Source organism: Sturnira hondurensis, unplaced genomic scaffold (assembly GCF_014824575.4).
Source record: "Sturnira hondurensis isolate 20B ecotype Veracruz unplaced genomic scaffold, ASM1482457v3 Scaffold0004257, whole genome shotgun sequence".
Lineage (NCBI taxonomy): Eukaryota > Metazoa > Chordata > Mammalia > Chiroptera > Phyllostomidae > Sturnira > Sturnira hondurensis.
In genome coordinates, this window is record NW_028076888.1 from 654,608 (window position 1) to 939,691 (window position 285,084).

General features: G+C 54.2%; 1 protein-coding gene and 2 long non-coding RNA genes across 4 annotated transcripts; 2 read left to right on the plus strand and 1 right to left on the minus strand.

Annotated features, from left to right (window-relative positions):
- The first annotated feature begins 1,351 nt into the window (after positions 1 to 1,351).
- Positions 1,352 to 3,039, plus strand: LOC118986387 (uncharacterized). Of its 2 annotated transcripts, XR_005066363.1 has the most exons (3): positions 1,352 to 1,525; positions 2,333 to 2,498; positions 2,618 to 3,039. It is a non-coding gene; the product is annotated as an uncharacterized LOC118986387 (long non-coding RNA). The 2 variants fall into 2 exon arrangements; XR_005066362.1 differs by having other exon boundaries at positions 2,333 to 3,039.
- A 4,318-nt stretch (positions 3,040 to 7,357) lies between these two features.
- On the minus strand, positions 7,358 to 236,669 carry IGSF21 (immunoglobin superfamily member 21). The gene is made up of 10 exons (XM_037045071.1): positions 236,221 to 236,669; positions 133,537 to 133,649; positions 82,165 to 82,286; positions 43,204 to 43,322; positions 20,201 to 20,316; positions 17,042 to 17,516; positions 9,347 to 9,432; positions 8,805 to 8,997; positions 8,362 to 8,400; positions 7,358 to 7,588 (listed from the first exon to the last, which is right to left on the minus strand). The coding sequence occupies exons 1-10, from the start codon at positions 236,375 to 236,377 to the stop codon at positions 7,515 to 7,517; spliced, it is 1,494 nt and encodes a 497-aa protein (XP_036900966.1). The 5' UTR covers positions 236,378 to 236,669; the 3' UTR covers positions 7,358 to 7,514.
- On the plus strand, positions 106,935 to 110,068 carry LOC118986289 (uncharacterized). Its single transcript, XR_005066341.1, has 3 exons — positions 106,935 to 107,011; positions 108,803 to 108,862; positions 109,080 to 110,068. It is a non-coding gene; the product is annotated as an uncharacterized LOC118986289 (long non-coding RNA).
- Positions 236,670 to 285,084: the final 48,415 nt, after the last annotated feature.

The following is a 285,084-nucleotide window of genomic DNA, read 5'->3' on the forward strand; positions in this document are numbered from 1 at the left end:
ATAGAGGCACAGAAAGGTTAAGTAAAGCACCAGAGTCACAAAGACAGTGAGTGGTGGAGCTAGACTTCCGACTTTGACAGGGTCTGTGTGCTTGACCTTGGCAGCTCTGCTGGCTCCTCTTGCAGGAGAAGTCTCAACCCCTCAGCCTTCGATTTAAGGGACTTGAGGAAGGACTGTCCCTGTGGTCAGAGAAGGACAGTTCCAGGGGCAGGTCAAGCTTGAGAATGTCGGGTGGGGCACCAGTTAAGAAAGGACTCCTCCAAAACGCTTTTTGTCTGTGTCCCTGGGAACTGCAGGTTCAAGGGAATTAGACGCCAGAGGGAATGGTAGCCTAGGGCAGGGAGGGCAGCTAGCTGCCTAGGGCAAGGGTCGGGGTGGGGGGCAAGGTGGGAAGAGCAGAGGGGAGGCGTGGGGCAGCTGCCCAGGAAGCTCTGTCACAAGGGCCGAGGCAGCTGGCAGCCCGGGGCTCTGCTGTGCGTGCTGACATTTAGGCCCGCCACTGATGATTGGGCCCGTTTCGGAAAAAATGCATGTACTTTGCACATCTATTTCTTTCCACCCGTCACTCAGGGCTGTCGTTCCCTGAGGAGGGCAAGGGCGTAATCACCGACAGAACAGCTTAAGTGCCTTTTGGAAGCTCTCCCTTCTGCTCCGCTTTGAGGCTCTGCCTCCCCTGTGGGCGGCAAGGCCAGTCTCTCCAGCTGCATGTGGGTCTCTGTCCTTCTCTTTGTCCTCTCTGGGTCGCACCCTCTTTGTCTCTGCGTCTACACTGGCTTCTCTCTTTCTCTATCTGTCTGGACTGGAAAGTTCTCTTCCAGAATCCCTCTCCCCAGCCTCCCTCTGCCCCCTCCATCCTTACCTTCAGATCCCTCAGAGGAGCCTCCTGTCTCCCAGGTGTCAGATCCCAGGGCGAACCTGACGCACAGTGCCCACAGGGGCCTTGTTTTGGGTTTTGTTTTCTTAGCTCTGGGCACACTGGTGCACTTCACAAAACCTGCAGTCGTTCTGGGTCAGGAGTGCTGGCCCTTGATTCCACAGGTGCTGGAGCCTTGTGGAGAAGCCTCGACCCACTGTCCATCTCTCCCCACGGATGAAGTAATCTGTGGAGATTAGTAATCTGTGGAGATGAAGTAATCTCCTGGGTGAAGCTGGCGGCCAGCCTCACCAGTGCCTGTGGTGTAGTGGGGTCTCCCCAGATCCTCTTCTGCTTGGCCAATAGCCTGGCGAGGTAGAAACAGGAGGCGAGGGGGGACAGAATAGCCGCATGACCCCCTCGGGTGTGCTGTGCGATCCCAAGGCTAAGGAGATGGTGAGCTCAGACTTTGCTTCTCTTGCAGGTGCACAGGCCAAGGGACCCCCAGCAGAGCTGCCTCCAACCCTCCAACCCCGGGATGAATGTCACATGCCCCCCCACTTTCTGCGACGTGACTGACGGGGGGCCTCCAGTTGTTCAGAGCTCAAAAGCCCAGGCCAGAGAAGGGTGGCCCATTCCAAGCTGCCACACACAAGGCTGCTAAGAGCTCTAGTGACCAGAGGAGGCAGGCTGACGCCCTAGCCCATGCGCTGGGGGGAGGGGGTCTTCTCCGAGAAGCCCAGCAGGGGTTTCTGCATCTGCCTAGTCACTTGAGCACAAGGGTCAGTGGGCATCGGTGGGCAGCCAGAGCACCGTGGAGAGTGGAGGGTCAGTGAAAGAGTGGACGGGGACAAGGGCTCACTTGTGGCTGGGAAGAGCAGCGGGCAGAGACGGAGCTTCCAGGGGACCAGGACTTGGTGGTCAGACCCAGACCAGCAGCCACGTGTCTGGCTGGCCTGCCTTTGAGCTAGGATGTGCCTCAGGGGACAATGCAAACTGGCCCAGAACTCTCTCGCAGTGACAGCAGCATTTTTGGGTTGGTGCCCGAGAGAGAGTTGAAGCATCTGGACTGACAGCGGGCACCATTGACTTCAATGCCTCCTTCCTAGACTTCAAGTCCTGGCTTCAATGTCACCACCTCCTGGAAGCCTCCCTTGACCTGCTGAGTAGAACAATCTTTCACCAGTTCTGTGACTGCATTGTGCTCTCTCTTACTTTTATTTCAATACTTGTTGCACAGAATTTCACCTCTTTTTCTCCTCCAGTCTATCATTCCACATGGATCTGGGGATCTTCTACAGCAGATTCTGCCCAATCTGTCTCTATGCCTCCCTGCCTGACACAGCGCCAGGCCAGGGGGGCGCTAGGAGTCCATCAGATGAGTGAATGAGCCAGTGGACAAAGAAATAAAGGATCCATCTCCCCTCTCAGGCTGGGCTCTGATTTACTCATCCCTCCTGCCCTCCTCCTCAACTCCAGGTTGAATAAACCATGCTTCCAGCCTGCCCAGCACACAGAATGCTCAAATTCAGTGCCAAAGCAGCCGCCCTATCCCCTGTGGCCCCCAGCTGGCTTTCTCCGGTGTGTCCCCAGCCACTGCCTGTGGTTCATCCACTTGCTGCTGAGATATTAACGCACCTCAGGGGTCAGTGGAGCCCAGTGACTGCGCTGTTAATAGGGCAAGGCAATTTCAATTTCATGCCTACGTGGGCTTCCGTCTATTAAGGCAAAGAAGGGGAACAAATCTCCCTTTATTCCTTTCAGAAAACACAGTCACTGTGCAGCAGAGGCTTAGGTGGTGTTGCTGGCAGGCGGCAGGGGGACAGGAGGCTCAAGTGAGACCGAGCAGGGCTCCGGGGAAGCAGGAAGTGGGTCGAGGAGGCCGTCGGTACTATGTGGTTGTCGCCTGCCGATCCAGCCTGGATGTTTCTACCAATGAGTATCTGAGCGCCTTCGATACTTGAAAATCACTTGCTTGTGTTGCTCTCCGCTTGCAAGGTGTGGGCATGCAAATGCTCATTGAATGAATGGATCATTTATTTATTCTATTTGTGGAAGAGAAATTGCTATGAAGAGTTGTTTGGGCTTCCCAGGTTAAAGGAGAGTACGTGACATGGAGGATGGGAAACCAAGATTCTAGAACGTCAAGTTCAGAGGGTGGAGCTGCTGTAAATTGCAAAAAAAAATGGCCTTAATTCTGCATCGTCTCACAGCCGCACATTATACAACGTGACTTTGTGGCTATTCTCATAAAAACTGCGATCTATTTCTTCACCTCTTGAATCTGGGCTGAACTTACGACTTATCCTGTCCAGAAGAAAAGAAAGAGTAGCAGAAGTGACAGATTGCAAGTTCCCCGAGGCCGTTTGAGGCTTTGTGTGTTTCGACTCTCCCTCGAGCCTCTGTTTTCACCAGGCCCATTTTCTGGACGAGAGACCGTACCGGGCAGAAGCCCCGATGGACCACCCTGCCCCCACCTGACTCAGCAGCTGCCTCAGATGCAACACGGAGCCCAGCCGACCTCCCAGATCGGCCACTGGCTAGAGCCTAACCAGAAACAATAAACAGCTGCTGTTTTACGCTTCCACGTGTGGGGGATGTTCATTATACAGCATCACTGTGGCGATAGATAGCTGATACAAGAGCCACATGATGGTGTTCCTATTTAATCGGCAGCATTCATCACAATGCCCAACCCGTGGTGAGCGGTTAGGAAACGTTTGTTGAGTAAATTAATGTGCTGTCAGAAGCATTGATATAACAACTTGTCTTTCCCCTAAATATACACTAAATTGTCCTCTCCGAGCCTTTGCTTATGTTCTTCTCTCTGTCTAGAATATTCTTCTCCATTCTCTGCTTGGTCAAACTCGATTTTTCTTTCGAAGCTCTGCTCGTGTGTCATCTGTTCTCCTTGGTCTCCTCTGACACGCCCTCCCCCACTGCAGAAGAATGAATCTCTTTCCCCCTGATCCCTGGAGCACTGGAGAGGTTTTGTGCTGAGCACTCATCACAGTTTGAGGGTCCGTGGCTACAGCCGAAAAATGTGCTCCTGGCCCTGGGCTGTGAGCTCCTGCAGGGTGGAGGGCACCTCCCGCCCGTCTCTGCAGCCTGGATGCCGAGCAGAGCCCGGCCCCTTAGCATGTCCCTGGGAGGTGCTCACTCATTCACTCACTCACTCATTCATACGCTTAATAAATAGCGGTCAAACTCCTGCCATGCGCCAGGCTCTGGCTTAAGCGCTGAGGATGAAAAATGGATGCGACAGATGTGGTCCCCACGCTTACTGGCTGACATTCTGGCCGAGGAGAAGGGGAAGACGGTCAATCAATAAACGGACAGATAGAAAAAGCACCTGATGGTGGTATGTGCTCTGCAGAGAATGAAGTTAAGGAAGGCATGATGGAGAGAGAGCCATGGTGGTCAGGTAGGTCCCTCTGAGGAGGAGATAGTTGAGCAGATACCTAAGTGGAAAGGAGAATCAGCCCTGAAAAAGTCAAGGAGATAAACATTGAGAGTTCTAAGCAGCAGAGTCAGGCAGAGCAAAGGTCCTGAGGCCGGAATGGGCTTGGAGAGTTTGAGGAAAGGAAAGGTGAGTGAGCATGACAAAGAGAGTGAGTGAGACAAAGCCAGCAGGCTGGGTCACATCCCATATGACTTGTAACGAGTGTGGATTTACTTCCTGTGTCTCAGTCTATTTGGGCAGCCACACCAATCTACCACAGACTTGGTGGCTTATAAACAACAGAGGTTTATTTCTCACAGGTGTAGAGGCAGGAAGGCCAAGATCAGGGTGCCAGCGTGGTCAGGTTCTGCTGAGAGCCCTCTTCCGGTTGCGGGCGGCCAACGTCTCGCCGTGTCCTCACACGGTGGAAGGAGCGAGGGAGCTCTCTGGGGTCTCTTTTCTAAGGGCACTCGTCTCATTCATGAGGGCTCCACCCTCGTGACCTCAGCATCTTCCAGAGGTCCCATCTTCTAAAATCATGACACTGGCGGTTAGGTTTCAACACGTGAGTTTAGGGGGGAACACAGACATTCCATCTATAGCAGGTAGGAAACCGTTGGAGGGTTCTGACTTGGAGGCCACCGTGGAATGACTTATGTCGTAAAGGATCTCTCTGGCCACTGTTGGGGGACCAGATTATTGGGGGGGGGTGGCAAGAAGGCGATCTGAAGACCAGATAAGAAGTGGAGGCAGTTTTGCAGGTCAGAGGTAGCTCTGAGTAGGGCGGTGGCAGTGGAGAAGGATAGAAGCAAGTGGACTGAGGGTGAGTTTTGAATGTAGAGTCAACAACATATCCTGTTTGGATATGAAGGGATGAAGGAAAGAGATGAATGAAAGAGAAGTGTTGGGTCTGGTCAACCGGGCTGATGATGGTGCCACTTCCTGAGAAGGCAAGAGAGCACCATGCTTTGGAAGGGAAAGTCCAAAGGTGGGTTTCAGCCGCGTGAAGTTGGAAAGGCAATTACCTATGGAATGGGAGAGGGGAAAACAACAGGAACACCAGAGTCTGGCATTCCAGGGAAAACTTCTGGGGTCAGAGATTTGGCAGCCAAGGCGGAGGTGAGCTGCGTTGGCCGTCCAGGTCCTGACTTGGGCCGAGGCAAAGGGGCTATAATGACAGAGCTGCTGCTTAATTCCCAGCCCGATGCGCCCAGGACTTGGAGTTTTTGTAGGGACGGGTCCCTATTCCCAGGAGATTTGCATGGACTGGGAGAGGCACAAGAGTCTCCTTGAAGTCATGTGTGTCCTGGCTGGGAAAGGAGAAGAAGCCTGGGCACTCTGAGGCAGCAGCGGTGGCTGAGGGCACTTCCTCCCAGCCCTCACCCCTCCAGCCACCCTGGCCTGTGCCTCCCCATGGTGGACACAATGCACCGTGTTCACCAGCGAGCGCCGGGGGCTGTATTTTCCAGCCTCCCTTGCAGTTAGGTTGGGGGCTGTGACCGCTTCCCATCATGGGGTGTGGGCAGAGGTGATCTCCATCACCATTAGGCGTGGCCCTTAAAAATACCCCGTGCCATTGTGTGAGACTCCCCTTGCTGCTGGGAGAAACGACCACACACTGAGTGGCTTAAAACCATGCAAATGCACTTCCTCAGTGCCCTGTCCTGGGCGTTAGGGGTCTGGAACGACTCTGGGCTGGAAGTGCTGGCGGTGCCAGTTCCTGCTGGAGTCTCCTGGCAGAACCCGGTCCCCTCCCTCTTCCAGCTGCTGGAGGTGACCTGCCTTCTGTGGCTCGTGGGCCCCTCCCTGCAGCTCCCCGATCAACCCGTTGCTTCTGTTGCCACATTTCCTTCTAGTGTCTTCCTTCTTTCCTTGTATGATGCCCCTTGTGATGACATCGGGCTCACCTGGATAATCCAAAGCAATCTCCCCATCTCAAAATCCTTAGATATCACAGCAGCAAAATCGATTTTTTGCTTACCTCGGAAGGTAACATGTGCACAGGTTCTGGGGATTAAGATGTGGACATCGTTGGGAGGATCATCATTTAGCCCGCCACAGTGATCCTGCAGCCACTTTCCCTGCCCTGGAGAACATTCTAGAAGCCACGTGTTCCAGCTTGGATACCCACAAGATGAAAGAGGACTGTCCAGTCTGCTTTGGGCTTTTCATAGCCCCAAGGAATATTTTATGGTGTTATAGTGCAGTGAGACTCTGGGGCCAATGCCCTCCTGCTGCACAGCCTGCCCCGTTCAGACGTTAAAAGTGCTCCACGGACTCTCCTGGGTGACTCGCCAGTCTTGGCCACAGCTCGGAAAGGCCAACCCCACCCTCCCAATGACCCCTTCTTTCCCCCAGAGCTGATCACTGAACAGCACAGGGAATCTTCTTGTGGTTGAGGAAAAAGTTCTGGAACCTCTACCCCTGACTTACCTGTGACCTTGACTGATGTTGGCCTTGGCCATGTGATTTGCTTTGGCTGAAAGTATTCGTGGACACGACAGGTAGATGCTTTAATGGTGGGTACGCAGTTTGGGTTTTGCCCCCTCAGCTTTAGTGATCTACCATTAGAGGATCGAATGTCAGAGGGCCACTGGCCCTTTACCCTGAGCCCCTTCAGCAAATACCCATCGAGAAGACCCGAGCCCACCTACAGCCTGGAGTCCAGCCCAGTGAAGCAGAGCTGCCCACTGAGGCCAGAGTGGATCAGCGTCACCACATCATCCTGGACAGGAACACAATCATGAATGCTTGTTGTTGCAGGCCACCACGATGTGGGCTGCTTTGTTATGCAGCATTATCCTGGCAACCACTGACCATTACACTTGGCCCTGAGGACCCTTTAATTTCTTGAGAGTCTTTGGCCACTTCCCATGCCTGGGTGTGAGGATTTGGGTGAGAGAGTGAGCCACATCTCCACCCCTCATCCAGGGAGGAGCATGTCTTCCAGCTCCTTTGTCACCCCTGCCCCGATCACAGTGCCGGTCCCAATGCTGGATGTCAGGTGGCACCCAGTTGCTGTCATAAAACAAATGAAGAATACAGAGCCACAGACCCAGGTGGGGAAAATCATTCTGTTTGTTTTAATTAAACCGACCGAAGAAGCCAAGACAGACAGAAAGAGACTAAGAACAAGACTGGAAATAGTTTAGAAAAGAAAGGAAAAGCGATTGCAGAGACGTCAGTGCTGGACGGAGAGCAGGGGGCCGGGCCGCGCCTTCACGTCAGCTCCAGAACCACTGTCAGGGCGAGCACCAAGGTGAGCCGGACGCCAGCAGGGCCAGAGGCGGAACCTGTGCCGGGCGGCAGGGAGCAGAATCAGAGCCCGCAGACCCACCGTGTCGCTTTCGGGTGGGCTCGGTGGCTGTGGTGCCGGGAACAGCGGTGCTTCAAAGGGCCCAGGGAAGAGTCTGGACTTCAGCGTCAGGACGCACTGGGTCCACACCCCAGCTCTCCCACCGGTCCCTCCTATGGGTGGCCCCTTCTTTGCCCTGGGCCTGCTGGGCTGTGGTCAGGCTCCCTGGTGCCTGCCCATCAGGACCCTCCAGTGGGGACCAGGAGTTGGGGCCTCCGTTGTGAATTGTGGGATGGGTCCAGTGTGGGGACAGGAAAGCTGACAGGCCTTGGAGCAGTGTCTGGGTCCCTTGGAGAGGTGCCCGGTTGGGGGGAAGCCCGGGAGGGCAGTATGAAGGGCCCCAGCAGAGCAATCTGGCTGTGCTCCCAACTGCCCTGTGGAATGGTCCGGGGCCCCAGAACACAACCCCATGGTCAGTGCTGGACACATATCCTCGGGGCCAGGGTGGCTGAGCTCTCTGAGTCACTGTGGATGGTGTTGGGGACACAGTCCCTGGAAATCCCTGCTGCTGCTTTGGGGTGCTGAGCCCCTTGATTGTCTCAGTGGCCGCTCCTGACTACCTGGACCCAGGTTCTGTGAACTAGAGGACAATGTCCTGTCTGAGGGTCAGGGGAGGGGCAAGGGTAGGCAGGTGGGAGGTGCAGGGCCAGAGCTTCCTGTAGCCTTGAAAATGGCACTTCTAAGTGAGGAGCCCTGAGAATGGAGACTTACCATTGGAGTCCTCTGTTCCTCTTGGAATATTTGGGTTTTCTGTTGGGAGGAACAGAAAGAGGGCTAGAGAGTGGATGGCTTCGGAATGCAGCAGAGGAGTTCCCCTCTGTCCGGATCGCACCTGCCAGGTGGCATCGGGTGCACTGTCTCGGTGCAGCTACACATCTGTGGGCTGGGAGTGCCAGCCCCACTGTGGCACAGAAGGAGAAGCTGAGGGACGTTAAGTTGCCTGCCCAAGGTGCCCTAGCTGCTAAGTGGTGGGCCTGGGATTTGAACCCACAGATCTCTGGTTTTCATTGCTGAACTCCAGTGACTCCCCGTGGGGTACCTTCACAGGGCAAATGTAGGGGACGCAGGCACTTTCTGTTCCCTCCTCCTCGGGACAGTGCCAGCCAGGGCCTGTCCCTGGACAGCCGCCCGGCCCCCCATCCGGCGTGGCGTACCGAACACGATGAGCCGGGTGTGAGTGTCCGTGGAGCCCAGTGGGTTCTGGGCTGTGCAGCGGTACATAGAGCCGTTGAGCTCCGCGGGAACCCGCTCCAACACCAGCTCCTTTCCGTCGAACTCGGTGCTGCCGTCCAGGAGGCGGCTCCCAACCCGCGTCCATGTGAACATGGGCTCTGGAAAGACTTCATTCTGTTGGCCAGAGCAGGAAGGGGTCAGAGCCATGGCCTGGCCAGCCCTGACAATGCATCGTCCTCTGATAGGTTAGGAGGGACTTCCTGGAACACTAGGCAGAAGACTCCAGGGCTGCGGAGGAGGTCAAGGCCCATGAGCTATGTCTATTCTGAGTTCTGGATGGGTAAGCAAAAATGCAGGTACCTTTTGCCATTCCTCACCGAAACCAATTTTGCCATCCTTAGATTAGCAGGTTGGGCTGGAGGTCAAGGGCAGGGCCTTAGAGCATGCTTCCAGGGATGCCAGTACCTGGCTGGGGCCCCTCCCACTTTCCACCACACTCCCAGATTCTCAGGGAGAGGCTCACCTGAAATCCATGGACCAGAATCCTCACTGTGTCCCCGACTCGGGCTCTGGTGGGCGTCATCGTGATTTTGGGTCCTTTGGGGGCAACTGAAGGGAGAGAAAGGCCAGGTCAGAGAGGTAGATGTATGTGTAGGGGAGGGGGCACTGGGCAAGAAGAGGAGAGGCAGGGGAAATGGAAGAGAAAGTTCCAGTCCTGTTCTAGTCGTGCTCTAGGATGCTCGTTCCTTCCTTCCTTCCTTCCTTCCTTCCTTCCTTCCTTCCTTCCTTCCTTCCAGCCTGCCCCACGCGCGCGCACGCACGCATTTCCTGAGCCCCTGCAGTGAGCCAGAGCCTGGCTGGGACTCGGAGATTCCACGGTGCACCGAATGTGGTCTCGGCCCTTGGTGGCCAAGGTGTGAGGGACCAGATTCCTCACTGCTTTGTTTCCTAAATCCCTCCATCTGTCTCCTTCAGGCCTGGGCCTGGGCATCCGGACCCTGAGAGGAGAGGGCCCCGACGTGTATCAGGTGTCTGACGTGCACTAGGCTACACTGGAGGGCTGTCACACCCATCCTGGTGCTTAGAGGCAGGTGCCTGGAAAGCCCATTTTGCTGGTGTTAACACCCAGGGAGGTCAGCAGCTTGCCCAAGGTCACACAGCCGGGAAGCGGCAGAAGCAGGACTTCGTGTGTGTGGGTCTTCAGAGGGAAGCAGGAAGCCTGGGAGTGGAGGAGAAGGAGAGTTGATACCTTCTCCCACCTGAGCTGTGGTCCCTGGGGGCTCCTGGGAGGGGCAGAGATGGTGGGTGAGGGGTCGGCCTTGCCTTCCCTTCCCTGAGCTGACCAACTGGGGCCTTTGCAACAGGGGGCCCCTCCGACTCCTGCCCTCACCGCTGCATCAAGATGTTGCTTCTGGAAGCCAGGCCAGCTGCTCTCACCCTGGCACTTCCACCACCACCCTGAAACCCATTAGCAGCTGCTGGCTGTCAAAGCTGGGCCTCCCTGCCTGCTCCTAGAACACATCACCTGAAGGCATGTTCTCAGCCCCCAGAGTCTCACGCCTTCCAGCCTGGACACATAGAATGAGGAGAGCCCCGAGACCAGGACCGAGGCCGAGCCTTCTGCTCTCTGGCTGCACGAGCCAGTTCAGCTTGGGCCTCAGTTTGCTCGCCTGTAAATGGGGACAACAGGCTACCACCTGATTTGAGGAGCTGCTCTGAAAGGACAGTAAGGGAGGGGTGGAGACAGTAAAGGGTGTGCCTCTGCTCACGCACAGGAAATGAATCTGGAAATGCACACAGGATCCCCTGATTACACAGGATCCTGATTACACAATATGCCCTCGTTACCTCGCCTGAGTGTTCTGCTCCAAGGACAGACTTGTGAAATCTCATNCCCCGAGACCAGGACCGAGGCTGAGCCTTCTGCTCTCTGGCTGCACGAGCCAGTTCAGTTTGGGCCTCAGTTTGCTCGCCTGTAAATGGGGACAACAGGCTTCCACCCGATTTGAGGAGCTGCTCTGAAAGGACAGTAAGGGAGGGGCAGAGACAGTAAAGGGTGTGCCTATGCTCACGCACAGGAAATGAATCTGGAAATGCACACAGGATCCCCTGATTACACAGGATCCTGATTACACAATATGCCCTCGTTACCTCGCCTGAGTGTTCTGCTCCAAGGACAGACTTGTGAAATCTCATGGACAAGATTCTCTAAGCTTCCCCCAGCAGTTCTGGGTGTTCACTAAAACCATCACTTACCCACCCACCCACTCATCCATCTGTCCGTCTGCACATCCATGCATCTACCCATCCATCCATCCACCCATCCTTCCATTCATTCTCTCCATACATCTATCCATTCCAGCATAGCATCTCTTCCATCCACCTAAACATTCATTCTCTCCATTCATCTATCATTCCATCATATTATGGAATATACCCATCTACCCAAAAACCTACCAGTCCACTCCCCAGCCCATTCACTCATCTGCTCTACCCACCTTGCTCTTTACAATACACCTAGTCTGTGTCGGTCATTATGCAGGGCAATGTTGAGGACACAATGATGAATGATGATAACAGTAGCTTGCATTTACTGGGTACTTGCTCTGTCACTATGCTAGGCTCTTTCTATGCACTGCCTTATTTAATCTTCACAAACACAGAAAAGAACTAATTGTTATTAAGTGAGAATTTATTAAGTAATATGTTAGGGACTTTTCTGAGTTCTGTACCATGTGAACATGGCAGGTAAAGATCCTGCCCATATGGCACTTACACGCCAGTGGGGATCCAAGAAATAAGGAACTATATAATATATACTTGTAGGTAGAAATAAATACGACGCCAGAAAGCAAAACAAGGGAAGGTGTTGATGGGGCCAGGAGGAAGAGGCTGAGATAGGGCAGAAGATTTGAGTGGAAGATCTGAGGGGAGACCTGGATGGAGGAGGGATTGAGACATCGGGGTGAGATTTTTCCAGGCAGAAAGGAAAGTCGATGCAAAGCCACGGAGGTGGACCTGAGCTGGATGCATTCGAGGAAGAGTAAGGAGGACCCCGTGGCTGCAGCAGGCCGACCAGAGGGGCGTGGTGGATGAGCACTCCCTGGATTTTAATGCGGTGGAGGTCACACAGGGAGAGGCACTGTTGCTAAGCACACAGTTTGATGAATCTTCATGAACGCGATTACCTGGGTACGTGCCATCCCAACCACCCTCTAGAGCATTCTTCTCCCTCCAGAAGGTTCACTTACACCTCCTTTCCGTCAATGTCCACTCTCCGTAGGTAGAGATTGCTTGGATTTCTATCACCAGAGGTTTGTTTCACGTGCTAGAAGCTCACACACACGCAATCATGCAGTCTGTACTCTTTGCTGTCTGGCTTCTTCGACTCGGCGTGTTTTGGGTTCCAGCCACATTGCTGTGTGTATCAGGAGTTCATGCATACGTATCGATAAGAAGTACAGTTTCTGGTATGAGTACACTACAATTTTTTTCACCCACTTTCCTAGGTATGGCCATTAGCACTTCTCACAGTTTTTGCTGTTACGAATAAAGCTGATGTGAACCTTCACGGCCGAAGCTTCGTGGGCGTGTGTTTTCCTCTCTCTTGGGTGAACACTCCGGGGGGGGGGAAGGAGCCGGCCGTAGAGTGGGGGCACATGTACCGTTGTGAGCAGTGGCCGGCTTTCCGAGCCGCAGCGCCGTCCCCAGCAATGGCGGGCGTTCTGGCGGCTCTACCCTCGCACCAGCACGTGGTACCGCCAATCTCTTCAATTCCAGCCATTCCAGCGATTGTGCAACGGTAACTCGCGGAGGCTTTCGTCTTCCCTTCCCTGGTGACCGATGATGTTATGTCCCTTTCTGTGCACATGGCGGCCGTCGTTAGATATTCTTTTAAAAATTATTTAAAATTTTAAAAATTTAATATTTAATATTTTAATATGTAATATTTAATATTTTAAAATTTTAAAAATAATTGAGTTTCCTTGCCATTATGAATCTGGAGTAGCTGTTTATATATTCTGGATACAAAGCCTGTGCGCATATTTGTGGTCAGAGTGTCTTTTTCTCAGTCTATAGTTTGCCTTTTCATTTTCTTAAAATTGTCTTCTTAGGAGCAGAAGATACAAATTTATATTAAGTCCGACTTACCAACTTTCTATTTTTCATTTAGCGCTTGGTGTGACCTCTGGAAGAAATCCTTGCCTGCCCCGATATCGCATAGGTGTGTTTTTATGTTTTGCTCCAGAAGCTTTGTGATGCTGGGTTTTACATTTAGGTCTATGATTCATCTCAAATTAAATCTGTGTACATGTGAGGTAAGCGTCCAAGTTCATTTTCTCTTTATGCATCTCCTGGGTCATTCGTTACAAAGACTTCTCCATCCCCATCGAACGGCCCAGGGTCCTTTGTCAAAAATCAATTGAGTCTACATATTAGGGTCTATTTCTGGACTCTATTCTATCCTATCAATCTATTTGTCTACCTTTAGAGGGTTTGCGGTGGGTGTGCATGTGATTCATGATATGAATTATAGTAAATGGATCAATCAGGATGAAGAATAGAAGAAGGCACGTGGAGAAGCCAAGAGTTCACTTTGGGGGTTACTGTAATAATCTGGGTGCCTCGGTTGGATGGTCAGAGAGGAAAACCATGAGTTGTGGCAGTTGTAGGACATATTCTGGTTGAGTGGCCACGGCTTGGTGATGGCTTGGGTGTGACATATAAAAAAAGAATGGGGCTGGTGGGTGACTCCAGAGTTCTGGCTTGATCAGTGGGAAGACTGTAGTTACCATCTACAGAGATGGGTTCTGGACCCAGCTGGGCATCTCTCTTCTTGCAGGAGGGGTGGCACCTGAGCAGGGGAGAGCACCCCTGTTGGAGGGGACAGAGGAGGGGACAGCAGAGGGGACAGCTAAGGGCTATCACAGGGATATATGCACTGACCCTCACTGGCCTGACCTTCAGTGTCCTCATTAGATGACTAGAGTCTGTGCCCAAGGTCATGCCAGGGCACCAGTGGCCTGCCTGTGTGAGGGGCAGACTCTCACTCAGGACCCACCCCACTCCCAGCTCACACTATTCTCCCCGGTTCTCTCTGCAGCCCCACCAGGCAGATGGTACAACTCGTGGGCTCTGGGGGCAGACTGACCGACCTGGCTGGGTGACCTAAGGAGAGCTCCTCAAAGCCCGAGTCCCCTCAGTTTTAAAATGGGAACCGTGATAGCATCTTTCACTGCTTATAGGGTCACTGTCCAGTTGCAAGGAGAACGCATCTGACATAGATCCGGGCTCCTAGCACATGCTCCAAACATTTATGAGGTTACTATGGTTTCCCCCCATTCAATAGGTCACAAAACTGAGGCTCAAAGACCTAAGAGGCCTGAGATCTCACCAAATGATAGCAGCTGAGGTAGGACTAGGAGGCAGCCTAGGGGCTCTTACTCACCCGCCCAGTTTGGCTTCTTCCTCTTGGTGGCTCTGCTATGTCCCCCTCTCCCTGCTTCCCTGCTGTGCACACACATGTCACGATGGCTTGGGCTGGGGTGTGGGAAGGGGTGGAACAGGCCTCTGGCCGCACCCTCTTTGTCACCAAAGATGCGAGCTGAAGCTCATCTCCCAGCTGCTTTGAGTCCTTGTCTGGTCTCATTTTTCTCACTCCCAGTTGGGGTGGGGCAGGGAGCCCCCCGTGGGAAGCCCGTGCTTGGCCAAGAGAGGCAGGTGGTGGCTTTCATGGGTGAAGCAGCCTGATGAAGGGTGGAGGCTGCTCCCAGCCTAAGAGCAGGCTGCAACTCGAGGATGGAATGGGCGGAGATGGGGAGGAGACGGGGAGGCTGGAGGGTCCAGAGAATGGGGAGGAAGGCAGTGGGAGGGCCAGCTCCGGGTGGAGAAGTCCCAGCACCGAGCGCAGGGCCTGGCCACAGCGGGTGCTCGTGAAGTCCCTTTGGAATGATGAGCAAATGGTACCTGGGGGTGGGGGTGGGGTAGGAGCTCATGACAAATGGCCGCTATGTGGAAGCGCAGTGACGGGTCTCTCTGCCTGCCTTTGAATCCTCTCCCTCTTGCCTTCAACAACTTATTTAACTCTGCTGGTGCTCAGTTACCTCCTCTGTGACATGGGATAATAACAGTACTACATTGAGCCATCACGAGGGTTACCTATTGGGTGACTGGGTTATGACTGAGTTAACGTGAGACAGGCAGCAGTCTGCGGTCTGTAGTAGCTGTTCAGTAAAAGTTAGTCCCAGTTATTGCCCTCTGTCTGGGCAGGTGGCCCGTGGAAATCAAAGGGCCATTTAATGGGCCTTAAGGGAAGCGACCCCATAGCCAGCCAAGGATGCCTGCTCTGGGGCTGGTGTGTTCAGTGGTTGGCATTGCAGGAAGAGGAGAAGGTACCATAGAACTGGCTTGAAATCCCAGCTCTGCTTCTTACAAGTTGGTGACTCAGGGGCTCCACCCACCTGAGCCTCAGTTTTGCTCATCCAAAAAATGGAACTGCCCAGCAAGCTTCTCCTTGTGAGGAATAAATGAGATAAGCCCTGCAAATGCTCCTGGCACACAGTACGTGCTAAATGTCCATGAAATCCTTTCCCTCGGCGTTTGGTGTACAGTTGGGGCTAAGTTTTCTGGTAAACCAGCAGGAAACAGAAGCCCTTTGGACCCCTTGACATAAGCTGAAGTCCCCACCCTCATCCGTCACTGCTATCTGTCCTCATTCACGAGGGGTTAGGGGCTGGGAGGGCTCCATGCAGCGCCCATCACCGCAGAAGATGCAGAGGACAAGCCCAGGCATTTGGGGCTCCAGGAAGTGCTTCTGGGTATTGTAGGTCAAGGTCCAAAGGGTTTCAAACAGAGAGAACCAGTACAGGGCAGGAGCTGTGCCCACCTCCCCGCCCTGGCTCCTGAGTCAATGCAAAAACTGGCTCGAGGGGTCTCTTGCGCTTCTGGTAGAGAAGATTTCACATGTGCCCTCTCCTTGCCCCAACCCAGCTGGGGGGAAACATATATAAGGGGGTGGAGTCAGGCCTTAGGGAACTGCTCAGTGATGCCCCGAGCTGGTGCTCTGTGGGAAGAGGAAGCAGGTTCTCAAGCTGAGTTGGCCTTGGGCGTCCAGTTTCATGGTTGTGCCCACCTCCCACATCCCCGCAGATGACAGGGTTGTCATTGTACTTAAAAGTGTAAGCCAGCGTGGTGTCCTCCTGTGTTTTCTGTGTTCCTGACCCCAACCTGGCAAAGCTTCCTGACCCGGACTAGGCAGGCCTCCAACCTATTGTGTCAGTGACCCTTACCTAGTAACTGTCCTCTGGGCTCACAGGTCTTTTATCTTAAACAAAAACCTCTTTGTCACCTCCTATGTTCCCAACCAGGATGGCTAAAAACCTTCCTGGACCTTCCTGTGACCTGACTCAGCAACACCCCCCACCCCCCAAAGAGTCCAAACTCTGTGTTCTTCACACTTCCATCAAGCCTTCCTGTGTTTTCTGTGTTTATTTCCAACCTTGAAAACCTTCTATGTTTCCTAACACTGATCCATATTGTTTTCTTTAAAGATATCACTTATTTTTAGAGAGAGAGGGAGGGAGGAAGACAGATGGACATGCAAGAGAAATCAGGGATCAGTTGCCCCTCGCATACTCCCAGGTGGGGGCCCGGCCTGCAACCCAGGCATGTGCCCTGACCAGGAATCGAACTGGCAACTTCTTGGTTCACAGGCTGACGCTCAACCCACTTTGCCACGCTGGCCAGGGCTGATCCATGTGCTTGATCCTGATGGACCAAACTCTTGTGACCTCTTGTGTTCCTGACCCTATCCAGCAAACGCCCCAGCCTGGCTCCACTCTCCCAGGTCCTCCTACCCAGCTCAGCAAACCTGCCTAAGAACCGGACTCTGCCCTTCCTGGATGGCTCAGGTGTTTGGAGCACCGTCCTGTACACCAAAAGTTTTCAGGTTCGATCCCTGGTCGGGGTGCATACAGGAGGCAACCAGTCGATGTCTCTCTCTTTCCCTTCTTCTCTCTCTAAAATCAACAAATATATCCTTGGGTGAGGGTGAAAAATAAATAAATAACCCAGACCGTTACCTGCGTGCCTGCCCCTGACTCTAGTTTGTTTCCTGTCCTTCCTACCTCCATAATGGCCGGCAGCCCAGGGCCCTTATTCCAAGGCTTCCCCCACCCCAGCTCTGCAGGGTTCTGAGGAAGGGCATCCCCCCCCTTACCCAGCGTGACCTCTGCCTGCATGGGCATCGACAGGGCTGGGTGCTGGACCTCGCAGCTGAAGAGGGCTTCGTTGTCGATCTGCGGGTTGAGTGTCCAGGTGAGCAGGGCGCGCACCTCCACAGTGCCGTCGCTGCCTGGGGTTTGGCTGTGGCGCAGGAAGTAGACGGGTTCAGAGCTGTGGACCCAGCGGGGGAACTCACGGCTCACCACCGTCTCTGGGATGTTCTCGGTGGTCGGCTGGAGGAGGACACTGGGGTCCGGGGTCAGTCCGCGGGACGGCCGCTCCGTGTAGGGATGCCCACCCCGGTTCTCAGTGTCCAGCAGGGACAGTGACCTCTGCACCTTGGTGTCATCCAGGTCACGGTGCAGGAGGCTGCGGAAGGGCCTGCTGTCCTGGAGCGGGCCAGAGCTCGCAGCTGGAAGCTCTGACAGGGGCACCGTGTCAACTAGTTCCCCATCTCTTTTGAAATAAACCTGGAATCACAAAGAGGATATGGGAAAAGATTTTGTGCCAATGCCTTAGACCTCCCAATGAGCTCTCAGAGGATATGGCCACAGGGGGCCGTGCTTCCAGAGCCTCCTCTCTCCTGGTAGCCTTCCTGATGGACCTCCTTATTCACTTCCTTCCAGCATCCCAAGACCGAGGTGGTGCGGCTCAGTGAGGACACACAGGCCCTGGCTGCAGAGGCTTTGTGCCTCAGTTTCCTTACTTATATAGGGGCAATCAAGCACCTACTTCACGAGGCTGTGGAATGCCTAGAACCAACAGGCAAATAGAAGGGCCTGGGACCCAACCTGGTGGCCACCTGGGCTCCAAGGGGCGGCCCACCCCCACCCAGGGAGAGCGAGTAGATGAGACAGTGGAGAAGGGCTGAGCTTAAATGAGACATCAGAGGAACGAGGAAAGGATCTCTGTGTGGGAGGTCGCTTTGGAGGTTTTGGAGACAAGGCAGGAAACAGGTGCGTCTGCGGGAGGAAGCGAGGTGTGGGGGGTGAGGCGTGAGCACTGTCTTCTTGCTTGCTCTGCGAGCGAGCAATTGACGTTTTGAGAGGGGCATTTCATTTAATTTGCTGTCTTTTTATTTTGGTACAGGCGCCCAGAGGCCTGTGGGGATTGGGTGTGTTTTTAATAAATCAGATAAATAAATAGATGGAAGATGGGGAGATCGGAGGGCAGGAAGCAGCTCTCAGGATGCTGGTGCAGGTGGAGGAGGGAGGCGAGCCAGGTAGGAGAGCGCAGCGGGAGACGGGCTGGGGGCGGGCTGCGAATGAAATGCACAGCGCAGAGAATCTGTCTGAGTTTATAGCTCCAGCGAAAAATCTCTTATGCACATAATAGCCACGGCCCGGTTTGGCTTTTTCTTTGAAAAGTGCTTCAAAAGCATATTTGTAATTTATATCAGAGGATTTTTTTAAGTTCTGACCTTCCAGGCAAATGTAAGATGCCTGGAATGTGGGAAGATGAGGATCATATATATATATGAAGATATCTATATATGTGTGTGTGTATATATGTGTTTACATACATATATATGTACTTGATTTAATTTGCTGTCTTTTTATTTTGGTACACATATATACACACATACATATATATATCTTCATATATGTCTTCATATATTTATATGTCTTTTACTATGTATATTTGAATATTTAGTGCCCTAAATATTTAAGACAGAGGTCACTGTCTTAAATGACAGAAGCAGGCAGGCGGGGGCAGGGGTTTCCCCCACAGCCCCAAGGCTGAGAGGAAACTTTCTTTGTGCCCTTTGGAAAAGTTTTCCTTTGGGGAAAAGACCAGCTTGCTTGGTTTTAGGGGTCCAGACCGCTGAATAGGCTCCAAAGGAGAACCTGGGGTTCCATTCTGCTCTCACCCATGTGGGTGTTGAAGGTGCCCGTGTATCTCTCGCCCTGGGAACATAGGTGTGGGTGGAGGAAAATGGGCCTTGCTGAAGGCGTGTCTCCGAACACCTGTGCCCTGCCTCACCTGTGCGTGCCCGCCTGCTGCCCCACCCAGGCCTGGCGCGCAGGCCCACTGCCCTGTCTTGAGTCTTTCTGTGTCTGTTTGTTGCCCTGTCCTGGGCAGCTGTGGGAAGGCTGGCTGGGTCCCGCGGTCACCCTACTGGAACATGCCTGTGAGACAGTCAGGGTCTGTAATGCCTAGACTCCCCCTCCTCGGACTTGAACCCTACCTGTCTCCTCCTCAGTGACCCCTAGTAGTGTGAAACTCTTGGGGTCAACACCTAAAGTACTACACAAGGTCGACACTGGAAGGGCCTTGGGAGCTGCGGCCCGTAGCGTCTCCACGTGGAACCCAAGGGCTCCACGGAGGCGCCTCAGGGATCAACACGGGCAAGGTGCCCTTCCCTCGCTCTTCACTGTTTTAGAGACATTTAAATACACAGCGCTTCCGCGTATTGCACTCAGACCACATGGTCCTATTGCTAGTTAACACACTGGAAGACTTGAACAGCGTCCGCCCCCTAAACCTCCTTCCAGAAATGAGTAGCTGAGGGGAGATCTCCCTGCTCCGGGGTTACTCAGCGCGTGTGGCAGGCTGGGCTGGAACCCTGCTCTCAGTGGGCATTGTCACCTCTGTCCTTGTCTCTGACTCGGCCGTGACCATAACTCAGGGGCTGGGCGGAGAGACCTTGGAGCAGTTAGGTCGGGTGTAATAAGGTATTATCCAAACCAGGGATCCCCTCTCTTCCTTTCTTCCCTTTTCTCCTTCTTCCCTTCACATTGGACTTGAAGCTGGAGGACATGAACTTGAGTCCCAGCTCTGTCATGAATACTGTGGGTGACTCTGGAGATACCCCTTTCCCTCCCTGGGTCTCACGTGTCTGTGTCCTGCTCAGTCACTAGGGTGGGGCGAGCATGACGCTGGGCTCCCCTACAGACCACTCCCACTAGGATGCCAGGGGCCAGCGGATGTGAGGGTTCTCCGTGCTGGGAGATGGGGAGCCCCAGAGAGACACATGGCTTCATGGACAGGCCTGTGGAGTGGACGGGGTCTGCCCAGGCAGGTGGGGCAGAGTTAACTTCGCAGACTGGGCTCTCCTTCCTTCATGACGCAGAGTGGGTACGGGGATGACACACCCAAACAAGACACACAGGAGGGTCACCCTGCAGGGACAGATGGGGGACAGGGTACTCACCACGGGCGCTGGTTTCCCTCCGGACACGATGCAGACCAGCGTGAAGTTCTGGGCTTGGTAGCGGCTGAAGGGGGCCGGTGTGTCCGCAGCTACCACTTCGATGGAGGTAGGAGGGGCTACCCAAAAGGGAAGCACAAAAAGAAAAAGGCTTAATGGAAGAGTCAGGAGAAATTCACTGCGTACCTCAGATGGGCCAGGCCCCAGACTGAGTGCTGGGTTGGGGGTGGGGGCAAATGCTGTCCAGCCCCAGAGGGTGCCGATGTCATCAACCACGGTGTGAATGACATCCCTGCTGGGTGTAGAGAGAGGGCCCTGCCTCACAGGGCTCACAGCCTGGTGGGTATGACAGCACATGACACAGAGATGACATAGTTAATGTGCTCGGTGCACCAGGTACCGGGAGGTACAGCAGAGTGTAAACAGGCCTTGTTCAAGCCTGAAGAAGTGACACTGTGCTGTGACCTGAGGAAGCAACCATGCGGGACGAACATGACGGGTGTCGGGGACAGCATGTGCAAAAGCCTGGGGACAGTTTGGCCCGGGGCCGAGGGCAGGGTGGGAGGGAATGGGATGGGAGGCAGGGGAAGGTGGCACCCAGTGGGGCTGGGCCGATGTGCAGAGCACTGAACAGGGGAGATTGGTGGAGGGTGGCCCCTCACTGACTCAGGTTCCCATGGGCTCAGAGAGCCTACTGCGACATTTTCAGGAAGTTTGAGAACCAGTTGTTCAATGACTGCTAGCTGGACACGGGCCACACTAGGCATGGACATCAGTCGCAGCTTCGAATCGGGGCTTTCTCTGCTTCTTTGCTCCTCCCCCTGCCTCAGCCCCCAGAGATGGGGTCACTAGGCTTCTGCTGTTCTGAGTTTTCCTTCTTTGTCCTGAGAGCAGTAGGGAGCCACAGAAGGTTTTAGGCAAGAGAGGTGATGGGACCCGAGTTGCATTTTGAGAGACTGGGAACGGAATGGAGGCTGGAGAGACGGATGCTCAGACCCCAGTGAGGGTAGTCAGAAGAAGTTGGCTACTTTGGCAGGCATTGGAGGCCTGGAGGCTTCTTCCCACCTTCCTTTCATTCCGGAAGCCAACTGACCACAGATGGCCCTGCCCCCCCAGCTCACCTCTCTGTTCTCCTCACCAGGTGCCACTGGCTGCTTTGCCAAAGCCGGGCTCCAGGCACTGTGGGCACTGGAACAGGCCCACATGGAGCCATCGGGCACGCCTGGGTCCCTGTCCCAGTTAAGTCACCACCACCTCCACGTCCTTGGGCAAGTCACCAAAACTGTGAGCCTCAGTCTCCCACTTCCTGGAATGGGAGCCCTACCTGACAGGCATGTTCAAAGAACCAGCCAGTGTGAAAAGGCTTAGCCCATGGCAGGAATTCCCTATTCTTATGATTCTTCTGGTTAATTCCCCAACCCCCTCATTATCAGCAGCACAAAGTCCATAATCTTAGAACTTCACTTGGGAAAAGCTGTCTGTTCTGGCTTATCCGGCCTTGGGTCCCCAGCACTGGGGGAAGCAGAGAAAATGAAGAGGGGTGGGCTTTTCCTCCCGGCACGGGGTTTTCACCCCGGTTAAGCTTACTTAAACTTGACAAACATTTCCCGACACCTACTAGGTGCGGGGCATGGTGCCAGGTGCTCACTGTAGGCACCCGTGATGACACAGACACCGTCACGAGAGGCTCTCCGTCTGGCAGGGGAGGCGGCCGCCTGGCAACTCTATTTTAAGGTCTGGGGAAACAAAGCCAGGTAGGAACCATTCATTCACCCAGGCAGCCAAGCACGCGCTGTCAGCGGGAGAGGCAAACAGGAAGCGATGGGAGAACAATAGACGGAGAATTGTAATTAAGTGTAAGATGGGATGAAACAGATGGTAAGTGAGGCAAGAACTCCGAGGGGGGAAAATACACCAGAACACTTCAATTACCCAGAAGTTGCAGATTCTACAATCTAGCGTCTGTAAAATTCAACTGAGAACTGGGATGTTACCGTAAGCACCAAGAGCAGCCCACGTTTATGAGCCAGACGCCGTTCCAAGCCCCCACCTGTGTTAATTCACGGAATCCTTGCCACGAGTCTATGCCCGGGTTTATGTATTCCTGCTTTACAGATGAGGACACTGAAGAGGTGAAGCAGCTTGCCTGGGTTCATGGATGGAGTCAGGATTTGCAGCCAAGCGCCCCAGCTCCTTGGAGCCTAAACTTGGACGTGAAACTCTGCCTTCTAGATGTCTGGAAAGAAGGAAGGAGCTCATACCTGTTGGCAGCTGAACCCTAACTACACATTTGAGCCATTCATCCTTCTGGCATGTCTCAGCTTCCACAGGTACCGGAATCCAGATCTCCTGAGAACTTCCCCGGGGCGGCTCTACTTAACGCACTTGCCCCGAAGATCGAGGACCATGCCACTTAGACTGTAGCCCCAAGCTCTGGCAGTGCCCATGGTGGCATTTGTGCACCCCTCAAGAGTCCTAGAGGCTGAGACTTAGGCAGGGGACACCTTTGAACTCACTCCTTCAGGATTCCTTACCTTCACTGAGCAGACAGGAAGTAGGCACCTAGAACTTTCCTTGCAGGATTGCTTTGAGAAGTACATGAGATGATGCTTGCAAGACGCCTGGCATATGGGGAGCCTGTGATACAGTTTAGCAATCTTAACTAATATTATCTGTATCCCTAACAGAGAAAGGGAGTCTAGGACAATGGTTAAGAGTGTGGGTTCTAAACTCAACCACCCAGGGTTCAAAGACCAGCGGTACCACTACTGGGTGTGTGACCCTGCGTGTGTTATTTAACCTCTGAACCTCAATTTCCTTATCTGCACAATGAAACTGGAGGTTACCTTTGAGCATTCAATGATGTAAGACCTCAAGGTGTTTGAACAGTGCACCCAATACATGTCAGCTGCGTTTATTAGCACTATTACTCACCAACATTCTTTCTTTGAGGATCCTTGCTACCACCGGCTGGGAGAATAAAACCTGCTCTTTGGTCCCGGGGCACTCACAGTTCAGTGAGGAGCTCAGAAAATGCCCTGGACTGGCACCGGTCCATACACAGTCATCACTGACCCCACGTGGCTGCTACACACTCAAAATTTGGCTTTTTCAAGTTCATGTGTGTTGTAAGTATACAACACACTCTGAATTTTGAAGACAATTGCAAAGAGAATGTTATTAAAGAATAGTATTCATATTTTATAGTGGTTCCTGTTGAAATAACATTTGGGCTATATTGAACTTAATGAATGTGTTATAGGAATTACTTTCACCTTTAAAAACTTTTCTCAATGCAGCTATCAGAAAACTTACAATTACATATGCGCCTGGCCTTATATTTCTCTTGCCCCGCACTGGATTAGACCTTCCATTTACAGGTAAGCAACTTGGGTCAGAGACAGGGAGAGGTTTGCCTGTGGTCACGCGGTGAGTCAATGGCAGAGCCTGGCCAGGCACCCCAGGCTTTATGAATGCAGGCTGGGGTTCCTGGCACGCCACGGGTGCCCCCCAACATACACACACACATCTCCACGTGCACACATCCCCATCCTGTAGATCTGCACCCAAGTCACGCACGCCGCCCACACAGACCCTGATTGGGAGCTGTGTTCCTGTCCCTCGTTATATTGCTGAGCAGGTGTTAGCAATATGTACAGTTAATCAAGCTCGTAAGACAATAACAGATTTCGGTCGTATGGGCGACGACGCAGCAGAGCCGCTAATATCAGTGTGGACAGCCCAGGCCTCCCACACTCTCCCCGCCAACACGGCCCCCAGCCACCGTGTCCTAGAGAAACGTTACCCTGCCATCTTGCCTGGCGCAGGGCTCTGAGCGCAGACAGCTGGGGAGCTGCCTACACCCAGGAGTCCCCGGCTGCCTATGGTGGCTCCCCCCCCCCACATCACTGTCACCCGCGCCCCTTCCTCCTTTCTTCGCCTTCCTTTGATTGAGAACAGTGCTCTTTCTCTCACAACCCACTGTTCATGGACTTCTTGTCTACAGCCTTCTTCCTCCACTCTTAGTGTTCTCAGCCACATCGCATCCCCACCTCCATCCTTACCTCTAACCCCACCTCCATCTTCTCTTCCATCCCTACCTCCATCCTCACCTCCATCCTCACCTCCATCCCCACCTCCATCTCCACCTCCATCCCCACTTCCATCCCTACCTCTAACCCCACCTCCATTCACACCTCCATCTTCTCTTCCATCCTCACCTCCATCTTTTCCTCCATCCTCACCCCCATCCCCATTCCCCTTTCCAGTCCTGCCCCCACGTCCACTCCCTTCCCCATCCCTATCTCTACCCTCACCCTAACTCAGTCCGTATTCCTGTCTCCATCTCTTCCCCAATCCCAAACCCATCTCTACTCTCACCTCCATCCCACCCCTGTTATAATCTCTGACCAAGGTCAAAATGAGCAGTCCCCTTATGTGCCCATCGTGAGATAGAGTCCGTGGCCTCGAGAGCAGAGTCCAGCCACAGGCAGATGGCCAACTGCAGGCACAGGCGCAAAGTGACTTCTCAGACCGGAGCAATCCTAAGTTCAAAGTCAGGCTCTGGAACGATCAGTACAAAGCAGAGCCACCTGGCTGTGCTCTAGGTGGCAGAGAATGGCAAAGGGTCATCAAGCACGAGCCCTGGCTCACTGATCTCTCCCCGCTTCTTCTGTGACAGTGTCCAACGCATCCACTGTTAGTGCCTCATTCCCTCGGACTTTGAGTTTGTGCCTTCAGGGATGTCTGTGCTAGAACAAGGCTCTCTCGGGGGTGTGCGCCTCAGATGACCCTCCTCGGGTGAAGAGACATTGAGCAGGCATATGCGGCTTAGGGAGGGGTCAAACAGTAGCCACCATAATAGCAGGGAGACCCACACTGCGCAGAGCTTCAGGATTCACCCACCACTCCTGAGCACGTTCTCGCACTGCGTAGCCCGGCCCTGGGCCATGGAAAGAGCCCCCGCCCCACTGTGTTCTACAAGTCCACCATCACGGTCCAACAGAGGTCACTGCCATCGAGGCCAGTGGCCCCCAATCACGCCAGTGGACGTCCCAGTTTATTTTTCTTTTTGGCCCTCAGCAGAGAGGACCGGTGCTGGGAGTTGCTTTGACTTCGTCGAGGACAGGAAAGGCAGCGTGGCTTTGCGCCTGCCGCAGCCGTGCGTCACGGCTGAGCTCCCTTGTGTCTGCTACACGGACGTCAAGGGAGGCAGGGGCTGGCATTTCGGACTCCACGGTGAAGACGGACCCAGCGAGGTGATGGTCGGGTGAGCTGTTTTATGAAATTAACTCAGACCTGTCGCCTACCTTTCTCTTGAAAGCAGACCTTTGTCTCGGTCATCGTTACTCACTTTGGGGATAACATGACGGCTCTTTGCCGCAGCCGTTGGGATTTGGGAACACAGGCCTGCTCCTGCACAGACCCTTGCATTCTTGGAGAGAGAAGGCTTCCCCACGCCCGTCCACAGCTGTATCCGCTAGAATTCAGTGCTCCTCCCACCCAGCCCAGGCTTCGCGACCACCCTCTGGTGGGAATTTGGGTAAATCCCCAGACCCCTCCCCCAGATGACAGTCTTCTCCACTGTAAAATGGGTTCCGTAAAACACACCCTCCCAACCTTTCAGCTTGTAGAATTTTTGAGAGGTGAAGCAAATGAGGAAATGAACGTAAGCCTTTTATATGGACCGCAAAGTGCTGTGCCAACAGGAAAGGATTATTTACATTGCCTGTTCGATCGCCTCACCCACCCCTTGGTTTAGAGGGACGGACGGGGGAGTTGCGTTCTCTCCCCGGCATGGCCTCTGTCTGAAGGGCGGGAGAATCGGCCTGTTCCTTGGGCACCACTCTGTAGTGGCGCTTAGCACATTTCTGCTCCGGGGGCCATTTATCATGGGGCGGTAATCAATTAGCTTTGGGGGAGGGGTGGGAAAGGGGAAAGACAAGTTCGAAATTATATTATTTGCAAAAATCCATTCTTTCCTCTCAGCGTGCCTGCTCTATTGACTGCCTTCCTCTTCAATCAGCTCCTAGTCATTACACTATATTTCAAAAAAGAAAAAAGAAAACCACCCTCTTAATATAAAAGTGTCAATGAATATAAATGTACCTCCATGTTTCCTGTGTTAATTTGTTTCTTTTTTCCTTTTTGTGGGTGTGTGTGGTTCCACATCTCAGTGTTTCTTCCCCACCCTCTCTTCCGATCTCTCTCTGCTTCTTTAAGATACTGCTCCAAGGAGCACCTCCTCCAGGAAGCCTTCTCTGCTGTAGCCACACTCAGCTGCCCAAGCTTCCTTCCTCACCTTGCTCACCTCCTCTGTGCCAATCACATATGAGTCCTTCTGTTAGTTAACCCCACCATCTCCTTTAGGGCTGGCCTTGGGTATTGCCTCCTCCAGGCAGTCTTCCAGGACTTTGCCAGGCTCCCTTAGGGCTTATCCTCTGGTTCTGGGAGCGTCCTGCTCTTGTCGTACTCACAGGTGCTGGTCACTCTGTCCTGGACCCATGCCTGTTCCTCCACTAGCTTGTGTGTTCCCCGAAGGCTGGAGCCTTGCCCTTCAACATAACCTCAGAGTCAATGCAGGCCTGCCCCACAGGAATTCAGTTGAATTCCTGCTTGTTTCCCTTCTTCCTTCATTTTTTCCAGCACAGGCAGGTGCACAGCCTTTTCGTGGGGGGATCCTACAAGACCCTGATGTGCTGGGGGCCTGCCCCCCATAACTAGCTTTGTCTTGATTCTCCCCCACTTGATCAGGCTGCAAACACACTGAGATTTTTTTGGGGGGGGCCCACAAACACACTAAGGTTGTTCGCAACCTCAGGGCCTTTGCATCTGTTGCTTCCTCTGCCTGAAGTGCTTCACTCACCTTTTTGCATGGCTGGGTCCCCCCCGCAATCTAAGCTAGGTCCCCCTGTTACTGTCTGTCACAGCACTTTGTTACTTCTTCATAGAGGTCATCACAGTCAATGTATAATTATTTCATGCGCTGGTCTGCATACTGGTCTCTCTCTCCGATATCCTAGCCTAGAATGGAAGCACCATGAGGGCGGAAACTCTTTCCATCCACAGTCCAATCCCAGGGCCTGACACACAAGAGACTGGTCAATAAACATTTGTCAAGTGAATAAATGGATGAGTCGAGGGGAGGGACCCAAGTGTCCCGCCCAACAATTCCTGCCCAAGCTGGAAGGACAGACATCTCCAGCCTCACCCAAGCCCCTTTCTCCCAACAGAAGCTGGAGGAGGCGGATCCCTCAGTGGGAGTGGGACTCCGGCAAAAGGAGGGAGAGAAAAAGCACAACTCTTTGCTTTATGGGAAAATTAAATATTGAACTGAGTAGTAACAGCAACCAGGGGGGAAAAAAAACCTGACAAAAAGCTCCCAAATGGAGCCGCCCTCTGTGACAGGAGAGATAAACGCAGCGTCTGTGGGTATTTGGGCTGCGAGGGACCCTTTATGTGCCAGCTGCTGAGCTGACACCCTACCCTCACACCCACAAGCTCCCTCCAACCTGGACGTGTGGGAAGGCTCATGCTGGTGCAGTGGTGAGGGTGAGGGACCTGGTGCCTAGGTCATGGCCTAGGGAGGGTGGCCACTGCCCAGGACCCTCCGTGCCAGGAGACAGAGGCCTTTCTGAGGGGCGAGGGGCTACGAGGGAATTAAGCGGCTGTGGGCAGAATCCATCCCCCGCCTCCCGCTCCACGGGAAGCTGGCGGGGAGCACCCACTCACCTGCCTGGTTCCTCCCCTGACAGCTGTTGTGCTTTTGCAGCGGTGCAAGATAAAATTAACAACCCACTGGAGGCTCTGGCTGACTGCTCTGGGGGAGCGGGGCGGGAGCTAGAGCCCGGCAGCGAGGGAGGCGGTGAATCGCCTGGGCAGAGCAGGAGGCTACGCAGGCTGCGGCTGCGGCTGAAGAAACCCTACCCTCACACCCGCACAGTTTGCCGGGGGCAGTGGGGAGGCCGGGCCGCAGCCTCCATGTTGGATTGGACGGGTGCTCTCGTGCTGTTTTGTAGACCATGCCTTCGATCTGGTGCTTCTCAATGTGTGGTCCCCAACCAGCAGCATCAACCTTCCCTGGGAGCTGGTTAGACACGAAAATTCTGAGCCCCGTTCCAGACCTGCTGAATCAGAAACCTCAGGGGAAGGTGGGGGGAGGTCCAGCCACCCGGCTTTCAACAAGCTTTTCAGGAGATTCTAATGCAAGTTCAGTGTGTGAGTCACTGCCTTGACTTCTGTGAGCTGCAGTCTGCTCGCCTCTAAATTAGTGATACAATGGTGGTGTTACGTGACCTGAGGCCCATAGTAGGTGCTCAGGGAACAGCAGTGAAAATTATTACTGACCTGGAGGGCCAGGTTCAGGGAGGGCAAGCCCCAGTGCACTTCTCCAGCTCTCGGCAGAGCGGGCAGAGCGGGCAGAGCGGGCAGAGCGGGCAGAGCGGGCGTAGGTAGAACTCTGTCCCAGACTTTCTGACTCTCTGCACTGATTGGGTCAAAGGACTTCAAATCCCCAACGACCCGCCCCCCCCAGCCAGGCAACTTTCTGCTTGTGCCTTGATTGGCTGTTTGTGAATGTTCCCAGTCTTCTGATTGGCCTACTTGGCTGCCAGTCCCACGTGGACCCACCCTGCACTTGGGGTTTGCTGGCTGGAGGCAGCCTGCCTGTGGCCACCACAGGAGGCTGCCTCAACCCTTCCACGTCATTGTAGTTTATGTGGCAATAGAGTAAATGTGTTCAGGCCCAGATAGGTGCCATTTCTGCAGAGATGAAATCTATGGGGTGTGACATGAATCTGTTTTAAATAGCAGCAATACTGGCTATTTGGGGGATGTTCTCAATGCATCCCAGAGGTATATATTACACACATGGGTGATTTTATCAGGTGCCGTACTTGGAGTTTGAGGAAGGAAGCCTCCAGAAGCCTGGGGAGGTCCTAGCAAGTGGAGAAACATTTAAGATCCGGCAAGAGCCGGTGGCACCCTCTCAAATGCTTCCTGCTCAAGTTCAGGTTCAGAGCTGCTCTGTAGTCCCCTCTCATCTGCCCCCAAAAGCAGTGTGCTGAAGCTCGGAGGCTCTGCGTGGACCCTACCCTGGAAAACTTCTGTCTCTTTCAGCAGAACTTGGCTTCCCTAAATACTGGGCCTTGGTATTCTAGGGCCCAGAACAGGACTTAGCCCTGACCTTCCCCACCCAGGGCCTGAGACGCCTGGCTCCAAAGTCACTGCCCTTTTGATCACAGGCAGTGTGTCCCTTAGGCAGTCGCTAGTCTTCTGAGCCTCACCCACAGTGTGCCTGTCCCGTGTGGGCTGCTTGTGAGGGTTGAAGCACGTGGCAGGGGCCACCTCTGCCGACCTCACAGCAGAGCCCCCAACCCGCACCCCCCCAACTCAGAGCCTCCTTTCCTGCAGCAGATTTCCCAGGGCTCCCTGCGGCTGGAGTCTTTCCTGTCCAATCAGCATTTTAAGATTGATTTCCAAGTCAAGGGCAAGTAAATCATTCTTGCTGCTTGCTTCTCATAAAGCAATTTCCAGGGGAGACAAGAAGGGAGGAGAGGGGAGAAGCCGTGGAACAGGCGCTTTTGGAGGAAGAGGATTATGTGATTCCCCCCCACAACATTTTACGATGAAAAATTTCCAACCTATCGAGAATTATATTATCTGAACTTGTACTCGTCATCCAGTTTCTACAAGGAACATTGTAGTCTACTTGCTTTGTCGTACAATACGTTTGTCGCATTGGTTCATTTTCAAGAGCTGGGTGAGGCTAAGCCAAGCTTCATCCCCAGAGGGGCTTGAATTGGGGTTCTCAGAGATCTGGCACATGTGGCCTCTTGCCCTGGCCTTGCTGTGGCCCCGGGGGCCAGGGCCTTGGCCACCTGTCTCACCTCTGACCTCTCCATCCTCAGGCCTCATCAGGCCTATTCTGGCCTCAGTTCTCTCGTCTGTAAAATGGGGACCCGACAGTGGCTGCCTCGCAGGGCTGCTGTGGGGAAGAACTGAGCTCACGTTTGGGAAGCTGTTCGCAGGAGGCCCGCTATGGTAAGTCCTGTATCCCTTGGCCACGAAATCAGTGAGCAGTGATGTCCATCGCTGGTCCTGGAACAGTGGCTGGCCTTCACCTATGTCGCTCACTCTGACTGCTGGCCCCTCGCACTAGGGACACTGGTTCACTCTGCTGATCAGGACCCAGTTCGGGGCAGCTCTAGTGAGTGTGTGCCCAGCTGCTGTTCACAGGGGTCACTGGGGGCAGGGGCAGGTTTGCTCAGTGAGTGTCCTCCTCTGCCCTCTGAGTCTGGGGCCTACTGGGTCCCCAGGCACACAGTGAGCGGGATGGGGGTGAGGGGTGGAGAGATTACCATCCCCTCAACTTACTGGTGGTCACTCTGGGGAGGGCTCCCTGGTGTTGGCGTACAGGATTCCTAAAGCCTTCCCCAGTTCCAAAGCCTCTTGCTCTGTGTGAGGAGGTCCAGAGGGTTCAAGGTTAGGGAGGAGGCAGACCTCCTGACCAGCTGTCAGACAATGGGACTGGCTGGTCAGCAGAAAGGGGCCCAGGGTCTCCCTGATGGGGAGCCTCAGGAGTTGGGGGGGTCTCTTCTCTGACGGGCCCGGGCAATCGGCTGGGGCGGGGGTGGTGACTGGCACCATAGCTGCCCAGTGAGTACCTCCTCTACCCTCCTACGCCCAAATCCCAGGGTGCTGGGGGGCTTCGCAGACCTGTCCTGGCTCTGGTGGCATCCCTGACAGATGTCCCTGGACTCAGGGCCGGGCTGTGGCCTTGCCTTTCCTGTCTGCCTGGGGCCCAGCCCAGGGGACAGAGGGCAGCCCGACCCTACAGCAGCCAGGCCTCAGAGAAGAGAATTCCCCCAGGCACCTCCCACACCTCCCCGGCTCCCTCAGGACTGGGCACAGCAGTCGGTCACACAGGGGCTCAGGAGCCACACTGTCCCAACCTGGGTCTGCCACCTGTTGGCTCCGTCATCTTGGTGAGTCACCTGCTCTCTCTGTGCCCATTTCCTCACCTGTGACATGGGGATCCTCATGATACCTGCCCGATAGGGTTCTTGTGAGCACTGTATAGAGGCTTTAGATGCTGGCCGGGCCCCCGGCAACACTGACTAAATGTCAGCTCTTGTTGTTATTATATCTTATTACCTACTCCTCACCTGTGTCCCCTTGGGTCCTGCCCTGCAGCAGTGCTCCCTACCTGCCCTGGTTTGCTGCTCCCACACTGTAATCTACGGGGCTCCTGCTGCTTGAAATGCCTCCTGTGCTGTCTGCCCCCAGCCTACGAGCCCCAGCTCTATGCCACCTCCTCCATGAAGCCTTCCTGATGCCTCCTCTGGGGGGACACTCTCCTTCCTGGCAACTTCCACCTCCCCCAACTTGTGCCCCAGCCCTCCCCCATTGCTCTTATTTTCCTTGCCCTTGAAACCTGTGAACCTGTGCCCTTCTCTGTCTCCCCCATCTTTCAGGGGCTCCTTCAGGGCAGACACTGGTTTTACATCCCTCTTGGTGTCCCCAGAGCCTAGAGGTCAGGCTCTGTACCCAGAGCAGCTGAGACTCCCTATTCAGTCACTCCCTAGCCGTGTGATTGTGGGCGAGGGCCTCCATCCCTCTGAGCCCGGTGTCCTGCTCCGTAAAACGAACACAACTCACTCACTCACTCTCCCACGAGCTGTTGTGAGAAGGAAACACGAGAAGGCTCATCAAGAACGTAGCGCAATACCTGACACATAACGAGCACTTGATCGGAGCTGGCTTTTCATTATTAAGGTTACCATGATTATTAAAAGCATTGTTAAGATGACCACCCCTAAGGAGTGAGCAAGGTCAGTGGCAGCAGCGACAGGGCCGAGTCAAGCTGGAGTGTGCTCTTGGGCCCAGTCTCCCCCCGGTGACGAAGGCAGCAGGCTCTCCCGGGGCCTGGCTCGTTGCCTCCAACAGTTGCCCTGTTCCCTGCTCCCCGCCACTCCTGGCAAAGTTCTGTTCACACCTGTAACCTCAGCCTCATGCCTGCTTCTTAAATCACTGGGCCTGAAGCAGTGCAGCGTCTACAGTCACATATCACTTGTAATTAAGGGCCCTGTCCCAGGGAGGGGACGTTTACCTTCTGCTGGAGACACTAAATCCAGCTCCCAGTGGTGCAGAGGATAAAGCATAGACCTGACCTAACACTTGTCAAGGTTTAACAATGCACCTGCAGGCCCGCTGTGGTGGGGCCCTGGAGACCGGAGCCTGAGGGGCTGGGGGTGTGGGAAGGAGGCAGAGGGAGGCAGTGCCGGGACTGGAGGCCTGTTCTGGTCTGTGGGACACAGAAGGTCCAGGGAGCTGGTGGGGGTCTTGGGGGGCTGCAGACACCTGCCTTGACAATTCCAGGGGACAGATAAATCTCCACAGCTCGAGTCAGCAGTGCACGATGAGCCAGCCATTCCATGAGAGGCTGCAGAGAAGCTCCGTACGTAGCCAGGCAGTCTGGGTTTAAAAACCAGCTTTGCCACTTACTTGCTGTGTGACCTTGAGCAAGTTAGTAACCTCTCTGGGCCTCAGTTTTCTCATTTGTTAAAATGGGAACAATAGAAGTACCTACCTCCTAGAGGTGTGAGGATTAAATGAATTAATATATTTAAAATGCTTGAAGCAATGTTTCACACCCTGTAACTGCAAAATTCACCACCAATGTTGCATGTCCCAACTGTCCCATATCAAAAGGGCCCCCTCTCAGGCCTTCTCTCTTAGCAGGCACATAGTAGGTGCTAATAACTATTGGCCAGATCATGAACTTGTAGGTGTGAGGAATAAATGAGCAAATGGTCTTCGTCAGAGAAGGGCTGGCGACGCCCGCCCTGTGGCCCCAGGAACGAGACGCACGGAGCAGGGCGTGCGGCTGGCTGCTCCCTCCAGCCACAGCCGGGGGTCAGTGAGGTTCCACACCACGCCCAGTGCGCAGATGTGCTTTGGAAGCCTGATCTCCACCCCCAGCTCAGGGCCTCAGGTTCCCACGGAGGGAGAGTGACAATCAGAGAACCCTCAGATTCATACTTTAGGCTTCTCTTAATTAGCAGACTCTATTTTCTCTTCTGTAAAATGGGGATACTGATCTTGCTGACTCCCCAGATGGCTGGGAGAACAGCTGATGGTGTGTCCCAAATATCCCAAGCTGCCTGTTGAGCGGAGCCCTGGTCTCTGGCCCAGGCCCATCTGGCTGCCACAGTGCCCCCTACTTGAACAAGGTCTCTCATCTTCCTGGCAGCCTCATGTAGCAGGAGAACCGCGGGCTCTGGCTCCCAGCAGACCTGAGCTGGAATCCCAGCCCACTCCGGGCTGTTGGGGGCCGGGCCTGTTCCCCGACTCCCTGAGCAGATGTCAGTGAGGCAACCCAGGGAGGACCGGGGCGCCTGCTGCTGAGCACACCATGGGCTGCGGTCAAGGGCACCCCTCCTTCACAGGGCCATGTTCTGGGAGGGAGGGATGGCGGATACTAGAAGTCTGTGCAGGAGGCGGTTAGCAGGCTTGGGCCTTTGGGGCTGAGGCTGGGAAGTGACCGTCCTTGGTAGATGGCCCAGGTAGCTCCAAAGTGTTCCTCTGAGCCCCCAACCCATCTGTCTGGCTCCTCTCTGCACTGGCTCTCAGCTGGTGACCTCAGCTAGCTGGGGGCCCAAGGACAGGCGGGTGGGCGGTGTGGACAGCCTTCTTCCAGGGCCCTAGCCAGGTCCACGCATGGAAGATGCTGTTATATCCATTGTGGAAGACCCTGGCCACTTTGGCCTCGGTCACTGGCCTGCCAAGTGACCCCTTCTGGAAGCCCATCCCAGCCATCTGTCTCATGCCCCTTCTGCCCATCTAGCTGCCCCCTCGGGAGCTCTGCCTGGTGAGCAGGTGCCCTGGCCCCTCCACCACAGTGGCCCATTTTCAGTGGTCACCTCTGCTGGGTGAGATCACACGGTTTCATTGGTACCTTCTCAGGGGCTTGTCTCATGCCAGGTCCTGCCAGGTCCCCTGCATTGCTCCCATCTTTTCAATTGCTCCCCATGTCCTGTGGCTTCTGTCTGGAACCCCCTGGCATGTTCCACCTCTACTGCCTGAGCCCTGGGCTGGCTCCTGTCTCTGTCCCCTTCTCAGAGCCTTCTCTGCGTACCATCTCTGTGTGTAGCAGCTCTATGAAGTAGGAACCTCCATTACCCCCAGGCTCCAGCTGCAGAAACTGAGGCTGGGAGAGGAAAAGTCCCAGCAGGACTGTGGAGGAGGTGGGGGTGAACTCAGGGCTGCTGGTCTGTTCTTTCCTCATCCCCTTTGCCAGTGCCCTGGGTGGGAGGCCAGCCCTGCCACCGCCTGGCTTAGGGATCTCCCACAAGACAGATGTCCCTTCCTGCAGCTCTGGACCCACTCCTGAGCCCTGGCATCATTCACAGTGTGAAGGTTATGGCAAAATGGGTGAGAGGTGAGAAGAGCTACCCTTTTCATGAGCTCACTGAGAGCTTGGGACAGAGGCCTCTACTTCTCATGCACCAATGGGGGAGCTGTTGCTAGGGTATTGCCCCACCCACCCCCACTTAGCAAATAGGGAAACTGAGGCTCCAGGAGCTTAAACAGTCTGCCAGTGTGCACCATGGTTAGGCCCAGGTGCTCCAGTGCCCAATGCCTGGGTTTGAGTCCCAATTCTACCCTTACAGGCCCTGTACCCTTGGGCACATTTTTACCATCCCGTTTTTACACTTGTAAATGGGGAAGGTAACAGCAGACCCTGCCTTAGGGGGTTGTTAAGACAATTAAATGTGTCGACAGGTGCAAAATATTGTAGAACTGTGCCTGGTGTATAGTAAATGTGCAATAAACATTTGCTGCTTTTATCGCCAGTAGCTGCAAACTGGGTTTAACATTCACGGCTGAATGCAAGGCTCCTACCCTTAACCACTCCTCAGCTCTCTAAGGAAGTGCACGCCACTTCTGGTCCACCTACTCGGATAGAGGGATGATTCTTCAAGTGGCGACTACCCAGCCCTGTCGTTTCCAGCATGGTGGACCTGGGGGATCGCTGTTGGCATGCGGAGTGGGTGGGAAGGAGGACGAGGGAGGGAAGAAGGCTTGATCAGGGAGGGGCCCAGGTTTTTGATCAGGCCCTGTCCTCAGAACCCTGGGGCTTCTGGGGTGGGCAGTGGAGTTTGCACCCTCTGGCCCTTCATAGCCTGGACTCATCTGCAGTGCTGGCCTGGATCCTAACTGGCCCACGCACCGACGCCCCCTCCTGACTTGGGCTCTCTGGAGTCTGTGGCCGATACAGTCGCCTGGAGCCCATTCATGTAATGAGTCCGAGCCCAGCAGGAGGCTCCTCTGCTCTGGCTCCAAGACAGGGGAAGGAGCTGCTCCTTTCCCACTCAGCAGGCCTCCTGGGCTCTGGAGGGGGCTGGCGGTGGCTCGGAATCTTGCCTCCCTGCTGCCCTGCCTGCAGATCTCCAGGGATTCTCACTCAGGCAGCCTCCCTCCCTCCAGAGAACCTAACCCATCCCCAGGATGGCCAGAAACACCAGAGCACCATGCTGGCTCTGCCTGGGAGACTCCCATCCCCCGCAGCCGCCCTGCACTCAGGCAGGCTCCCTGAAAGGGGGTCCTGCAAACTGGAGCCCGTTTTCCCACTGGCATCCTTCGGAGACTCAGAGTCGTGTTTCTCCTGTTTTGCTCAGGCCTGCGGCAGCATCAGCAGGCCTTGGAGGGGCAGAGCCTACCCTCAGCTGTCAGATCTCCCCATCCCATGAAGCGCCATCTCAAGGGAGGCCCTCCACCCTGCAATCATTGGTTCTGGGAATATGCTCCTTTTTCTAGAGAGGAGCACTGGGCTGGGAGTCCAGACAATTGAGTTCAAGAATCTGAGAAAGCAGAGCACCAGGTCTCTGGGTTCTGGCCTGGCCACGCGGAAGCAGGCTCAGCCTGCCTCACCCACCCCTGGCATGCCTGTCATCTCTGTCCCTCTGGGAGCACTCGCCAGCCCCAGGGCGAGACTGGTATGGTGAGAAAGGTCGGGGAACCGGCTCAGGACAACTTCCTGTGAAGTCCTTGTCCAAAAGCACACAGCACGGGGGGCGGGGGGGGGGGCAACAGAGCCAGACTGGAGGTGGCCAGATGGCTCCACAAAGCACCACCCGTGCACGAGGATCAGGGGGAGAGAATGGAGAGCCCAGAAATAAACCCTCGCATTCGCAGCCAATTGAATCTCAGCAAGGATGCCAAGACCACTCAGTGGGGAGAGACGGGCCTGTTCGAAAAACAGGGCCGGGGCAACTGGACATCCGCACGCAAATCACTGGGGCGAGGTGCCTCTCTCACACCAAGTTCAAAAATAAACTCGAAATAGGCCATATGCCCGCACGTTCGAGTGAAAACTACAAACGCCGTTAGAAGAAAACCATAGCAGTAAATCTCGGCCTCGGGTCAGGCAAAGCCTCCGTAGACGTGAGACCAAAGGCACAAGCAACCAAAGAAACAATATAGATCCCGGACTTGAACAAAATGAAAACCCTTTTTCCTTGAAAGGACACACCGCCAAGAAAGTGAAATGGTAACTGAAATTGGGGTAGAATACATGCAAATCACACATCCGACAAGGCCCTTGTATCTGGAATAAAGAACTCTAGAAAGTTTATAATAAAGAGACAAATAACTGTACTAAAAATGAGCAAAGGATCTGAAGACATTTCCGCACAGCAGAGACCCAAATGGCCAAGATGCCCATGAAACGATGCTCAACATCATTAGCCGGCAGTGAAATGCAAATCTAAACACCACTTAACGAGAAAATTAAACATACATGTTTACACAAAAACTTGAATGTGAGTGTTCATAGCACAATTACTCACAATAGCCCAAAAGTGGAAACCACCTGAACGTCCATCAGCTGGTGCGAGAATGAATAGGACGTCGTCTGTCGCGCGGTAGAATGCCATGCAGCTGCAGGTGGGAACGAGGCGCTGAGGATGGATGGGGGGGACCTTGTGGGCACTGCGCGAAGTGCGAGACGTCGCAGGAGAGCATGCGCTGTACAATGTCATTCACATGAGGGGTCCAAGCAGATCCACAGAGGTAGAAGGCAGGTCTGTGTTTGCCTGAGGCTGGAGGAAGGGGGTCTGGGATGGGGGCAATGGCTCGTGGGTACAGGGTTTCTTTGGGGGTAAAAAAACGTTCTAAAACTGGTCGCACAACGCTGTGAATAGGCTGAAAACAATCGTACACTGCAAACGACTGAATGATGTTCTATGAACTCTGTCTCAGTCAGACGGTTTATTAAAACCACAAGAGGGGAAAGCATCAGATGCACTGAATAAAAATGCAGTAAAAATCTTTACAAAGACACGCTGTGTAGAGTTCATTAACTACCTCTCCCCAGGGTGGGGACTGTGTCCCCTGGCCTCAGGATGGGGAAGCACATGGCGTGGTTGGGTGCCACTGTGGCCTCAGGTTCCAAAAGTCCACTTCCTCGGCCAACCTCGCTTGGAACCCTCCAGAAGAGAGACAGGAGCCCTGCGCCGGAACGTTTTATTAATGCTTACCAATACTCTGTGCCTTTTGGTAGAGCCGAGTGGTTACCTGCACAGGCGGCGCCTCCCCCGGCTCTGCCGCCAGCTGCCTGGGCGGCTGGGGCAAGTGACAGAACCTCGGGTTTCTTTTCTGACAAAGGGGAAATGGTAGTACCCACCTAATGGAGCTTCTGCGACGGGTCACTCAGTTACCTTACACGAAGCTTGGCACGGCACCTGGCATAGGGTGGCCTGGGTGCCTGGGAGCAGAGTGTCGGACCCAGAGTCAGGCAGTGAGTGACCCCCTGCCCTGCCACCTCGTGGCCCAGTTACTGCTGTTGGTTGAATAGTTACCCCTCAGAAAGATGTTGAAGTCCTAACCCCCAGTCCCCGTCGATGCGACCTTATTTGGGAATTGGGTTTTTGCAGATGTAGCCGAGTCATGCGGTTTGTGAGCACGTGCAGTGGGCAGCCCTGGGACTGAACACAGGCACCAAGCCTCGGCTTCTGCACGTGCACCACGAGCCGCTCCCTCGAGAGTGTCCCCTCGGCCTCTAGACCTGTGCCTGCAGGCGGAGGTGCTGAAGGGGTCATGATTGCATCCGGTGCAGGAAGGCGTGACGTCTGCATGGCTCGGGCCTCACCTTCTCAGAGCATCACTGTGGGGAAGCCTGGCAGACCACACTGTTTTAAATAGCCCCACCTGCCCCGACCGGTGTGGCTCCGTTGGTTGGGTGCCCTTTCTCAAGGCGAAGCGTTGCTGGTTTGATTCCGGGTCAGGGCACATGCCCGGGTTGTGGGTTCAGTCCCCCATTGGAGCATGTACAAAAGGCAACCGATCAATATTTTTGTTCCCTCTCTTTCTCCCTCCCTTCCCCTCTCTCTCTAAAAAACATTAAAAAAAAATCTGCATAGCCAAGGAGTCCCGCTTCCCTCTGGTTGTACCCGCCTCTGCTTGGCTTGATGACTACCAATGACCCACTGCAGCCTCCAGCTGTCTGCCTGACCGTGCCTGCCTCCCCTCCTGCACCGTGACTTCCACCAGCTTGAGGAATTTTGTCCGTCTGGTTGCGGAAGCCGAATTCTAGTGCGCCCAGCCATGCCTGGACGGTACTCAGTGCCCAATCAATACTTCTTCAATAGATGAACAAATGAAGAACGGATGAATGAGATTTAGAACGCCCATGTGTGTGGGCGTCCAGGTCACCTTGTGATGCGTCGAAGTCCTCACCCCCAGGACCTGTGAGTGATATTTTATTTGGAATAAGGTCTTTGCTGATGTAGCCAAGAGGGGGCCTATTCATATATATATAGTCTGCCAGACTCCAAGTCCAGTGCTCCTTTCGGAGGGACTGAGTAGTACTGAGGGACCCTGGGTAGTGGAGGGCAGGAGAAGCGCCTGTGGGGACTGGGGCGCAGGGACGGAGAAGGGCTCTCTGTCCTCCCAGACCCCTGCAGGCCCCCAAAGGGAAAGCAGCCCCACTCAACCGTCTGGCCTTTGGAGAGCCAAGCGCTCCCGGGGGGGCCTCAGTCTCCCAGAGGCGAGGTCCTTGCGCTCCCCACTCTGCACCGCCCCCCCAACACTTCCTGACACTGGAGTTACTAACAGCCTTTGCGTCAAAGTCACGGACATTGCCTTTGAAGTTCAGAGCTGCTGTCAGGAGCACTGGCTCTGTCTCACACAGACCTGGAGGGACCCCCATCTTTGTCACTCACGTGGGTGAACCCCTTAAACTCCCAGAGCTTCTGTTCCCTCACCTGTAAAATGGGGGTGACAAAGCCTGAAGGTCACAGATTAACTGGGTTGACATGCAGCACCCAGCACTGGCCACACAGACCCTGTTTGATGGGACGTGACCGTGATTCTTAGCTGTGGGTTGGAAGAGCCCCCTTGGTGGTGACAGTTCTGTGCCTTGGTCTTCTGGTGGCACCGGAAGAGCAGCGTCTGTGGCTCGGACAGGGCGGGGGTGTCTGGGCCTCACACATTTAATTGATTGTAACATTGCACCCTTAACATGCTCTCCTGCGCAACCTGCGCCCGCGAGGAGAGCCTCGGCGATGCTTCTGTGACTGCGACGCGTTCCCGGGGCTCAGCATGCGACTTTGAAATTGGCTTACAATTTATCTGCAGCTCGGATAAAAACATTTTAATGACTGCGTGCGGCACGAATCCTCGGTGTCACCCACGGGGCTCCCGAATGTCTTCCCCCACCACGGAGCAGGGATGTTATAGGCGTGAAATTACAGCCACTCTTGCATTTTGATTTCCACCCGGAGGCCTCTGGAAACAGCGCATTAGAATGTGCTGGATACAAACCCGGTGATGGCGGACTCCTGCTTGATGCTGGGCCCTCCCGCAGAACTGCTCTGTGCGCCCGGCTCCCCGGATCCCCCCACCCCCACTGTCCTGGGGAGCTTCTTCTTGACCTCCAAATTGGACAGGGGCTCCCTTACACCCCTGATGGCTGCCACGGTCTTTAGGATTCCCTGTGGCACAAAGGAGAGCCCGGCTTTCCTTAGCAAGACCTCTACTGGCTAAGGGGGAGGATGTCTGTGTTTGCCTGTGTGTTGAGAAAAGGACTATGCAATGTCCCAGACAGGCCAAAACCACGAGCACATTTCAATTTTTGAAGCCTGCCTTGACATATAAAGGAGAGAGTCATGGAGGTGTGGGGGAGGGTGGCACAAGTTTTCACCTTTCCAGCTGTGCCTGATTTTCAGCTGGCGTGGTTACTATTTGTTGATACTAGGAGAGATACTATTTATCGAGCACTGGAAGTTGGCCTGAGCCCAGAGCATTCTGTTCTGTGGATTAGCTCACTTCATCCTCCCAACCTTGGCCAAGTTACTTCCTTCTCTGAGCCTCAGTCTGCCTCACAGCTGACATGGCTGCTGGATTCTGGTAGAACCATTCTGGACCTTGGAGAGCCACGGAGCCACGCTCCTCTGGGACGGGACCAGCCACGGCTCCACGGAGCCCAGAGAATATCCCCCCTCGTCCCTGAGCCTCAGCCTCCTCATCTGTGAATTGGGGAATCGTCGTACTCCCGCCCCTGAGAGGCTGTTGTGAGGATCAGGTGAAATGCTTAATGGTAAACACTTCGTAAGTGGCACTGCTCGGCCAGGTGTGAGGTGTTACTGTCATTATCAAAGTTGGGATGAATCCCAGCCCCTTCCCTACGCACATGGGACCAGGACAGACAGAACTGCGAGTGGAGGCTAAGGGAGCCAGCGGGATGGGTGGGCAGAGGCCAGCTGCCACCACTCCCAGAAACAGGGCAGAGCTGGGGCCCCTTCCAGGGAGCCGGGCTGCACGAAGCTGTGATCACTCATTTCTCAGACTGGCTTAAAGATCCCTGGAGTCACGAGTCCTTGATGGGACTTCTCCGTGCGGGGGCTGAAACCAGGGACATGAGGCAGCCAGGGACAATGAACACAGATGGGGAAACTGAGGCCCAGGGAGGCTAATGAACAGCTCATGGTGGGTCTGGAATTCGAATCCGGACCTGAGCATCCTTAGCTTGTGTGCTGCAGGGGTGGGGCCACTGTCCTGTGCCCGGGGCCATGGGAGGTCAGAATTAGAACTGGGGCGGGGAGAGATACATTGCATATGGATAAGAGCGTGGTACAGACGTTGATATTTGTATCAATATAGGCATATGTAGAATTAGTGTGTTGTTGAATACTTAGAGGTCTGGGTCAGTGCTCTGAAAGCATGGCCCCAGCACTGAGCTGCCTAACGACAGAGGAAGGTTTGGCGATCCTGGCTGGGTGACCTCAGGCAGGCTGCTGGCTTTCCCTGCGCCTCCAAAACCGTTAACACGGGGAGGCTAATGCTGCTTCCCACCCTGGGGTTGGTGGTGAGGACTAAATGATGCCACGTGGAGAGCATTCGGCACAGCAGCCTCTGCGGGGTCTTCCCTGAGTCCTCTCCCTAAAGGAGCTGCCGCCCCTCCTACGGTCACTCGATTTCTCCCCTGGTATTTATCGCCATCCACAACCATCTCACTAATTCACCTTTGTGTGCGTTTCATGCTCGTCTCACACGCTGGATACAAACTCCCCAAGGACAGAGATGTTGTCCTGTTAAAGGCATGTGGCCATTACCCGGCACACAGTAGGTGCTCAATAAACATCTGATGACTACATGATTGCTTGCATGTCCCTCATGGGACTAGGAGCCCCTGGATGGTGTCAACTGAGTGCTGTCCCCTGGTGTGACCTGCCCAGGGCTGGGCACCAAGACTGCTCCCTGTCCATGTTTTACATGAGCGGATCAATGAGTGAGTGACGGCAAGAGGGGAGGTTTCCCTGGTACCGCCCCTTCCCCGCCGTGGCCCCTCCCCCAGGAGGCCAGAGCACAGGCCACACGCCGCTGTTGCAGGAATGATGTCCTTCTGGAGGTCTGGCCTTCGGAGGGTTTCAATTTCCCCAGAAGCAGCGGCTTTCAACGGGGCCTTTATGCTTTCATTGATTGCCGGAGTACTGCGGCTTTGCTTCCCTGATAAATATCATTTGCTAAGAAAATCGGAGAGCGCTGGAGCCTGGAGTTGAGGCCAAGTCCCTGGAGTTCCGGAGGCAGAACTGAGAGTGTTCCTGGCAAGAACATCCGTGCTTAAGGGGCTTCGGACATGGCTGGGAGCAAGACCCTTGTTTTTACAAACGGGGAGAGTGGGGGTGGGGTCGGGGACACAGGCAGCCACTTTGCAGATGTACAAAGGAACGCGCAGGAGCAGCGTCGGAAGCCAGGAGTCCCGACACCCAGTCCAGCGTGCTTTCCACGTCATCACTTACTGCCCCACATCTCAGCAAAGGCCTTGGGAGGTTCAGGGAGGGGACATGTGGCCGGGTCAGAATCATTCTGTCTGCAGCAGGTGTGTATCACCGCTGAGGCTCTGGATTGGGCCGCCCCCCCGAACTCCCAAGGAGTGCCCCCTCCTGACTGCACTTTCCCCGCAGATGTTTCAATGAACGTGGCTTTTGGCTTCCGCTTGGGAAAGGTGCCCACACAGCTGCTCCCACAGTGCCCTGGAGCTCCCTTTCTGCGTCCCCACTGGGTCACAGAGCCTGGAGCTGCGTGGTCCATGGACAATCCCTTAGGCCTGTGTCCCAGACCCATCTTACAGATGGGAGAGCTGAGGCCCAGAGCCTGCGACGGCCCACTGCCCCCTGGGAAGCTCTGATGACTCCGTCACCCTTGTCTGCCCCCATTGACCTGCCCAAGCCCCTGCAAAGTGCCTGGTCCGTGAGGACCCAAGGATGAGGCGCAGCTCTGTCTTCGTGAGGTCAAGGTCTCCGTGCTGGTACAAGAAGGGGGCCTGAGAGGAAATTCTCAGTGGCAAGGACACTTTGGTTGCACCTCAAGGGCAAAGGTGGGAGAGAAGAGGGTCCATGCCAACACAATGGGCCTTTTGGCAGCTGGTGCCCGGGACAGCCCCTCAGTGCGCATGCGTACACACAGCTCCTCACCCGGACGCCGGCCCAGGGCTCTGCACTCACCCATGACATTGAGGAAGATGTTGCCCGATGCCAGGACCACCTTCTCTCTCGTGGCGCGGTCATAGATGCCCACGTGGCACTCATAGGGGCCGTTGTCTGAGACGCGGACCTCAGGCAGCCTAGGGGAGGAAGAGGAGCAGGGTGAGGGCCCCTGATCCGAAGCTGGAAGGCGCCACCCCGAACGCCAACCGCCAGCCCACGGTTCAGCCTCCCTCACAGATGTGCCCATGTCCTGCGCTGGGAGGAGAAGCAGCATTTACGCAGCACCGCCTGTGTGCCGCACTCTGCACGGCCCAGCGGAGCGCTGGGGCCCATGGAGCTCCTCCATGTACGGATCATCATTCCCACTTCATGAACTCGGAAACTGAGGCTCCAAAGGGACCCAAATGATCATCCTCCTCCCCCCACCCGCTGTGGCCAGTAGGAATTCCCATTCTCAGGATGGGAATTTGAAGGCTGCCTTGCTTCCCCTTTACACCCAGGCCTGGGGACTAGAGAAGAAGCCCAGTGAAATTCTTGTCTCCAAGGAGCTGCTGTCCCAGTGGACAAGGAGGCAGGGACGCTGATCATCTTTCCAAATCACGTGGGAAAGAGTGAGCTTATCTGGGCACAGAGGGGGAGCGGCTGGTTCTGCCTGAGGTAGGCAGGAGGGTTTCTCAGAGGAGGTGATCACAAGGACGGGGGAGACCCCCCTAAAACCTTCTTCCGGACATTTCCTCTAAAAGTCCAGAGGGTCAACAGTTCAGGCACTGTTATTTTTATAGTCTTGGTCACAACTACTCAACTCTGTGCAGAGGAAAAGCAACCACAGACAGTGTGTTAGCAAATCAGCGTGGCTGTGTTCCAATAAAACTTTATTTATAACCATTGAAATTTGAATTTCAAATATTTTCATGCATTATGACATCTTCTTCTGGGTTTGATTTTTTCCCCCCAACATTAAAAAGAAAACGTAAAATACACATTCAGGGTTCGTGGACTATTAAAAATAGTCTGGATCTGGCTCACAAGCCGTAGTTAGTTGGACAATCCATGTTCTAGATCTTTCTACAGGGTCTGCAGGTCAGACCATGCTAAGAATGCGTTGATATGTTCTCTCTCCCTACAGAAAATAAAGACGGGACAGCTCTTTCTCACTCCTGCACCAAAGATGCCTCCTGCGGGGTCAGAGAGCCAAGTTCAAGTCCTGCCCCTGCTGCTGGTCCACTGTGTGACCTTGTGCAAGTCAAGCCGTCTCTTTCTGGGCCCCCATTTTCTTCTCTAAAATATGGAGGCAATCCTTCCCAGGACTTAGAGATGATGTCACTGCAAGCCCTGTACCGGTATGCACGTGTCACTGAATGGAGGAGGCGCTGTCCCCTATTGTCCCTTCAGCCTGTGCCGCCCTGAGAGCCTGACCTGCAGGGGCAGAGGCCCTGTGGCTGCCGTGCCAGGAAAGCTGCGTGTCCTCCAGCAAGTCCCAGCCTTGCCTGGGTCTAATCGTGCAGCCAGGGGAGCCTGTCCTGGCCACGACTTAGAAGTGGGGTCACCCTGTTTGGGTCTTAGAGGGTCCCAACGCTGCAGGAAAACGGGGGAAAGAAGCATGCTGGCCTCTCCACCAACCTGGCTCGCAGACCTGTCAGAGAGACCCCACTGGGGAAGGAAGGGACAGTCATTAAGAGCACCAGCCTGCTCGTGTGTCCCAGCCCAGCCACCATGAGAAGGGGGTTTCCTCAAGTCCAAGTCTCCATTCCCGCCCTCGTGGACACATTTTCCTCTCGACTCAGCAAGGCCTCTCTTCCCCACCTGCTTCTCCTGAGCAATGGAACCTCAGATTTACGCCTGTCTTCTCTCGTTTCAGCTGTGCCCACCCGTTTCTGTCTTCCAGCTGCATTTCCTTATGATTCACTATCCTCCACCTCCCTCCCCTCGCCACCCCCACACCTGGGCCCCCAGCCTGCGTCTCCATCCTGTTGTCTCATTGAGCGGAGCCAGCCCCTCTGAAGCCCCCTTCCCTCCCACCACCCAGCACACATTAGCATCAATAAATGCCTTCATTTACATAGAACACACAGAGGCTGACATCTGGTCTACCCAGGGCCATGAAAGACTCCAGAGAACCGGAGCTTCTCATCAGGGGCGCTTCGTGGGGAGGGTGCCGCCCCCTCTCCCTCCAGCCCTCGGAAGGAAGAGCAGGGTGATGAGGGGACTCAGCAGGGGACTGTCTCCCCTCGGGGAAGGGTTTCCTTTGTTCGTAACTCACTAGACTAAAAAAATAGCCTCTTGACTGGGCTCTGTTGACAGTGACAGTCACCTAAAGTGACATGTTTAGGTGACACAGGTATTAGCTACGGAGGCTACCTGCCTGCGTGACTTGTGTGGGTGGCGGTGTGCAGTGACAGGCTCAGGTGCCAGTTCTGTAAAGAAGCCGTACAGCTGGAAGCTGCCCCGATGATGTAATAAGATAATACTGACGTGGCTGACACCCAGGTGGCGGCGTTCAGGTAGCTGCAGAGGTGAGGTATGCAGGTGTGTTTTTGGTGATAGCGCTTCACTGATGACATGCTAGGTGACAGTAACATAAACAATACTATGCTTGGGTGACACGGATTAGTGACATAACACAGATGGCATAGAAGACAGCTCCGGGGACACCTGGACCGATGCTTTAAGGAGAAGGCAGCCTCTCACTTAGGACTATTTTTGTGGCCTCAGGTGCTCCCTCTCCTAGTTTCTCTGGATCCACAATGGCCCTGCCCTCCACCGAGGTCCAGGTCACACTCCTGGGCACCGCCCTTGACATCTCCTGTTTCTGGACTCCCCAGATACAGTGCGAGACCACACGCTGGGTGTTCTGCCTCCTAGATGCACCCTGAACACCCTGCTTCCCTCCCTGTCCACGGCCGCCCCCTTCTTCACCGGAAATACGGGGCAGACCGGCAACCGTTTTCCCACCTGCCCATCTGCCTCCTGATGTGCTCTGCAGGTAGACCTTTCCAATGCCAATGGCGTTCATGGTGCCACCCCACCCAAAGCCCTTCAGAGGCTCCTCTCTGCTCTTGGGATAAAGAGCAGGACCCTTATCTTGGCCAACAAAGGCTGACGCACTGGGTCCAGCCACATCCCCACCTTCCCCTCCGCCTTCCCCTCCGCCGGGCTACAGCTGTGTTCTTTCCATTCCTTCCCTGAGCCGAGTTCCTTTTTAAAACATAAATCTTTCATTCTGGAGTGACTTTAGGTTTATGGAAAAGTTGCCCAGAGAGTAGAAAACTCCCCCGACACTGCCCCCCCAATTTCTCCCACTGTTGACGTCTCATATGACCCTGGCACAGCTGTCAGACCAAGGGATCAGCCTGATATGTCACCCTTCACTCAGCTCCAGAGTTTACCTGGACGTCACCGATTGTTCACTAACATCTTTCTTCCATCCCAGGCTCCCATCAGGATCCCTTGGAGGTGACCCTCCCAAGTGCCTTCAGCCAAGTTCCTTTTTTGATGAAACCCCTTTGCTCTAAATATTCTCTTTTCCTGGGAAAGGGGCATTTTTTTCCCCTGGCACAGTCTTCAAGTTACAAAGCAACAGTGAGTTTCTTAGTGACCCCCTGGACTAGGAGGGTGTGGCTGACCGATTGCATTGGTGGCCTGGTCCCTGTATCCATGCCTCTTGGCTTGTGCCATGACAGTTCTTCTTGTCTAGGCGTGGGGTCTATTTCCCCACACTTGGCCTTGGGACTTGCTTTGACCAACAGAGTGTGGTGGAAGTGGTGGTGTGCAATTGCCAGTGTGAGTCTCAACAGGACCCCCCTCCCCTTTCTCCCTGCCTCTGCCCTGAGAACAAGCCTCTGACGAAAGACAAGAACACATGGAGGGAAGCCTCTGTTGACCCAGCCCTTCCAGTCAAGGCCACACTTAGGAATGTGTTTGGCCAACCCATAGACTCAAGAGCAATAATACATGGTCACTACTTTAAACCACTCAGGTTTGGGACAGCTTGTTATGCAGCAATAGCTAACTGATACAGCAGGTCTCTTCCAACCTCTCCTTAGCAGTCAGTGCCAGTCTCAACTGTAATTTTGTAATTAATCATGTACATTGTGACTCTTGAATGAACTCCTCCCCGAGCCATGCCCACTAAGTTCCAGAAGGCAGGGTCTGCATCTGTTTGGTTTACTGGTGTATGCGGGCCTAGCTCAGTGCTCGGGACCGTGGTAGGGGTGCGATCGATATTTATCAAATGGATGGGTGGTGGCTGTAGTGTGAGCTTGGAGAACCCTGCCCCCACCCCACCCCAAGCTGAAAACCAGGTGCCACCCCCTCCCCACTCAAGGCCAATTCTGGTTCTTATCTTCAGATCTGGTAGCCTCCAGGGCACAGCTTTGGTTTGGCCAATCTGCCTCTTAGTGCCTCATCTGAGCTGGGCCTCCAGTTTTCCCCCTCCAGTGCGCTCAGTGGCCCAGAAGCCCCCTTTGCCCAGACGTGAGCAGCACTGACCTGCATGCGGACGGAAAGGCCTTGACAGACAGCAGGGCCCCAAAGGGACCCCCATGACTCAGGAGGGGGCACACGAGGGCTGATCGTCCCTGGGCCTTCCGCCAGGCCTGGGGCCAGGACTGTGGGTCGCCCACCTTCGGCACAAGTATTTATGCCCACTGGGTGCCACACCCCACGCTGAGCCCGGGTGGGGGTAGATACACAGATACTGAGAATCTGAGTCCTGTCTCTGTGTCTTCACCCAGGTTGTCACACCTGCTCAGACTGCTCTCTCTTCCTTGTCCCCATAGCACACCTCCAGCCATCTTTCAAAGCCTATCTGTCATCACACCCCCTCAGCCAGTTGAGAAGGTCATATGCAGTAATTCATGGGCGTAGCTCAGAGCGGGAGTGGTCTGAGAGTCCCAGGGACTAGAATACACCACTAGATACACAGTGGTCTATAGGCTCTATATGCAGATGCCGCCTCTGCCAGGCAGGCTGCCCTGACTGCCCACCTCTGTGCAAACAGAGGTCCTCTCCACCTGCCCAGGGCTGCATTTCTCTGAGCCCTTCTACCTGTCTGCCTCATGCCACATTGTTACCTATTTGTCTTACCTCCCAGGGAAGCAAATGAGCTCCCTGAAGGGTGAGCTGAGCCACGTGGTAGGTGCTCGGGTGCAGCACTGTGTGAAAGAGGGTGGTGGAAGCCGTCTAAGCCTGTTAGGCACCCTGGGCTCTGAGCCCGACCAGTTGTGTAAGGTTGAAGGAGGTCCTTGGGTTTCTCCGAGCTTCGGTTTCTCCGTCTGATGAGTGGGCATTATGAAACCTGCCTTGTGGGATTACAGCCTTCTGGGGAGTGCTGGTGTTCACAGAGATTGACAGTGAGAGGCCTTGAACTAAGCACATCACCCTGTCTCACTGGATCCTTGACACTACCCTGTGCTATAACACAGTCTATAAAGCATGCTCTAGCATGCACTACATTATAAACATGTTCTAACATGTGTTGTGCAGCAATAATAGTGTGATTATGCCCATGGTATAGGTGAGAACGCTGAGGCGCCCAGAAAAGAGACGACATGGCCGAGGTCACAGAGTGAGTGGGCGGGCTGTCTTTGCACCCGTCTCCTCCGATCTCCCGAACCAGCGAGTCCATTTGCACTCTCCAGTTCCGGAATTTGCCTGCACTGCTTTTGAGCGTATTTCTATTCTGAGCCCCGCCACCCCTCCAGGTAATGAGAGCCATCTGCTTCCTCCCTGCTGGGAGAAACAGGATGGTCTTTTATGTTCTCCGGTTCCCTTCTGCTGGCTTCCGGGGGGGCCCCTTCATCCTGATGACTGGAGTTTGCTGAGCCAGTCATGTTCCCGTTCTCCCCACCTGACGCGACTGAACAGCCTCAGATCTTTCCTGGCTCTGTCTTTCCACTGGAAAGAGTCCTTCGTGGAATTGAGATCGAGGATGTGGGTGCAGAGGGGGTGCTGGGAGGACCCAGGGACGGATCTTTGAGGGCCTCCTCCTGGAACGTTGGGGAATCAGATGCGGTGGTCACTGACTTTTGCTGAGAATTGAAGCCTCAACTGGGGAACATATGTAAACGCACTGAGAACAGACTGTGCTGTAGGCGCTTGTCAGCTTCATCCCCTTACGCTGTTAATTGATTTAAACTTTAAAACAAATTATTAAGTCCCTATTATGTTCCAGACGCTGTTTATGGTGTCTGCAAGGGTGAAGGCAGGAAAATACTTTTAAACAGCAACACTTCGATGTGCCTTTTCTATGGAGTCTGCGTATGTCTCCCTCTTCCTTAGAGGAACCTGGCTGGACATTAATTCAGTTGCCTCAGGTTCAAGGTCATAACGAATACCAATCTCATCCTGCCACATCTTAGGGGTAGTGCGATGGGTTAGGTTGGTTTGCTCCTACACTGTATGTCTCCTGGGATCCTTGCTTCTTTTTAAAATTGTTTATAATTGTTTCCTGAGCTGTAATTGACAAACAATAAACTGTGGTAAAGTGTACACATTTGTTGGATTTTGACATAATGTCTTCACCATTGAAACCACTGCCACAGCCACGTTAAGGAGAATCTCACCTCCCCAGAGTTTCCTGGAGTCCTTTTGTCCTCCCTCCCACCCCCGCCCCCAGGCACCTCCCCCCCCCCATCCTGCTCTCTGTCCCTGCAGACCCAGTTTCCTAGGGTTTCCTAGGAATGAGTCCTGGAGCGGGATGTACGCCTTTGGTTTGGTTTCTTTCCCTCATCATCACTATTTTGAGATTCATTCGTGTTGTTGCCTTTAGCCATAGCTGGTCCCCAGGGTCGCCCCTTGGCGCGCAGGCGCCCACCCACCTTTGTCTATCTGCCACCTGCTGTTGGGAGCGTTTGAGAGATCACAAACAAAAGAGCTACGAGCACGTGTGTGCAAGTCCTTGCGCGGACACGCGCCTTCCCCAGTCTTGGGTGCGCAACGAGGAGCGGGATGGCGGGCGCAGGTTTAACTTGATAAGACGCGGCCCATCGGTTGCTAAGGCGACTGTGTGAGGCCCCTCAGCCTTGCGCCAGTTTTTGCCCTTTCACGTGCTGCTCGAGGTGCGTTCCTTCAGAAGCATCTCGCCCACCCGACGTCACCACTCACCCGCACACCCCATTCCCACTCAATAACGCGCTGCCCGCCATGGGCAGTGGGCTTCCAGTCCCAAGGGAAAGTCCTGTTGGAGTTGCGTCTGAGGTGTGGATAAAGAGGCTGGGGGGTGGGGCACGCGGTGGGGGTAGGGGATTTCTCCACGACAAGAGTGTGTGTGACCATGAGGGGGGGTTTAGACGCTGTTGTCTCTGACCCTCCCTCAGGCCAAGGGAGGCAGTGGGAGAGGTGGCCCGAGGGCATCTCCTGCCCCCCACTTCACTGCCCCTGCTCCAGCTGGGAAAATCTTTCCACTTTTTTTTCTCATTTTCCCTGAGTCCCTCCAGTCTGGCCCCTCCCCATCTTGCTGCCAGAGTGACCTTATCACAGTGAGGATCTGGCCTGTCCTTTTCCAGTTTCAAACTTTCCCTTCCAGTGCCTTCTACACCCCGCCCCACCCCCCCCACCAGAGAGTCAAACCCTTCCCAGATCTGGCCCTGACCCAGAAAGGCTACAGGGAGAGAGGGAGGAAGGAAGCAAAGGGTGCATGGCCTCAAATCCCTTGTGAAATAAAGCAACCTAATCAGAAGTTTTGTCAGAACCAAACTTTTATAATCCACCCTATTTAAAAAGCATTTTGTAATTCAAACATCTTCATTTATATACATAGTATCTCATTCTGGGCTAATGGAGGAGATTCAGGTAGCGATTGGTCCTTTGAGGCACTGTTTTAATGAAGAGACTAGAGAGCCTTACATTTGTATAACCATTGTTTGCATTGAAACGGAGCTTCTAAGGGGCCAGGAAATAGTTCATTCTTGCAAGTAGGTTAACACACACCCCCTGCAATCTTATTAGCCTGATGCCTGCTCAGCTCTGCTCTCCCTCATCCCTGCTGGAAAGAGCTCAAGTGGGAAGCAATGAAGTTTTACTGTGTGTGCATCCGCCATGCTTCCCTGATTGGCTGCACACCCCCTGAGGCCTGGACCTTGCTGCTCCCTCCCTCAAACACCTGCTCACTCTCCAAGTTCAGGGTCATGCCCCTGGATGTTGGGGCCACATTAGTGGAGAGCCCTTTCCACCTCTGCAGAACCCTCAGGCAGAGCTAATAAAAAAGGCCATCAGGTCTCTGGTCTTCAGTCCTTCTCCTTTCCCCATAGGCCCGTCCATCTGTCTAGCCCCCCATTACCCCACACGAGACACAGGGCGGTCCCTTCCCACTCCAGTCACCAAACCCCAAAGCCAGCACCTAGAGCTTAGAGGGCTTTGACACATGCTGTGACCCTGGTGAGAATGGTGGGATGGAAATTATTTAAGAAGAGATTTTGCAGCTTCTAATGAGTCCTTCGAACCATCAGGGGCTGCCACTGAGCCAGCCGCACACAGACCGCGGCTTCCCTCCTTCTCACACTGCCCTGACTTAGTGCAGAACCTGCCCTCTGGGACCTGGCCTGTGCCTGCTCCCTGCCCTCCGGCTTCTGAAGGAGGTGATACATTCCCGGTCTTTTCTGTCCTCAGGAGGTGGGTCTGTGCTCCTGCACCCCAGAAAGGGGACCCAGACCCTAGACCTAGATCAAGGGCAATGGTCTCATTCTGCTTGGTGTGAACTTGACTAAAGTCGCCTGAAATGGTAAGATCCCAGCCACCCCTCGTCTGTTTGTTCCTGAGGAAGCTGCCCGTTTCAACCCCAGTAGGACAGAGATGGAAAAATCTAACACCCAGGAATGAGTCCCAAGCCTCCCAATGGCCGGTCCCTGGGCCTTCTCCTCCAGCAAGCCCTTCGAAAGAGCAGACTGGGGAGACCTTTCCCCCAGGGAGGTGTGGAGCCATGGGGACTGCCCCAGGCAGAGATGCTGATGGAGAAAAGAGACCTCCCTCCCCTGAGCTAAGGGACAGTCCTATGGGCACGGGATGCATGTAGAGTGGGCCGGTGCGTTAATATCAACCCGCAGCCTAACCTGATTTACCCAGGACTTTTCTGGTTCGGGCACTGAAAGTCCCATGTGTCAGAGACCCTGCAGCTCCAGGCAAATCAGGGTGGTTGGTCACCTTACATGAGAACCAAAGAGAGAGGAGTGACTGGCCACAGGCCGGGCCAGGCCACAGTCTGCAGCCAACAAGGATATATAGGCCAGGCCACCTGTGCCAGGAGGCCCAGCGAGAGCTCTGAGAAACGGGCGGAGGACAGCCCCCTGCAGGTGGTTTGAGGACTGGTGTTCCACACCTCTTGCATCACCTCTTTCAGAAGCTGGAGGGTAGGGGCGGGGTGGGGCTCATAGTAGGTGCTCACTGAACCGCAGCTGTGGTTTCTATGAGCTGGAAGTCTCGATGGATCAGGGCCCCAACAAACCAGAAATGGCTTGTGCCCTTTTCCCAACACAAAGCTAAAGAGTATGGGTCCAACTTCTCCCCGGCCAAGCAGGACATGCCAGAATCGCTCCATGGGTCTGCGCCCACAGCTGGGCCCCCACCATCTTCCAGCCGTTCCCCCGAGCTGGGGAGCCAGGCAAGGTGCAGCCAGTCTCAACGTGGCAGGCTCACCGGAGAGCTCTGGCAGCACCAGTTAGAGGTGGTGGGTTGTCTGGAACTGGGGGCAGGGGCCCAGGGAGGGAGGGAGGGAGGGAGAGGGAGCTCCGGGCAGCGGGCCTGGGCAGCCAGAAAAGCCCCCTTATCTAAGAAGCCCTCCCTCAGGACTAGGAATTGTATTACCTTCTTTTGTGTGTGTGTTTTCTCCACCCACCCCCCCACCCCCAGAAACTGCCAGGGGCTTTAAAAGCCATTAGTGTGATTTTTAGCCCCCTTTCAACCTGAAAATGGTTTTCATCATAAAACTGCTCAGTGGATGCAAAACATCTGTCTGTGGCTCCCAATCAAATTCACGGTCGGTAGGAGGAGGGGCTAAGGCAGACGGGCGGCAAAGTCAGGGGGAACTTCCAGGACACGCAGCGCCCTTCCTGCCCCACCCCAGCTCCCCTCCCTCCGCCTTCCCCTCCCCTGTCCAGGGAGTCTCAGATGCATCTCGGACTCTGCCCTGGCCAGACTCTGTGGGTTGGCTGTGCCAGCTCTGAGCATAAAGCGCTATAATTAGCTTCCAATAGTTGCAGCTCTCTGACCAGCCCCTCATTATGCAGACGGCACGGTGAGGACCCAGGCAAGCCCCATTCGCTCCCTCCGTTACCTTTCTAAAGGCGGGATCTTGCCTCCCCTGGGCCCCCCTGAGCTGCACTCTCCCACAGTCTGACTTTCCACTTTGGGATCATTGGCTCCTGCCACACTGGCCTCCTTGAAGCCTGGTTAGGGGAAGATGGGGGTGGTCACCAAGCCATCCATCTTGGTGCTTCCCACCCTGTTGGGCTGTTGCCCTGAGCCTCAGGCCCCTAGTCCATCCCACCCTATGCCGCACTCCATCCCTCTCGGCTGACCCCATTCCCCTGGCTTGCTGGCTCCTTGCCTCCCCTTCCCCTGTCCCTCCCATTCCGACCCCTTCCTCTCTTCTCCTCCCCTTCCTCCCCAGGCCTCTCTTCTCCAGGCTCTGGCTGCTGCCATGGAAACCACGTTCTCTTCCACATCCTGATTGATCCATTTAGCCCTTCATGGCCAGTCTGCTCAACTCAGGGTCTGGGGTGGGAGGTGGACGAGGGTAGGAGGGGCCGAGGGTCCAGGATGTTTCTTCTGCCTCGCCTCCACCGCACACCATCCCAGGCCCAGCAAGCCCAGGGGCCAGGGCTCGTGTGCCGTGGAAGGAGTCACTGGCTGGTGGGGAACTAGAGACCAGGCAGCAGGCAAAAGGGAACTCGGACCAGGAAGCACGGCCGTGGGCCAACTAAAAGCTGGCAGAAAGGCCGAGGGCACGTGGCTTTGCCAGCTGCCTCCTTTCTGTCCCGGTGGGTGCTTTGCTTTCTAACAGAGATCTCTCTGTCTTTGCCTCTCTGCGTGGCAGTGGGGGAGAGGTGGCGTCATGAAGAAGCCCCAGCCCCTGGGAGCCACGCCTCCCTCCAGCAGGAGAGGGAAGGCGCGGGAGGCGGGTCCCCAGGGCTCCTGCACCTCCCGGCACCAGTGGTCACTCCAATCGTGTTCCATGAACATAGCTGTGCCCTCGCTGTGTGCAAGGCCAGATGAGGCCACTGGACCAAGAGAATCTAGGGGACAGCGCCTGCTTCCTTCATCTCTGTCCATCAGTGGTTCACTGAATACCTACTATGTCCAAGACCCTGTGTGAGTCACTTTGAGCACTGATCCCTTTCAACCCTCACAAAGCCATCTGAAGTAATAATACTAGCAATCACCATCACCATCACCATCACCATCACCATCACCATCCAGAGCTTCCTGTGTACCAGGTACTCTCAGCTAAAACTATGGTCGATTGACCAGCGACAAGGTACTTGTACGGGTGCCTCAGTTTCCCCATCTGTAAAGCTCAGTCTTCACAACAATCTTGTGAAGTAGGTGTTAGTATCGTCATCCCAACTTCACAGACGAGGAAACTGAGGCTGGGACATGGTTTGGAGCTTGGTGACAGCCACTCGGCTGGAGGATGTCAGAGCTGGGGTTTGCGCCGGCAGCCAGGCTCCAGAGTCAGTGCCCTAGGGATTGCCTGAATCCCCAAGCTGGTTGCCCTTGAATGCGGCCCAGGCTTCTGCAAGGTCACCAGGCAGGGGCAGGATGGAAACAAAGGCCTGCAGACTTCGAAGTGTGGTCAAGGGGAGAAGGCATGAGTGGGTGCTCTGCTCCTCCTGCCAGCTGCAGTGACCTGGGGCCCTGGGTGCACAAGCTGGCTGTGCCTTCTGGTGACCAAGAGAAGATTTCTTCAACTGTAGGGACCATATTTTTCCCAGAAGCAAACTCCAGCAAGAATCCATCACCAGGATCCCTCTCGGATGAGACCAGAGCAGCCCAGGGGCTAACCTGACTTCCATCACAATCTGACCTGAGGATCAGAAAAGGGGCTTAAAGAGATGGTTCTTGACCCTTAGAAAAGCAGGCGGCACGCCAAAGCATTCCGGTTCGGAGAGGCCTGCTCTGCAGGAGCCAGCCTGGCCCTCAGGTGCGGCTGTCAGCCGGCTTCACGCAGAGAGAGGATCTGGAAGATTTCCTCAAAGTCTCAGCTGGCATTCTATCATTTAGTACCTACAAGCACCCGGCGAGATGAAAAGGACGAACCTCATGGAACAGATTAGGAAACTGAGGCCCATCGAGGCCAGGCGATTTGGACGGGGTCATGCAGCTCACGTCTGGAAGAACTGGGGCGGGCAGGCGCTCAGTGCGGCCGGGCTCCAGGAGTCCACCAAGAGGATGCAACATCTGAGAGTGGCCCAGGGCTCACCCCTCCTTTGGAGTGACCCCGGACCCGCTTCCGAGCAGGACCAATTACCCCAGTTGAGTAGAGCCAGGCTCAGCATTCCCGAGGAGCCGGCAGCTGGAGGCCTTTCCCAACCAGGTCGGCTGATGGGTGACCCGTGGCCGAACCTGATTCCCGCTGTTTCATCAAAGCTGAGCTAAAAACAGCCTTGCTTTGGCAGTGGAAAATCGAAACTCCCAGCTCCCTCTTAAGGCTCTTAAACAGGTCAGCCCATCCAAAAAAGCCAATCCTTCAATCTGGGTTCCCTTTAAAAGTAGGGCAGGCCAATTATGTTTTACTGTCCTGAGCTACATGGGCTGAGAGCAGGGAAGGTCAGGCCAGGGCACCAGGGACCGCGAGCAGATGGAAGACAGAGGAGCCAGCCAGCCTCTCCCATCAGCCTCTCTGTCAAAACAAAATTAAAATGCCTGGACTCTTGCTGGCACCGAGATCCCATTCAAGGTAATAGGTATTTATCTTAGTGTGTTCGGCTTTGGGCTCCTTGCCACAGGGACGTGGAAACTGGAAGTTATCTTATTCTCTGCTCTGTCTCTCACACCTAGCACAGTGCCTAGCACGTGGGAGACATTCAAGAAATACCTGTTCGTCTATTCATTCATTCATTCATTCACTGTATTTTTCTTGAGAACCTTTTCTATGTGTCACAGTCTGTCCTGGGTGCTGGGGACACAGCTCTGAACAATGCAGACAAAAAATCACTGTCCTTCTGGAGCTGATGGTCTAGTTGAGGGAGACAGACCATAAACAAAGCAAGCTTTTAAAAACAGAGCCAGGGCAGGCATAGAGAGTGCTGGGAGTGGAGGTCGGGGGTTAGAGTTTAAATGGCAGGGGAGTAGGGCGATGGGGACGTTTGGCAAAGACCACAGGAAGAGAGTGAGTCGTGTAGACATCTCGGGGGGGTTGGGAATGGAAGAGACTGACAATCATTGAACTGACATTAAGTGCCACACACTCGGTTAGGCATGTTGACATCCATCATCTCCTTGTGAATTCCTTAGAACTTGATAAGATGAACAACAGTGTATGAATTATCAATGAAGTAGCAGAAGCTCAGAGACAAAGTCAAAGACAAGGTCCCCTCTTCATGGGCTTATGGTCTGTGTAAGGAAGTTAAATAATTCAATAGCTATTCCCTTTTCATACTAATAGAATTCCTGGCAGCTGGACACATGGCTGCCTGAAATAAAGACTACATTTCCCAGCCATCCTTGCAGTGGAGATGGCCATGTGACTAGGTTCTGGCCAATGGGATATAAGTAAAGGTATTCTATACAACTTCCTGAAGGATCTTCAAGGGAGGAGCTGAGTCCTTTTTGTTCCCCTCCTCCCTGGCTGGAATGTAGTCCTAATGGTGGGAGCTACAGCAGCCTTTTTAGACTTTGAGGTAAACTTGAGAATGGAGGCCATGAATAGTGGTCATCAAGAGGGAAGGAGCCTGAGTCCCTGACAGCAAGGAATATTCTACATGCTACAGGGAGAGAGGAGAATAAACTTTTATCTAGTTTTAGACACGTTTATTTGGATTTTTGTGGCACATAGCCTAAACTAATGCTGACTGATATAACTTCAGACAAGAGAGAGTGGCGTGGGCTGTGAGGAGTGGAGAGGTCGTTCCTGGTTTGAATCTATCCACTACTTATGGCAGTCGATTGCTATAACTTGGGAATAACTGGTATAAAAGCCACATCTTTAGTTCTTTAAAGAAAAGCCAAAATACCTGGCTGGTATAGCTCAGTGGATTGAGCACGGGCCTGTGAAGCAGAGGGTCACTGGTTTGGTTCCCAGTCAGGGCACATGCCTGGTTGCAGGGCGGGTCCGCAGTAGGGGACCCATAAGAAGCAACCACACATTGATGTTTCTCTCCCACTCTTTCTCCTTCCCTTCCCCTCTCTCTGAAAATAAATAAATAAAATGTTTTTCTAAAAAGGAAAAGCCAAAAATAAAGATGTACGTAAAATCTCCTGATTTTCGAAAATTGGCCATTAATTTAATTGAAAACTTTCTAAATAAAGTTCGAGATCCATTATACAGAACTTGTTTACTGGCAAGCTTTAACCTCTAAGTCCCTGGTCTGTGAGGGAGAGCCCACGAGAGGAAGGACTCACAGGAGAAACTGAGCGAGCGCGGGAGGGGCAGAGCAGGGACCATCAGGTGCTCCAAGCTGACCCTTCCACGGAAGAGGTGGGATGGCAACCACCTGTGCGGGCCCGTCCCCACTCCGAGCCCCACTGGGTTCCAGCTCCCAGACGGAGCATTTTGGATTCCCACCAAGTCCAAAACAAAAACAGCCCTGCTTAACCACACACACACACACACACACACACGCACGTAAACACAGACACACGTACATGCACACACCCCCTTATCAAGGGAAACGGGGCCGGCAGAAGCGAGCCTGGCTTGGCAGGCTGGTGCATTTTTGTGCACACTCACTGGTAGCCAAATCCTCCACCGTCTGTTCCCTCTGCTAATTGCTGACATAACGAGGAGATGCCGCAGTGTCAGGAAGGTGAGGAGGGGAAGGGGTGCCTGTCCACTCGCCTGGGAGCTCGGGGGGAAAGACCAGGGGCTCTTGCTCACAGCCACAGCAGAGTCATTTCACAGTCACGCGGGCCCGGGGAAATGCCAATAGCTGGCGGTGGCATGGCCCGTGGTCCTGGTTTGGGAAGCGCAGTTTGGAATCAACATGCCTGCCCTCTGGCTCTGAGGCAGGTCTTTCATGGGACAGGTTGCTATACCCCGTGTGTTTTCCAGACCCACTATGAGGGCCTGCGTGGAGACTACGAATGCCAAAGGTGGAGGAGTCCAGGGTGTGGACTTGGGAACCTGGCCTTGAATCCTGACTTCTCTGTTGACCAGCTGCATGACCTTGAGCAAGTTACTACCTTGTGCTCTGTTTTCCCGCCTTAAAATCTGAGATGGTGGTAGGGGCTTCCCTGGGCCAGGGAGAGGACTCAGGGAGATAACCCTTGGGGTACACAGAGGACAGTGCCCTCGGTGGTTGGATCTCCATTTTCATCACTGTGATTACGGCGTTTGCGTGTCTTCCCATCACTAGGCGCTCTTCTCCAGTGTTTTGAGGGGCCTGGGTAGGGGATATGGATTGACACCCAGAGACTGGGTGACAGAAAGGACCAGGAGGTCCCAGGAACAAAATCCATCAGGGTACCCACAGAGGGGAAGTGGGTGGGGCCTGCTCTTAGCAACACTCAAGACTTCACTTTCCCCATTTGAGTTTTGGATGTTGGAAGCACTGTCCCGGCTCTCAGGTCTCCTGGAGCTCGTGGTCCTGATTCTCAGAGCCAAGCTGTGGCTCTGACAGGGAGGCGTATGGCTTCGTGCCCACATGCACAGGTGGCAGCATCTGACAGGCTGAGGGTCAAATCTCAGCTCTGCCACCTGTGAGTGCTGTGACCTTGGGCAGGTTCCTTGACTTCTCTGTGCTCTTCTAATTTGTAAAATAAAGTAATATAATACCTACCTCCTGGACGGTAGTGAGGAGTGAGATGATAGTATGGGAAGGGAGGGGGTGTTCTTTCCCTGCTATCAGACCCAGGAGCAGAGGGGTGAATGCTGGTCCTAAAAAAAGGCATAAAAAGTCCTAACCACCGTTTACTGAGAACACCCTGGTTCCAAGCCCTCTACGCATTCTGTCTCTGATCTTCACCAAACCCTGGAAGGACGGGCACCGTGTGCGTGGGGAAATCTGAGGCTCAGTGAAATTCTGTGACCTACCTGAGGTCGCAGAGAGAGGGCAGTAGAGAGGGTTGTCATCAGTTCTGCAAAGAGGAACAAAGGCTGAGCTCTATCCTTTCAGGTTAGTGAACGAGCCAGCCTGCCCACCTGCACACCTGCACACCCAGCACCTGGAGCTTTGCTGGGCTCCTACTCGAGCTCCATGTCTGTTGTTGGATAATAACAATAAGCACCAACACAGCACTTGGAGCGCTCCGGACACAGTTCTCATGCTTTGCGTGCACTAGCTCGTCCAATCCCCTAACAACCCCGTGGAGGCTATTGCATCCTGATACTATATGATGTATAGCCATCATCTTGTTTCTGCCGAGGAAACTGAGGCATGGAGAGAGGAACCGATATGCCCAAGGTCACACTGCAAGGCTGGCTTTCCACTACCAACACCTGAGGCGAGATCAAATCGAGGTCTTGTCTGGGAAGAATCAGCATCCTGGGGAGGGAAGGACTGTGGCTGGGACTCAGGGATGGGGGTTAAACCAGAGACTCATTTAGGGAATGGAGGGCAGAGGCTCACACACAAGACAGTAGGAGAATGGCCCACACCAGCGTTTGAGGTCAAAAAGGAGGAACTGATAAAAGGACGAGTCCACGCGGAGGTCTGAGCAAGGGTAAGACCCTCTGAGTCCATGAACAAGGGGTACAAAAGGCTGGGCAGCTGTGGTTTCTGAAATGCACCGGGGGACCATCCATCAACAGCAGGAGGGGTCCCATTCTTCAACGTTCAGCTTTGGAACTCACTCTCGGTGGCCTTGCAGTGGCCATGACCATGCTGGGAAGGAGGAGACGGACGACAGCTCTGCTATGAAAAAGCCCAAGTTCCCTGGGGCCTCCTTCCCTCAGCACTCTGCACTCCCACCCGGCAGAGCCCAGGCCCAGTGACTAGCACGGGCCGAGGACCACACCTGGCCCCTGCCACACCTCTCTCTCAGCTGGCTCTGGGTTTTGGTTTCCCATCAGGAGGTCTGCCTTCCAGAAAGTGAGCCCGAGAGGCGAGTGGAAATCTCTGCACTGGAGCCCGGTGGAGCTTTGTGTTTCCCACGTAGGAAACGCCGAGTGACTTTTCTACGCCAGACACTGCTGGGAACTTTGACATCGGATCTCATAAAAATATTCATGCTTCTGTCCGCCCATAGTCATCCACTTTTCCATCCATCCATCCAACATCCATCCACCCACCCACCCAACTATCCATCCAGTCATTTATCTGTCCATTCAAGTATCCATCCATCCACCCATCCATCATTCATTCACCTAACACTTTACATTGTGTCTCTGCCATATTCCGCTCAACGGTACCTGGGGTAATTGCTAGAGAGACCACAGTAAACAAGGCAGGCACGACCCTTGCCATCACGCAGCTTACTTTCCCGGGCTCCAGACATGGATGGGACTAAGCACAGAAATATGCGTTTACTTAATAGTGTGATGAGTTCCATGAGACACCCAGGGACCTGCTCAAGTTGACAGTGGGAGGGCCTGACTGACCCACCCTGAGAAGTCAGCTTTCCTGGGAAGGGACATGAGAAGAGGTCAGAAAGGGGAGCAGGACTTGGCAGGTAAGGCAGTAGGGGGAGGCGGGGGACAGGCAGAGAGGGTTCCAGGCAGAGGGAACCAGATATGCAGAACACCTGGGAGAGCGCTCCCTGGAGGAGGGAAGGACGGTTCAGAGAGCAAAGAGCAGAGGTACCGGATGCGGAGGCTGAGGCAGGCAGGGGTCGGGCCGTGTAGGCCTCCTGGGTCCTGCTAACGAGTTTGGCTTTTCTCCTAAGAAGAGTGGGAGTCACTGAAGAAACGTGAGGGGGGACGAGGAGGGAGGCATGACACGGTGAGAATGCATCTTCGCCCTGCCGAGTAGAGAATGGGACGAGGAAGGACAGAGCGCGTGTGGGCTGAGCAGCTGGGAGCCTCTGCAGAGGCGTCAGATGAGAGACGCCAGTTACTTGGTCCAGCAGGGGACATAGAGAGAGAAACGAGCCACCTTGGAATCAGCTCAGGAGGTCTCAGGGACTGCCTGGGCATGGGGAGTGAGGGAGAGAGGCATCTGAATGAATTCCTGAGTTTCTGGCAGCTCTTGGGCGGCTGGGCCCTTTCCTAAGAAGACAATGGAGCAGCTGAGAGGGAATCGCATGAGCTCAGTTTGAGTGTGAGTTGCGTGAGCGACAGCCGAAGGGAAATGTTGAACGAGAGGCTGCGACTATGGGTCTGGAGAGGGTCTGGGTTGAGGATCAAAGCCCCTGGATGTAGGTATCGCCACACCCACTTGACAAATGAGAAGGTGGCCTTAGGTTATATATATGCCCAGGTGCTGGGCCTGTTGGAGTTAATCTCTGGTGAGAACAACATTGTCAAACCCTGGATTCAAGTGTGGCTGGGCTTCCCTCTTGTTTCCATTCCAGGTGGCCCCAAGTGGGACAGTGGTATTATCTCCTTAGAGCTGCATGGGAAGAGCCCCAAGACGGTGGCTGGGCCAGGGCAGCCGCTCCCACACTCCCCTCCTTTCACTCTGGCCACAGATCTCTGGATGCACCATCGTTTAGCTATTGGCCCTGCTGTGCCTTTTCCCTGGAATGACTTCCTCCTGTTTCTTTGTCTGGCCCTCTCCCACTTATATCACCCGCGCCCCTCAACCTGCTGCACCTGGCAGCCGTGCTGGGGGTAGACACCTCTGGACTCCTGGAGCCCCCAGTAACCACTGTCTGCTTGTCTGGATCTACCCCCTCCCCCACACCAGGTGTGTCATCGCAGCCGGAATTCCTAGCGACTCCCCCAGGCGGAGGCCTTATCGGCATCGGTGCTAATTTGCTGAGAGGTAGGACACCCCTGGTGAGGACCACGGCTTTGGGCTCAGAGTGCTCCGGCTGGGTCCCAGCCCTGTGTGGCCTCTGGCAAGTCCCTTCCCTTCTCTGATCCCGTTTCCTCTTCTGCAAAGCAAAGCAAGGCTCGTTAAAGACGGCCCTTGCAGGCTTATCACCAGGATTAAGCAAATCCGAACGTAGGAAGGCCACACAGCAGAGGGCTCCGTCACACACACTCGCAAACGTTAGCACCATTATTATTAATTAGGCACGAATCATCTCTATACAGAAAGGACGACCTCCACCAGCCTCCAGAGAACAAGTCAAATCTCAGAAGCTGGAACCGTGGTACGTGAGGAACAGCTAGGCCAGGGGCTGCAGGAGGAGGGCTGAGACAAGCTAGATATTGTCTTTGTTTTAAAAAAAATAATCGTTGGGCTATGTTCACGGGGAAGCAGATTCATGAGAATAGGTTTATCAAGGTGTTTTTCAGTTCCACTGTAATTTAAAATAAATAAGTCAATTTAATGTTTATAGAGTGAGTTATGCCTTATTAGGGACACGGTGAGCTGAAGAAACTTGGCCAAGGCGAAATTTGAGGAATTGGCCCTGGCCGCGAGTGTAATTACGGCCGCGCTTTAGCCTGTCGTCTTGCCCAATGATATTTTCATTCCGTCTAATTTATTAGTTTATTAGCTTTATGGTGAATATAGAAAGTTATGCCACAACAGGGGCCTAATTCGATCAGAGCCAAATTTTCATGTTCTCCCCTGATGGCCGTAATAAGGGAAGAGACCCCTGCTCCGAAACTATTTCCAAGACTTCCAGCAAGACGCGGGCAGAGTGCCAGGACGCTGGGTCCCGGGGCTGTGAGCTGGAAAGGCGACCCAGGACAGCCGCCTGGAGTTCGGGCTGCCTGGTTTGAAACGCCAGCTCCTTTGCTTTTGAGGCATGTGGCCTCCAGTGCTTCTTACCAGTTTTCTCACCTGTAAAATGGGAGCAACAGTAGTTGGTCCCCATGGGGGAATCGAGGGCCCCGTGTAACAGCGCCCGGGGCCACACTGCTCACCACAGTCTCCCTGACCCAGCGCCCTGCCTGGCTGGTCACAGGCACCCAGGAAATGGGGCAGGATGAGCATGGCCAAGGCCAACATCCATACAAGGCGCTCAGCCCCCAGGCGCCACTACCCTCTGTCACGGGGGCACCGGGCCAGTCCTGAGAGCTTTGCCAACTCACAGAAGCCTCACAAACACTGTACAAAGCCGGCACTGCTATTATCAGCCCCGTTTTAGAGATGGGGAAACTGAGGCACAGAGCAGCAGTGGCTTGCCTGGGGCCCCACAGCTCCTAAGAGGCAGAACTGGGATTCAGATGCCCGGAGCCGAGCTCCAGGGTGACTCTCATCATGCCACCTCCTGGCCTAAGTGTTTCTTACGTTTTAGCTTTATCACTCAGAACAAAGGTCCCGTTCTGTGACATGGTGATGGTGTCAAGTCCAAATCATTTTATTGGGAGCCCAAGCCCTCCATGACCTGGCCACTCCTTCCTCTCCTTCACCTCTCCCCAGTTTCCTAGCTGGCCCCACCCAGCACCCAGTAGGTCTTCTCAGTTAACCAAATGCCTTTGAGCCCCTTGGGCAACCTGCCAGGCCCAGCCCCAGACAATGGGGGAACCGGGATTGATAACAGAGGCTTTTGCCCTCAAGAAGCTCACATCAAATTTCTGAGCACCTACTGTGCGCCAGACCCTGAAGAGGAAACTGGAGATACAGAAGGAAGAAGGGCATGGTGCCTTGCAGATGGCAAAAGGAACTTTGCAGGTGTGAGTAAGGACCACGGGGCGGGGAGATTATCCTGGACCCGCTGGGTGGGCCCAGGGCAGTCCCAGGGCCCTTCTACGAACGAGGGAGGGTCAGCGTCAGAGGGGCAGAGGTGACAGCAGAGGCAGAGGTCGCAGTGGTGCCATTGCTGCAAGGAGCCCCAAGCCATGGCATGTGGGCACCTCTAGAAGCTTCGAAAGGCCAAGAAACAGACTCTCCCCCCGGAGTCTCCAGAAGGAAGTCACCCCGGCTGATGGCTGACTGAGCCCAGTGAGGCCCACATCAGACTCCTGGCCTCTAGAATCCCAAGATCCTGAATTCGTGTTAATCCTCACGCGAGGATGTTTATTGATTTTAGACAGAGAGGGGACGGGAAGGGGGTGGGGAGGGAGAGAGAGAGAAACTTTGATGTGAAAGAGGAATATCGATGGTTTGCTTCCCATACGCAGCCTGACCGGGGATCAAACCCGCAACATTTCCGTGCAGGGGACAACACTCCAGCCAACCGAGCCGCTCGGCCAGAGCTAAATTCGTACTGTTTCAGGACACTGGGTTTACGGTGCTTTGTAGCAGAAGCAGTAAGAAATGAATGCAACGGCTAACAATGACAGAGGCAGATCCTGCCAGGTCGAAACCTAAGCGTGATCACCCAAAAAGCACCCCACCCCAGTATGCTCTTCTCCCCATTCTACAGGGTCAGCTCATTCATTCATGGAACAAACATTTACGGACGGCCGCAGGCGACCTCCCAGGTGCTGGAGACGGTGCCGTGGGTGAGAGATCAGGGAAAACTAGTTCCTGGTGGGAGAGACCGTGAACAGGCAAACACATCACAGAATGGCAGGCACGGGTGCAGCTCACGAAGAGACAAAAAGACGGTGAGGATAGTGCCGGGGACGCTTTTCCAGAGAAGGTGGCCAGGGAAGGCTCCTCTCGGGAGGTGACAACCGGGCAGAGACCTGGAGAGACTGGAGGAGGGAGCCGTGTGGACATTACAGCAGTCCAGGAAAAGGAACCGATTGCCGAGAAGGGGGGCATTTGTTCCTGTGGGTTTGGGGACCGGCTGTGCCACTCCCGAGCCTGCAGCCTTCCGACCACCTCATGCCACCAATCGGAGGGGTGTGTCTGGAATGAGGGAAGTGCACAGGAAGCTGGGGGAGGGCTGCGGGATTTGGCCTGGGTGGAGGTCTCAGGGCACGTTCCTGAGGTGGAGGGGAAGGCGGGAATGTGTGAGTTTGGTCTACAGGGAGGGGAGGGTTTCAACAAGCAGAGTCGGTGGGGGCCTCTTCTGCGAAGTCGGGGAACAGAAAGGCATGGTGGGCGCTTGAACGCTTGGGGAAATGGAAATCACCTGATGTCTGGCCCAAGAGTCGGAACATGCAGGGTGTGGAGCACCCAGAACTCCTGCTGGTGCGAGTGTGGAAGGGGAAAAGCGCTTCGGGAAACTGTCGGGCAGTGTCGTGGGTTGAAGTGTGTTCTTCCTGCTCGCCTACCTTGAAAAAAAAGTGTGTTGAAGTCCTAACCCCTGGTACCCGTGAATGTGGCCCTATTTGGAGATAGGTCTTTGCAGATGTGACCCAGCTAAGCTGAGGTCAGACTGGATCAGGCTGGGCCCTCATCCAATGCCTGCTGTCCTGATTCGAAGAGGGAAATTCAGACACAGAAGCAAAGACTGACAAGAGGGAGACACCCTGTGAGCATGGAGGCAGAGATTGGACACCCAAGCCAAGGAACACCAAGGACTGCCGGCACCATCAGGTGCTAGGGAGAGGCAAGGCGTGATTTTGTCCTAGCATGTGCAGGGGGAGCGTGGATTTCAGATGTGTAGCTGCTAGAATTATGAGAGGATCCATTTCTGTCAGGTTAAGCCACCCAGTTTATGGCATCCCATCACGGCAGCCCTGGGGAACTAATACAGGCAGCCTCTGCGAGAGCTGAACACTCACTTCCATGTGCTCCCTAAGTTCCTCTTCTGGGAAACGTCTGGGAGAAATGAACACTCACATTCAAAGCAACTTTACTGACCATTGCTCAAAACTGGTAGCAATGGTCCAATGTCCCTCCACGGGAGAACGGACAGAAAAACTGTGATAGATCCATGACATGGAGTACTACACAGCAATGAAAAAGGACAGGCCAGTGACACAGGCAACCACGCAAACAGATCTCCCAGACCTTATGCTGAGCGAAGGAGTCAGACAAAGAAAGTGCGATCCCCTTTGTGTGCAGAGCAATAACAGGAAAAAACAGTCAAAGCTGATTCAAAAGTCAGCATCACACTTTCCTCTTGGTGGAAGGACATATCGAGATGTACTAGCCAGAAGTGTTTCATACCCTGAGCTGGGCCATGGGCAGGCTGCCGGGGTGTGGCTGTGTAACAATTCCCCGAGCTGGACCTTGAAACTAAGCGTGTCCCTGTGTGCCTGCTAGACCCCAATGTAAAAGGAAAGTAAATAGCTGGGCATTCCCCAGTGGAGAGCCTCAAAGCCTGGCAGGGGCATCTGGAGTTGGTTCTGTTGGCCCTGGGAGGCCTCTGTTGAGCAGAGGATGAGACGTGTGCAGCCATGGGCAGGACTGGACATTTAGCGGCCTCTTAAGAGATTTATAATGAGTCCAGGGGCCCCGTGTCCCATCAGCAGCTAGAGCAGCTGGCAGGGCCTCCATGTGGCCCTCTGCAGCCCAGATCTTACAGGCTGGCATCCCAGGCTGGCATGGCCGCCTGGGCAAGCGGGCAGAAACACAATAGGGAAAGTTAATGGCGCAGAGACACGGCGCAGGCTGTTCTCTCCCTCCCCGCAGGCCGCTCTGCGTCTGCTCGCTCTGCTGGGCCCCGCTCTGTCCTCATCAGCTCTTTTCCTCCTGGGGCACCCTGGCATCTACTCCATCAGACCTCAGTGCCTTCACGCTGACTGGGGCCCAGACCTCATCACCCGCCTCCTCTGTCGGCTCACAGCAGAGGCAGAGACCGAGGAGGACCTTCGGCAGGAAGCTAGAGGCAGTGGATGGAACAGCTACATGCGGCAGGACTGAGCCCCCTGTTCCGGGAAGGGTGGGGTGGCGCAGTACAGGGGTTCAGAGAGGCCAAGTGAGCTTCCCAAAGTCCCACAGCTCTGAAGGGGCAGATCTGAGCTCCCCAAACCTGTCTGCTTAGCCCTAAAAAGCCTGGTCCCATCCTCTATACTCCCTGAATCTTCCCCCATGTGCCAGGCAAACAAATGAACGAACTTACAGGCCAGCGGTGCCCAGAGGTGGTGTGGTCTGGTAGAGAAACACAAATACGCTGGCTGCAGGCTGCCTGGGTTCAAATCTTGGCTCTGCCCCTTGCCATGTGCTCAACCTGGGGCAAGGCGCTTAACCTCTCGGGCCCTCACAGTTCCCATCAGCAAAATGGGCTTATAGTGCTTATCTCCTCCCCAGAGCCTTTAGTTGGCACACAGGGAGCCCAGACAGGTGCTTGCTCTTATCATCAGTGTTGTTCTCATTGGCCCTGAGATGGAGATGAAGATAAAAGCAAAAAGGTCCCCTTTGTGCTTGGGAACCCTTTGAGGGCATCGGACCCACAGACAGACCTGCTGCAGGCCCCTCCTCCTCTTTCTCCAGGACTCTGATGGGGAGGAGCTGGGGAAGGAGGGCAAGGTGCGGTGCGGGTGGGGGTGGCAGTGCAGGGACCTCGGTAGAGAGGAGCCCCTCTCACTGGCTGGGGGGCCCCAAGGACAAGCCCAGATCCAGCTCGGCCTCCGCTCGTCCTTCAACGTGGCAGCGTGGACATAGGGACCGGTGCTACTGGCAACCTGTGGGATCCTGCAGAGATGGCTCCAGGCCTGTTTGTGAGCTCTGAGCTCTGGCTGTTCCCAGCTGCCTGCTCCTGCCTGACGTCTGCTTAAAATCCTGGGTTGGTCCTGCAGGCTGCAGGGGTCCTGGGCACGGATTCGGGCTCGGCTGGGCCCATGCACCCCACAGGGTCACCTGCACCCTCCCCTGCCTCCCACAACACTCGCATCCAGCCCGAAAGGGGGCTCCTGCTGAATCCCCAGAGGGGGGCCTTGGGGGTGGTGGAAAGTGGGGAGCCAGGGCTGTGGGAGGGGCACACAGTGGTCAGGCTTGTCAGGTTGGGGAAGGAGGCAACAGGGCACGATGGAGGCTCCAGGGATCGGGCCTCTGACCCTGTAGGTTGGAGCTCACCAAACAGGTGACCGGCCCCCACAGCTGGCCCAGACTGAAGCAGCCCATACCTGCTCTCTCCGCAACTGGCATACAACTGGTGCCCAGGCATGCCAGGCGCCACCCATGTGCCCATCCTGTGCCCTGCAGCCCGCCCCAGGCCTCCGCACTCGTCTCTCTGGGCCTATTTCCTCGTGGCTGAAAGGGCACAGGCACAGCCTACCGTGTGGGATGCGTGGGGCTCAGCCGAGACAGCCCAGGTGAAATGTTTGAAACCACGGCAGTGCTCCGGAGCCAGATGCGCTGCCGCCGGGGGAAGACGCGAGCTTTTTCCTGCCATCGTGTCACCCTGCTCTTTCTCCGTCACCTGGCTCACGAGAGGCGCTCGGAAACACTCACTGAATGAACAAACGAATAAAATAGCCAGTGATTCCCGCCCCCTCCCCCATCACTCCTGGAAAATCTCCAGACCAGACTGGGGGTAGGAGGCGCATTGAGATGGGTCACCCAGGGAGGGGCCAGGAAAGGGTCCCTCCCCCTCAGAAAAGCAGAAGGGAAGAGCCAGCTCCTTCATTCATTCTTTCGTTCTCGGCACTTTCTCTGTGCCGAGCTCTGCAGGGCCTGGGTGGGCACAGGTGGGTGCACGTGTAGTTCTTCCCTGTGGGAGTCGTGGCTGAACCGTGGAAGGGTGTTGAGAGAGGCTCCTGGGACCAGAGGAGCGGGGTGTCCCTGCTGGGGCAAGAAGGGACAGCTCCCTGAGAGTTAGTGGCCTTTCCACTCCGTTCTTGTTATTATTCGACATTACGGTATAAAATGTGCCCCATACAGAAGAACACATGTGGTAAGATAGATACGCATCAGAGGCGCATTATACACAGGCACCTGTGATTCAGCTGTGTTTCACTTCACACCACTCCGTGCTGGACATGAGGCGTCCCTACGACCCTCCCCTCGGCTTGGGAGCTGAGGTCATTCTTCTCTCACGGATGGAACAGCTGCAGCTCCAAGTCCTGCCCAGGGTGGCTATGCACAGCATCTGGCAGAGGGGAACCAGAGTGGCCCACCTGCCTGCCCTGCAGCCCAGAGTGTGCGGGGCCAGCATCCCTGCCCCCGAGCCAGCTGGGCCACTTAAAGAGCCGTGACTGGGAGCCTGTGCCCAGCCTCTACCCTCTCACATGGCTGGTGGGTCTGAATCCCAGGGATGGGCCATTTAGCAGCTGTGCAACCTCGCGCAAGTCACTTAACCTCTCTGAGCTTCACTCAGCACCCACGAATGCAGGTAGTAACAGCACCTGCCCCGGGCACCTGCCCCAGGCGGATTGCTGAGTCCACGTGTGCAAAGTGCTTACAGCAGAGCACGGCACGTGATAAACACTGGCGTTAGCATTATTACGAGTCCTCAGCGCTCGGGGCTCTGACTATATCATCACTCTCAGGGGGAAGCAAAGGTCCAGGGAAGTTAAATTAAAGTGCTCGAAAGCTCCTGGCAGGGTGGGCGAGCGGGTGGGGGGAGAGTTATGACTTGCTTCGGTCCCATGGTCCCCACAAAATACCCAACATGTCCAGGAACATTAACCTAGTGGGGGAAAAATAAAAGACACAACTGAACAAATGCGCTGTCAGGGAAGGAAATATGTAATCAATTAACTGAGCCTCCCCGAACCTTTCCAAATAATAATTAGGAGCGCAAGCCCAGCTCAGGAGGAAATTGCCACAGCAAGGGCAAGCCACTCCCCCGAGGATCCACATGGAGGTACTTAGAACCGACTGGCGGGCAGTTCCCAGCTTGTCTCGGAACTTGGGCATCTGCCTCCGGGCCCCAGGCCTGGCTGTGCATGGAGCCCAGTGCCCTCGGGGCCGGGTCCACGGCCTGGCCCCTCTGGTTGTGGTGAGGAAGGAGCAGGGAGGCTTAGACCTGGGAGGACCAACCGTTACCCGGTGCCCCCTCCTATTAGTTGGAAGAAGGGAAACTGAGGCTCAGGGAAGTGGGGTGTCTGGCCATGTCATACTGCAGACATGGGGCTAGACTCTAGTTCTGAAACCCTAGGGCTTTGGCCTCAGTACCAGGCAGATCTAACGGGACCTCTGACCAGGGGTTCACTTCTCCGCTGATGCGGGCGGAGGGGCCTGGTACTGGTCTGGATGCTGGGGAAACAGGAGAAAGCCAGAAGGATCAAGTCCTCACCCTCAGGGTTGCATTTGAGAAGAAGAAAGGAAAAGTACTCAGATACACAAAGGAGAGCGCCATGCTGGACAGTAATAAATGACACTGTAATAAGCAAACGGGTGCAAAGGGACCTGAGTGTCCGGGGTGGGTGAGGGGACTCCTCCAGATGAGGCCTCTGGGAGGTGACATTTCATCAGAGACCTGGGACAGAAGATGAGAGTATCCACTAGAGGAAAAGCATGAGCAAATGTCCTGAGGTGGGCACAAGCTGGGTGACAAGATCAGGGTGACCAGAGGATGGTGCGGGGGTAGGGCAGAGTGGAGACCGAGATTTCATGGGACTTTGCAGGTCTGATAGGAAATGAGGATTTTCTTGAAAGGGAGCCAGGAAGTCCTTGGAGGGCTTCCGGCAGCAGGTGCCACAATGTGATTTGACTTGAGAAAGCTCACCCCGGCTGCTGGGTGTAGAAGGAACCCAGGCATCTCGGGACCTGACGTGCCGAGAAAGGACCTACGCTATGGGGAGCTGGGAAGGAAAAGGCAGCCCTTGGCTGAACATCAGGAAGCCTGGAGCCCGGCTTCTCCATTGCTGCTGAGCTGTGTGACCTTGAGCAAGTCACTGGACTTCTCCTGTTGCCTCTTTGCTTTTTTGTAAAGTGGAAAAGACCTCCCTGCCCCCGCAGCCTGTCTGGTGTTGCTTCACCATCTCAGCTGCAGTCTGTGTTATTTGCAAATAGAGGGGACAAGTGCAAAAGGCCACTTGTACAAGAGGCCAACGGCCCACTGACCTTTTCCCCTTGACCTCTGTTGCTGGTGACTTTTAGGTGACTTCTTTTCCTTGACTAAGTTGTACCACAACCTGATGGTTAAGCTGAGAGCACCTCTTCCATTCATTCATTCATTCATTCATTCATTCTCCATCCATCCATCCATCCATCCATCCACTGTTGAGAACCCACTGTGAGCTCAGCGGGCACTCACATCTCCTGCCCTCTCCCAGGTGTGTTTCTCCAGGACCCTTAGGCTCACCAGACCACCCCCCACCCCCCGCCATCTGCCATATATCCGACCCAATCCTCACCTCCCAAAGCACAATTACCTTCCAAGGCAAAGCAGTGTCTCCCAGAGCCTGGGGCTTTATTAGGCCGCAATAACACAGTAAAGAGAAGGCCTGAATCACCCGGAGCAAATTCTAGTGTGAAGAAATACTACAGCGACGGATACTTTGTTCTGAACTGTTTACTTAAATTAAGTCTTTCCCAGACATTTTTAGCCTTCATTTTTTTTAATACCAGCAATAAAGTAGTTGTGTAATTAGTAATAAAGCTGACAGCCAGCTACTGATTTTTTTACTTAGAAGGAAAAAGATAATGTGTGCATGCATGTGTGTGTGTGTGTGTGTGTGTGTGTGTGTGTGTGTGTGTGTATAATGTCTAACGGTGGTGTTTTCTGGCTGCGGATATATAAATTATTTTCCATCTCGGCAGCTCTGTCCTTCGAACTGTGGCTGGGGCAGGGGGAGGGGAGATGCACTGAGCTCGGTGGAGTGGAAATGGTCCCTCCTGGAAGTCACACGTAGTCACACGTAGTCACACGTTGACTTGCTGTGTGACTTTAGGGGGAACATCCACAGTCTCTGGGCCTTTTCTCATCCAGGGAATGAGAGGAATGGCCTCGGTGAGGTCGAAAGGCCGCTGGCTGCACTGTCCCAAGTCTGGGAGGGGACGGTGACTGTCCATGGCATCTGCCTGCCGGTGGTTCCTGCATTTGTGTCAGTGACCGCAACCGGTCCCTCGCCCTGTGTTTCCATCAGTCAACTCACCATCTCCACTCTGAGGTTTAACAGACAGTGCCTTAACCTGGCCCAAACAGAACTTGAAAATCCTGCACCACCTCCCACCAGCCCTAGCCGGTCCCCATTGGCCTCCCCGTCTCAGGAAGGAGCTCCCCTCCACCTAAATGCTAGGACCCTGGCCCTAGAGGTCACTGTCAACTCATCTGTTTCTGAGATGCCCCCACTTCCAGTCCTTCCGTGAGTCCTGCCAGCTCTGCTTTCAAAGTCTCCCGTCACGACTCTCCACGCCTACCTAGGCCAGCCCATCACCGTCTTTGCTCCCCTGTCCCCCTCTCCACTTTCACATCCTCCCCAATAGCTCCAGCGGATCTTTTAACAACGTACAAATAGGAACACAATTGACTTCGGTGACTCCTCACCATTCCTAGAATACAATTCAAGCTTTCTTCAACAACCCAGAATGTTCTACAACAGTGGTCCTCAAACTGGCCTGCAGGGCGTTGGAAAACTGGCGTCTATGGCCCACCCCACCCCTTCCCCCTCCACCGGCACAATTCTGCTGCCCCAGCTGGGGCTCGGCCGGTGCGTGGGGCGTTTGTAAGCCCCCCTGGGTGTTTCTGTGTCGACCGGAACGGCAGCGCTGGCCTCACCTGGGAGAGGATCAGAAATGCGGGAGCTCGGGCCCTCGCCCGACCCACTGAATGGGAATCTGCATTTCAACAAAGTCCAGGAGGCCCACGCCATGCCATCTGGCCTCTGCGGCCTTCTTCCCCGCCCCCAACACTGCTCACAGGGCCCCCTATTCCCCAGACCCTCTGGGCCTTCTCTGCTCTCTTGTCGATCCATGAAGCTTGCCCCCACCTCAAGCCCTCGTTCTCTCCTCTTCCAGAATGCTCACTCCCTGGCCTTTGTGTGGCTGCTTCCTCTTGCCACCCACGCCCCCCGACTCTCCCCAGGGTTCTGGCATCGCCCTGGGAATGTTGCCTCTGCAGAGACAGGGATCTTACCTCCCTCGTGTACCCCCAATGTCTACAGTGAACAAAGACATGTTTCTTAAAAGGCCAGTGAGTACTTAGGGCAAGGCCTCACCTGAGGGGGCTGAGACGCGTCATGGTCCATGGGACACGTACCGGAACCCCTTCCCGCCACCCGGCCAGACTGCAGCTTGACATCTGGCCCACAATTCTATGGGGGTGACTCTGGGTGAAGACACTGTCTCCAGAAGGCCCTGGTAAAGGGCAGACTGCTATCCAGAGGAGAAAGTGGGGTATCCCAGAGACGCCCCCCCTATTCTATCAGCCCAGGGGGTCTGACCCTCACTGGGAAGGCCCCCAGGGGTGCACCCTCACCCAGCTCTCGGGCTAGTCATTTTTCCTCTCTGGGCTGAACTGGAGCCCCATAACTAGGGCTTGAGATCTGCACTTCATAAAATTGTCATTAGGGTTTAAGCAAATGATGGATGGGAAAGAGTTTTACTGAACGTTTGAAATAATAATTCCACATTTGGATAACCTGTCAGCTCATTAATTTAACAAATCTCTTCCGAGACCCTTGCTGGGCACTGAGGCCCTAGAGATAAAGAAAGGAGAGTACATACTCTTGAGGAACAAGACCCATTTTTGGTGAAGGGGGGGTAGTGGCACACAGGTGAGGGACCCCCCCCTTATTGCAATACTCCAGTGCATCACCAGAGAGCAGCAGACAGCTTTGCCAGCACTTCCCTCCCCAGGGGAGAAAGACTAGTGAGAGAGGGTGCCTTCCTGGAGCCCTCGAGGCCTCCTTGTGGGCTGGAGGGCAAGTAGAGAATGGGGAAGGTGGGTGGAGGAGGCTGCTTGGTGACAGCTGTGGACCCAGTGGAGTGCGTCTCAGTCCCCTGCATCAAAGATCTCCACTAACCCCAAACCCAACCCCGAGAAGTGCCCCTACCTGCCTCCCCTACCATGTGGAACAGGGACCCCCTTGATGCCACTGGGGCCTCTGGGGCCTCGAGACCCAGGGTCCGTGCTGGGCCATAGAGGGGCTCCAAGCCAAGGGATGCGAGGATGTGCAGGGAAAAGAGAAAGTATGAGAAAGTAGGAAGTGTGAGCTTGAGAGGGACAGAAATAAAGAAAAGAAGAATGTGGCCCTGAGAAAGAAAATCCACAGCAGCCGAGGAAAAGGCTAAAAGTCCAGGAACGAAAGGAGAAGAGGCTGGGCCTTTACTGGTGGGCGGGGAGGGGACTCTGGAGGAGGGGAGGCAGTGCCCACCCCTTGGGAACTTGCGGAGGAGCTGCCTTTGTGAGTGAAACTGGGCCCTGCCCGCTGTGGGGACCTGTGGGCGGGTCATCGCATAGGCAAGGGAGGGGCATAGGCACAATGCAGAGTGATTCGGGAGCAAGACTGATCCTGGAGGGGAATGGGGGATACCGTGCCAAGTGGGGCATTTGACCTGGGCCCCCAAAAGGCAGAAGAGGACAGGCAAGCAACCCTGGGGAAGGGGAGAAGTGGGGAACTGAGAAGTGAACAAGAAGACGAAGGGCAGGGAGAGGGAGAAGGCTGCAGTGCAGTGGGGGTGGAGGCGGCCCCTCAATGGGGAGGGAGGCAAACAGCAGAGGCCTGCCAGGCCGGCCGGTTTCTCAGCAAGTCGATCAAATCCATGCTGCCAGCCGAGATGCCAGAGGCTCTACAGCCACTTCCAGAGCCAGGAGTGGGCATCGCTTGTCTCCTTGGCCAAGGCATTCAGGGGCCTGGGGATGCCTGGTGGTAGCTATTTTTAAGGTGGTGACAGACTCTGGCAGCTTCCTACCTGGAGACACCGAGCATCTCCAGGCCAGGGATCCTGTGTGTGTGCTCCTGTGCACATGCGTGTGCATATAGGGATGGCGGTACAAGGTCACATGACCTCACTAAGCCACTTAACTCTCCAGCACCTGGCAATGGTCCTGGCACAGGGTGGGCACTCACTGACTGCTAAGTCACCCCACCCCCAGGAGTCCAGGGGCCCAATAGGGCTTCAATGGCCCACGGGGACAAACCCAGGCTTCACCACATGCAAGCCGTGTGACTTCAGTCCTCTGGTGCCCTGTGTCGTTGTCTGTACTACTGCACAGGCTCACACGGCAGGGCTCGGTGAGTCTGAGCTCTTCCCACCGTGGGGTGGCGGTGAGGGTTCAACCGCATGATGGATGGGAAGAGTTTTGCTGACTGTTTGAAATGGTAATTCCACATTTGGATAACCTGTCAGCCTATTGATTCAACAAACTTTTACTGAGGCCCTGGGCTTCCGTCCCAGGCCCTGTGCCAGGCCCTGAGGACCTAGAGATAAAGAAGGGAGGGTCCCCACCCTGACAAACAGGACCTAGGGAGAAAGGCTGGGAGTCTGTGCGGAGCGTGGTCTGCAGGCCTGACTCGGGGGCGGGGGGTGCCCAGAACTCTGCATTCCCTAACGGGTGCTCTGGAGTGGGAGGCCCAGGATGGGGTCCAGCAAGACTGTGGCTCAGGGAGCATGGGCACCCTCCACCTCTGGGGAACATGCCTTGGCCAGGGAGCTGCATTAGGAGCATCTCGTTCCCGGGTCCCCTGACTCCAGCCATGTGCTCCCTTCCTGAGAAGGTCAGCACTGGGCCGGGCACACGTCAGCTGTGTCCTCTAAGGACGACTAGTGGGAGCTGGGCATGGGGTGGCCCAGGCTCTGCGACTGGTCGGTACCTGTGAGGTCACTCTGGACTGGGAGGTCACTGGCTGGGCCAGCTGTTTTTGTCATCTTCAACCCAAACGGGTCTGGCCCTGGGAGTGGGGCGGGGTGGGGGCTGGGGGCAGGACAATTGTCCCTTGGCTACTAGCTGCCAGCAGCCCTCGAATTATCTGTGCCTTGCAGCTTCCCACTGAGTTCTTTGGCCCAAGTCTGCACATCGGAGCAGATGGAAGGTGTTGTGTGAGCAGAGCTTTCCAAATCCCGCTGCCAGCGTCTTTACCTGGAAGACTTTCTAAAAGACTGATTTTCCAGGCCCTGCTCCAAATCAAATTCCATCTTGGTGGGGTCCAGGAGTTGGTGTTTCTAAGCCACTTCCAAGGTGATCCTAATGCAGGTGGTCTGGGGACTGGCCTGTGCAGGAACAGTGTAGCCACCACCTGACTGTGGATCCTCGCTCAGTTAGCAAACTCACCACCTCTCTGTGCTGAGAAGGGAAAACTGGACTGAAAATTCCCCTAGTGGCTGGGAGGGGAACTGCAGTCCTCGCTCCTTGAGCATCTTCTGGATTTGAGATGGGGATCTGGTTCTCACGTGGGGTGGAAGACCTGGGGTGTTCAATTCTGATGCGACTGAGAGAGAGAATCTGTCATGAGTAAAGCGCTCAGAATGGCTTAAGGTTACCCTTACCATCTCACTCTGGCTCATCCGCGTTCCCGAATGATTTCTGGATAGGGGGGAGAAGAATGGGTTTACAGTGGGTCAAGATCAGGGCCGCCAGCCTCCACCGGCAGTTCCACATAGACGGGACCCACATTTGTTCCATTGCGCGGCGCCTAGCGCAGGGCCGGCGCGTAGTAGGTGTCCAACGTGTGTGTGCAGAGCGGTGGAACGATGGGGAAATGAAAGGCAACCTCATGCACAAGCAGCATGAGTACACACTTTGGAGGGAAGACAGAGGTGTGGTTGATGACAGCGTGAAGAGCTAGTGGGGAGCCTCGGAATCCAGGCTTTGAAATCACAAGCATCCGATGCCTGTTTCTTTGTACCAACAGCGAAGGAAGGGCTGGCCCTGCACACTAATGGATGAGGCTCAGAAGGGACATTTAACTTTTCAAAGGGAAACAATTCTCTCAGCTCTTTGGACCAGACAGTTCATGTGTCTGTTTAAAAACCAACTACATCGCCCCCCCTCACCACCACCACCACACGTTTGAATGGATTCCAGAGGGCATCTACTTTGAAACCTCCGCCTGCCCGCGGGACTCCAGCCCTCCCCTCCCTCACCCCTGCGCACACGCGTGCCGTCCATCTAGGGCACCGGCTCCTGGCTCCCCTTTGTCTAAAGCCTGCTCGTGCTTCCAGGGCCACTTCAAACGCCACCTCTGCCGTGATTTCCCCAGTCTGTCCGTCTCTGATTCACCATCGCATTACACCTGCCTCCTTCCTGTGACAGCTATCACTTTATTACTTGAATTGTTAGCTATTTATCTCCATGTTTTATCTCCTCTTTCTCTCTTTTCATTTCACAAATATTTATTGTTCCTCTCTAAATGCCAAGTCGGTTCTGGGGCTACTAAGATGGAGAAGATAGAGCGCACGCAGCCTTTGGGGGAGCTTATAGGCCGGTGGGAGAGGGGGCAGGCTGTACGCTCCATGGAGGCAGGGGCTGCATCTTTACCCCCTCGGGGTACTGTGCCCACCCGCTGCCCCCACCCCCATGCTGTGCCGAGAATGCTCAATATTTGCTGTTGAGTGAATACGTGAATGGCTGCATCTCAAAGTAATAAAAGAAGTTGCGTTTCTTTCCATGTCTTCGATCCTCAAGGCTGTTTTTTCATTTACTTGATTTCTCCCACACCCCCCTCCCCTCCCTGATCAGTATGAATTAGGAAAGTGTAACTGTGCTCTCGAGGTCTCCAGGAAACCCCTAGGCTCTCCCCGACCCAACCGTTTCCAAGCTCTGGCAGCTTTTGGGGATGGCGCGTGCGCACAAGTTCCCGGGCTTGGCAACTAGACCCTGTGAGAGCTGGTTCCCCAGGCCCCACCTTCCGGACCAAGGAGTCTTCCAGCCCCTCACACCCCAGCTTCACTTAGATTTGGAAATGAAGTCCTGAGGCCTATGGAGAGACCTCTGTCCGCTTCCCCAGACTCCTTCACGGAGGGCTCTGTCCTTCTTTGTCACCTCCAACCCACCCTCCACTTAGCAACCTGGGTGAACTTTACAATCCAGGGCACGGTGGCTTCCAGGGCACTGAGAACGAATGCCAGTTCACTTCCTGGCCATGCTGGCCCTCTGGCAGCCCTTAGATCAAGCCCTGTCTCACCTCAGGACCTTTGCACTTGCTGTGCCTTCTGCCCGGAGCACCCTTCCTACCCCCAACCCTGGCCGGCTGGCTTCCTTCTGTCCTGAAGACCTCTGCATGCACGCCTCTCCTACGAGAAACCTTGCAGCCCTCCCTCTCCGTTATTCCTCATTCTCTATTACATGACCTTATTTCCTTCACCACACTCATCACCAGGTATAAATAGTTTTCTTATTATTCTAAACATATTTTTATAGTCTGTCCCCACTCACCCGCTACATCGTAAACCTCCCAAGAGCAGGTCTGGTTATGTCTTGTTCGCTATTTTATTTCCAGCACTGTCCCTGACATATTGCAATTGCTCAATTCCCTGTGATGAATGAATGATGCAAATGTGGGGGGAGGGCCCAGACGCCTGACTTGCTCCTTTGTAATGCATCCGACACCACAGCTTCCACCACTAACTCATGTCCCCGACAAACACTTACAAATCACAACATGTTTGTGTGGGGGGGGTGGTGGTGGGGGTGTTGCTAGGCTGGGGGCTGGGGAGACAGTGATGAAGACATCAGACCCAGTCCTTGTCCTCACAGGACTTCCGGTCTGGTTGAGGGGGCAGGCTATGAGCACCTAGTGTCAGGGCAGTGAGTGTGTGGAGGGCAAGTACACTGGGGTATCTGACCCAGTGTGGGCAGTCAGAACTGGCTTCCTGGAGGAGGTGCCATTTCAGCTGACCCTGGAAGAATGAGTTAGGGCCTTGGCCAGGAGAGGTGGGTAAAGTGTGCGAGGGGCAGGAGCACACTTAACTGCTCAAGTCTAGGTTTTCCTTACGGCCAAATGAGACCCAGCAAAACGTGCCCAGTGCTCCTCCTGACACCCTGAGCCAATAAAGTGGACAAGAAATAGCAGAGGGCTTTGGGAAATGGGAGGCACAGCCTGAGGGGGGTGCAGGGTGTCAGGGGTGGTTGAAAGCTCACAGGGATTCACCATGACCTCCAGGAAGGTCTTAGCTGCCATCTGGGGACGTCCACATTCTGCAGGAACCAGTGAATTTTGCCCACAGGACCATCCTCTCCGTGGTGTAACAGGGGAATGGAGGTTGGGGGCAGGGCGTGAGAGGCAGGTAAGGAGGGAAGCCGGTGTGCTGGTGGGACTGTCCTCCACATCATACCGCCCCACACAAGAGGCCCCCGAGAAGCAGGTCCTGAGATGAGGATTCTGTGTGAGCAGTTTGCTGGGGAGGGTGTCCCAGGCAGCTGGAGGGGCTGGAGAGTGAGTGGGAAGGGATGGCTGCTGTGCAGGTGCTTCCCGCAGGGTATCCTTGTGGAACGTGCAGTGACGTATTTATGCATGTCTTGCTTTCCTAGATCGGTGCCCGTGTCCCTAGGAAAGTAGAGAACCCCGCCTTTCTTGTACCTCTGGGGGGCGGCACCTTGCATCACCTCGGGCTCCGGGAGATGCTCAATCAAACATTAAACACCCTTTGAAGGAGTAAATGGCTGCCGAGGTCCAGCTGGGAGTTCCGGGTTCTGAGGCTCAGAACTAGAAAGGCCTTTGAAAGATGGGGCCTCTGGGGCGCTGGGAGGGGCAGTGACCTGCCCAAGCTGTGCCACACTGCACCCTCCCCTCTGGGGGCAGAAGCCTTGCCCCTCCACTGGACTGCCATCCCTCTGGGAACCCCACCAGTGGGAGGAAAGCCTCTGGGCGCCCCTGGGGCTCCTCTCAGCTGCCCAGAAGCCGCTCTCTGCCGATTCCTGGTGATCTTCCCGGCCTCCCCCTCTCCTCCGGCTTTCTCCAGCTGAAGAGGAAGCGGCTGAGACAGCTGTGGAGCTAGGACTCTCTCTAGTTGGTATGCATTAATTTGTAAATATCTTCATTTATATGTAAATGTGGAGTCCCACGCCCCACCGACAACCCTAATGGGGCCCTGCAGCCTCCAGGAGCAGCCTCTTCCAGAGGGCTGCTCTCCCGGGGCTGGCGTGATCGGATTAGACTCAGATAGAGAGGGTCTGCTCGAGTCTTCCCTTCCACCCAGGCCCCCTCACAGCTGCTCTCGCCTCATGCTCTCTGCCCGAGATGCCAGCACGGGCACTGCTGTGTGACCTTGGGCAAGTCTCCTCCCCTCTCTGGGTGGAGGGGTAGCATGAGGTGTGTCAGATCTGACCAAGTTCATGTCGTTCCAGCAGGAGACCCTTGACCTCACTGAACACCGATCCCATCTGTAAAACCAGGACTGTAGAAAATAATAGTGACACGGGCTTGTGTGCTCGAGGTTGTTTGCAATGCTCAGGAGACCGCGAGCACACACATAAGCAGGCTCACGAGATCTGCCAGGAGGAGAGGGCTTTTTCTGGGTAACAACAGCAAACGCGTGCACGCCGCTCAGGGACTGCAGCGGCTCATTGGATCCTCTCTAGGTGGCATTGAACTTCTTACTGAGGCCCCTTTAGAGACGGGGAGCTCAGTCACAGAGTTACACCCGAGGCCACACTACGGAGAGGGGGTGGAGGAGCCAGGACTCTCTCTTAGGTCATTGGACACAAGTCTCCCTTAAATCCTACAGGTGTATGGGCCTGATCATATGCAGCGAGCCACCCGTGAGAGGGTAAGGCCCTGTCCAAGGTCACTCGGCAGGAAGTGGCTGGGCTGGGATCCGAACCAGGTCTTCAGGTAGCAGGGTGAGCACGGGAGGGCAGGGCTCAGGGGCGGTTTCTGGGTCTCCATCCTGCGCAGGAACCGGAGCCAAGGAGTCACCCTAGGGACCCTACCTGCAGCGGGGGTGGGGTGCCAGAAATGACGGGATAGGTTGGGGCATGGGGGGCTTCTCAGAGACCCTGGTCGCCATGCAGCAGTGGGGTGGCAGCGGTGGGCTTTCGGGAAACTTGAGGTGATTTGAATGTTCACTTGATGTGAGTCACCTGTGGTTCCCAGAACAGTTATTTTCTTCTCTAAAATGAGTGTTTGCCTCCATTTCATTGTGATTGTCACTGGCCGGTCTTAGGTGTGAGTCAGTATCTCAAGGCACCCCCAACCATCTTTGGAAGCAGGGGCAGGAAAAATTGTAAATATACAAGTGAAGGCATCTGTGTGGCCACATGCACGCCAGAGCCCTAGAGAGCCCCTTGGCACCCACGTTCTCACCAGATCCCCCCAGCAAGCAGCTGGGTCAGACTCCGGGCACAAAGCCCAGCAAGGAGGGGAGACCCAGAAATGTCCTCCATGGAGCACACTCACCTTGCGTCCTTACAAAAGTGGGCAGGAAAGGACCACCTGCCAGACCCCCCAGGCTGGGCTGGATGTGCCCTTTGGAACCTTCTTGCCCCATTTTCTAATTTTACTCATGGGGAAACTGAGGCCCAAAGGGCCACGGAGCAAACCCAGGGTTATCCAGCCAATTTGCAAACTCCATCGAGCACCCGCTGTGCGTCAGGCCTTGTGCTGAGAGCTCCGGGCACAAGGCGATGGGAGGCCCTGCTGTGCCTTCTGATGCTTGTGGCCACAGAAAGGAGAGCCAGCCCACGTGCGGAGAGCGGGAGAGTTACAGGCACCCCGCGAGGCGCAGTGCCCCGCCCCAGCCCTGTCTGCCGAGGCCTCTTGCCATGTACTCAGCATAGCCTGGTCATCCTCAAGATTCTCGGCAGCCCTTGCTTTCTGCCCGTGCTCCAGGCAAAGCAGTTGGCTGTGTAGTGCGGGAAAGGGCCCATGTGTGCGCGTGTGTGTAAAGTTGTGCACGTTCAGTGCCTGTGTGAAGGCACTGAGTTAACCACGTGGTGAGGTCCCCCTCTTGTGGGGTGGCAGCCCTGGGCTTTGGGGTGATCAGTTCTGCTGGGGGGCAGAGGAGTCTAAAGAGGGTGTCCACAGAAGGAGCTGAGTGAGGGGCTTTTCAGGTGACCAGAGGGACACCCCTTCTTCCCTTCCCTCCTGCTCCTGCTGCAGAGTCCCCGGCCCGGCCTTCCAAGCCAGTGGAAGGTGACTCTGGGAACCCCCAAGCACACTGTGGGACGGACGCCGACGGGCTGGAGAGGTGGCCTCCCGGTCCCCACCCCGCAGCCCCTCACCTCACGGTGGACTGGTACACCAGGTCCTCTCTCTTGCGGTAGTTTTCCATATGCGAGTAGTTGGTGGAGAACATGGCGTCGAAGGTAAAGATCTTCTGCTTGATGGTGCCGCCATCCATCACCTGCAACAGAGCGCAGAGGCAGGTGAGCATGCGGCCAGCGCTGGCCACCCCTCTCCTTCCCCCGGGGCAGGGAGTGGGCTCTGGGGACACCTGCCGGGGAGAGGAGGAGGCCAGAAAGCCCAATGCCCCTCTGCCTCTGGACAGGCTTTAGGGAGGAGATGTCACAGCTGTCACTGGAGCCCCCCCAAGTCACCCTATTTCATTGATGTGCAAACCGAGGCTCTGAAGTGAAGCAACTTCCCGAGGACCTACAGCGAAGGAGGAGCAGAGCTGGCTCTCTCTGTGTCTGTCCCCACTGCACCTGGGCTCCATGTTGGGGAGCCCCCAGGCCAGCCTCACAGAAATGACAAGTCCAGCTTGGGGAGCTGCAGACAGAGCCACAGACTGTGAATGTGTTTTGCAGAGTCAGCCACGGGGTCCCGGTCTGAGAAGAGACAGAAGAGGGGGCAGTCTGGACAGAAGGAGAAGAGGGGGCCAGGGACAGTCACTGAAGCAAAGATCTCATGTGTAGACAAATAAGCTACGTGGCAATCATTTCTGATAAGTCCCACAAGGGGTGGGCCCAGAATGGCAGGGGATCGCAGAGCCAGTGCAGCCCCTGTCCTGGGGAGAAGGTGACTGGGGAAGGCTTTCTTGGAGCAAGGGATGTTTAAGTTATCTTCTAAAAGGAAGAGTCGGAGGCAGCTTTGCAAACGGTGGGGGTGTTTCCAGGCAGAGGGGGCAGCATGTGCAAAGGCCCTGGGGTGGGACAGAGCGGTGCGGGTAGGCTGTTCGGGGTGTAGTGCAGTGAAAAGGCCCTGGGGAGTGAACCTCGTGCCCGATCCTGGAAGCAAAGGAGCTCAGGTCCGGGAAAGGCCACGGGGTTGCAGGGGTTCAGACTCTCCTCTGGCTTTAGTGTTGGGTGAGGACTGATTGAAGGGGGAACGTCTGGAGCCAAGAGACCTGGGAGGAGGCTGAGGAGAACCCAATCCACTGACATGGGGGAAAGAGAGACGGGGACAGGGTGGGGGTCTCACTCTGCTCTGGCTGCCACTGGGACCGGCAGGCCAGGAGGTCCCCATTTCCCCTAGGAACACAGGGGAACCAGGAGGCAATGATAAAGCCTGAGCTGGAAGACAAAGCCGCTCAGGTGCCCAGCTGCTCACAGCTGATTAAAAGCTGGCCCCGAGTGTCCGGGGCTCCCAGCTGCCGGCAGCACGCCCGCTTCCCCACCGCCGGCATCCCTAGGTCTCGGCTGCCTCCTGCTAATGAAAGTGTTATTCCACAAAGCAGCAAGGTATGTGTTGTCACTGTTTCAATTATTTATCTGTTTACTCGGCTGCAGTTTTCCGCTTGTCTCAGCAACTCTATTATAGACTGAAAGCTTGCAGCCTCTCGCCACTCAGCTGGGCTCCAGGCTAACAGCCTGCGACGAGGCCTCATGCCTGGGCCTGGGGAAGTGGAATTAAGTCCATGCGGCTGTGCCTGTGGAGCTGGGGTGGGGAGTAGGAGAGGAGGGGCCCGGGAGGGTGGCAGCCAGAGAGGGGCTTTCTCCAAGGAGCTGGGGTAGGGGAACGCGGGAAGCCACTGTTCCCACCCCTCCCAACCCCATCCCTGTCCACCTTTGCTAGGCACTGAGCTTGGACCTGCCACTGTCCTTGGGAGGCCTGGCCTGGGTGCAGCTGGGCTCCTCCGAGCACCTCTGGCCCCGAGGTGACTTGGACCACATCCGTCTGGCCTCGGTGGTGGTGGTACTCATTCAGGAGACAGAGATGTTGGGCATTTATTGAGCACCAGAGCATTCCAGGCCCTGGCCATATCGGTGTGGATCACCCTCCCCCACTGTAAGCTCATGGAGAATAGGGAGGCCTCTGCAGGCAGGGGACCCCCAGGGAGCCCGGGCTGGGAGGGTCAGAGTGATGATGGGTGCTCAAGAGCTTTAGGACTGTAAGGGGTATCTGCAGTGGGACTTCCTGCTGCAGTTTCTCCTTACCCCTCGCTAAGCCCACAACACTGTCCCTCTTCCTCATACACTTTCCCTGTGGGCCCCTGGGGACTTGGTGCTTTGGGGTGCTGTGCGTGTGGGGTGGGAAGGCAGGACACAGCGTCCTCTCGCCTGCTCACTGGCCTCTTCCACAGCATGGGGGCCCAGTGTCCCAAAGAGGGGACAAAGAGAAGAGGGAGGAAAAGGGGCAAAGTCGCTTTCAACCAGGGCCCTTAGCTGGGGGACATTTATTAGGCAACGTGTGGAGCCGGTTTGGGTTGTCACAGCTGGGGAGGAAGGGTCACTGGCATCTAGTGGTAAAGGCCAGGGATGCTACGATCATCATACGGTGAACAGCCAACCCCCCACGTCCCCAAATGTCATCAGTGTCGAGGTCAAGAAATCTGCCTTAAGCCCATCACTTCTTCTGGACCTACAATGCCCCTGAAAAGTGCGGAGACAATAACTTGCCCGTTTGTAGATGAAGAAGCTGAGGCTTAGAGAGGCAGAGTGACTCAGCTCGGGCCCCACCCTGGGCGCCGGGCAAAGCTCGGCTGGGGACCAGAGCTCACATCCCACTCACTAGACCGAAGGCTGTGAATGAACCCCTGCCTCTAGGCCCCTCCTCTGCTTGGGGGAGACTCCTTAACGGGGCTGCCGGACTTCGAGGCACAGAAGGGGAGGAGTGAGGAATTTTCTCCCAAAGTCCCAGTAGGGGGAGGCGCCTCAGTGGGTTGACTCCCAGCCTTGCCTCCCCGAAGGGTCTGGCTTTTTATCTCCTCCTAAAATTCAGCAGCCCTTCTAGTCCCCATTTCAAATTTCACTGTTTTTTTTTATTATTATAGAAAGGAGGAAAAAAATCTGTCGGTAAAACTGTCTGCTCCAATTTATTCACCGAGACTAAGGGTTTTATTACGAGAAAACTACACCTGCACCCCGCCCTCCGTGCACACACACACCCACGCACCCTAGAAAAAAGCACCAGCGGTTTTTCTGGGTCATAAATCCCCGTTTCGGGCAGAGGGGCAGGGAGTGTCAAGGGCAAGCCTAGTTTTCCTTCGGTTTTATTTACATCTTTTTCTCTAGGGCCATGTCTGGGCTTCCCTGTCCGCCCGGGGAGTAAATCGCCGCTTCTGCTAAACCGGTCTTGGGAGGTGGAGACAGGCATTTTTCTCCACTCCAGCGTGACATCCACCATCCAAGTTCACTGACCCGGCTTGGAGCTCTCTCAGCCTCAGGGAAGGTAAAGCAAAGGCAGAGCCTTGGAATTCACTCCCTGCCAGGCGGGGGAATTCACTCCCTCTCCACTCGGGCCGGCGGGCAAGTGGCTGTTTGCAGGGACGTTAACTTTGTGCTCTCAAGCAGCCGTTCCACCTCTCCACGTCTCAGTCTCCACATCTGTAGCATGGGCAGAGTGGGACCCAGCTCCTGGTGAGGACTAAACGAGATGAGAGAATCCGGCGTGTGGTCCGAGTGCCCAATAGAGACGGCTACCTCCTCGCATTCTAACGCTTTTCTGGGCCACCCCGTTTTCTGTGTCCCTTTCCACCGTCCACGGCTGAGGCTGCAGGGCAGAATGTCTTTTACGGAAAAGCCAGAGGGTGCAGAATATCAGTAAATGGAAGGAGTGGGTCCGTACCTGGGGAGAGGCGCAGGTGGGAAGAGCCTCAAACCGGTGTGGGCAAGGAGGACGGGAGGGCTGGTGGGGGTGGGGTGTGCAGGGAGGCGGCAGGGAGAGCAGAGGCCCCGGCACCTGCCAGTAGCCAGCCCAGAGTGGGAGCTGGGGGATGCTCTGAGCAAGTTCCCAGAGGCAGCCTGGCCCCAGGGTTCCAAGACTTGCCCCCAGTGCCACAGAGGGAGGGGTGTGGCCCCCCGGTCAGGGCAGACAGAGGGGGACAAGCTGGTGGGGCAGGCACAGTGCAGTTCTAAAAGGATGAGGCCCTGGGATGTATGGGTGTCCTTCCCACTGAGGAAGATGCACTTCTGTGTTCATGGGTCAAGTGACTTTTATGGACTCAAACAGGCTCTCAAATGTGGGCTGTTCTAGAATATGAGCTTTATAAGGGCAGGGTCTTCATCTGTCCCGTTTGTTACTCTGTCTTCAGAGTCGGGCACATGGTGCTCATTTGATAAATACCCATTGAGTGAGTAGATGAATGAACGAATGAATGAACAAGTGAGTGGAGTCCTTGCCATGTGCTGGGCATGGGGGTACCACAAAGAACGGAAAAGGCACTCCTGCTCTGCAGTACAGACTTGCCCCAGGAGAGCCCATGGCCCCCGCTGCCCCCGCTGCCCCCGCACCCCGACCAGGCTAGGCCCTCTTGGCAGGAGTGGCCTGGCCCCAGCAGGAAGGTGGCCGGGTCATCCAGGCAGCCATGCTCTGGGAGGAACCAGCGTGTGCCTGAGCTGCTCTTTGTCAGAGGTCTCAGCCTTGACCCATCCGCTACGGGAAGGCATCCTAACCACGCAAAGGGTGCCCTGGACCCGAGAGAAGAGGCTGTGCACGCGGTTATGCTAAAGATCCAAGCCCTAGACAGCAATGACCTGGGCTTGACCGTGTACTTGGGCCCGCCCTCTGTTACGTCGTTTGGATCTCGGGACTGCCGGCTCCAGGAGCTGTGTCTCCCTGTGCCCAGCACAGCTCCCAACACGGGCAAAGAAACAGACTGTCCTGGGAGATGTGTCATTGTCCCCATGTTGCAGATAACCAAGGCCAAGAGAGGCAAGGGAACTGTCCAAGGTCGTGTGGGCAGTGCACAGTGCAGCTGACTTCTCTGCGCGGATTGGTTAGAAAGAGAGGAGCAGGGGGCCCATTCCGAGGTTGCAGATGTGGGCAAAGGGCAGAAGCCTTGGGGGTCACACAGCCTTCGAGTCAGGTACAGATGGCGCCCAGTGGGCTGCTTGGCACATGGTGACAACGACGGTGACGGAAATGAAACAGCCAGCATTTCCAGCATGCCCACTGTCCTGGGCCAGACATTGTTGGCAAACGTTCACCCTTGGAATCACTGGGGGAAGTGGCCGACGCACACTAGCTGTGATAGTAGTCACCCCGTATCTGCAGATGTGCCTTCCGGGGTTTCAGTTATCCGTGGTCAACCACGGCCTGAAAATACTAAATGGAAAATTCCAGAAATAAACAACCCCTAAGTCTTCAGTTGCACAGATGTTCTAAGCGGTGTGACACAGTCTCTCACAGTCCTGCTCCGTCCCAACTGGGACATGAAACACGTTACACGTACAGGATGACAAGATATTTTGAGAGAGAGAACATTCACATAACTTATTACGGTACGTTGTTATAATTGCTCTGTTTTATTATTTGTTATTCTCATTAGTCTCTTACTGTGCCTAATTTTAAAATTACACTTTATCATGGGCATATGCATAGGAAAAAATCAGTATGCCTAGGAATCAGTACTTATAATGGGCTCGGGCATCCACTGGGGGTCCTAGAACATACCCCTGTGGATAAGTGTTGGGGGGGGGGAACCACTGNTGGATAAGGGTTCGGGGGGGGGGGGAACTACTGTGTCTGCTTTTGCTTAGGTCCAAAGTAGGCAGGTTGGTGCATTGTGGGCGCTCGAGAATGGGGGGCTTTTCTCCTCCCCACCTTGTTTGCCTCTCAGCCATGATTTCCTGGAAGGATCTACTCCACTGTGTGGAAGGGACTGAGAAGGCAGCGACCTGGCTGCTAAGTCCCACGGGTTGTCTCTGCACTGCTCGCCTCTCTGGGCCTCAGTTTCCCTAAATGCTCAAGGAGGAGATTTGGGCCATTTCACATTCTAGAACGGCTGGTCCTAGGAGCCGTGGCTACTCACACTCTGGTCTGGCCCACCAGGGCTCCACCAGCTGCCCCCAGGCCCTGAGGCTGCCAGACCCCACCCAGAGCCCTGGCTGCCCCCAGCAGCAAATGAGCCTTCAGCCAGGCGGGGTTGATTTTCAAGTGGGGCCAGGTCTGCAGCGAGCAGACCTGAGTCCAGCCAGCAGCGTGAGAGCCCGCCAGCCAGGTATTTCATTTGAAAAACAAATAAGTCTCCAGCCCCAGCCTCCTTACCAGCCACAGCCCAGGGTGCCATCATCCGGAAGAGAAAAAAGAGAAAGAAAGGGGGGAAAACTCACCTCTTCCACTCCCCAACCTCCTTCTCTTTGTGTTCCACAAAACCAATTACAGATTGGAAATAGCTGTAATAAACTTGATATCCCACTTAGGGGCCAATTCCGCTGCGGCTGCAAAGTGTAATAGTGGCAGAGAGTGAAAAGTGCTGGTGTATTTCGCTGGAGCTGTTTAAATTGCCTGCCTACATTATCCCAACTCCTCTCCGGCCGGGAAGGAATTTGCTGTCCTGGAGATGGAGCCGCCGGGGTCTCCACGGCTGGGCAGCGAGAGGGAGGGTTTTAACGAACTGATTAGACGTGGGAGAGTGGACAGCGCCCGGGCTCCGAGTCGGGCCGACCCAGGTTCGAAGCCCAGAGCAGGACGGGTCCCACGGCACTGTCATGGAGGGTCAAGGGGCACTCAATACGAGAACGCAAGGGACAGGTGTTGGCTAGGAACCACAGCAAGCATCAGGAGATTCAGCTGGTCTGTAGGGGCTGCCGGTTCCTGGCCCTGGGTTCTTGGGCAAGTCGCCGATTGTCTAGGTGACTCAGTTTCCTCATCTCTAACATGAGGGTTCTTCATCGGACTGGTGCCCCAGAGCTCTGAGAAACACTAAAAGGAACAAGTGTACATGAAAGCTTCTGGTACAATGTGAACCTACTACCCTGTTCCTAGTATCGTGAAAGTGATGGAAAGCTTATCCAGAACCTTCTTCCTTGCTACCCTCTTCTAGAAGTCCCTCCCTCGATCCTGTGTGCCTGGTATGGGGATTTGCACACAGTATGCTCTTACTGGATGATTGCAGAGGGAATACACGAGGCAGAGAATGAGGGAATGGGCGGAAGCAGGCCTGTCTCCATCCGGCCACTCAGCAATGAGGCTGAGGATGCGCTTGCCAAGGCCCGGTGCAAAGGTGGCGCCAGGTTAACCAGCATTCGCGAAGGGCTTACACGGATCGAGTCAGCCTCAGGGCCGGGGCTCAAGCCACCTGTGCACTGGAGCTTCCGTTGGCTGGCCGAGCCCCGCCCACAGGCTGTGCCTGATTCAGGAGCACGGCACGGCCACAGTTGATGAGACAGTGAAGAGACGCGACCACCGCAAGTAATTTCTGCAGTGGGAGTTTCCCGACTCTCCTGTTAAATTCTGAGAGCAGAGTTCTGCTATGGAGGGTACTCCTGGCCTACATTTTTATAGAAATCAGCATGTTTTTTCTAGGGGCAAACACTGGGGTGACGGAAAGGCTGCCGCTTGTCCAGGCTGCTCAGCTGGTAACTGGAGGAGCAGAGATTTGAACCTGGGTCTAATTCTGAGGCGCAGCTAGGAAGTGGTGCAGGCCGAAGAGTTGGATTAAGTGTTGGGCCAGGAAGGGAGCAGGTGTTCTAGGCCATGGGAAATTTTGGCAGGGGCACAGGGCGTGAGACAACCTGCTAAGGGAGGAGGGAGAGGAAGGAAGTAGAGAGGAAGTAGGGGATAGAGATGCAGCCTCTCCATGGCCTGCTGGAGATGGGGAAAGGCAGCCACAGGGCTCCTGTCTTCCTTGTTGCCATGGTGACCCTGGACCACTCTTCCTGCAGACCTCCTGCCCACCTGTTCTCCACCCAGGGCCTGGGAGCTGGGCCAGGGGAGCCGCCACAGAGAGGGTACGACAGGTTCCCCTGGAGCCTGAGGAAGAGAGGTGAAATGTCCAAGGACGGAAAGAGGGGGGAAGCTTTGAGCCAGGGGCCACCCACCTCTCTGGGTGGCCGGATGCCACCTCTGCTCTGTCTCTCTTGTGAGTCCCACCTTCTGGCAGGGCCGGGCTCGGTCGGGGTAATTGGCTTCCCCATGTGTGTGTGGGAGATCCGGTTTTGACAGAGACAGCTGGTGTCATAAATTGCCTTGTCTCATCCGGTTACTGCGTGATGGCAGACAGCAGCTCGGGGATGGGGCGCGAGGCGGGCAGGGGCCCCGGGGGCTGCCGAGAATGACAGGCAGGGGAGCGGCTGCTGGCTTTTCGGGCGCCGCACATGTACGCTGGCGCTAATGCGAGTGTGAGGAGGTGTGTGCGCAACTGGTGTGAGCAGAGACCCCAGAAGCAGCTGGCGTTTAGGGGGTGTGAGTGCATATGTGTCAGCAGTAGTGAGCATACAAATCTGCATGCTCTGGGCTGTATCTGAGTGTGCATGCACACGTGTGTGTAAAGCAAAGTGATGGTGAGAGTGCGTGGTGTTGCTCTCGATGTTTGCGGAAGAACCTGAGGGTTGGAGTGTGTAAGATATTGTGTGCGCACATGTTGAGGGTTGTGTCAGCATGTGGATTTGTGGTGTGTGTGGATGGGTGTCTGCATGTGTGCATGTGATACTTGTGCCCACAGCACAGGCCCAGGGGACACACCGTTCCCTGCCCCAGACCAGGGGGGTGGAGGATGTTGGCTAGGGTGCCCACATGGGGGGTAATTTTCTGAGAAATGCCAGTTGTCTGGTCCTCTCCCAACCCCACGCACACTCCCACGGGTCACATGCAAAGCCACAGTCAGGACCCAGCCTTCTGAGCCCCACAAACTCTGCCAGTTACAGGCTTGGGTGCTCTGGGACGTCCCTCCCCATCTCTTGGGCATCCCCCCAAAAACCCGTGTGCTGGGCTACAGGCCAGAAGCAGTGAGACAGGAAGGACCTGGATAGATGCTGGCCACTCACAATTCCATGTGCAGGAAAACCACCTGGGCCAGGGGGAGGAGGGTGCGGAAATGTCACCTGCACTGGAAGCCCACCCAGAGGTTCCCTTTCAGTGAGTCCTGGGTGGAGTCTCAATTCTGCATCTTTAATAACCCCCGTCGGGGAGCTGGATGCAAGGGTCGGGGACCACAGTTTTGAGACACGGCCCTAAACCTCTGGACCTCCCCCCAACCACAGCCTCTTTGCTGTTTGCCCAGAGGCCATCCCCACCAGACCCTTGGTGCCCTCATTGGCCCAGAGCAGGAAGCCCTTGATGGTCCTGTCTAGACCTCCCACTGTTCCGAAGGCCAAACCGAAACCTGGAGACAGGAGGGACACGCCCAGGGCCTCACAAGAGGGAGCTGGCAGGGCCAGGAGCCAGGTGCCCAGCTCTGAGGCACCTCCTCTTTGCAGCACACCCTCTGCACGCCTGGGTCCCAGACCTTAGAAACCACGACCAACCAGCCAGGGCTGTGTGGCTGAGGTGCTGGGGACACTGTTCTCCGCTTTGGGGTCAGGGGGTGCGTATCTGACTCCCTGACTCCTCTTCCCTGCCCCCCAGAACCAGAAACGGGCTCCACCCCAAACGGAGGGCTCTTTCCCAGTGTAGCTGAGGCTGCCCCCTGTCACGTCCTGGAGGTGGTGAGACTGCGGCAAAGAAAGGGACAAGAAAGCCCTTTTCACCCATTTTCTATCCCCCTGAAGCCCACTCCTCATTACTTGCCATCAGCCTTCATTCCTCTATTCCAGGTGACCTCAGCTTCTCATTTGTTCATTCATTCATTTGTTCATTCATTCATTCAGGGGGCCAGGCCCATGGACAAAGCCGGGCATCAGCAGGGCCCTGGCCCTCGAAAGGATGGGACAGGGGGATCGCAGAGGAGAACATCTGTGCTCACTCTGCCCGACCCGGTGTGGCACGGAAATGGCACGGGGTGGGGTGGGGGGCAGCGGGTCCTGCCAGGAAGGGCTCAGGGCAGACCCCGAACAACAGGGTCCCCTGAGCCAAGCCTTGGAGGCTGGAGAAGAGTCTGCAGCAGAGGAGACAGGGAGAGGCAGGAGGGCCCTCCAGGTGCTGAGAACAGCAAGGCAAAGAAAGGCGAGGTTTGGGAGAAGAGTGCCCGGAAGTCCAGGATGAGGTCTGTGGGATGTGGGGACTTGGAGCCTGGCCATGGGAGCAGGGCCTGGCGTGAAGGGTCGTACTTCACACCTGAAGCCCCAGGTTCAAACCTAATTCGAGATCTTGGGCAGGTCACCGCCCAGCTCCCTGCCTCGGCTTACCCATCTGTAAATGGCGATAACAGTGGTACCACCTCCTAAGTGCCTGAGGGATGAATGTATCTTTTCCATGTACCTCATGCTTAGAAAAGTGCCTGGGGTACCTCAGACACCTTGTAGTTGTGCGTGACTCTTATTACTTGCAAGACGCTCAGCACAGTAGGTATTACTTAGCAGATACTGCTCTTGTTATTATTCTACAGGAGAGGGATGGCAGCCATCTCAGGCGTCCAGGGCAGAGGAGAGACAGCTACCACTAAGGCCAGAACAATGTCCCAGCTACAGTGCAGATAATGGGTTCAGGGGCAAGCGGGTGTGGACCCGGGAGGAGGCCACAGGAATGAGAACAGAGCTCGTTTCCCCAGCCCTCCTTCAGAGCTTCGGATTGAGTTTTGGATCCTACGAGCCTGCTGAACAGGTGGCTGGGGGCATAGCTGAGTTGTCTGAGCCCTGTTTCTGTGTCTCTTTGTGCAAGGCCCTGGCCCAATCCCCTGCCCGTGGCACCTCCCACGACACCCCTCAGTGGCCATGCTCAGCACTCAGTCCCACTGCCACTTCCTAAGGCGCCCATCAGCAAGCACACCTGTGTGGACAGGTTGTGTCCAGCAAGGGCTCATCATGGGAGCAGATGCCCAGCTTGTGCCAGCCTGGCGGACCGATGCAGTCAGGAGGGGCCGCCAGTCCGAGGGGCCTCACTGTGCCGACCTGCCCAGTCCTGCACACTCAGCAGGCTGTGCAGACAATCGGCCTGTGTCAGCATGACCGGCCACCAGCAGACCTATGGGCCTGGCCCATCAGCAGCCTGTGCCAGCCTGCCCACCTGCGAACGTTTCTAGGCTGGCATATCCTGCCTCCCGAAAATAGCACATGGCGTCGCAGGCAGCCCAGCCCAAAGGAGGCTGTGCGTCTGTCCATCTGTGGTCACCCGTGGGGAGGAGCACTTTACCAAGGACCCCAGCAGCCTGCTGGGGAAGAGTGCTGAGCTGAGAGCCAGAAGCCCTGGGTCCCACTTCCACTCAGCCACTACCTGGCAGTGGGTGCTGGGAAATCTGCATTTTCTCTTTGAGACTCAGTTTCCTCATCCGTTATGGGGGGTGAGGAGGGCTGATCCCTAAATTCACGCCCTGCTATTCTGTGCAGGTGGCGTTAGCAGCAGGCACGCTGCGAGAGGCCAAATGCTGCACTGGAGGGGTCTCACTGGGGCTCACCCAGCCCTGTTCATTCACTCGTTCCTTCAACAAAGACCCACCACGTGCCTCTAGGTGCCAGAGCCTATTACAGGTGAGGGGGTGAGGCTGTAGCCTCCTGGAGTCTACACTGCGGAGGGAGGAGACAGAGAACCGATCATATTGATGAAGATCAAAGAAATGCATCGGGTTGGGAAAACTGTCATGCAGACAGCTGAAGGGTGGAGGAGGTGGGGGCCCCTGTGGATTAAGTGGCCAGAGGAGGCCCAGCCCAGGGCCCCACATTTAAACTGAAATCCCAATGAGGAGGCAGGTCAGACTTGCTTGGAAAGGATCAAGTTGCTTTCTGCCAGGTCCCTCTGAAGCCCTGCTTGTTGGGTGTCTCTTCCAGCAACACCCCTCAGGGCAGTGCCGTCTGCCTTCCGCAGAGGGTGATATGGAGTCTCAGAGAGGCGAAGCGGCTTGCCGACTTCCCGCAGTCCAGACGCAGCTCGGGGGATAGAATCTGGCCTTCACTTTCCCGAACACCAGTCTCAGCGCTTGTGAAGACGGCGTGACCCTGCACGCGTCACTTCCCGCTGCCCGGCTCAGCCCTAGGGCATCAGGTTTTACTCCTCCTCATTCCCAACGTGCAGGAGAGTGTAGGGAACATTAAAGCAAATGCCTGTACTTACAAACACTTGCTGCCTGGCTTCTCCGATGGACAGGTGCCCACGTCTGTTTAATCACGCACCTCTCCTTCTCCCCACTACTCTACCCACCCATCGTTTTTTGGTGGATTCCAAAGCAAGTTGCAGACGTCGGGACACTCGACTCCTAGATGCTTCAGCATGCATCTGATCAATTACACATTTATGTCTAAGTCTCTTTTTTAGGTAAAATTTACATACACCGGAACACACAAATCTCAAATGCATTCCTCAGTGAGTGCTGACAAACGCACATTCCCGTGTAATGCAACCCCCTCTCGTGACGTGGAACATCAACATCACCATCACCCCAGAAAGTTCCTTCTGCCTCTTCCTGGTCAGCTCTTGCCCCTCAAGGCAACTGCTGTTCTGATTTTTCTCCCACCATTTTTTTCTGCTCTAGAATTTCATATACATAGAATCATACAGTATGTTCTTTGGGGATAATATTTTGGGGATCGACCCATGTAGTTGTGTGCACCCAGAGTTCATTCCTTTTTATAGCTGAGTAGTATTCCAATGGAAGAAGATACCATGCACTGTTCGGCCTTTTTTTAAAAAAATTAATAGACACCTGGACCGCTTCCCATTTGGCTCTCCAATGCATACAGCTGCTCAGAACAGTCTTGTACACAGATTTTTTTAATGTGCATACACTTTTATTTCTCTTGCTACTACTTTGTTTGATAGAGAGTCAGTTTAACTCAATGCATGTTTCCTGAGTGCCTACTATGTGTCAGGAGCTGTGCCAGCCCCTGTGGCAGCTTGGGCTGGGAGCTCGGGCTCCGGAGGCTCCACGCAGGCACAGCATACACAGGGGCACCTGCTGGGACCCAACACTTTGTGCATGTCACTATTGTCATCCTCACACTAGCCCAAGGGATGCTCATCATGACCCCGGTTTTCATAGCAGGCAAGCGGGACCAGTGGCCCAGAGCTGGGCTCCAACCCCAGGGGTAAGTCCAAAGCACGCTGTTTCCTTTGCCCTGCATGTTGTCAGGAAGGCCAGTGATCTGTTCGAGGTCACACAGACTCTGCAGTGACAAGAACGCAGGTTCCTGAGTCTCCTGTCCAGGCCTCCTTCTTGATGGCTTCATCTTGAGGACCTTCAGAAAAGGCCTCAGCATGTCTTGGACCAACATTTCCTCCCAGAAATAGCACCGGGAGAGCTGAGTTATGTAAAAGCCTTGATTATTTGAATGTGTCTGTGTCCCTGTGCATGAGATCATCGGACTAAACTTGTCCCCTGGGCCTCTGATCCAGGACTGTGAACTTATGGGCCCCGGCAGCCCACGCGTGAGCTGCTGGCAGACAGTGGGTGGTGGTGGCTGCTGAGAGAGAGAAGCCATGCAGGGCCAAAGTCATTTAATTAAAAAATAGAAACCCCGGTGCATAGCAAATGGACACACTCTTGGAATGTGGCCTGACATTCGTTTTTGTGGGCCCAACTCTTAGCAAAGGAAGACGGGCAGGATAATTGGAGGAAGGCTGTGTGATGGATTAAAGACAGTGCCACCTTCTTTGATACTCCCACACTGAGAGATGGGGGTCTATGTGCCCTCCCTTTGAATTTGGAGACATTCTGTGACTGACTAATGGAATCTGCTTTCGTGGCAAAAGTGTACTAGTTTCTAGTCCCAGGCCTTAGGATGCTGACAGCTTCCACTTCCTGTTGCTGGCAGGAGCAAGTGCTGGAGAGAACACGTGGAGAGGGAGGGGCTCCTGGTGGAGCCTAGCCCTCCAGCCTGCACAGGCATAGAGCTGCCGTGACCCCTGCAGATCAGACCAGCCACCAGTGAGAGCTGATGCCATTAGAAGCATGAGAATCACCCAGCTGAGCCCTGGCCGAGTAATCGTGCGATGTAATAAAATAGCTATTGTTTTAAGACACTGCGTGTGGAGGGACGGTTGTACACGGCAACAGCTAGAGCCATGCGTTCAACCTCTTTCAAGGAGGGACGCCATGCCATCACCTGTCCGCACTCATGGGATGTGCCTGTGCAATCCTTATCTGATTGAGACAGCCTCTATTTGATCAGAGCCACGTTGGGTGGCGGGAGCTGGCTGTGTCAAGCAGGGTCCCTCAGGAAAGAGCTGGCCCATGCAAAGAGCGTAAAGGAAGAGACCTCAACACCAGGGTTATTTGCGCAAGTGTGAGCTGGGCTGAGGGGTCCCAACAAGGCATGGGTGGCACCTGGAGCAGGGACCACTGGGAGCTGTTCCTTTTCTAAGGAGCAGAGGGGAGGGGACCAAGGGCTGGCAGTTTTACCTGGACCTGAGAGAGAACAGCAGGTAAAGGAGAATGCCACTGACAGGTGTGTGGGCAGAGGGATACAGGGACCCAGCAGAGAGGAGCGGAGAATGAGGACCCTGACTCATTTCCATCTGTCCTTCCTCCTCCGGCAGGTGCCTCCTGGGCAGCAGCTGAAGAGCCAGGAAGCTTAACAATGCCACCCATGGAGGTCAGCCGCTGGGTGCAAAGACACAGGGAGAAGGGTGAGAGTGGGTCTGGAGGGTCAAGAGAAGATGTCCCCACAGGGACCGGTGGCATGGAGTTTAGGAAACCAGGGGCAGAGTTTGAGTGGCCCCCAGCTTGGCAGGTTTCCATTAGGCACTGCCGTTTGTCTGCTTGTCCCATAGCCGAGTGCAGCGAAGTCCCTGCCCCCTGGAACGCCCCGCCCCCTCAGACAGTTCCTGGCGAGCATGTGGAAGAGCATCACCAGAGAGAGACTCCCACTCAGCAGTCACGTTCCTGCCCATGGCTGCCTCGTGGCCAATCACAGGGCACGCCTGGTGGGCATGCGTGCTGGACCTGAGAGAGCACTGGGCCCATCTCTGCTTCCTCCTCAGAGCCGGGCTCGGTGAAGTGGGGGTGCAGGGGGGATGAGGAAGGAAGGCCGGTCCTCCACCCCCTTGGCATGGGGAGTAGGTCCCAAGACTGGTCCTCCTGGGAAGTCTGGCTTGGGGCTCGGAGACTCTGAGCCCCAACGCAGAGCCCAGGTGGAGTGTCCCCCCCATAACACTGTTCCCAGGGCAGCTTTCCAGGAAAAACCTCAACTCCCCCAGGGCTGGCTCCAGCGGCAGCATGCCCTCTGAGCCGTCACACATGCCCCTGTGCTCAGAAGGCCCCACGTTTGGCCGAATACGTCACTGTTGCCATCTTGAAATTTGTAATCATTTTTGAAGGCAGGACCCCACATTTCTACCCACACACATCAGGCGGCCGATCCTATTTCCAAGCAGACCAGAGGCCCGCGGGTCTTCCCTTGGTCTGATCCCTCTGTCCTGATCAGGACTCGGCAAACTTTCTCTGAGAGCAAATATTTTAGGGTTTGCAGGCTGTACAAACTCTCTCATGACTAGTCAACTCTGCTGTTAGACTGCGAGAGCAACCGCAAACTATCTGTGGACAAATGAATGAACATGGCCGTGTTCTAATAAAACTTTATTTGCAAAAACAGATTTGGCCCCTGCTCTGCTTTGTAAGCCCCTCCTCTCCTGACTCTAACTAATTCTTCATGCCTCAGCTCAAAAGCTTTTCCGAACTAAGCCCGCACTAAGAGGCGTGAGCAAGAAGGCATGCCCTCGTGGGGCTTTGTGGTAAGAACGGTGGGAGTGCCAGGCTCTACACACTGACCATGTGCTCAGTGCTGTACGTCCCCAACCCCAGGGCAACAATGTGATGACAGAACGAGTGGAGCAATACCCAAAGGCATGGTCATCTACTCATAGTTCTTTCCTTCCGGCTGGGCCCTTTGGGCCCCTGGATCATTTCTGAGGTGGACCAGAGAGGCTGAGCAACACCCTAAGACACACAGCAGCAGACTATTGAGAGAGCGGAAATTCTAACCCCTGGCTCATTTCTGCCACATCCTGGAATTAGACTTACAGACCAGTGTCCTAATACAGACACAGGAGGTGACATGGGCCACTGACATCACGGGTCCCAACAAAGAGTGCATAGATGCCCCTACTCCCCACCAGGTCAGCGGGAGGACTGGTTTAGTTCCTCTGGGGGACAGAAAATTGAAGAGGCTGCTACTAGCTCTTATTACAAAGAAACTGTCCAATAGAAATCACCCAGCATATTAAAAAAACCTCCACCTGGCTTTGAACGGCATTTGGTGTTATTGCAACGACAACAAAACCCCATTTGCTTTGCATTATGGATCTGACTGTACTTTGTTTTCCTGTCCCCAGGGAGCAGTGACTCCTTGGCAGAGTGACTACTAAAAGAAAGAGAGGAAGAGAGTAGGCTTCGGAGCCAGGGCATCTTGGGTCCGAACCCCAGCTCAGCCACACACTCGCCGAGAGACTTAGGCCACTCATCGGCTCTGGCCTTGGCCTTGGCCTTCTCGCCTGCACGTTCGCCCAGCGCCGCCTCCTTCCCAAGGTTCCGGCAGAGATGAACCTGGGTGATGTAGTCCGTAGGTATGACTTTGTGCCATGTACCTTTATTGGAGCCTCTGCTCTCGGGGAGTATACACTACCCTGAGAGACCAACCACTCAGCGTAGCTTGGAACACCAAAAGGCAAGGCGATTTTGAGTGGCAAACACTGCTACAGGGCAAATCACACAGGGTGTGAGGGTTAGAAATCAACTCGGGGACTCTGTTCAGGGCCAGAGGAGGCTTTGCGAAAACCTGAACGGCTCTGGGGAGGCCGGGAAGGAGAGTGCCACGCCGAATCCAGAGGCTCAGAGATGGACTCGAGGTGGTCACGTGAGGGAAGGAAACCGCGGCTCGGAGGGCAGAAGTGGAGTGAGCAAGGTGAAAGTGGTGGGCCCTCTGTTCGGAGGTGGTTCAGGTGGGCCCAAGCCAAGGACCGAGCCTGGCCCTTGCACACAGCTGCTCCTGCCACAGACCGGACCATCCCTGGTTGTGCCTGGTTGACAATTGCCTGCCCAGGGTGCTGCACACTGTGACTGACTTTGAGCCTCAGAAAGGAAGTCGGGCAAGGGAGAAAAAGTGGACACAGGCTTTTTCTGCGCAGGGTGACCAGATGTCCAGATTTGCTTGGGATTGAGGGGCTAAGAGAAGGTAGGACGTTCAGGTTTAACACCTGGTCAGTTGCAGGCAAACCAGAAGCTGGTCTTCCTAACTCGCTAAAACTGGGAGTCCTGGCAAACGCAGATGAGTCAGTCAATCTCGTTCCATGTCACCCATGAAGCAGAGAGGGAGTTAGTAGGTTGAAGTAATGGGGTGGCAGATGCCACCAATGTCAAAGGGCAGAGCAATAATAACAGCACTTTTTAACCGCCAGAGACTCTCACAGATGCAATGGTGTGTCTGCAGTGGGTGGTGAGCTTCCTATCACCAGCAGCATGTAAGCAACGGTGAAACGATGCTGGGTAGAAAGTCCCCAGAAGTCCATCCTCTGTCTCTACCTCTGTGATGTGGGACAGAGGAGTGGTCCCTCTGAGCTCGGCTGGGCTGTTAGGACCCCCTTCTCGCCGCATGTCCGTTTCCTTTGGGCCTGCTGTCCAAGGTCAACTCCATCCCTGCTTCCCTCCATGCCTCTCCGGCCCGCCAAGAAGTGAGGCCTGAGAATGACTTGCACACTCAGGTAACTATTACAGCAGTCAAAGGTGCAGCTTTGGCAGGAGAATGATATATAATTTGCAGAAATGCTACCAGTGCATCGAATCACACACACGACCTAAGAGTGGGGAGCAGTGATCGACAGCTTCCATGGCTCTGCATTGGGCACTTTTTTCTTTTGCTGTCTTTGATAGACACCAATATGAAGGAGCCTGAAGGTCACCCGCTCCGGTGGTGAGGTCTGCCTGGAGTGCAGGAGCCTGGCCTGTGTCCAGGGCAGCTGGCACTGTACTCGCCATGACCGTGATCAGGCACCTGGTCTCCCGTGAGTGGTAGGCACTGGGGAGCCTGCGGGGGCTGCGGAAGAGTTGGTTTGGGGCTCTGCCTCTATGGACCACCGAGCACGTGCCAGCTTGAGCTAATGTGCCTCCATCTCAGTCACAGTACAAAAGGCCCCCTACTGCACCCAGCTGTCCTGGAGAAAAATGAAGCTGACGCAGTGTTGGCAGAACCTCGGGGAACTTGAATTACCCAGGGCGGCCCTCCCCCATCCTCTCTGTCCATTCTTCCTGGACTGTCTGGGCTGGGGAAGCACACAGTCATGAGGGACAGAGCCAAGAGAGTGGGATGCATAGCTCAGAACTGCTCTCTCTTATTTTGATTCAAGTCTTCAAAGGATCCACCTCCCTGAGCTTTGGGGGGTGAAGGGACAGAGTGGGTTTGGAGTCTCTTAATTTTGGTTCCCTGCAGGGCTGGTAATTCAGCCACCTGTGAGCACAAAGAGGTGGAAAACGAAGCTGCCAGGAGCCAGCAGGAGCACAAAGATGCTGCCTGGCTCAGCCTCAGAGCCGAGGCCTTGCGGAGGACAGACGCAGAGCGTGGGGAACAGAGGCCGGTGCTGGAGGCAGGTGCCTTCGGAAGGTGCAGGGAGGAAGTCCAGAGAGCTGGAAGTCTGCTTCTGAAGTTCTGGCCAGCGTCTTGGTTTATGTACGGGGGAAAGGACGCTCCACAGAAGAGAGGGGTCTTGCCCAAGGTCACTTGGCAAATGATGGTTGCTAACTCAGTGGCTGTCCTTGCCTTCTTTCTCAATGGTCCAGGCTGAGAGGGGGCCTTCTGCCCAGGCCCGCTCCTTGGCTGAGTGAGGCCCACGGTGGACTCTTTCCAGTGAACTTATCATTCACTCAGGGATGCTGACACTCTTCCTCCTCCCCCAGGGAGTCCTCCCCAAGGCCCACACCCCATCCCACAACACAGGATCAAGGTGTTCCGGATCCTTCTGAATCCACTAGGAAGGGTCTGAAAGTCACCCAAAGCCTTGGGTAGTCTGCCCAGGTAGTCCCTCAGGGTGTCACACTTGTCCCAGGATGCCCGGGTCTGTCACCCCAAGTCCCATCGAAATCATGCAGCTTCTCTCACCCACAGTTGCTATCAGAGCCCACCAGAGGCTGCAGATACCCCGATTCTGTCCGACCCTCCCTCTGTGGAGTCCCCCGCTTCACTTGGGCCTTCAGAGCAGCGCCTCTCCCATCCTGCCATGTTTGTTTACAGCCCATTTGCTCCTGACTGAAAAAAACGCTTGGTGGGGGAGCTGGGGCCTCGAGAACAATCGACCAGCTCAGCAAAGAGATGGCTCTGCATTGACACAGGGAGAAGATTCATTGCAAAGAAGACCCTGGAGCTACTGCAAGGACGAGGGAACCTGTGTGTGTTTCAACCTGTCAAATCCGCTGACCACAGGGCTGAGGGGAATTCCTGCCTTGGGTGGCACATGTGTGACAAATGACTATCCCCCTGGATACGCCTATGGGACAGTGGTCCAGCTGCTTCCCTTGTCCCCTCCCATGGAGTCCCCGGGCTGGAGGCCAGCCACAGGTTTGGCCCCTCCTGTACTTCTATCTGCTCAGAGTCCTGGGAGGCACGAATTAGTTTTTGTTTAGCAGATCAGCAACAAGCCATTTTCTGCACTCCCAAGGCATGCGGGCGACCACCCTCGGCAGGGCTGGAGGAGAGACCAGGCAAGCCACGGCCACACCCCGGGGGGCTCCCTCCTGCCTGCAGGCTGGCTCTTCTTCTGGACACATCACAGGGAAGCTTGGCAGCCTACCTGCAGGGCCCGTCTCTGCTTCAGCTTCACTCCCCAGGGACGTGGGAGTCCCTAAGAGCCCCATCCATCACCCCAAAGTAGTTACACCACATGGAACCTTCTACAAAGCACTGAAGCAGGGAAACTCAGCACTGATTGCTCAGGTGACTGTTGGGGAGGGGCCTGGGGTTGCAGAGTATATGAAGTCACAGGGCCTGGGTCCTGGTGCCCGACCCACCGAGAATGAGCAAGAGGACTACAGCTGCTCACTCCACCCTCTTCGAGTTCTTTTTTCTCATTAAAATGATCAGCCAGGGGAAACCAAATGAAGGAACAGAGTGATGTTGCTTCATGTGGTGGGAAAGGGACTCCTTCCTCCACCCTGGGCACAGGTGGGGGGGGGCGGGGGGGAAAGCAGAGAGGCGGGGTCATTCCCGCCTTTGGTGCGCCTGGACCAAGTGTCTGCCCTGTGCAGTGCTGGGTGCTGGGGGGGGCAGCAGTGATTACAACAAAGATCCCTGCTCTTCCGCAGCTCTCCTCGAGCAGGGTGGGCAAATGGTGTCAGTGTGGAGCCATCGTAACTATTTAAAGCTTTGCTGGTCACATGGTTCCTGTTACAACTACTCAACTCAACTGTTGATCAGTGTAGACAATACATAAATGAATAGGCCCGGCTGTGCTCAAATAAACTCATTCACGAGAACAGGTGGTGGGCTGGATTTGGTGTGTGGGCTGCAGTTGCATCTATCAGAGGCTCCGGGCTGGAGAATTAGCCATTCTGTCTCTATGACGGAGCCAAGCATGGCCCAAAGAATGGAGCCCCTGCCCTCTGAGACCTCAGGGTCTTGGAAAATTGGCAGGTTCCAGCTGCAGGGCTTGCTAGGTCTACGCTCCTCTCTCCTCTTCTCCATCCTTCCCTCCTTTCTCCAAGCTTCATGAAGGTGCTGAGGCCTCCTTCTCCAAACCCCTTGGAGACCAAGGCTTTCCTTCCCCACAGGGGCTGTTGTGGGAAGAGGGAGACAGAGATAATCCAGAAGATCCTCAGAGAGTGGGTCCTGAGCTGGATGGCAAGGACAGGATAGAAAGGAGACTCCACGAAAGGCTAAGGAGCTGGAAAATCAGCTCCCCGCATCCTTTCCCCCTGTGTTGCATGACCCCACCTTCTAATCCTTGCCCAGCAGGGGGCTTCCTCTTCCTAACTGTGGCCAAGGCTCACCTCCTCCAAGATGCCCACCCAGGCTGAGTCTCTTGGATTGGGTCTTTCCTGTACCTTTCCAAATCAGCTGGCCCTCAGTACATAGTAATACTTGTTTTCTAATTATACGGGCGCTCCACCTCACCCATTCGACAACACACTCTCTCTCATTAGGTGAGGGCTATGTCTAGGCTGGTCAGCAGTCAGACGACCCTCAACAGGCAAACACAGCAAGAAAACAGAGCCACCTACTTCATCGCTTTGGCTACTTGGGCTTATTGTCGTAACCACTGAGATTGTGTGATCATTTGTTACACAGCATTACTGTGGCAATAGGTAACTGATATGCATATGGTTAAGAGTGCGGACTGCAGAATTCAATTGTCTAGGATCAGCATCATATACTAGATATGTGACCCGGAGCAAGTTACCTAGCCAATCAGACCCTCCGTCTCTTCATCCACGGAGTAGGGCTAACAATAGAAGCCACCTCATAGGGTGTTGTGAAGATGAAATGGGATGGTTCATGTAAAGTGCTTAGAACACATTGCAAGTGGTCGATAAATATTAACTCAATATCGCTGTCCTAGGGCTGAACCAGAGTCTGCGAAGATAAATGTCTTGGCCATTCTCACCTCTGCACAGTGTGATGGAAAGAAACTCCCACCCTGTGCCACTCCTGGCTCTATCACGGTTTCCTTAAATCAGTGGCGACTCTTTCCTTAGTGCCACCTCCAAGCTCTTCATCTCTGTGGCTCAAAAGAAAAACCTGCTGAAGAATATGCGAGCGGAAGATCCAGGGCCTTGGACAGAGTCCTCAGCTCAAGGAAGAAACGGACTTGCCTGGGAAACACTCGCTTCTCTTTTGAGATCTGTCTGGGGGGCCTGGAGCCAAAAATCTGCGTCAAGAGGAGAGAATTCAGCCAGCGGCGCAGCATGGGGGAAGCTGAGCATGTGGACGTCCGGCAGGGTGGAGGCCTTCCTTCCAGCTGCCTGGTGGGCACAGACATCAGCCTGAAAAAGGGGTGATGAGGCAGTCTACGAAAAGGAAGACTCAGCATCCAAAGAAGGAGCTGACCGAGAGTGGGGGGCACGCAGAGCACACGCTGGTGTGTGTGCCTGTGTGTGTGTGGTGTGTGGTGTGTGGCAGGAAGCTGTGTCCTGACGGTGGGTTTGGTCTGCATTTGTGGGCACATATGAATGAGTCGGGCCACAGGACAAACAATCTTCCAAGAGTGGAGTCTTGCAGGAGGCACGCAGAGGACGCACAGAGGTGAGAACCTAACACCCGTCCCGCCGCTCACACCCGGGACTCTGCAACCACAGAGCTTTCAGACCTCAGGCCTCGCTCTCCTTCTGGAAGGGGACATGGTGCATGTTCGGTATATTCCATAACCCACCCAGGGGGCTGAGGAATCATTCCGTAATCACCCACATCAATATTTCTGCAGTGAAGCGTCTGGATAGTAACACTAAGTGAGATCAATAAAGACCATAAATAACCTCCCATTGGCTCAGGCGGGGTTTTGCCTTCAAGTCAGTTCAAGTTAGGTCCAGTTTGGCCAACAAATAAATTATCAAAAAAAACCCCAACAACTTTCGATTTTCAGATCTCATTGGATTTCCAGGTTGCCGGTGAGGGGTCATGGGCTTGTGAAAAGGGACTAAGAATTATGACATTATGCTCAATGACCTTGACAATAGCTGCCAGGTATGGGCTGTCCACCACAAGGTCAGCCCGGTTTGGAGGTCAGCTGGAATAGTCATCAGAACCTAAAAAAGTGGGCACCGATTTTCCATATGGTAGAGAGGGAGAAAGGTAGGGTTACCAAGGTTACGAGAGTACCTGAGTCACCACACAGGTAAAATAAGCAGGAGCATAAAAGAGGCAATTTGCCCTCAGAGAATCATCTGGAATAAAGTGCTAGAAAGAGAGAAGTTTAGTTTAAACTAAATGGTCCAAAGCTGAATTTGCACCTGCTGGTCTGTAGGTTTCTGTTTATATGTAGGAAAAGGGAATGATGGGGCCTTAGAGGCCACTCGCCCCTTGTCCAGGGGCTTCCTAGCCTGATGTCCTCCCAGAAGGCCATGTGAGCATCCTGATCTCTGCTCTGGGCACACACTGTCCACTCTCTCTCCCCCCATTTCACAGCTGGAGAAACTGAGGCTCAGTGCCCAGTGACCTGCCTGAGGGCACATGAGGTCTCAGCATGACAAGAATCACAGCATTCAAATGCCCCATATTCAATATTATCAACAGTAACAATTCGTCATTTTATTCACGTTAACTGAACACTTACTCTGTGCCGGGCCTAGTTCTGTGTGCTTGTGTGTAGGATCTCATTTAATCTAAGTGGTGGAGGTTGAATGGGAAGCAAGCTTGCTAAACGAGAGTCATAATACTTGGCCTCCTGCCGGTGGGTGTCCACAGGATGCTGTGGACATGGGGGACACATGAGAGAGAAGAGACTCACTGAGAGACAACAGGAGAGGACGGAGGAGGACCATCCCCTGATTCGGGTAGGGAAAGGTAACGCAGCTTCCTGGGAATTCCAGATAATAAACAAGGAAAACTATCGCCTGATTTAAATGGATGGAAGAAGATTTGACTTCAGTCTGTAGGAGGGAGCAGTTAAGGGGTTTTATTTTATTTTTGGCCCTAATAATATTACCATCTCCAGGCTGGTTATTATCTGTCACTTTCTAGGGAAGATTGAAAAGAAAATAGTTTTATCCCAGGCAATTGCAAACCGCTCCATTTGATGAGTTGTTGTTCCCACTTAGAAATTACATGCACTGGTGTCAGGTGACTGGGCCCAGCTGGGTGGTTTTAACTGGTTACAGGAGAGAGGAGAGCAAATTCTTCAGTCTTTTCAACAGGATTTCTCAAAACGCAGTGTGTGGGCGGGTCACCTGGGTCAAGGAGGGCAGGCAGGGGGAGACACACACTCCCAGTCTGCTCAGCAGACGCCCCCACCTCAGCAGGACCTGGGAATCCGCATTTTACAAGCTCTCTTGCGGCAGTTGCTGCGGAGACTGCATTGTTAGGGGAGACTGTGCTGCCGTCTGCCTGAGCCTGTGTGGCTGGGGACATGGGTGGTCCTGAGGGACCCCTACAAAGCAAGAAGTCTGAAGTTGTCAGAGCAGCAAAGGGTCTCAGAACGAACCTGACAAACTCCCATTGCAGACAGAAACTGGCAACCCAGGCTCCCGCAGCACACAGTAGGCACTCCGTTTAAGGTTCACTGGCCTTAGATGTGGTGCCTCTGCCACATAGTAGGTAGTTGGTGTTTACTGATTGGAAATGAGGTCACCGAGCTGTGGGCGTCCGAGAAACTGGAGTCAGGAGCTCTCATTCCAACCCCATCCACGACAGGAGACAAAAACCTCTGACTCCCATCAGTCTTGACTGTCACTTGGGAAAAATGCCCATCTTGGCTGCCTATGTGTTTCATGGGGAAAAGATTAGATGACACACGGGAATGTGCTTTACATAGATAGAGAGTAACACATGGTGATCGCACGGCGCCTCCACGCACATCCTCCCACCCGCACTATCAGGAGTCCTCCTTCGGTCCAATGTCCACCCTGTCTGCGGTGGTTTGGGAAAGATCGGGAAACACGGGCCGACGCGCCGAAAACGGGGAGAGCACTGTTGGTCAAAAAGGTTGTGGAGACAAAAATAAAGTGTGTGTCTTCTTTAAAAAATAACTCCCTCGACTGCTAAGTGTAGAGAGTAGAATTTGCTTGCTTCGCCCTGGCGTCTCTTCTTATCACTGCGGGCCTAGCAACTTGGAGAGTGGAGGATTATGCAAATAGAAATCAGCTTTCAAGCAAGTGGGCTAATCCAATATTACCGAGAGGACTGAGTCTAAGTGGAAAGGGGGAAACCACTGAGCTGGGTGAACTGTGGAGATGGGGAGCCAGTTCGTGGCATGACACGGGGCAACGAAGCTGGCCGGAGAGGGTGCCCTTGCTGGCACCCGAGCCAGGTAGTAGAAAAAGGGACCTGGTCTCTGTTTCCTTGATAGTCAGAGAGGAAGGGAGAGGGGAGTAGGCTAGCGGACAGAGAAACTCTTTACTCAATTATCTGTTGCTGGAATGGCCCCTCCCCCTTCCCAGAAATCTGGCCCAATGCTGAGAAGTAGGTGTGGTATCCGAGGCCTGAAGCTTTCCCACTGAGTTTCCCACACAAAGGCAGACCCACACCCACCAGGTGGAGCAGCTGGAGATTCAGAAGGTCGGCCCTAGAAAGTCCATCCCCCCCTTGGGAAATATCCAGGGAACACAGGACGGTGCCCAAGTGAGGAGGCTTCTCCGTGAAGCAGGGACGCTGGCAGCACCATGAACGGCGCCCAGGGATGGCGCCGGTGACCAGGCTCCACTCTTAGGTTGTACGCGTGCTAAGCCCTGTGGCTTGGGCAGCGAAGGCGGATGAGTAGGCAATTCAGATTCGCTCTGATGAGAGCTTTTGTTTAGAGGACATGGAGGGGACTGTGGAAACTTAGAGCAGAAGCCTATAACCCGTATTTGGGAGTGAAGAAAAGATTTCCAAACTGAAGGATGAGTCAGAATAACCCTAGTAAGAGAAGAGGCTGAATCTGTTCCAGGGAGAGGAACAGCATAGGCAAAGGCCTAGAAGCCAAGGAGGGTGTGGCTTATTTGAGAAGCTGAAAAAAGCTCTGTCATCTGGCTGGAGCTTCGGATGGAAATAGGAGGGTCTGCTTGGGGGCTGGTTAAATATGAGGAGAGAGATAGGTAGAAGCCAGATCCTATAAGGCCCTAGATGGCATGGAACAGAGCTGGACTCCCCTCTGAGGTCAAAATCAGGCTGCTTTGACATGTTGTGCAGTGAAACGATACATCAAATTTGCATCTCCAGTTTCCATGATCTTCAGGATAGAGAATGGACTGGGGCCAGGGGAGCCCATACCGCTGGGTAGGTCAGGTCAGGATGCAACAGTCCTTCTGACTTAGGTGATGGTGGAGTGAACTAGCAGGAAGGGTCTCAGGGTGCAGGGCAGTGGACACGTTTGAGAGCAATTTAGGAAATGAAATTGATAGGACTTGGAGAGAGGTTGCTTGGGTACGGGGAGTGAGGTGGGAGTTAAGGATAGAGTCAACGTGTGGGAGCAAGTGTAAGAAGCAGGGGGGAGGAAAAGGAACACAGAATAAGATCAAGAAGTTACAGGCAAAGGGAGAGGGAGGGACTTGGCTCACAGGCGGGCAGAGCCACGGAAATGAGGGCCAGGAGCTTAGTGCACAGGGAGGGCCATGAGAAGGGGAGGGGCATGACAGCGTGATCAGGATGGAGGATTCAAGTCTTTATTCTGTCACCCGTGTGACCTGTCAGGGTGTGTCAGTATCACCCACAGCAAGACTTCACCGGACTGTGGGCAATATTGGCTTGACAAAAGCCCCTCTGCTTGGATGGCTGGGGAAATCCCCATAGCTCAGCGGGGGCACCATGGTGGGTGGGCACTGAGCAGGCAGTCAGGGGAGTGGAGAGTGGAGTTTGATGTCCGGTAGCCACGCACCTGAGGCAGGCTCAGGCGCCTCCTCCAACCCTCAGTTTCTCACTCTGTAATACGGGTGTTGGGACCCTTCTCCATCCACTTCTCTACAGTAGAAGGGGCTGGAGACTGAAAGACCAGGTCTGGGCAGGGCCAGGCCTGTGACTTGTCCTTGGGCCAGAGTATCTTACTTTGTGGATTCAGATCACCTATCACTTGACAAAGCATAAAGGTTATTGGGATGGATGAACTAACCTCTCCATTTCCTAGAAAGTCACAGCCTATGGTGCTGAGAGCCTGGTATGAGGAAGACAAGGCCACTGCCTCAAAGTAAGTACTGAATGGATGTGTGGGTGGGTGGGTGGATGGATGTGTGGATGCAGAGATAATGGATGGATGGATAGATGAGTGGATGGTTGGATGGATAGATGGATGGATGAATAGATGGACGGGTAGGTGAATGAATGGATGGATGGGTGGATGCAGAGATGGTGGTTGAAAAGATGAACAAACACCTGAATGATCACCATGCTCTAATGGGTTCTAGGCATGGACAGAGCCTCTTTGGAAGATTCTAGAAGTGGGGCAGAGCCATGGGCCTTGAGCGGTCTATGCCCAGGAGTAGCGCAAGCATCTGGGTGGCTGACAATTCAAGACTACCAGCTACACTCTGAGAAAGCCAGCTGACACACACTCCTTTGGGAGTAACAGGTTCCAAAGGCACCTGCTGGAACAGAAGAAGAGTCAGCTGGTTAGAGGGAAGGAGACCTGTATCAGGTCAGTCGAGGCGGTACGGTAGGGTTAGAGCTGGCGAATGCACAGACGGAGCCACGTGTCCTTGGGAGGCTCAAAAGAGGGAAATGGGGATGTGTGGGCTTCCAGTAAAGACAAACTCTAGCAGCTTCACAACCCTCTACTCCTGACCCCTCCACACCTCTCCTCATACTTTTCAGCCCAGGCGTTAAAAGTGGACACACTGGAGTCATCGGCCTGGATTCTAGTCCGGGCTTCAGTACCTACTAGAATCGTGAACTGAAGTACCCACGACTCAGCTTCTGTGTCTACAAAACGGGGACGATAACAGAGCCTGTGTCACAGAGTTGCTCTAAAGATTAGAGATCATTTACAAAGCGCTTAGCACAGTTCCTAGGACACAGAAAGCGCCCTCCAAACACGACCAGTTAGTCCCCATTAATCCTGCCTTTGCTCCTGCAGGGCGTCTCACCCAAGATGCCCTCTCCTTTCTCTCCACTTTCCTCGAACTTTACTTACCTCTCAAAGCCCAGCCTATAGCCTGCCCCTTTCAAGAAGCCTCCTCTGACCAACCTCGCTCTACTGTCTCCTTTGTCTCCACCACTTTATGAATTCCTAAGGGTAGCGGCAAAGTCAAGGAGTCCTTTGGCCTCTCCCCGGAGCCTTCAAGGCAGAAGGCGCCTATTATTGTGGATGATTGTCCCGATCAGAGGAAGCTGAGATGTCTTTCCTTGCCCACACCTCCCCTATGTCTCCTCTTCCAGATAAAATGCTAGTAATAAAGTCAAGTTGAACTGGCCTGTCCCTTTAATTGGTGCTTTGGCAAAGAACAGATTCCCTGCTAAGCATTAAAAGGCTTTAAAATTCTCTTTATTAAACTACCTCTGGGAGCCCATGCTGGATCCCAGGGATGGCTGGACCCAGCCTGGACCTTCCCTGGGCAGGACCACAGGGAGGTGAAGGGGCCCCTGCACTGTCTTTAATAGGATGATGGGTTGGAGCCAGAGGCCTGGGGTCTGGCCCAATCCTCAGTCCTCAAGGGAGTTGGTGACCTCTTTCCTGTACCTTCTAAATGTGATCCAAGGCAAACGACAGAAGCCCAGTTAAGGACATGTGGGTGCCAGGAAATAGTGCAGCCCCTCAGATGACTCAGGGAAGTTGGGGTTTTACTGTAGTCCCTTTGACCTTCGGGTGTAGTGGTTAAGGATGCTCAGCTGCATCTTGCAACAGAGGAATGTGAGGTTAGGATGATGCTGAAGATGCTAGGAGAGACCTCTGGCTCTCTGGGGGAAAGGGAAGCACTCATTAGAGTGAGTTCCTAAATTCGTCCTGACCCTGAAGGAGCTTTGACAAGATGATACACAGTCAGCTCACAGGGGCAAGGGAGGGAGTCGGGAGGGGTGGAAGACAGCTGGGCAATTCTTCCCAGTCATTCTTCCCATGGGTTGAGCACTTCCTAAATGCCTGGCTCTGAGCTTGGGGCTTTTTACCTATACCGTCTCATTCAGTTCTCACAACAACTGCGTGGGGCCAGTGTTGTTAGCCCCCACATCTGAAAAAAAGAAGTCTAAAGTTCAGAGAGGTTAAGTTGCTAACTCGTGATGTAACCGTGGGAAAATGGCAGAGGTGGGATTAGAACCCACGATCTCTCTCGTGCCGCATGTGTTGTTTCTCAGGGGCACAGAGACAGGATAGAGAACAGCAGGGTTGGGTGAGCCAGCCCAGTTCCCTTCTCCTCCCTTCCTCTCCATCCACTCACATCTCACCAGATGTGACCAGAAGAGGAACTTTGGCCAAGAAGCTCCCCCAGTGGTTTGTAATCTTGGCTTTGCTAGGGGAGGAGAAATCTAGAAGTCACTCAGTGGCACGGAGAGGCACATGGGGTGTGCAGACCTGGATCCAGGCTCTGGTGGCCTCTGCTTAGCTGGTGACTACCTCGGTGACTGGGGCAAGTCCCTAGCCTGCTCTGGGCCATTCTTTCCACCTGGACTGGGGGATCTCTAAAAGCCACTCTGAGGTTAAAGCTCCAGGATCTTATGACCATGTCAGGGGACTTGGTCAGAGAACATCTCAGCCTACTGACCTTATGGAATCACAGAAAAAGCCTTTAAGGAATTCAACTTCGTCCCAAGAAGGAAAATTAAATGTTGTCATTGTGAGGGCTTGCACTAGGAGTGACGATTTAATGGAAGCCTACCGGTCAAGCATAGTACCAGGTGTTGTATGAATGTTATGACACCCTTCCACTTCTCTGTACCCCCACTGCCACCACCCACGTCTAGGTCACCACATCCACACCTAGAAGACTTCAAGAGCCTTCTCCTTCCACACCCCACTCCTGCCCTTGGCAGAGACAGTGCTGGGTGAGCACTAAATCTCATTTCGTTATGTTCTTCCTGGGCTTCCAGTACAACTACATTTCCCAGCCCACCTCGAAGTTGCAGCCATGTATCTGGGTCCTGGGCAACAGAATATGAGCAGAATAATCAGCCACTCCCAGACCAGCCCATAAAAGCAATCACATGACTCTTGCCTTTGTGCCCCCTTCTGGTGGTAACCATGCACGTTGGTGGAAAAGAGCCAGAAAATGAAATGAGCCTCGATGCCCGAGTCACTTCATGGAGGAGAGCTGTCCTGGATGCCTTGCATTCCACTTTTTGCGAACAAGGAATAAGCCTTGTTGCATCAAGCCCCTGGGCTTGGGCGGTTATTTTGTTAATGCAGCACAGCCGAGGCTATCCTGACTCATAGACTCACCCGTAGTCCAGTCTCTGCACAACAGCCTGAGGATTCTTCTCAAAATCTAAATTAGACCATGTTGCACCCCACTTAAAACTCTCCACTAAGTCCCACTGCACTAAGGTGAGCACCGACAGGGGCCCAGGTGAGCCCTGTCTCCTCTCTGACCGACATCTTCCGTTCCCTCGCCCTCCGTGTTGGGCACACACCTGATCTCGGCACAGTGGAACCAAGCTCATCCCTTCCGTAGGTGTTCTCCCTGCCTGGAATGCCCCTCCCTCCGGTCTTGGCTCGGCTCCTCATTGTCATACAAAGCTCCGCTTCAATGTCATTTCCTAAAAGGCACCTTTTCTGGCTAGTCCAGCTAAGAAGCCCCAGTTACTCTGTCACATCATCCTAAATTATCTACACCACACTTATCACTGTCTGATATTTTCTTGCTAATTAATTAATTAATGGTCTGTCTCCCCACCCCACCCCACTAGAGCAAGGATATTGTTTGTCTAATTCATCATGTGTCCCAGTGCCTAGAATAGTTCCGGGCACAGGGGAGACACCTTGTAAGTGCTTGAGGACGGGGAACATTAACTTTTATAGCTCTGGGAGGTGGGGGTTTCTGTCCCCATTTAGCACAAGAGAAAACTGAGCCCCAGAGGGGTGAAAACCAGGAAATAGCAAGCTCCGATTTCACCTTGGCTCAGTCTAATAATTTTTGCCCCTTTTGAAGGCATTTACTAAAGATTTTATTTATTCACTTTTTTAAAAAGGGAGAGAAATACCGATGCGTGAAAGAATTATCTCTTGCACACCCCCAGCCAGGGACCTGGCATGCAACCCAAGCTGTGTCCTGACCGGGAATTGAACAGGTGACCTTTTGCTTTGTGCGATGATGCCCAAATACCTGAGCCACACCCATCAGGGCTCGAAGGTATTTTAATTACATGCTCATCTGTTGCTCAGCACAAAGAAGTAAAGGGGCTCTGTCTCTAGTAATTTCTCTTAATTCAGCCCTTGCCCCCAGGGGCTCCGTGTCTGATGGGGGAGGCATGGGCCCTTCCCCCCTGATGGAGCCCAGAGTCTGGGGCTGAGGGCAGAATCTCAGCCCCTGAGAGAATCACAGGAGCATCTACAGAGCGGCGCTGAGGTGAGTGCCAACGGACAGAGCGCATGCGAATTCGCCAGGGCCTCTGCAAAGTCAGATCTGCACAAACTGAACCGAGAGAGAAAGACAGTGAGGGAGAGGGAGGGAGGGAAAGAGAGAGAGACAGAGACGGAGCGGCACAGTTGGAGCCAGAGCTGAGCCAGTCCGTGCTGTGAGCACTGGGGCATCCACACCTCCCTCCACGGCGAGGGGAGGGGAGCAGACTGGCTCAGGGACGAGCAGGTGGAGAGGCTGCCAAGGCTTCCCCTGGCAACAGGAAATGAGTCTGAGGACACGCAGTGCGTGTCAGGCAGGGTGGTCGGGAGGCAGGACTTGGGGTGCAGATTCTGATGGTCCAGCTCCCGCACTGGTGGGTTTCCATCGCTGTGCCAACCGCCTCAACCCCTCTTCTGCGGGCCAGTTCAGCCAAAATTGAGAATGATTAGCAGGTTTTATTTTTTAAGACTAGAACTTCTGTTGCCATGTGGCGCTTGGCCACGTCTCTGGCCTCAGCCAGAGAGATTTAGGGGTCCAGGATGTGGAGAGATACTGCTAGAGTAAAACTGGGCTTGGGTTTTGAGTGGCAATCTAACTCTACCGGCCAAGCTCTTCAAGCTCAGAAAGGCTGCCCGGGTACCCAGGCTGCTTGGCACAGGGGCCGCCCCCACCTTGCCCACCCTTCCACCTCCCCTCACCTCCTCCATCTGGTGAAATTGCGAAGGCACCCACCCCTCCAGCCCACCTCCTTTGTGAAACTTCTTCATCTCCCCTCCACTCGGTATTTTGGTCCCTCTACTGGGCATCTAGCAGGCCCCCGGCCACTAACCCATCTCCCTGCCCTAACACACCCCCAACACTGCTCCAACCTGGGGTCTCTAACTGGCCTGTGGGCTCCCTAACCTCCACCCAAACCTACTTCACGGACCTCACAGCTGCGGAGGATCAAGGAGACTCTGCCTGCTGCTCCTCTGCGGAAAACGGGGATTGGTAACCCTTTGCTCTCAGGGTTAAGTTCAAGCACCTTATCAAGATGAATACCTGTTCAAGGCCCCACTCAGTGTCCACTGCTTTCTGTTTCTCGACTCCCGGTCATGGCCCCCACGAGGTGGCCCACTTCCGTTTTCTGGGTGTCACCCTGTCTGTCATTTTAGAAGGCCTGCATGGCCTCTCTCTATAATTCCAACCTTACATCATGCTCTCTCCTTCCTTGGGAAGCCCACGCTGCCCGCTCCAGTCTGGGTTGGGGGTCCATGCTATGGACGCCCTCCATCATTTTTCAGGTGGTTCTGGTCTATGCCCTCTGTATCCCCCAGTAGGGGGTAAACTTGTCGGGAGCAGAAAGAAACTGCCTGTCTGGCTCGAAGCTGTATCCTCAGCATCTAGCACAGGGCCTGGCTCCCTGTAGCTGCCCGGGAAATATTTGTTAAGGACATGAATGACTTGGGGATGTTGGATAAATGAATAATTTTGCCCAGAGCACCTTGCATGGGAGAACACACCATGGAGCTTCCTCAAACCATCCCTTACCAATATCTGTGTTCTAGGGCCCAGGGCAGGTACACACACTGAACCAATGTGCCGAGGCACCGAGAAGGAGGCTGTCTGAACTTCAGAGGCATTTTCCAGCCCCTACCCTCTAACCCAGAAACCCACCACAGCACGCTGCCCGGCTCTAACGGAAAATCCCAGCACCACTTCCCTGCAAAGACCACCCATAAACCATGCACAGAACTTCCCCAACACCACGGAAACCAGCCTCCAACCGACTGACACAAGCCCCCCGACGTGGCGCAAGGTCTTAAGGAGCACATGGGGGTTAATTCCAGCCACTGGAAATGAGTGGCTGCCTCTCCCTTCAAAGTCGCGTGAGCCCGCACTGCCCGGGCCTCCCGCTGTGCGCACAGACCCACACGGGGAGTACGGAAGGGACACAGAGACGGGGAGAAAAACAGACTTCGCTCGCAGGAAATCTATAATCCCAACGAGCTGCCGACCTCTCCCCCGGTGGCGTTGGGTGGGCCTCTCTCCCCAGGGGGCAGACCTCCATGCTGTGTGGATGCTTCTGTTCCAGGGCCTTTTTCACTGGAGTGTTCTCTCCTTTTAGCTTGTGGCTCCGTTAGCCTAAGGAGATGGGGTGAAGGCGGGGAGGCAAGGGGAAGGAGCTGGCATTTCGAAGTACTCACTAAATAGGAGTGGAGACCCTAGAGCCCGGCTGCCTGCCGGGGTTGGAATCCCACTTCTTTAACTTACTGACTGTGTGATCTTGACCAAGTTACTGCCTGTCTGTGCCCCAGGCTCCTCGTCTACAGAATGGGAACAACGACAGCTCTTACCCACAGGGTTGCCATATGTGACGGACTCACACAGCGACGCAGTGTCTGGCCTATGGTCGGTGCTCGGCGTTAGCTTCTCTGTATATCGTTATGCATATTATTTGCCAGACACTATGGTAATCACCAGCTGGAATGATCTCATTTTATCCCCACAACACCCCGTGGGAGGATGCCATTTCTCTCATGGCCAGATGAGGTAACAAAGGTTCTGAGAGGCCAGGGACCCGCCATAACCCACGAGCTCGCTGGCTAGGCCCCCACGGGAGCTCTCAATGCCCCTCTCTGCCTCACGCTCTGGACATTCACACTCAAAGGACAGCTCTTGTTCCCTGCCACCACCCAGGATGACGAAGGCAGGCAGTTAGTGGAACTATGGCTGTGAGTCGCAGGTGGGGTGTTTTTGTTTTTAAAGATTTTATTTATTTATTTTTTAAAGAGGGGAAGGGAGAGAGAGAGAGAAGGACAGAAGCATCAATGTGTGGTTGCCTTTCTTGCATCCCCTACTGGGGACCTGGCCCACAACCCAGGCGTGTGCCCTAGACTGGGAATTGAACCAGCGGCCCTTTGCTTCACAGGCTGAGCCATACCAGCCCAGGGCCCAGGTGGGGTTTTGATGGCACCGAGGAGAAAGGGGACACATTTGCTGCTCCAACTCCTGGCACAGGCTGGAGTGTCATTCTCACGTCTGGAAGCCTGACAAGAGCCAGCTCCATCCTGGTGTCATGGAGACCAGTGGCCCCTGTGAAGTGTAGAGTGTCAGAGTGTCAGAGTCCTAGCCACTGACCATCTCAAGAGAGCAGAATATAGGCAGAGTGGGGTTCGAGTCAGGAGGGCCTGGTGTGGAACTCCAGACCTGCCACTCTGGGGAAGCCACTTCACACATAGCTGAGCCCCAGTTTTTCCCGTACATACGACGGAGCTGCGCGTAGCTCTTGCCTCGGGTGGTGCATGGACAGCTCTTAGCTCAGTGCTTGGCGTGGCGTGAATAATCCAGGATTTCTTCTCTCTTCCTTGAGTCCCAAGCAGCTTCCAAACTCAGCCTCAGCAGATGATGAATCTCCCACGGTCTCTGAGAGCTGGGGTGGGGGGCAGGGCCTGGGCAGAGCCCACGAGGCTCTCGGGCCCGTGGGTTCTGAGCAGGGCAGCTCTTTGGTGCCATAGCGCCAGGCTAGACAGGCTGTTACAAACCCACACGGCAATTTGGTGTGAATTAACAACGGGTGTCCCAAGCATGGGATTTGGTGATTAGGATACACACTGAGTCAGTCCCCCTTTGCCTTCTTTGTCCCGCTCCCAGGTGGGGTCTTACTCCGGGGACTCTGGGGCAAGACAGCGGCCGCTATCTGTGCAGAAGGCCAGAGGAAGCCTGAGGGGCCAGATGGCAGAGGGTGATTGTGAGGACAGGCCTGGAGCGTGGAGTCCTAAACTCCACAAGGATAATTAAGTTGCCTGGTGTTAGGTGAAAGGAGATTACAAGAGACATGCTCCTAGGGGTGTGAGATGCTGGGAACAGGGAAGGGGGCTGTCTGCACAATGATGAGGTGGAGTAATTAGCTTGAAAAACCAGAGCGAGACGACAGGCAGCAAGCTGTGGGGCCTGAGGCAGCGAGAGGCATGCCAGGCAGTGAGTGGAGCCTGTTGGGCTCCGAGATGCCAACAGCAAGGGGGTAGGAGAGCATCGCCCATAAGCTCGGGGGAAGCCTGGGACAATGGCACACTGCAACTCCAAACCCAAGCCCCTCAGAGCGGAGGTACGTCTCCAGAGAAAAAACTAGAATGGAAAGATCAGCTTCTTTTTAGTCTAAGCAAGTTCCAGACTCAAGGGCAAAGAGATGGACAGAGTACTTGACAGTTCAAGGTCAGGTTTTAGCATCAGGGCACTCAGCTTCACTTTCACTTTGAGAAGTGACTAGTGCATGAGTCCCAGAGTGCATCTTGACCCTCACTTTCCTTGGGGTCAAAGTCACGTACTCCTGCCCCTGTAAAAGGAGACTCATCATCGGTGGGGAAGTGGCCTGGTCTGGGGGTTAATGGTGTGTGAATCCCAATCAGAATCTAAGTGGCTTTAGGACCTGGGGAGATTTCTTTCCCATCTCTGTTCTCTGTTCTCTGAGCTGAGGACAGTAGTCCCACCACCTCACCCTGCTGAACAGCCACGAGAGTAATGAGGATGTGCCTGGCACTTAGTAGGTGCTTAATGCACACGTGTTCACTGACAAATGCATATCCAGAAAATAGAGAAAAGAAAGAAAGAAAAATGCCAGCTGGGAAGACTGAGTGCCCAAACAATACAAGGAAAGCTACCACATGGTTATTAAATGAATTCATCTCATTTGTAAGATGCAAGATAAAGCCACACACACACACACACACACATACACACACACAAAATCAATTGCATTGCATTCTTACATCCCAGAGACCCACAGAAAATTCAATGAAAAAGATTCCATTTATAATAATAAAAATAAATACTTGAAAGTTCTTTTAATTTGGGGCACAAGATATTTGTTTAAAGAAATTATAAAATCCCACTGGAGGATCAATATTAGGAAAATCATGAACATAATTCATTGCATTAGTAAATTAAAGGAGAAAAACCATATGATTACTTCAATAGATACTTAAGAAGCATTTTATTTATTTTTCTTTATAGAAACTCTAGGTGAAGTTGGAATAGAAGTAAACTTCCTTTACGTGAAAAAAATGTATCAGATACTGAGAACATATATCATATGCAATATTAAAATAAATGCAATCCTATGAATAACAAAAATAAGTCAAGGAATGATTTTATAAGCATTCTGGAAGTTTTAGACAATGGACCAATGGACTAAGGCAAGACAATGTAATAAGTTCAATAAGTAATAACAACACCAACAGTAACAATAACAACACCTGTCACATTTACAGAGTGCCAGGCACTGTTCTAAGTTCTTATGTAAGGTCAGAAAACTGGGACACAGAGAGGTTAAATAACTTGCCCAAAGTCACACAGCTTCTAAGTGACAAAGCTAGGATTTGAATCCAAGTGATCTGGTCCCACAATCTGAGTTTTCATACATTACGAGATGCACAGGTGTTAGACGAGAATATTTATCATTATTTGCAGATAATATAATTACATAACAAACAAAACTAAAAGACTGACATGTATAAAAGTGCCTGTCAGATATGTGCCTAAAAGGCAAGTGTGGGACTATCACCAGTTTCCTTTATCCCACTGGACAGAACCTCTGCTGCCTCTCCCAGCACCCCACCTGGGACAGGCGATTCCCGGTAACTCTGTGGATGACGAATCCAGAGAGAGTGCAGCAAAGTAGTTGGATCATCCCCAGCATCCCTACCCAACCCATTTAAACCAGCGACTCTTACACACACACACACACACACACACACACACCCCTTTCTCAGCCTAGTGGCTGAGTAGGATCATGGCACAGTGTCCACACTGGAAAGGGAGAGAGACGTGGAGTCAAGGTCAGGGTTCCCTCAGCCCAGGGGCTAGTGCCCCTCTCTCTTTCCTACCACTACTCAGTTTTTCGGGATTGTTGGCAACGGGCAGAGCTCTGCCCCTGAACCTGTCCCCTAGCCCGTGCTCACAGAGAACCAAAGTGCCATCACGAGAGCTAACCCGTGGAAAGCCAAATTGGCAACATCTACACTCTAACCCACACGCTTTTTGAGGCTGAAAAGGGACGCTCTTAACAATCACCTTCAGAAAACAAGCACAAGGAGGACTACTTCAGGCAAACTGGGTCCCACGGCCACTCTCACTTGCCTCCCTCGAGGCCCACATGATAATCGCCAGCCCATTTCACAGACACAGAAGTGGAGGTGGACAGAGGTGATGGAGGAAGAGGCAGAGCCTAGAGTTGAGCTCAGACCTTTCTGCCTCCCGCATCCCTTTTGCTCAGCAGCCCCTTCACCTTGGGGCCACGCACTGCTTGGGGGGCAGGCTGCTCTTCTTTGAAACCCCACCGTAAGCTTCTGCACATCAAGGATTGGTGGGGCCAATTTGGCCTCTCAGGAACAGTGGACTGGGGGTATTTACGGACCACTTACAAGGCTGGGGTGGTGGGAGGCCGTGCAGGGGCAGGGCCAGAGCCACCCTCAGGGGGTTTATTCTAAAGTATTAGTCCAAGCCAAGGGATGACTCTGGCTGCTGCGTGGACGCTGGTCGGGGAAGAGCAGGGACAAGAGTGGAAGCAGTTCGGAGCCTGCGAAGCCTCAGTGGTGAGAGACACATTGACCGGGACCTGGGAAGAAGCAGGGGCAGTCAGGGCATAAGGTCTGACCAATGGGAGAGCTGGGGGGTGAAGTGGTGTTGGAACAAGGGAAGGGAAGGGACGAGAAGGATCCCTAGGTTTTTGGCTTAAGTAACCAGGTGGATGAAAATGCCATTTCCTGAGATGGGGAGGAATTAGGAAAGAACGGGTTTGGGGGCAAAAAGACAGAATTTCACTTTGGCCAAGTTAAGTTGCAGATGCTTTTCAGACACCTCCGGGAGGGGTCTAGAGACTCCTTGAAATTGGATGCTGCTGTTCTTTTGCTTCTGAATGTTTCCAGGTATAATCCAAGCTCCACCATGTGCAACCCCAGATGTGGCACGCTCCGCCGGGCCCCTCTTCCCCACCCCCTGCCCCCCGCTCCTTCACCAGCGCCCAGTAGGATTTTGATGGGCCAACCCCTGGGTCTTTGCATCTGTTCTTGCCTCTGCTTGCCAGGCCCTCTGCCCCCTCCTCCTTCCAGAACAGTTCCAGACTAGGGTGAGGGCCCCTCCCCCTTGTCTCTGTGACGTCCGTCTCTCCCAGCAGAGCGTGAGCTAGCGATGGCATCCCTGCCTTGCACCTGGGACCCTGCACAGGTTTTCTACGGTGTCAGTTCTGTATGTGAAGGAATCTGAAAGCATGAACCAGAGACCTCATCGATTCAGAGCCGCACACTCAGCCAAGCTTCACGTCTCTCTGTCTCCAAAGGACAGGCCCTGCGTGATTTCACATTCACCGAGTAAACAGGGTCAAAGGGGGATGTTTAAACCACTTAAAGAAATAAACAGCTTTCCAACACCTTCAATTATTTGGGAAGCACCTGCTCACATATAATTAATGTGCCAATTAAAATGATTATTATAAGCATGAAAGCAGGTCCCCCAAGGACCACTACTTGATAACACATGTTGAGACTCATTTGAGTCACTCCATCACCTTGCAAAATAATAATAATAATAATAATAATACTTCATTTCTTAAAGCATAGTCTTCAATTCAGACTTGCCACAAATCCAGGCCGCCCATCTCCCTCATTAACAGACTCCCAAGGGCTGTGTGCCATGGTTTGAAGAATACGGTATCACCAAACATTCTGTAATGTTCACCAGAGGAACTCGGGCGGCCACCTGGTGTGAGAGGAGCATTCAGGGAGGGGCACGGAGGGGAGGGGACCGTCCCTGCTCTGCGTGTTTGTCGGGGCAGGTGGACCTTGCTGCCTGTGTCCTCTCTGCGGGGTGGAAGCTGTGTTTTCCCTCTGGCCTCCCTTTGACGCTGACAGTGAACCTGGACTCTGCCTCTGCAGACAGGTGGCCCCGGCCGTGTGATAACGAGGACAGCCAGCCCGACAGCCCGTTGTACATATTCCCGTGGCAAAGACTGCAGAGCTGCCCATAGGGGGCACCCAGACGGCCCCTGTTGGCTCTGCGGCCCAGGCCGGATGCTGAGAAGGTGGGGCTGTAAGGGGAAGTCAGACAGGCTGTTGTACAAACCTCGCCCTACCTTACTGTCTGGGAGCATTCAGTAGGCTGTTCTGTGACATCCTGACCAAGCGCCTGACCTACACTATAGTGATGGCATTAACAGTGATCACGGCAATGGGACAGGCTCCCTAAGCCAGAGTTCAGCCTTCCTAAGGGTTTGGCCCTTGGGTTCCTGTTGCTCAAAGGGTAACCCCTCCCACCCCTCAGCGCGGCACTGATGGCCTTCAAAGGAGCCTAACATCAAGGCCATTGCTTTGGAGTCAGACAGCAGGGGTCAAGGCTTGACCTGACCACTCTTTAGGAGCATAACTTACAGTAAGTTGCCCAACGTGGACAAACCTGCTTTCCTGGCTCTGAGATGAGAATAATAGTGTCCAGTCTGCAGGGCCCCTGATGCCCCTCCCCAGGTCTTCCTCTTCCTCCTGCTATGACTCTCTGGGGCCTCTGAACACCACGGCGCCTTCATTCGTAGGAGCACACGGGGCAGTGAGTCTGGAGAGGCAGGCAGGGGCCAGACCAAGCATGGCCCTGCAAGGCGATGCCAAGGGTTTTGGTCTGTACCCTCTGAAAAACGAGAGGCTTCGCTGATGGGCTTCGAGCACGCGACATGGCCTGAGAAGTGTTTTCCAAGGCCTTCGGCTGCACAGTGGTTTTCTGGACCCGGTCTTTCTTACCAGCTTCCTTCCCATCCGCCCCCTCCTCTCGGCTCCCGGGTGCCTGCAGCCTCGTCTCCCTTGAATGTGCATTCAAGGCGGGGGGGCACACGAGCCTGATTCCCAGAACACTCACTGTCGCCCCTCTCCCCGGGGAATGCAGAACTTTCTGGGTCCCAGTGCCCCATGCTCGGTGCGGGGCTGGCCGCGTTGGCCGGGCGTGCCATCCCCACCCTGCCATGATGCCACTGCTGGGCAGCCGGGCTGGTTGCAGCACAGCGTTCCAGAGCTGATGCCGACGGCAACCTCCGGCCCTGGGCTCACGCGCACTAGGAAGCCAGAAGTCCCATCCCTGAATCCGTGACATTTGCCTAGACACCCTCAGCGGTCCCCAAGGCATCCCATTCATTGTTGAAAAACTTTGTGAGAAAATTCTTTACCCCATCAACTAAGAATTGACTTCTGTGTCCCTCACAACCACATAAGACATTCATTCATTTATTCATTTGTTCATTCATTCATTCTCTAAGCTATGTGCTCAGATACAAAGACTAACAGGATGACTGGTCCTTACCGACAAGGGGCTTGCGTTCTGGGAGAGACACGCAATGACTACAATCACCCTGTTGTGGCTCTCGGCTAGCAGACGCCCGCCCATTTTGGGTAGGTTAACCCAATTTAAGGAAGCATTTATTTAGCAATCTTTCATGTCACACCTGTTTCCCTGCTGAATGACAAGCTCCCTAAAAACAAGGCCAGGTTGTTCCCATTCAGTGCCCTGTTCCCAGCTTGGCATATAATAGGTGCTCAGGAAATAGCTGCTGCATTAATGAACCCACGAGCCCAGTGTGTTAAGGTATAATGTAGAGTTGTTCTGAGAGCGTTCTGAGAAACAAAGTCAGCCTGGGTCATGGCAGTTGCATGAGGGAGAAGATGCAAGGGGGGAAGGATGGGCAAGGTCTCTGGGGTGATACTGCAGCTGACCTTGGAGGGCAAGTCTGAGCCCAACAGGGGTGTGGCAGGCAGAGGAAGCAGTGTACGCGTCAGAGCGCAGGTGAGAGAGAGGGTCGGCAGTTCTGAGAACTGAAAATAGACCATTTGAGTGGTGAGCCCACTTGAGGATGTGGTAGAAAAGTAGGCTGGAGAAATCACGAGCAACCTCGTACGCTAGGCCAATGACCTTGAACTTGGTCCTAAGGTAATGAGAGCTCTTGTAAAGAGTGGTGCCACCCCGAGGCGATACGATCAGATGTGTGCTCTTTAGAAAAGCTTCAGGCTGTGCCCGTGTGCAGCAGGGAGACGGTGTGACTGCCCCGTGGACATCTCCAAGTCTCCTGGTGAGAGGACACAGTCACCCTTCCTAGGAAAATGACCCACCCAACACCGAAAAGCAGAGAGAAAAGGAAGAGGAAGGACTGAGGAGGGCGGAGGATTCTGAGCTTGTCTTCTGGGAAGCATCCTTCATTTCAGTCATGCTATTTTATTACATTGGCATGCTGGAGTGGAAGTTCACCTTAAATCCTTCTCTGACAAGTTAAGTCAGCCCCCTTGTCATTTAAGCCCAGCAGGGCTATGTCAGGCAGTCTTCTGGAAATCACACTCTGGGCTTAATATAGCTCCGGAGTCCACCGGCTCAGAGGCCCCGACAGCAATTCAAGCCAAGAGCTCCATCTCTGATGAACTGTTCAAGCCTCACCCCAGGGAACATCCCGTCAGGGAAGCACCAGCCTCTGCCGCCAGCCCGGAGTCCTCCAGGGGAAAGGGAGGAGCAAGATCGGCTGCAAGGTGGGAAAGAGGCAACACGTTCTATAGAGATCATCTCACTTGACCCTTCTATTTTATGGATGAAGGTCCTGAGGCTCAGAGAGGGAAAGTGATTCGCTCCAGGTCACACAGCAGGACGTTTTGCCTCCAGGCCCCTGCTCTTCTGTTCTGTGCACTTGGTAAGTGAGGACAGACTCCCCGGAGTGAGCTAAGTCCTTGACCTTCACGAGCTGCACTCAGTCCACTGTGTCTTTCACAGCTATCCAATGGGTCAGCTCATTCCTGGTATAGTCCACACGTGGCCAATAGAACGTCTTGTTATTTGGGTGTCCATGACAACTGTTGGCACCCCATTTCAACAATTTGGGAGTCAAGAGCTTTTATCAGCCCCATATGAAAGCCTCTGGGCAGAGAAATGGTCTCATTGCCAGTATCAGAAACCTGATGTTAATTCCCCAAAAGAGGATGGATTTCTCTGGTCAGAATATCTCCCCATGTGGCAAGAGTAGCAATGATGTACCACTAAAGCAATCCTTTCCTTTCTTTTCCTCTATGTTCTCTTCCCAGCCAAGGGCACACCCCACCTGACAGTCCTGTGGCAGCTGAAGGCAGCCTGACAGCACCCCTCCCCCCACCCGCTGCTCTTCCCACCCGAGGCCACCCCAGCACCTCTTCCTCCCAGGCCCCCGGGAGGCTCATGGACCGCAGACTTTCTGAGGTGGCCTTGCAGCCCCTTAGTCTCCTAGGTCCATCCTGAGGGGGGAGTGTGATGAGCCACCATTGCGATCGTGACGCGCCCCCCCGCCCCCGACACACACACACTCACAGACACCTGGGCATCTGCTGCTGCCATTCTTGAACTTTTCAGGGTGTCACAGACCCTTCTGAGAATCTTCAGCCCCCTCCCCCTGCCAAATGCACACAACACATTTGGGCTCACTTGCTGGGGTTTCAAGCACCCCCAGAAGCCTATCTGCCTGCTTTTTAGGGATCTGGAGACCCCACATAAGGACCCTGGCCTGGGGCTTGCAGGGGAGGGCACACATTGGATAAGCAGATAAATAAAACTCAGCCACAGAGACGAAGACAAGACGGATAACCGAAACACAAGGGACAGCTCCCGAACAGAAGCGTGGAGGACACGGGGAGGGAAGACAGCAGGAGGATCTCTTCATTCCATCTTGGGGAGCCAGGTCAGAAGGCTTCACAGAGGACAGAGTGAGTAAGACTAGGCCAGGAGGGAAAGAGAGATGAAGTAGTAGAAGCAAAGCCTGTCTCCCTAGCGCCCGCTCGTAGGTGATGGGAAGGACTTGTGTGCAGGGCGCCTTCTTTGATTCACACAGACCCCTGCGAGAGGCTTAGGGGAAGTCCATCAAGCCTACTGACCAGATGAGGAAACAGATCTTTACAACTTAATGACAGCTAGCCGGACTGGAACCTCCCCACTCGGGGGCAGTGGGCCCACTGTTCTTCCTATCTCCAGTCCTGAGTAGCAAGAGGGTCTCAGGAAGGTTGTGTGAATGGCTGTGGTCCAAAGGCCACTGAGTTCATTGGGTGGTAGAGCTGAGAGCCTTCTTCCAGATACCAAATACATAGCTTGCTTACTCCAGAATCCCCTAAACTCGCTGGGCAGCCGCTCTCACGTCTGTAGGAAGAAATCAAGGCTGCCACCTGTTCTGGAAGGCGAGGCTGGAATAATGTAGTTGGGAGCTTATGAAGGACCTGCAAGTGGAGATGAGCCAGAAAGAAGCAATTGTGTCTTTATGTTATCTCCAAAAGTTTGTCTGGAAGTTCAAGGTCAAACCCCTTTAATAGTCAAAACCTCAAGGCCACGTCACAGCTGGCCTCAGTGCTTCCTTCTGTTCACCCCAGCCAGACCTCTGCCCCTACTAACTCCAAGAAGGCTATTCTTATCTAGATCCCCAGAGGGCACCATGTTGCCAAGTTCACGGTCATTTCTCTGTTTTTATCTTAAGTCACCTCCCCGAGGCACTGGGCACGGCTGACTATTCTCTCTTGGGATCTAGAACGCCTCACTCCCAGCTTTCTTCATTATCTTGCCGGCTGCTTCTTCTCAGTCTCTTGACTGGTCTGCTTTCCTGTCTATAAATCTGGGGCGTCCAGGGTGCTGTTCTCTTGCTCCCCTCCCTGGGTCATCTCATCCAGGCTCATGGCTTTACATCTATCCATGTTCCAAGCACCAGTCTCCAGTGGTGACGTCTCCCCAGATTCCAGACTGTCACCTCCACTGCCCCTCTGACAGCTGCGTCGCCGTGTGTCAGAACCATTGTCAGGTAGCATGGCGGACGGGGAATCCTGTCCAGCAGTCTCCTTCCTCCTCTTCTCCGAGTCAAGCCTGACAGCCCAGACTCACCTTGGACCCTCCCTGCCCCTCACCCCTTCTGCACGTTGGCAAGCCCTTGAAACGTCTCCTGCAAGTCACAGCGGGATTTCTCCCCTCTCTTCATCTCCATCATCCTAGTCCTCACCCGGCCACTGTCGCCTCTTACCTGAGCTGTGGTCTCTCTGCTTCCAGTCTTGCCTCCCCCACAACTCAGTCTGTACCCAGAAGTGACCTTTTCAGTAGGTAAACCAGGTCCTGCTACTTCCTTGCATAAATCCCTCCAAAGCCGCCCTTAGAATGACTCCAGGTCCGGGTGCCTGAGTACAGGGCCTGGCGTGAACAGTCCTCCCCACCTGTCTCGCTTCATCTCTTAACTGGCTCATTCCGGCCACGTGGTGGGACCTCCTTCTGTTCTTCGAACATGTGAAGAACAGAAGGTCTGGGTCCCGACACAGGTCTCTTGCATTTGCTCCTCCTTCGGCCTGGAATACTCTGCCTCCTCCTCCCCTTGGCATGGTGGGTTCTCTGTTGCCTTTGACACCTTGGTTTAAATGAGGCTTTGCCTGCTGACCCAATCCCTTCCTATCCCACCAGCCTATTTTAATTATATGCACCGACCACCCAATCCCTTTCTAGCCCATTAGCCTATTTTCACTATATGCACTGCCCTTGTCACTATCTGGTATTTTTCTTGTTTGTTTCTTTTTAACTCCTCCCCCAAGGTCAAATGCATGACTTCAGGATCTTGTTGTCTTGCTTCTTGGTGTGCGCTCCCCCCCCACCAAAGTGCCTAGAACCATCTGACTGGTAACTATGTGCTGAGTTCATGTTGAATAAATGAATGGAGCAGCTCCAGGTATCAGTTTCCCAAACACCAGAACCTGGTCCCTGGCTGGGCCAAGGGCACTGCAATCACCTGGAGGAGCTGGTTACAAGAACAAACGCCCTGAGGCTCCCATCCTGGAGATTCTGACTCAATAACCGTAGAGTAAGGTTCAGCCAATAGTACATTTTTACAGGCCCCTCTGAAAATTCTAAAGAGCAGTCAGAGGGGGCAACGCCTTTACAACCAAGCTTCCGTTCAAGACTAAGGGTGGGCACAGAAGTAATTGCAATTCATACTCTGACCTCTAGGGGGAGCTTAAGGTTTTTCCCACTAGTCCATCCCTGGAAGGAGGAGCTGGGAGACAAGGATTTGGGGTGAGTCCCACCTATGGCTGAAGATGGAATCAAAGAATTGCAATGGAATCAGACTTAGAAACTTATTCTTATTCCTCCTTTATGTGTTATCACATTTTTTTACAGTCAACTGTCCTCTGGCAGGCCCTCTCTCTGGGAGTCTCTTTCCCCCGTTGACTGGTGGGATAAGATTGAGCCTGGAACATTGCTCGTCCTAGACCTTCGGAAGGGCAGGGGCGGGAGATGGACGAGGCAGCTTGGGCCTGCTTGGCTCTGGCTCTGTGAAGATCTCTTGTCTCCTGTATTCTCTTCCTTCTCCAGATCTTGGAGCTGTAAGACCTGTGAGCCCAAGATCAGGGTGTGGGTCCATGGGAGGGGCAAGGAGCAGCCAGGTTGAGTAGCTGCCGTACTGGGCTCCAAGCCAGAGGGGCCAATGGGGTGGCCCAGCTCAGCACCCCAGGACTTGGGCCCTGGCCTGTGCTCCTCACCAACGGTGCATCTGCCTTCTTGTTCTTTTGACGTCATGGGACTGTAATGCCCCCTTATAATCTTTGTCTTCTATTTTGTTTCGGACAACAAAAGGACCGAGTCAAGGATGGAGATTAAGAGAGCCGATGCCGGTAAAGCCATTTTGAAATAACTCCTTGCTCCACAGAGAGCTAAGAGCCACGGAAAAGGCTTAGCTGTGTGAGACAGTGCCGAGGATTGAACTCCAACGAGTTCACCAGCCCAACCACGTAGGAACAAAGGGCCAGTGTAAACTGGAGTCTCTGTGCACCTGCCTTGGAGAATGTAGGCGGCGGGATGGAAATCCAGGAGTCCGATCTTGGTGATCTTCCCAGAACACACCTTCCACCCTCATGTTATACTTTCCCTCTCAGGATCCCTTAAACTACCAAGACACATGATAGGACAACGGCTACCATTTATTAACTAGGTGCCATAATGAGCCAAGTCCTGGGCTTGTTTGGTTGCAGACGTTACCTCATTTGCGTCTACCGTGGAGGTGTGTTCATGGCCAGTTTCAGAGGAGGTTTCTAAAATGCAGAAAGATCAGGCCGCTGTCCAAAGTCATGCACCCTGTACTCCAATGCAGGTTTTCCGAGGCCTAAGTCCTTTCTCTTTCTGCCTCACCCTTCCTGGCCTCCAATCTCTTTTCTGATGGCCCCAAACAGCCATCAGCTCTCACTGCAAAGGCATCCGGCAGAGCCCCAAAGTGGGAGCTCGAGTGGCCAGGTAGCATTGGCGTGGAGGCATTTGCACCACAGAACAAACACCAGGCACACGTTCCCCACCAGGTGAAAGAGACAAGATAATGGGCTCCTGAAAGTGGGGACACGATCGTTGTTTGTAGCTCTCCTATCTGGCTTTGTGGCTCTCTTCACCATGGCCTTGTAACCTGGGCCCGGTGTAGCTCTTGAAAGAAATTGTGGAGGAAAGAGACAAAGCAAAGGTGAGATCATAAAAGCTACTGTGAAAGGTTAAACTCCCATGATTCTCTGTGGTTGTTTAATGGATTTCTATGATATAAACACACCTTTGGCTTTGCTTGCTGGGCAGATGACCTCCAACTAAATGAGTTTAGACAGTATTCCCCAATAGGAAATGGTCCATTTTTTCATCCTCCACAAAAGCCCCTGAGTATTTAAAGACTCACACTCACGCTCAAACAGGAGGATGCTCTCAGCTGTACACATGTGGCCATGGAGACAGGAGTGCATGGCATGATGGGTCAACTGTGCACAAGCATTTACATTCACAGCCCTACCGTTTGTGCATTTGACAAAGAGTTGCTGAGGTGACTGCTAGGCACACCTGGTAGGACACAGCCCGGAAGAGACGTGGCCTTTGTGCTCGTGGCCCAGTGGGCAGACGCATGTTTTGACATGAGATAGAAGCTGGAGTTCAGACCCACACAGAGGAATCCCAGGGGAGAGAGTATCTAGAACTTTCTGCAAAAGTCAGGAACAGCAACACGAGCTGAGATGGTCTCTTTGAATGGTCTCAGTTTCTGCATCTGAAAAAACACACTTAATGATAATTCCTACCTCTCAGTGCCCACGGGAAAACGAAATATAGCCGTGGAGACACAGCGCAGAGTAAAGGCTCAAATGGTAGTCACTCAAATTAGCATTAGCAGCATTACTGAAGGAGCCCCCAATTACAAGTATAAACGAATACAAATGATTAAGTGAAGGATGTTATTTATCATTCACTTTCTGGAGCCAAGTTCTGACTTGCACGCTAGGGGAGTTGGGTTGTTAGGTGAGAGTCCCCTACTGGCCAAGCGCAGAATTGCGCTTCTACTCAATTAGCCACTGCATTTTTCTAGGGAAAAAGGTGAGTTATGGGTCTGAGATGGGAAGACGGGGCGTTGGAGACTCAAAACTAGGAGAGGAACCTGTGCGTCAGGGGAGAGAGCATCAGGAGATGGAGAAAAGGGCTGTGAAGCATCCTACAGTTGAACAGAGCTCTGATAGGCCACTGTGATACCCAGAGCTTTAAGGGCATGACAACTCTTCATGACGTGTTTTCAAAGAAGTCTTCTGAGAAGATGATCCATCTCCCCACCCCCTCCACACCCGACAATCTAATGATGGCAGGTTGTGAAACAATTTATGGAGCGAGTTTTCCTGGAAAGCTGGCTCAGTGAACGTTCGCTACTATTCATTTGACAGGAAAGCACAGTATATTTCAGAGGCCACGTAAAAAAAAAAATTCAAATATCTGCAGTAAGCTGTCCAGGAGAACTTTTGATAGAAACAATGGCCTCTAATTATGGGTGGCTAGTGAATGCTTAAAATGTGGCTAGTCTGATGGAGGAAAAACCCTCTTAATTTAATTTGATTTAGTAGAGTTTAAATTTAAATAGCCACATGTGACTAGTAGCTACCATGTTGGACAACACAGACCCAGGGGGTCTGGTCCAGTTCACGTTCTTGAGTCTATAGTTTGGTGTCTTCTACAAAATGGCCAGGCCATGGGGCAGTGTCCAAGGTGCAGACCCAGGCCACCTCCTCCTATTCTCCCTGCCCCCACCTGACTCCCAAGGGGTCCACAAGGCAAGACCTTCCTGAATGCTCAGGCAGAGGTCTTATTAACCTCAAGGGGGCAATCCCTTTTGCTTCAGACAATTTCATCAGCTTCCCCAATTTACCCAAAGAATCCATTCTACTCACTAAGTTTCTGAAAGCTCAGGATGACCCCATTACTAAGATCATGTCTTTAGGACCAGAGGGAAGGCTGCTGGGCTCTACGCATGTTTTTGGTCCATTTTGTGCCCACTGGGCTGAGCGGACAGGGGTAGCCTCATCACAATGCCCTGCTTTTCCCTTCTAAAGGGATTGGAGAATCAGGCCCGGCTGGGCCTGTGTAATCTATTCATTTCCTTCCAAGCCGGGCTCTGTAAGCTCATTCATGGAGGAGGAGGGAAGGAAGCTGGGGAGGCAAACACATGTACAGAAAACAAACAGCGCTGGCTCAGCAGCTCCCTGTTGGTGGGGGTGGGGGGGCGGGCGGGGGGAGTGGATAGGGGGCTCAAGTGTGGTGGTGGTGGGGTCTGGCTAAAGGAGACCTGGGCTCCAAAGGCTGCTTCTCTCACTCTCCCCAGAAGCCTTGCCCAGTCGTGGTTCCTGGTACCCCCATCTTGGTAGGCTCTTATCTCCCTCCATTCAGTTGGCTCCTTGGGAAAAGAAGCAATCAGAGAGGAAAAAGGCCAGAGTGACAGCAGGCAGAGGGAGCTGGCAGCCGGGAGCCATTTCCCTGTAATTTCCTCCCAGCCTCCAACTCCGTCCTCACCATCGTAGGGCACTCGGGGCTCGCCTGGGTCCAAGGAGACTCCCAAGTCAGCTGAGCTGCTGCCTCAGTCAGGCCACAGAATGGGAAAGGGGCCAAGCATTTGGCTCCAGTGGGCAATTTACATGTGATTTGCATATATCTGCATACCCCCCTCCAGAGGCCCTCAGTCAAAGGATGTGAAATGAAATAAAATAAATTGATTAGTGCACCCACCATAGCCTGATATGAAGGGCCTGACACCCTTAAGAGATTCTTAAAGCAATCGGTGCGATCCCAGGCTAGGGTGGCGGGAGATGGGGCTGGGGTGGGGGGATGGGTTGGAGAAGGGCAAGGGAGGTCTCCATGCAAACTGGAACCTGGTCTTTCTCCCCAGCCCCATCCTCAGAGACCATAGAGTTCAGCCGCCTGGAGGCCCACCTGGTTTCCTACACCTGGGCTTGGCACTGGCATTTCCCCTACCCTGGCAGTGACCTCTGCAGACTGTCGCTGCTGCGATACGGTGACATTTGATTTCAAACAAGAGTGAGGACACTTGCTCCAAGGGCTGGAAAGGCAGTGAGGTGCCCACAGGTATTTTCCTGTCTCGGGGCTTGCTGGTGCCTTCACTCCCATTAACGGGTCCTGTCGGGTGTCCCCAGTTCTCTCTGCCAGCTGGGCAGGTTTTCCGCTACCCCTCACTCCGGTCCCCTCGACGGAGGGCTGAGGGAGAGACTCGGTCCCATCTCCCATCGTCAGCAGTGAGCTGGAGTTAATTTACCCCAGCCCTTCTGCCAGGTGCTAATGAGATGCTCACAGCGTGTGTCAGCCAAGCAGTTCCCGTAGCCTGTAAATACGCCTCTTAGCGAGTCAGTCCGTGGCACTATTTAACATATGCCTCGACTTTCTCCAGGCCCCTTGATCTAACGGGGAGGCAAACCTCATCTAAAGCCAGGGCCCTGTGGGGTGTTGTCGATAGGCAAGCTCAAGCCCGTGAGGCCTGGCCTGCCTGGGTGGGGGGGCCCTAGAGGTGAATCTCGGTGGGGACGGGCTGTGGAGAACAAGGATTTGGGTTCAAAGGAGCCCGGGGTCACAGGCGACAAAACAGCATCCACCCACAAACGATGAATCAAAGATCAAAACTGCAAGAGGGAAGTACAAGGGCAGGATGGTTCAAAGCCAGACTGGACCAAGAGTAAGAAGGAGACTGGGGGCGTGCAGTTCTGAGGCTTGGCTGTGAGGGCGAGTGTGGCCCGGCAGGTGCCACGCGCTGCCCGTGGATGCGGACAGAGCTTGAAGGAGTGGAGGAACCAGTGTTAGACGCCCGACCACTGAAGGGTGCCCGCCTCCCTCCCCCACCGCCCCACCCCCACTCTCCCCTCCGATGCATCCACACCATAGAAAGCAGCTCCATTTGGTGTGGTCTGCAAGGGCTTGAGAAGCGCTGTTTTACATCAGGGGCGCTCCAGCAAACTATGACCAAAATCAGACCAAATCCGTCTACAACCTGTTTTTGCACAGCTTTCAAGTCCGGAATGGTTTTTCAACCTTTTTGTGGTTGCAAAAAACATTTTTTAAAGAGTATTTTGTGACATGTGAAAATGGCGTGAAATTCAAATTTCAGCGTCTGTGAGTCAAGTTTTATTGGAACCCAGCCATGCCCTTCCGTCGACACGCGTCCTGTCGCTGTTACACATGACAGGGACCATATGGTCACCAGAGAGGAAATGTTTTCCTCTCTGGGCCTCCCTGGAAAGATTTTGCCGACCTCTGGTTTAAACCATGGAAAGAGAGACCCCACCAAGCCCCCAGCCAAGATGGCGGCACTTTGCTGTGGGCAAACCTCACCTTCCTTGCAAAGAAGAATATCAATGCCAACTGGACCTTCCCCGGAGCCCAGACAGCCCCAGCCCCCTTGTGGCACAGAGAGGCCAGCCTGGGGTGCCTGGCTCACTCACACGAAGGATTCTGTCAGGGCTGGAAAAGACCAACACTTGTGCCCAAGACCACGAGCTGGTCCTCCTGCTGCCGAACCCTGGGCCCTGGGCAGGTGGACACCTGCATGCCTCTAACAACGTCCCTTCTCAGACCCGAACTTAGGGGGCCACACACTAGGACTGTTCCTATGCGGAATCGAATTAGAAGGCAGACTGGCTCTGGAAGTTGGTTTTTGAGAAGGCGGGAAGCTGTCCTGGTGTCTCTCCCCACTTTCCTCTCCACACAAAACCTCCTGCCTGAGAGTCCGCCCTTTGACATCCCTGGGTTGTTACACTGCACCCAGGGCCCGCGGCATCCTTAGCAACTCCACTCGGTCCTAGCGGGGTTTCCTGAGCATCATGGAAGGGGCACAAAGAGACCAGAGGGGCACAGATCCGGAGAGCAGCAGAACAGGCCAAGCAAAGCGGTCTTGCAGGAGGGTTTCAGGGGAGGATGGAGACCTGGTGGAGGGCACAGGACAGCCCAGAGCTGCGTTAGCACTGCAGACATAGGCAAGCCTGTGAGGGTCTCCAGACAGGTCCTAGGGACCCTCCCCTTGGCCATAGGCATGGGGCGGTCAGTGGTGGTGACTTACCCGGTACCACACGATTTCACGCATGCGACCATCCGTCTTGAAGTTACACTTCAAAGTCACGGCATCACCAGCCACCACGGGTGGGAGAGGCTCAATGTTGACAGTCAAGTAGCCTAAGGAGAAAGGAGAATGGGGAGGTGAGGCCAGAAGTCGGTCAGGAGGGCGGGCTGCCTGGCTGATGCAGGGTGAGGAGTGGCAGAGAGAGACAACACAACCGTAGGGGGCGCTGTTCTCACTGCGGTCTTAAGTGACCCTCGACTGAGCAGGAATGGGGCTCAGCTCACCACCCCTTCTTCTTCCCTCTCATTGACGTCTCCCTTCCTGGGAAGCTCCCTGACTCCTGTGGGTCCCTCCAATCTTGAAAACACTTCTTGTCGGGATGAATTTCCTCTTGAAAAGTAAGACCAGCTGGAAACCGAGGGCAGTGCCAGAGTGTATTTCTATAAGATTTCCCAGAAAAACTGGTCTGTGGTCAAACACTACACTTGCATCCCCCTTAGAGAGCCGTGATACCTGTTAGCTTTGCCAGGCCCCGCAGGAAATGAACGTGCTAAAATGCATTTACTCTCGCATTTCCAAACCTAGTGGACTCCGGGTCCCTTAGCCGTTCCCTAAACGCCATCAGCATTCTGTGCAGCCGTGAAATCCACGCCAGGATACAGTGTCCTAGGTGCCCGATTCCTCCGGTCCCAGCCTCACAATCAAATTACTCCTGGTGAGAAGGGAGCAGAGCCCTGGGGAAGGCTCTTTGCTTCCTGGACCCCAAATCTCCCATTGCACACCCCCTGCCACCCAAGGGGAGAGGCAGTTCCAACCCTGGGCCATGGAGGTGGTGATGTGGGGGAAGGCGATTACAGGCAGACTGCCTGGGAAGGACGCTCAAACCTCTGTGCGCACCGGATGTTAACTTCTCGCCAACAGCTGTCCCAGGGATCACTGGGGTTCTTAGCCTGGTGCTGTGCCCTGCGGGAATACACTGCTGCCTCCTCAGCAGGTCCAGCCAGGTGAGGCTCCTGACCCTCTCCCCTGCCTCCCAGAGCCCCACCCCAGAGGGCTGGGCGCCCACTCCAGTGCAGTGGGGCACCTCCAGGTGTATCGTCCGGGCTCATCTGACTGGCTTGCCACCGGCTGATGTCCAGCCATCGATCTAATGGATCAATCCAGTCCAATCATCTTAATGAGAAAACTAGCCAGGATGGGCTCGGGGATTTCAATTGTGCAGGCAACCCGAGCAGATGGACCCCAGGGGCCTGACCCCTGCCTAGAACTTAATGGTTACAGCGCTCCAGGGCAGAAAAAACAAAAACAAAAATCGATCCTGGGAGGGTCGATGTGGAAGCTGAAGTCAGACTCAAGCTCCGTGGCCCAAGGCTTCTGGTACCGGTGCCCGGGGTGAGGAGGTAAGATGCGAGGCTCACCGCTGGGCAGCCTCTCACTTAGGCTGGGAGCCAGGCTCACAGGGCGCCCAGAGCCATGTGGTCTAGGAGAGCAGTGCCCACAGCCCACTGGAAGGACCAGTCTTCTGCCTCTGCCTTTCTTCACTCACTCGGCCATGAAGTTTGCTCCCACCCGCTCTCAGCAGGCGCTGGACTAAGCCCAATGTGGGATGAAGGTGGGGGCTGTGGGTGGGGACAGGGGGAACTGCCCAGCCTGGACAATCAGGGAAGTTCTTAAGCCCAGCTGGGTTCCAAACCATGACAAAGAAGGGCCGCCCTCAGGCTCATGAACCCCAGTGCAAGGGAGGATTCCGGGGCAAGCCTGGCTGGAGTGAAATAACAATGTTGGCTTGCATTCCCATGGCACCCACTCCAGCCAGACACCGGGCTACCTGCTTAATACACACTCCCCCATGTCATTGTCATGGCCACCTCGGAGAAAGGAACAAATACTAGTCCCACTTGCCACCACAGAAACAGAGAGGCAAAGTTACCTGCCAAGGTCACATACCTACAAGAGGCACAGTGCCGTTCGAACCCAGGCCTTCTGTCTTGTCATGGCTGCCATGCTAAGTACAGGCTCTAACGATGGGAGAGGCAAGGGAAGGGACGGCAAGCACCTCACACCCAACCCTGGGGAGGGAGGGCTGGGCTGCTCAGAGGCCACGGCAGGAGCCCAGGGCCTGCTCCCATCCGCTGCCACTCCCAGGCTGGGGCTGAGCCCTGGCTCACCTTTCCAGTGGGATCGCCCTCCCCTGGGGGTCTCCCCTGTGATGCTAAGCTAAGAGCTGGTTGAGCACCATCAGTCCAGATGGCTGACTAGCTCAAGACCAGGGAAGGGTCCCTCCCACTGGAAGGATGTGGGAGGGACACACTTGCAGGCAGCCCAAGGTGGGTGCAGGTGGCACATGCATGTGAGGTGGGCCGGGGATGGGAGTGCTGGCCTGAGTCACCACTTGTTGCAAGTCACAGGGGAATTACAGGGGTGAGTCTGGAAGGGTTCAGGGGCGGGGGGGCGGTGGCTGAACTCGGGTAGCGAGTGATAATGGCAGTAGCCGATGTCTGGGGCAGTGGGACTCACTGGGGAATGCCAGGCTGGGAGCCGAGGACAGCCCACTGCACAGAGGAGACGGGGGTCCCTGGGACACCAGAAGAGGAGGATTAGAAGCAGGGGTGGGGCACACAAATACAGTGGTTCTGAAGCCACAGCACAGTGTTTCCCAGAATGTGTAGAGAATAAGGAACTTCTAACGGTGCTTCAGATTTCTATCAACTAAGTGTGTGAAATATTGGTTTAAACAAAATTAGACATGTTCCTTCCCTCCAAGACTTCTCAGAACCTTTCTCTCCTTCCTTCTCCCTGTCTTGCCTTCATTCATGAAAAAATAGTTATTGAGAATCTATTCAATACCAGGCATTGTTCTAGGCATGTCCTGCACTCATGGAGCAGAGAAGACAATAAAAAAAAAAACAAACGATAGGAAACATGTTGGGCGGTGATAGTGTAAATCAGGGGAAAGCAGTGGAGAGGAACAGGGAAGGGTGGCTCTGGGCAAGGTACTCAGCAGAGGCGAGAGTAAAGGAAAGCATGAGCCACTCGGGTATTTAGGGGGAGGGCATTCCCGACAGAGGACAGCACCCATGCAAAGGCCCTGGGGCTGGAGTGTGCTCAGAGTGCTCCGTCATTCTGCAGACTTGGGCCCCAGCAGGGCACGTTTCAGTACTGTTGTGCACCCTGGAGCCCACCTCTGGTGGAGCGTGCTTGCCGCACGACAACCGGGACCAGGACGAGGGCGGGGCAAGCCAGATGCCTAGGGTGTAAATCAGAGGAGGCACCCTTGCCTGCTGCAGGACCCTGAGTCCCGCTGACAATGCCTTGCCCCGGTTCCGCTGGAGTGCTTTGTCGCAAATGTCAGGAAATACACCTCTGTAAGCTGAGGCAGCAGTGACTGTGTCCTGGTTCCCGAGGTCCCTACCTGGAGCCACAGGGGATGCACAACAGGGGGAGCCCTTCCTGACCAAGGCTCCTCCTCCTCTCAGCCCCCAGGAGCGGACAGGGGAGGCTGAGGCTCTGAGGGCTAAACCTCCTTCCCCTGTTCATGGCACCTTTCAGCTTTCCCTGCGTATTAGCTCCTGGCTTCTCATTGGCTCACACAGCCACCAGCACACACCTCACACAATGCTGCGATTGCTGCGTACGTCACACTGGAGTGTAATTGTCTGTCTGCACATCTGCCTCTCCTTCTGGAATGCGAGTTCCATTAATATCAATAGACTATTAATATCAGATTCGGGCAAGTGCTGTTTTTTGAGCTTTCTTAGGTGCGCAGTCTCGGTCCCCACACCAGCCCGTGGGCAGTCCCCCTGTCACAGGTGGAACCGCGGCTCAGAGCCACAGAGTGCCTCGCTCAACACTGCTGTGATGTGAGTGGCGAACCCGGGATTTGAACCCAGATCCGCCCGACTCTGAAACCAATCTCGTCCCACCACCTCCTGCTATCACCTGGAGAAGAGTCCTGTGACGTGCCAGGGTCACGTGGGAATTCTGGGGGTGGCTGCCCCTGCATTCAGCACTCCATCACCTGCATTTGCCCCAGAGGCCTGGCTCTCAGACGGGGCAGGATGGTCCGTGCAGGGTGGGGAGGACAGGCCCAGAACTGTGCACAGAGCGAAGGAGACTGCAGACAGGTCTGGGCATGGCATCCGGTGCCCACTCCCTCGGGGCTGGATATCCGGGCCTCACAATGAGCTGTAGGCCCCCCAGACCCCTGCGGTCCAAGGCCTCAGGCTACGTGTGGGCTCTAAGCCTCAGGCCTGGAGCAGGGATCTCTGGCTGGGATGAGGAGTGGGGAGAAGATGGGAGAGAAAGCCCTGTTCTGACAGCCGCACCAGGCGAGGACTGCATTGGTGACAATCAACACCTGGAACACAGGTGAGAAACCACCTTCACAGACACAGACACACACACAGGAGAGGGAACAGCAAGGGTTCATGGTCAAGGGGGTTTTTGCACAAGGAGAACACAGGCACATTCTTCTCCAGGCCCAACTGACAAACCTCTAGCTGCTATTTTGCAAAATCCCATCACCCTCCAAATACGCGGCATTTCTTTCCCTGAAAACACCTACCTTTGCTTTCCTTGCTGTTCCCACACACGGGCCTCCAGCAAATGTGAAGTCAGTTACCCGCTTCAAGTTTCCTGCCCCACCACTCAGGGGTGACCGGGCAAGAGATGAAGCCTCCGTGGGACGTAGTCTCCCCACGTGTGACGTGGTCATGGGGACAACCACAGGGACCGACGTGGGGAAGCATGTCCTCAGGCTGTGCTCACCATGAGCTCCGCCCACACAGGCCACTGGGTGCCCCCAGCAGGGCAAGGGGGTGCCGTGCCTCCCAGCCCCCCAACTCTCTACTCCCTCCCACTTCCCACTGTCTAGTGAGGAAGAACGGTCTGGGGTCAAGGGGAGCCTGACCTCTGGAAGCTGGTCAGAGAGAAGATTCAGACATGGCCAGCTCAGCCAGACACGCATGCCTTCTGGACCAGGATCGGAGCCAGGAGCCCCAGGTAGAATCCTTCCCCCAGGGCAGAGGACAGAATGCCAAAGAGAGGCGATTCCAGATGGCCCCCTGCTGCCAGGACCCCTGTATCAAGCCTCCGGGCCCGTGGGAAGGGGTGGCCGATCAGGCAGGGGTCGGGGGAGGTGGGCTCATCTACCAACCAGGAGCGGGTGAGTTCTGGCCTCAGCTGTGCTGCCAACCCACTCTGGAACCTCGGGCAGGGTGTCCCTCTCTCGGGCCTCAGTTTCCTCATCTGTGAAATGATGAACTGGATTTTTAGGGCTTGCCTGCTCCAGTCAATCCCATGTCAGCTGTTAACCGAGCCCGACTCTCACCACCTTTATTTCTGATATGACGCGACACCATCTCTCCGAGAAGTGTGAGTCTGCCAATTAATCAGGCACCAACGAAAGACAGAGGTCTGTCTTTTTCGGCGTTGAATTTGCCACCAATCAGCTTCGATGCATAACCCGCCCACCCCCCGGCGAGGTATCGAGAAGCAGGATCAGGGATGGCACAGATTCATCTTAACTAAGCAGTTCATTATCCCGAGCTCTGCCATCGCTCTCGCCTCTATCTCTGACAGCGTTTATGCCCCTCCCGTTGAGTTACGTTTAGCAGGATCGCAGGCAATATGTAGGAACCAGGCGCCCTTTCAAAGAGGCGATGACAAATAGCTCCTCTATCCGGGAGCTCAACTGGCATGGTCCCAGCGTTGCCCCCACCCCTCTCCCCGCACGGAGGGGATGTTTCTAGAGGTCCAGCTCATGTCTGGCTCTATGGGTGGACAGGAGATGATGAGGGCTTCCCTGGGAGGGGTGCAGTGAAAAGAGACGTGACTCACATTAAGGTGACCAGGTGTCTCAGTCTGCCCAGGACCAAGGGATGTCCTGGGACAAGGGTGGCAAACTAAGACAAGTTAGTCACCCTAGTTATCATCCCACCATGGTCCATGGACGGCCCTGGGTAACTCACACCTCTCTCCCTAGTTCAATCGCAAGGGTAACCATGGTCCCCATGGCCGACTGTAAGGACCGGGCAAGGGAATGCAGGCCTCCTGGCGTTTGGGCCTTCAGTAGATGGTGGTTAAGGAAGCCACTTGCAGGATCAGGGTTTGTCTTGGACTTCATGTATCCATTCATGCCATCAGTCATCCTCCACCAGCAGCCAGAGTGGTTTCCCTAAAATGCACACGCTGGCCTTCTGGGGCCACCAGAGCCTCCCAGGGCTCCACAGAAAAAGCTGCAGATCCTCTTGGGGCGACTGGGCTGGCTGAGCCTGGCTCCCCGGCTTCTCCGGCCCCAGCCAGCTCTCACACCCCATCCAGGCCCTGCTGTGTTCTCCTCTTCCTCACAGGCAGCTTCTCTCTCGACTCCAGGCCTTAGCACAGGCTGTCCCCTCTGTCCCAAGCCCTTACTCTTCACTCGAGTAATTCTTGCTCATCCTTCAAAAGATAATGGCAATCTCCCTTCCTCAAAAAACCTCTCCCTGACTCCCGAGGTTTTCCAAGTCCCCGACACCCCGCCCTTCCTACCCCTTAAGCCATGGTGAATCAGCTGTATGATGTGCTCAGTACACACTTGCCAGTGCACAGACCACGAACCCTTTTCACGTTACCCGTGTGCCCAGAATGGGGCCTAGACTGAAGGCCCTGGTGAAGGCAGGAACAAAGGAACCCTGCCTGCCCCCAGACCCTTCCATCATCAGAGTGGATGGGGTTCCCCAGGGGCCTTCTTAGAAGCACCTCCTTCCTGCAGGCCTTGTCCCAGGGAGCCCCAGGGCCTCCCCTGGCCTCAGGTGCCTGCTGGTGCTCCTGTCTGACCGCATCTGCTTGGACTGATGCTGGTGCCACCCTGGAGCATCCAGTGGCCTTTCATGGAGACTGGGCAGGAGAGCTCGGTCCAACAGGGGAAATGGGCACTGGGTGGTGAGTGGCCGCCCCATCAGGGATGGTAGAATGGAAGTCAGCAGTGAGTCGGCAGACAGCACACTGGCCACAGCAAAGACCATGGCAGCAGAGCCATGAGTAGGAGCAGCAGACTCCAAGGGCAGCAGTTGCGGAACCACTGTAGGGCAGGGCCCTGGGGCAGGAAACCGGCGTCTGCCAGGCTTGGCAAGGGGGCCCACTGATTCTGAATCCAGTCCTCCTGCCCCAGTCTACCGGAGCCCCCTACCCTTTGCTTCCAAATAGAGAAGCTGGAAACAGGAGTGGGTAGAGGGCATCTGGTTCGATGCCCAGAAATCCACAAGAAATCTTGCTTGGGGTATAGCAGAACCAGGTAGACCCTGGTTAGACCCACAGGACACAACACCTCCACAAGGGGGCAGCAGAATGACTGATGGTGGAAGCCATGTGCAAGTTCAAAGCTGGCAGAGAATGTCAAGAAGGCTACAAAGATGAGTCTGAGAACTTTTCCAGGACCTTGAGAGACTGGCGGCTAAGCGAGAGAATTTGTTCTATCCCATCTGTGACATACGGTCCTCTGAACCCAGCTCTGGACAGCTACCTTGGCCCAGAGGTGCCTGTCTTGTGACACCAGAGTCATCACTTGTTGATACAAAGTAACTAGAGAAGAACCAAAAACAATGGGCCCTGGCTGGTGTAGCTCAGTGGATTGAGCACGGGCCTGTGAACCACACGACCACGGTTCGATTCCCAGTCAGGGCACATGCCTAGGTGGCAGGCCAGTTCCCAGCAGGGGACTCACAAGAGGCAACCATACACTGATGTTTCTCTCCTTCTCTCCTTCCCTTCCTCTCTAAAGATTAAAAAAAAAAAAACACCCCAAAACAATGGCCACCAGCTTTTCATCAGGGGGCAGGGGCTGTGTATCAGAGCAGGAGCTCCCTGAGGACAGGGGCTTCTGTGTCTGGAGAAGACGTGGAGAAATGGTGTGGGAAGCTCAAGGACCCCTCTTCCCTGGGCATGGGTCACACTAAACCCTCACCTGGGGCAGACAGACGGTCAGGGGGTGGCATCAGCTCCACTGCCTGGGTATGAGGCCCTCCCAGGGTCACCCTGGGAGTCAGGGTCAATACATTCCTCACGCCACCTTCCCCCTCTGGGGGTCTAGGATTTATCTCCACGTCACACACGGCTCCATGCACCGCCACTCATGAAGAAAAAGGTCACCCCACCGCACGAAGAGAAATACTGTAGCGTGGCACCAATGACAGTCTCCCTGGGTTCCCTGTGCTGCGTCATTGCTATCGTAATAAATATCATTACAAGAAACCAATGATCAGAACCGTGTCTTCAGGCAGGGGCAGAGGGTTCTGCAGCACACACACCCTTCCATGCAGCCACCACCTCCATGTTAGTAGAAACTGGGGTGAAGGGTGGGCCAGAGCAGGGAGGGGGGCTTTTAAGACAAGGAAGCCACTGAGCGAAGAGGGGGAGCTAACACTCATCCGTGTCCCGGATGGCCCCCTTTCCCTCTCAAACAGCTCTGCACCCTGCCTTGGTGCACGCCCTCACGGTCCTTCCCCGGGACCCTGCCTGGCCGCTCCCTGGACTCCAGACTCCAGCCTCACTCATCCCGCCAACGCGCCCACCATGCCGGAGTCTCAGTGGCATTTCTCAAACATAAATATGATGACGCCACCTCTCTGGTTAATGCCATTCAATTTCTTCACCCCATTGCCTTCCAATTCAGGATCAAGTTCAGACTCTGTCATGGCCAACTGGGTCCCTAATGATCTTGCCTCTCTTGGCCTCTCCAACTCAGTCTCACACTGTATTTGTGCCACCCGGAAGCCCTCCCCCAACCCCTCCAGACCTTAGGTTTTTCTTTTTGCCTGTGCTATTTTCTCTCCCTGGAATGCCTTTCTCCTTGAAGTTCACCTAGGGAAATTTTCACACGTCCCCTCAGGTTCAAAGCCTCAGTCACCCTGTCCTTGATTTATGAGTCTGATACTCCCTCTTCTGAGCTCACAGCCCCTTGTGAACATCTCAGCAGCAGCCTGTCTGCATGACGTTGTAATATAACATATGGTTCTTTTGGCGTGTCTCCTCCCTCGGACCGGGAGCTTCTGAAGGTCAGGGCCCTGGTGCGCATTTCCAGGCCCCTGTACAAATGTTTGGCACATGATAGGTGCTCAGCCAGTGTGCCATATGAATAAACTCCTGCGTGAACCAACACAGAGACACACTGCAGGTAACTAATGTGGATCATGCTGCAGCCCAGCACACCGAGCTCACACCTGGGTCCAAGTCCTTCTTTGCTGTCCCACTGCCTTTGGGATGAAGTCCAAACCTCTCCCTCTCACACCCATGGCCTATCCCTCCTCCACTCACCTCTTGTCCCTCTGCGGTTCACATGCTGAGCCTCTGTTGTCCTAAACTCCCCAGACATGCCTGGCTCTGTCCGGCTGCTGGGTCTACGCAGCTGCCATCCGTCTGTCTGGGATACGCCCGCCATCGCTTGACCCCCATGGCTTTGATGGACCCATAAAGTCTTAGCTTAGATGTCCTTTATCTGAGAGGCCTCTCCTAACACCCACTCTGTAGCCAGCGCCCCCAACCCAGGGCTGAGGGACCCTTTCACGGCACCTTCCACAGCCCTCACATGTGGCATGGGGACACCCTTTGCTGCCATCACCACGGACCGTGAGCTCCCGGAGGGCCAGAGGCATGTCTCAGCAACTGGATTCTTAGTGCTGAGCACGCTCCTGGCCGCTGTTGGCATTGAAGGCGTATCGAATAAATGAATGCATGGATGAATGAATGAATCTGTGTGTAAACGAATAAATTCTACAGACATCTTCAGCGGGCCTGACATTGACCATAACATCCCATTCTGCCGGGGCTGGATTTTTTTCTTTTGCTCTTATTGGACAACAGATTTCCCACCTGAAATGTGGGCTGTGGGGAGGCCCCGCCCTCTCCGGGTTCTAACCCACCAGCTGGAGGTCAGTGCAGCTCCGGGCCACCCGGGACCTCAAACAGTTTGCAGCCCTTGCAGGGCCATGTGCCTGCCACTCTCGGGTCTCCGTCCCCTGTCCCGATCTCAGGCTCTTCTGAAACGTATCCCCTCTGTGATCCTCAGCCAGCTAATCAAATTCCCATCTGTCAGAGGCCATAGATGCTCAAAAGCCTTGTAGTGGTAATGTATTATTCATGGCATATGTATTATTTATCATGAGTTTGTTTATTTATTATTAATTTGTGTTTCATTATTGATAATGATGTGGTTATACTATTAATAAGAAGCCTCGAGGAGGCTGCTCTGTAGCCCTTTGTGGACACCTGATACGCCTCCAATTCCCTGGAGATGCAGCGTGGGGCAATTTTCACCCCATTTTCTGGATGGGAGAGACTGAGACCGGAGGAGGGAGGGTTTGTTCCATCAGCACCCTAGCCTCTGAGATGTCTGCAAGGGACGGTGACGAGACTGGGGACAAGTGCCAATTCCCGCAGGAGACCAATGCTGGACCTGCCAATCACGTCTCCATCTGCACCCTCGGACTCCGCTTGTCCTGAGGCCTGCTCTGTGCTGCGTGTGCTCCCCAAACTCCATTTCCTTTTCCTCCCAGGCACTCAGCCCAACTGCATGTCCCAGCCTCCCTTGCACTTTGGTGGGGCCATGTGACTAAAACCTGGTGGTTGTGGGGGGTGCGAGATATGGCTCCTCGGTGTGGCCCCTAGAAACCTCCCACACCCCCTCTCTTCAGCCGCTGCCGGGATGCAGAGAGCTCTGAGGACCTGGAAGAGGGCGGAGCCATAAGATGGAAAGAACCTGGGCACTTGAATGACAGCATGAGTGACTGTCACTGACAGTCCCTTTCCCTCTTCTGTCGGTCCCCGACAGACAGTAATAGGAGTGAGAAATAAAATATTGTTGTGTGAAACCCCTGAAATTTCAGAATGCTTTGTTACAGCACTCATTCTACTGATAGATTGCATACAGTCGGCACTCACTAGGGCCTTGGTGGGGGAAAAAAGGAGTGGACAGATGAATAAATAAGCAACAAAAAAAATCTGAGCGTCAGCTACACTATCATTGAGTTGGATTCCCAAACCATGGTTCCCCATCACAGAATATTGTAGGGAAGTGGCCTTCATGATCTTGATTTAAAAGGCTTTGGATATACAGGTGGGTAAACTGAGGCCCAGAGAATGGAAGGGTCTTGGCCAAGGTCACAGAGACATTTAACAGGCAGTTTTAATACCAAGACCCAGTTGTCCTAAAGCAGCGCTCTGTGATCCTTCCGCCACACCATGGACTTGTCTTCAACTGTCTTTCGTCTGACAGCCTGTTGCCACCTTCTAGAACTTTCTCTGTGTCCTTGAGTGTAGGTGAAGGGACTGCAACTTCCTTATACCCAGGTCAGCTCTGCAGCCACAGAACAGCTGGCACTGCTGGGAAGAAAGGAGGTTGAAGGAGCGCCATGATGTGGCATGCTCTCCAGATGCCCTGGCCAGCCGCGGCCTCTGCAGGAACCCCTCCGGGGACTGGGCCTGCCGGGGGCAGCCAACACCGGAAGAGTCACAGGCAGAGGCAGGAAGAAAAGGAAACAGCCCAGACCTTGAAGCCAAGGACCCGGGTTCCTCAATCTGCTATAAACACAGAGGGTGAGTCCCCTGCCCCTCATCTGGCCCTCAGTCATCTCATCTGAGAAGGGGGCACATGGTGCTGGGTCTCTGGGCAATGGTGGTGACGAGATGAGAAGATGGCGAGAGAAGTGGTCTGAGAAGCAGACGAGTGATTAGAAACAATGTCGTCCTTCCCTGTACACGGGTGTTGTCAGGCCCCACCGGTGCTGAGAAGCTCTGACCTTGGGGACCAGACAGACCTGGGGACAGCTTCTGACTCTACCGCAGCAACCCCAAAGAAGTTGTTTCACTGCTCCGAGCCTCAATTTCGGCCTCTGCCAAGTGGGGTACTGGCCCTTACTTCTAGGGATGGGTAGAACAGGGGACGTGGATGCAGGGGGGTGGCCCAGGCAAGGGACTTAGCACAGTGCCTGGCACACGGGAACGGTGCGGACCCGGAGCCTGGCCGTCACTCCCGGCCTCAGCACCCCACTTCTCCATGCCCTCCACCCTCTTCTACCAGTGAGACTGCCTTAAGGACTTCGCTAGAAAGTTGGGGGGCACCTGGCCCACTTTTTGCTGGCTGTTTCAGATAAGCCTCAGGAACTCCAGAGGCTGGGAGATCAGTCATCAGGTAGCTTCATTTCTTCTCGGAGATTTTTAGAGCCATGCACAGCCGTCCGGCCACCCCGCATCCTCAGACACGCCTCGGAAGCGGAGGACAGATGCGGGAGTGATGGGGAGGCTTCTGTGACTTGGAGTAAGATTTAAAATATGGATGAGAGGTTATAAAGGGATGTTTTAAAAGAAAAATAGTTATTACTCAAGGAACACAGTCTAAGCTAGATTATAAACTGGTCTTAATCAGTAAAACGCGGCGACTTAATGAAAAAAATGCAATTTAAAATAGGTTTCCATGAAATAATAATGCCTCATAAACACAGAAGTCCTTTAGCATATAAGAATTAATCGCTGAGCTCAGACGCTAAAGGCACAATAAAGGAATCCTTAATTTTTTTTTTGGTCTTTTATTTTTCTCTCCCCAAAAGGCAGCCCACATTAGACTGGATTTTCTTTCTCTTTTTTTAAAAAAATGTATTTATTTTTAGAGAGAGGGGGAAGGCAGAAAGAGAGGGAGAGAATCATCAATGTGTGGTTGCTTCACCCACACCCCTACTAGGGACCCGACCTGCAACCCAGGCATGCGCCCTAACTGGGAATTGAACCAGTGACCCTTTGGTTCACAGGTCAGGCCTGAATCCACTGAGCCACACCAGCCAGGGCAAGACTGGATTTTCTCACGCTGGCACCGAAGGGCATGGAAATGTGGAAAGGGAATTTGCTCAGTGACCATTCTGTTTCTTTCAACCTATTATTGTAAGAGCTGGTCTGAAGGAAGGGTAGCTTTGCTCTCCAGGTTTGCATCTGTTTCAAATAAACTGCTGGTGACAGTTTTCCCACTGATGGATTAGGGAACGGGCTCATTTGGCAGAACAGAAGCCCCTGAGTTCAGATTGGTCAAGCCCAGCAGCTGGGGTACCAGTGCAGCAGCCTCCCGGGTCCAGGGCGATTCTTCGTCAGCATTCCACCAGCTGTTGGAAATAGTGCGATAAAAGCAGAGCACTCCCAACCAGGGGTGACCTTTGCCCCAGCCCCAGAGGGTGCTGGGCAGTATCTGGAGACATTTTTGGTGGTCACAACTGGTGGTGGGATGCTGGTGGCATTGGTTGGGGACAGACCAGGGATGCTGCTAAATACCCTACAATGCGGAGAACGCCCCCTGCCCTCTCACCTCCCACAACCAAGAATCATCCAGCCTCAAGGGGTCAGCTGTGTTGCGGTTGAGAAACCCTGCAGTGAAGAGAGCAAAGAAAACTTCCAGAAGGTGGAGAGGACGGTGCCCTCCGCAGTTCCCGGGCTCGGGAGACACAGCGAGCCTTCAAACACCAGGATCAGCTAGTAGAAGCCGGGAATGTGGACAACGGCAAAGTTCTCCCTCCACGTCACCCCAGCTGTGCCTAACACTCGCCTTCCATTCCAACTTCTTTGCCATCAGAATGGATCCACTCTCTCCACAAGGGCCTCTTTCCTGCCCTCAAGGACCCGTTTTGCTGTTGTGACAGGAGAATCCTAGGAGAAAGTTCTCTTACAGTCAACCTGGCAGAATGGATTTGCTCTGCAAAGCCACGGAGGCCCAGCTCACCGAGGAGAGTCCCCAGGGCTGCCCCTCCCCAGGGAGCAGCCGGCGCCTCCTCCCTTGCTAATCTCGCTCTGCCTGCTTGGCAGGAGGAGAAGCAATCTGGTCTTCATATTAATACTTTATTAAACGCACACAGCCTGCAAGATAAACATCAGCCTATTACAGTTGCTCAGTTATAGAGTGCCTGCTACTCACCCGAAGGCTATTTGGGCCTGATTTGCTCACCATCTAGCTTCTTCCTGTTGGAGGCCAAAGTAGAGATTGTAGACATCTTACTGAGTGGTGGGGAACAGGGAATGGAACAGGGGTGGGGGTGCGCAGGAGGCATTTTATTTCCATCCTCCAGGGCCCAAGGTGGCCTAGTGAGGACAGAGGGGTGCGGGGCCTCTGGGCAAAAGTTGCACAGACCGTGTCTGCAGCCAGTTTGTCACCAGGGACTTGGACGTAGTGAAGGGACACTCCAACAACTAGATACCTCTGCCAACTTAGAAAACAATGGTGTGCCTACTATGTGCAAGCCAGTATTGGGTCAGTTCCTCCCCAGACTAGTTGCCTTTCTGACAGAAAGGGCTTGAACCCTCGGACTTGCTTCCTGACTCCATGCTCTTAGAAAAAAAAAAGCTTCAGTCTTTTTATCCATGAAGTGGGAATCCTGAAAGCTACCTCCTACCTCCCAAGGTTAAAGATAACAGACGTACAGTGTTAATGTATCACTCCATACACGGTTGATGTTACCACGGCCGGAACGATTCTATTTCTTTTTATACGTATGATTTATAGCAAAGTGCACAAATCTCAGGTGAACAACGTGATGGGTTTTTCCATATTGCACACTCACGGAACCACCACCCAGATCGGAACATAGCAACACTCTCGGCACCCCCAAAGTTTCCTTCGGCCCGTCATCAGTCACCAGTCCCCACCCCACCCCCACCCCACCCCCGCCGCAGAATCACCTGTGTTCTGCTTTCTCCACCACAGGCCAGTGTTGCTTCTTGACCCTCATAGAAACAGACTCATGCACGATGTGCCCTTTTGTGTCGGCTACTTTTTCTCAACATTATGTTTTTGACATTCAGCCATGGGCTGCATTTATCAGTAGTGTGTGCTTAAAAAAAAAAAGGTTTCCTGCATACCATTCCATTATAAGAAATACCACAATTCACTTATCCTTTCTACCACGGAGGGCCATTTAGGTGGCTTCTAGTTTGAAGATATTGTGAATAAAGCCCCTGGTTGTGGTGAAAAGATCGTTCCTAGACCCAAGAGACAACTGGGTCTCTTCCAGGGCAGAAATGCTCTCTGTCCCGAGCCAGCTCTGGGCAGGGAGTTCTCTGTTGGGTTTTGAAACATGTGTGTGGCCTTCAGCACGTCCACCCAGCCCTCGGGGACCCCTGTTCTTCCCCTCAGGGCATCCCTGAGGAAGGCTGGCCGTGCACTTGCCTGTGATGTGATGTGAGTCCTCTCCCCCTACCTCTCGCCTCCAGGGACGTCAAAGCCAGCCCCTGACACTCCCCGGAATGCATGACACTGATGTTCGAACCTGCCTTCCTTTTCACCAGGTGTGCATGTCCCTCTGTGTCTGATCTTCCCACGATAGCCCTGTTATTATTATTTTTTTTTTGTAGAAAAACTGAAGCACATTGATTCATTCACATGTTCCTTTACTGGACAAATATTGACGAAACATGGGTTAGGTGTTGGGCCAGCCACCTGTAAAGAGCTCTGAATTGGTCTGGTGGGAGATGCGTAAACAGAGAATCACATCCCAGCCGGATTCGTCCCGCTTTGCTGCCTTCAGCGCCGTGCTCTCTTGTACTTTTACCAAATCCACTGCCTGCTTGCTGCATCATTAGTCTCGGCTCCCCCGTGAGACAAGATTTTCTGTTGTTGTAGTTATTTTAATCCTTCCATAATACACAACACTCTCAGGNAGGTGTTGGGCCAGCCATCTGTAAAGGGCTCTGAATTGGCCTGGTGGGAGATGCGTAAACAGAGAATCACATCCCAGCCGGATTCGTCCCGCTTTGCTGCCTTCAGCGCCGTGCTCTCTTGTACTTTTACCAAATCCACTGCCTGCTTGCTGCATCATTAGTCTCGGCTCCCCCGTGAGACAAGATTTTCTGTTGTTGTAGTTATTTTAATCCTTCCATAATACACAACACTCTCAGGAATACAGAAGTGCTTAATAAATGCTCCAAAAGAGTACAGTGGAGAACAGTAATGTCAGCTTTATAACTCCGTATTTTCAAGTGCCACGTTCCAGGTTTGCACAGATCCGAAGAGATTTCCCGCACGCGGGGCTAACCCAAACCCCGAAATGTGTCTTTGAACGAGATTCAAGGTTCCAGGAAGGCCTCCACATGCCCTTGCTGGCTTTAAAGAAGGCACATGGGCAGCTTATAGGAGCAGAAAGCAACCCGGTCGACAGCCAGCAAGCACACACGGACCTCAGTCCTACACCCACAAGGAACTGAGTTCTGCCACAACCTGAATGAGTTTAGAATGTCTCTGGATTCTCTTCCAGCGCCTCCAGAAAAGAGCCCCATCAGCCTGCACCTTGGTTTTGACCTTGTGAGACCCCGAGCAGAGAACTAAGTGTAGCCTACTTAGACTTTGGATCTTAAGGATGAGGAGATTAGAAAAATGGGTACTTTTTAAGCTTCTAAGTTTGTGGTAAATTGTTGCACAGCCACGGTGGACTAATGCAAGATGTTTATCTGAGATCACGGCAGCCAAGAGGCCCTTTTGGCGCATCTGTCAAATCGTGCCATTCCCTGCTGCCAGCACTCAGCAGCTCCCCCCACAGTGGACGGTGAGAGGCAGAGCCTTCTGATGGCCCGGGGGACTGGCATGGTCTGGCCCCTGGCCCTCCCTCCAGCTCACTAATTTCCAGCCATACATGCCTCTTTGCTCTTCCCTAAACACCTCAAGTTCATTCCTACCCCAGGGCCTTTGCACTGACTATTTCTTGTTCCGGGAACACTCTCATCCCAGCTGGCACAAGGCTTGTCCACTCATTGCATTTCGATCTCTGCTCACCACCATGTCACCACGGACGCCCTCTTGGGCCACCCACTCTGAGGTTCTCTGAAATTCCCACCTAACTTCTCTCTCTGCCCCTGAAACAGCTTTACTGTACACAGCACCATCCCTCTGACTGACACTAGAGATTACGTTTGTCCCTCTGCTTATTATCAGTCATATTCAACCTCCTACCAGCCCCCGACTAGAATGTCAGCCCCCTGAGGAATGGACTTTGTCTACTTCGTTCACTGTGATGTGTCCAGCACCAGGAATGGCATCCGGGAATCGGTGACATTGTACAGTGTCCACGATGAGCTCGGCCTTGCACCAGGCCGTCTACTGCTCTAATAAGAAGGACAAATCCGCATGCCCATTCGATGGCACAGCAGGTCACCTGACAGAGCCAGAGCCACCACGGCCGGGCCCTACAGCTTCCTCCCTAATCCCCGACGGTGAGCACTCGTGGTTTTCCTGAACTTGATTCGACATTATTTTTATAAAGAAAATCTTTTTTAAAAGTTTTTATTTCTTCTATTACAGTTGTCCCAATTTTCTCCCCTTTGCCCTCCTCCACCCAGCCTACTCCCGGCTCTCACAGTCCATCCCCACCCCAGTGTCCATGTCCGTGGGTCATTCGTACATGCTCTTCGACTAATCCCGTCGGCTTCTTTTCACCACCACCCCCTTTTAAAAAATATTTTATTTATTTATTTATAGAAGGAGGGGAAGGGAGGGAGAAAGAGGAGAGAAACATTTACAGGAGACAGAAACATCCGTTGGTTGCCTCTCGAATGCACCCCGATGGGGGACCAAATCCGCAACCCAGGCACATGCCCTGATAGGGAATCAAACCGGCGGCTTTTCGCCTTGTGCGACGATACGCAACCCACTGAGCCACACCAGTGAGGGTTGATTCTACATTTTGATTAGAATCCTGCACACAGGTCACCTTGAGTCAGTCGTCCCCGGTTCAACCAGGACTCTAGGGTTTCAGCAGAGCTCAGAGTCAACCTGCTCAGGTGGCATCTCCCAGCAACAAGACCTGGTGTTGTATTTCATTTCCCAAACTGATCCTCGTGATTACCTCCCTTCACAACCGCTGCTTGAGTCACGCTCCCTCAGGCCTCACTCGCTCAGGGCCCCCCTCTCCATCCTTCTCTTTGTCAGCAAGATAAGAGGAAGTCGGGAAAAGACCTGGATGATAAATGTCCCCTGCACAAACAGGGTGGCTTTTTCCACTGAGAAGGCAACTTCCCGTTGGGTTCTGGAAGAAGAGACACAGCCCCGCTCCTATCAATATTTTTATCTTTAATGACTTCTCCCTTTGGGGATTTCAAGATTAATGTTTATTACAGAAAATAAAAAATGATACAAGTAATTGTACAGGACAATAAATCCCCTCTTGTAAACCACCACACAGAGAAAGTCACCGTTAGTGTTTTGAAATTCTCATCCATTCTCTTTCTCCCTGTCTCTCTCTCTCTTTCCATCAACTCTTCAGCACAACTCTGCAATCCTCATTTCATCGGACAGATCGGACAAACCCTCTCCTGCCCAGTCGTGGGGGTTAATTTTATGTGTCAACATGAAGGGGTCGTGGGATGCCCAGATTAAACATTATTTGTGGGTGTGTCTGTGAGGCATTTGAATCGATGGGCTCAGTAAATCAGGTTACTCTCCCACGGTGGGTGGGTACCACCCAGCCCATGGAGGCCCCACACAGAACCACAGGCTCTGCTGCCGAGCCGGAAACATCTCCTATCATCCTCTTCCTCACTAGGACTGGGCCTTACACCACCAACTCCTGGGATTCTCGGGTCTTTGGACCCTGGGTCTCCAGCTTGCAGGCGGCACATCGCGGGACTTCTCGGCCTCTTGGAAACTATATTTACGTACGGTTTCTCTGTAGAATACAAATTCGGATTTTGATGCCTCTTCTAAAAGCAGAGAATTTTAAGGATGAGTTTTCTGAGTTGCTTCTGTGGTTTCTGGAACTGGCTCTCTAATCTGTTTAGATTTAAAGATGCTAATGACTCCATTTATTTCTGTCTTCCTCAGTTTGGACTACTGAACACCATGGACTGAGCGGCTCACAAACAACAGAAGTTTACTTCTCATGGTGCCCGAGGCCGGGAAGTCCCGGATCCGGGTGCTGGCCGTTCAGTGTCTGGCTAGGGCCCTCTTCCTGGTGTAGACATGGGTGAAGGTGCTCTCCAAGGGCCCCCATCCCATTCAGGAGGGTTCCAGTCTCGTGACCTAGTCACCCCTCCAACGCCCCACCTCCTAATGCCATCACATTGGGGGTTAGGATCTCAGCACATGGATTTGGGGCACACAAGCACTCAGTTCTCAATAGTAACACCATAATAGCCTAAAACTTTTCCAGACTAGTGAGCTCTTGTAAATCCTCTCAGATCCCGCGTCTCCACCCTCAGCCCACTGTAAACAAAATTTAAAAGGGGGATTTGAGCAGGCAAACTGTAAGGAGGATACCTGAACCTATGAAGTCGTTTCTCCGGAGGACACGCATGCCCCAGCTCTGCGGGGAGGTGGGGTGCAGCCCCAGGGGGTCAGCCGGTCCGTCCTCCACTCTCTACCATTCCCGTCTAGTTCCTGTTCTTGCTCTGCCTGAGCCCTTCTTTCCAGGATGAAGACACCGATTGTCCTCCTCCAAGGGCAGTCAGACACGAACTGCTTTGTCTGCATGTTTGTGAACGGGACGACTCTCCAACCCAACTCGGCCATCCCTGGACCTCCTCCCCTTCGTCTCCCCTCTGTCCCCAAGCCTGTGCTCAGAGATGTCACACCAACAGACCCACACACGCATAACTCAGGAGGTAAACTGGAGGCCACAGGACACTAACGAATGCACGACACACCCAAAGAGGAGGCTGTGTGTCCTCCGTTGTTTGGGGACAATCTGGGATGCCTTTGGAATATTGAAAATGAGACTTAACAGCAGCAACAAGGATTACAAGAGCAGCTGACCATGGCAGTGAAATGCATGAACTCTGGAGCCTGACTACCTGGGTTTGAATCCCACCCCTGCCTTGGGCAACTGGCTGCAACCCTCTGAGCCCGCTTCCTCGTGGGAAAAGTGGAGACCGTAATTGTACCTACTTCCCAGGGTTGGAGAGCTCATGAATTTGCACTCTCAGAGCAGTGCCTGGGACCTGCTCCTCTCCATACCCAAGTGCTTTCAGGATTGCGGAGTTACCATGTGTTATGTGCTACCAGATACCTCGCATCTGGGGTGGGGACTGTCCACAACCACCAACAAGACAAGGGTTGGTCACAACTTACAGATAAAGGAACCAAGGCTCAGAGCTGAGGTGACCAAACAGTGGCCTCCAGGGTGAAGTCCTGCCTGTCACCTGTTTCTGTACAGCCCACCAGCTAAGAGGGATTTTAATATTTTTCAGATGATTGCATATTAAATGGTTACATAAGTACACACACACTAGCTTCCACTTTATGTCTGGGCCTGCAAAGCCATTCAGCCTTTTATAGACAATGCTTGCCTACCCCAGGAGGAGAAAGGGTTAAAGGCTGGCAGCAAGATTCTGACCCCGAACTTGTCCCCTTTCATATAGACTCTGCTCTAGCGAATGTTTCTCCTTTAGCCCAAACAGAATGGTATTCAAACACCATTCATTCATTCATTCATGCATGCATGCAACAACTGTTTATCAAGAGCCAGAGGCAGGCCAGCACTCTCAAGGCCTACAGTTGGGGAGACCCGAGATACTGCGAAAGCCTCCCCCAGTGAGCCATGCGACAGCTGTGTCCCACAGGTTCAAGCCCGAGGCCCTTGGTAAAATGAGATTGGTGAGAAAACTCCTCCGGGGGACCGACATCTGAGGTCTTCCAGCCAACCCTCACGTGCTCACCACCCAGAAGCTCATGGACTGCAAACCCCACCACGGACCCAATGCATCCTGCTCCTTCCCATCGTCCCGGAGCCCTATCGAGCACCAGGGTGCTGTCCCTCACCTACAGCCCAGCCCAGTGTGGGTCCAGAGGGCCAGGCCAAGGTATCTCTCTCCCAGGTTGATGAGGGCTTGGGGGACACCCTCTCTAGGCACACCATTTCAGCATTTGCCCATTCCCTTGACTGAGCGGTCCAGTGGGTTTTAACAACACTGGCCAGAAATAGAACAGCACTGGTTCAGGTGGGGAAGGAGGGCTGCCGGACCCTGGTGGCAGTGGTCGCCTAGGGAACAATGACGGAGACACCTGTGAGTGTCAGCTCCCCGTGTTCGCTCTGGGCTGACTTCCTGAGCCCGCCCCCTCCAGTCCCCTCCAGTCCCCTCCAGTCCCTCCCAGTCCCCACCAGTCTGCCCAGCCCCAGGAGTTCGAGATGGCATATCGCTCATCTACTTTGAATACACGGAGAACTGTAATAGACTTATGAAAATATGGGTGTTTACAGCCGTATTCTCATCATGGGAAAATTGACATTAGGAAAGTACATGATAGAAATCTTATGTACTTTCCAGAATGTAAATAGAGTTAAAAGTGAAACTGTCAGGAGAGGCGGGCAGGGTGCTTGGTGGCGGGAAATGAGCTGAGCGGGCCTGGAATAGAAATTTCCAATCGCTCGGTGCTCTCCTGGACAAAATTGGCCACTCTGGGGGCGAAAAGCGAGAGAGTGGCGGGCGGGGGAGGGAGGGAAGATTGAGGTCATGGATTTAATATCTGGCTCATTTGCAGGTGGGTTTAATCAAGATCAGCGGACAAAAATAAATGATTCCACTTATAGGGTACGAAACGGAGGCCTGGGCCTGGTGGAGCCTGCCTCTCACGGCTGATTTCTGGGAGCTTCTACCCGACAAGCTTAGTCTTGGATGTAAAAGGTAAAATCTCGGAAGTGTGGTGGGGGAGGGGTGCCAGGGAAACAGGGTAGATCCTCATGTCCTAATCAGGGGCCAAGGAGGACCGGTCCCAGGGATGCTACTTCCCTGAGGGGGCAGAACAGCTGGGTCCCAGCCCCGGAGCGCCCTGGGCCAAAGCAGATGTCCACCCCACACATGAAGAAGAAATCAGGACCGGAAGGTGCCATCAGTGCAGCTGTTGTGTACCCATCGGGCTGCAGGCCTCGCTGGAAAACTCTGGTTGCCCGACCCCTCTACCTCCAAAATTCCAGTGATAATCATGTCACTGGGTAGAAAAGCCTTTCCTTTGGCAAGAACCTTAACATGTTCTTGCTTCGGGATTAGCCCTCTGAGCCCCCGAGCTCAATCTACCATTTCCTTTGCTCTATAACCTTCACTGGCTCCCCAGCGCCCAAAGGACTGAGTCTGTACTGCTAGCCCGCCCTTCCAGGTGTCAGTCCAGCTGGGCCTTCGAGCCTCATCTCCACGAAGCACCATCCTCTGCAGCACACACTCTATCCCTGACCCAGCCTCCAGGGCTGCCCACCCACCCTGGAACCACCCAAGAGCATCTTCTTCGGGCCCTCTACCCAGAATGCCCTGCTCACCTCCGTACCCTTCCGGGCTCAGCTCCATGGATCCCTCAAGAGCTTTCCTAGTTTCACTTCCCATCAGTGTGGAAAGGACACTGTATCACCCACAAGTGCTCATCTCTCTGGCGTGGCCCCCGTCTCGTGCAAACACGATGCTCTGTTTACACACTTCTCCCTACCTTTGAACAGGGTGAGGCAGGCGGGGAGAGAATGGGGACCCCTAACAGCATGCTGTTCACGGGGCTGTGTTGGGATAGATGAGATAAGGCGCGTGCCACTCCAGGCAGGGCGAGCTTAGTGACAGAGGCTGCTTCCAAAGGTGACGAGGATCCCCAGCCCCTGGGTTGGAGGGCTTGGCCAAAGGGTAGAGTGGTAGGGTGCACTACATCCCCCTCCAGGAAGACACGGTGCAGTCCTCACCTCCCAGTACCTGTGACCTTACTGGGAAACAGGGCCTTTGCCGATGTAACCCAGTCAACGTGACAATGGGCCCTAATCCAACATGACCAGTGTCCCCGGAAGAAGAGGGGACTCTGGAAACACAGATAGAGAGGAGCAGAGGGCAGACACCATGTGACCACGGAGGCAGAGATCCCAGGGGCGCCACCACAAGCCCAGGACCTCCAGGCTGCTGGCCACCCTTGGAAGCCGGGAGAGGCAAGGTGGGAGCCTCCCCATAGTCTCCCTCCAGAGGGAGCGCGGCCTCAACGACACTGCTTTCGGGCTCCCAGCCTCCGAGAATGCCAGGGAACGAATGCCTGCCGCTTCCAGCCACTTCGTTATGGCCGTTCCAGGAAACTAATATAGGTAGGAAGGAAAAAAGAATAGCTATCTCCCCGCTCAGCTTGAGGCAACTGCATGTCCATAATCTCATTTAACTTCACTTTGTATAAGAGGCAGATGGGCTTTTTTCTTATTTTATTATGAGCTGATGCAGACGGAGAGAAGGAAAGGGACTTGCGCAGAGCCCCAGGGCAAGGAAGAGGCAGAGGCGGGATTTGAACGGAGCCTTCCCCCACTCCCTGCCCCACAGCTAAGAGAGTCTCCGGGGATCACTAGCCAGCTGAGGCCCTGCAGAACCCACGGGGGCGTGCCTTCTTCTTGCTCCCTGAAGCCCCCACCCCTGCGCCCCGCCCACCCGCCCACCTTGCCTGTTATTCTGCGGCTCCTGAGGGAGCAGCTTCCCGGAGCATCAGCCCAGAAAGACTGAGCATCTTATCTGACAAAGCAGGGAGGGGAGCCCCGCTGCCGATAAAACTTTGCCGGTTTGTTGACATGTGTTCCAGGCGGAGATTACCCTGCGTGGAGCAGACAATGGAGGCGATTAAATAAAGTGCGGAGGCCGTGACTGCCGTGGGTGAGATAGAGTGAAGGAGGGAGACCTGGGGAGCGCAGGAGCTGGGAAGGGGCTGCTTTCCGCCCCCCCCCCCCCCCCCCCCACCCCGCCAGCTCTATTACCACAACCACAGGGAAGGTAGCGCAAGGCACAGTTCCCCATCACGCAAAGGTAGCAGCGCCAAATAAGAGACCCGTGGAGTGGCGGGGCTGGGATGCGGAGAACGCTGGAGGCAGAGGATGCTCAAAGAGGCAGGCTGTCTTGGGGCCGTTTCCGGGGGGAGTGCCCAGCACAGCCGAGGGGTCCAAGGGCCACAAAGTGAGAGTCCAACACAGCCATGGTTGGAATGGGGACATTTTGGGCAGTTTTACTCTGGATCAGGCACATCTTTTGTCTTCTTTAATCTTCACCGAGGGAGATAAGTTTAGCACTATTCCCATTTTACAGATGATGAAACAGAGGCTTAGAGAGGTCAAGGAATGTGAACACATCACCCATCCAGTAAGGGGCAGGGGCAGCATTCGGGCTTCTGGGCATTTCATCGAGGGGGCGCAGGGCCGCCAACCTCCCCACCTGTAACCAGAGCAGCTCCGCATCCATCTTCCGCGTTCGTCTGCTCGCCCTTTGGGGTGCCTCACAGAGCCAAGCACTACATTTGCTCTGGATGGACAGGTCTCGTTCATTTGCCTCCTTTACAGGCATAGAGACATGGGACACCCGCCTGGGCCTGGGCCTCCTTCCTCCCCACAGCTGAGGCCACAGGCACCCCCAGAAAGCTGCCGCCGCCTCCACCCTCCATGCCAGGACCCGCTGTCCTCTGTGCGGGTTGTCCCAGTCCGCTCCTCTGCCCTGCGTGCCGCGGCCTCGTCCCCAGGCCCCTGCTCTGCTCAGCCCCGTGGAACGTGCCCTGGAAGTTTGCTACTGCTCTCTCCAAGACGCCTCTGGCCGAGTGTCCTCCTTGGCTCCCACCCAACACAGGCCACCACCTCTGCACCTGGCCCCACACCTGAGGCACCACGTCCCAACCTCAGTCCAGGACCCACTGGGGCAGGGGGACCAGGGAGAGCGAAGCGGGGAAAGGAACTGACCAAGAGCCCATCAGACCACCCTCTTCTGTCCCGTGGAGCCCGTCACTGCCCCATGTTCCTGCTTTAGGTGGGCGTCTGTGCAGGGGGCGGGAGGGAGAGGCCTGCCCACCGTCTTTTTATGCTAATTCTTTTAAATAGCGAAGTTTTTTACCTCCATGATCTCATCAGGTTCTCACAACACCCCAGGAGCTAAGTGGGGCCAGGAGGGAGGTGGCAGGACCCCGGGTCACCCACTATTAAGTGATGCCCAGGCCTGTGTTCTGCCTGGCGCCGAGTCTGGGCTTCTTCTCCAATGCTCCGCCCTTTCTCTTGATCCCGGACAGTCCATGGTGCCGGCCTGCTTGCTAACTTTAGAGTTTTTCCCGGCCCGGGGAGGGCCATTCGTTCTGCTCCAGCAGGAGGAAAGCTCCGGGCAGGCCTCATCCGGCATCACAAACTCATCTGGAGACAGTCTGTATTTTTAAGGGCCTGGCTATGTGGTTTCTCTGTGTTTTATAGCCAGGAAGATAAAAATGGGGAGACAAGTGACAAATGTCCCCCCAGCAGCCCAGAAGCCTGGCTCATAATCCCTCTCAGTTCTTTCTCTGGCAGCCGTTCTGCACAGGCAGGGGGACCTCCAGGCCCACGGGATTCCAGAAAGAGGCACAGGTGAGACCTCTGCCCAGGGGCACAGGAACTGCTGGCATCTGAAACTGGGGCATGTGTGACCCCCTGAAGCCCGCCCTGGGCACTGTCTCCAAGCCCTGACTTCCATGGGCTCTCACTCTGGTAAACAGACCCCACCCCACAGGGGATCCCCAGCATGGCCACTCAGGAAAGGGAACATTCTAATCAAACCGGAGTTGATACTGAGATACATTCCAACAGATTCCTCTTTGTTACACATTTTCAAAAGATTGCAAAACGTCAGCTACACTTCAAAACTAAAATTGTGTTTAAAAATATCCTTCTGCAAAGAGCCAGAATCATGTCTACCGAGTAATTGGGAGCTTACTGTGTGCCAAGCATGTTAGTACTTTGATCTTTTAAATCCTCATTCCCTTTTTCCAGATGAAGAAACCAAGGCTTGTGGAGGGGGAGGGGGACCTGCACCGTCCGTCTGTCGGCCCAGTTAGGAAACAGTCACCGTGATAAGACGGACACTTGCTGAGGACAGACACACGTGCTGGGCATTCTTCAAGCCCTTCGCTTCCACCAAAGCCCCCCGCCCCCCATGAAGTGAGCTAGCTTATTCCTCCAGTTGATAGATGAGGAAATCAAGGTTCAGAGTAGGCACGCCACAAACTCAAGGTCACAGAGCTTCAGTGGCCCAGCCAGCTTCGAACCCAAGCAGGCTGCCCAATCCAGAGCCTGCATGAAAGTCCCTCCCTGGGGTGCTGTGGAGTCCACCTCTTCCCCCGCACACAGGGACATCTCAGTCAGTCCCACTGCCTGGGGCTCTCTGAGCGTCAGTCCGCACCAGGCTAACCCGGCCGTGAGAGTATTCGGCCGGGTGGACGGCGGAGTCAGGGTTTGTGCGACTGTACACATGGAGGCGCACCCCCAAGGCCCAGAGAGCTTAAGTAACTTGTCAAAGGTCACACAGCTCACTGTGGGCTGATGGCGACCTGGACTCCCTGGCCAGCCTTCTGCATCCAGGAGACCTCTCCTGGGTCCAGAGCCCACTGGGCTCACTGTCTAGGGGTCACATCCCCTCCCCTTTCTGGGCCTCGCTGCCCTCCAGGTGCTGACAAGGCCAGGTTGCCTGCCCGTGACCTTGGGAAGGGACGGGGGTGGTTTTAACAATCTACACACACTCCTTCCTCGCCTCGAGACGCCCGAGCGCTGAGTGATTTGTATGCTCCAAGCACGTCACCTCTTTTCAGGAGACGGAGAGGCTGCCTGAAAGTCATTTTTCAGCATTTGACACAAAGTCTCTTTCGCTCTCTCTCGAAGCCAGATAACCATCAGCAGCCGGGCCGATTAGAAAAAATATATACTTGGTACCGGGAAGCCAGGGAAAGAAAGGAAGCCAGCCCATCAGTCTTCCTTCACTCATGTGGACGTGGGCGTGGGGTGGCTCTCCCACCCGGCTCTGCGGCTCAGGATGAAGGTGAGCAGGAAAGACGGCATCTTCCAGGGGTGGTGGCACGGGCCAGGCTTGGGAGTCCCGAGGACAACTGTTCCAGTCCCAGCTCTTCCACTTCCAAGGGGTGTGACATTGGGCAAGTCACTTCCCCTCTGGGGGCCTCAGTTTCCTCATCTGTCAAATGGGAATAACGAGTACCTGCCTGGTGGGGCTGGTACGGGGCTCAGATGATATAATGCAGGGTCTGGGGACTAGCAAGCCATCAGTAAACATCAGCCCTGACATGGACTGTCTTGGGTGGTACCTGTAGGACCTGTTGAAAGCCCATGCTAAGCTTGGGCAGTGAGGACAGACCCCAGGCTCTCTGGCTGACATCTAAGTGTATGGGTTGTTAAGCTCTGGGCCACGCAGGGCACACCTGGATCCTGCAGACACGCTGGGGACTGTGTGCACACCTGGATTCTGCACACGCTGGATTCTGCAACCCAGCGCGTGCTCTGGGGGCTTGTGGGCAAGAGAGAGAGCCTGACCCCATGAAATGGGCCTGCCCGCCCGCACCTGGCAGGAAGGACTCTCCTACACTCAGCAGGGACTCAGGACGTGTTCGAGACAAGGCCCTTCCTCCCTACATTAGGTCAAATCAAGCCCTGCAGGCCAATATCAAATGCAGTTCAATGAGCACTTACTGATACCCAGATCTCTCCCTTCTTCAGCATCCCCTGCACCCGCCAGCCCTGACCACCACCCAACCCATTCGGTCCCCTGGCATCTTTCTCCTGGGTCACAGAATGGATTCTCTCCTGCCCCCCTGCCTGCAGCCTCACTCCACCCTCCTCCAGGGAAAACCCCTCTGCCGCGTCCAGCCCCCAGCTCAAAACTCTTCAGCGCCTCTTGCTTCCTAGCTGTCTCAAGGGAAGAGATGTCCCAGGAGAAACCCCCGCCCACCAGGCCCACCTTCTCTCGGGGCGCCCTCGCTGGCCTCCCCTAGCTGCCCGCCCGTCCCAAAGGCTCTGCGCCCTCTCTGCCGCCTGAAGGGCTCTGCCCTGGCTGCTCGTCCAGCTGCGCTGACCTTCCCTCTCCTTTGCTGTCACTGCACAGCCCCACCTGTCACGCTCGACGTCACCTCCTCTGGGAAGCCTTCTCTGCCTCCCTCACACTCCCCATTCCAGACTGGACTCCCCCGCTGGGCTCCCATGATGCCCTGTGCTTCCCCCATGCCAGTCCGTTTGCGCGTCTGTCTCCCCGCCATTGCAGTCCATGTTCCCCCTTCCCAGCATGTAATCATGCTCAGTATCTATGGTGGAAGGAATCCGTGAATTCACTGCACACCTATGATGTGCCGCCCTCTGTGTTGGGCATGGGGGACAGACATCAGGAAAGCCCAGTGCCTTGCCTTGAGAAGGTCAAGGTGGGTCTGAGTCATAAAGCGTACAGTGCAAAGAGGACAGATTCATTCCAGAGAGATGCAGGCAGAAGGGCCGGGGCTGCTCAGAGCCCGAGCTGACCCATCCCGACACTGGGCCAGGGCACCGGGGAAGCCTTAGAGGGAAGGTGGCCTCTGGCAAGTCCGCAAGGATCCAGGAGGGGAAGGAAGGGAAAGGGGGGGCCCTCTGCCCCTCCACGACTGTTCTGATCCTCATGCCAATTCCGCATCAGCCGATCGCCCTCTATGCCACATTCCAGCCACTGGGATCTATTTGCGGAGCCCGGGCAACCCAAGTTGCCTTGCGACATTCTGCTGGCTCACCTGCCAGGCCCTCCACAGGGGGCAGCTGAGGGTTTGGCAGGAACTTGGTCAAAGACACTCAGGTCCAAATCCAGCTTTACCACGCTGTAGCTGTGCGAACGGGAGCGGGTTGTTTAACCTTCTAGAGGTTTTATGAAGTTAGGGTGACATCATTACCCCCTTGTGGGTTGCGTGGGGTACCCAAAATGTGCTCTTATTTGGAAGTAAGGTCTTCACCGATGCAATCCGTTAAGGTGAGGCAATATTGTTTTGGGGTGGGTATAGACCCCTCCCAAATCCACTGTGACTGGTGTTCTTACAAGAAGAGGAAAGACAAAGGCAGGCACACAGGGAGACCACCATGTGGCAACAACAGAGGTGAGGACAATGGGAGGAATGTGTCTACAAGCCAAGAAATGCCAAGGATGGCCGACCACCCCTAGAAGCTGGAATAGACACCGACGGATCCTTCCCTGGAGCCTTGGGACAGAGCACGGCCCTGCCGACACCTTGACTTCAGCCTGCTTGCCTCCTAATACGCGCGAGAATAAATCCCTCGTGTGTTTAGCCATCTAGGTTGCCGTCATTTGTCAGCCCTGCCAAACTAGTAAGAGTGGGAAGAGCCAAACGATGGACTTCACGCAGCGTGGTGAGCACAGAGCGCGCCCGTGGTGAAGGCCCCACACATTCGCTCCGGCCACTCTTCCCTAATTCCATACCCGTGCCTCCTTTCTCTCCCCTTCCCTAGAAGCAGAGACCTCCGGTCCTCTAGAAACAGGATTCCAGCAGCTTCCCCTGCTGACTCGTTCGCTGAGCATCGTTCACATCCAGCTTCATCCTACATTCTGCCTATTACCCTAACTTCCTTCACGGTCTGGGAGTTGGAAAACAAGCCACAGAGCTATTTCACAAAAATCACACAGTCTCTGAGTCAAGAGGGTCTCAGACGCTGACTCGTCCAGTCTCTTCCGGTTCCTGATTGTTCTCTAAACCACAACGACATCCACGGCACACTCACAGTTGCCTTCTCTGCACATGTGTGCACACTCACACACGCGTGGGGAAATCTGTTTCCCTCCTGCTGGTCCCATCGTAGGCTAATTAATATTTGTATATTACAGGAGTGTAATAGACAAACATCCCACCAGACCATGTCCTGCCCCTGTCCAAGCCCCCCGTGGCTCTTGCGTCCCTTGGAATAAATTCCAGATTCTGCCTCAGGCCACAAGGTCCTACAAGGGGTGACCCTTGTCCACGCTGCCACATTCCCCTTGGTATCCCTTGAACAGCCCCCCGCCCCTTATGCTGCACTTCCCTCCGTCCATTAGTCCCTGGCCCCATATAGCTGTGAGCTTGTCCCCACTTCATTTGGTTATCCTGCCATGGGCCACCTCCTCTCACTGCCCTCCCTGACGGCCCCCGACACAGCCCTCCACCCCTTTGTGCCGAGGACTCATCTCAGCACCTGGAGACTTCCTTCCAGCTGGGTGGGGTGCGCTGCCTGTGTCCCCTCTCAGCTGCAGGCTCTGTGAGGACCAGATCCCATCTGTCCCAATCACCCCGCACCCCGGGGCCAGGATGGCACCTTCCACTCTGTAGAAGCTCAGTAGATAAATGTGGAGTAAATGCATGGAATCGGTCTGTGGCCATTTGTTTTTCAAAAAAATGTCTTTTCTTGTTTGATTCTCACAAATGCTTCAGGGTTAAGATTATCCCAGTTTTCTGGCAAAAGAAAACAAAAAGTAAAATCATCACAGAACTTGGTAGGAAAGAAACCAGCTGGAGTCCATGCAGACAACAGCAAGGGGAGTGACCCCCCCCCCCAAGAAGACTCAAACCCGAGTCCTTTGATTCCACCTGTTCCCCCCTCACACACACGGCCACACACAGAGAGACCAGCGCAGATGCTGAACCAACCCAGGGCTGCGTGCCCCACTGGCCCTGGCCTCTGGCCTCTCCTCCGCCCCAGGTGGCCCCAGGCCACCCCAGGACAACGTTCCTGGACACGAATGATGCCGGGGGTGAGGAGGAAGCTTTAAGCACAGTGCAGACCCACCGATTACGCCCATCAACCCCACAAGGCAGGCCTTGTTCCCTCCTGTGGCTGAGAAAACCGGGGCACAGAGAGGCGTCGACGGCAGTGCCCCGGCAGCACCGGGGTGCAGCCTCCAGCAGCCTGGCCCAGAGCTGGACGCCTCCCACATGCCCATGCCAGGCCTAGTCCCTTTGCACCTTTGTGGGCTCCCCGGACAGGTAGGACTATCTCCATTTTGCAGAGGTGGGACACAGTTTCCTGGAGACAGCGAAGGATGCTCAGCTGTTNAGGCAGGCCTTGTTCCCTCCTGTGGATGAGAAAACCGGGGCACAGAGAGGCGTCAACGGCAGTGCCCCGGCAGCACCGGGGTGCAGCCTCCAGCAGCCTGGCCCAGAGCTGGACGCCTCCCACATGCCCATGCCAGGCCTAGTCCCTTTGCACCTTTGTGGGCTCCCCGGACAGGTAGGACTATCTCCATTTTGCAGAGGTGGGACACAGTTTCCTGGAGACAGTGAAGGATGCTCAGCTGTTAAGGGACAGAGCCGAGGGACAAACCCAGCTCGCTTGACTCCAAAGCAAGTGCTGGAATACCAGGCCCTTCTGCTGATGAAACCTGGTGAGGGAGAGACAGATGCACATGATGGAGAAGGGGAAACCCATGGCGGCCCCCGGAGACGCAGGGGAGGAAGGGAAGCTGCTGGATCAACTCTCGGCAGAGGCAGGTGCCACGTGCTTGGGGTCAGGCACACCAGCGCCCCGAACAAAGGCCTTCCGCTCTAGCCCCACCCACCTCTGGTCCATCTCCAAGGGCTGCTGAGAGGCCAGAACCACCTCCTGCCCTAAGGCCAGATGCCCAGGTTGCAAATAGGCCTGAGCATCAGAAAGAAGGTGGCGGGGACCGGATGGAGCCCAAACAGATGCCAAGTTCAGAAGAGAATCACAGGGAAGCAGTGACACATAAGGAATTCAGTAGAGAAGCATCCGAATAACAAGAGAAAAACAAAGCCAGATGGGCTCAGCCTCCCCGACCAGCAGGGTTGCCACCGGCCAGCCCCAAGAGGGGCTGCCCCAGCGCCCTCTGCCCAGCTGCCTTAATGAACGTCACGCCCTTTGCCCAGAATACCCTTTCTCTACTCTACACCCCGCCCCCGCCCGGCATGAACCCCAGCACAGTCTGCTCCCCTCTCAGAGTCCTAATCTGGCAACTGGGACTCCCTCACCCCAGTCTCTGCTGTTTCTCCTGGTGTGCTCTCCACACGCAAGCTTATCCCTCCAATCACGTCCTTCCTGGGGGCACAAGACATCACAGGTCATACGTTATAAGGCACCACCCTCAGCTGGGTGACGGTGGGGATGCGTGATGTCCTGGGGCTTTCCTGTGTGCTGGGCACCGGACTGAATGCTTTATGAGTATTAGCTCTCGTTCCCGAAAGGAAAGGGATGTTTTCACGGTTCTCAGTTACGGGGAGGGGGAGATTGAGGTACAGAGAAGGGAAGCCACGTGGTGAGATGGGCACTATTATTCCCATTGGACACATGTGGCTCAGAGAGGGCAAGCAACTGGCCCGAGGTCACATGGCCAGAAACCGTGAGAAGCAGAATCAGAAGCCTGAGACTAAGTTTAGCGTTCTGGGCCGCCAAGTGCCCAGCACACAGTACCGAGGGATGGGTGAGCGAAGGTGTCACTGAGGATGGTATCACCATCCTTTTTTTAAAGCCAGAATTTTCTCCTTCTGGGTTCCTGGAGCTTCTCAGGGTCATCCCACAATCTGAAATCCCTCTGCAGGGAAGAAAAGAAAGGAAGGGACACGCACACTGCTTTGTCCTCTCTGATGGCACACCAACCCCGGCAGGCTGGCCCCGATGCCCGCTAGCTGTCCCGGTGGACTTGGCTGCCACTGACCCAGGATAACCCGGCTTTCCCCTCAATCACAGGCCCAGATCGCCCACTGACAGGGCCCCGCAGAGAGCCCCCTCGCCCCGGGGAGATGACGTGATAGCACCATGTTTTACAAGCTCACAAATCCCTGATAAGAGCTGGCCAGTCGGCTGGCTCCAGAGAGATAAGGAAATGCCCCCCTCTCCCTCCCTGGGCTCTGGCTGAGCACGGAGCCCCGGTGCCAAGACAGACAGGGCCAGACCCAGCATCTGAGGAGCCCCAGCTCTGGTCGCCACAGCCCCTCAGGGGCCCAGCAGACAGATATCACAGCAGTCCACAGGACAGGCAGGTGGGCCCACTCTGCAGGGGAAAGGAGGTGACATGAACTGCAACCTTACCTGGGGATCCCCCATCAGAGATTTTGGTAAATGTTTACCTAATGCTACTGTGTGCCAGGGCTGTGAGCATCTCTCTCTCTCTCTCTTTCTCTCTCTTTCTCTCTCTCTCTCTCTCTCTCTCTCACACACACACACACACACACAGGCCTCCAACAACCCCAGGGTAGCTGTGCTCATATCCCTGTTTTATGCAGGAGAAACTAAGGTACGGAGAGGGCAGCCAGTGTCCGCCAGGGGTTGGGCTCTGAGGAACAGACCAGAGGGTGTGCAGAGGTTTCTTGGGGTGTCTGGGACCAGCACCCGTGCAAGAGTGCAGAAGGAGAACTAGACAGAGGGCAGCGGGGCTGGGGTGTCTCAGCCAGTGCCACTGGGGTCCCTGGAGCAGAGATGACCCTCCAAAGGTGCCCTGAATTGAAGCAGGAAAACAGAATGTCTGTTGCCATCAAGCAGTCAGTGGATGGGGCTGCCTCTGGGAAGGTATGACACGGGGTTAGGAGGTGGTCTTCCGGGGCTGTTCCCAAAGACAGGCTCAGCGAGGGACAGCACCTGGGGAAGGAGGGCCTGGGGACTCTGCAGGGTCAGCCCACCTGATTACAGGTGAGCTGAGAGTTCTACCCATCAGACTGGCCCCACCCTGCCTCTGAATCACTGCACTAAATCATCTTGCTGAATAAACTTGGGTCCAAATTAAGTTTTCTGCTCTTTTGAGAGAGAGAGAGAGAGAGACGTACAGAGCAAGCGGGACATATTTGTGTCAAAGGAGGCACCTTTGGCTTCTCGGCCTGGCTCTGCTGCCTCCCAGCTCTGGCCTAAGCTTCTGGTTAAATGCTGGGAGGGGTCCAGCTGAACCCCCTGCTTCTCTGTCCTGACCCTCACCCAGGGGGACCCAGGGGCAGCAGCAGCCATCTCTGACTCTCGGGGGGATCCCCACCCTTCACCCCCACAGCAGCAGAGAGCCTGTGGGGGCCCCATCACCCCAGGTCCAGAGGCCGGGCCAGGGGTTACGTCAGCTCCACCAATGGAAGGGCAGGCATTAAGAACAAAGTCTCGAGAAGCAGATGACCCAGGTTCAAATCTCAGCTCTGACATGTTCCGGCTGTGTGTCCTTGAGCAAGTGACCACTTCTCTGCACCTCAGTTCCCACCGGTAACTGAGAACCAGAATAACTTCGCCTTTCTTCCAGGAACCTGAGCTAACTCTCATGGGACATTCAGTACGGCGCCCAGCACACTGGAAGCCCCAGAACATCAGCTGTCCCCACTGTCACCTAGCTGAGGGTGGTGCCAGCCTGGCCAGGTGGGTCTCTGCGCCTAGGTCTGCGCCATCCTCTCCCGTCACACGGACAACTTCCAAGAATGTTCAAGTTCTAAGACGTCACCATTATTAATTTGCCTCCTCTGCTTTCTCTTCCTCCCCATATATTTGTATGTATTTTGTGAGGCTGTGGTACAAGTCTCCACTCCCAGCTAGCGGCTCGGCCTCCCCTGCAGCCGTCTAATCAAGAGCCGTATTTTACCGGCATGCACTAACGCCAAAGGCCGCATTTCACGGGGGCGATCTCATCAGCGAACTGTATTTCCAAGGTGGGGGATCTAAATGCGTGGTTATATTTCATGGCTTGAGATCTAATCTCAGGGCCATGTTTTACAGGAGGGATCTAATCCCAGGGGTATGTTTCATGGTTGGGAGACTAGAGCAGGTCCAATGAGACATTTTCCTCTTCTTCTGCTTTCTTTTCTTAAATGTATGTTTCAAGAAATTATCCTAACAAGCCAGAACTTTGTGAGCAGCTAGGTCACTAATTAAAAGTAGTGTCTTGCCCTGTCTGGAGTGACTCAGGGGTTTAAGTCCCGGCCTGCAAGCCAACGGGTCACCAGTTCGATTCCCAGTCAGGGCACATGCCTGGGTTGCAGGCCAGGTCCCCATTAGGGGGCGCACCACAGGTTACCACACACTGATGTTTCTCTCCCTCTCTTTCTACCTCCCTTTCCCTGTCTCTAAAAATAAATAAATATTTTTTTTCTTAAAAGTAGCATCTTTGCTAAATGCTGATTTTTCCAGCCCTCTGTGGTGTCACAAAAACTTCTTGGGACATAATCGGGTTTGCTGGGTTCATCTCAAATCTAGGAGGGATCTCCAGATGTCCAAGCAGGATGGTAATTCCTCATTCATTCATTCATTCACTCATTCATTCCACAAATATTCTGAGTGCCTGCCTAGTGCCAAGAGCTGGCCTTGCAATCGGGGGTCCAGGAGGGAACAAGATATTTACTACCCGTATGGACTGAATGCTTTTGTGCCCCGCTCACCTAAACTCACATTTGGAAGGCCTACCCCCAGTGTGATGTTATTTGGAGGTGAGGCCTTTGGGAGGTGATTAGATTTAGATGAGGCTGAGGGTGGGGCCCGTGATGGGATTAGTGTCCTCATAAGAAGAGAAAGAACAGAGCGCTGTCTCTCTCTCTCTCTCTCTGCCTTGTGAGGACACAGTGAGAAGGAAGCCAGGAAGAGGATTATCACCAGGAACTAAATCTGCTGGAACCCTTTTCTTGAACTTTAAGTTTCCAGAACTGTGAGAAAAGAAGGTCTGTGGTCTTCCATTACAGTAGCCCAGCTGGCTGAGACACCACCCTTGCCTTCCTGATATTGTTCTACAGGGAGACATAGGCAGTCAACACAGAGCCACAGAGGGGACAATACAATGGGGATCGGTGCACCGGTACACAGAGGGGCCGTAAGCCTCGAGGCCCCGGGCCAGCCGGGAGACCTCCCTTGGCCATTGCCATGGAAATGGGGACCTGAAGGAGGAGCAGGGGTGGATGACATTAGGGAGGTCAGGAAGAAAAGGAGAGTAGAGAAGTGAATTCTAGGTAACGAGAAAGGCATATGCAGAATTAGATGGAGTCTGTTCATTCAGAAGGATCGAGAGACCACTGGCTGGAGAGGAGGCATAGAGAGATGGGCAAACTCAGGCTTCTGCAGTCAAGATCCCAGTCCTGACCCTTCTGAGCTGTGGGGCTGGGGCCAGAGTTAATGAAATGGACTGGGCTGTGCTTGCCTCATCTGTGAAATGGGATCATAATAGTATTGACTTCAGAGGACTTGAAACTTTTTTGTATAAATAAAGGAAGCTACCAAACCTCTAGGGAATGATTAGATTAGCATTAAAAAAAAAAAGGATTCTGCTAACAGCTACTTAGAGAATGGAGTCTAGGAAGAGAGAAAGGAAGCCAGCTAGGAGGCTACTGAAGACATTCAAGGGAGAGATGCTGGACTCTGTGGTTGAGCCAGGGGACAGCTCCAATTGATATTTTGGGGGGATTTTTTTATAATCCTCGATGAGTACTGGGGCATGGAGCATGAGGGAGAAGGAAGTATAGAAAGTGACTTCCAGTTACTTGGCTTTGAGACAGATGGGAATCCATCTCATTCCTCAGTAGTTCTGGGGAAAGAAGACAGGGAGAAATGCGGAGAGAGAGAGACTGACATTCTACAATTCATTCCCCAATCATCCAGCAACTTACTGTTGGGGGGATAGATTTCCAAGCTCCCCTCCCCTCCAGCCTCACCCCTGATAGCTTTGCCTCCCCCAAGCCAATTTGGAGTGAATCAGTCTCCCAGGTAGAGAATGGGAAGATGTTCCAATACAATAAGTGTTTGGGGATGGGGAAATGAAGGCTTCTGGGAAGCATAGAAAATTCTCATTCAAATATCACAGCTCATCACTCACCTCATTGCCGGTGCATATACGCAGCCATCTCTCGAATAATCTTTCACAAAGCATGACGCCGTGCCATTTTGCAGAGCACTCTCACCCATTTTATTCCACTGGATTCTCACAACAGGCCCAAGGGCGGGTGGCGGGGGGAGTCAAGCAGTGGCATGCCTACTTCACAGATGGAGAAACTGAGGCTCAAAGGCGGGGGAGATGGCGCGCACAGCAATGGAGGCACGGCGAAGTGGGAGCAACTCCAACGGTGGCAAATGCACACTGAGCCCTTGTTCTGGGCCTGGAACCCTGAGAGGCATTTTAGATATTTTGATGTCTTTGCCCTTAGAGAAACTCTTTGAGATGGGTATTATTATTATTATCCCCATTTTCAAAGAGGGAAACCGAGGCGCGGAGACACAAGCGCACACAGCGAGTAAGTGATGAAGCTGGGCTCCTGACCCAGGAAGTCTGTCTCTAGCCACCAAGGGATGGGTTCTCTCGAAGAGGAAGAAGGGCCCGCCCAGAGCTGCCCAGCGGCTGCCGAACAATGCCTCAGCTGTGCACGGGCTACACAGCCTGCAGCTTAAATGCCTGATAGATGCCAGGGGAATTACGAGTCTACACGGATGCTGTCTGGAGGAGCTCAGCCAGAACACGCTTTGTTTCATGTTGCCCCTCAGTCGCTCAGTTCGATGTTGGGGAACCATTTCAAAGTTCGGGCGGGGGCACATTTCCCTCCTAGAAGGTTGTAGAAATAAGCTTCCAGCTTCCCAGCCCACCTCCCAGCCATGGACAGAAGGATGGACTGCGTGTGTCCCTGATATTCTGCTAGTTCCCCATCCGGGGCACAGCCCCCAGAGGGGCCTGTCGGTCCCACACACTGTCCAGTCCGTGGGGACACGTTAATCCCTTTCGACAAGGGTGAGCCTGGAGGTGAGAACCACTGGAGCCTTCGGAGCTACACGAGAGATGGAATCGATCATCTTCAAATTAGCAAGGAGGATTTAGACGATCAGACACGCTGTGCGTAAGACAGGACACTCCCCCCGCCCCCAGAAGCGATATAAATGGCGCCCCACTGCCCCGTGGGGGGTGGGTGAGGGTCTCCCATCCCCTCTGCAGGAAACACACAGGAACAGGCGGCCCTCCCACTTCTGGGCAGGACACCAACAGAAACCTGGGCGGACTTCTGCGAGAGGGCACGTTTCCTGACACCTGAATCTCCTCCTCTCTGGGGCCGCTGGGTGCGCGCCCTCCCTGCAGGGCCAGAGGCCCGAAAGGCCGTCACTGGGCTGTAGTCTGTGTGCATGTGTTGGGAGCCCAGAGACGCGTCTCATTTAGATCACGTGCGAGGAAAGTGATTAAACGTTCAGAGGGATTAATTTACGAGGAAAGATTAGAGGGACTAAATCTGTATGGCTTGGCTTAGCCAAGATCAAGACTGGGGACTTGGAAGCCAATGTCCAAATATTTAAGGAGAGTGGGGATCCTGGGAAGGGGGAGAGGGGAGGGTGGATCAGACCTGAAGAAAGAAATTCGGGGGAAGGAGGCCAGCGGTGATGACTAGTGAAATTAGAGTACTTCTCGTCGTCTTTGAAATAACCGTGGACATAGGTGCTCATTCTGTGTGAAGCCCGAGGCTAGGAAGCTTGATGGAAAAATGTGATTTAATGGGCTGTGCCTGGTGATATCTGCTTTTCAGATGGGAAACTGAGGCACGGGCAGGGACAGTTACCTGCCCAAAGTCACATGGCTAATGAGTATCCTAATGTGAACAGACGTTGGTCTGCCTCTTCGTCATTGCGCCGTTACCTTGCGACCACTTGGACTATTGTTCAGCACATACCCGCTTCCCCCTTTCTCTGTGGGCAGAGCAGGCTTCCCCATTTACTAAGCTAGGGCATGGTCATGTGACTTGTTCTGGCCAATGGGACATAAGTTGCCAGCAAAATCTCACAATGGGCTTGCACAATGGCATTCACTCTCTCTTGCAGTCTGCCTTCCCTGTGCAGATAGCTGCTCCCTTAGCTGGGACCCCAGAATGAACATACCTGGGGATGAGTTCATCTCAACTTGCAATCTGGAGCCTAGCACCCTGGACCCACAGAACTGCCCAACAGAGCCCAGCCAGGCCCAGATCGCTAACCCCCACCCACCCAGCCAGAGAATCATGTCAGGGGCCCAAGCAACGATGCTTTAAGCCGAGGAGAGTGGAGCTGGGTATTCACAGTGATCAGTGTTACGTAGCCCGTGACACAGGCGTGTGGCTCCAGGCCTCCCATGGCCAGGGCTTGGGCTTGCTTTCTAGGCTCACCTCTGACTTCATGCCCACTGGTACCAGATGCACAAGACTCTTGTTGCTTCTAGAATATTCTTTTGACAGTCACATACGTGGTTCACGTGTATTCACGTTTGTTGCCTCTAATGGGGTATAATTTATATAAAATAAAAGTCAGCAATTCACAGCTATAGCCCGCTCCCCTGGGGAAGGCAGAGACCCCAGATCTCAGAAGTGGATGGGGCCTCAGTGCGGGGAATGAAGCCGTAGGGTGAAGCACCTTTATTGTATTATTAATGGGGAAACTGAGTCTCAGAGAGGGGGTGTGTGATAGAGTTAGGCGGCTTGACTCCCGAGCTTAGCCCTATGTCCACTGCTCCAGTGGCACCCCTCAGACCCCCAGGGGATGAGACCTCTTCAGGCAGCCGGCAGGGTCTGACCTGGAGTTCAAGGCAAGACCATGGCTCGGCCAGGGGAACCATCCAGCAGCCTCTCAGGTGTTCCCAAGATTAACAGGGTGAGGGCAGCAGGCTGGGGTGGGTGGGATGGCTTCCTGTAATCTTGGACCTCCGGTCGCAGCAGGTGGAGAGGGGGAGGTCTCATTTGCCGGTTGAGTACAGTGACCGCAGCCATGGCCCTGGGATCCATGCCATTCATCGGGGGAAGGAGAGAAGAGGGCATGGGGGCCTGGCGCCCAGGTCAAGTGCCTGGACACAGACATGGAATCCACAGGCCATTTCACCGTGGAGAGGCCTCTAACCTTCTTAGGCACGCTGGCCCTGTTTCCACCTCTTTGCACGGACAGCCCGCTTCCGGAAGGAACCAGGGACAGCTTGGTGCGCAGGAAGAAAGGATGGAATGTGGGAATGAGTCTCATGTTTCATTCATTCATTTATGCATTCATTTGTTCATTCAACAGTGATGACCAAGACAGACACAGAGTCTTTTTCCTCTCGAGACTCCCAGTTACTCGGTTACAGCTCCGACAGCTGCTCCCAGGGAAGACGGGGGTCCTGTGACAGCCCATCCCAGGCAGGTCCAGCCCAGGCCCGGGTGCAGGGGAAGCAGAGACAAGTCACCCACGAGAGACACTTTCTGCGCATGGCAGTGAACACTTTCACTTTCTGATGGTGAGGCAATGTGGCCTGTCAGACACTCCGGCTCTGTCCCTGTCAGTGAAGGGCTCAGACCTGTGTTAAAGGACAGCAGCCAGGGTGCCTGGCCTAGGACAGATGGGCCCCGACCTGCGTCTCCGCTCAGCTCTGTAGCTTTGAAGCTGGGAAACTTTGAGCAACTTTCTTAACTCTTCTGCATCCACTTCCCCCATTTAAAGCTGAGCTTACCAGCCACAAATGAATGTATGCCATGGTCCCGCCCAGCATCCTGTTTAAGGACAGCATTGGCATTAAATGGGAACATGTGTTTCCTAAAGGCCCAGAATCCCATCTTGGGTGGCCTAAAGACATGTTCCTGGATGTACAGGGAAAGGTCAGCATCTTCAGAAGCCCTCCCCGGCCCCGGCCACCAACCCCTGTGAATACTGGGAGAACAAATTCAAGAGCGAACGAGCTGATGCTTTGTCCCATTGGGGTGGAGGGACACCTTCCCACGCATGGTAGGGCCTCTCCATTAGGAGCAGGAAGGGGCTTGAAATCAAGGGCAGGACTCAGAGAATCAAGAGAGAACAGGCACCACCCCACTGAGTCCTCACCACAGTCTACAGGTCCTTGTATTACCATCACAGGCAGGGCTGGGCTGCTCAAGCCAGAAAATCCCAGGCCAGAGCGGCGCTGGAGTCAGTGTGTGTGGTGCTCTGAGAACACGCACCTGTCACCTCAATGTCATAGCCAGAATAAGACAATTGGCCAAGCAGGGCTATGGCTCCTGTCTGTCTGGTGTCGCCAGCGCAGTGCGCTCTGTCATGTGAAGAACGGGTCATGGGAGATGCCAGGCGGGTGCTAAATGTACCAGCACGTGTCCGTCCAACCACTGAGCACCCACCGCCCCTGCAGCGTCAGGTGGGGACCGGGGGGAGGGGGCGGACGTGAGGAGGAGAAGCCTGTGCTCCAGCAGAAGGGAGGCCCCGGGGGGTGCAGGAACCACAGATGGGAGGACTGTCACCCAGAGGGCAGGACTCCTGCCCAGGTTCCACAGAAGGCACTTTAGCCAGTGCCCAACTCCTGGTCATCGCTGCCTCCCCAGCTTCCACGCGAGAGCCCTGAAGACAGACACGGAACACTAAGCCCGGGGTTGGCCTCCTGTGCTCTCACCCCTCCCTGGCTGCACCTCCCGGACCCCACACCTTGGACCTTCCTGTACTTTGTTTCATCATGGGACACTATTAATCCACTAGTCATGTTATTTGGGGGCAAACCGGTTTGTCTTCCCAGAACTCAGCATCCCCGTGCATAAAATGGCGAGGACACAGTAACCCCATGCGCCAGGTACCGGGGCTGTTGTCCCGCCCAGGTGCCGGGAACATTCCCTTCGTTCACCGGACAAGTATTTATGGAGCACGCACAGTTTGCCAGGCACCGTTCCAGATGGTAAGGGCCCAGGGAAGAATGAGCTTGTAGTCCGGGGGACCACAACCAAGTGAACAGCCACGACATGTATTACATATGGTATATGGTATACTGTATGTTTGTACTTGTCACATAATATACTGTTAGGAAGTCATGCGTGCTATGGAGAAATGAAGCAGGGTAAGGGGACAGTCAGTGAAAGGGGTGGGAGGGGCCTTCTAGATAGAAAGGCCAGGAGGCAGTGACCTTAGTGGAGAGACCCCAAGGAGGTGAGGGAGCCAGGTACGTGGGTACCGGGGATGAGAGAGAAATGCCGAGGAAGACCGGCTGGTGATCAGCAGCACCATCATTATTCATAATAAGTTATTATTATTCATTCATCTAGAATGTGGCCTGGGCCTGAAAGATGGGATCTGAGCTTCCAGATCATCGCCAGCCTTCGGTGGTCATGCCTCCTCTGGGGACCCTCACCCCCAGCACATGTCCCCCTCACCAGTGCCTGCTTCCCGAGATCAACATCAGCCCCACCCTGCCTGGGGGCACCGACGCATTCATTCAGGCACGGTGCCCAGGGCCCCTGAAAATGTTTGATTGTCTTACAATTGGGGAAGAAATAACAGCATAAGAATGAGTATATAACCATGAATCCAGACTAAATTATATTTGCTTTTATACCAATGTGGCCATAAATTATGCACTGTAATAATTTTATGGAAGGGTGGGGCCCAGGAGAATACAGTCTGAGAGTCACGTGGGGTTCCTCTCTACGGGGTGGGGGAGGGCAGGCTCTGGCTGTGCCCTCCAGGACCGGGAAAGGACACCTGTCGAGCTGCCACGAGCCTCGGCCACCTGCAGCGTCCCCCGACAGCGGGAGCCCGTGCCCAGCCTGCACAGGAACCAGGGACCGGTGGCCCGTGGTTCCCTATTCCTGCTCCCAAGTCCCGCTCCTGAGAACCACACACAGGAGCTGCTGCTTTGACTTCTCGTGAGTCCCTTTCCACCCCTTAAATCTGGGGAAGCGGTGATTTAATATTAATATTTATTCATGTACTCAATTCTTTCCCTGTTAAATAATTTCTCAGCTGTCGGAGGCTTCTGAAGGCTAATTTAAAACAGGTGTCATGGTTATCTAACTTATGCCCTCAGATTCTCCGAGAGAAGGGATGGGGGAGGGGGCGCCTGGGTAACACCAGCAGACCTCCTCTGCGAGCAAACCCCCAGGGTGGGAGGCGGCAGGGGCCCACGTCGCTGGCTTGCTGGAGAAGCTGACACCAGCTTAACTCTGGGAGGGAGGTGGATCGGGCAGGAAGGGGAATTGGGGAGGAAGAGAGGGAAAAGGACTTTTGAGGTCTTGCTGATCACATTGCACAGGCAGAATAATAATAATAATAATAATAGAATAACAGCTGATACTTGTACAGAATGTAACAGGCGCCTGGCAGCGTTTCATGCATTTTGCATATCGCTCATTTAACGCTTACACAACCCCATTGGGTTCCTGGGTGTTATCCCAATTCGCAGGTCAGGTACCTGAGGCCACATGAGGCTACAGGACTTGCCTGGTATCACATGATAGCAAGAGGCAGATCAGGGGTGTGAATCCAGGGAGACAGACATGAGGCTGAAACCAGAGACTCCCTCTTGATGGCCGAGAGGCCTCTCCAAGGTTCCGTTCATGTGTCAAAGGGAGGAACCTCTTAATCGCAATGGGCTACTAAGAGGGTAAGAAGACCTGGGTGAGACCCGGCTGTGTGCATCGTGGGCTGGCCTACAGCAGGAGAGCAAGAGAGCGTGGAGGTTTGCGGTATTGTAGGTACTCAGGAGGCATCGTCCCCTCCACTGTCCTTCCAGGCCTGGGTTTGTTCTTTCTGTCCCACCTCCCTGCCTTGTCCCCACCCCCCCCCACTTCCCTTCTCTCTTTCCCAACAACCTCACACTTCAAGGTTACAGTTGTTACAGCTGATTGAAATCTAAGTGGTGGCTCTAGCCCTGGCCAATGAGAGCCTGCAAGACGGAGCGGAGACTCCTCCCTCTGTGGCTTCCTCAAATCCCACAGACCTGCCGGAGACTCAGGGCTTGCAGACTCTCTGGGAGGCTCCTCAGCCAGAGCACCTGCCGCTTTGGACAAACTCACCAACCTCGGGGGCCTCTCCGCCCGCCCACCTCGAGGTTCGCACTGAGGTTTTCATCGCCTCCTTCACCCTCCAAGAAGCTGGACGTGCTGTCGGATACGCATTGGCGACAACGGGCATATCGAACGTTGCTTTTACAAGTACACGCGCCCCCTCCCCCAGTCCCATCACTAGGGCACTGGCCTCCCACCTCACACAGGGTCACTGCTCTGAAGGGGGATTCCCAGCGCATGTGGCAAGGACGAGAGAGGAGTGAGGTGTTCAATCACTGCTCAGGCACCGTGCAAGCCCATGCAAATTGACAAAGTGCGGGCCGCGTGGATGCGTGTGTCTGTGAACACGGACGAGGTCGGGGCAAGGCAGTAATCAGCTGGGAAAAAATTCCATCTGAGAACGCTTGTGAGTGGGCAATGGCCTGTGTTTATGGTTTTTGCATGCGTGAGGTGGGTACAGACAGATTCATGCATGTGTGCGCGTGAGCGCACCCCCCACACATGAGTTCTTACCAGTCATCTCTGGGTATGTCCTCTGAGCTCTGTTGGATTTTTCTGGACAGAGGCAAAACCTTGAGCCCTGACCCTCCGGCCTTGTGGCTTGGGCCCATCAGAAAGTGCCCACTGACTTGATTACATCTGGCCCTTGGTCCTCCAGGCCACCAGAGCCCATGCCACCCTTAGTTTATGGAAGGCGCTGTCCCCAGAATTCACTTACGAGTTACTTCCTGGGTCAGGCAATACATCTTCCCAGGGAAGCGGTGTCGTGGGTGCAACGAGGCCATGGGGGAAAGCACAGACACTGAGAACGGCAAACTCCAGCAAGTAACTGAACCACACCGCTTCCTCGTCGGTAAAAGGGAGGAATAAAAATATCTGCCAACCTCAAGCGGGCTGGAAATTAAAGGACTTAATGCATGTCGAGTGGCCAGCACCCAGTCAGCACTCGGTATAAACCGTGGCTATTGTTATCCTTGCTAATGTGGTAGCTGCGTTGCTAGCACTATTGATGGTGATCAGAGACCCAGGGTAGCCCCCCAAAGCCTCATCAATGTTGGGGGGGTAGCTGACAAAGTTTTATTTGTATCTGTGGCTACCAACAATGAGAAATACTATTTCCTTGGGAAATGCTCTATGTTCTGAATTCTCTGTTGGGGCCCAGAAAGTCACCCTACCTCACCCAGGAAGGGGAAGGAAGTTCTCCAGAGCCTGGTGTCATGGTGGAGGTCGGGGGGATGGGGAGGAAGATGCGGGGGATAGGAGGAAGATGAGGAGGAGAGAATACTCTTCAACTCCAGGACACGTAAACTTTCCACGTCAATGAAACAAAGGATTTCTCCTCCAAAACTCAATTCCTGAGGAGCATCCACCACGTGCCAGGAGGTACCCTAAGTTCATGGTGTCCTTCAGTCTCGACAGCCGGTCTGGGAGGCGAGCCTCGTCACTCCATTTTCCACAGGGAGCTTGCAAGGCTCAGAGAAACAGAGTCAGTTACTGCCAAGGTCACCCTTCAAAGGCGGGTGGAGCCCAGGCTGGAATTCAGGTCTGTTGGGCTCCAGTCCAGGCTCCTAGGTCCTGGACTTGGCCGTGACGCCCCCGGGTGTCTAAAGCATGAAGCCCCAGGTGCCTGGGTGTTCACAGCCCGGGTGTTTGTAAGCGGAGGGTGCCCCGCCCCCAGGCCTCCCCATGCAGTTATCTGATCCAACCAAGAGTTCTGTCTTTCCTAAAGCAGTTCATTCCTGTGCGGCTGCCTCACAAATCCGCCTTGTCCCCAACCTCTAGACAGGGCCTCTGGCCTGAGGAGCAGGAGTGTGGTTCCCAGCCAAGCCCATCACTGTCTGTGCCTAGTCACAGCCTTTGATGTCTCTGAGCTTTGTTCAGCAGATTCCTAAGTCCAAGACGGTCACCAGCCCTTCTTCTTCCACCGGGTGGGGTGAGGGGGGGCACACGGCCAGGGGGATGAGCGCCCCCCACCCAGGGGGTCCTCAGGGGTTGGTGGAGAGCCAGCATCCCACAGAGGCACCAGCCTGTCCAGCGTGATCTAGCACCAGGGCACTGGCCTCCACCAGCGGCGGCCCCTGGGCCTCTCCGCTGAGAGGGCTGGGAGGATTAATATTAGCACAATCATTTTAATCAGGGTGTGATTAACAGGCACATGCATAATTCACCCGGCTCTCCCCTCCGCCTTGCTCTTTGCTTGCAGAGGTGGACAGAACATGGCACTGGCTCATTAGCTCTCCCTCCCCTCAGCTGCCCTCCTTTGTGCTGGGGGGAGGCGACCTCCCGATGAGTGGGCCCTCTTGGGAAGGAGGGTCTGAGGCATCCTCTGCTCTGGGGAACCCCGTGCAAGGGACAGTACACGGGGAGCCCTCTCCCAGGTCCTCCCCAGAACACTTCGAGCCAAGAGGGAAGGACTCAGAGGAACGGTTCCAGGCTGACACCACCCTCCTGACCCACGCCATTAGCCTTGGACTTCTACAGCCAACCCCAGCCTCCCAATGTCCTTCCAGGGGCTGCCTTTTCCCTCCCTTGTCAACTTGCTCTGAATCCTCAAAGGCTCTTTCTCTCCCCCCCCACCAACACCCACACACTTACTCCCCATGGGTGAAATAGGGGGCCTAGTGTTTGTCTCCAAACCACCTCTCCAACCTGAGATTATACCAAATGTCAGAGCTAGAAAGGCCTATGTACATCAAGCAACCCGATCCCTACAGACTAGAATGAGGAAACAGAGCCCAGAGAGGGCAAGTGACTTGCCCGAGGCTGCACAGCACACACATGGCAGAGCTGAGACAGGGCTCTGATTTTTGGACCCTCAGGAGAGAGTGCTTTACTTAAAGTCCAGATGAGGGTCACATAGATACTTGAGTGGGGTGTGTGTGTGTGTGTGTGTGTGTGTCAGGGGCAGGGGAAGCACAGGGAGGTTGCAGCCAGGTTTGGCAACTTACTGTGTGACTTCTAACAGGTTACTCACCCTCTCTGAGCCTTGGTCATCTCACCTGCAAAATGATACTAATGGGACGGGTCCCACCTCAGGGGACTGTGGTGACAAAAATAATGAAAAAGCATCCAGCCTGGAGTGTCACAGACCATAGGTGCTCAATAAATGGTACCATTGGGTTCACATGGACCCCCAGAAGCAGATCCAAGACAAGGATTCAAGTGCGGGTAGTTCACTTGGGGGCCAATTCCAGGGAACACTGCCAGGGCCCTGGGGAAGCCAGACAAAGTGGGCAGCCAGGGCTCAGCACCTTGGGCAACAGTGGGAGCCAGCGTGGAACGTGAGCGTCCGAGCCATCCCACCCGAGGGCAGAAGGCCCAGAGGACTGGTGGGCAAAGGGGCTCTGCCACGCACAGAGTGGCCCCAGGCACAGGGTGCTGGAGCTGGCAGGTGGGATCAGGCCGTGTGCCCCGCAGTAAGGAGAGCAAGGGGACCTGAGTGGGTCCCGAGAGCATCCGCTGCACCATTCAACAGCTTTTTGGATAATCGGGGATGTGGGGGGGACTCCCGGGTCTTCTCATCTATCCCCTGTGCCTCAGACCCATACATGCCCCTCACTTCAAAGCCTGCGTCTCCTCGGCATCGGGAGGGTGGTAATGAAGCATAACGGTTTGGGACGAGATAAAAGACACACTGCCCGTCTGTGAAGATGCGTAAACACTGCCCGCGGGACTGGAGGAGCCTGAGTTCTCTCTCCGGAGCACCTCAGGGCTCTCGGGAGACACAGGGGCCTCGGAGCTCTTCAGATTCAGGACCTCAGTGCACGGAGCCCAACGCCCCAGGCACTTCTGCCTACGAGCTGAGTTCCCTACGAGAACACAGCGGTGACTGGGTCAGGGCATGGAGCCACAGACAGTGGGGCTGAGCTTCTGGAAGCATCCGTGGGTGCGAGGCCTTGTTCTCACATTCGGATAGAGCCAGAGCTCGTGCATCCTTGTCAGAGAGCACTACTCAGTGGTGAAAAGGAAGGAGCTACTAACACACGCAACCACGGGGCGAGTCTCAAAGGCGTTATGCTAAGTGACGGAAGCCAGACCAGAAGACAAAGTCTCTGGTTCCACTTATGGGAAATTCTAGCAAAGGCCAACACACAGTGACTGGGAGCGGACCTACGGTGGTCTGGGCCCAGGGATGGAGACAGAGGGGCATGGAGGGACCTCGACGGTGGCAGTTTTTACATAGCCGCAAACATTTGTCAAGTTCTTCTCACTGGACAGTTAAAATCGATGACTCTTTTTGTAGGTTAAGTTACACCTCAGCTGAAGCTGATCTAAAAAATGAAGAAGAAAGCTCAATGTATCTCAGAGTGGGATGATGTGTGGATCAAGTCTCTCTCTCTCCCTCACACTCACTCACACACACACACACACACATACACACACCCCAGAGATGCTTGACTAGTGGAGAGAGTACACACCTTGGAATTCAGGCAAGTTTACTTACAAATGCCAGCTCTGTCCTATCGGAAGTTCTGTAACTCTGGGCAAGTCACCTCACCAGACCAGCCGAGGTATTCTTGTGTGTGCGGTAACACTGTGGGCCGAACTGTGTCCCCCCCGAACGCCTATGCTGAAGCCCAAATCCCCAGCGTGACTGGCCTTGGAGGTAATTAAGGAATTAAGGGGAAATGAGGACCCAAGGGTAGGGTCCTAATCTGATAGGACTGGTGGCCTTATAAGGACAGGTTTTCTCTCTCTCTCTCCTTGAATATGCACCAAGAAGAGGGCTTGTGAGCAGACAGCAAGGTGGCCATCTACAAGCCACTAAGACAGCCCTTAGCATGATCACTGACCATGACCTTCCAGCTTCCAGACTGTGAGAAAATAAAAGTCTGTTGTTAATGGGACCCAGTCTGCAGTGATTTGTTATGGCAGCCCCAGCGGACTAAGACAGATGGGGATACTAATTCTGCGGTATTATTGTATGTATTATAACATATATTGTCTATATAGTGAGGATAACTGAGATGACAGATACATTAGTGCCGTCCTCCAGGACTCTCAGGTGCTTAGTAAACGTTAATTACTTAATCCAGGGTTGTAGGTAGATACTTTCCAGCTCAGGTAACAGGAAACCTCAACTCGGCTGAAACAGTGTTGAAAATTTATTATCTCACATAAGAAATCCTGAGCTAGGGGAATTCTAGGGCTGATTAATTCAGCAGCATAGGCCCTCATCCAGGTCCCAAGTCTCATTTATCTTTCTTTCCCGGCCATCCTCAGCCTGTTAGCCAAGTCTCCCTCATGGCTGCAAAGTGGCTGCAGCCACGCCAGCCATTAACTGCAGCCAGAACTCTGTCCTGGGAAAAAGAGGGACCATTTCTTCCCATGAGCCTCTTTTCTCAGATGCCCCCTTGCAGACTTCTCATTGGACAGAACTGTGTTAGGTGCTCATAACTCCACCAATCACTGGCAGAGGGAACAGGATAGCCAAGATTGGTTTAGCCTGGCACCAATCATGACTGAGTCTTTGCAACTCGAGGAGGTGCTGCCTCTCTTGACCACATGGCAGAAGGTGAATTCCTAAACAAAATTAAACTCTTGTTAGGAAGGAAAAATGAGCAAGAATGGTTGTGAGGTAGATGCCAACAGCACATGTGACAAGAACTACTAACGGCTGTGTTTATTGAGTGTTTAGGATGAGCCTCATGACTCATCCCACTCCAGCAGGTTCAATGAATCCCCATTTTACAGCAGAGGAAAATGAGGCTCAGAGAGGAAAAGCCACTTGAACACGTCCCATGGCTAGTGCGTGGCGGTGCCAGAACCAGAATTTTCCATCTCCGAGGACTGGGCTCTTAACCTCTCTGCTAGGCCACCACTCCATTGGCACGGCTACCACTTCACCTAGTATTGTTTCTGCCCTTGCTGGGAACTCGGGCCCAGCGGGTGCTCCCCGGTCCAGAGCCGTGCGGAGAGGAACGCCCCCTCCAGGTCGCTGTGGGAAGCCTGGGCTCCTCCAATGGGTCCCAGAGCCCCCGACTCAGGGAAGTCCGGTGAGTCCTACCAAATTGTTTCTAAGTGAAGCGACAGGTGCTCCCTTCTGAGCTGCTCTTTGTACCATGGACAGATTCTCACTGAGCCTGAGAAGGTTCTGGAAAGAAGGGGTCTTGAGGTCTTGTGTCCCCCTGATTCCTCCTCATGCCCCAGAAATCTCTCCGGGGCCTCCAAGTCCACTCTCTGCACCCAGCCTCCCTCCCCAGCCCCCCCATGAGGTCTCTCCCATGGGCCTGAGAGTCTTCTCTCCCCCGGCCTCTCACCCAGAATGCCCTCCTCCCTGACTCCATGCATCCACCCGACCTGACCCCCTTAAGTCCACCTCCTCCGAGGAGCCCTTTCTGATCATGCCACCTACTCCGACCTCGGTCCTCTCTGAATGTGAGGGCAATCATAGACAGTGCCAATGGTCCCAAACCTGCAGGCATGGGGAAGGGGGACGTTCAGCGAAGTAAAGTGATATTTATTTCCTCGGCCTGCAGAAGAGCCAGGAGAGCCATGTGGTTAAGAGCATGAGCTGTAGAGTTAGCCAGTCTTAGGTTCGAATCCTGGCTCCGAGCATTGCCCCCATGCAAACTTTAGGAAGTTACTTAACTTCTCTGTGCTTCCCTTCCCCCACCTAGTGAATGGCAGAGGATTATGGAAGGTTAAAAAACCCACACAGAATACAATCAGGCGAGTAGATACGCATTAGGTATTTTTACCTCTTGAATCACAACCTCTAGAAACAAAACCCTAGGCTTTGCATTTTATGTTTTATGCATCATCGCAGCCAGCCAGCCAGGGTTCTAAGTTGGCCGTTTGGGAACCACAGACCTTCTCCCTCACTGGATTCCAGAATCCCTGCTCAGAAATGGCTCCTGACTTTCTTTGGCCCAAAGCCCATTCCTCAGCTAGACACTTGGTCCCCAACCTCCTTTTCCCACCTCACCTCTGTCCCTTGTCCCCTGCCATTGATTCTCTTTTAACCATGGCATAGCCTTGCCCAAACACAACATCTAGGTTCAGCTGCGCCTTTGCTCAGGCTGTTCCCTCTCACTGGAATGCCCTTCCCTGCCTTCCCCACTGTGACAACATCACCACTACTATGGACTAGGTAAGCATGGTGTGTCAGGGCCTTGACAGTCTGGGGTGGAACGCAGGGCTGTGTGACCCCCAGGCATGGGTGCTTGACCATGGGTGCACTGCCCACTGGTACGTCCGCCTGCTGAGTTGAGGCCGTCCTGGTGGCATGGTCTACAGAGTAATGCCTCCTCCACCCATGCTTACAGACACCCTGCTCCGCTCCTGGCTGTATTTTCAGGCGCTTTCAGGCTTGTCTGCCACCCTCACTGGTCGGGCGGCTTATCTCCAGCACCAAGCACCCACCCTGGGGACCCCCGAAGCTTTAGCACCAGGATTCCCATGTATAATCCTTCCCCCCTCCCCAGGACTCGGAGATTTGAAAGCTCGCTCTCCCTACCAAATAAGCAGCACACATTCCCAGCAATAAGCTCATCTCCACTTGTGTTAATCAGGCATAACTAATGGCCAGTGAGAAAAGGAACTCCCCACCCTGAGCTGGGGGCGAGGGGGGCTCCCGCTGCAGCGGAGACACTGGCTAACCTGGCCCACTGTGCCACTGTCCTCAGGCAGTAGGACCAAAGGAGGCATATGATTTCCCTGAGGTCTGAGGACAGAATGGAGTCAGCCCTTGAACCCTGGGGTGTCTTGTGAATCGGAAACAGCAGCAGAGCCCCGGCAGCATGGCTGGCATCTTAGCGTAGGAAGGAGGGGAGGAGAACCGCAAAAAAGGAAGAAGGAGGAAATACCATCTGGACTTTGCTTTCAACCGCTCCTGGGCAGAGATGAGGGCGTTCCCCAGGCCAGTGACTTCCCAGCTCTCTGCTCTTCCCTCCACTCCAGACCAACACTGAGTGGGTGCCTGCAGACGCACCCTACTGTGCGGAGACCTGACCTGAAGGGCGTGTCAGCCTGCGCCAGCAGGGCCTCTTCTGTGTCCCGAGCCCTCGGCTGAGGGCCCTTGGAGAGAATCGCTGAGTAAACAGCAATTCCCCCATAACCATCATCGCTCATTAAATATTAACACTGTCCATTTTCTTGGACGTGACTGTGCCCAACCCCCTGGTGAGCACCAGAAAAGCTCCCAGCCTCTCCCTTCCCTGCTCTGTTCTTACAACCCTCAGGGGGCTCCATCAGAGCTGCCCACCAGTGCCAGGACCAGCCCCTAACCCAGCCGTAGAGCTTGGTGTTGCTTACAGACGATGTTTATGCAAGGTGCAGGGGATGTTTATGCAAGGCGCCGGGGCAGGTTCAAATCCCAGCTTTGTCACTCACCAGCTGGGGGACCTTGAGCATGTTACTGGATTTCCTCAGCTGCAAATGGGCAAAACACCGTTAGCACCAAGTTAAGTCAAGGATCTGATGTGACTGACCATGTGGGTAGAGGGCCTGGCATGTCATAGGTTAATTACGACATGTGGCGATGCCTTTCTGGTTTCATCGGGTCCCGCACGCAGCATGACAGGGTACCTGAGGAAAAGAAGGAAGGGGGACAGGGAACATAAAGTACCAGGGTCTCCTGGTACGTCCGGCCGTGGTGACATCACGGGGATCCGGCGGTCCAGCTCTGGGCCAGCCCCTCTGTCCTCGGTGCCACTCACTAAGTAGTGACGACTCGGGCAGCAGGGAGGGGTCTGCCACACGAAGCAGCCCGGACGCTGAGCTGAGCTGAGCTGAGTGATGCTTTGATATCATAGCGAGTCTTATTTATGCACCGATGTATGTGTTCAGCGTGCTGCTGAGTCTTTAAGCTGCCCAGTACCGGCCATAAAAGCCTCCATATATCACCCTGAAGTCCCTTCCTGGGTAGTTTCAGAGAATGAGAGGTGACTTAATGGCGGTGTCTAAGGGTTATTATATATAAGCTAACAGCCACGTGCTCTTCCAGGGTGTGTGGGGGGGATGCGGACGGGGCCCTGGCAGGGGCACAGACCCTCCCTGGGGTTCAGAGAGCTCACCACATGTCCACCCTGCCCCCACCCAAAGCCAGGGAGCAGGACCCACTGAACCCGTACGGCGCCCTTAGCCCCTGGGAGACATTTAGGACCCTGATGCTAAACCGGCAGGTTTCCTCTGACCGATGTGGTCTTTAAAAGGAGAGAAGGCCCTGCAGTAGGTTTGATGAGGCGTTTGGCTGACTTGGAGTGAGGAGGAGGAGGAGGAGGGGTCTCTCTGGCTCCGGAATCTGCAGCCGAACAAGATGGTTCAGAGTGACGCCCAGAGCCCCGTGGAAAGGGGGAGCGCCCTGGCCGCTCAGCCCCTGTTGCAATGGGGAACAGGAGAGCGTTCACTTCAGGGGGTGGGCGGGTCCCCCTTCTCTTCGGAATTAGCAGGAGTGCGGAGCAGAGCTGAGGCTCAGGGCACACTGCCCCCTACATCAGGTCACGAGGGTGGTGGTGCAAAGAGAGGTTCCAGCAACAGTCAGAAAGGAAGGTGTCATTTCTTCAGAGAAAGGAGCCGTGGGAAAGGGGGGAGGATTTGGCAAGGCATGTGGCTGGTGAGGGTCGGTGGGGATCACGGAACCCTGACGTCACCCTGTCTGAGCCCTTTTCCACCCAGCAGAAGGGGCAGGAGGGAACGCTGTCACCCTGGGCTCTGAGCCCGGCGCCCCTCCCTAAGCGACTTTGGGCAGGCTGTTCTGCCTTTTCGACTCTGCTTCCCCCCCAGCACGATGAGGCGAGCAGCGCCCGTGCTGCAGGCCTGGAGCAGGACTCCGACGAGATGAAGTAGCAGACACCGAAGTCCTTGCCTCTTCGTTGTCCGGTTGAGCCACCCGCCCCACCATGGTCCCCGGAACCAGGCCCCACCATCCTGCTGATGCCCCCGGTCACCCTTCGCCCCTGTGCAGGACACACCTTCCCGGGCCCCCACCAGGCTGGGCGGCCTCTCTCTGCAAGCCCAGCCTCAGCCAGGACACCTGTGGTTGACCCCGCGGGTGCCGATGCGGAACCTGACTGATCCTGTTTGTTCACTTGGGGGGCACTCAGTGTCCTGGTCCAACTGCAGCAACACTCCTGTGTCAGCCTGTTTCCAGGGAAGGGGGTCTGTTTGCGGGAAGGATCTGCCACGCTGCCTTCCAATTGCAACCGTTCCGGATCCCTCAGAGAGCAGAAGGGGAGACCACCTTGTGAAAGTGGTCTCTGGTCTCCTGCTCGCCACCCTTGAGCACACTGTGCGCCGCCCCCCCCCCCAACCCCGGCAATGCCCTCTGAAGCCCCTCCTTCCCTCCACCCCCCGCACAACTTCTCCACTTCCCAGACTCAGATATGAGCCAGCACGTCCTTGAGTGCCCCCTCCCCCATTCCGGCCTTGGAGGACGGCGGGGCCCATCTATTCCAGCTGCCCCCCCAGACCGTGAGCCCCCGCAAGCAAAGACCAAACATGCTCATCTCTGCCTCCCCTCCCCTCGTGCTCTATGTGTCCTGGCTGATTAATAAACGGCTGTTATTCATAAACTCCCACCAGCCACAGAACGCCGCGTCCCCAATGCTGGCCAGACACGGAGCTCCACGTCTCACAGACACCGGCTCATGCTGTCCCAGCGCAACCCCGCCCGCCAGCCGTGATCAGCCTCCCTGCCAGAAGCGTGACTGGCCCAAGGTCACCCTGCTGCCACGCGAAGTGCCAGGACCTGGTCATGGGGCCGTTCAAAGAGACTCCCAAGTCTGCCGCGTTCCTCCCCGTGCTCCACACTGTCTGTGAGACAAGTCAGGGGAACGGGGCAAAGAGAACACCCAGTCTGCTGGCTCAGACCAGACTTTGTATATTCAAGTTCAGGAATTTGAGGAGGCTGTGTGACACGGCGAGAAAAATATACAGGTAAGATTTTTTGAAAAGCAACAGAAAAAAATATATAAGACTCTGTTATAGGGCTGAACCGTATCCCCGCAAAATTCACGCACTGAAGCCCTAACCCCTGCTACCTCGTAATGTGGCTGCATTCGGAGACGGGATTTTGGAGGAAGGGATGAAGTTGGGACGTGGCCTTTAGGGCGGACCCTCCTCTGATCTGACTGGTGTGCGTGTACGAAGAGGCCATGTCGACACATGGAGTCACCAGTAATGTGTGCGCGCAGAGCACAGACCGCATGGGGACGCGGTGAGAAGACAGGCAGCTGCAGGGAAGACAACCAGGCAGAGGAGCCTCGGAAGAAACCAACCCCGCCGATCCCTTGAGCTTGGACTGCCAGCCTCCAGAACTCTGAGAAAATACGGTTCTGTCACTGAGACGCCTAGTCCGCGGCACTTTGTGATGGAAGCCTGAGCAGACTTCCGCAGCCTCCTGCTACAAATAATACCCCTAGTGGATAGGATTTCCTAGAAATCAATAAGACCAATAAACTAATATTAACAGTGGGCAGAGAACGTGACAGATATTCATAAAAAAATACAATGGCTCATATTCTAAGAGAAGATGCTCAGCCTCGCCATGATCAACTAAAATTGCACGTCTTCCACTGGTTGGGGGAGGGGAGTTCCCGATGTCCGCTGACACCTCATTTGGCAAGATGGGGGGCACGGGGGAGGGGCTTTCCGTTGGTGCCCGTGGGAGTGTAAATCGTGCAAGCCTAAAGGTGGCCATCTGGCATCATCCCATAGAAAGAAGGAAGGAAAGAAAGGAGGGAGGGGGAGGAACTAAAATGTGTGCTCTGGGGTCAGTCGAGTCTGGGTTCCAGCCCCAGCTCTGCCACGTCCAAGTGGTATGACCTTGGGCGGTCCCTCCCCCTGTCTGTGCCTCGGTTTCCTCCTCCATGCAGGGCACAGGGAGGGCGCGTTCCTGGGAGCGTGCCCCGCAGGCAGGCCAGGGCTGTTCCAGTCATCGTTATCGTCTTCACCCTTCAGTGGGCCGGCCGCAGGGCAGCCTCTGATCGGGGGGATTCTGAAACGCTTTTCGCGTCCTTTACTTTTTTCCATACAGCGATTCACCAAATGAATAGCTGGACGGGATTTGAGAGAAATGATGGCCATCGCCGTGTTTCACGTGTCATATAAACACATTTCAGGGATCAGAAAACATCCATTGTTAGAGCCAGCCCGCCGAGCCTGGGTTTGCAAGTTGTGATTTCCATTCCGACCCCAGTAGACGCCCTAGGCTGGCATTGCACTATGAAGTCGGAGAAGACCTGGGTGGGGCGCACACTTCTGTTCCTTCCTGCCTCCCACCCCAACAGGGCAGGGCATGGGGGGGCCCCCCCTCTGCTAAGGTGGCTGCATCGGTGACGTTCTGGGGAAGCTGAGAGTTGCAGGTCTCAGCCCAAACCTCAGTGGATGGAGAGCACGGCTTTGCCTCAGGACTCACACCTCCTGATGGGGAAACTGAGGCCCAAGTGCAGGGCAGGTGCCTGGGCAGGCTCATCTAAGCCATAGAGCTGGCCCAGCCCTGGGTCAAGGTGGAGCATTTGCATAAAGAACCTTTTCCCCAGGGCCCAGGAAATGAATGTTTAGAGACCCATCCTGCTCCAGCTCCTCCGTCTGCCCTCTCTTCCCGCTCCATCCTCCGACTTCCACCTGCAACATCAAGGCCAACAACACAGCCACAGTCACTATCTGCTGAGCACCAACCGCCTGGTGGCACTTAGCTTTGCTGCTGCTGCTGTAGTCGTTGCTGCTGCCACAACCCTGCGAGGTAAGCGTCATGATCCCCGCACGGATACAGCTCAGGAAACTGCCTCAGAGAATGCGCAATCCCGTCTGAGGTCAGCACTTGCTGACAGGCAGGGCCAAGCATGGACCTCAGGCCTTCTGACCCCGGGTACAGCACCCCGCCTTGGCCCCAGCACACTCCAGCATTGAGGAGGCCCCCTCAGGTCTGAAGGGTCACCCCAGAGTGATCGGGAATCCAATTTAACCTCCCCACGTCCACATCCTGTGGAGTTAACTTCAAAACACCCTCCAGCTACCACCCTGACCGGCCCCTCCCGCAACAAGGCCCCATCATGGGTCTGCCTCAGCCCCTGACCTGCCAAGTCCAAAGACTCCTCTGGGTGTAGCCCCCCTGCCTCCAGGACCTCCAATTCTGTCCTTTTCCCGAGCAGTGCCCCTCCCACCAGCGTGATCCGTAGGGCAAATACTGGCGAGTTTCCCACCTGTGGCTTGCCAGAGCCTCAGTGCTAAGAGGGACAGAGTGAACATCTATTAAGTGCCCACAACGTGATAGGACCTACGTTACATCCCTAATATGTATTAATAAACCCTCTCAGGTGGGCACAGTGATTCTCTCGCAGCTGAGAAAAGTGGGGTTCAGAGAGGTCAAGTGACATGCCCAAGGTCCCGGCTCCAAGGGGAAGCTGCAATTCCAACCCAGGCGCGTTTCGTCGGCTCCATTCCAAAGGCTTGGTGCCTTGGTCCCACAGCAGCAAATACTGAATAAATGTTTGGCCACCGAACACAAGAAGGGAACCTCACTCCAGCATCACGTTAGACGGTTGCGGTGTGAACTGGGAACACAGCTGTCTGGCATCTGCCTTCCTTTGGAGCAAATGTTTCGCTTTGTTTTTAATGCCGGTTTCATAGCTTTTCTATCCTTTAAAATCCTGGCAGGCCCCTCGGCCAGCGGATTCCTGAGGGCTCCGACTCGTCTGTTCTCCTGTCATTGGGGGCCACTTGGAACAAGCACAGGCAATGTGAGCAGCTGCTTTGGCCTCTGCCAGAGAAACCCCAGGCATGCGGGCCGGGGGGAAGGTTAGCAAGCCTTTTGGTGGCTTAGGCACACTTTTGGGACCTGGGAAGGTGTCCACAGGCCCAGAGAAGAGAGCAGGATGTGGGACTCAGGCCTGGGCTGGCGTCTCAGCTCTGCTGTCTGCTCACCGCCTCAGTTTCCTCTTCTGTGGCATCGGGGGTGGGGAGTTGTTAATGGTGCCAAGACGAGTGTCTGCTGTATACACTAGGTGGACAGTAAGTGCTGTGTGTGCTTCCCCCTCATCCCAGTGGGGTTGGGAGGGCCCTGCAGGGAATCTGGGTGAGGATAGCAGTGTCGAGAGTGGGGAGGACACAGTCCTTTTCTACCTAAACCCCGAGTTCAAGGAGTTCGCTGATTTTGGGTGCAGGCCCAGGAGGTCAGACCTTGACCCAAGAGGCTCCCCACCAGTTCCCAGCAGGACTGGAGGCCCAGGGCTTTGCAGAGGGTCTCCTGTGCCCAGGATCGCTTCTGGGTGGCCACGTGGGTGCGGGAAGTACATGGGGTCTGCCTCCCCTCCAGACCCAGCCCAGTTACCTTGCAGGAATCACTGCAAACCTCACCCCTACACATACACACCCAGTGTAGGAAGACTGCACACAGCTCCCTTCCCCTGGCCTTGCAGGGGTGCTGGGGGGGTAGTCACCTGTGCAGGGACAGGGACCCCAGGTAGGGCACAAAAGCCAAGGTTCCCAAGTGCACCACCTGTTGCTTCGTTCCCCTGTACGTGAGTTGTGACCACTGGGACAGACACATGGGCAGCCTGCGATGCAGCAGCAGGGGACACCTGTGGGGTGGGGAGCAGAGGGAGGAGACGGAGGGAGGGAGGGGCCTCTGGTCTCCCCTGGATGTCTGGGGGACCCTCCTTGGATTCTCTCATTAAAAGCTTCCCAGACCCTGTGAATCTATATGATTCCCATTTGACCAATAAGAAAATTAAGTCTTAGAGAGGGAAACTGAGGCAAGGCCACCCAGCTAGAATGCGGCAGAGCCAGGTGTGCCTTAGGTCAAACACCTGTGCTTCCCACCAGCAGGAAGCTACACCCTGGAGAGCAAGTCCAGCCTCCTGGGAATTAAGCGTTTTCTCTCTGTGTCTCTGTCTGTCTGTCTCTCTCTCTCATTGAGGGAGACGTAATAACTATAATATCTACAATTTGTTGAACACCTACTATGTGCCTGGCACTGTGCTATTTGAAATACTTCGTCATTTACCTCTCAACGCACCCTGTAAGGTCTATTGACTGAGGCTCTGTCTCATTGTACACATCTGTGTACGGAGGCTCGGAAAGACTCAAAGTTCATTAGTCTCAAAGCTCAAACTCCAGTGCGTTTTCCCAAGGAGCCCAGGCTACAGCTTTGCAGCCTGTTTATAAAGCTCCTTGAGCCAGTTCAGTGAAATTCCCAATGCAAAGGACGTTCTTGTCTTGTTTCCCTCTGGGCCCGCCCTTTTCAGGTCTCGCTCCCACTGTGCACCTCCTAGCAGATCCATAAATGCTGCTAAATTTGTCATCTGGAGACCTGGGGTCATATCAAAACTTGCATGTACAATGGGGAGGGCCGTAGGGGAGGAGGCAAGGGGTCCCACAGAGATGCCATTGATCACAGCATTTCAGCAGCTTCCTGTCTAGAGCCTTCCATGGCTCCCTATTGCCTCTCTTCCCCAGAATCTAAGGACACCCTGGCCCCACACAGTGATTGTTCTCTCTTTGAACCAAGTCGTATTGGATGAATAGAGGGTTCCAGCACCATGCAGGGCACCAGGAGGCAGGGTGAATGAACAGACCAGCCCGTCCTTCGGAGAGCTCACAGTCTGATGGAAGGAGGGAGGGGACGAGTACGCAAAGTGCAGTGACAGACACAATGGTGAAGGAGGCACACAGGCAGGCAGGCCATCACACCCAGGGGAGAGACCCTCAACCCTGGGACCCCAGGGGGCAGGGCGAGTTCTGGGGAGAGGGGCTGCCCAGGCAGAACCCTGAAGGGATGATCAGAAGTGGCTTGCCCTCGGCACCCCCTAACTTTGGGGTAGCGCCCGTCACCTCTCTCTCCTGAGTACCCCACACCCTCTGGCTAGGCTACCCTCTCTTCATCTCTTCATGCCACACATCTCTCAGGACCTCCCCATTCTTGCAAAACCTCTTCTAACTGCAACTTTCCCACTGCCTCTCATCCACACCCCCGAGTACCTGCAGCACAGGAGGCTCAGAGAGGGGAGGTGACTTGCCAGGGGTCACACAGTAAGTGGCACTGTGGGGATCTGAACACGAGCCTTAGGGCTCTGCAAAGCGAGAGAGAGATTACGGGTTTCCACAGGGATTCCGAAGGCAAAGGCAGAGGGATGCTCAACATGACCCCCCAGGGAAGGGCAGGCTCTGTGAGCCTAGGCCTCCCTGGGGTGGGCGGGTCAGCAGACACCTGGCCTGGGTGGGTGGGCAGCACCGGCTCAGACATCCTGTCAGGAGGATATTAACAAGCCATCCATCCAATTAGGAGCCAGTAATTAAAATTCATCTTCCTTCCTACTGCACAGTATTAAACCACAAACACTTCATTATATGCCTCTTACCTCGCTGATTTGCATAAATGGGAAGAAGCACTTAACAGCGGCAACACTAATTAATGCCCGGGGTGTGCTGTGGCTTTGCGGCCGGTTGGCAGCTTCTGCTCAGGCTGAAGGCGAGTCCGGTGCAGGACCCAGCCCAGGCCAGGGGTGCCGCGGGCAAGGGATCCTACCATGGGGATGGGATGGGGGAGGGGTGGGGGCATGTGCAGAGACACTGAGGGACTTCAGACTCACCACTGCCCTCAGACAGCTCCCAGCCTGATGGGAGAGACCCTGAGCTTGCCCTTGGGGAGAGCCCAGTCTAACAGGGGAGACACAGGTCCTACCTTTGGAGGGTCCCAGGATGATGGGAGATATGCAGCCTCCGCGCTTGGGAAGCTCACAGTCTAGTGGGAGAGGCAGGGTCCCTGCTCTGAGCAAATGCGTAGTCTGATGGAAGAACCCCAGCCCTTTCCTCGGGGGAGCCCTGAGTCTGATGCAGGAACAAGACCCATCCATCAGACAGGCAATCTGATGAAGTGGAAAAAATCACGGCTTTGGAATCAGGCAAACCAAATACGTGACCCCCTGGGAAAGTTACTTAACCTCTCCTAATTGCAATTTCTTCATCTGCAAAATAGGTACTTGGCATCCCATTAGGGCTGCAGCCACGAGGAAGAAGGGCCGACTTGCAGCGCTGCAGAGTCTTAATGTGTGGGGGGGGCCGGGGGCGGGGCGGTGCTGGAGGCAGGAAGTCAGTGCCCACACGCTGGAAAGATGACGATGGAGTCCCCAGGTAGGGGGCTGGAGGGTTGGTCCTGGGAGGTGCTGGAAGGACATGGAGAGCCAGGACTTGCCTGGAATCGCCATTCAGCGAATCACCATAATGGTGTCCTGCTTTAGCCCAGGCTGGGGACAGACAGTGAGGCAGCATTAAAGCTCCCAAGAACATGCTTAAACCAACCCCACACACACACCACCCCCCACAAAAGTCCTTGAGGGGCAGACAAGGGCGGAGGGCTGGGGGTGTCTGGGAAGGCACAGCAGGAAGCCAGGTGTGCTGAAAGTTATTTTAAATCTGCATGTTGCTTTGACTCTGGGTCTCACTCCCACCCTGCCCCCTCCCAGCATCACACCCACTGCCCTCACCTTCCCATCACCTCCTGGTCATGCTGCATCCCCTGGGCTCTACAAACTCAGAGACAAAAACCACAGCTGGCTATTAGGGGACCCTAGAGTTGCTAGGGCCTTCCCCAAACTCTCTTTACAAAACCAGGTTTCTAAAACGTTTAAGTTACATTCAAGAGAAAGACCCAGGATGCTGCCTCAGGACCCTCCCAATAGGGGACTAAGGTCGGGGCGGGGGTTGCCTTGGGCCAGCCTTTCACAAGAAATAGCGCTCAGACTTAAAGCCAGGTGGACCTGGATTTGAATCCCAGCTCCACTACCCATTTGCTGTGCATCCTTCAGCAAGTTACTTACCCTCTCTGAACGTGTTTCCTCATTTGCAAAGAGAATGAGGTGCAAACAGGAGTGTGGAGTGGGATGGTGTGTGCACAGTGCTCAGCCCACCCTGGTCTCCTTCCTTCCTGGACTACCACCTTTTAGAGCTTTATGGCACCTGAAGGCCCTGGGAGGACCCCTCCCATCCAGGCAGAATGGTTCCCCTGGTGGGGGTCAAGGCCAGCCAGAGCCCAGCCCCTCCTGACAACAAGGTGGAAGCTGGCCTGCTGTGTCTGAGAGGGACCTGCAAGTTGTCCCAGCCCACTTACCCAGATTAGTTCCCAGCTGGGTAACTATTTACACAGGCTGCCAGGCTGGTAGTATATCATAATTATATATTATATATATTAATACTTCACCTTTCACCAGCACTGCATCTGGGCCCGTCAAAACACATACCAGCATTAATCAATTAAGTGCCCAGCCTCCCTGACTAACTGCAGTTACTAGCTTCCCTTTCCTCACCCCAGAGGGGCTGGGAGCAAGGCTCACCCAAGGTCACCCCCACTCAGGCCTCAGGAGAAGCTCAGCTCACGCCTGTCTGGACCGTCAGCACCGATGGAGGGACAGGGCTTGCCCTTCTCCAGCCCACCCCTGCCCTGTTAGGGCTGCGCCAGGGGCTCATCAGCCCTGATTTCAGAATTGCCAAGATGGTCTCTGTGTCCCCACAACTTTTGGGGGGCGAGGGACTGAGTCAGGGCAAACTGAAGGAGCGCAGCTTTGAATGGGGAAGTTTTCATGGAGGGGAGGGGTTTGTAAGAAGGAACAAAACGGAGTTGGAGCTGACAGGACTTGAAAGAGGCACTAGTGTTCTCCAAAGAAGAGGGGAAAATACCAGGTCGGACTCTATCAAAGTGCCCTGTGAGGAGAGCGCCGGCAGGAAGGCAAATGCCGAGGGTATCCAGCAGGATCTGAACGAGAGAATCAGTTCTGGTGAAGGCGATAGGGCGTAGTGGGGACTGCAGTGAAATGGGGACTGTATGCCCCACCTGAAGGTGTGAAAATTCATTATCACAGAGGCAGATGGTAAAATGCTGATCTGGAAGACATTGGACCTAGGAATCAACAGGCACTTACAACTCACTCACTATGCAATGGTGGAAGGCCCTTCCCTGCTCTGGGTCTCGGTGTCTCTATCCGTTCAATGAATGCGAAGTCTTGGTGCTCCACGTGGGCTGGCAGCAGCAGTGACATGAGATGGAGCGCAGGCAGTTGTGGGTAAATGGTCATGGATTACACAGGTGCTGTGTGGAGTAGGCCGGCCATCGGGAACTCGAGCCCTGGTCCCTCCCTTTCCACCCTCTCGCCATCCTTAGCTGCACCATCCTTAGCTGTATGGCCTTAGGAGATCACTGCTTTACCTTTCTGGGCCCCAGTAGTCTTATCTGTAAAAGGCGGATCATAACACTTAATCCACAGGGTGACGAGGATTAAAGGAGAAGATACCCATTTAACACCTGGTTCAGAGGAAACACTTCCCTCCCTGTTAGTGAACCATGTCACCGGGGCTGGACAGATGGTGTGTCCAGCCCCTGGCTGGGGCTCTTTCGTTTCCGGGGCTGTGGACACCTGAGCGGCTCAGAGCCCCACTCCCTCGCTCTGGGTGGGCCTCTGTGCTGCATGAAGGTGAGGAAGCCCGTGATAGCCGTCTGCGGACAGTAATGGGACTGACAGCTTGGGAGGATGAAGCCATCCATTACACTTACACGGCTTATGTTGAAGCCAAGGTACCGCCTGGGACCGCCTTCATTGCTCTCTGGGCTCAGCATCGGCCACCTGCTCTAAGCCAGCGGAACACACGAGGCGCAATCCTCAAGACGCCCTTCTCCTTCGGTGCCACAGAGCCCTATGATGACAGCTGCCAGTGCTCCTGGGTGCTCCTGGGGGTTTGTCCGCCAAGCCCTGGGTCCCCAGGACCTCAGCCCTGTTGGCCGGCAACCTGAGAGCAATCAGCATCAGTCCAGTGCTATTGCACCATAGCTACGGGGCAGGAGCCGGGCCAGGACCTTTAACCCTCAGTTTAGCCCCATACGAGTGTGCTTCATTCCCCTTTTCCGAGGACACTGAGGTTCAGAGAGGCCGAGTGGACGGCACAGGTTTACACAGCACTCACTGGCCGAGCTGAGGCAACAGCAGGCCATATCTGGTGACAAGGGCTCCTGCACTGGGCACTTGGGGGCAAGGGCTGCACAATGGGCAGGACAGGACCTCCGTGTCCCCTGCACGGCCAGAGACCAAACTTCATAGTGAGGGGATGGCCGTGCAAATCTAAAATCTACAGGACAGAAATCACGGCAATGACAACGAGCACCGTCTGCGGAGTCCCCACCAACACGCCAGGCTCTCCGCAACAAGGCAGCTTTCAGCCACCGCCTCCGCCCGCAAAGGCCCTTGGTCTCTTCCTTCAGAGGCAGAAACTGACGTTCAGAGAGGTCAAGCCACTCACTCAGGCTCACACAGCCTCTAAAAGGCCTAATAACTGCGAGCTTGAGACTGATCAGTGATGACTCTGCCGTCTCTGCTTTCCAAACCTCCGTAGCACAAATAGTACATCTGCCAAGGATCTGCGCTGACCCCGCCCGACGGCCCTGAAAGTTACTCTTCCTGATCCGATGTCTGATTCCCCCACCAGAGTTTAGCTCTAGGAGGGCAAGCGCACGGTGGGCCAAGACACTGTTGGTCCTCAGGACCCATCTGTGGGATGGTTGATAACTGCATTCACTCACGCAACAGGCACGCAGGGAACACCTAAGTCCCATGAAACCCTCTGCCAAGTGTGACTGCTGGTCAGCAGGTGTTCACGCCCCTCCCCCACCTGCCACCGTGGCATGCTGTCCCTCCCCGCACTGAACTCGGGCTTGGCCCTGTGATCTGCTTCGGCCACTGGAGTGTGGGTGTAAGGGGTATGCCACTCTGGGCCTGGCCCCTGAGACAGCAGCTGAGACCCTCTATGAACTCTTTCTCTCCAGTTTTTGGCAGCTGAATACAGAGGATCCGGAGGCCCCACAGACGCATGGTAGAAGAGGCCGGGATTTTTGAATCACTGTTTGGAGGTGAATAAATGTGGGAATAAGCACTTTTGACGTTGCCCGAGCAAGAATTCCCCTTCCATGGTGCTGTCACTCAGAGTTTGGAGTTGCTTATTGCAGTGACTAGTGTTACTCTCCTGATCATTACATGTGGTCAGTGAAGGCTTCTCTGGGGAGGGAACATCTGAACGCAGACCTAACTAAGGTGAGATAACGTAACTACACACAGAGGGCGTGGCATGTGCAAAGGCCTCAGGCATCCAGCAGTCCCAGTGACTCTCAGTGGCTGGGTTGCATCCTTCACCACCTGGCCATACCCCTTGGGTCACATGACCTGCCTGAAACTGGGACAGGCAAGCCTCCTGCTTTATTCCCCTGAAGGTACCAACGTGGGGCTGATGTGATAACAACAGACACGAGCGGGCTTCAGGGACAGGGCTGCCTTGTCAGCTCCGAGTCCCCTCCTGCCCTGCTAGCAGACCAGACACTCTGCACTTTGCACCGTCCAGAAGGCACTGGCATGTGTGACCTCATTTGCTGAGGCCATGGCGAGGTCACAGCTGTCCCAGTGACCGCGTCTGTCTGTCAGTGGCTCTGCAGGGGTGGCTAGATTGCAGGTGCCCGGGGGCAGTACTCTGAATTCAGGGATCCCAGTGCCCCGGGGGGTTCTGAGAACATGACTCAGACCCTCTGGGACCCAGCAGGGAGGGGACGGCACGTGTCTGTAGTCTGCCTAGTCCTGAACTAGATGTCTGCATACCCGTCCTCACTGACCCCACAGGCAACTCCCCTGGGAGGCCAGAACCCCTGTCCCTGGGCCCCCAGCCTCAAACACCTGGAGTTAAAACAGAACCACCCAGGCTCAGGCAGAGTGACTGGCACACAGTGGGAACTTAATTTTAAGCTACCTGAAGTATTGGGTGCCAAGTATTATACAGGCGCTGTCTCTACTCTTTCTAACTCCCATAAGGTAACTATAATCCCCATTTTCTAGATGAAGAAACTGAGGCTCAGAGTCCCCCAGGGTCAGAGTGAGTGGCAGCAGGGGACACCACTTCAGATCAACCTGGTTCCAAAGCTTACCTTCTCTCTACCAAATAAATGAACACGTAACTTAATGTAACAATAATTAGCATATACTGAAACCTGTGGCGGGTGTTCCATGCAGTGGTGCATTCATTTTATCTCAAGAATCCTCAAAACCAACTTAAATGGTAGCACCCATTTCACAGATGAAGAACCAAGGGGGGCAAATGACTCAACCAAGGTCACACAGCTGGAAACCGACGAAGCCAGCATGAAGCGATGGATTTAAGAAGCCAAGGTCCTACCTGGAGAGACCTTCAGAAAGACACCCAAGATTTCCAGAACCTGCTCGTGTTATTGTCCAAAGACCTACTGGGGTAGGTCGTGGGCTGGCGGAGGCCAAGAGCCCACGGACATGAGAAGTACAGGGGAGTCAGGTCCGGCTGGGCCGGGCACTCAGCCAGGGCAGCAGAGTCAGGACGCATCACCCTTATTATCAGCAACATTAGCTCCGTGATTCACCGTATTGACACTAATGATTAGCACGGCAATGAGTCTGAACCTCTGGACCGTGCCAGGAAGCCCACTGCCTGCATCATCCTTGCCTCGCAAGGTGTCCCTCACTCCAAAGCCTTGGGGACTGGCCCAGGCCCCCTGGCCACCCCGAATGCCAAGCTCTTCCACTATGGCCACCCCCACCCCAGGCTGTCTGGTCCCGAGCCGAGTTTCTGGTCCTGTCTCTCAGCACTGACAGGCACACGGATGCAGGCATGTGTGAGTGACATGTGCCTGGCCTGGCTGTTGATCCAAGTTTAGAGAACACAGGCACTCAGCCTGTCGCGAGTCCCCAGACACCACCAGGCGCACGCGAGTGAGCACGTCTAGCGGATGCTGTGAGAGCTCATGGACACACAGTTCAAGCACCAGGTTTATGCTCCGGCTTCTTTAATGAGTCTAAAACATTAACTTGTTTGCGTGGGGGCGGGCAGGCTGCTCTGTTCTTGAATAGAAACAACCTCCCTCATTCGAGGATAAAACATTCATTCTTTAAATGACACAGGCTTGTTTTCTCCACTTCTTACTCTTACTTCCTCATTTCTTCTGAGCATTCAAAGAAGCGGTAACAGGAGGTCTCTTGCTCATTGTGGCCCACACTCCTTTACTTGACAAACATCTGTACCTGCGCTCCAAGCTGGCCTCGCGCCAGGCACCGGGGACACAGTGGGGAGCAAGGCAGGCCTGGCCCTGCCCTGAAGCAGCCTACGGTCTAGTGTTGTGGTGAGAACCTGGATTCTGGAGCTAGACTTCTCGGGTTCGAATCCCAGTTTTACCACTACCTGGCTGTGTGGCCCTGGACAAGTTACTTAAGCTCTCTGAGCTTCAGTGTCCTCATCCATAACATGGATAGGATAATAGTACCTCTCTGGCAGAGTTGTGAATTTAAATGAGTCATGTGTGTGTCTCTAAATACCTAGAATAGTCTTGGTATGTAGGAGGTACAAATTTCTCAATAACAACAACAATATACTCGAGTCGAGAATCAAATGATGAAGAAGGAAATGACCAAACAAAATTGTTAATGGTAGATGCACCCCGGAGGGTATAGCTCAGGTGGGTTACTAGACAGAGAAAGTGCGGGGAGAAGACAACATTTTGATGAGGTGACAGGGAAGAGACCTCCTAGTCCTTTTTACCTCAACTGAGCCCTGTAGGGAGGGAAGGTGGCAGCTGTGGAAAGGTCCAAGCAGAGGAAACTTCAAAGGCTCACAGGCTGGAGAGCTCCTAGCCCATGGAGAAGAAAGCCAGGAGGCCAGAGTGGCTGGAGCAGTGTGAGCGTGGACGGTAACGGGAGCAGGTGAGATCAGAGCCGGTGACCACTGCCTGGGTGAGGGGACACGATGAGGAGGGGGGGTCGACTTCAAGTACAACAGCAAACCTTGGACGGTGTTAAGCCTGGAAGCGCTCTGCTCTGATTTACATTTTAATAACATCTCTCTGGACTCACTGAGAAGTGGAGCGCAGGAGGGTGGGGGAGGCAGCCACGGAGACCGGCTGGGAGGCTGGGAGGCTGGGAGGCTGGGCAGGCCCAGACCATGGTGGCCTGCACTGGGGGCTGGAATTGGGATGTGTTGGGAGAAGAGCTGCCGGAACTCGTTCTTAAACTCGTTGTGGAGTGAGGGAAAGAAAGAAATCGAGAGTGACTCATTTTTTTGTTGTTTGGGGGTTTTTTTTGGCATCTGCTAGGGGACATCCAGTTTATTTCTGACCCTGCCATTAACTATCTGTGTGACCTTGAGTACGTCACCTAACCTCTCTGAGGCTTGCTGTCTTCATTTATTAATCAGGGTAATGTTATCTGGCTCCTTGCAGAGTCTGCAGTGAGGATCAATTAAGATAAGACACAGAACATGAAAGTGCTACCAGTGAGAGGCAGGGAAGGGGGCTGGGGAGAGAAAGGGGGACGCTGGGCCAGATTCTGCTCCCGGGACCCTCTGGAGCTCTGACCTCGACTGAAAACCAGCTCCAGTTTCCTTACCCATCTGATGAGGCAGAAAATGACTCTCTAGATTAGCTCCTCCCACATCCTAGGTACCCCCCAAATAGAGTAAGTGTGGNCTGGAATCGGGATGTGTTGGGAGAAGAGCTGCCGGAACTCGTTCTTAAACTCGTTGTGGAGTGAGGGAAAGAAAGAAATCGAGAGTGACTCATTTTTTTGTTGTTTGGGGTTTTTTTTTGGCATCTGCTAGGGGACATCCAGTTTATTTCTGACCCTGCCATTAACTATCTGTGTGACCTTGAGTACGTCACCTAACCTCTCTGAGCCTTGCTGTCTTCATTTATTAATCAGGGTAATGTTATCTGGCTCCTTGCAGAGTCTGCAGTGAGGATCAATTAAGATAAGACACAGAACGTGAAAGTGCTACCAGTGAGAGGCAGGGAAGGGGGCTGGGGAGAGAAAGGGGGACGCTGGGCCAGATTCTGCTCCCGGGACCCTCTGGAGCTCTGACCTCGACTGAAAACCAGCTCCAGTTTCCTTACCCATCTGATGAGGCAGAAAATGACTCTCTAGATTAGCTCCTCCCACATCCTAGGTACCCCCCAAATAGAGTAAGTGTGGCAGGGGTGTGGTTGGGCCGCTGGGTGGGGAGCCAGTTCCTTCAACTTCAGAACCACTCCCTACTTAAGGGCAATGTTTCCTGGAACCCCCAGGATAACAGGCACTGGCTCAGGTCCGGCCCCTCCTGAGAAGTTCAGTGACTCAGCCAAGGCCACCTGCTGAGTCAGCGAAGGGTGTAGAATAGATCAGAGGTGCCCCACCTCCCTACTACATCCCCAGCGCCCAGCCTCTTTGTCTCAAAGACAGGGGAGCACTCCCCAAACTGATTGAAGCCTGCCAGGCCCTGGGGTTTCCAACCCAACACTCTGAGACATACGGCAAGGGGCCTACTCTCTCCTACAGTTTGTAAAGTATCGAAAAACTTATAGAGGATGGGGAGAGTCTGCCATTTACAATGCACTCTCTCTGTGCCTGGCTCCTTCCACTAAGGCACTCAATCTTTATAACGCCCTTGCTTTCTCTATTAGATGGATGGCCAAATGGGATCAGAGAGGGCAAGCCATTTGCCCAAGGTCACACAGCGGAGCCCGTCCATGCTTTTTTCACTGCCCTGGCAGACGCCACACATTTCTTCCCTGAAAGACCAAGCCAGTCTTCTGTCCCTTCCTGCCAGGGAGGGCTTGGGCAGGAAATGGGACAGAGCCTAGAAGTATTTATTGAACGGATAAATAAAGAAGTGGCCGAAGTCCTTCCCAGCTCTGGGCCCATCCCCTGGCAGATCCTTGACCTCAGTAAGGGAGCCCAAGGGTGGGGGTTGGGTTTATCTAACCTCCATCCTCAGGGTAGCAAGTGTCCCTACTCATTACAAACCCACTCTGTCCCCTGCCCTGAGATGCTAGCGTGAGGGATGCCGTTTCCTTAGTCCCTCCCCACCCCTCAGTTTGGACTGCTAAACATTTACATAAATCACTGTCCCGATATTTATGGCTCCTGTGTTGTGCCTGTGCGTCCCAGCGTGGAGGGAAGGTCACCTCCAGGACTCTATCCCTGGCCCCCTCCCCCGTTCCCGGCCCCAGGGTCCAGGGCCATGGGGGAAGCAGAAAAGGGGCTGCCTCACAGGACCCCAGAGGGGCAGGGGCACTGGGGCACTGGGGAGGGAGGGGGGCGGGTTTTATGGCAGGGGTTTCACATGGTTGGTTTTGCCATTAACTTTGAATGCCTTTGTGGGTCTATAAAGTTCCCCAGGGTGGTTTATAGGGAGTATGAATGGAGGAAATTGGTGGCAAAAACAGGGTAATGGGCTGCTTTCAGATTCCCACACAAGGGTCGGGGGACAAAAGCAAGGAGGTATCATCTTGCCACGAAAACTACTCTAATGATAACTTTAAAAACACACGCATGCACACTCCCTCATCCTCACCTCCACCCCCAAATTTTATGTCTCCAAGCACAGAGATGGCTTGGCAGAGCAACGCCATGGAGAATACAACCACCCTGTCTGAGTGGTGATATTTCCTTCTTTGGGCCTTTCTAAAGGCTCCAAATTATCTCCTGCTCTCAGGTATTACTTTCTTAATTGAAAAAAAAAAGTGATCTTTTTAAAATCAGATCATTCAAAACAGTAGGAAGACATGTTTTCCCAGGCACCCGAGACTGGCCCTCATGGACCCCTCGCTGCGGCTCCGGCTCTGGCATCCGGTCTTGTCTCCACCACGCCCCTCTGGCTTGACGGATGGAGGAACTGAGGCATCGGATGTCTTATTCAAGGCGACCCAGAAGAGTGGCCTGGATGAAAAGCAGCTCTCTGCCCCTCCCAGCCTTGCCACCCTCCATCACCCTCCTGTGTCCAGGTTCTCTGCTGACCCAGGATGGGGGGCGGGTCAGAGCTGAGAGTCTACAGATGGGGTGAGGGGCCCTCACTTTGGAGGGTCCTGGGCCCTCTTTTTGGTGGTCTGAGGTGAGGGCTGTATTTACTGGAGGCTTCTCTGGTCAGACTTAGAACACTGAGACTTAGAACATGTTTCTTCAGGGGGCTAGGGAACTGAACCTAAATGCTTCCAGAAGGTTCTAGATGCAGGCTAGGCTAGGTGAGGATTAAGCAGATGCAGGAACTGCGTGTGGAAGAAAAGGTGGACCAGGTTCCCTTGGGTCTGGGGAGTTGGGCCAAGTCAGCGGCTTCGGTCACAGGCCACGTGGGCAGGGAGGCAGAGGGGAACAGCCCCCTCGACGCAGGACCTGGCTGGCAGCGTACAGGGGGGTGAGGGTGGGCTCCTCGCCTGGAGCAGAGATGAGACCTAGGAATCACCTGTGGATCCCAGTCCTTTCCGCTCAGCTCAGACTTCCTGAGAGGCTGCCCTGTCCCAGCGAGACACTGTGGCCCAGGCCCTGGGAGGAGGGGACAGAGAGTGCCCTGTACCCTGTCCTCCTTTCTCTGCGTGTACCTTCCACAGGCGACCGACCACGGTCGGTCCAACCCCCTTGGACTGAAACATGACAGTGTCCCAGGACACTGACCCTGCCCTTCGGGGGCCCCCGCACTGACGTGAGGAGACAAGACCCCTGCCATCGGGAAGCCATGGTCTAAGGGGGAGACACAGCCCCTCCCGGGGGCCCTGAGTCTGATGGAGAGACGCACCCCTGCCCATATTTGAGAACTCCTGGTCTCCCACGGATGGCAAGGGCCCTCACCTGGAAAGGACCCTGGGACCCTTCAATAAAGACACAGCAACGAGGGCACAGGCCACGGGGTGGCCTGCACTGGGTGAGTCCCCAAGGGGCTCGAAATCCGGAAAGTCAGGGTGAAATGTTTGGACTTGACATGTGGACACCAGGGAGCCATGGGAGTTTTATGCAGAGGGGTGGGCGACCGGACTTGCGGTTTGAAAACCTAGCTGGGTTGCCGGGAGGAGGGGCAGTGGGGCAGAAGTGGAGGCAGGAGACCAGAAAGGAGCTGCTGTGGTCGTCCATGGGGGGAGATGAGCACCCACCTGAGGACCCAGCTATGGGGGGAAGGAACAGCCTTCTGGTGGCGGACCCTGGACGGAGTCTCGACTATTGGAACTCTGAGCTCAGCCTGACAGCAGGGCTGGTAGGGTTCAAGGGCGGCTGCCCTCCAAGCAGCTGCTTGGCCAGACTCAAGGATGCGGACCTGGGGTCCTCCTCTGCAAATGTCCATCAGTCTTCCGGAGCCCTTGCGGCTGGACAGCAGGCATCTGCTATTCCTGGGCATGTGTGGGGCCACGGTCAGGTTCATGAGTCTGGTCCCTGAGAGAAAAAGGGCCAGGGCAGGCCCTGGGACCTCCCGGGGTCCTCCAGATTGGGTGAGCCAAAGAAACACCAGACCATCAAAACCCTCGGCTCCCACTGGACCCTTCAGCTGTCGAGGCCACAGGCCCACCACTGCCTGCTGAGCCCTCCATCTGGACGAGCATCTGTCCCATTGGCTAAAGGGGCCTTTAAACCAGGCCGTGCAAGGGTCAGGCTGAGGCCAGAGCTGACCCATCTTGGAGAAGAGCTAATAAGCCCTCCTAATTTGCATATATGCAAACAAGGGCCACTGTCCACAGAGCAATTAGCATAGCCTACTGTCTGGCTAGGCTGCCAGGATTGGCTGTAGGGCCGGAGATCTAATCTGTTGGGCACAGGGGCCAGCTTCTCCCAGCTGAAGCCTGGCTGGGTGAAGGGTGACATCCCAGATTGGGCCAGAGGCCCCCTTCCAGAGGGCAGGGGATCTGCACAGGGCTTTCTGCAGGGTGGTGGCGGGGACCGGGAGAACCCAAGGACCTGAGAAGATATCCTCCCTCTTGTCACAGGAAGAAGGGGGAGAAGGGCCATCAGTCATCAGATGAGTGTGTGACATCTTGGCCATCCCAACTCTGAAAATATAGTCAAGGGGAACAAGCCAGGGCTTTGACTCAGAGAAGCCTGAGTTCTAATCCTGATTCTACCCCTTGCTGCTGCGTGACTCTGGGTAAGTCAATTGACCTCTCTGGGCCTCCTCTGTAAAATGGAGACAATACCTCCTGCAAAGACTGTTGTGAGGATTAACAGTCCTTAAAGCTGAAGTGCTCAGTGTACTTAGCTCCTCATTAAATGGAATCCCCGTGTCATGAGACACGGTTTGCAAGAGACAAAAAGCATATACTTGGTTTTCTGCCTCTCCTCTCCTCACCCTGCTGGTTTTGTTTTGTTCATTTTTCATCTGAACTGCACTTTAAATTCTGGAAAGCATATTTCCACCCGACAGCTTAGGAAATAGCTGGTGAAGTTGGCTGGGGGTGTCTCTTCAATTTATGGATCAAGAAACTGAGGCCCACAAAGGTGAAGCGACTTGTCTAAAGTCGTCCAGTAAGTTGGCAGGAAAGCAGAGAATTCAGTCTCCAGCCTCCTCCCATGCTCTTTCTGGCCACAACAGCAGCACCCTGTCCTCTGTGCCTCAGCCTCCCCTCTCCTCTCTCCTCTCCCTCATTCCTTGGGTCTTCATTCTCTCCCTGCATCTCCGTGTTCCAGGCGGTCTTTTCCCTGAGCCTGTCATTCTGCTGATTGCCTGCTGAGAGCTTGATGACAGCCAACTCTGCTCACCAGAATGGGAAGTTCCTTCTTGTGTCTGACTGCAACTTCTCTTGCTTCAGTCAACCTGTATCCTCTTGTTTCGTCATTGGCAGATGGCAAAAACTTTGACTCACCATTCCCTTATTAAACCATCTTCATTGTCATCATTATAAGTCAAAGCCAAACAAAGTAGGCCTCAAAGCTTCCCCCACTTCTCTCTGTCTCCCCATGTGTCTCTCTTCCTCCTGATCAAATGAGACCTTGACCTTAAGGCCCTTTAACCCTTCCTCCCCCAAACCAGTTCCCATGACCTTGGATTCTCACCCCAATTGCTCCAGGGTCCAGTTCCACGGGGTGCCCCCAGGAAGCAGTGAGGGGAGAGGGAAGGGTGGGAAATGAACTGGGGGTCTGCAGTTCTGCACTGAAGTCCCTGTCTCCTGTGTGGGCATGAAGCCGTCATTAAGCCATCCTGTCACGTGCCTGGCATGTGCAGCAGACACGTGTCTAGAGCTGTGAGGAACAGAGGCATGTACATGACACACACTCTCTCCCCTTTTCCCCAAAGAACCAGACGGCGGAAAGACAGTCTGTGGCCATAAGGAACAACCGAGGCAAAGGGACAGTCAACAGGGGTTATAACCCTGGGTAGAACTGAGACAAAGGAAGGAAGCCTGTGGAAGCACCGTGGAGGGACCCTGGCCCAGCCAAGTGCAGAGGTGGTCAGGAAAGGCTTCCAAGAAGAGGTGACTTCTGGGCTAAATCCAGATGGGTATGTTGGCATGAGCCAGCCGAAGAGGAAGGGAAGGGCGGAGCAGGCAGAGGGAACAGCAGGGGCAAAGGCAGAGATCCTGTAGGGTGGGGAGCATGTGACGAAGGGGGGGATGAGGGGCGGGGGTGTTGCTCCAATGTCACCTGCATGTGCAGGACTGTTCTGCGCTTTGCATGTGCCCATGAACCCCCCCCAGCTGCCCCACAGGGAAGTACAGCCGTGGCTTGGTTTGGGCTCCCCAGGTCAGAAAAGAACCCAGGTAGCTTCTTCGGGAGGTTACCCAGGAAACCTCAGGGAGGCAGCAGGGAGGAGAAGATAGCCAATATGATGTACTGTCTGTCCCACAGCTGCTACGGGGGTAGCCAGAGCTCAGTCCCACGGGGACCTCCGGGGACTGAGGGTTTCCACTGGAGGGTTTGCCGGAGACAAGGACAGTGGGGTTCCATCTGCCAACTCCCTGTCCATCCTGGGTTGGGTGAGGGCCGTTTCTGGGGACAACAACACTCCACACAGCGGCTGGCCCTGGGCCCCGCCAAGGCCGCTGCCCCAGACAAAGTGTCGCCACACTCACAGTGAGCAGACATTTGCTCTCCGGTCAACAGATGCACCAAGGCGCTATCGCTGGGCCCTGACAGTCTCTGTTGCCTCATTAACCCCATCTTGCAGATGAGGAAACTGAGGCCCAGAGCATCCAGTACCCAGGTCCAGGTCCCACAGCCAGCACATTATAGAGCTCAAACCCAGGGATCTGTGATGATAACCACCAAGCAACACTGCCCCACGGGATCCAGTCCTGAGAGGAGTGTGGGGAGGGGTGAGAAATGAAGACAGAGAGGAAGGAGGGCAAGACTTGCTGGGAGGAGAGTGGGTGGGGTGCTTCCCCAGGGAGGCCCGAGATGTTCTGGAATTTGGGGACCCCCACTGACCTCATCACCGATGTGGCCCAGGCAGTGCCTCACAGAGCCCGGGGTTCTGAGGCTGAATCGGGCCCCTCCCTCTGCTCAGTGACCACATTTTCCCAGTCCAATCTAGAACATCTTGCTAGACACAGCTTTCCCAGTGGGCAGGGAAGAAAGAGTACATTCACTCATGCGAAAAGTCTTACTGAGGTTGAGACATTAGTGTGCATTCAGTTACATATGTCACAAATTGTCTTTATTGAAAAGGATAAAAATACTCGCAATTGGGGCCATCCTGTAGAATCTAGGGAATATAATCGGGGGAATATAATCTAGGGAATATAATGGAGAGATGAGCGTGCATGCATGAAGAAGTGCAAGGTCAATGATCACAAATTGTGGGTTTTAGCGTCCTAGCCAGGACCCAGCACATGATAGATGCCTGCTAAGCACCTGGTGGCTACGTGACTGGGTCTAAATCTCAGGTCTCCCACAGATTCTGTGCAGGAATGGTCCATTCTGTGCCTCAATTTCCTCACCTGTAGGAAGAGGTCAGTAATACCCATCAAAAGGGGATTTAGGTGAGATCCGTCAGGGAAGGCCCTTAGCAGGAGCCTGGTGTATAGTAAATGCTCAGTTAACAGTGGCAGAGGCAGCGGTAACGCAGTGATGGGACTGAAGAAGCCAGTGTGGGGCTGGTGTCCTGCATTTCTCCACCTAACAGAGACTCCACCATGGCGATCTTGGCCCACATGTGGCAGGCCTGAATAGTAACGCCCCAAAGAGGTGCTCTATTGAAAGGGGGTGAGGACTGGTGGGTGAATACCCCAGCTTCCTCCCCCATAGGGGGAAACCCTGAGGTGTGCCCCACTCTGCCTCTCTGTTGGCTGAGTTCCAGCGCCCTTCCTTCTCCTGACTCATTGGCCCCCCCCTGCTGGCATTCCCTGGGGTGACCCCCCAAGAAACTCCCTGGACCCAAATCTTGTCTTAGGTTCATTTTGATGGGAACTCCCCCCCCCTAAAAAAATGAAGAACAATAATAGTAGTAGATTTGGGCTCAACCTTAAAGGGCTTAGAGGAGTAAGTGAGCACCCAATACCGCCCGGCTTATTTCTCAGGCTGCCGGAAGAGCAGATTGAGATAAACAGCTGGACAAAACTGGGGGAGGAAGAAAGCGAGGCCACATGTCCTGTGAGGGATTGCACTTCAGCCATGAGCTAAGGCTCTTAAAGCTCGCTGATTCTGTAGCTTGTGTGGGGGGCTCAGGCACAGACTGTCCCCAGCTCGGTGGATCCCGCGGGCCCACCTGTCGCCTAGGGCTGTCTTCTCTTCAACCCCAAGCCTGGAGCAGAAAAATGCTTCCCTGGAACCGATCGAACCTCATCTACCTGGGCCATGAGACGGAGGGCGGCCTCCACACTGGGGACCTTATAGGTTCAGGGGAAAGAGGAGGCGTCCCTCAGCTCCTATCCCCAAGTCAGAACCCCCTTCGAGGCTCAGCCCTGCCACTTACACACAGCCCATCCTACAGCAGGTCACGCCCTGCTCTGAGCCTAACCTTTTCTTCTCTAAAATGCAGGGGGCAAGACAGCAGCAGAGTGAGAGATACGAGCCAGGAGCTGGGCTGCCCGAGATGGAACCCAACTCTGTCAGTGCGCTAGCTGTGTGGTCTTGAGTCAGGTGCTTAACCTCTCTGTGCTCCTGTTCCTTCATTTATAAAACAGGAAAAAATAACAGAGCCTAATGCATAGAGTTTTTAATTCGGGTTAAACACATTAATATTTATAAAGTGCTTAGAAGGTGGGCACAGTTAGTACTACATAAATATTTGTTAAGTAAACACGTATACTGTTTACCTCAAAGGGTTGTGGTGGAATCTTCAAATGACAGGTGTCTGAAAATCCTTTGTATGTGGCAGAAATGCAAGCCAATATATTATACTTATGAATTCTCTTTTTATCTCCATTTCCCAAAGTGGCTTCCCCGGGTGGATTTGTGGTGCAGTACACAGACTGAGTGTGGCACGGCCCCTCCCCAGCCGAGGGACCTCAAGTCAGTGATTTCATACCTTAGAGCCTCAGTTTCCCCATCTTGGATAACAATGGCCCCTGTCTCTTAAGGTGAGGTGAGCAGAACGGGAAGATAGGGAAGGGCGATACCTGGTCTTTGATCTGCTCCCCGAGGTACCCAGTAAATGTCAGTTTCGCTCCTCAGTTCCTAAAAGGGAGTCACTTTCTCAGTCACTTAGAGAACTGAGCTTTGGGGTCCCCACATATAACAGAAGCCCGATATGCCAGTTCTCTGGGCTAGTGGGAGGGTGCGTGGGTTGGTGCATGCGAAAGCTTCGAGTCCGGGTCTGGGGGAGAACATATGCTCACTGACAGTCTTCTCTTCCTCCAGAAAGATCTGTTGATCAACCTAAATCATACAGAATCCTCTAATCTCCCAGGCATGGACAGGGAACTCTCTGCAGGATTTCTCTCTCTCTCTCTCTCTGTGACTGACTGAGGCTGCTGTCGGAGTGCATCTGCTCACAGAGCCAGCTGGTGCGGGAGGGGGCCAGGCCGGAGCTCGAGCTCGCTGCCAGAGTCCCTGGGAGGGAGGACCTGAACTTGGGTGCTCAGAATTTTCAGGACCTGCAGGTTGATCCTGAAGTCATGGGCTGAATGGGCCTTGGTCCAAATACACCCTCCATGGCTGAGAGAAGCCCACAGATATTTGTCAGAAGGCTCGGGTTCCCATGAGCCTGGCTTGTTTGGCCTAATGTGTTTGCCTAAAGGCTTCTGTCCCAGGTAAGAGGTCTGGGAGATGAGCAGATAGCATCTGTGAGTAATCAACCCTCTCCCTGAATGTTGAGCCAGCGTCAGAACCTGACCTAGAGAAGAACCAGGCCAGAGGAAAGGTGAGAAGACAGGATTTCTGCCCTGGGGGCTCCTGAGACCCAGTCTGCAAGAGACCAGAACATGTGTCCCAGCTCAAAGGGAGTTTAAATGACAGCACCACTCATGTATATAAAATCTTCCTATCCCAGACAAGGCAAGGGACCCAGCAGGACAACACAGCCAGAGTGGAAGGAACCAGGTCTCTAAACTCAGCACAAAAGCAAACTTCCTGGGATAATGTACAGTGGAAACATTACAGGGGAGAGTTAAGGGGAGTCACAGATGGGAGATGATTTTCCTTCCCTTCATTTATTCATTCGTTCACTCATTCATCATTCAATCAAGAGTCATTGGCAGGGGCGCTCTCCGAGGTGCTGAAACACGCATCTTCTCCCACTAGTTTGTAGCTCCTGGAAGGTATGGACCAACAACCCTCTGTTGCTCATTGCTTTATCTCCAAAGCCCAGCATATAGTAAGAGCTCGATAAAGATCTCTCAAAGATAAGGTTTATCACACTTAGGTCTCACTTGCAGAGAAAACATTCTTATTCTTATTTTACGGTTAGAAAACTGAGACTCCAAAGGTAAAGGGACTGGTGAATGTGGCTGTCACAAGTACGTTCAGTCAAGAAATAAATACTGTGTGTGCACGTATGATGTGCCAAAAGTGGACAAGCAGACAAGGCCACTGGGGGCTTTCAGCCCAATGGAGGAGTCAGCTGTGGTCAAGTAACAAATATGCTCCTGAGTGTAATTATAAACCAAGTCAAGGGTCCAGGGGGAGGAGAGCTGTATTTCCTATTCTGAACTGTGTGGATCCAAAGCCTATGTTGTCACTGGTCAGGTGCTGGTGGGAAGGTCTGAAAGTAAAAGAATGGCATTTGTCTGACACAGAAACTGGGGACTCGGAGAGGTAAAGTGACTTGCCTAGGGCCCCCCAGCCACTGTGTGGTAAAACTGGAGTTCAAGCTCACTCTACAAACGAATTCTTTTCCTATTGCATCAGGAAATGGGGAAATACCTGAGTCAGGGGTTGGACCAGAAAGGGTGTTTTGGTCAGCAGAGCCGAGATGGGGCTCAGGGCCTTGGCTTCTCTTGACCTGGGCACACATCTGGGCAGAGGCCTGGATTCACCCCAGCCTCAGTGAATAGATATCTTGGGGCCAAATCCAGCTTCCTCTCCCCCCACCCTCCTTCTCCTTTATGAAGACACTAATTTTAGCCAGCCAAAAAGTCAGCCTGAGCTTTTAAAAATGGACTGATTTATGCTTTTCCTTAATTGCTCCAAAAAGCCACTTTGCATCTAGTGAGAGAGAGAATAAATATAACTCTATTTAGGTTAAAAAATTAAAGCCAAATTCTCACTGGTCTGGCAAGAAGAGAGGGGTGCACTCAACCCTGTCTCGGTGGTCTCCCCCCTCCGCCACCCTCCTCCAACAGCTCAGGGCCTCCTTAGACCCTGACAGAGAAGAAAGCAGGGAAACCCCAGGGGTCCTCATCAGGCATTCTGCAAGTGAGGGCAGGGGGCTTTTTAAGGATGCTCTGGAGAGATCTGCAAAGCCTCCTCCTTTGACAGCCCTTAGAGGCTGCCTGAGCCCAGAATCCACTGACACAGTGAGAGTCTGAAGTCACTTCCCAGTTTGGGGTTAGTACATGCCCAGGTCATCTTGTCCATTCCTCTGCCTAAAGGCTGCGGCTGGCAGCACTCAGCCCAGGTTCAGATACTGACCATTCCATAGGATCTGTAAGAATTCCATTCAACAAACACTGGCAGCCTGCCATCTGCCATAGACCATGCTTGGTGGTGGGAATCTAACAGTCAGTGAGGGCGGAATGTCCACAGGGCTGACCATAAATCTATGAGTTCTCCTAGTCATAGGTCCTTGTGGTTTGATTCACTATCATTTCACCCACCCACCTATACACCTATTATCTAACCACCCATCTTCCACACACCCCTTCATCCATCGTTCATCCATCCTCCATCCATTCTCCATTTACCCATCCATTTTCCATCCATTTCCACCCCTCATTCCATTATCTATTCACCCATTTATCCATCCATCATCCGACTTTTACCCATCTTCCACCATCCATCCATCATTCATTCATCCTCCCTCCATCATCCATCCACTCTCTATCCATCCACCCTTCATCCATCTATCCATCTATCCATCATCTACCCATTTTTCACCTATGCATTCACCCTTCACTAATCATCCATCCATTATCTATCTGACCATCCATTCCCTATCCCCATTTATTCATTATCTATCCATCCATCTATCCATCTATAATCCAACCACCCTCCATCCTTCCCTCTGTCCCTCCCTCCATGTATCCATCCACCATCCATCCATTTTTTAGCCATCCATCCATCATCTGTCATCCATCCATTATCTACCTACTCATCCATCTCCATCTATTCTCCAACCACCACTAATCTATCATCTATTCATCCATCCATCTACCCATCCATCCATCCACTTTCTCCTGTCCTTCATCCATCCTGCATCTATTATCCATCTTCCATTTGTTCTCCATCCATCACCCACCCATTATCTATTCATCCATCCATCCATCCATCTACCCATCCATCATCCATCTATCTTCCACCCATCTATTCACCCTTCATCCACCAGCCGTCCATTATCTATCTACTATCTACCTGTTCCTCGTTCATCCATCCACCCATTTTCTACCCACCCTTCCATTCTCTATTCATGTATCATCCATCCACATCTATCCACTCAGCCATATGCCACCCATCTAACCATCATCTGTCCACCTTTTATCAATCCATCTATCTATCTTCCACTTCCACTCACCCATCCATCTTTCCATCCATCCATCTATCCATCTATCCATCTATCCATCCATCCAGCCATCCACTCATCCATCAACCCAAATATTTAATAAATATATTCTCTGTGCCCAGAACATAGCTAGGTTCTAGAATTATACAAATTAATAAGACCGGGTAAATAAGACAAACAAGGACACTGTCCTTATTGATTTCATAGAGTGGGTGAGGCAGGCAAGTAAATATGACATTTATTGGAGCAGAAACATCATCTGGATACCAAAAATCCATACACACAAAATACACACTCCACCTCCACCTCGCCACATAAAATGGGATTGTCTCTAAGAGGTCACTGCCCGCCTTCTTCTCTCCCCGCCGCATGGCTGACATTTCCCAGATGCTCCTCTGCTTTCTCTTTTCTCTTCCACTGGCTGGAGACGAGGGCTCTGAACCTCCTAGGGGATGGCAGAGTCACAGATGAAAGGAACCTGGGTGCCTGAGTCTCCACATGGAGGAAAGGCACCCACTTACAAAGACACCTGCCAGAGAATCTAAAAATAAACTACTGAGCTGTGCCGGTTAAATTTCAGAGTTTGTTACAGCAGCAAATGCTAACCTATATAATTAAATTTTACCATGCACCATTCTGCAAACCCATGCTATTTCCACTCAACAAAGTAAATAAAGGAATAAAACCATATTATTTGATTCTTATAACAACTACATGTGGTAGCTAATTGTTACCCTCAGTTTGGGATGAGAAAACTAAGGCTCAGAGAAGTAAGCGAAACTGTCCAGGGTAACACAGCTGGAAGGCGGTGGTGCCAGGATTGGAACGGGCTCACACATCCATTCACTTTATTGGCAACATGCCCCTAGTCGGGGGCACAGATAGGGAACCACAGAGTGGAACCAGAAGGTCCAATGCCTTCATCTGCCTCTGGCTGCAGAAGCTGAGGTTGGGCAATTACCCCTAGACCAGCAGGGTGTTTTCTGTTACCAAACACATGGAGCAACAACAAAAAATCTGACCCTGGTGTGCCCCCACTCCAAGCAGAGACAAGAGGCCCCCAGGCTGGACCCTCTTCCTCTGCCAGTTGCTATCTTTCTAGAAGAAAGATAAGGGTGGATTTTCTCAATCCATGGAAACCCCCTTCGCTCCTCCCAGGATAGGAGACCCGGAGATTGTGCAGACACTGGGTTTCCACCCCTAGGAGGCAGCTGGCTCCCTTCAAAGGCCTGGCCCAGTCCTTGGCAGCCCAGGCAGACCTCCAAGACATCTTCATTCACCGCCTAGGGCTGCCAGAGCTGAAGGGTGCTCCGGGCCCCCTGTCCAGGCTGTCGGAGCCACGCACACAGGGCTGGCTCAGCCATCAGAGCGGGTTGGCTGACAAAGGGCAGTCAAACATAGCCAGACCCTAGAGGCAGGTGAGTGGCAAAAAAAAAAACAAAAAACCACTGCACATTCACAGAAGGGCTGCTGCTCTCCACTGGAGGCCTGGAGTCAAATTCCTTCTCAGGAAACATTTTTTTCTCCATGATTTTCTGGCTCTCGGACAAGGAGAAGGAGCCTCGTGAGGACGAGTGCTGAGATTTGGAGAGCAGACTGATCTGGGTTTGAATCCAGGGCCCGACACTCACTAGCTATATAATCTTGATCAAGTAACTAACCCTCTCTGAGCTCCTCAGTTTACCTGTCTGTAAAATGGAGCTAGTAATGCTTGCATCACAGGGGTTATGGAGAGGATTAAATGACATAGTAGGCCACTGATCATAAGAGGGGAGACACACAGAAGTGCAGAACATTCCAGAAAGAAGGGCCCTCAGAGATCTGGTAGGGAACATGAGGCCCAGAGGGAGGCAGGCACTTACCTTGGGTGGGACAAGAAGGCAGGTACTCATAATCTACCCTGGCTGCTCTGTTTTTTCTGCCATTTCTAGTCTCCTGCCCACGGGCACTTCCTGTCCTGGTGTGGAGTGTGGAACTGAGGAAGGGAGAGGTGGAAGAAGGCAGCCCATCCCTAAGCCCCTGGTCACACTCAAGGTTGGATCTCACGGTTTCCCCACATCTTTTTGCTGGAGGTGGTCCAGCGCTTCAGTGCACAGGGTTCAGGCTTTCACTACTCAGAGATGGGGTCAAATCCCGGCGCAGCTGTACCTGCACAGGGCCCTCTGCCTCCTGCACCTGTTCCCCTCTGAATGGGGGCCAGGCACCTGCTGTGATGCTACCTAAGAGGACTGAAGGCTGTGTTCTAAAGGGTACGACAGCTCCTCACGACCTGCTGCAGGGGGCGCACTCCCTGGATGGCTCCCCAGTCACCATCCCACCCTGTCCTCTTCCTTACGTCTCACAGCCAACCAGACATGCTGCCTGCCACCCGCCACCCACTGCCCTGTTTCTCAGCCCCTGAGCCTTCACCGTGGGTAGGGGTGTGGCTTGGCCAAGAACTCAGAGTGAGAACCCCACCCAGGCCCAGCAGGTGAATCATTGTCCAACCCAGACCCCCCGTTCACAGGCAGGGACTGGAAGGGGCGCAGAGTAGGAGTAAGTCTATGGTGGAGACCCTTGGGAAGACTGGAGGGTTCCCCCCTTCCCTACCTCCCACCCCCTCTCCCACCTCCCATCCCCTGCCTTTTCCCAAGAGGTAAAAACTCTCCACCCTGATGCTCTCCCAGATGGCCCAAGCCCCTGCCAATTCCTCTCCCTCCTTCCAGAGCCAGGACCCACAAGTGAGGAATTCTCCCACCTCGCTCCCGTAACACTACACCACTAATAAGATTAAAACATATCTCCCTCTTACAGCATCGATTCATAGCACTGATTTACTGTTGCTTCTCGGCTGCTACAAAACGGATGCGCGGGCCGCCACCTTAATCTCTATCCATCTCCTCACTGCCGGGGAATAACTGCTAATTAATATCTTTCTGCCTCCCAACGCCTGCCAGCTTTGAGGGCCATCAATACTCTGTGGGCGCCCTGCCTCCCAGCCCGCTCGCCCCCACCTGCTTGAGTCTCCAGCCCCAGCCTAGAAGCACGCTGAGGATTCCAGGTAGAACAAGAGAAGGTAAGGGTGAGCGTTTCCCCTCTGCTCGGCCTCCTACCAGACACACAGATACACGCAGTGAGCAAGCAACAGGTGATGGATAGTCCAGATGGGGCAGAGCAGACAGACCTTGGTTCAAATCCCCACTCCTCTTCCAACTATGAGATGTTTCATTTCTGAGTCTCAGGCTCCTCATCTGCAAAATGGAGAGGAGCACAGGGCCCACCTCCTAGACATCAGCAAGAATTACATGAGAACAGGTTAGGGCATGCCCGACACAGTCCCTGGCCTCCTGCTTCCCTGAGGAGGGTGCCATCGTGGGCCAGCTGAGTTTGTGGCACTGGTACCAACCCCCAGGGAATGGCAGGTGTCCCGTCTCCAGTGACAGAACAGGATTCAGAGGAGTTCCCATCAGGAGTCAGCTACAAACATGCAGTGTGGCCAGGAGAAGCCAAGGTCAGAGCTGAGCCAGACTTCTCCTGATTCTGGTTCGTAGGCCAGTGCTCATTCCCCTGAGCCACGCCAGCCAGGGCTTTTCCTGCTTCTTTTCTTCTCCCTTTTCAACTCAAAGGCACCTCCTCCAAGAAGCCTTCCTTGACCACTCAACCTAGAGAAGCTGCTCTACCCCCAAGCTCCGCCCTACCCCCCAGCCCTGCTTCAGTCTCCTCTCAGTACAGCGCCCTGTAAAGTCAGGTTATTCGCATATTTGTTCATTTCTGCCCCATCCCCCAGGACAGCAGCCCCGGGAGGCCAAGGCTCTTGGCAGTTTTGTTTGGTACCACCTCTTGGGGCACATAGTAAGAGATCAATAAGTATTTGATAAATGAGTAACAAGTTCTCCATTAGCATCAGCAAATAATAATGATAACAATATGCAAGACTATCATTTCCTTCTTCCCTCCGATGAAGATTTGATCAAAGGCCCTCTCTCCTTTCGTGGGGGATCTTGTTAGAAAGCATCACTGCCGTGTAGTAAACCTCTACTATGTGCCGGATGCCTCATGTGACACACTTAGCAAGCTATCGTCACTCCCAGCAACTGAGGCTCCGAGCATCAAATCCAGGTGAGCCGCCCGCCAAGGACTCCACCTGGCCCCTGGATAAGGCAGAGCACCTCCCACTGGGAAGAAAGGGTGGGTGCTTCACCAGAAGTAAGTGGGTGCAGGGGCTTTCTTCCCGGCCCCCAGATTGAGACCAAGAGCCTGCTGAGCGCAGGGCACTCCCTGGGGTCACAGGTGGATGAAACAGGACCAGCCCGAGGAGGGAGGGGCGTCAGCCTCGTCTTGGATTTGCAGGAGTGCATGGGGAGAGGGTCAAGACTGCAGTACTAGGGGCATCTGATGTGCTGTGTAGCTTTGGACTCTCCCTGTACCTCTCTGAACCAGCCCCCACCAGGGGTAGCTGCAGGACCAGGTGGGGTTAGGGATGTGTGAATGCACCGGATTATCATCCTAAATCTCCAATCTGTGCTCACCTGCAGGATTCCCTTCATCTCTTGGACACCTGACAGCTGGGCCCTGCTCTGTGAGGGAAGGGGGTGGGGGTGGGGTGGCAGCTGCCTGCCTCCCTGGCAGTCAGAGGTGGGGCTGGAGAGCGACAGGAAGCCCCAGGACCCAGCCTGGCAGATGTGCCTGTGGAAGCCAGCACGGGTGCTTTTACTAAAACATAACGCAGCATGGGATCATAAAATACTTCATCGCATGCCAGGCTCCCATGAGGGTGGGGCAGCCCAGTGGGGCTGGCGAAGGAGAAAGTTTCCTGGGGGTGCCCTGTGGCTGAGCTGGGCGTGGGGCAGCAGCCCCCTAGCTTCCTGTCTAGGGTCAAGGTGGGCTCGCTCTCTCACAGGCCTCTGTCCCAGCTCAGAGAGAAAGGGAAACCAGAGGCTTTTGTCCCAGATATGGTCCCCTTGTGCTGGTGACCTGGGACGAGTCCCTGGCCTCTTTGTGCCCCAGTTCCCCCATATAGAGAGTGAACGGAGGGTCCGTCCTACACAGAAAGGCACCAGAACCTCTTCCAGCCCCGACGGTAGAGACTTCCTCCCCATCACCCAGTCCACTAATTTCCACATTCTTTTCTTGGCTGTGGGACCCTGCATTCAAAGTAAAGCTGGAATAGAAGCCTAGTCTGTAAAACAGGACAAGAAGGTCTCTTGGCTTAACTGGGAACCAGGACTCCCTCAATCATCACCTTGACCCCTACACTGACCTCTCAAAGTGGTGTGTATATAGGGGGGTACCTCCATGAGAAACTGGGGTTCTAAGGGGCACAGTTTGAGAACCAAGAGTTGGCCAAGTCCTGCCTAAACTTTCTCATCCCCTAAGGCTGAGCTTGTGTCTCAGGATCGTGGGTCTCTCCCGGGCAGTACCCACTACATCCTGGCTTTCTCCATCCTGACACTGTAGCCAGCAGTTACGCTGCCTGACTTGTCTGCAGCCCAGGGCCTGCAGAGGGCCGCGGACACAGCCGGTCAATACACAGAGCCCCTCCCTGAACTCTGCAGACGGCTCCTCCACCCTTTGCCATCACTCTCACCAGGTCTTGTTCTTCTACAGAGCAGTTATCACTTCCAGTCACACACTCTAGAAAGTGAGCTCCAGGAGAGCAGGCTTTATCGTCATTGCTTTCTACTCACCACTGTATCCCCAGCACCTACCACACTAGCTGGAAGCTAGTAGGTATCCAATTTGTTGCATCGATGGATGGATGGATGGATGGATGGATGGATGGATAGATGGATGGATACATGGATGGTCAAAAGGAAGGAGGAGGAGTGTGGCTCTGCTAGGGCTAATCAGCTCATTCAGAGTTTACAATGCCTGGTATGAATCTCTAAGCAGTCTATAAGCTCCTGGAAGGCAACTGTATCCTTCCTCCAAATCCCACAGCATCGGCACCAGCCTTTATTAGTTCCATAAGCACTTAATGTTGCCTGTCCTGCACCAGGACCTGTGCCAGGCACAACGGACATAAAGATGAGTCACAAATGGCCTCTGTGTCCCACAGTGCTGAGAACATAGTAGAGGCACGGAAAATATCTGTTGAATAAATGAATGAGTGAAGTGATGTCTAAGGTGAGACCCACATAATGAATGGGACTTAGTCCAAAGAAGGAGGTGGGTTCCAGAAGAAGGAACAGCATGCGCAAAGGTCCTGGGGCAGCCAGGAGCACTGTGTCATCAGTGCTAAGGTCCTGTGTAGCAGGCAGATGGGGCTTTTCGTCCAGCTTTACATCTTCCCAGTGAGTCACCTCAGGCCTCACCCACCCTCCTCCTCCACTGAGCACAGTAAGCTGCCCCTGAGGCCACGCTTCCTGGGGGATGAGAGGGCGGGAAGACCAGCTGCAGACTCCTGTGGTCACCTCCACGCCCACTGAACCCCACACTCATCTGCTAAGACCCACATGCTGCACTAAATATAACTGTCACACATGCCTCTTCTGTCTCCTTTCCAAGGGAAATAACATTGTTTAAGTAAAGCCCTTTAAACTTTAAAGAGCTGAGTTGCACGCTCTCCACGGGAAGCCTTTAGCTGCGTGCTGGAAAGAAATAATAATAACGAGCCCAGAGACAGCAGAACATAACCAAGCTGCCACCAATGACTGCCAAGGCAGGGAGCGGCCAGTGACTCAGCCCTAGGGCCCACAGTCAGCTCCAACTGCTGCTGGAGCTTCTGAGCCCCGAAGAACCACGTAGAATCAAGATGGAAGGTCCAGGGAGCCCCAGAATCATGAAAGGTCAAGCCATAAGGGATCTCTGGCATAGAAAGCAGTTAAAATGTGGGAGCTCCTCCTGGGTTCAAAACTCAGCACAGCCACTTACTAGCTGTGTGATGCTGAGCAAGTGGCTTAACCTCTCTGTGCTCCTGTTGCTTCTGCTAGGAAATGAGGATACCAGAAGCACATGCCTCCCAGAGGTTTGTGGAGATGGTGTGATGAGCAGTTAATACAAGCAGGAGCCAGCACAGCACCTGTGCCCATGCCGCAGGTGGCTACTAAATGTTCGCTACTATTAGCACTTCGTGGGTGAGGCCCAGGAGGCCCAGGCAGAAAACCTGGACTGGGTCACCCACCTCCCATCTTCAAGGCCAGGAACTCTTCTCTTCATACCCATAGCCGAGAGACCCTGGCCACTTTAGAACCAGGTGTATGTCCTAGCAACAGGCCCTTTAATAGAAGGGGACAGCTTTTAAAGAATCCAACGTGGATTAAAATCCACCTGTGTTCCAACCCTGGAGTACTGTCCCTATACCGAGTCCACAGTATTTTTCTCCGGCCACAAGGGGCAGCCAGCCACCCGGGGTCTTTTCGGTGGGAAAGGAGGGCCTCTAGCTTCCCAGGGTGGGGCCAGCAGGGTCTGGGCTGCTGCGAGAGCCGGTGAGCCTGGGGGTCCAGACCTGGGAAACCTACCTCACTGCAAGGTTAACTCACCTCCAGCAAAGGCACTTGACCTGTGCCGGTGTCACCTCCGGCCTGGCTGCTTCTTTCCTGCAACACCCACCCTCCACCCCGCCACCCAGACTCCCCTAGATGCCCTGGCCCTCTCCACACTATGAGTCTTCGTCCTTGCTGTTCCCCCTTCCCCAAAACCCCACCTTTCCCTTCGCAGCCTGACAAATTCCTACTCAGCCTTCACAACCCAGTCAAGTATCACTCTTGCTGGCGACATATAACCTCCCCAACATCTCAAGCAGATTAATTATTCCTCCTCTGCTTTCACACAAGCACTCAGTAGCTATCTCCACTTTAGAATTTCCAATATTACACCCCAACTGGCTTGTTTGCTCGCCTCTCTGCCCCAGGAGACGGAACTGCTTGAGGACAGGCACTGGGTCTCATCTGCCCCTGTGGTGCCGGTGGCCCTCAAACAGGCTCCAATGCAGAGCAAATGTGCAGCAAACGGGTGAGTGGGACTGCAATGAGGCCATATCCGGCTCCAAGGAACTGAGTGGCTAGCAGAGTGTCCCCGGTCACTGTCCCAGCCACCCGTTAGCAGGTGCTTCACCCCAAAGGTGGGAATCTGGGGGAATCAAATGTGTCTGAAAGGGAACATTTGGGAATAGATGGGACTCTCTTTCCCAAGTTTATTGTTCATCAAGGACTCTTAGAACTGGCTCATCCAGAGTCGACCCTGTTTTACAGACCTAAGCCTCAGAGGAGGGGTAAGCGGGCCACGCAGCAAGTTAGCGGAGGCGTGGAAATCAGATCCTGGGGCTTGTAACTCCGGGGCTGGTGGCTTTCCTTCCACACGGTGTGTCCCTCTGTGGCTCACGGGATGCAGCCGGGGGCACGGGAAAGCTTTTTAAGAAATTCCAACCATCGTGTGTTTATTTTCTTATGTATTAAGAAAAATACACCCAGTATGACAAACCTATACATTATACCTTTGCACAAAGCAAATCAAAACAAAGGGGATCAATTTAAATTTGATTTGAAGGAAATTGTGATGTGAATAATGGGATGGGATGTGGATAGGACAAAAGTCGTGGAGCGGTGACTGAAGTTGGGCACTCTCCTCACCCAGGGAGCTGAGACTGACAGGTGACAAAAGCTGCCCCTGAGACCCAGGACCCTGCCCAAGGAGCCAGAGGCAGCACCCCTGTGATCCAAGGGAGGCCCCCGCAGCCAGCACAGAGGGAGGCCCAGCCTGCTGGACACAGCCCCAAATTCAACCAGGTAGCGTCCTCATCAGAGTCGATCTGAACCCTCAGGTCGAGGGAAAGGGGGCTGAACAAAGGAACGTCACTTGTGCCAACTTGGAACCAAGGGGACCTTCCACAGAGTTTTTCCAAAGGAATATTTATCCACAGTGAGCCATCGACCGCACCATCCCCAAAGGGTCACACTGCCACTGAGCTGGTCAGGGGACTGAGGCCAGCCGGCATGGTAGAGGAAGAGGGTGGTGTCCTCAGATGGCACATGGGGGGGGGGGGCGGGGCAGGGGCCCTCGGCCTTGCCCGGAGCACTTCAAGGAATGAGCCCGGGAAGAAGCTGCTGCTGGCATTCATCATGGCGATCTCAGCAAAGCGCGAAATGTGTCTCACGAATTTCAGCCAACAAAATTAGTCCTCATCAAAGTCAATTTGAATAGTCAAGGTGGATGGAGAAAGGGGCCGGACAAAGAAAAACAGAAGGGCACCAGAGAAGCCAACTCGGCCAGCTGAGAAGCTGAGAGCTCGAGGGGGTCAGGGCGGTGTGGGTGGGAGTCTTCCCAAGAAATCCTCCTCTCTGTTTGGAAGGCAGCCACTGCCTGCGCTCCAGCCACAGCCCGCTGAGAGGGCTCTACGAGGGGCAGTGGTGCTTTCGGCTTTCAGGTCAAGGATAAAGACCTGGTGGCCCAAGGGCTCACTTACTCGCGGTGTCCTCCCTTTCCCCACCCTTGGGAGGGCGGAAGTGCCTGCCTTGGGAAAGCAGCTGAGGCCCAGGCAGCACCCGCCTCTCCACGTGGCAGGAGGAAGCTTTGGGGCCATCTGTGACCAACGGGGACCGGGTTGCACATGGTAAGAGCTGGTGGGGACAACAGGAAAGACGACCCAGGTGGGTCTAAGGAGAAAGAACCTCCCCATGGGAAACAGTGTGGAAAAATAGACTAAGGGTAACAAAGAGGTGTGCCCTGGGGTAGAATCCTGAATCGGGGAGAAGGCCCAGGGGCGAGGGAGGCATAGAGAAACTGCAGAGTCAACCCCAGCAGCGGGGAGCGCCCATGTTTCCTCTCTGCAAACTGCACTGTTCTCCCCAGTTCACCGACCCCTGCAAAGCCAGCCCCACACTCATTTGCTACTTTTTGGCTCAGGAAACTATAGCACGCAGCACAGGATTGGACGCATGAATTTACTGCTATTGTTACCGATAGAAAGAGTGGCCAATTTCCAGCCCCACGCCTCGCCTCATTTCACCATCACCCCAACTCTGCTGAATAAGTTACAGGATCCCCATTCCACATACAGGGAAACTGAGGCTCAGCAGGACGGCGCAAGAGCTCTGCTATTTGCTTGCCAGCTCACTCTCCACCACTGTCCGCCCGCTCTGTGCCTGGCAGGCCAACCTGTATGGGCTTCCAGTTTGGGTTCGGTGGGCCAGTGAGTGATACCAGCGAGAGACTCACTGGCAGAAGAAGAGTGAAGTGTTTCTCCTTCTAACCCCTGCCATGGCTCAGCCTGTCATCAAGAGCTGGCTGCATCCCTGTCCCCAGAGCCTGTCAGGCGGCCCTCCGCACAGCCCTCTTCCCAGTCTAGGGGAGTTAACAGCTCCCCCATGTCCCGAACCCCGAGGGGCTGTGCCTTTCCCTAAACCCCACGCAACCGGCCCCTCTCATAAGCCTGCTTCAGACCCCCTGGGTGGTCCTGGTGTTTCCTGCCCGCACCTGACCGACACGGAGGGAAAGAGAGAAGAGCTCACGGAGCCACGGAGCAGACAGACAGCGGGGCTCACACACCCTCCATCTGCCTCCTGCGTCCGAGTGGCTCCATCTGAACAGGGTTTCTCCACGGCAGATGCGCCCGCCGCCATCCCAGGCGGGCCGTCCCCACAGGTACCTGCTCCACTGCGTACTTCACATTTCTCTGTAACAGGACTCACTTTTACTTAAATAAGCCATTTTTAAAAAGAGAGAATTTCAGTCACTGCCCCAAATGACAAACTGGTGTCACTGGCCTTAAACAGAGGGCAACTGAAAACGAATTACAGTAAGAACAAAAGAGTGTCATTAAAAGTCCTGCTCCCTCTGGCTGGCTGAAGCCTCCTTGCCCAGACCTACAAGGCGTCCATCCGTCTGCCCTTCTGTCCTTCCTTCCTTCTTTCCTCCCTTCCCTTCCTCTTCTTTCCTTCCTTCCCCCTCCCTCCCTGTCTTCCTCTCCTTCCCTTTCCTTCCTTCCTTCCTTCCTCCCCCTCCCTCCTTTCCTTCCTTCCTTCCTCTCTTCTTTTTGAAAGAGATTAGCAAGTGATGGAGGGAATGAGAAGAAATGAGAGCATCAACCTGAGGCCTTCTCCTTGGCACAACTATAAGGGCGGGACACGCAAGAATTAGGGAAAGGCCCTCCCTCTCTGTGAATCCTTGTTGTTCTTTGCAAACGGGCAGGTCCCACGGAAAGAGGCCCACGGCTCTGAGCCCGCAGTATACAACGGAGCGTCTGCAACGCGGAAATGTCCTGTCCACACCTGTGCTGTCCAACACAGGAGTCACTGGCCACGTGTATCGAGTGCATGGAATGTAGTCGATGTGACTGAAGAACCAAATTTTGTTGCATTCAGTTAAATAAAAGCTGGGCCGCTTTGCTTAGTTTCAGTGTAAATGTCAGTCATCACACAGCCACATACTGAACAGCACAGCCCTAGACCGTAAGCCCTGTGAGGTGAGGACTTGCCTGCGCGTTACCCCCCTGGATTTCTAGAACACCGGTGCCTGGCCCCAGGAAGCATCCAGTTAATGATTGCAGCACCAATGAATGAGTCGGCAAATGAATGAATGAATGAATGAAGCTGCTTCCTGCAACAAGAAATTGCTCTCTCTGCCACACAGACTGCCCGGGGAACCGCCAGCTCTCCCCCATCGGGTCTGCCTGTCTCCCACCACCAGCAGCAGGCCCTCGGAATTGGCGTCCAGTGAGGCCTCTCCCCCTGCACGCCGAGCCCCCGCCCACCTCTCTGCTGCCCAAGCGAACAAAGAAGTCTTTGTGACGTGGGTGCCTTCCCGGTCCCCCACCTCACTCCCTCCTTGCTGTCTGGGACATTAGGTGCCAAGTGACAATTAGCAACTTATCACCTGCTTCTATGAAACAGGCACCTGGCCTTGGGTGATTGTGTAACCTGAATACCCACTTGACAAAAACCTGCTCTGGAGCAGTGAGCACCAGCTACAAATGCAGAGGCCACCCACCCTCCTGCTGCACCAGCCTCGGTCTGGCCTCACTCCGACAGCACCGCCTCCAAACCCCTGCCTGAGCCCCTGCCCCTGCCCGGCCCAGCAGTGCCAGGGCCCCCTGCCGCCCGCCAGTGATGGACGCCTTCCTCTGGGCTGTATTGGGGCGAGGGGAGGAAGGGAAGGTGCTGGGGAGATCACGGAGGCGCCAGGGGTGGGTGACATACAGCCCCATCGGAGGAGCGTGAGTGCCTCTGTGGAAAGAGAAACAAAAGGGCAAAGGGAGCAGCTTGGCAAAGGACCAAAACACCCCAGTGGCTCAGCTGCTTCTCTCCCTGGTGACTCCCTAGCAGCTCCTAGGATTTATGAGGCTGGGGGCGGGGTGTTGCTCCCCCCTGGAGGCCTGCCAGGATCCCCACCCAAGTCTGAGAAACACTGATGCCCCCCACCCCCCATGCAAGGCTCTTAGGGCGGGGGTTTGCCTGGCTGAGCCCCGGGATGGGCCCCAGGACCTGGAGGGAGGTTTGGCCTGGACACCATGCAGCCTGCGAGCCCACAGGAGCCTCATTCCTCTCTCTGGCTTCCGTTTTCTCAGCTTTAAAATGGGGGGAAGGAGATGGTACACATAATCTCTCAGCTCCCTTCTGGCCCTGGCACTCTGTGACTCCGAGCCTGCAGACTTGTTTCATGCTCCACGTGGGAAGCCTGCAATGGAGCCCCACGTCCCAGACACTGGGGTTTCTCTCTCCTCACACCTGGGGCCTCCCACGTGCCAGGGAGCCCAACAGCACTGTCACAGCAAAAGCCACTTTCACACGCCCACTGCACAAGATGCGGTGCAGGCAAACCCCTCTTACCACGTGACTCGCCCGCCCAGCCGCCCGCACCCCGACCGGCTGCCGTGACAGCCCCATGTTCAGGGAGAGAAATCAAAGCTGAAAGCCGTGAAGAGGTTACCTGAGTTCCCTTGCTGGATATGGGGTGGGGGTGGGATCTGAACGCTGGTCAGACTCCAGAACCCATGTCCCCTAGGGATCAAAGAGCTTCTCCCCACGAGGAGCTTCTCCTCCCGTCACTCCTGGTTCAGACCCAAGGTGCGTGTTCCAGGCTGTGTGATATTGGTGAGGCCTGGGCGGGGGCCTGGTTTTCCCTCCTTGCCAGGTCTGGACACTCTAGGGGACAGATGGGCAATCTCCAAATGATGGCATTTCTTTCTTGAGGCCGTTGTCTCTTTGGGCACCCCAGAAAAATAACCCAGTGGAGGTCCCAAAGAGTCTCCAGCTCCAGGGGGTCCAGAAAAGCTAAATTAATCTCCCTAGAGCACTGCTCTGGGGGTGTCACACCTCTCTCGTCTCTTCATCTGCTCCCCAGAGTCCCCAGGCTCAACCCACACCCCTCGCCCTGGTACACAGGCTTCCACCAACAACGCCAACCGCATTCCCAGCTTCTCACGAACACCCGATGCTCCAGGGAAGCCGGCCACTTCCCTGACTCCCAGCGGTCACACACCCAGACAGCCTTCCGATCCCCTCTGCCGGGCCTTTGCATGCACTGTTCCCACCCCCATCCTCCGTGCCTCCCTCCTTACCTGCCAAGGTCATTTCAATCTCTCAGAGCCTTCTTGGTATCCCTGTGTCAGCCACTGACTATTCATGATCTTTTATTGCTCTCAATGAGCTTTTCCTGTGTGGGGTTGCTGTTGACCAGAAACTCCCTGAGGGAGGTCTCCGCTGGCCGGGAACAAGGCTGGGCAGCTGCTCAATAAACGGAAGTGACTCACTGGATTCGGATGGAGAAGAAAGTGGGAGCACACCCTGCCTCCCAGAGAGACCCCGTGGTTAGCTGACCCCATTCTGGGGGTCGGGAGGAAAGTTGGGACAGCTGACTAAGAGCCAATTACGTGCCAGGTGTTTTCACGTTGTATCTCACCACAGCCTCCGTTTTCAGAAGACGAGGAAACCAGGACTCAGAGAGGTGCTGACTTGCCCACGTCCGCTCTGCTAGGAAGTGGCCTTGCTAGGGTTTGAGCCCAGTTCTGACGGAAACCAAGGTCAACACCAGGCACAGGGACAGTGACTGAGGAAGGATGGGGGGAGCCAGGCGAGTGCTGGGAAGTGTTGAACTGCCAGCTCCAGGGTGGGAGGAGTCCGGACCTGTGGTGTTTGCTAATTTCCGGGGTGTGAATGCTCCTGCCCCTGGTCAATTTCAAGCCACCGAACAGGATCAACTCAGAGTTGCAAAGAGATGTGCAAATCAACGCCTGGGTGTGAGCCCAGCTCTGCCCCTCACTAGCAGTGAGGTCCTGGGCCAACCACACAATGTCTCTGAGCTCCATTCCTCATCTGTACAGTGGGAAGCATATCACCTCCCAAATGGGAGTTTCTGGGAGGCTGTATTAGAACACTGGGTGGCACAGGGCTTGGCCCATGATAGACGTTTAGGGTGTTTTTTCCTTCTCTCCCTTCCTTTCTCCCTTTCTTCCCCACACCCTGCCCTCAACAATGATCAAGGAATATCCAGCCCTGAGTAGGGAGGGCAACCTGAGACCATCTCCAGACCCAGAAGAGAACTGAATTAACAGAGTGTTGCCCAAAGTAATCATTGCCAGCACACTTAGGGGACACCAGTGTCACCTGGGCCGGGGCAGTTGTGGAGGGTGGGAAGTGGGCAAGCAGAGACTTACAGGGAGGTTTGCTGGGAGCCAGAGCAAATGTCTGCTCTCTGCACCAAGAGTGAGCAGAAGGAGGGGAGGAGGGGAGGAGAAGACTAGAGACCTCTGAGGCAGGCCAAGCCTGTGAGCTGGGGAGACGGCGAGCTCTGGTCTCCGTGCTGTGTGACCATGGGCACATTGGGGTCCTCTCCTATGGACTGGGGATGTTAACACCCATTCGGACAGCAGTGGAGGAGGGAGGAGGTCACATGAGCGAAGTGGCATGGACAGCACCCAGCTCACAGTGCACGGTTTTTTGTTCATGTTTACTGGCCTGTGAGCTCATGGGGAGCTGGCCTGTCTCATTCCAGACCCATGTGGACCAAATGAAGCAGAGCAATAAGTGGGGGAGGGAAGAAAGGCTGGGCTCATAGCCACCAAACTTGGGTTCCAGTCCAGGCACTTCCTACTACCATCTTTTCATCTCCCAAGGCCTCATTTTACCAGGTTGTTCCATAGGCTCACGGGTAGCTGCCATCATGTCTGATATGAGGACCACATGGAATGATAGGTCCAGAAGCACGTTGTTGTTGGGAACCGTCCTGCCTGGTTTCAGAAGCTGTAACCCCACCGACAGGTAAAAAGGCCCCATGGCTAAGGGACCTTGGGACCATAAGCCACTAAGGAGACAAAATTTATACTCCTGGCAGGGGCACAGCCTCTGCCCCCTTTACTTCACTCTGCTTGACCCCTGGAGAATGGCTGGATTGTCAAAGATGGGTAAGATTCCTTAAGGAACAACCTAAGACAGGCACAGTCATGAAGGGGCCATCAGGGAAGGACTTAGGGGATTGTGGAGGAGGAACAAAAAACCCTCACCCCTCAATTCTATCATAGCCTGAGTCCTCATTCTATCTGTAAAAAGTCCCCTAATCTCTTGGCTGCCCTGCTTCTCCCACCTGATTCAGGCCTGTTACAATGCGGAAAGGGGGTGGCAGCCCTGTGCTGAAACAGGTGGTACCCAGCAGGGGGGCGATCAGGCCTGAGAAAGAATGCATTAAATCCTATGAAAACCGTTTTGCTAAGAATGTCCTCAATTTAAATGTTAAGGGTCCAAGCACAAAATAAGTTTGTTTCCCCAGGTTTTATGGCCGATTGGTGTCACCCTGTCTACTAGACCCTGACTCAAAAGGACCCCCATGATCCAAGAAATGTTATCTGTAAACCATACCTCCTTTCTTTGCTATGCATCCCTATGAAAGCTAAACTCAATAAAAGCCCATAGAGAGAGAGGCTCAAGACCTATCTCCTCTGAGAGACTGGTCAGCCTTTTCTGCCCAAACAGATCTTGTCTTGGTAGACTCATTCTCATCCACGGTGGCAGGGAGAGCTCTGCTGGATGAAGCTCCCCCACATGTTGTCACCTCTCCAGTGCTACCAGCAAATAGAGAGTTGGGGTATCTGGAGCCAGTCTCCAAGAAAACAGAAGTAGAACTTGGCCAATGAGAAGCTTGCCTATAAAACCAGTCTCAATTCCATGTGCCATCAACTTTCTCATACACTTTTCTGACGAAAGCCCTGTACCCCCCTCCCACCGCTGTGGGAAGATTTGACAGCAGAACCAGACAGCATCCATCATGTAGCTGATGGATGACATCCTACATGACTTCATGTAGCTCCTAGTCTACTAAGGGGGGTGTGGGAGGTTCATAGTGAGATGGCTCCTGAATTTCACCAGGTCTTGGACTACACTAGGTATGAGGGACAGCAATGCCTCAAGCTTGCTTCCAAGGAAAGGCAAGGAACAGGTGGTAAGATTGGTCACCCCTAGCCAGCAGGCCATCCTCCAGGTGTTACCAGGAGTGGCTAACCAGCCAAGGGTCATCACACCCAGGGAGGCTGTCAAGTGGGGTCCCCTTCTTGCTAAGTAGCAGAAATCGACTCTGGACAACTCAAACCAAAAAACTCACTGGTTGAAGAGGACGAGTTGCAGGCCTTGGCCTTGGGAGGACCCATGCCAGCTGAGCTGGAGCAGCTCTGGCATGACCATGGTTAATACTGGTAACCCTCCCTGAAGCTAAGAGCTCTGCATGTAACGACTCGTTCCATTCTGTCAGCTCCCTGGGAGGTAGGTCGCACCATTATTTCTAGGGAAACTGGCAAAGTACAGTTTATCGGGGGCCTCCACTGGCAAGGGGGACTTTCCAGTGATTCTCGGTCTTCCTGACGCTCTGCTTCATATTCAGATCCCAGGGAGAGCGGTTTGATGCTTCGTCTTTGGAGTGCATTACCTGATGATGACCCCTACCAAGATGGCACACAACTGGGGGTGGGGTTTGCGTAATTTTCCAAAGTAAACCTGGAGTATATTACCAGGAGTGGAATGGCTAGAGGCCAAGACAAAGACCAGATTCTTTTTCTGGGTGTCGCACTCCTTTGAGTGGCCACTCTGCACACCTCCAGCTCCAGGCTTGTTGCATCGATTTGCCACACCCATGGAGTCACAGACAGTAGGTGTTGGTGAACGTGGGTTCTTTCCACTAGACCCCACGGAATGTGCAAGGGTGGGTTCCAGAATCTTATTTCGCTGGTTCATTCCCCAGAACCTCATGCTGAAAACAGAGACCTCTTAGGAAGTGTTTCATCACCACCAACATCTATCACTGAAAATGGAAGGCTCTGCCTCCTCTTGTAAAAGAGGCTGCTGCACTCCCCCTCCCAGTGATGAAAAAACAAACTGTTTCTCCTCTCCTCCAAGAGCAGCCACGTCTCCGGGTTGCTTCAGACCTGGGTTTCAAAATACCAGTTTTTCCACTTAAAGAAGATCTTGAACATCGTTAGTTTTTTGAGAAAGAAAAGACAGAAGAAAGGAAGAGAGAGAGAGAGAGAGATCCTGGGTCTCTTGTCCTCATCTGCAAATGTAGTTACTAATACGGCCTCATGGATTGTCGAGGGCACTTAATGCATGAAGAACATCTCACAGGTTTGTGGTAGACAGGAGCAATCAGTAACACCACACTTCCTTCTCCGAGGCCCCAGCTGGAGTCTCAGGACATGGCCTTGAGTTGAGCAAGTCCCACCATGCATGCTTCTGCCTCTGGTTCTTTGCTCACATGGGCTGCTCTCTCTGCCACATTTCCCCCTCACAGCCCTTGGCTTATTAATGTCCTCCCTTCACTTCCATGTCTGAACTTCTCCCTCCTCTCTGAAGCATTCCCTGGGCACCCAAGTAATCACTCTTCCCCTGAGAACTTCCTGTAGGGGACATCAGTTCCCTCTGCGTCTATCAGGCATCAACAAACTTCCCCCTGGACTGTCGTTCATCTTTCCTGGAACGTGCCCACCCTCTCACCCCATGGGGATGAGGGTCCCGGTTTCAGGTCTTTCTCTGTTCAGATGGGCCCTGCCCACAACAGATGTCCATTCATCCTCTTGATGATGACCAAGGCTCTCAGGGACACCCCTCTCCCCTCTGCACAGATGAACACACGGGATAATTCTGTCTCAGTGAGGGCTTGAGAAGGAGTTCAACAGCCAGACAGGGAATTGGGTGCCCTGCAACTGTCCGTGTGGCCGGACCTGAAGAAGGGGCCGAAGGCCATTCTGCCTGGGTGACAGCAGAGCACGGAGAGAAAGCGTCAGACAGTCCTGTGTCTACATCTTTGATTGCCACTTACTGACTGGGTGGCCTTGGAGAAGTTACTTAACCTCTCTGAACCTCGGTTTCCTCATCTGCAAAATAAGGCTAATTTTACCTCTCTGGGTGGCTGTAGGCATGAAAGGGGGTGAGAACGACAAAGCACATGGCGCCTGACCGCTAGTGAGAGCTCAGTTGGGGTCGGAGCTCCAGCCCCTTCCTCCCTCTAAGTGAAGAATCCATTTTCCACGAAGCTGGAAACACCATAAAGGCACACTCTCTCCTGCGGCGTTCAGGACTATGCCTCCAACGCTTAGTACCACGCCTCGCGCACCATCAGTATATAATAAAAATTCATCGAGCGCGGGAACGAATGAATTTCCAGGGGCCTGAGGATGTTGCAGAGGTGGGCAGGATGGTAGAAAAGGTTAGACGCCCACACGGATCCCGGGAAACCCAGTTAGCCTGCGGAACTCACCAGCCTCTTCTTTGTTCTGCTCTTTGTTTGGCCTCTACCTTTGAAGTCACAGACTGCTGGTCCGGAAGCCTGAGCAAACCCTGAGGAAACTCCTCCAACCTCCATCCCTCCCCCCAACTGTAGGAGGGTTCCAGTGTGTGTGATACAGATGCTCTAAAAAGTCCAGGTAGCCAGGCCCACCTGAGGCATCACTGGTGCCTTGCAACCCAGACCCACATGCCCCGCCCACCGGATTCTCCACAGCCCAGGAGAGGGATCACGGGAAGGAAAGAGGGAACCTGGGGCTGGACCGGGTACTGGGAACTGGAAGGAGCCGGTACTCCTCTGTCATGACCGAATCTGAAAACCCCGAGCCTCACAGGCCTGCGGGCGGTGGGGCAGCCAGCACTCGCTGCTCACCTTGTAGCTGATCCATGGAACGGAGACTATTGACGAAACAAAAGCCAGCTCTGATACAAGAAAGGAGCAATCTCAGATTGTTAGCTACAATGGGGTGGAAGGGTTGTTAGGGGCAGGGTTCCATCAGGGCATGGACCTGGGCAGCTCTCTTTTCGCGCCTATCATCTTGGCTAAGGAATTAGGATTTGTGGGTGGGGGGCATGATATGATCATTGGTTCCTTCTCGAAGAAAGTTCTCCTGCTTTAAAAAAAAAATGGAAGTTTCAGAACCACTGAAGTAAGGGATCTCTGAGGTTGCTTCCAGCTTTCACATTCTCTGGACTTAAAAAGGAAAATCTGATTCAAAGTCTCAGGAAAAACTCCAGTTTGCATCTGGGGTGGGGCCCATCTGGGGGAGCAGGGGCGGAGCAGCCTGCACTGGCCAGACCCCTTAACACACAGCTGAGAGCTCAGAAAGAGCCCTCCCTGTCTGCCCGTGAGTGGGTTGCGGGTGGGGAAGGAGGGTAAATACATCGTTGTAACATCAGTTCTCTCTGTGCGCAGCCCCCGCAGTCTGCGATGCGGCTGCCTCCGTAATAGCCACCCCCACCCAACCCACCTGCTGAGGCGCGGTTGCGAATACAAAATTGGCATGGCCTCTGGGGCCTTTGGCTCCACCTAACCGGGCCTGACCATCCACTGCTAATCTCTTGCACCCACCCCCAATCCCTGGTGCACGCCCCGCCCCCACCCAGGGCCACTGCACAGGCCCAAGGGCAGAAGTTCCTTCCCAGAAATGCCCAGTTGAAAACACCATTTGGGTGCTCCTGGGTGATCTGGGAGACCTGAGAAATCTGGGTTTCTCCTCGGAGTCAGATACCTAGCAGTGGGGAGCGAGGGGTAGGAACTTCCTGCCCAGACAGTCCTGTGTCCAAGGGACCCGTTCTCCTCCCAACGCAAAGACTCACCTCTCCGAAGTTGAGCTCCCTTGCTTTATGACCCAAAAGGGCAGAACAGGCCAGGGCGCACTGGCCATGCCCCTCCCTAGCGGACACCGCCATTGCCCCACGCTGGGGAGGCGAGTTTCTGAAAGCTTGCTCTAGATTCTACCCTCCCCGCCCTCCAAGGCAGCCCCTGGCAGGTGGCCCGGCAGAGCCTACTGCCAGGTGCAAGGCTCTTGGTCACATCCAGGAAGGGCGCCCTCCTCCGGCAAGCTGGCCTCTTGCATCTCTCACGGACCCTTCTGGTATCCCCGCCCCCTCGCGGGCACTGACTTGGAAGCGGGAAGGACGGACCCCACCTCTGCGGAGAAGAGACCATTCCCGAGCAGCCTGCCACCCCCTAACCGGCACCCCAGGCTCGGAAAGTTTCGGACCCGAGGTCCAAGTCGGCGCTCTTCCTCTACCCTGAGCAGTGGGGCTCAGAGGCGACGCCGGCTCCCCAGCCCACAGGCGCTGGGCCCCGGCATCCGCGCCCCCCTATCCCGCCTCCCGCAGCCTGCAGAAGCGGGCAGGGGCTTCCAGGCGGCCGGGTCAGCTTTCTGCAGCTCGGTGGCCCGATGCTGCTCGAGCGTTTCGGGCAGGACTCGCAGGGTGCGGTCCTGATGGAGCGGGTTTCGCACCAAAGCCTTTCCCACCACTCGCCATCATCTCCTCTCCTGCCGCGTCTCGCTGCTCCGAGCATTCCGAGCATTCCGGAGAGGAAAGCGGTGCAAACCTCCGGCCCCCAACCCTAACCCCTGCTTCTCGCAATATCCAGGTCTACGGGGCCTTTCAACAAAGCTCGGAGCCCTCTCGATATCGCTGGAACCGGGACAAGAGACCCTTCCTTTCCATATAGCCTTTCCCCTAGAGGCATCCGAGGGAGGGACCCCTCACCCCAAAGTTGGGGGTAGATTTTGATCCACTTTGGAAAGTCTCTCGCTCTAAGGATAGGGGGTCAAAGGACAGGGCTCGCACTCCCTCCGGGTTAGGCCAGCCTCTCGTCGCTCTCTGCCAGCGGGACCACTACTCGGGCTCGAATTCTGCAGCTCTCCCATCCGCAGGCAGGCCCGGCACTCTCACAGGGACCTCCGGGTAGAAGGGAGCGGGGTTACTTCAGGGGACACCCCTTCCTGGCAGGCATTCTTAGAGCCTGGTCAGGCGCCACCCCTTAGGACAAAGCAGAAGGCAGGGGACAGAGTTGACACCAGCGTCCCCCAACACACACACACCTCCACGGTCCGGTTGGGCCAGAGGCTGAGACCCTACTGATCGCAAAGGCTACTTTTGAGCACTCCACGTCCCTTTCCCCTCCATGGTGGAACCAGGCTGTGAGTCCAAATGAATTGGTTCTGGCACCCAGTTTGACACCAGGTTCAGGGGGAACCAAGGATGGGGTCCTTCTAGTCTCATCGCCCGCGAATCTTCGCTGGTCCCGCCTCCCTCCCGCTGGGCTCACAGCCAATACTCGCGCTCCCTGACTGCAAGGTGCCAGGGTCGCCAGGTTTTGACAACGGCTGCATTTAAGACCCACCAGCCGATGGCGCCGGGCGGGAGGCACAACGGCTGCCGCCGTGAACCCTGGACCCTGGAGCTGCGGAGACACAGATCGGTAGCTCTGGGGACTCCTCTCCGCTTCATCTTCCTCCCAGACCCTTCAGCCTAGCTGGGACCAAGTCCGTGCGGGACACACACACCCCACCTCCCACACCTCCTCAGCAACCCCCCATCCCTTTACGAGACTCTACCGCGGCCCCCGCTAGAACCGCACGCTCCGTAGCACACGCACACACACCCAGTCCTCAGAAGCAACGCAACCCCCACGAGCCCGCACCTCCCTACTCCTGCCCAAGTGCCACACTCTCACCTGCTGTGCATGCACGCTGCTCTCCCCCCACACCAACACACTCATCTGCTGTCACACACCCCTCAAAAGACCCGCACATTTGGGACACGCGTGAAACGCCACACCTCACATATTCACCCACCCGTTAACACGCTCACACATACAATCACACAAGCTCTCACACTTCACACCCTCACGGAGAAGCTGGCACCCGCTCTCACCCCCACACACTCGCTCACACACACACATTTTCCGTGTAGCCGATACAGACACTCAAACACCCCTCCAGGCACTTGCTCACTCACACACCATTACACGTACATCTCTAAACACACTCCCGCACCCTCTCACACTCAGCTCCTTCCCGGACACCCTTCCACAGAGACGCAACAAAGACACACGCACACATGCCCTGGCACAGACCCAGAGCGCTCTCTCCAGAAGAGATGTCCTCCCTCCCTCTCTGAGCCCACCAGCTCCACGGACCCCACCCCCACCCCCGCCCACCAGGCCAAAACCCGTGCTCGGACCCTGAGCCTCTCCGGAGCGACCCCGCTCCCCTCGCAGGCGGCCAGCCCCCGCACGCATCCCCAGCCAGGGCTCCCGCCCCGCGCCCGCGCACTCACCGCGCGCCAGGTCCAGGATCGCGGCGAGCAGCAGGCAGACGCAGCCGCGGAGGCTCGGGGCGGCTCGCATGGTGCCCGGGAGCTGGCGGAGGTGGCGGGGCAGCGGCGGTGGTGGAGGCAGCGGCGGCAGGTCCCCTCGCCATGGGCTCAGGCGCATTCCTGCCTCCGGCCGCCGGCCGAGATTGTGGCGGACAGCGCGGGGCGCCGCGGGGGCGCCCCCATGCCCCCGCGGCCCGGCGGCCCGGGCGCCCGACTCGACTGGCCTGGGTTTCCGTGGGGCGCCGCGACCCTCGAGCTCCGGGCGTCCTTCGGGCGCACGGCAGCCGCTGGCTCCACGCTCCTCAACTGCGAACGGCACCCACCACCGCTGGGAGTCGGATCCGCGGCGGCGCTGGAGTTTAGAGCCAAATCGCGCTCCCTCTGCCTCTCGCTCGCCTCTCCCGGAGGCGCGAGCGCCCCCCTCCCGGCGCCCTCCCTCGGTCCCTCCCCCTCTCTCCGCCCCCCGCCCTCCCTGCCCTCCCCTCTCCCGGCTCTCCACGCTCTCCGCTGTATTATACAGACTTTTCTTTAATCCTTTCTGGGCTGTTCGGTTCTCGTCCGATAAGCCGATTTATTGCAGGGAGAAGGAGAGCTCCCCGCTCCTGGTCCCACCCCCTTCCTCTCTGCCTCCCATCCCCTCTGCTCCCCCCAGGTTTCCCCCTCACTCACAACTGGCTCGCAGCCCTCAGCTTCTTAACCACCTCCCAGCTGATCGAGCTCCCCTGCCCTCCGGAAGCCGGGCTCCACCTCATCCCATCCCCGGGATCCCCGCGCCCCAGGCTGGTGGAGGGAGGCAGCCTCCGTAGCCTCCGTGAGAGCGGTGCCAACCGCGGTGGAGCAGAGCAGGCAGGGTGTGGCCCCCGAGGACTGTCCTGGCCACCCACTAATGCCCTTAGTGGGGAACATCAGGGGCATAGGTGTTTTGAAACTTCCCAAATTAGGGATGCCCTCCCCTGGCATCCCAGAGAAATGGGATATGTTTCGTCCTTTCTTCCAAGAATAGCCATATCCTTGCATCCAACCGGAAATGGTAAGGAGCTGGTTGTTTCCTCCTGGCAGAGGCCAGGGTTCCACTTTCTGGGAAGCCTGACACCCTGCCTCCCCCCAATACCACCCCCCCAACCTGCCTGAGGAGTGGGGTTTGGGCCTTCCACCAACAGGCGCGCACACACACACACGCACACACCAGTGAACTTCACGCCTGGCTGTGGGCCTTGAGGTCTCCTAGGAGAGGAGAGGTACCCTAGCACCTGGGGGTAAGGTTTAATGGGGAAGTTCAGAGCGTGCCAGGAGATGGCAAGCTGGGGCGCAGAAAGGCCCGCACAGCCAGGGGCAGGGCTGGGTTCAAAACGCAGCTCGTTCGCTGGGCTCTTGACCCAGTGTTCTTTCTACAGCATTCCACAGAGGACCCCCAGATTCCCTGATTCTCTCAGGTTGCTGCATGAGACCTGGGCACTGTTTACTTAGTAGCCAGTGGGCACGTGGCCAGCTCCGTCTCCAGCAGCCCTTTGAAGGGGCGTAGGGAGTACCAGGGGCATTGAGTGTTTGCTAAGTCGTGTGTTGGGCAGCCCTGTGCGGAGAGGGCCCGGGGCGGGAACTGTTCCCTCCATCTGGCCTCCCCAAACCTCACTACAGGCTTCCCCCTGCAGCCCTGCTGCAGCCCCGCCACCGGGCCCCGCCCCGCCCCGCCCCGCCCCCAGCCCCAGAGAAGGAGCGATTTGCATTTATGAAGATCTGAAAGCAAACATTCACCTGACAGGCTTTAGAATGATCTCAGTAAAATAATAATAATGATCGTAATAAACCCTTATAAATAGGTGTTTGATTACAGTTTGTCCCGATGTGGGATTTTTTTTTTTTTGAATCAGACTAATTGGCTGCCAGGCTGATTGGACTGGTTATGGCTTGAATACTGGAGCCTCGGGCCCTTTCTTTCCCTTCTGGCTGGCTGTTCTTTGCTCCCTCTCACCTCCCCCCCAGCCGCACCCATTTCTCCTCCAAGTTGCTGAGGGTCAGTTTGATGTCACCTCTCCCTCACACCTTTTTTTGAACTGATCCAGCTATGCTTCGGGGCACAGTCCCTGACTGAGTCCCCCCTGCCCCTCCCTATCCCCAGTTCTGGCCTAGGAAAAAGCCAACAGAACCCAAATCTGTCCCCGCTGCTAAACTGTCTGTGGAAAGGCTTCCCTGACTGGGGAGCAGCTTCAAGCTGAGAAGCACCTCGTGTTAGCAGGTTGGTCTGAGTTCACAGGCCGAGGCCAGCCGTCACGGTGTGGACATTCCTGCTGCGAACCAGAGTGTATCCAGGCAGGTGGACAGGCAAGAGTTCATCAGGTGAAACCTGAATAGGTGAGGCTTCCTGTCTGCACTCACTGCAGCCCGGCTGCGAGGAAGACAGCTGGGGGTCTGGTGGGACTCTGACTCCCCTCTCACCCGTGGGTCCACGCCAGCTGAAGGATAAAATCCCCAGGCAGCAGCGGGAAGGGACTAGAGATTCACCTTCATTATGCCATCAGTGAATGGCATCAAGCAAGAGGCTCACAAGGAGGAAAAGAGGCCTGGTGGCCAAGGAAAGGTTGCCTCCTAGGGCCAAAGATGGGACCAGGAGAGGGGCTGGAGCTGTTGGAAACCACAGTGAACCCCCCACCGTTCTCACTCTCCTCCAATATCACCCTGTATTACGAGCACTGGTCTTCCTAGCCAGCTCCTGGCACACAGTAGGCCATTCATAAATACTATTGGGTGGATGGATGAATGGGTCCCTGGATGGCTGAAGGCAGGGCACCTGCTCATAGACACTGTGTTCCTCAGCGCTTAGAACAAGGCTGCCGCTTGGCAGGTGTTAGCAAGCATCGTGTGACAGGAGTCTCGTCGGAGGACAATCACCCCACTGGATGGTGTGTTCGTGGAGAGGACATCCTGCCCAGGTGGTTTCCCAAAAAGAAGCACAGCTGCAGTGTACGTGTTTACACAGCATGGGAACTGTCCCCAGTAACACCGCCACCTTTGCACACCTTCTCTTGAGGGAGCCCACTCATTCTGCTCCCGTTTTACAAAACACAGCTTCAGAGTCTTTTTTTTTTTTTTTTTTTTTTGCCCCAGAAAAAGGTGTATTTGAAACACTGAGAGGCAAGGTTAGCAGAGGGCACAGGGTGACTTAGCCCAACGAAAAGTCACCCAGGGCAGCCACAGGCTTTTAATTTGCTTAAGTCCCTTGGCTCCTGTCTCCTGATGGATGTGCCGCCAGCGATGTGGTCTCCACTCTGCAGTCCTGGCACTCAGATCCCTGAGCCAGGGCAGGGCGTGCCTTCTTTGTGCTCTGGCCCAGCAGGGCCCTGGACCTCCCAGGAGCCAAGGTGAGGCAGTCCAGCTGGAGCCTCCCTCTGTCCACTGTGCTGAGCTAGGCTCTCTCCCAACAGAGGGCACTACAGCATCAAACAAATTTCTCTTCTCCTGACCCTGGGGAACACCCCCAGAGGTCAAAGGGCCCCTCTGTGACCTCTAGTTTGTATGTTTCCAGGACAGGAGATGGATACAGTATATGATTATCTTCCACAGCCTGGTATCCAGAAGGATGGGCTCTCTTGGTTGGGAGAAACACCCCCTGTGAAATTTGATAAGGTCGCTAAGAGAGTAAACATTTATTCCCTGGCTGGGGTAGCTCAGTTGGCTGGAGCATAGTCTGGTGACCAAAGGGTTGTTAGTTCAATTCCTTGTCAGGGCACACACCTAGGTTGCAGGTCTTATCTCTGGTCTGGGCACGTACCATTGCTGGTCCAGCTGCTCTGGGAGACAACCAATCGATGCTTCTCTTTTGATGTTTCTCTCTCTCTTCCTCTCTCCCTAAAAGCAATGAAAAAAACATGTCCTTGGGTGAGGATTAAAAAAAAAAGCGCTAAGCATTTATGAAAGTGCTTCTCCTGTGATAGGCACTCGCGGACTCTTCACAATAACATACGAGGTTGCCACTGTCATTATTCTTATTTTACAGATGAGAAGACTGAGGCACAGAGAGGCTAAGCAACTTGCCCAGTACCACACAGCAACAGAACCAGATTTGTACTCAGGAAGAGGCCAGAGCCCAAGCTCTTAGTGCTCTTCCAGGCCAAGATACACACACTCATATGTGACATGTGTGTGTATACACACAGGCACACATGCATGCCTTGGAAGCCAGTATTTTGATGAAAAATGAGATTTTAAAAAAACTTTAATAAGTTCCATGTGGTCCACCTCTCTCATTTCATTTAATCCTCATAAGAGTCCTCTCTGGCAGTCTTATGTATACCCAATGTACAGCTCAGTAAACTGAGTCTCAGATGAGGGAAAAGACTTGCGTGAAGGTAAAGGACTGCTGGACATGGGGCCTGCCCCGGAGATCCATACGTGCATGCTCATTCTCGCTTCCTCCCCCCTTCCCCTACTCCCATGTACACACACTGGCTCACGCAGTTCCCCGGCTCCTTCCTACCTTGCCCTCGGCCTCTCCGTGCTAGGAATTAAACATCCATCAGACCAGTTCTCAGACAGGATCAGGTCTTTTACTGTTTGGTTAAATTAAACACAACTGAAAGTGACGCCTTAACACCAGTGATCCGAATCGATACGGAGTCGGTCGCTTGGAATTAAGTCCAAACCGTGTCCTTAATGGACCTCAGTCCCATCTAGACTCTCACACTCCAGCCCCAGCCCGTCTTCCCGCAGAAGGAGCCCACTGGGTTTTCCACGGGGAGTCTGAGGCTGTGGGGGGGCTGGCTGGGCCTCAGCATTACAGACCCACAGAAAAGAGCTGGACCGTAGGGAGGAGGGGGGACCGGCTTGGCAGAGAGAAGAAGGTCAACAGAGGAGACCAGCGTTTCACAAACTTGGTCCCACCAACCACTGGCTTCGCAAGTTTGTAATAAACATTCCTTGAAAGGGGCCTCTGTGGTTAAATACGTCGGAGAAATGCCGCCTGTTAAGCCCCTCCCCACTTCTTGGAGATTGACGATTTGCATGAGCATGTTAAAGGCTATAAGAAATTCTGCAGCCTTTTCCAGTTTTGTTTACCTGAAACCCAAACTCTTTGGCCTCAGAACCCTCTCTGCATAAATACCTATTAGTGTCTCATGAGCTAGAGTTCTGTAGGTCACAAGGTGGATGGGAGATGCTGCTCTTGCCCTGGACAAGTCCGGCCCCTTCCCGATTACCAGTCACGGTAGTAGTAATGCTCAGAAACACAGGAGCAGCAGCACCCGCTGCCAACTGGCGGCGTTCATTGAGTGTTTACTGTGTACCCACCTCTGCTCTAAGGGCTTTGCTTGTACTAATGCCTTGCATTCCCTTCATAACCCTGTGAGGCTGGTTCTGTTTGAACCCTCCAAAAGAGGAGAAGAAACTGAAGCACAGAGAGGCAAAGCCCCTTACTTAAGGTTACTTTGCTTCATGTATTTCTGAGATGGTAAGCAATATGGGAATAAGGACCCCAGTTAATTTATGTGTGTGTTACTTGTGCCTGGCAGATGGTAGGTGCTAAAGAAAGTGTTTGGATGGGGAAGGGAGGAAGGGAGGAAGGGAGGAAGGAAGGAAGGAAGGAAAGAAGATGGATAGATAAAAAGATAAATGGGTAAAAGAATAATTGGGTTGATGGATGAATGGACAGATGAATGTGAGCATTATTGGGTAGATACATGAATGAATGGATGGGTGGATGGCGAGTGGGTGGGAGAACAGATGGAAAGAAAGGTGGGTGGGTGGGTGAATGGAGGATGACGGGTGGGTGTGCAGACAGATGGGTTGGAAAAAGGAATGATGGTGGATGAGCACATAGGTGGAGGCAGTGAATGGGTGATTCAAGATTCGAAAAACCTCAGTAAGATTTGTACTTTTCTCTGTGTCATTGAATTTGGTAAGTATAAGAGACCTGAACTAACAGGTATTAGTCATAGTTAGAAGGTGCCAGCGGAGGTAGTCAGGCACAGTGTCTAAAAGCGTGGGTTCTAAAGTTGGCTTGCCTAGACCCAAATCTCGGCTTTGGGACTCCAGAAAAAGACTGCGGGATGGATGCCTGCCTGGGCAGGTGGATCCATGAGAGGGAGGGAGGGAGGGAAGGAGGGCTTCCTGATAGGACTTGAGAAAAGCATTTAACTCCTTGCACTTTGATTTCCTCATCTGTAAAATGGGGATGGGGGTAAAAGTACCAACCTCATCAAGTTGTTGTTCTGATTGAATCAGGCAGTGTGTTCGATGAAGGAAGCACTCAATAAACATTAGCTAAAGCAAATACTCCCCACCAAGGCAGCCATGCGATGCTGTGATTACCCCGAGCAGTGGTTCTGCTTTTCCATCCTTAACTTCCTGCACCTTCAGCAGAGAGGGGTGGATGAAGACTCCAGGGTCAAGGTCTCCAGAGACTCAGCAGATGGTTGCCAACAACAGGAATCAGGGAAAGAAAAAGGTTAGTGCAAATAGGACCTGAAGTTCACTAGCCCCCTGTGGCATTAGTTAGTCTAGTCCCAGCCTTAGCCTCTTGTCCCCATGATTGCCCCCTCAGACCCGGCATCTCCTGCTCCTCCTCCCCCTCCTTCTTTTTTTAGGGGGTTGAAAAAGTGAGGAAGGACTTTATTGTGAATCCATAAATGGCCAAGACTTTACAGAAACAATGCTGGAGAGAAAGATATTTTAAAATATGTTTTATTGATTATGCTATTACAGTTGTCCCCATTTCCCCCTTGGCCCCCCTCTGCCTCGGTATCCCCATTCCCTCCAGCAGTCCCCCCATTAGCTCATGTCCATGGGTCATGCATATAAGTTCTTAGGCTTCGTTATTTCCCATACTATTCTCAACCTCCTTCTGTCTCTTTTGTACCTACCAATTATGCTTCTTTCCTGTACCTTTCCTCCCATTTTCCCCTTTCCCCCTCCCTCTGATAACCCTCCAAATGATCCCCATATCTATGACTCTGTTCCTATTCTGGTTGTTTGTTTAGTTTGTTTTCTTTACATTCAGTTGTTATAGCTGTGAATTTGTTGCCATTTTAATGTTCAAAGTTTTGATCTTTCTCTGAGATCACCCTTGGTACCTCCCCTTTCCTCCTTTCCTTGCCAAACTGCAGTCCCACCCACAGACAACAGGTGGCGCCATCTAATATGTGATTTGTTCCATTTTTACAACCTTTGCATTTGAGGTCCTATTTTCTGTAAAACAAATCTGCTTCCTGTTTCACTACTTTGTAAGCTTTAATGTATTCACAATGAGGCACGGTGTCACGAAATGTGTGTCCTCAAACTCCCGAGTGAGTCACAACTGTGTGATGGGTCCATAATACTATAGATGAAGGGAGACCCCAAGCAAGACAGCTCCCCGCGTCCCCGCTATTTGAGGTGCACATTGTCTTCGCTACACAGAGAAGCCAGATCCTCTCTGGTCCACTCCCCTTTGTGTCTTGCTCCCCTAGGTCATACTGGGAGCGCTGGAAGGGTTAGGCCCATTTCCCCTCGTCCCTTGCACCTCCAGTGCTGCCTGCGCAGGCCTGGGTCACAAAGAAGGGAGGCCCAGCCAGCCGGGCTAGTTGTCCGGTGGGAGGATAAAGGGATTTGTAACCAACAGGCTCTGGGTAACTTCAAAAGCCATCTGGTGAAGCCGGATCATTTCCACCTCTTTCCGTCGGCCTGCTTCCTGCCCTGAAACATTTGCAAACACCCCGGTCTGATTTGTAGAACAGAGGGCCACCTTAATCTCTCTGGGCTTCGGGGTTTTCATTGGTAAGAGGCAAAAGGCTGGGCTAGATCCTTGAAGCCCCTGACAGATGTCACCTGGGAGCGAATCCACCTCCACCTTCCGTCTCTTTATCTCCTCCTGTGCTACAGAGGAAGCCCAAACCCTGCGCCTGGCGCTGAGCTAGCGCTTGGGAGACCGGCACTCTGCAGAAAGTGAGACCCGAAGCCTGGACGGGTGCCTAAGAGTTAGGGAAGAACTTGGGTGCAGCCGCCTGTGCAAACCTTACAAGCAGGCAACTGAGGTGGCCAGGCAGGGACAGCAGGTGGCCCAGGAAGGCTGGGGCAGGTGGGGTGCAAGGCAGTGCAGCTGAGAGCTTAGCAGGGCCTGCAGGGAGGGCAAAACAGCAAGGAAAACTGCTCTAAAAACCTGCAGTGGGCGGAATGACCTGGACACATCTGCCCAGCTTGAGATTCTGTGACTCTCGGCACTGACCTGTCCCTCCCCAGCCCCCAGAGGGAACTTCACCAGCATTGGAGCCCTCCTCTCTCTGTGGGGGTGCTCTTCTTCCTCCCTCTTCTTCCCCCAACCATCGATCAATGGAAACAATCCTGCTGACTCTTTACCAGCTGGTCAGTCACCTGACCCCATCTCTGCTCCCTGGCTTCCTGCGTCCCCTCTCTTCCGCCCACACCCAGCCTCCTGTCCTTTCCAGGTGCCCTGTGAAGAGGGTGCCCCTGCGAAGGGGCAGCTGATGAATCAGGGGAATGTTTCCCTGGAACTGACGGATATTTGGAGGCACAAAGGGAGAGTCCCTCAACCCCCTGAGTTATCCATCCCTTAACAGGGAGTCTGGGGGACCATGGGGAATAACACGAGAGTCGTTAAAGCTTTGTATGATTCCAAAGGAAGGGGCCCAGGCACTGGGGGTACGACAGGCCCAAGAGGCACAGATGTAAGGGCTCCAACCCTAATGGTCTCCAAGCAAATGGTCCTAATGGGTCTCCTCCTTCACTGAGGACCTTAAGGCTATATGTGCCTATTGGTCTGCTCCTCCGAATGATGCCTTGAACCTTCCCTGCAAATAAAGCACAACCAGCCAATCCACACCCCAGCCCACTGAGCTCTCTTGATTCCTTTGTACATGCTGCTCCCTCTGCCTGAAACACCCTTCCCCCTCCACCCTCCCCATCCTCCTCACTGCCACCTCCCTCACCCCAAGTATCCAATGCACACCCTTGACGCTGGTTAGCTCCTACTCATGCCCTAAGTCCCCCCTTTAGCTGTCACTGGTTCTGGAAGTCACTGGTTCCAGACGCCTTTCTGTGCTTGCCTAGGGGACGAAGAGGATGGTGGTAAGATAGGCAAAGCACAGTGGGAGAGAAGAAAGGAGAGAAGGAGGGAAGGACCCAGAAGTCTGAATCTAGAGCAGGCTCAGAATCAAGCCATCAGAACAGAGTCGAGGTAGCATTGGAATGTTTGAATGGCCAGAAAAAATGCTCCACTTCTCCAGAACAATACCTTTGTTAAGTAAGGCTGCCTTCAATGGACCCTCAACAAAGGTGTTCCTGCTGGACTTTGCTCCAAGCCGTGTTAGATTACTGAGACCTTCTGATACCTTCCTTTAAAGGAAGGAGTAGTACATGGTGGGGGGATGGGCATTGCGTTTAGGAGAACATAGGGCTGGAGTCTTCAGTACCTACACCTACGGGCCAGTCCTCAGGGAGCGAGGTTCAGGGGGGCATGGGTGTAAGTTGAGGGACTCACACTCCCCTTTAGCCCAACGGCACCATCTCCTCTGGCAGGATGTGAGCACCTTGGGGCTCCAGGGACCGGCTGTCCTCCTGGCTTCTGCGTCCACACCCAACACTTACTTATCAAGATAATGAGATTCCGGCTCCCTGCGGCTGCCCCCGTGCAAAGTCACAGGGACAGGGGCCCCTCCCTGAGAGCCATTCCTCGCGGCTGTTCGATAAGCCTCATATTTCACACCCCGAGTGGCTGCCTTTCAGTGGTGGGTGAAGTGGTTTTATTTTTATCGCTCACGCAGGCATATAAATATGCACGAGGAGCTCAGAGGCACTTTAGGGTCTCTCTGGAAGGCGGGCTCAGTGTGAGTGTGAGGGAGCGTGGCAATTAGTCCAACCAGGGCACCGCTCCGCAGGGTCTGAGGGGCCCCCAGCCAGCAGCGCTGGCTCCCTTCTCCTTGGAACAGTGTCTGCCCCTGGAGGCTCCTGAGAACGGGGGTGCGGGGCTGCCTTGGCAAACTTTCTGGAACTAAATTAGAAAAAAAAGAGAGATCTGGGTCTCTACCTTAACTCTGCCCCTTGTCTGCTGTGTGATGTTGGATAAGATCCTTCCCCCCTCTGAGTCTCAGCACCCATAGCTATAAAATGGGGTCCACTATGCCTCCCCTGTCAGCCTCCCGGGTCTTTTGGAAAGAACAAATACAATGAAGAATTTGGAATGGGCTCTGAGGACTGTAAGGCGCAACTGTAAGAGGCTTATCATTATTCCCCCCCAGCCGCTCATTTGGAGCAGGTTAGCGAACTGTAGAAGGTGTCTGGTAATCCCGGCAATGGACGCTGGAGGTGTTCCGGCTTCTTCGCCCGCCGTGCCGGGGCAGTAGGGAACCGGCCCCGATTACCCTCCTGCTACAGAGCTGGGTGCTTTACATATATGATTGCACTTGATCATGACAGCAGTGCTGCAGGGAGGTGTGACACCTGTTCATTGATGGGGAAGCTGAAGTTCAGCAAGGTGAGGGACCGTGGGAGCGGTGGAGTCCAGCCTGAACGCGGGCCAGTGCTGACCCCTCCTCTGGGGGCCGCGGGGAACTAAAGGCTCAAGTTGACTGCCTGCTGCCACCACGGATGGGCAGGGCACTCAGGACAGATGTGTCGTCCTGCGGCCCGGCCCTCAAAGCAGCCCCACGGTCATGGTCACGCTGGCTGCAGAGTGAGCACATGGTCCTAACGGAACCTCGTGAAGCTGTTGCCGCCTCTGAAACCGGGGTCTGGCTTTTATCACTCACAGGCTGAAGCGGAAAGGGGGCGGTTTTCATCTGCCAAGTCCCACAGACCGACAGAGACGAACCAAAGGCTTCGGTGGGATGTGCTCAGGTAGGAAGCGGTTTGTCGAGCAATTACAGCCCTCTGATGGCCAAGGTCGGAGGGTCAAAGGATGCTGAGCTCTTTCTGGCCTCTCATCTCTTGAGCTCACATCCCAGCATACGAGGATTAGGAAGGGAAGTCATCAGCTTTCTTCCCAGGGGCTAAGTCATCCCTCAGGTTGAGGGCCCAGGGGCTCGGGGCCTGTGGCCTCCCCTTCCCCACAGCGTTCTCTCGGCCCTGGGCCCCTGTGCAGGGGGCTCCATAGCTCATGAAGAAATGCCTCCCAACCCTTCACTGTATCTTGAAGGTCCAGTAGAGGTGCAACCCATGAGGGCAAGGCCCAAGTTTAAGGGCCCGAAGACCAGGCTGGATTGGACAAAGAAGTCACCCAGGTCCATGCACCAGTGTGCCGGAAGGGTGGACCTCAGGCAAGGTAGGGAAGGCTGGTGGTTGTTGGATCCAAAACCGGTTCTCTCCAGTTTGACTTTTCTCTCTTTATTTCCTTCCCGATTTATTTCTGTTCTCGGGAAACCGGGAAGCACCAGTCTTAGTTAGCTGCGTGAAAGCGTGCCGACAAGAAAGGAGCTCTGTCCACACTCGGCCAGTCTGGACAGGACAGAAGCCAGAGCCAGGGGACTCCAAGCAGGAGGCAGGGCTCAGAGGCCAAGGTCAGACCCTGCACAGCCACTCCTGCCTACCCAGACATTATTTCCCAGGAAGGTCTCTCTCTCTCTCTCATTTAACTGCGCTCAAGTCCTCCTGACATAAAACACACCATCGTAACCATTTTTAAGTGGATCAAACACATTCACATCTTCGGGTAACAGGGCTCCAGACCTTTTTTGTCTTGCGGAGCTGAAACGCTGCCCCTGTTCAATACCGGCTCATGCTCCCTCCCTGCGGCCTGTGGCAGCCACCAGCCACTTTCTGTCTCCACGGATCTGCCGCTCTGCGTGCCGCATGTGGGCGGAATCGCACGGCGTGTGTCTCCCGGTGACCGCCTATTTCACTCAGCAGTGTCCTCAAGGTTCATCCACTTGGGAGGATGTGTCACAAGTTTCCTTTTTTCCTAAGCTGAATAAAATGTTGTTATATGGATAGGCCAAGTTATTATTATTATTTTTGCACCCATACATTCCCCAGTGGGCACTGGGGGTGCTTCCACCTTTTGGCTACTGTGAATTAGTGCTGCTGTGGACATTGGTGTACAAATATCTCAATGAGACTCTACTTCCCATTTGGGGGGGATTTGCCTGGAAAAGGAATTGCTGGGGAACATGGTTGCTCCTCTCTAAGAAAGGGGGAGCTGTGAGGGGGTAGGTGCTGCCAGGCACCTAGGCTACCTCTGAAGGTGGCGAGCCTGGTCAGAGAGGCTGAAGTGCACGTAGGCGAGCGGGAGGTAGGGGACCCCTGACTCCCGCACCGACTGCAGCAGGGCATGGTGGACTTCATGGTTCTCTGCCCGCCTGGGTCCTGGGCCTCATGGGCCTCACAGTAGATGCAAGGTGGAGCTTGGAGGAGCAACACACAGAAAACTTGGAGCTACAGGAAAAGGAACCCAGGTGCCCATGGCAACCGCTAACAGCTGCTAAAAGGCTAGGGACTTTAACAGGCTGACTGGTTTGTACACACCAGTGGCAGGCAAGTGCCTGTTGGCCAAGTGAATGTTGGCAGTTCCAAAGCTCTAGGAAACAAGTTCCACAGGGGCATGAGATGTGGAACATGACATCTTGTCCACATGACACAAGCTCCGTGAGAGAATGAATGATTATGAATGGGCATAACATTGTATCAAGTTGCTGTTTTCGGTAAAGGAAGAATATCCAGAGAAGAAGAAAGGTCAAGGACATCTAAGAAGCTCTCTGTGGACCCTGCTTGGTGCAAAGCAAGTGCTCTGGTAGGCAGGGTGAGGAAATGGAGGAGGTGTAGGTCTGTCCGTATGCAGCTCACAGCCCAGGCGGAACAGAGGAGGTCAAGTCCAGCACCAAGCATATTGTGGGGAGAACGAAGGTTTCAGAATGAGGAAGAAACACTGGAAAAGGGCCTCCTGCATCTATCCTACCCCATAATGTGTCTGCCCAGAGTAGACACAAAGAAAGCCAGGAGCTTTCTTAGCCCACATGCCATGAAGCTGTCACAGGTGGGCACAGGTAACCAGGTTCTTGGTGATTGGGACAAAGAATTGAACTGAACACACAGAGTTTATAGCAGAGAACATGGGAGCAGGCCAACTCCAAGCAGAGCTTGACCTCATGGGCTGGAGGAATTCTATTCCTATAGGGTGGATCCTTCTGGCTAGTTTTGGTGGCTTTTACTGTGCATGTACAAGTAGTTGTATTACTCTAAAGCTACAGAACATATGGTCTCCCATGATCTTCCTTGATTGGCCACCAGAGAAGGGGTCACACAGTGTTACCAAATGGACCCTCTCTTCTCCTGAGGTTCCCCTGTACTAGGTTTGCCTTGCCCAACGCCAGGGAACTGTAGCTCTCCATGTCAGAGATTGGCGAAAAGGAAAGAAATTATTTATTCAAAAGTTATACAGACTTAAGAGTGATGACTTAATGTCTTCATTATAATCCCAAAGTCCCTTAAAACACCCACAAACACACACAGTCCTTCCTTTCCCCCCTTTGCCCAGTCCAGGGTACCGTATCTCAGGAAAAGAAATAGAAGTCAGTGGCTCAGGCAGCCCCCGGTTCTTCCCAGGAATCTGTGCTTGGCTGGCAGGCCTCCCTCGGTTCCCAGCACCATCAGCCGTGTCCCTGGGATCTCCAGTTCTTATTCCAAAACCACATGGCACCTGCAAGAGTCCTTTCACCCCTCTCCTTCCCTGCGAGGTCTCTCCTGTGTTCTTCCGAACAGCTGAGAGAGAGCTCTGCCTTGCTGCTGCATCTTGCTTTTCAGCTTCCTAAGCCACGTGGCAAAGGGAGACTCAAAGCTGCGTGGTTCTTCCCCTCACGGCAGCCTCACCTGGGTTTAAATCCCAGCGCCAATCTTCCTCTGCAGCCCCATTTCTGACTCCTCCCACAATCGGTTACACCTGCCAGCACTCCTGTATTTCTCCAGCTCTACTGGGCTGCCATAGTAAGTCCGGGCAGGTGTGGCCTGTGGTGTGGAGCCAATCATCTCCAAGCTCACAGGAAAGCTCTGTAACCAGGGGACTCGCCTCCCAGTTACATCCTGGGTGGAAGTCACTCCCTTCCCCCTGGCTCAAAGCTTGGCCACAGCTGTTTAAGATATCTGTGAAACCAGTTAAAGGTTATAGGTATGTTAACTGACCATGCCAGAGGTTAGCTGCAAAGCTATTGCTAATGCAAAACAACTCTCAATGGCCCTGCTCTATGTGTCCCATCCCCCAGTTCAGACTTGTGGGGGTGAGGACATCCCATATTTTTAATATTTCCTGGACACCCTGAGTTCTGGACCCCATTACAAATTCTTCTTTTGGGGGCCCCCTGGCTGCACCCTCTTACACAGCCACTCTGATAGCTGGGACTGATCTCATCAAGTTCTTACATGTGGGGTGACTTGCCCAAGGTCACTCACAGGCAAATGGCAGAACAGGGGCATGAACCTAGGGTTGACTCCAAATCCCAAGTTCTTCCCACTTCGCCAACATCAGTGACCAGGAGTGACTTCCTGGGGCGGTGGGGCGGTGGGGGGATGGGGGGGATGACCTAAGCTAAGACAGATACGCACATCTGCTTCCAGAAGAGAAAAAGGTTTTCTAGGTAGAAGGGAAAATACCGGCCTAAGCGCAGAGGTAGGCAAGGTCAGGGGATGTTCAGAAAAACAGAGCGGGGAGTACATGGAGAGGGTGTTAGGAAATGATTGGCGGCGCCCAGCTCTTAACCTGAGCCCACTGGCCTTGACCCTGTTTGGGCAGTTGGGGCTACTGAGAGGGAGGTGACAGGCTCAGGGCTTTGCTTTACCTCCTGAGCCTGTGGACTGGAGGAGAGGAGCCTGAAGGTGGAAAGGGCGCTGGGACAGCTGCTGCAACCCCGCAGAGAGGGGGATTCATCCGTCCCATTGCAGGCCGACACCTGGGGATAAAGCCATGAGCAATAGCCCTATTGCCTGGCTCGTAGCCCTGACTGTCGTGGGCAAAACAGACAATAAACAATTTAACGACCAAACCAAACTGATTACCGGTGGCAAGAGATAAATGAGGAGATGTGAGCAGTACTAATGAGAGTGTAATGCAGTCAGGAGAGGCTTCCCTGAAGAGGTGGCAATTACACAGCCGATGCAGGCCTTTCAGAGAGTAGCAGGAAGAACAGAAAAAGGCCTTGAAGGAGAAGAGCTTAGGGTGTTCCAGGAACTGGCAAACAGAGCCTGGGGCAAGTTTTAGGAAATGAGCTCCCAGAAGCAGCAGGGGGCCGGGGTGGGACTGGATTCCAGAGTGACAGGGGGTGGTGGGAAGGCTCTGGGCAGGAGAAGGAGGCAATCTGATTTAGGCTTGGGGAGAGACCTCTCAGCTGCTGTGTAAGAAATGGAAAGGAGGGGGCCCGGTGGAGGAATGACTCCAGGCAGGAGGCTGGGGTGGGGGCGGAAAAAGAGACAAAAGTGGCCCTGCGGCTGGCTGGACTGGAGGCTACAGAAATGGCCACGAAGGGACCCACTGATGCCCCTGGGGCGGGGCTGGGCGTGAGAGGCATCGTTTGGAGGAACCCTCTGTTTCAAAAGCAGGTGACAGCCGGGACAAGGCACTGACCCTGCCAGCAAATCCAATTTTCGCACATCTCCTTCTGGGTGAAATTTGCCTTCCGCCTGAGTGGGAGGTCACAGCAAATCACTGCAGTGCAGCCGGAGGCCGCTGCGGGTGGGGGAGGCTCTCTGGGGGGATTTTCCGGGCCCTGGGCTGCAAAACCTTGTCTGGGTGCTCAGAGGAGGAGAAAGGGAGAGGGGGCCCCTTTCCACCCCCCCACCCCCCGCCCTGAAGGGGCCTGGTCTAGTACACCGGAAGTGTCACGCAGGCATTTTCCTACATGCTGGCGATGCAGTCGTCAAGGAAAGGACCAAGTTCCCCTCTCCCAGCCTGTCCCCGCAGGCTGCTCCCAGTCTGCGTGAGTGGCCCTTTCTGGCCTGGGCCCTAGGGGTGGCCTCCACCTTCTGGGCTTCCCTCCTGTGTGACCTCACCTTGAACATGGGCTGGACCTAGTGACTGGCTTGTAGGGAACAGAACAGGCTGAAGAGAAGAGGTTACAAAGGACTGCGACTCGGGTAGCGCCAGCATTCTCTCTGGCGCCTCCCCTGCTCGCTTCCCTGGAGCCCACACCCATGCCTCAGAGAGGGCCATATGGCCAGGACCTCAAGGAGAGCCAGGGCAGATGACATCTCGCGAGGGGCCGGGGTCTCAGTCCAGCAGCCCGTGAGAGAGGGCGCCTTCTAGCGATGGTGGGAGTGAGCTTGGGAAAGGTCTCAGGCCACCCTCCCCACCGACTCTGACATGCCTGTGGCCTTGCAACCTGGGGGACACCTGCACCAGAGGACCCAGCGAAGCCACACCTCAAATCCTGAGCTCCCAATTATTTTGATAAATGTTGTTTTAAGCTACAAATTTGAGGGGTGTTATTTATGCAGCAATCAATGACTAACGCATTAATGAACGCTTATTAAACACTTACTATGGGCATTACGGGCAGACATAGTATGGGGTAGGTGCCACAAAATGGTGTATTGTCCCCATTTTAGAGATATGGAAACTGAGGCTCAAAGAGGCTAAGTGACACCCGAGGCCACAGAACTGAGAAGTGGCAGAGAAAGAATTCTTTAAACTAGATTTTACTACTTTTAGAGAGAGGGGAAGGGAGGGAGAAAGAGAAGGACAGAAACATTGATCAGTTGCTCCTCATACACACCCCCAACTGGGGAACCGAACCCGCAGTCCAGGCATGTCCCCTGACTGGGAATCGAACCACAGAACTTCCACGTTGCCACACCGGCCAGGGCGGCAGAGAAAGGGTTTAAACAGACACCATTGGTTCCAGAGTCTGTGCTATTGAAACGCACACTGACAAGGGGGGCACCGCCTCCTCCCTGGAGAGCGCCCCCTCTGGTGGAGGAAATGCACTCTCCGTGGGGAGGGCGCCCGGGGATGTGGCTCTTTGACCTTGCTTTGCATCCAGCTTCCAGCCCGCCAACACTTCCGTCCCCATGTCCTCCAACCTGCAGGACCTTCCAGAACTGCCTTAGCTCACCCTGTCTTTGGCAGGGCTTCCTAGTCTTGTTGTTTCCTCCTTGAAACCAGATCTTTTTGTACTGTTTCCTTGATTCAGCCTCAAATTATTCATTGGACCCAACTCTGGATCCTGCAACCCTGCGCGTCCTGGGCACCCACTATGCGCTGGGCCCTCGTTATACACAGCATCCTGTTTAATCATTCAACAACCCATTTACAGGTGGAGAAGCTCAGGCCCAGAGACATAACTGCCACCTCCTGCCACCAGTTGTCAAGACCTGTCTGACCCGCTGGGCTATGCCACCTTCCTAGTCCTGGAATTTACAGCTGCCCTAGATGTCTTCACCCCTAAACTACAGGTCTTCCCATCGCTGAGACCAGTGTGGGACCATGTGGTCGGTGTGCCCTCCAGAGTGTGCTATGCCTGGGAGATGCACAGGGGTCTCTTTGATCCCCCCACTAGGTCATTAGCTCCTTAAGCACAGCCTAAGGTGCCAGCATCTGGCCAGCCCCTGATACTCCTTTGTTGACTGAAGGAGGGAACTGGCTTGCAAAGTAGGCGGAGGGTATTTCCCCTGTCTGCCCAGAGCACCTTTCCCTTTGGAGAAATTAACCATCTGTCGTATGTCATTCTTCAGGACTGCCCCGTGCTCCCGCCTTCCACTCTCCCAGGGGCAGGCAAGGGACCCAGCTCCCTCTTTCAATTTGGAACACCGAGCGGAAGAACAAATAGCCCATACGAGGCAAACGCCGCAGCCACAGCCCTGCCTCTGCTTGGGCTTCCTGGTCCCCGCACCGGGCCTGGTCTCCCAGCCTGGCCTTGACAGTCTTCCCTGCTCACCACAGCCAATAGCACTCCCGCCACCCTGGGCCCCCGGGAGCTGTCCAGCTGGCCTCTGCCTTTCTTACCAGGATGCTGGACTCACAAGCCCAGGGCACCCACAGCCTGCACAGGATTGGGGTGGGGGGTTCGTGTAGGCACCGGACTCCAGGCAGGGACAGTGTCTGTGCCCCAGCCTGGCCTCCAGGAGCCAGGGCAGGGGAAGGAGGGCCGGAGCCCAGTGCTGCCCCCACCTCCTGTCCAGTCCCCCTGGGAATCTCAACTTTCTCCCTTTCTCTCACATCTTCCCTGACCTTTTGTTCCCCCAGAGAAGGCTGTGTACTAATTAGCTACGAAATAACATGGCAGCACTATGATTCCTCATTAGCTCGGGAGAGAGTCCCAGCTACATGACTGATAAGTATCTACAAGAAAATTAACTCCAGTGCAAGGGCTCCCTAATCAAGATTAATGAGGGGGAGGGAGGGAGAAACGGGGCCCAGAGCCCTCCACAGGTCTCCAGGGGTCGCGGCACCACGTGGGGGTGATTGGACGGAGAGGGGGAGATAGAAGGCCACGGGGCTGGTCTTAGAGTCCAACCCTCTGTTCTGTCTCCTTAGGCAAAACGTCACATTGAGCAGATCAGGATATACTGCCTACTGTGTGCCCAGAGGCAGGATACTGAAGTGAGCAAGTCAAAGTCCTTGCCCTTGTGGGGTTCAGATGTAATTCAGTTGATAATTACAGTGCAGGATGATAAGAGAGCTGAGGCAGGGAATAGCCAGCATTTACTAAGCACTTACTATGTGCTTGGCGTCATCTTCAGTGCCTAACATGTACTAATGCCTTTAATCCTTACAACAGAGCTGTTATTGGCCTTAATTTACGGATGAGGAAACTGACATGTGGGTAAGTTAAGCAAATTGGCCAAGGTCACAGAGTTCATGAAATGGAACAAGAATGCGAACCCCAACAGAACAACTCTGGAGCCCAGGCTGTTTGGCCCTATCCTGTAGAGTGTCAACAGGCACATTTTGGGGGGGGGGCGGTCTGGGTGTGATGAGAACCCAAGTGGTGGCCCCGAAGACAGGCAGGATTTCCGCAACAGGTCAGCCTCTGAGCTGGGTCTTGACAGAGGAACAGAATCTCACCCAGAGGAGATTTTACTCATTGATTTAGTGACTTATTCATTTATTCATCCCACAAATAAGCACCAGGCCTCCTCGGGAGCACTGCAAACACAGTGGCGAATAAAAACTGGCAGGGAGCGCCGTGGAGACGGCGAGGCTGACACTGGGCCAATTAGTCTACGTTGGGGATGAGACTGAGGTCATCCGGGACTTCTGACGGTGAGGGCCTCCCCTGCAACGCCTCCCCCTTAGTCCCAGCCCTGGCCTACCCTTGCCCCCACTCGTGCAGGCTGTAAAGGGCTGAAGCTCTCTTTATGAAACCAACCATGCGGCTGGAGTTGAGCCGTAGCTAAATATTTGCATTTGCCCAGTAGCTCTCAGGCACTTCGGCTGCATGGGACTTCCTGCCCTCCAAGTCCCCGGCTGCTTCGTGCACGTGGCCATGGCAAGAGCCCTGAAATGCGTACCGTTTGTTCCTTCCACGTCCCACAAACCATTTAACTCATCCTTAACTCCATGCAACAAGAAAGTGACATCCCCGTGGCATGGAGACGATTCTCCATTAACCTCCTCAAAGAGGCCCTGGCTTTTTGGTTTTTTCTCTTCCTGAAGGTGCTAATATCCACTGAGCTCGAGAGAACCGATTAAGTGCCACGCTTCGCTCCAGTGATCGCACGCCAGCCTCCAGCACTCCTCACCCGTGGGGCTGCAGGACGGGCCCACGGGTCTCATGGAGCCGGAGAAAGGCTCCCATCTAATGTGCCTCAGACGCCACCTCTGCTCCCAAGTTCTCTGCATTATTAGGATGCGGCTCCCCAGGGTAATTGGCTGAAGCAACTGCCCTTCATGGTAATAGGGCTACATCTTGTTGTCCATTTCCCTTCTTATCATTGTCCCGGAGCAGCTACCCCACTGGGGTTCTCTTGACTGACCTCCTCCTGTTCTTCCAGGTCACCACTTCTCGCTTCTCAATCCTTTTTCCATGAGGCATCTTCTAAACATCCAAGAGGAAGAACTGTGGCCTTGGGTGACCCAGTGATGCCGAGGGAACGGTGCGGAGGGAGGTGTGGCAGGCTGATTCTAAAACGTGTCCCAGCGGTCCCTGTCCTCTGCCTGCAGACCCTTGTGTGGGCTCCTCCCCCTGAATGTGAGCTGGGCTCAGTGAGTCACTTCTAATCAGTAGGATCGGCAAAAGTGATATAGGAAGGCGTCCCTTCTGAGGTCAGGTCACAAAAGGCCGTGACTTCTGTCTTGGGGGCACTCTCTCTGGTCCCTCCTGTGCTAGCTCTGATGAAGCTGGCTGCCGTGTTGAGCTGCTCATACGAAGAAGTCCATGTGGCGAGAATCTGAAGGTGGCCCCTTGACAACAGCTCATGAGAAACTCAGCCCAAAATCCGATGAGGAACTGAATCCTACCAGGGACCACTAGCATGGGCTCAGACCCGGGTGTGTCCCCAGCTGAGCCTTGAGACAACACGGCAGCCTCAGCTGACACCCTGAGCCAGAAGACCCAGCTAAGCTCCCCTGGATTCCTGACCCACAGAAACTGTGCGCTGTTTCAGCCTCTACGTTTGGGACTAATTTTTGGACAGCAGCCGAGAACTAATGCAGGAAATGAGCAGGAAAAGGAGCAGTACAGGTAAGAGCTAATACATCACAGGAAGCGCACCCTTAACAGAACCTTAGCCAGGCATTATGTAAGTGAGCGGCTTTCCAGGTGAGATACGTCTCCAGCTCCGCTGATCGGGGGCTGAGCTGGGTCTGAACAGATAAACCGAACTTGGCTGCCCTCTCTCTCCATCCAGAGCTTGTTCCGCGTGTGAATGGTTGAAGGCTGCCATTCCGTTTCTTCGAGATTTTAGATACAGATTTAGAAAATGCTCACGCCTCTCACTGTGGATGTGTTTAACGCATTTATGTACATATTAGCACCTGTATTGTGTTGGACAGTCCTGGGGTGCAGGCCAGATGGGGTGGATGCAAGGTTTTTCTCCACCACAGGGGTTTTCAAAGGATTGTTTGTAGCTCTCTGGAGGACCATGGGGGCCGCTTGGTGGGCCATGAACAAATTCGTAATGTGGGCCTTTTCTTTCATCCTTCCAGGCAAATGGCTCAGGTTTTCATGCGCTTTTGTTTTGACATCAGACTGAGACTTATTTATTACTAACGTACTCGGTGAGCTGTTAACAATGACCGTCAACTCGGAGCTGAGACGTCTTTCTTTTAAGAGACCGGGCTGCCTCACACACTTGACAGCATCGCAGGGCTCCTACTGGGCACGCACTCATGCACAGCGTGTCATTTCCCTTATCTGTGGGGGAGGGAGGGTACCCTATTATTTATCAGCAAATCAGCAGGCTGGTCTTGAGTTAGCTGTGGTTTTCAATTGCTTCTCTCCTTGCTTTCTAATTAGCAATGCCTTCTAGCTTAACGTCACCGTTTATCAATTTAGTTTGCGGGGGTGATTTGGTTAATTTTACAGTGTTCCGTTCGCCCTACTGGATTTTCAAACGTGCGTGTGTTACAGTCGAAAATAAATCACCCATGCACCCCTGGCCAAAGCAAATGTGTACAATTGCTTCGATGGTGATGCTTAGCTGTTAGCATCAACTTCATTTTTCCCAGCTGCAGAGTGGGCACCCACAGGAGCCTTTTATCCCACTGAAGTAAACTATGTACAAGAGTCTGAGAACATCTGTTACAGCCTAGTCATCCTGCTTGGATTCTCCCCTGGGCCTCCAGGTGTGACCCAGATGTATCCCATCCATGCAGAGACCCAGCAGGATGCGAGCGCTGTCCATCCCTCTAACCCCATCACCCACCTGTCCCCCGAACCCTCTTATAATGGGCTGAATTGTGTCCCCACCAAATTTACATGTTGAAACCCTAAACCCCAGTGCCTCAGAATATGATCATATTTGGAAGAGGGTCTTTAAAAGAGGTAATAAAGTTAACACGAAATTCTGAGTGCGGGCTCTAATCCAATAGAGCCGGTGCCCTTATAGGAAGAGGAGACGGGGACACAGACACGCACAGAGGGAAGAAGGTGTGAAGACACGGGGAGAAAAAGACTGTCCACATGCCAAGGAGAGAGGTCTCAGAAGGCCCCAGCTCTGCTGACATCCTCGTCTCAGACTTCTAAACCAACAAAATGACAAGAAAAATTTCATTCCAGCCACTCAGTCTGTGGTACTCTGTTCCAGCAGCCCGAGCAAGCCCACACGGCCCTCTCTGTGGCTGCTGCACACAGGAGGGCTGTCCAGCAGCAGGGGAGCATAGTAGGACCACACTCTAGCAGAGTGATTCGGGGCATGGGCTTTGCCGCCAAGGTCCTACAGTTGGAATCCCAGCTCCGCTGTTTACCGCCTTATTCAAGTCACTTGGCCTGGAGTTAATTATTCAGTCCATCTGTGCCTCTGTTTCCCATCTGTGAAAGGAGGGCAATGATAATGTTTGCCTCACACGGCTGTTGCACGGGTTAAATGAACAAGCAGAGTGTAACACCAGATTTATTATTCATTCAACAAATGTCCATCAAACACCTCCGATTGCTAGGCATTGTGATACGTGCTAGAGTATTATCCTGGCGAACAACATAGATGGTAGACCATGCTTTTCATCTGTGCTCTTTTCTCCCCTCCACAGGGAATGCCTTACCCATCTCTCTCCACCATCATTCTAACTTTTAATCCATTGGGACTGTCTCAGGTTTTCTCCTCCAGCTGGTCCCTCCTTTGGCTCCCATAGTATCCCATATCGACCGTTGACTTAGCCTTACCACCTTGAACTGCCAAAAATGTGTCCCCCGCTGGCCCATGGCAAGGACTCTGCATACTCATCTCAGGGTCCCCAGCTCTGGCCTAGTGCTGGGGGATGGGGCAGGGGTTCACTCCGTCGTTCTTACACTCCCCCAGAAGAACCACTTCCATCCCTGTCCGTTCTCACAGCTCATCCTGGTCTGCTCTGCCCGTCTGTCTGTCCTCATTATTACTGCTCTATCCATCTGTCCTCATTATCACTATTCAAAGTCTTTGCTAAGCCCCCACTGTGGACGCAGCTACATCGTGCAGACTAAGCCGTGCAGCCACGGGCCTCAGTTTGATGCAATCCAAGTCATTTGAGCAGACACTGACCTCTCCAGCTGCTTTTCCATGTGTCTGAGTCGGGGAAGAACAGAGGTGATTCAGACAGGACAGAGTGCGATGCCAGAGGCCCTCCCAACCTCCATACCAGGTGGTCAGCCAGCCTCTGCCCATTGACTGCCCACTGCTCCTGACCTGATGCTCCAAACAGACCATCCCGTTGTTGACAGCCGAAATGTCCATCCCTTGCTCCTGTCCCTGTTCTCCACAGGTACAATTAGGAGGCAGTGTGTGTGGGAGGAGGGACCTTGCTCGAAGCGAGTTCTCTGTGTATATTAGTGGATGTCACTTCATGTCTGGGCTGTACCAGGCATGTGGGACCTTTGCAATATCTGTGGAGTGAGTCTTATCATCCCCATTTTACAGATGGAAAAACTCAGGCCCCCCCAAATCATACCACTGATAAGTGATAGGAAAGGGGTTAGACTCCTGCCTGGCTGATTCCCACGTGTGGGCTCTGGGCGGGTTCCCAAAGTTGAATGAAGGAAGTAGTTGACTCTCCCTGTGGCTGGTGGACGGAGGGCTACCTACCTCTCAATTCATGAATTGGGAGCGGGTCTTATAGGGGCTTATTCACCTTATGGTGCCTATATGAGGGACCTTCCTTCAACTGACCTCAAACACCCAGGACACGGCCCTGTCCTTGCCTGACCCCTGGACCACCAAAATCCCCTGGGCTGTCACCTGAGCTCAGAGAGCCACAGCCAGCATTCCTGGCAGGGTCTGTGGGCACAGACCACGAGGTCCCTCTCTCTGGGGCCTGCTGAGATGGGGCCACCATTGCTGTCGTCCATCTTCCCATGCCACACAGGGAGACGTTCCAGAACCTCTGGGAAAAGTGGCGCCATGCAACCTGATGGTCTAAGGACACTTGGAGGTCACAGGACTGGTGCAAGACTGGAGAAAGGTGACCAAAAGAGGTATGTGTGGGAGGACTGGGGAGGGGCCTGCAATGCTTCCCAGGCCCCGGGGACTTGGAGAGGACAGAAACGTGTGTGACTGGGAGTCAGGGAGCTGGGGCTCCGATGCAGACTCACAGCTCTTCACTGTGTGTGTGATCGCGGACAGGCCGCTTCACCCCGAGACCCCCTTTCCCATCTGTAAAAGGAGGGTCACAGTACCTACCTTCCAGGGTCGGTGTGTAAACAAAATAATTATTTTATACAAACCCCTGAACCCCACGCCTGGCCTGGCCTCTGTGCCCAGTAAAGCAGTTTTGGTCTCTGTGGCGATGGTAGTGGCATCCAGAAGCCTTCTCTCCTCTTAGCGACTGAGAGACCGTCCCCACCCAAATCACCTCCTTGCATCAGCTCCACAAATAGCCCCAACAACCTCTCGCTGTCCCTTTAACGTCCAAGACCCGAGTGCGGCCCAGTGGGCGGGAGCCTCTGACCTTTAAGAGGGCCAGGGGTGCCTGGCCAACTCTGAACAGGGCTCAGGATGGCGGCCAGCTTGCTGGAGGCCAGGGGGAGGAGTCAGGGGACCTGGGGCCTTTGTGGAGCCTGGCCGCCCAGCAGCAGGCCGACTGCAGCTATTAAACTGTCAATGGTTCCCCATCTGCCTTGGCCCCCTCCCAGGCCCCAGGGAAGGCAGGGGATCAGCAGCTGTTTTGTCTTTCCCGGGCCTATCGATGTCTCCTTTAGGGAGCCTGTTCGATGCCGGCTCCGGAAAGCCGTGTGCAACAGAGGCCAGAATTAAACCAGCTGCACGGAGGGACCCCCGCAGACCCTCAATTTCCAGAGGTTTACAGATCACAAGGCAAAAAAGAAAAGGCATCGTCTGTTCTTTTGCAAACGTCGATGGTTTTATTCATCCTCCTCCCCCACCTCTCCTCCTACTCTTCTGCTCGTCTTTATTCCCTTGGCTGCTCTCCGCGACCACAGAGAACCCCTCTCATCTCTTCCGCACAGAGGCCTGGGGATGAGAGGCTGCCGGCGTCTCAGTGTCCTGGTTGGGGGCTCTGTAAGGAAGATTCTGACCCGTTGTTCTCCGGCTCCTCCAACAAAGCAGGAAGAGGGGAGTGGCCTGTGTCCAGAAGGTGTGTGTGGTCACGCTGTGGATGGTGTCCCCATGTGCACATCCCCGGAGGCAGCTGTCCTGGGTGGGACACTCGCTCTGCAATGTCACTTGCGGGCACACTGCACAGCCTCCTACGTCTCACTGGTGGGAGTGAGGCCTCTGACCCCTGCCCACCCCCCCACCCCCCCGGGCTCCCTGGGTTCACGTGACAACCAAGTACCACAATGGGCATAAATCACTGGAGCTCCCTGTCATTGTCACCCTTGTGCCACGCACACACCTTCCCCCCCTTCCTGGTCTCCTTTCCTTTTTGTTCTGCATCCCCAGCTCCTCAATTCTTCCCCCTCTGCTCCAAGAAGGGGTGCACAGTACTCACAGCGAGGCTGAGGTTCCGGGCTCAGGTGCCAGACTCCCTGCCCCTTGTTGCAAGGCACTTACCCAGCTACTCTCCTGCTCTGTGCATTGTTTTCCCCTGACTCCTAACAAAGTCACGGGGCGACACCTGTCAGCCTTCTCACCCTCAGGCCTCTGTGTGGAGCAGATGAAAGAAGTTCTTTGTGCAGTCCTGGTGAACGGGAAGAAAGAGGAGGAGAAAGGCAGGAGGGAGACAGGAGGAGGACTAGACAGTCGTGGGCGACCCCCCCACCCCCGTCCCTGGAAGAGGTTGTGGAGACGAGGCTTGAGTGAGCTTGCACAGGGCTTAGCACGGGGCGGGCACAGCGTGGGCTCTCCTGGGGTATTTGCTGCTGCTTTTATCTTATCTGTGGGTGTGTCCGATTAAAGAAAAATCCACAAATAGGCCCTTGGGCGTGGGAGAGGCTCTTCCCAGAGAGAGAGAGAGAGAGAGAGAGGACTGCTGTCACCTGGTCCTGATCCCATCGAGATGCTTTCCAAGTGGCCCGTGTACCCCTCCTCCTTCTCCTGCTCCCTCTCCTCCTTCAGAATTACTTGCTGACCACAGGTTTTTGTTTCTGAACCCCACTGGCCAGCAGACCCCAGAAGCCCGTGGCCTCCCCCCTCCTTTCTGACCACGTCCCTCTTGGGGTTGCTCCACTCAGCTCCTCCTACTGGACACACACAGAGGAGGAGGGGCTCCTGGGACCCCCTCCCCAGTCCCACTGCTCTGCAGAGAGCCTGGGGTCTGTGGGAAACATTCTTTGAATGCGCCCCGCCATGCCATGGATTGAAAACTCCATGTGTGTGCACATGTGCACTCTTCTCTTAACACATGTGCATATGTTTGTACCACTCATGTGACTGGGTCCATGTTTGCCCTTTTTGGGTTCACCTATCTGCATGCCTATGGGGTACATACATGTGTGAGAACATGCATGTACTTGGGTGCATGCTCGTGTGTACACGGGCCTCTCTTGCCCGTGTGGGAAAGGCTGCACACGTGCCGGGCTCACATTTTGGGGGAGAGCCCGCGTGCAGGGGCGGCATGATCCCACCTGCGCGGTGCACATGGTGTGTGAGCATGACCATGCCTATTCCTGCTTCATCGACAGGTACGTAGCTAGGCAGCCCCTTTGCTGCCGTGTGGTCTTATTAAACACGCGGCATGCTAATAGCACCGACAAAGTCGGCGATGAAAAGCTCTTTATTAAATGTAATAAGAAATGGCCCTCTTGTTCCCCAACTTCTGAGCCGCGTGCGGCCCCACGGGCGGGCCGGTTATTAAAGTGGGATCAAGCGTCTTTAACATGCCGGCTGTGGCGGCTGTTTGCCGGATCCGCCTCATTACCAGCCAGCTGCGCCCCACTGCCTTGGTCTCCCCAGCTTGACCCCGACACAGGGACGGGGGAGTGGGAGGAAGCTTGTGAAAGACGTGCCCTGGCCTGCCCTCGGAGGACCATTTGCTGGATGGTGACACAGTCTGCGGTTCCTGCAGGTCCCCTGTACCTCGGAGTGGGGGGGGTGAGGTAGGGGGCAGGCTGCCATCCCAGCAGCAGTACCTGCACCCCGAACGGTGGCCCCTTTGGGGGCATCGCCTACCTCCTCTGTGGGTCTGAAGTAACTGTACCCTTTATTTCCCTCACTACCTTCTGGACCTGGAGAGGGGAGCCCCTGTGGCAATGCTTATCCAGGAGAGTGAGGCCAAGGGGCAGAGCTCCACGTCAGCACTTCTCAAACCCTCTGGGATATTGTTAAAGTGTAGATGTTGACCCAGGAGGCCGGGGGGCGGGGGGGGGGGGGGGACTGGATTCTGCATTTCTGACGAGGTCCCAGGGGATTTGGATGCTGCAGGCCTAGAAGCAGGGACCCATGCCTCTCAGGAAAGGACAAGAGAATGTCATTTGATGGCCAAAAAAGGCATGACCCTCAGGCTGGGAGATCCCCAAGGCCAAGAGCTGCATCTGTTGTCCCCTATTGATTCTTTATGATGCTCAGGCCAAGGCTTTGCTCACAGGGCTGTCTGAACTTTGAGAAGAGGGAAGCCATGCTAGCAGGTACTGACCACCTCCTGCGTGCCAGGCACTTTCACGCAATCATCACAAGGACAGCTGGCAAAGTAACTATTATCCCCATTCTAGAGATGAAGAAACTGAGGCTGAGAGAGCACAGCCACTTCACCAAAGATACCTGGCTACCGTGTGCCAGACCCAGCCTTTGCCACCAGATCTGTCAGTCTCCCAAATCCTGCTCTTCCCAACGGAGCAGAGCACAGAGCTCCACACGGCGTCCTCTCCACCTCTCCTCCAGCCACCGCTCGCCCCCCCCCCGGGGGCCTGAAGTCACTGGTGCAGGGAGCAGTGGGGCTGCCTCCTCACGTCTCCGGCCATCCCCTCCCTGGTGGGACCCCAAAGCTTTCACCAGTGTGAATGGCAGCGGCACACACGTCTCTTCACCTCTCTGAGACACTTGGGGAATGCAACATGGAAGTCTTGTTTGCAGACAGATTTCGAAGCCTGAGATGCCCATGGGGTTCCTTGTTGAAAGATCAGCCAGGCAGCTGAAGCCCAAGAAGGAGCCCTTCCTAGCATCCTCCTCGCTCCAGGTGCCAGTGGAATGAAGATGACACGAATGGTAGCGGTTGTAGTAGCAGCAGCCGAGCTAAGACCTTCTGAGAGCTCGCGTAGTGCCAGTCACTTCGCATGTATTATCCCTTTTCTCACAGGGACTCTAATGTAGAGCCACTTTATGCCTGCCTGCAGAGGATCAGAGAGTTCAGGGAGTTTGCTCGAGGACACACAGCTGATGTGTCCCTGAGCTGGGCTTTGAATCTAGTCAGTCCGGCTTCGGGGCCCACATATTGCTCATCGCCATAGAAATAACCGAGGCTGAACATGGTTTGTGGAAAACCCCTGCCTATGTCTCAGAGAACCACAGGACCCCACAAACAGGGGGTGGAAAGTGGGCACAGGAACTGGTGCCACCTTCTCGTTTTGCAGCTGGGTAGACTGAGAGCAGGGGGAGGGGCCCTTGACCAAGGAAACCAAGGACAGTGCTGGGACTCAAACCCCGGCCTCCTGGGGTTTGGATGTCTGACAGCCACCTTGGGAAAGGATGTCTCGATGGGACTCTTGGGGTGCGGTAATCCTGAAGAAGGCCGCCCTCTTCACCTGGAAAAGCCGGACAACAGTTCGTGTTTGGTGCAGAGCCGGCTACATCAGCACTCAGTGACCACAAGTCAGCACTCTGCTGGGGCTGGAAATGTTACTCCATCATCCTGGTTTCGGATGGCACCCCAGGCCAGCTTCAGGTCCAGGCCTCCGATCTCTGTAAGGAGCTCCTCCGAGGTGGCCACTATGTGGCCGAAGTGGGAGAGGCCAGCTTTTGAAAGGAGAGCAGGGAGCCCTCCCAGGCAGTCCTATAGTGTTCTCCGGAGCGCACTTGGGAAGAGGCACCTGCCAGCCCTCCTGTCCATTCATGTGGCGAGAGTGCAAATCGATGCCGCTTCTTTGGAGAGCGATTTGGCGATAATATCAAATTTTGAAATGCACAAGCCCTTTAATGCATCGATTTCATAGCTAGGGATTTACTCCATAGACTCATTCTTGTAGTCAAAATACACAGTGCATGCACAGAGAGAGAGAGAGAGAGAGAAAATTTGCATGGCATTATTTATAGCAGCAAAAAAAAAAAAAAAAAAAAAGGAAAGCAACCAGAATGGCCACCGAAGGAGAGCTGGTGAGTAATGTCTGCTTCATTGGTACAAGCAAATGCCTCCTGGTTCAAAGTGGCAAAGTGACCAAGGGCACGGCTCTGGGACCCGCTTCTCTGAGTTCCAATTCCTGCTCTATCACTTACCAGCGAGGTGAAGCTGGGCAAGTAACTTAACCTCTTTGGGCCCATTTCTTTCTGTATAAAATGGGAGTGATAATTGGACTTGCTTCAGAAGGTTTGCAGAGATGAAATGAGCTACCCCATGATAATCACCTGGAATAATACCTGACCTAGAATAAGGGCTCTGAAAATGGACGCTCGTGCTGGGCTCGTGCAGTCGCTGAAAGGCGCGATAAACCTGGATGTGCTGATTGAGAGAGATCTCCAAGGCGCTTTATTAAGTGAAAACCGCAAGGCCCGAGATGATATGAAAGAGATCCTTTTAGTGTAAAATTTTTAAAGTATATATAAATTATGCTTTTCCGTAATGTTTTAGTATTCTAACCATTTGTGCACATTACTTTTTAAAATCTTCACCCGAGGATATCTTCATTGCTTTCAGAGAGAGAGGAAGGGAGGAAGAGAGAAGCATTGATGTGAGAAAGGAACATCAGCCGGTTGCCTCTCGCACACGCCCTGACAGGAGATCAAACCGCAACATTTGGTGCACAGGGCGCTGTTCCAACAAACTGAGCCACCTGGCCAGGGCCACGCATGTTATTTTTAAAGCAAATGTTTAAAAATGGTGTGCAGGCTATGAGAATGAAGGGTGTTTTTATTTTCTTCCTTATATTTTAGTATATTAAAACAAGTATAGTGTGCATTGTTTTTATTTTTTTTGTGGTAAAAAAAAAAACAGATAACATGAGATCTACCACCTTAACCATTTCTAAGCGCCCAGGTCAGTAGGGTTAAGTATGGTCTCACTGTTGTACGACTGATCTCCAAAACACTTTCATCTTGCAAAATGGCAACTCTGTCCCCCTGAGACAAGATCTCCCCGTTGTCCCCTCCGCCAGCCCCTGGCAGCCACCATTCTACTTTCTGTCCCCCTGAATCCGACCATTCTAGGTGTCGTCATGTAAGTGGAATCACAGGAGATTTGTCTTTTGGTGACAAAGACAAATTTGCTTATTTCACTTAGCGCGTCCTCACATTTCATCCGCGTGGCAGCATTTACCAGAACTTCCTTCCTTTTTAAGGCTGAATAATATTCCATCGCATAGTTATGCTTCATTCGTTCATCCATGTATTTTTTTAGTGGGCTTGCTTTCACTTTTTGTGTACGGTGAATAATACACTATGGACATAAGTATGCAAATACTTCTTGGAGATCTTTCAACTCCTTTGGATACATATTCAGAATGGAATTGCCAGGTCATTTGAAGTAGACACTTTTCTGAAGGCCTGCTTTATAGTTTGTCCCCGGGTGGGAGCAGCCATCAGCTCCATCCCTGGAGAGGAAAATGCTTTTCCCTGGGGTCCTCTCAGAGCGGACAGACCTACCATGTGCCCTGAGAGTGGACGAGTTGTCCAAATATAAATACATAAGACATCCAGGGACACTTGAGAGACAGTTCTCTCTGGCTTTGGAATGTGCTTAGGGGCTAACATGGAGCTGGAAGTTTCTCTCATGTTTGGGGTGTCTGGCATCTTAGCTGACTCAAGGCCAATGCCACAGTGAAGCTATGCGGGTGACTTCAAGGCCACAGCAACCTCCTCTTCCCCACCCTGATGCTGGGGATGGCCAGAAATCTCCGGACCGGCCTCAGGCAGGTGCAAAGATTCACCAGAGGCAAAGATGGCTTGTTGACTACTTCCTTCTCTTTGAAAGAAGGAAAGGAATGGGGATGTTAGATTAAGTGCTGAGTCCTCAAAAGCCCTCTGTTCCATTTTCTCCTGGATACTGAATAAGCACAGTCAAGAACCGCACCCCCCACCCCCGCCCCTGGGCACTGGCTGGGCACAGGTGTGGCCAAGAGACCACACAGTCAAGACTGTGCCCTCAGCTACATCTGTTATCCATTGATAATAATGACAGGGAGCTGGCCGGAGAGAGAAGGGGATAGCAGTGATGGGGTTGATGACCAGGTCGCAGTAGCGTCTCCCTACTGTTGGGTGCACAGTGTCTGGAAAGCAGACTGGACCAGAGAGGACCACATGGCACGCAGAGGGCCACAGCAAACACAGAAGCTGGGCTGTGGAGGCACAGAGCCAGAAACCTGACCTGGGAGACCGGCTCCTACGAGCTGGTAATATCTAGGTGGGGCTTGAGGATGAGAAGGAGGGAGTCAGGGAGACACAGGACAGAGATGGAGAGAGGGGGCCATGCAGAAGGATCTGCACTGTGACAGCCTGGGGGACGGGGGGTAGAGAGGGAGAGAGACAGAGACAGAAAGCTAAAGGGAGAGGGACTGGGACAAGACAGGCGGCCAGGCACAGCATTAACGAACACACCCGGAAACCCGAGACTTGATCCTGAGGGTGGCAGGGAGCCACCGAAGGGTTTACGCAGCAAAAGGCGTGATCCCACAATTTTCTGTTTTTAAGAGACCTTTCCTGCTTCTGCGGCAGACATGCAGAATGGATTGAGGACAGGGAGGAGGGTAAGCAGCGGGGCCAGGGAGGACACGGGTGTGATTGTCCTGGACAGAGAGGATGGAGACCTGCACTTGGCGGGTGGCCATGGAGAGGGAGTAAAGAGGATGGATTTCATATTGAGGAGCCAGAACTGACAGGCGTGGTGATGCATTGGACACAAGGAGTGGGAGAGAGAGGCGTCGAGGGTAAGGGTGAGCATTGGCCAGCACAGACTGTGTGCCGAGTGCTGTTCTAAGCCTTATACCCGTGTCATCTCACTGACTCCAAACCACACCCCCAGGATGTGGGTTCATTGTTGCCTCATCCTACAGGTTAGGAAACTGAGTCTCAGAGAGGTTGAGTAACCCGTTGATGATCACACAGCAGAAGTGGTAGAACCAAGCTGTAAACTCAGGGGACTGAGCAGGCCTATCCCTCAGCCACTGGTGTCTTCTTTTTCTGGCTTTTGGAAGGGACAGGAATGCCATTTATTGAGACAGAAACCTCAGGAAGAAGGAGTAGACTTCGGGACAAAGATAAGTTGGTTTTGAGGCAACTTGGAGAAGTCAAAAATGTTCAGCTATGGACAAAGGGGTCTAAAAAAGGCATCTGTCCATGACTGATAAACCCAGGAAGGCATCGTGGAGGAGGCAGAGGAGATCCCAAAGCCCCTGACCACGAAATGTGATAAGGAAGGAGGGTGTTACAGGAAGAGAACGTTCCATAGAACACAGCCTCCAGGACAGAAATTCTTAAAGAGGGTTGGGAATTGAACCACCCAGGAGTGGGAAAAGGCTTTAAAAAATACAGCCCTGAGCTCTAAATCAGAAAGTAGGATGGAGCCCAGCCTTATGCATCCTTGAAAGGCCCCCCAGGCTCCCAAAGTCCTCCCCTCCGGACAGGCTCTCGCTTAATCAACCTCTTATCTCACCTGGTCCACCCGACCCTCTCCTGCTGTGGCTACTGTTTAGACGCGGGACCCAACTCCAGTGTCTAAAAATCCTCCCGGACTCTGTCCCATGATGTGTCCCCAGAGGCCTGACCCCAAATAAACACAGCTCACCTCTCCCAGCAGAGGGAAGAGACTTGGGCACCAGGACCTATAAAGTGTGAGGTGGGTCTCTGAAGGAAACCAAAGGCTTGATGGCACCACAGTGACACTTGTCTCTTGAAGGTGTCATGCACTTGAAAAGCCAAGCAGCAATCCTGCTCCCTGAAGGGAAATAAATTTCTTCTGGAAAATGTCTGAGCATGCAGAGCTAGTCAAGGAAGAGACAGGGCAGTGGCTTCGGAGCTTGAGTTCTGGGGTCAGATGGACCTGAGTTCGAATTCCACTCTGTCACCAGTACTTGTGTGAACTCAGGAAAATTATGATTCGATTCCCCCATCTGCAAAATGGGTACAATAACAGGACTTCATTAGCACAAGATGGCTGAATAGGTACTGTATGTGAACTACTTAGTCTAGATGCTTGGTCCAGAGAAAGAATGTAATAGGAATGATAACAACAAGGATACTCTTATCTACGGCATGGGAGATAAAGGCACACCTAGAATCTAGAATCGCAATGTGATGGGTTTGAATCCTGACTATTCCTGTATTAGCCTGGGTTCTCGGGAAGCAAGCCTGCAGCCACAGTCTGGTCCCTGCCTGAACTTGAGCATAGTTCTGTGCCTTGAATACCCCAACTTGGTCCTGTCTCAGGGCCTTATTCCTTGCTCTTCCTTCTGCCTGGTATGCTGAGAGAGTTAGGCAGTAGCCACATCATGCAGGGGCTCATAGGTCAGAGTTCAGGATTTCTTCCGGTTTCAGCAGGAAGCTGTATTAGTCAGCTATTACCACACAATGCTGTGTAACAAACCACCCAACACTTACAGTGACGATCAGTGGTCCTCACTCACACGTCTGTGGGTTGGCTCCCTGCTGAAGCCAACCTCATCCAGCCGGGGTTATGAAGATAACCTCATCCAGCCAGGGCTTGGCTGGATTTGGCACCAACCATAGGTGGGGTCCAGGCTTGCTCCACACATACATGTGCTCTTCCTGGGGCCAGTGGCTGCTCCAGGCACTGTCTTCTGAGGCGGTCGCAGAGCGCAGGAGGGCAAGCAGAAACAGGTGGCGTCTGTGAAGGGCTGGTCTTGGAACTGGCACTTCAACATCCGTTCCACTGGCCACAGCAAGTCTTAGGTAATTTGGCGGTGATCCTCAGCTGGGGGCAGTGTTGCCCCCAGAGGACACGGCAATATCTGGAGATATTTTTGCTCATGACTAGGAGAGGTGCTACTGGACTCTAGTGGATCGAGGCCAGGGATGCTGCCAAACATCCCACAGAACAGCCCCCACAGCGAAAAATCATCTGGTCCAATATGTCAACCAGAAACCCTGCCATAGAGAGAAATCTTTATATTTATGCATCGGAGTTATGTTTCTGGCTGCTGTGCTCACAGTGATCTGTGAGGGGGTGGAGAAAGAGAGAAGCAAGTCATTAGTTCCTCCCCCCTCCTCCTCTTCTCCTCCTCTTATTCCACCTTTCTCCCGATGAGGTTATAATCACACCTCCCCAGCCCTGGCTCCATTCCTACCCTCCGCACCATGGATGCCAAGTTAGAGATGACTTTGATCCCTCCTCAATTCAAACACGGGTAAGAGCTCACAGAATGAGGCAGCTTCTCCCCCTCCCCAGTTCCCATATTATGCCCCAGGTACAGACACGACTGACAAAAATTTCAAATATGTGTGGGTCTATCCCCAGTGCTGTTCTGAAAGGGGTGGTGGGGGCAGGGAGGAACGAGCACTGATTGGGTGTTTGAAGCAGAAAAAGCCAGTTCGGTGGGTTGGAGACAGATCCTCAGGGAAGAGGCAGAAGCATGTGGTCCCAATGCCAAGTTCAGAGGGGCAGGGTCTTAACTGAGAAATGCAGCTGAGATCCAAAGATAAGGGAGCCTGGTCTGAAGCAGGAGTTGGTCTGGAGAATGGGGAGGGGACAGAGGTAATTACTATGGGCAGATTCTGGGTGCAGCTGTAGACAGAGTGGCCCTAATGATGCAAATGCCTTACCCCAGACCATGAATGGCCGTCTCTGGGAGGGAGTCCCTGAAGTCTGTCTTTTGGACACTTTCCCCAAATGATGTTGCCCTGGCTAATTCAGGCACCAGCATTTGGGAATCAATAATGGAGACTGGCCTCACCCAGGCTGGTGACACTCATCCTCTCTTTCTCGGAGTCACTCCCTGAACTCATCCCAGTTCCCATCCCGCATGCCCTCCTCCACGGTCGGCTACCATCTTCCCCTCCCACAACAGTCCTTCCGGGGACAGGCAAGGAGCTTCGGGAGAGCTGGCAGCTCCGCGGAAGAAAAAGGAAGCTGCTGCCCGCGGCTTCCACCAGCCTGAGTCATTCTGCAGAGAATGGCTTATCTGTCGGACTGTGGCGTGGGAACCCCTCCCTCATCCTGCGATCCGGCCCAGGCATCTGTCCTAAGAGAACATCATTTGTTAGAAAACAACTCGTCATTCTATCAGTCCCTTAGTCTTTCTCCCTGGGTAGCAAGGGCTCATGGACACCATGGTAGGTTGCCCTTGACCCTGAGGTCTAGGACAGATCTTAATCCTCACCAGGGGTGTTGGAGGGAGCTCTGGGCCAGTGTCAGATGTTTCTGCATCAAAGAAAGTTTGCTTTGACTTTTAACCATGGAAGGGGTCTCCTGCCTTGGCCCTATAATCAAGTGATTGTCCAATTCTCCATACTGACAACTGGTTCCTCCAGGTTCTCACTCTTACTGGCCAACCCAGCATTTGAGTTCCTCCCAGACCGCTCTGGCCATCCCTTCCCTCTCCAAGCTTCCAAATAGCAGTCCCGACTGGTTTGGAGGTGTTTACCGACAGATCAGTCCTGTGAATTAGCCCTGCTACACGGTTCAGATGGTCCACATGTCAGCTGCAAGCCTGGGACCACCAAGGATTAGACCGCCCCTTGTTTGGGCATCCAAAATCTGTGTGGTGCTCCAACTTTCCACCTGGTCTGCTCTGGGAACGCCAAGTGGGCGAAGTAGAGTCTTCTCTAGCCAAGTCTCGCCTTCCAAGGAGACCGGCGGTGACTGCCCACACCAGCCAGGAGAAGCTGGAACACATCTCAGAAGCTGGCCCGGCATCACTGTCAAGGTCTTCACAGGCACGATCTGTCTCCTGTTGCTCCTGTAACAAATCACTGCAAACTCGGCGGCTTCAGATGACAGGAGTTTATGCTCTTACGGTTCTGGAGACCAGGAGTTTGAAACGAGTCCTAGAGGGGTACAACCAACGTGGAGGCAGGGCTGGTTTCTTCTGGGGGCTCCCTGGGGGATCTGTCTTTTTTACCCTCTTGAGCTTCTAGAGGCCACATGCGTTCCTCGCCTCATCGCTCCTTCCTCCATCTCCAACCTCTGCGGAGCAGAGTAGCACCTTCTCTTTCAGGCTCTGCTTCCTACAGCTTCCATCGTTACGTGGCCGTCTTCCTGCTCTCACGACCCTGCCTTCCTCTTATAGGGACCCTTGTGAGAGCATCACCACCCCCCGTCATCCAGGATAATCTTCACATCTCAAGAGCCTTGACTTACTCCTGTCTGCAGGGTGCCCTTTACCGTGTAAGTAATAATCACGGGTTCTGAGAGTTATCAGGACAGGGACATCCTTGGTAACAACAGCAGGTACCATCTGCTCAGCACTGACCACTGCAGCCCCTGTGCTTCTCACTTCCACACATGAACTCGCTGCAGTGCCTCAATAGCCTTGGGAGGCAGGGGGTAGTGCCCCCCCACTCCACGTGGGAGGAAGCGGGTGCTCTAAGAGATCCAGTAAGGAATCCAAGGCAGGGGGGAAGCTGGGATTCGAACCCAGCTCTCTGTGATAACAAAACCGTGCTCCGAAACCGTATAACCCTGCTTCTCCATCTGCTCCTCTCCCCTCGAAGCTGTGGACTTTCCAATTATGACATTTCGAGTCCTCCTCTCATCTACCACCCTACCTCCCTTCTAGACTTGCAGGGAATGGAGCCAAACTTCCACCCACACTGAGCAAAGAAGTCACCCAAAAAGGCCCTATAGGCTTCTCATCCAAGTCTTGCTCTCCCTAAGGGGCCCCACCTGGGCTGCTAAGTCACGCCTCTGTGCCACAGCCAGCCTTCTCCCTCACTTGGGGGAGAAGCAGACCATCTGCTCTGTCCCCAGGCTCCTTCAAGGAGAAGAAGGAGGAGGAACTGTCAGGAGAGGTGAGACCAGGACTCCTTGCAGACNGGAGGCAGGGCTGGTTTCTTCTGGGGGCTCCCTGGTGGTCTGTCTTTTTTACCCTCTTGAGCTTCTAGAGGCCACATGCGTTCCTCGCCTCATCGCTCCTTCCTCCATCTCCAACCTCTGTGGAGCAGAGTAGCACCTTCTCTTTCAGGCTCTGCTTCCTACAGCTTCCATCGTTACGTGTCTTCCTGCTCTCACGACCCTGCCTTCCTCTTATAGAGACCCTTGTGATAGCACCTCCCCCCCCATCATCCAGGATAATCTTCACATCTCAAGAGCCTTGACTTAATCCTATCTGCAGGGTGCCCTTTACCATGTAAGTAACAATCACGGGTTCTGAGAGTTATCAGGACAGGGACATCCTTGGCACCAACAGCAGGTACCATCTGCTCAGCACTGACCACTGCAGCCCCTGTGCTTCTCACTTTCACACATGAACTCGCTGCAGTGCCTCAACAGCCTTGGGAGGCAGGGGGTAGTGCCCCCCCACTCCACATGGGCGGAAGCGGGTGCTCTAAGAGGTCCAGTAAGGAATCCAAGGCAGGGGGGAAGCTGGGATTCGAACCCAGCTCTCTGTGATAACAAAACCGTGCTCCGAAACCGTATAACCCTGCTTCTCCATCTGCTCCTCTCCCCTCGAAGCTGTGGACTTTCCAATTATGACATTTCGAGTCCTCCTCTCATCTACCACCCTACCTCCCTTCTAGACTTGCAGGGAACGGAGCCAAACTTCCACCCACACTGAGCAAAGAAGTCACCCAAAAAGGCCCTATAGGCTTCTCATCCAAGTCTTGCTCTCCCTAAGGGGCCCCACCTGGGCTGCTAAGTCACGCCTCTGTGCCACAGCCAGCCTTCTCCCTCACTTGGGGGAGAAGCAGACCATCTGCTCTGTCCCCAGGCTCCTTCAAGGAGAAGAAGGAGGAGGAACTGTCAGGAGAGGTGAGACCAGGACTCCTTGCAGACGACATGGAGATTCCAACTTCACTGGGTTCGTCTTATCTCTGGGACCGCGGTCACCTCACTCTCCCCTGCAGCCTGGGCTGGAGAGCTATTTCTGTCTCCGGATCAGATACGGGACCATGATTTATTGATTGTAATAAACATTGCTTAACACACACTTCAGCCACACGGCTCACTCACCGTTTCAATAAATCCCAGCCCGGGGCTGGCAGAGCCCTTTGTAACAGGAGTGCCGGGCGCAAGAAGGGAGCTGGGATGCGGGGCAGGTGGGGCTACTGGGGTGAGCGGATGTGTTCACCGCAGGCGGGGAGTGAAGGCTCTTCTGCCCCCAGTCACGCACCCTTATTGCCCCGTCAGTCATTCCTTGAGAGAGGCTGCTGTGGGCGGAGGCTGCCAGAGCCCACTGCAGGCTCCAGTGCTGTCCTCAGCCCCTCTCTGGCATCTCATGGCATTTTTTAAGGACAACCACAGTCTTTGTCTTGTTTCCTTTCCTGCTTGGGGGAAGCACAGCTGCCTCTGAGCTGAAGCACGAGCTCCTCTTCGCACTAAAGGATTTCCAAGTAGGTCAGACAGACTTCTACCAGTAGCAGGCTTTGAGGGGTGCCATCTGGGGGAAACTGGAGGTGTCTCCCTGCAGGAGGGGTTTTCCTTTGTGCAAATGGCAGAGTAGGAAGCAGGACGTATAACTGCAAGGGCAAGGTGCCTTTTTACATGCTCAGCTCTCGGCCTAATGTGTGACACATAGGAGGTGCTCACTAAATAATGGGCATGATCATCTAACCACGGTGCTGGTGATGGCAGTCAGGGTCATGGAGGGAGTGGTGAAGAAGTCAAATGGACATCCCTGAGAGCTGGCACTGGTTGTGTTACCTGCTGTAATCTCTGGCCATGAGAGCAGCTGGCACATACTAGGGGCTCCATAAACATTTTCTGAATGAATGAATGAATCAATGATCCAATGAATCAATAAACGAATGAATGAAGTGAGGTAGATGGTGGGGGGATAATGGCAGACATGGTGTGAGCGGTGCGGAAAAGGCATCTGTGAAAATGAGGTAACAAGGTTGGGGATGAAAATACCAGTGGCTGCGGCTGATGGTGATGGTGGTGTTGGTAGCAGCGATGTTGAGTGGGCTTATTCAGGTTGCAGGGGAGGTAGGCATCCTCGTTCCTCTTCGAGGGGTGGGAATCCGTCCCAGCTACCTCTGGGCCAGGCCTCGTGGAGAACGGGGGCTTTGTTCAGAGTTGATTCCTGGCACACTGCTCTTGATCCCTGCTCTGGGTTTTCATCATCTCTTGGCTTCATTTCTCAGGCTGCTATCCACATTTTTGGACGAGTCTGCTCTCCCTTCTATTCCCTGAACTTCTCTCTCTTTCTCTCTCTCTCTCTCTCTCTCACACACACACACACACACACACACACACACTGTACGAGTCAGGGGCACTCAGAGCTGGATGGTTCAAGGAGGATTTGTGCTCTTCCGTTAATCACCACCTCCGCGTTTGGCCCAGACTCTGACAGATCTAGTTTAAATGCGGAAATCAGACCAGTCCCTTACCCTTCTCCACTCTGTTTCTGCATGTGTGAAATGGGCATGATAAAAAGGAAGGCTGTGAGGGTCAGTGAGGTCATTCGGTAGCATGCTGGGCACAGTGCCTGAAATGCAGGACTTGCTCGGTACGAGTCTTTTAATATCCCCAGGTTAGGGCAGAGCCCCCACCCCAGCCCACCTCACAGGCATCCCATCAGCTTGCAGGTGGTCTTCGTTCAGGCTTTTATCCTGGATTCAGTTGGCCACGATCACATGTGGGACCATGTGTTGACAAGCACAATGTCCCACATAAATGGAACCACCTGAGCCAGGTGTGGGACAGGTACCCCACAGGCAGCTGGTATCTGGGTGAGGGAGTAGGCTGGTCCTGGGGGACAAGCTAGATGCAAGCTTGGGGACCCAGGGAAGACAGAAGAGGAAGCTATAGCTTTCAGGTCTCATATTGTATTGATGATAAGGAAGAGGATAATACAAATAAAAGTGAAATAATAATAATATCTAGTATTCATTGAGCCTGACTCTGCACCAGGTGCCTGTCCTAAGTATTTTACTTGCATGAACTGAGTTTTCATAATAATCATTAATGCAGAGAAGTTGGTATTATTATTATTATTATTATTAATATTCCTATATGCAAATGAGAAAACTGAGGCTTGAAGAAGTGGGCGAGGACTCTCCGGAGGACAATGGTGTGAGGCAGAAAAGGAACTTTTGCCTGAGGCTCTCAGGAGCTCCTTCAGCCTCAGCTCCCCGCCCTCTGTTTCCAAGCAGAGGCCAGGATCGGGGACAGAGAACTCCAGGGATTCCAGATCCTCCTACCTCCTCTCACCTCTGAAATTCTATGCTGCAAAATGTGGAAACTGGTCCACTTTTCAGGGTCGGGATGATGTGGGACCATGCCTGTAAACGTACCTGGCCTGCTGAATGAGAGACACCTTCTGCCCTGCTGAAGGTACCATGGAGGTCATCCTGCCGTACCTCTCAGAGGACAGATAGGAGAACCATGGCTCGGAGAGGAGAAAGATTTTGCTGAAGCCACGGAGCAAGCCACCCTGGTCCAGATCTTCTGACCCGGTTTCTACCCAGCTATGCCACTCCATTCAATTCAACAAGCTTTGATTTCTCCCCTGCCATGTCCAGAGCTGCCTCGGTCATTTTGAAGGAGATAAAAGGAAGCGTGGCTCCTTTTATGTTGCTGCTCTTGACTTTTGAAGCTGGACATGCACCAAGATGCTAAGACACAGCATCAGGCAGCCTGCACACAGTCTGAGGTTGAGCAGGCCTGAATGTGCCAATGGTCAGTAAGTCAAGACAGAGGAGAGAGGTCTTATAAATGTGGAAGGATCCTGGGGAGGTCCTCAGCAGGACTCTGTGATGGCTGCAGATGTCCTGGTTGCATCCCATTGGAAAGTGGGGAGGAGGACAAGAGAGGAGAGACATGAGGCGCTGAGCAGGTGTCAGCCCGAGGCCCACGTCTTCAGAGGGAATCTCAAAGGAAGCAGGATTCAGGAAGGGGCAGAACTGACCCGGGAAGCTGCCTGGAATGTAAAGGATAAATAGAGTTGGATAGAATAGGAATCCAAGGCGGCAGAAACAGCCAGCACAAAATCAGAGGCAGGAATGAGCAAGGCACTGGTGAGAGGCAGTGAGAAAGCAAAGCAAGAGAAATCGTTCAGGGGGACATAGAGGGCTTGGCACTGTCCGTGGTGCTGAAAACAGTAGCGAACAGAGAGACACAGACCCCTGGTCACAGTGTTGGTCTTCTAGACGGGGTAGTGCAGCCTCTGTGAAGAAAGACCGTACACAAATTGCTGAGTCATAGGCTCTCCATGAAGATGGTGATAAGAGCTATGGAACAAGCTGGCCCCGGGCCGGAGCGAGATGGGGCATCTCAGTCAGTAACCTCACGCCTCCAGGGAGCAGGTGATTATTACCTCTGCTCTACAGATAAAGAAACTGAGGCTCAGAAAGTTTAGAGAATTAATATCTTATAGCATCTTAAAGAAGGATTCAAAGACAGATGGAGGGGGGCAGAGCTCAGGTTCTTACCACCCACCACCCCATCTGGTTTTAAGTTGGGTTTTCCCAGAATGAGATCCTGAGACAAAAATGTGAGTATATAGAGGTTATTTTGAAGGGGTCCTGGACATACATGTAGGAGCATAAGGGAGAGAGATGGGGGTGGGGAGAGAAGGGAGCCATCAAATAAAGTTATGAAGCAGGTTGCTGCTGGGGGCCACTGGGCCCTCCCCATACTGGGGCACAGTGAGTGAGCCTGTAAAGCACACCCCAGTTCCTCTGACTGATGGGTGAGGGAGGTGGGGTATTTATGGATCACCTCCACTCAGTCTTTGGTTGAGGGCTGCTCCCACCTCCAGCCTGCCCTCCTGGCAGGTGAGTGAGCTGTGGCACCCAGAGGAAGCCCTCCCACATGCTGGCCAGGGGGCTTACATGGGAATGCTGAGCCCCAAGGAGAGATGGAAAGGGCACCAGCAGCATTGGCCATCCCAAAGTTCCAGGCACAGTGACGGAACACTTTCTGGAAGAAGGGTGATCATCAAGTTGCCACCTAGTTGACAGTTTCAAGTGCCATGTCAGAGAATTTTAACTTTATCTCGTATACCCACTTGGAGCCACATGGAAGGACGGAAGGGAGAAAGAGAATAGTGAAGGGAATCACCCACAAATAAGCACCTGCTAAAACAAAGCAAAGAGCTTTAAATGCATCACATCAATTAAAGTTTGAAACAGCTGTATGAGAAAAGGACCTATTTGCAGCTGAAGACACTGAGGGTTAGCTCTGGATTTCCCCCTCCCAAGTTGCACCGCACCCCATCGCAGAGCCTGGAGTTGAACAAGGGCCTTGCTGAGTGTCTCCACTTTCTTCCACATCAAGCTGTGAGGTGTGGAAACTGAGTCCCAGGGAGGCCTAGGAACAAAGCCAGCACCTTGCTGACTTAGCACCCACGTTTCTTTCACAGTGTGAATGTCAGCTACCTAAATAGCTTCAGTTATTTGGCTAAATTAATCCTCAGAGGAATTGCATAAATATAACCTGGAAGGCACACACACACACACAGAGACGCATATATATATTTAACACATCTAAGGGGTTCATCGCTGTGTGCTGATAAACAACCTAATGACAGCAAAGGAAAGATATAAATACAAAAAAATGATAACCCAGGGCTCTGGGCGGGGTGCCAACCGCATGGAGCACATGGGGGCTCCTCCGGGTTGGGCTACAGGGGGTCAGTGAAAGATTTGGGGAGCCCATGCAGGAGAGAAAAGGCCAAGCTGCCTCAGGAATGTGCCCCCATGGTCAGCTTCATCCATGTCCTGAACTGGTGAGCCCGGCCCCCACCATTCCCTTCGCCCTGTGACTTTGGGAAGGCCACACCACATCTTAGAGCTTCATCCGTTAACCGAAAACCCTGATACCGTACGACCACACTTATCATTGGAACCTGATGGACAGAATACACTGATGAGAAAAATAGAACCAGAGACATGGAAACATGGGACAGACTGACAGCTGCAGGAGGGGAGTGGGGGGGGGGAGGATGGTGAAAGGAAGGGAAAGGGAAGGGCAAAGAATATGCACCCATGACTTGCGGACGTGGACAACAGAGAGGGGACTGACTGTGAGTGAGAGGGGTGGGCTGGGTGGAGGGGCACAACAGAGGAAAAATTGAGACAACTTGAAGAGAATAAACAATACAAAAGAAAGAAGGAAAACAGTGCTACATTTGTAAAGATGAAGTGAAATAGCATGGGTAAAGCACCCAGCATTTGTGGAATAAATAAATGGAGTCCATGAGTAAATGCCAAACACGTGGCCATAACCAGGGTTGCTAGGAGGCTGGATTATTGTGATGAGGCCCGAAGGCATAGGACTGCTTCCCACCCGGCTTTTCACTTCTTCCATCAAGAATGAAAGGGACCAAGGGTATGGTCCCAGAGGAAAAGGACCCCCCCCCCTACACACACAAAGGAACTCATAGCAACTACTGTTACTGACTGTGATCTGTTACTCCTGGACTAAGCAACTTAAATATATTGTCTTGCATAATTTTTACAACAATATGAGGAGTTTGTTATACTTTCTCCATTTTCAAGATGAGCTATTTCAAGGTGATCACCGAGCGGCGATGTGACTTGTCCAAGGTCATACAGCTAGTGTTATGGGTTGGATTGTATCGCTCAGGAATTCAAGTGCTGAATTCTAACCTTCAGTATGTATCTCAGAAGGTGACCTTATTTGGAAATAGGGTCATTGCTGATGTCATGAATTAAGATGTGGCCTCACTGAAGTAGGGTGGACCCCTAATCTGCTATGACCAGCGTCCCAACCAAAAAGGGAAATTTGAACACAAATTGGAGTGAGACTTCTGGAACCTGCCAAAGATTCCAGGAAACCACCCACGGCCGGGGTGAGGCCTGGAACAGGTTCTTCCACAGTCCCTCGGGGGGAACCAACACCTTAGTCTCGGACTCCACTCCAAACTGGGAGACAATGAACGTCTGCTGTTGCAGCCCCCCAGCTTGTGGTGCTGGCGAGGGCGGCCCTGGCAAACTAGCACCGCAAAGATTGGAGTCCAGATTCCTTTGAATCCACATTCCTCTGAATTCAGAGCCTATCACTTCTCCAGGCACAAGACCCCCCTTTCACAAGACCCAGCTAAGGGGATCTACAGAGGATTTGCTGAGGGAATGCTCAGAGTGGGTGGGGCAGAGGGAGAAGTGAGGCTGAGGCAGGGAAGAGTTCTCCAAATACCTGTCCTGGCCCGACTGGCTTCCCAATGAGGGAGCAAAGCTGATCTGGGCAGGTTCCAGCAGGAAGGGGCACAGGAGGGCAGAGCCTCTGCTGGCAGGGGTGTGGGTGGGCCGTACTGGATGAGAAAAGCCCATAATGCCCACTGAGTCCTAAACCCCTTAAAATCTCTTGGTGGCTGTGGGTCAACTGCAAGAGGAGGAGCTGGGCTCAGCTGGAGGCAGGGAAGGAGAGGGACAGGGTTGGGTGAACGGGACCGGAAACTGGGCTGCCTGAGTTGCCATGGTAACTGTGATCTTCCAAAGGAGGCTGAGGTCTGCAGGGATTTGGGGAGGACATGGGTGCCTGTGTAGGAGGCTGGGGCAGGGAGGCCAGTGTCTCCTGAGAGTCGGGTATGTGCCAGACATCATGCCAGACACTTGTCGTCATGCCTCCCGTTTAAAACGCCACAACAGCCCTTTGAATGGATATTTGTATTGCTGTCTTACAGATGAGGAAACTGAGACCGAGAGAGTGGAGAGCTTGGAGCGAGGTCACACAGCCAGTGAGAGACAGAACCAGAATTGGAACTTGTCTTCTTCACCCCCAGAGTCCCCGCTTTTTCCCTTGCCACTCCACCAGGTTGCCTGCCAGACTCAGAAGGGGTTTACTTTGAACACCAAAGAAGAGATGCTGGAGCTGACAGCCTGGCTTCCAGGTGACAGGGACCCAGGAGTCAGCCAGCCCCCTCCTCCTGCTGGAGTAGACCCAAAGGTTTACTTCATGGTAAAACTTGCTTGGCTCCCACAGGGGCTGGCTAACACCCTGGATTGCCTCCATCAGCCAAATTAGTCAGACGGATGAGGATAAAATGTGGTCTAGACAAAGCACTCAACCTATCCCACAGGCCAGGGTTACACTCTGTGTGCGAGGGTAACCCAGGGCCGAGTGGGGAACAGGGGCAGCTGGAGTCGGGCCCAGCCTGGCCGATTGTGCTTTCTGCTGAAGGCTGTGACCAAAGACAGCAAGTGAGGAGGCCAGAGGGTGGGATTCTGCTCTGGCCCTGGGGTCAGTTCGCACTGTATATGGCAGACCCTGCCTCATGGATGAAGAAAGTAAAGCACGGTCAGCTTGCCCCAGGCTGCAGTGACCACAGCCCCGTCGTTCAATGAGGCGAGGCGTGAATTCCATGAGCCTCTTCTCTGTCTGGTGTTCTGTCTACAACAGCCATTGGCAGCCAAAATAGACAGACGGCCTCAAACTCATTCCTGTGCCTTCTAAAAGCTGAACTAGGATCTGTGGATAGAAGTTACAGGATTGTCAATTCAAGTCTCTCAGGAACAGGCTTGCTCTTCAGGTAGTGAGTTCCTTGTCTTTGGAGGCATTTAAAGTGAGGCTGAACGAGATGTATTCTACTAGTCATCTTCAGCTCTGCACCCAACCAGTAGGATGCCTTACCATTCTCTGATGATGGATTTCTTCTCAAATATGATCAAATCTGGAGCCAGAGGCAGGGAGAAGTCCACAGAGTAAACGAGGCCGCACAGTGCTCATTCCTAGCCTCTGCCCTCCTCTGTGGGCCTCCTCTACCCAGCCAGAGGGGAGGAGATGGTCTGCGGCTTCCCCCGAGCAGCCCCCAACCACAGCACGCTGACCTGCAGGTGTAACCTCTGTGAAGGCAGACACACGGGACCTGCTCACGGTGCCCGTTTGGAGCAGAGAGACCTTGCCCCAAACATCATGTCTTTTGTTACAGAAACAATCCAATCACGAGCACACCAGTTGCTTTTGTTCTCATGGCCCCTTCTGTTCACACCCCACTAAGACCCTACACCCTGGACCAATCTGGGGCTTTTGAGTAGACCCGGAAGAGGACAAGAGGAATTCAACATCCTGCAGAGGCCGTCACCTGGGTGCTCGCAATGCCCTGGCAGTGGCCGCGAGTGTCCAGAGAGGGGAGAGGTCCTGGGGGAGTTCACAGGAGCCCAGCATGGTCCAAGCCGCACAGGGGACATCCCCGGGAAGCTGACTCCAGGACGGAGTCTTGACTGATGCACAGAGACCTGGAGGATGATGAAAAGGAAAAGTCCGACCAGCTGCTTCTCAGAGCCTTCCTTCCCCACCTCCAATGTGGTGATTTCCATCCTCCCTGAGGCCCCTCTCGTCTGTTCCCTGGCCAAGGGGCCCCTCCCTCCCCCTGCACCCCCATTACCATATGCTCCCATGTTTGCGGTGCTGCAAGTGAATGAACTCTCGTTAACACCCTTCTCCTCCACAAGACCACAGGCCCCTTGAGGGCAGACGCTCCATGCTCTTTCCTGATGGTGCGGCCAGCCTAGCCCCAGCAAACCTAACGACTCATCAGATGCGTGGAACAGTGGTAATGAGGGGGCCCTGGGACGCGGTGAGAAGGCAGACTGGGAGCTGATGCCAGAAGCCCACCTCTGCCCCTCGCTGGCTCTGTCCTCTCAGACAAGTTATGAATGCCGCAAGCCACACTTTTCTCACCTGGAAAATGGGATGAGGTACTCCATAGGGTTAGCAGCGTTTATCGAGTGCCTTTCAGAAAGACTTTGCACAAGTGTGATTTCTTTGTTCCTCATGATAAGCTAAAGGTGAGTGTTAGTGTTATCCCCATTTCATGGAAGAAGTAGTGAGTGTCAGTCACCAGGCCAAGGTCGTGAGCTGGAGTGGAGGGGCTTGGATTCAGTTTAGGTGCTAAGCTCCCTGGCCTCAGTTATCTACAAGGATAGCATGACATCACAAGCCAGAATCGATCCCAGAGGGCCTGGTCTTAGCCCTCCTTCCTCTTCTTCTTTGCCTTCATTTTTGATATCCCTAAGGCCTCATCCTCCTCCTTATTTTTATTTTTGCACACTTGAGCGCTTGATGACTAGAAACTCACCATCACAACCCTTCTCAGCTGCCAGAGCTGCGCCATGCAGAAGGACCGCTCATCTGTAGTGATCCACTTAAAGAGAATTATTACGACCTTGGACAAGCACCTCGTCCTGTAAATTATGAGACGGTGACCCCCAAGGCAGGTAGCCGGCTCCTTTTTTTTTCCTATAATGACTCCTAGCGTGTTTTAACATGTGTGAAGTGTTTTCAGCTCCATTATCTAATCTAGCCTCACATTAACTTCATGATTAGCGTTATTATCCTCCTGCGCAGGAGAGAATTAAATGACTTTCCCAAGGTCATATAGCTAATTAGTGCAGAATCGGGATTTGAACTCCAGTTCCCACCCCTAGAGCTGATGTGCACGCCGCCGCACTGTGTTGGTTCCCAGTGGACCTGACTTCCTTTCAAGGAGTCTAGAATGGGCTATTAAATTTTATATTAATAATCGCTCTTTCAGAAGCAGGAAAACTCCTTCCTAATAGTTGCCTTGAGTCTGAAGCTCAAGTGTCTAACATCCTAACATTTTAATAAGCCCAAAGATGAACAGGAGGGTTTTCTAGGCCAGTCCCCTGCCTCCGTGTAGTTCGCTGACAAAACCAACAGCACAGGGAGGATCCTCCTTATTATCACTAGCGTCATTATTATTAATAAAGATGACTTCTAAGCTGATGGGGAAGACAATAACATCCACTCCTTCCATGTGCAGCTCAATTATCACAGGGTCCGAGCATCCAGTACAGTGTGTGGTACATAATGCCAGTACCTTGAGTGAGTGAATGAATGAGAGCATGACTTACGGTCCCCATAGGGAAGCCTAGGAAAGTATACCAGGGGACAGTCAGGGCACCCTCAGAGCCTCCCCCCACTTCCATCGGTCTCAAGGGGCATGTCCCTTAGAGACCCCTGACCTGTCTGTCCCCTTGGGGGAGTTCTGGATGCCCCCTGAGCTACACTTTTCTCACCTATAAATGGGTTCATAATTAGCGCCTACTTCCTATGGTTGTCATGATAATATTTACGGAGTGCTTTCCATAAACAGTGTCCACACGTGTGGCCTCCTTATTCCTGGACAGAATGCAATCTCCTGGCTGCCCCTGCCCTGCTCACCTCTCCAGGGCAGCCACCCAAGTTCAGGGTCCCTTGGTGGGCCACCAGCTGCCAGCTGGCTTGGAGGCAGAAACACCATTTCCAGGTCCAAATGCTTTTGTCGCCAGAGAGCGGAACAAATCCCACAGAGGTATTGATTGAAACCATTACGGATTCATGGGGACAACATGCAGGCTGGGGACGGGAGTCAGCTGCTGCCGTCTATTTCCATAAGGTAATAATAACATGTGCCTTTGCTTTATGAAGTAGAATTTGTTACGGCCGATGAGCCGTAAAAAATGCCGGATGGGGGAAAAAAAAGAAAGGGGAAAAAAACATAAATAAATTTGTAATTTTAACAGGGATTACCATGTAATTGAGAAGGGAGGATCGGTAATGGCAGAAGCAAAGGCCAACTCAGCTCCAAAGGTCTTGGCTCCAAGGCAAAGCTAAGACGTTGAGGCAGAACCCTTCCTGGGAGGCCCTGGGCAGGGGGGAAGTCAACAGGTGGG

What these genes read in the sequence shown, in the direction of transcription:
- IGSF21 (XM_037045071.1), bottom strand. Translation starts at nt 236,377, where the DNA reads ATGCGCCTGAGCCCATGGCGAGGGGACCTGCCGCCGCTGCCTCCACCA. An exon ending in GCAGGCAGAGGTCACGCTGG is followed by an intron (nt 9,433 to 17,041) that starts GTAAGGGGGGGG and finishes CTCTCCCTTCAG; the next exon opens with TTGCCCCCAAAGGACCCAAA. An exon ending in TTCTGGTCCATGGATTTCAG is followed by an intron (nt 8,998 to 9,346) that starts GTGAGCCTCTCC and finishes TCTGGCCAACAG; the next exon opens with AATGAAGTCTTTCCAGAGCC.